Here is a 251516-nt window from a genome sequence, read left to right as displayed (position 1 = left end):
TGCGGCTACAGAGAACGTTCAACCTCGCACATCAGGTATATCACCGCCGTGGAGTTTTGTTGTGAGCAATGGACATAAAAAGCCGGACATTAATGTCACACCTAAGAGGCGACCCATATCCACTCAGGGGAAACGTGAGCGAAGGAATAGGCCTCCCGGAATTATTGGCACTGGCACAGAGAGCCACATTCCTGTGATTACAACTAAGAGAGTGAGTATATTTGCCACCAAATTTTCTCCAGATGTGGATGCTGAGACTTTGCGCAGCTATCTATCTGAGAAACTGGTCAATAAGTCTGTGACATGTAGGAAGATAGAATCGCATGGGAGCAGATTCGGCTTCTTTCATGTCACTACAGATTGTAAGGAGGTGGCTGACATGTACAGTTCCCATATCTGGCCAGCTGGGGTGTATGTGAGGAGGTATTTTGAACCCCGTGGGCACAGAGGCTCTGCTGGCAATATTCCTGTGTGGAGAAATGAACAGAGAATAATGAAACTGTGGCTACTTCCTCCTAAACTGTGATGCGGGTTGTCTCTTATGACTGTCGTGGGCTGCGTGTAGGTAACAGCGCTGGGGACAGAGCCCGACGTGTTGTGGTGGATAAAATACTTCAAAGTTGTGACATTCTGTGTTTACAGGAGACTTTCCTTTCCAAACAGGATTTGGGAGGGTTGAATTATGTTCATGATGACTTTCACGGTGCTGGGGAGTCAACTACAGATCTCTCTCAGTGCATTATTAGGGGGAGAATCCCTGAGGGTGTGGCCATCCTGTGGCATAAAAGGTTTGATTCTGTGATTAATGTTGTTTGACTGGAAACTGACTGGTGTATTGGGGTTCATGTCAGGATGAGTAACACAGAATTTATGATTCTGAATGTCTACACACCATATGAGTCGAGACATAATGATGATGAATATGTGAATAGGTTGGCATTTATTAATTAATTTCTGTACAACCGTTTATGTTGTTGGAGACATGAATGCAGATATCTCTGATAATGCTTCTTCTTTTGCTAAGCATATGATCAGGATGTGTGAAGACAATAATTTGGTTCTATCTAGTCAGGTGCTTCTACCTGCAGACAGTTTTACCTACTATAGTGAAGCCCATAGAACTACTAGCTGGCTTGATCATCTGATATGTACTGCAGATGCTCATGCAACGCTTGGGTCTATGAAAGTACTATATGAGGTGACCACAGCTGATCATTTTCCTCTTGAGTTCATACTTAACACTGTGTGTCTCCCTGAGATAATGAGGGAGGATAACATCATAAGTGAGGCTAAGATAGACTGGACTAAACTGTCCTCAGAGGATGTATTGTTTTATTGTGGGAGATCAGATGCACTTTTGAGAAAAATACATTTACCTATGCATGCCATTCAATGTTTGAATGTTAACTGTAGTGACACTTCTCACTGTGATGACCTCTGTGAAATGTATAATTGTATTGTGTTTGCCTTATCAGAAGCCAGCAGACCTCTACTCACTCTCCCTAATAAAGCTGTAAATGCTCAGCCTGGGTGGAATAGGTATGTCGCTGGCCCCCATGCAGAAGCTAAGGCAGCCCATAAAGCCTGGGTAATTGCTGGTAGACCTAGGCAGGGGCCGGTTCATGAGTATAAAAAGGTAACCAATACTAGATACAAATATGCAGTACGCTTTGTTCGCAAGCATGAGCAAGCCTTGAGAGCTGACTCTATTGCCGGAAAACTGCTTGACAGCAATGTCACTGGCTTCTGGAAAGAAGTGAAGAATATAAACAGGGTTAAAACAGCACTGCCATGTAACATTGAGGGTGTATTTGGTGGAGAAAATATAACTGAACTATGGAGGCAGCATTATGCTGCTCTGTTCAACTGTGTCAGAAGTGAGCCCTACTGTACAGGTAATATAGAGGAGGAAGTGGTACACATCAGCCCCTATGAAATTTCCCAAGCCATAAGGCAACTGGCTGATAACAAGGCATGTGGCATGGATAATATCACTGCAGAGCACCTGAAGCTTGCCAGCTCTAGGGTTGCTGTGTTGCTGGCTATTTGTTTTACAGGGTTGGTAATGCATGGTATTCTGCCAGATGCTATGTTGACAGTTATTTTAGTACCTGTTATCAAAGACAAAGCTGGGAAGGTAGGGAGTATGGATAACTATCGGCCTATTGCCCTAGCCAGCGTACTGTCAAAGGTGCTAGAAAGTGTCATATTTGACAGAATTGGGGATTTTATTTGTACCACGGATAATCAGTTTGGTTTTAAGAGTAAGCATATTACTGATTTGTGTATTTATGCATTAAAAGAAGTAGTAGAAAAGTAGAGGGCATGGCTCAACAGTGTTGGTGGGCTTTATTGATGCCTCTAAGGCATTTGACAGAGTTAACCATCACAAGCTCTTCGCCAAGTTGAAGTATAGGGGTGTTCCGGGTAGCATCATACGTATCCTGGCATATTGGTACGACCGACAGACTATGCAGGTGAAATGGGGGAGTTTTTTTATCTTCTCCCTTCAGAGTTGGCAATGGGGTACGGCAGGGTGGGCTTTTATCCCCAAGCCTATTCAGCCTGTACATGGATGAACTGTCAAGGCAGTTGGGAGATTGTAGAACAGGGTGTATTGTGGGCAACACCTTAATCAATCACTTGATGTACGCTGATGATTTGGCCATTATATCTCCCAGCAGTACAGGGTTCCAACAGCTTCTTAATATTTGTTCTGACTACGGGGTCAGGTTTGACATCAAGTATAATGCCAAAAAGAGCATGATAATGATATGTAGGACCAAGGAGGATCAACATCTTAACCTCCCAGGTTTCTATTTGTCTGGTCAAACACTGTCTGTGTGCACCAATGTAAAATATCTAGGACACATTGTTTGTTGGGAAGGTGTCGTAACACGGACCCACAACAGGGGGCGCAAATGAACGGACAATGGATAAGAGAAGGAGTAACAATTTAATGTTGCACAAGAACACAACGTAATATAAACAAGAGTGCTGCCAATCATACACAAGAGGACTGCGGGCAGGCTTGAAGATAGGAGACCTCGGATGAACGAAGAGCCGGGGCCCACACCGCTTCTACCACCAACGGCCTGAAGAACACCGAAGCCGCCAAGCCCTGAGTCCCCAGGTGGTCTCTGTCCTCCGTTGTCGGCCCTGGTACTGCTGGCAGACAGAAACAGAAGGTGGTGAGTGTGAATCCTCACACCCAGCAACCTTGATTAATGATTCCTCTTGGAGGGAGAACCTCCACCTCCAATCATACACACGTGCAGCTCCTGTTTACCACTTATCGGTTTTGGGGTGTGAGGCGAAGTCGTCGCAGTCACACCAAACGCCAAAAATCCCAGATAAGGAATACCAACAGGAAAAACAGCTGCAAAACAGATCAGATTATTATTCGCAATAATCACAGCAGAGGAGTTTACCTCGAATCGTAGGAGATTTCTTGGCGAGGAGGTGGAGTCGCCGTCCGGCCTTTATGGTGATGATGATGATGAGATGAATGAGTGACAGCTGGTGTTGAGGATGATTGACGGCTGTCACTCCCAGTGGTTCTGGCGCCCTCTTGTGCTTGAAGCCCGCACTCCAAGCAGGGCGCCATCTGGTGGTGGTGAGCCAGCAGTACCTCCTCTTCAGCGGCCCACACAACAGGACCCCCCCCTCAACGGGCGCCTCCTGGCGCCCGACCAGGCTTGTCCGGGTGTCGGTGGTGGAAATCGACCAGAAGGGCCAGGTCCAGGATGAAGCTCCTCTTCACCCAGGAGCGTTCTTCGGGTCCGTAACCCTCCCAGTCCACCAAGTACTGAAAACCCCGACCCTTCCGACGGACGTCCAGGAGCCGACGAACAGTCCATGCCGGCTCCCCGTCGATGATCCGGGCAGGAGGTGGGTCGGGTCCGGGGGTGCCGAGCGGTGAGGTGTGGTATGGCTTGAGTTTAGAAACATGAAAAACCGGATGGATCCGCAGTGAAGCCGGGAGTGTTAGCTTCACTGCGGCCGGACTGAGGATCTTGGCGATGGGGAACGGCCCGATGAAGCGGTCCTTGAGTTTGTGGGATGTCACCTGGAGCGGGATATCCTTGGTGGATAGCCACACCTCCTGCCCTGGTTGGTATGTAGGGGCCGGGGAACGCCGGCGATCTGCATGGGCCTTGGCCCTCGTCCGGGCCTGCAACAGGGCAGAACGGGCGGTCCGCCACACCCGGCGGCACCTCCGCAGGTGGGCCTGGACCGAGGGTACCCCGACCTCTCCCTCCACAAGTGGGAATAACGGGGGCTGGTAGCCCAGACACGCTTCAAAGGGGGAGAGGCCGGTGGCAGAGGATACTTGGCTGTTGTGAGCGTACTCGATCCAGGCCAGATGGTTACTCCAGGCCGCCGGGTGAGTGGAGGTGACACAACGAAGAGCCTGTTCAAGGTCCTGGTTCGCCCGCTCTGCCTGGCCGTTCGTCTGTGGGTGATACCCGGACGAGAGACGCACGGTGGCCCCCAGCTCCTTACAAAAACTCCTCCAGACTTGCGAGGAAAACTGGGGACCACGATCCGAGACGATGTCCGACGGTATCCCATGCAGACGCACGACGTGGTGGACCAGGAGGTCTGCCGTCTCCTGGGCCGTCGGGAGCTTCGGGAGGGCCACGAAGTGGGCCGCCTTGGAGAACCGGTCCACTATCATCAGTATGGCGGTGTTGCCCTGGGACGGCGGGAGGCCCGTGACGAAGTCCAGGCCGATGTGGGACCAGGGGCGATGAGGCACAGGCAGGGGTTGGAGTAGGCCCCTGGTCTTGCGATGGTCCGCCTTGCCCCTGGCACAGGTGGTGCAGGCCTGGACGTAGTCCCGGACGTCGGCTTCCAGTGACGCCCACCAGAAGCGCTGCTGGACTACTGCCACGGTCCTACGCACTCCAGGATGACAGGAGAGCTTGGATCCGTGGCAGAAGTCCAAGACGGCAGCCCTAGCCTCTGGTGGGACGTAGAGTCTGTTCTTCGGACCGTCTCCCGGGTCCGGGTTCTTTGCCTGGGCCTCCCGGACGATCTCCTCCACGTCCCAGGTGAGGGTGGCCACGACAGTGGACTCGGGAAGGATGGTGTCGATGGGGTCCGACAACTCGGCCTTGGCCTCCTCTTCGTGCACCCGGGACAATGCATCAGATCGTTGATTCTTGGTCCCGGGGCGGTAGGTGATCCGGAAGTCAAAGCGCGCGAAGAACAGGGACCAGCGGGCTTGCCTGGGGTTCAGCCGCTTGGCGGTCCGGATGTACTCCAGGTTCCGGTGGTCCGTAAAAACCGTGAAAGGCCCCGTAGCTCCCTCCAACAGGTGTCTCCACTCTTCTAGAGCCTCCTTCACCGCGAGGAGTTCTCGATTGCCCACGTCATAATTCCGTTCAGCGGGGGTCAACCTGCGGGAATAGTAGGCACAAGGATGGAGAACCTTATCGGACTCCCCGCTCTGGGACAGCACGGCTCCTATTCCTGAGTCTGAGGCGTCCACCTCCACTACAAACTGGCGAGTAGGATCAGGCTGCACCAGAACTGGAGCAGATGAAAATCGGCGTTTTAACTCCCTAAACGCGGCTTCGCACCGGTCCGACCAGGTGAATGGGACTTTAGTGGAGGTCAGGGCGGTCAGGGGGCTAGCAACCTGACTGTAACCCTTAATGAACCTCCTGTAGAAGTTTGCGAAGCCGAGGAACTGTTGCAGCTTCCTACGGCTCTTTGGTTGGGGCCAATCCCTCACCGCCGCAACCTTGGCCGGATCAGGGGCGACGGAGTTGGAGGAGATGATAAACCCCAAGAAGGACAGAGAAGTGCGGTGAAACTCACACTTCTCGCCCTTCACAAACAGCCGGTTTTCTAACAACCGCTGTAGGACCTGACGTACATGTCGGACATGGGTCTCAGGATCCGGGGAAAAGATGAGTATATCATCCAGATATACGAAGACAAACCGGTGCAGGAAGTCCCGCAAGACGTCATTAACCAAGGCTTGGAACGTCGCGGGGGCATTAGTGAGGCCGAACGGCATGACCAGGTACTCAAAATGACCTAACGGGGTGTTAAATGCCGTCTTCCATTCGTCTCCCTTCCGGATCCGAACTAGGTGGTACGCATTCCTAAGATCGAGTTTGGTGAATATTTTGGCTCCATGCAGGGGTGTGAACACCGAATCCAAGAGGGGCAATGGGTATCGATTGCGAACCGTGATCTCGTTCAATCCCCTGTAATCGATGCATGGACGAAGTCCGCCGTCTTTCTTGCCCACAAAAAAGAAACCAGCACCCATCGGGGAGGTGGAGTTCCGGATCAACCCGGCGGCCAAGGAGTCCCGGATGTAGGTCTCCATTGCTTCGCGTTCCGGACGTGAGAGGTTGTACAGTCTACTGGACGGGTACTCAACGTCCGGAATCAAATCAATGGAGCAATCGTACGGTCGGTGCGGTGGAAGGGTGAGCGCCAGATCTTTGCTGAAGACGTCAGCCAGATCATGGTACTCCCCTGGCACCGCCGTCAGATTGGGAGGGGTTTTAACCTCCTCCTTAGCCGTGATTCCGGGGGGAACCGAGGATCCTAAACACTCCCGGTGGCAGGTTTCGCTCCACTGCACCACGACCCCAGACGGCCAATCGATCCGGGGATTGTGCTTCACCATCCAAGGAAAACCCAAAATCACTCGGGAGGTAGAAGGTGTCACGTAAAACACTATCTCCTCCCGGTGATTCCCAGACACAACCAGGGTCACAGGCTGGGTCCGGTGTGTGATTAGCGGGAGTAGAGTGCCATCTAGTGCCCGTACCTTCAAGGGCGAAGGCAGAGCCACTAGAGGGAGCCCCACTTCCTTTGCCCATCTGCTATCCAACAGAGTCCCTTCGGACCCCGTGTCCACCAGTGCTGGGGCGTGAAGGGTTAAATCCCCACTCAGGATTAACACTGGGATTCGTGCTGATTTGCGGGGTCTTCCCGTGCACATGTTATGGCCCACCCTTAGCCCAGTTTCTAAGGACGGGCGTTGGTGTTTGACCGTTTGGGGCAGTCCTTTAACATGTGTTCACATGAGCCACAGTAAAAACATTCCCCGCGGGCCAGTCTCCTTTGTCTGATATCTGATCTCACTTTAGCCCTGCTCGTGTCCATAGCTTCGTCAGCAGGGGGAGCTGTTGCCACACGGAGCCCACTGGCAATGGAGCGTGGGGACGACGTCACCCTTTCAGACCCGGAAGAGAGAGGGACGGCTTGTGCCCGGCCACGCCCCCTGGCCTGCTCCTGACGGTGTTCATTCAAGCGGTTGTCTAAGCGTATAACCAGAGTGACAAGCCCGTCGAAAGTCTGCGGTTCGTCCTTAGCCAGTAAATGCTCCTTCAGTACTGGAGACAGTCCGCTTATGAAGGCAGCGCGGAGCGCAACGTCATTCCAACCCGACCTCGCAGCCGTGATGCGGAAGTCGACAGCGTAATCAGCTGCGCTCCGACGCCCCTGTCTCAGTGACAGCAGCACGGTCGAGGCGGTCTCGCCTCTGTTGGGATGATCAAACACCTGTTTGAATTCCCGTATAAACCCAGCGTATGACGTCAGAAGCCATGACTGCTGTTCCCAGAGCGCTGTAGCCCAAGCGCGTGCCTCACCTCGAAGCAGATTAATTACATAAGCCACCCGGGTGGCGTCTGCTGCGTACATGACTGGACGCTGTGCAAAAACGAGCGAACACTGCATCAAGAAGTCTGCGCATGTTTCCACACAGCCTCCGTACGGTTCAGGAGGACTTATGTAAGCTTCAGGGAACGGTGGGGGGGGTAGTTGAACGGCCAGTGGAACATCTACATTAGGCCCCGGGCCAGCAGGAGGAGACACTGCAGCGACGCTCGACTCGCGTGCTTCCACTCTGGCGGTGAGAGCCTCCATCCTCTGATTGAGGATTGCATTTTGCTCGGTTACCAGCTGTAACTGATCAGTGAAAGCGGTAAGGATTTGCTGCAGATCACTTACCATGCCTCCTGCTGACGCCTGCGCTCCTTGTTCTCCCATTGGCTGTTCAAGCTGTGGTTGACGCCCCTCGGGATCCATGACGAATGGCCGAGAAATCCTGTTGGGAAGGTGTCGTAACACGGACCCACAACAGGGGGCGCAAATGAACGGACAATGGATAAGAGAAGGAGTAACAATTTAATGTTGCACAAGAACACAACGTAATATAAACAAGAGTGCTGCCAATCATACACAAGAGGACTGCGGGCAGGCTTGAAGATAGGAGACCTCGGATGAACGAAGAGCCGGGGCCCACACCGCTTCTACCACCAACGGCCTGAAGAACACCGAAGCCGCCAAGCCCTGAGTCCCCAGGTGGTCTCTGTCCTCCGTTGTCGGCCCTGGTACTGCTGGCAGACAGAAACAGAAGGTGGTGAGTGTGAATCCTCACACCCAGCAACCTTGATTAATGATTCCTCTTGGAGGGAGAACCTCCACCTCCAATCATACACACGTGCAGCTCCTGTTTACCACTTATCGGTTTTGGGGTGTGAGGCGAAGTCGTCGCAGTCACACCAAACGCCAAAAATCCCAGATAAGGAATACCAACAGGAAAAACAGCTGCAAAACAGATCAGATTATTATTCGCAATAATCACAGCAGAGGAGTTTACCTCGAATCGTAGGAGATTTCTCGGCGAGGAGGTGGAGTCGCCGTCCGGCCTTTATGGTGATGATGATGATGAGATGAATAAGTGACAGCTGGTGTTGAGGATGATTGACGGCTGTCACTCCCAGTGGTTCTGGCGCCCTCTTGTGCTTGAAGCCCGCACTCCAAGCAGGGCGCCATCTGGTGGTGGTGAGCCAGCAGTACCTCCTCTTCAGCGGCCCACACAACATTGTTAACGATAAGATGGAGGATGATGCTGACATGCTCAGACAGAGAAGAATGCTGTATGTCCAAGCCAATGTGTTAGTGAGAAAATTTCATTGCTGCTCTGATGAAGTGAAGGTGAACTTGTTTAGAGCTTACTGTACCCCTATGTACACGGCCCCCCTCTGGGTGAGGTATAAGAAGGAGAGTTTGCAAAAACTTCAGGTTGCGTATAATGACTGTCTCAGAATCCTGCTCAAAAAGCCCAGGGGTAGTAGTGCCAGCAAGCTCTTTTGTGATTTAGGGTTAAACACCTTCCAGGCTACCCTGAGAAGACTGATGTACAAGTTTATATGTAGACTGCAGGGGTCTGGGAATAATCTCATTATGCAGTTGACCAATCCCAGGTGCAGTTCTGTTAGATACCAATCCCATATGTGGAAACACTGGTATTTGTGCCTTTTATAGAATGTGTATGCACTTTTTTTTATGGCATTTTTTACTGCTTCTATTTATTAGATGCCTTTTTATTGAATTTGCATAAGCACTTTTTTTATGTATGTATGTATGTATGTGTATGGGTGTGTACATGTGTATGCGTGTATGTATGTATGTATATATATTGTATATGTGTGTATGTGTATATATATCTATTTATTTGTTTTCTTTTTTTAACATTATGTGATATATACACTTTTTCTTATACTACATATTTGTTTTATGTTTTGTATGTGATGGTATGTCTATTTGGACGTTGGAGTCTGCAATAAAGTTTGACTAATATGCCTTTTCCTTTGCTTTTGCCACTTCTCTTTTCACCTTACGCCGCATCTCCTTGTACTCCTGTCTACTTTCTTCATCTCTCCGACTATCGCAAAACTTTTTCGCTAACCTCTTTCTCCTTATGCTTTCCTGGACCTCTTCATTCCACCATCAAGTCTCCTTGTCTTCCTTCCACTGTCCAGATGTCATACCCAGTACTGTCCTAGCTGTCTCCCTCACCACATCTGCAGTACTTTTCCAGTTGTCCAAAATTGCTTCCCTTCCAACTAGTGCTTCTCTCACCTGCTCGCTAAATTTCACACAACAGTCTTCCTTCCTTCAGCTTCCACCATCTGATCCTTTGTTGAGCTCTCACTCTCTTCTTCTTCTTTACCTCTAAAGTCATCCTACAATCAACCATCCTATGCTGTCTAATGATACTCTCTCCTGCCACCACCTTACAGTCTCTGATTTCTTTTAGCTATCTCCTATAAAGAATGTAGTCCACCTGTGTGCACCTTCCTCCACTCTTATATGTTACCCTGTGCTCCTCCCTTTTCTTAAAGTAGGTATTCACCACAGCCATTTCCATCTTTTTTGCAAAATCAATTACCATCTGTCCTTCCTCATTCCTATCCTTGATACCATATCTACCCATTACTTCCTCATCACCTCTGTTCCCTTCACCAACATGCCCATTGAAGTCCGCTCCTATCACCACTCTTTCATGCTTGGGCACACTCTCCACCACCTCATCTAACACAGTCCAGAAATCTTCTTTCTCCTTCATCTCACAACCTACCTGTGGGGCATATGCACTGATGATATTCATTATCACCCCTTCAATTTCCAACTTCACACTCATCACCCTGTCAGACACTCTCTTAACCTCCAACACACTTTTAACATACTCTTCCTTTAAAATTACCGCAACACTATTTCTCTTCCTGTCCTTACCATGGTACAACAACTTGTACCCACCGCCAATGCTCCTGCTCTTACTTCTCTTCCACTTGGTCTCTTGCACACACAATATGTCTACCTTTCTCCTCTCCATCATATCAGCCAGCTCTCTCCCTTTACCAGTCATACTACCAACATTCAAAGTCCCCACTCTCATTTCCACCCTTCTAGTTTTCTTCTTCTCCCGCTGTTTGTGGAAACATTCTCCTCCTCCTCTTTGTCGTCTTCACCCAGCAGTAGCCCCATTTCCATGGGCACCCTGTTGGGCAACAGCACCGGTGGCGGACGTTGTTAACCCGGGCCACGAACGATCCGGTATGGAAATTTGATTCTTAGTCTGCATAGGTGGGTTGGCTTGTTTTACACCGGATGCCCTTCCTGATGCAACCGTCCTCATTTATCCGGGCTTGGGACCAGCACTCAGAATGTACTGGCTGCACACCCCATGTGGCTGTGTTAAAAAAAATAAATTTAAAAATAAATCGAATATAATGAACAAAATAAAACATACCTCAGAACTTCATCAAGTATATCGAAAATCGCCTCACCAGTGCCGATGTTGCAGACGGGCATGTCGATGATCTTCGACTTCGCTCCGTGTGTTTAATAAACACACGGGGCAATACCATATATTGCAGCCTTTTGTACTGCAGTATATCAATACCATTATCGATTCCGCTTATTGATCCGATTCCTTATCGATACCTCTTGTGATTTTTTTTTGTGTACTAAAAGTAGGCTTGTCAGGTTTTCTATGTCAGGTTTTTATGTTGAACTGTTCTATGTGAGGTGCCTTGAGATGGCTTTTGTTGTAATTTGGCACTGCAGCCCATTGCAACAGCGTCATGTTTTATATATGTCCACGTGAGGACAGGAAGCAGACACACGCGCATCACAGTGGGTAGTTCATGTCCGTCCAAACACGGTACGTGTTCTCCAGCTGGGACGTCCAGAACCACACATCTCAACACCTGCAGCTGTGGGCGGACACACCCTACGTCAGTCCAGTGCACACACCAACACACCATTTGTACATCTATATCAGCAGCCCATGCAAGTGCTCTCTCCCCTGGCATGCCACATATTTATGGATGGGGGGAGTGCAACACACGTGCGATTCACACGCACAGCACATGTGAGTTGTGGGGGGAGCCGACACTCTGGCACCTTACATGTGTGTTGCTGTTTTGCAAAGCCACACTCGTGGGGCACTTAGACAGATTTCACCGCCAGCTCTAAAATGATTGTCTGCTGACTGTTTTCACGCTAATAGTGTGAATGGCCACATATTTTCTAAGTGCCAAACGAGCGGTATTAGATGTTCATGTGTGTCAGCTTGAATTTGGCCGACACCTGCCACGAGAGGGTTTGATGGGCTCTGACAGTACAAATCACAGATGCTGTCACAGAATGAAATATTGATGCACTGCGCGAATACATAAAAAACACAGAATAAAACCCCAGAATAAAAGTCCAAGGTGTGTGATAGTAATAAATAGGGTTTGAACAAACTATCGATAAGTGTCTCTGTATCTGTATATACACAACATAGAATAAATAAATAAAGGACATGGGATATTGCACATATGAAGATGCGACAAGGATAAAGTTGCTACCAGATGCTGCAGTGTGTTCTATATCCTACATTCTATGTTGTACAGTTCTTTCTGTTGATTTGTATTTAACTGTCTTGTGACGGTTGAGTAAAAGCTGTCCCTGAATATGCATGTTTTGCACCTCAGGCTACGCTACCATCTACCTGGGGGCAAGAGGAAAATCAGTTTGTTAAAGGGATGTGAAGTGTCCCTGATTGACCTTCTTACCCTGGACAAGCAGACAGTTCTGACAGTTCACCAATGGTTGGCAGCCTGGCCCTAATAATCTTGTCTGCTGCCTATCTGTCTGCAAGGCTGCTACTTTCATTCCACAGAGAGATACTACTGGTTAGTACACTCTCTATTGTTCCTCTATAGAAGGAGGTGAGGACAGCCGGCTCAGATGGGCATGCTTTAACCTGTGGAGAAAGTGCAGACGCTGGTCGGCCTTTTTAACCTGAGATGATATGTGTATAGACCAGGTCAGGTTGTCAGTGGCATGAACCCCCAGCAATTTTTGATTACTGCACAATCTCCTGAAGGTGATCACCAGCTCCTTGGTTTTCTCCAGATTCAGGATCAGATTGTTGTTCTTGCACCAATCAGGTAAGAGTCTCACCTCCTCCCTATAGTGTGTGTCATCATCGTTCTGGATGAGCCCAGAGCCTAGTACCAAAGAAAGCCAATTGTGCTATAGAATACTGCTCACATTCAGAGGCCATAAGCCATTAGACACAAATTAGTTATCTTAAAACAAATCATCACCTTAACAGCCAATTTTGTGCAGAAAAGTTACGGGATGGATACATGCACATTTTCAAGATACTGAATATGTCTTTTATTTTATTTACATAAATCATTAACAAATACAAACAGTATGGTCAAATCATGTCTGGTGTAAAGTGAGAGTACCAACTCCTGCACCCACCTAAATATAACTATAACTTTGTTGTGAAAAGTGTAGGAACACGGACCCACAACAGGGGGCGCAAATGAACGGACAATGGAATAAGCCGAAAATATAACAATTTAATGTTGTGAATGTGCACAACAGAGCAACAGACAACACAATTAAGATCAACAGTCAAATTAGTCACAGTGATGTGTGAGCAGGCTAGAGGATAGAAGACGCCCGTCCAGAAAAGAGCCGGATCCCACACGCCTTCCACTCCACCGGATCTGAAGCAACCCTGGAGCCACCAAGCGTTGGGTCCCCAGGTGGCCACTGCCTCCGGCTGTCAGATCGGGTACTGCTGGCAGGAAGAACAGACAGGTGATGGTGGGTGCGTGAACACCCAGCAAACAGGTCAGTATAAAGGTGGGAAGCACCTCCACCTCTCAATCACAATGTTTACGTGCAGATCCTGTTGGCAAAGTACGTAGCCTCTAACCGAGGAGCGGAGTACGCCAACTCCCCAAACACGACTACTCCGCACAAAGAGGAACGTCTGCAAAAATACTAGTACACACAGAAGCAAGGACGTCACTAATGTGATACTTCAGGCTGAGCGGTTTACCTGTTCGGTAGATGATTTCTCTGCAGTGAGGTGAAGATGCTGCCCGGCTCTTATGGAGATGTGGATGATGATGATGAGTGACAGCTGGTGTTGTTGATGAGTGATAGCTGCCACTCCCGGTTGCTCCGGCGCCCTCTCGTGCCTGGAGCCCGCACTTCAGGCAGGGCGCCCTTTGGTGGTGGGCCAGCAGTACTTCCTCTTCAGCGGCCCACACAACAGGACCCCCCCCTCAACGGGCGCCTCCTGGCGCCCGTCAAGGCTTGTCCGGGTGACGGGTGTAGAAGTCGGCCAGGAGGGCCGGGTCCAGGATGAAGCTCCTCTTCACCCAGGAGCGCCCTTTGGGTCCATAACCCTCCCAGTCCACCAGATACTGGAACCCCCGGCCCTTACGACGGACATCCAGGAGCCGGCAAACTGTCCACGCGGGCTCCCCGTCAATGATCCGGGCAGGAGGCGGCGCCGGTCCGGGGGTACAGAAGGAAGAGGTGTGGTGAGGCTTGATCTGGGAGACATGAAAGACAGGATGTATCCGCAGTGAAGCTGGCAGCCTCAGCTTCACCGCAGCAGGGCTGAGGACCTTGATGATGGAGAAGGGGCCGATGTACCGATCCTTCAGTTTCTGTGAGTCTACCTGTAACGGAATGTCCTTCTTCGATAGCCAAACCTCCTGCCCGGGCTGGTATGCAGGGGCCGGGGATCGCCGGCGGTCTGCATGGGCCTTGGCCCTCGTCTGGGCTTTGAGCAGGGCAGAGCGGGCAGAGCGCCACACCCGACGGCACCTCCTCAGATGGGCCTGGACCGAGGGCACCCCGACCTCTCCCTCCACAAGTGGACACAATGGGGGCTGGTACCCCAAACACACCTCCAGGCCGCTGGGTGCGCCGAGGTCACACAGCGAAGGGCCTGTTCCAATTCCTGGTTGGCCCGCTCTACCTGTCCGTTGGTCTGGGGATGGTACCCGGACGAGAGGCTCATGGTGGCCCCCAGTTCCCTACAGAAACTCCTCCAGACTTGCGAGGAGAACTGGGGACCACGGTCAGAGACGACATCGGATGGAATCCCATGCAGACGTACGACGTGGTGGACCAGGAGGTCTGCAGTCTCCTGGGCCGTCGGTAGCTTCGGGAGGGCCACAAAGTGGGCCACCTTGGAGAAACGGTCCACTATCGTGAGGATGGTGGTCATGCCCTGGGATGGTGGGAGGCCCCGTGACGAAGTCCAGGCCGATGTGGGACCAGGGGCGGTGGGGCACAGGTAACGGCTGGAGGAGACCGTGTGCCCGTTGGTGGTCTGCTTTTCCCCTGGCGCAGGTGATGCAGGCCTGGACATACTCCCGGACGTCGGCTTCCATTGACTCCCACCAGAAGCGCTGCCTGACCACTGCCACAGTTCTTCGCACCCCTGGGTGACAGGAGAGCTTGGACCCATGACAGAAGTCCAGGACAGCAGCTCTGGCTTCTGGTGGGACGTAGAGTCTGTTCCTTGGGCCGGACCCCGGGTCCGGGTTCCGTGCCAGGGCCTCCCGGACGGTCTTCTCCACGTCCCGGGTGAGGGCTGCCACGATAGTGGACTCGGGGATGATAGGTTCGGCTGGATCTGACAGCTCGACCTTGACCTCCTCTTCATGGACCCGGGACAGGGCGTCAGATCGCTGGTTCTTGGTCCTGGGGCAATAGGTAATCCGGAAGTCAAAACGCCCAAAGAACAGTGACCAACGGGCTTGCCTGGGGTTCAGACGCTTCGCCGTCCAGATGTACTCCAGGTTCCGATGGTCTGTGAAAGCCGTAAATGGTACCGCAGCTCCCTCCAACAGGTGTCTCCACTCCTCAAGAGCCTCTTTCACCGCAAGGAGTTCCCGATTGCCGACGTCATAGTTCCGCTCTGCCGGGGTCAACCTACGGGAAAAATAGGCACAAGGATGGAGAACCTTATCGGACTCCCCGCTCTGGGACAGCACGGCTCCTATCCCTGAGTCAGAGGCATCCACTTCAACAACAAACTGGCGATTGGGATCGGGCTGCACCAGAACGGGTGCAGACGAGAACCGACGTTTCAACTCCCTAAACGCGGCTTCGCACCGATCCGACCAGGTGAAGGGGACTTTAGTGGAGGTCAGGGCCATCAGGGGGCTAACTACCTGGCTATAGCCCTTAATAAACCTCCTGTAGAAATTTGCGAAGCCGAGGAACTGTTGCAGCTTCCTACGGCTTGTCGGTTGGGGCCAATCCCTCACCGCCGCAACCTTGGTCGGATCGGGTGCGACGGAGTTGGAGGAGATGATGAACCCCAGGAAGGACAAAGAAGTGCGGTTGAACTCGCTCTTCTCGCCCTTCACAAACAGCCGGTTCTCCAGCAACCGCTGCAGGACCTGACGTACATGCTGGACATGGGTCTCAGGATCCAGGGAGAAGATGAGGATGTCGTCTAGGTATACGAAGACGAACTGGTGCAGGAAGTCCCGCAAGACGTCATTAACCAATGCCTGGAATGTCATGGGCGCATTGGTGAGGCCGAACGGCATGACCAGGTACTCAAAGTGACCTAACGGGGTGTTAAATGCCGTCTTCCACTCGTCTGCCTTCCAGATCCGAACCAGGTGGTACGCATTTCTAAGATCTAATTTGGTGAAAATTTGGGCTCCATGCAGGGGTGTGAACACAGAATCTAACAGAGGCAGCGGGTATCGATTACAAACCGTGACTTCGTTGAGCCCTCTGTAGTCTATGCATGGACGGAGTCCGCCGTCCTTTTTGCCCACAAAAAAGAAACCTGCACCCATCGGGGAGGTGGAGTTCCGGATCAACCCGGCAGATAAGGAGTCCCGGATGTAGGTCTCCATTGATTCGTGCTCAGGACGAGAGAGGTTGTACAGCCTGCTGGACGGGTACTCAGCGCCTGGGATCAAATCAATGGCACACTCATACGGACGGTGCGGGGGAAGAGCGAGTGCCAGATCTTTGCTGAAGATGTCAGCAAGATCATGGTACTCCTCAGGCACCGCTGACAGATTGGGGGGTACTTTAACCTCCTCATTAGCTGTCACACCGAGTGGAACCGAGGATCCTAAACATTCCCGGTGGCAGGTGTCACTCCACTGCATCACTACCCCAGACGGCCAATCAATCCGGGGATTGTGCTTTAATATCCATGGAAACTCCAAAATCACTCGGGAGGTAGAAGGTTTTATATAAAACACAATCTCCTCCCTGTGATTTCCAGACACCACCAATGTCACTGGTTGTGTCTGGTGTGTGATTAATGGGAGAAGGGTGCCATCTAGTGCCCGTACCTTCAATTGGGAAGGTAGAGCCACTAGAGGGAGCCCTACCTCCCTGGCCCATCTGCTGTCCAGCAGATTCCCTTCAGACCACGTGTCCACCAGTGCTGGAGCGTGAAGGGTAAGATCCCCACAAAGGATCATCACTGGGATGCGTGCTGATCTACGGGCTTTCCCCGCATGGATGTTATGGCCCACCCTTAACCCAGTCTCTAAGGGCGGGCGTTGAAGTTTAACCGTTTGGGGCAGTTTCTTTGTATGTGCTCATTAGAGCCACAGAAAAAACACTCCCCGCGAGCCAGCCTCCGTTGTCTGTCATGTGATTTTACTTTGGCCCTGCTCGTGTCCATAGCTTCGTCAGCAGGGGGAGCTGTGGCTCCACGGAGCTCTCTGACTGTGGAGCGTGGGGACGGCGGCACCCTTTCGGACCCGGAAGGAAGAGGGAAGGCTCGTGCCCGGCCACGCCCTTCGCCCCGCTCCCGACGGTGTTCTTCTAACCGGTTGTCCAACCGTATAACCAGGTCAACAAGCCCGTCAAAATCCCGCGGCTCATCCTTAGCCAGCAGATGCTCCTTCAGGACCGGAGACAGTCCATTTACTAAGGCGGCGCGGAGCGCAACGTTATTCCAGCCGGACCTCACAGCCGCAATGCGGAAGTCGGCTGCACTCCGATGTCCCTGTCTCATAGACAGCAGCACGGTCGAAGCGGTCACGCCTCTATTGGGATGATCAAACACTTGTTTAAACTCCCTCACAAACCCAGTATATGTCGTTAGGAGCCGTGAATTTTGCTCCCAGAGCGCCGTAGCCCAGGCGCGTGCCTCTCCTCGAAGCAAATTAATGACATAAGCCACCCGGCTAGCATCTCACGCGTACATGACGGGACGTTGTGCAAAGACGAGCGAACACTGCATTAAGAAGTCCGCGCACGTCTCGACACAACCTCTGTATGGTTCTGGTGGGCTTATGTATGCTTCAGGGGATGGGGGGGGGGTTTCGTTGAATCACCACTGGAATGTCTGTATTTTGTGCTCGGTCGGCTGGAGGAGGTGCTGCAGCAGCGCCCTGAGTGCGTGCTTCCACCTGGGCGGTGAGAACCTCCATCGTCCGATTGAGTATGACGTTCTGCTCGGTTATTAAATCCAACCGAGCAGTGAAGGCGGTTAAGATGTGCTGCAGCTCTCCTAACACGCCTCCTGCTGACGCCTGTGCACCCTGTGTTTCCATTGGCGGTTCAAGCGATGGTTGACGCCCCTCGGGATCCATGACGCTGGCCGAGAAATCCTGTTGTGAAAAGTGTAGGAACACGGACCCACAACAGGGGGCGCAAATGAACGGACAATGGAATAAGCTGAAAATATAACAATTTAATGTTGTGAATGTGCACAACAGAGCAACAGACAACACAATTGAGATCAACAGTCAAATTAGTCACAGTGATGTGTGAGCAGGCTCGAGGATAGAAGACGCCCGTCCAGAAAAGAGCCGGATCCCACACGCCTTCCACTCCACCGGATCTGAAGCAACCCTGGAGCCACCAAGCGCTGGGTCCCCAGGTGGCCACTGCCTCCGGCTGTCAGATTGGGTACTGCTGGCAGGAAGAACAGACAGGTGATGGTGGGTGCGTGAACACCCAGCAAACAGGTCAGTATAAAGGTGGAAAGCACCTCCACCTCTCAGTCACAATGTTTACGTGCAGATCCTGTTGGCAAAGTATGTAGCCTCCAACCGAGGAGCGGAGTATGCCAACTCCCCAAACACGACTACTCCGCACAAAGAGGAACGTCTGCAAAAATACTAGTACACACAGAAGCAAGGACGTCACTAATGTGATACTTCAGGCTGAGCAGTTTACCTGTTCGGTAGACGATTTCTCGGCAGTGAGTTGAAGATGCTGCCCGGCTCTTATGGAGATGTGGATGATGATGATGAGTGACAGCTGGTGTTGTTGATGAGTGACAGCTGCCACTCCCGGTTGCTCCGGCGCCCTCTCGTGGCTGAAGCCCGCACTTCAGGCAGGGCGCCCTCTGGTGGTGGGCCAGCAGTACCTCCTCTTCAGCGGCCCACACAACAAACTTAAACAAATTTAGTTAAATAAAAACCTCAATCTACTGAATATAAAGCTAATAACATATAAAGCTAACATAAAAGTTAAAAATCAAAAATGAACTACAACCCCTGGCAAAAATTATGGAATCACCGGCCTCGGAGGATGTTCATTCAGTTGTTTAATTTTGTAGAAAAAAAGCAGATCACAGACATGACACAAAACTAAAGTCATTTCAAATGGCAACTTTCTGGCTTTAAGAAACACTATAAGAAATCAAGTAAAAAGATTGTGGCAGTCAGTAACGGTTACTTTTTTAGACCAAGCAGAGGAAAAAAATATGGAATCACTCAATTCTGAGGAAAAAATTATGGAATCACCCTGTAAATTTTCATCCCCAAAACTAACACCTGCATCATATCAGATCTGCTCGTTAGTCTGCATCTAAAAAGGAGTCAACACACCTTGGTGAGCTGTTGCACCAAGTGGACTGACATGAATCATGGCTCCAACACGAGATATGTCAATTGAAACAAAGGAGAGATTATCAAACTCTTAAAAGAGAGTAAATCATCATGCAATGCTGCAAAAGATGTTGGTTGTTCACAGTCAGCTGTGTCTAAACTCTGGACCAAATACAAACAACATGAGAAGGTTGTTAAAGGCAAACATACTGGTAGACCAAGGAAGACATCAAAGCGTCAAGACAGAAAACTTAAAGCAATATGTCTCAAAAATCGAAAAATGCACAACAAAACAAATGAGGAACGAATGGGAGGAAACTGGAGTCAACATCTGTGACCGAACTATAAGAAACCGCCTAATGGAAATGGGATTTACATACAGAAAAGCTAAACGAAAGCCATCATTAACACCTAAACAGAAAAAAACAAGGTTACAATGGGCTAAGGAAAAGCAATTGTGGACTGTGGATGACTGGATGAAAGTCATATTCAGTGATGAATCTCGAATCTGCATTGGGCAAGGTGATGATGCTGGAACTTTTGTTTGGTGCCGTTCCAATGAGATTTATAAAGATGACTGCCTGAAGAGAACATGTAAATTTCCACAGTCATTGATGATATGGGGCTGCATGTCAGGTAAAGGCACTGGGGAGATGGCTGTCATTACATCATCAATAAATGCACAAGTTTACGTTGATATTTTGGACAATTGAAAGGATGTTTGGGGATGATGAAATCATTTTTCAAGATGATAATGCATCTTGCCATAGAGCAAAAACTGCGAAAACATTCCTTGCAAGAAGACACGTAGGGTCAATGTCATAGCACAGGGTCAATGTCAACGAGCAGATCTGATTTGATGCAGGTGTTAGTTTTGAGGATGAAAATTTACAGGGTGATTCCATAATTTTTTCCTCAGAACTGAGTGATTCCATATTTTTTTCCTCTGCTTGGTCTAAAAAAGTAACCGTTACTGACTGCCATAATATTTTTTTCTTGATTTCTTATAGTGTTTCTTAAAGCCAGAAAGTTGCCATTTGAAATGACTTTAGTTTTGTGTCATGTCTGTGATCTGTTTTTTTTTCTACAAAATTAAACAACTGAATGACCATCCTCCGAGGCCGGTGATTCCATAATTTTTGCCAGGGGTTGTATATAAGAGTAACTTTACATAAAACAAAGCTAAGAGAATGTAAAGCTCACAGAAAAGCTAACTGAATCCAAATTAACTAGATATTAAATTAACTGAAAATAAGCCCAAAGCTAGCAGAGCATAATACTAAACTACCAGAATGTCCATTTATTCATTTTCTGCCACTTATCCGGCAGCAGCAGATGAAACAGCTCAAACCACACTTCTTTATCATCATCCAGGTCCTCTAGCTGCTCATTAAGGATCCTTTGGCATTCCCAAGCCAGCTGGGAGATATATTCCATCCGGTGTGTCCTGGGTCTTCCCCAGGGCCTCCTCTCAGTTGGACGTGTTTGTAAGACCTCCCTAGGGAGATGACCAGATGGGATCCTCATCAGATTCAGATGACAAGGCGCAATGGGCCTACTTTGATATTTAATGTTCTCACCCTGCCCCTGAGTGTAAGCCCAAATACCCATGGAAAAATCTTATTTCTGCTGCTTTTGTCCATGATCTTGTCCTTTCAGTCACTACCCAATGCTCATGACCGTAGATGAGAATAGGAGTCTAAACTGGCAAATCGAGAGCCTTAAAGTCCTTCACTTGGGGCAATAACTCCCCCCTGACCCAGACGGGACAAATCACCAAATTGTAACAGAGGACCACAGCCTCAATTTTGGATGTACTGCTCATCATCCAGCTTGTTTCACATTTGGCCTCACACATGCTCAGTGTGCATTGGAGGTCACTGTATGAGGAGGCCAAACAGGACCACATCATCTGCACAAAGCAGAGATGCAATTCTGAGGTCATCAATCTGGACGTTCTCCAATGCCCGACTGTGCCTTGAAAGCACAGTGTCCTCTTTTACACCGTTATGTGCTGGGGGCAGCACATCCAAGAAGGACACTCCTCTCCAGCACCCTGGCACAGGCTTTCCCTAGGAAGGCCAAGAATTATGATTTCTCATGAATATTTTCTGTATGGCAAATGCCACCCTAGTTTGCCAATCCAGAGGTGCTGTCAGCCATGACAGTTCCATATCATGCAAGCTACATGTTCTCACTCGCAAACTCTCACATATTGATGATTGGACAGTACCCTTTGTCATCAACATGCAATGCGTTGGGTACCATCTTTGAGTCATTTAGTGATGCACAGCATAGTAGGTTAACATGCAGCATCATAATTTCTCTCTGATAACATAAAAAAAAAAATCTATCTGCTTGACTCTTGCATCAACCCTCAATGCAGCAGCCAACGTTGATCTACGAGGGCTGTCAATAAAGTATAGGTCCTTTTTATTTTTTTCAAAAACTATATGGATTTCATTCATATGTTTTTACGTCAGACATGCTTGAACCCTCGTGTGCATGCCTGAGTTTTTCCATGCCTGTCGGTGACGTCATTCGCCTGTGAGCACTCCTTGTGGGAGGAGTCGTCCAGCCCCTCGTCGGAATTCCTTTGTCTGAGAAGTTGCTGAGAGACTGGCGCTTTGTTTGATCAAAATTTTTTCTAAACCTGTGAGGCACATCGAAGTGGACACGGTTCGAAAAATTAAGCTGGTTTTCTGTGAAAATTTTAACGGCTGATGAGAGATTTTGAGGTGATACTGTCGCTTTAAGGACTTCCCACGGTGCGAGACGTCGCGCAGCACTCTCAGGCGCCATCGTCGGCCTGTTTCAAGCTGAAAACCTCCACATTTCAGGCTCTATTGATCCAGGACGTTGTGAGAGAACAGAGAAGTTTCAGAAGAAGTCGGTTTCAGCATTTTATCCGGATATTCCACTGTTAAAGGAGATTTTTTTAATGAAAGACGTGTGGACAGGTCCGCGCGTCGGGACGCAGCCGGCGCGGTGCGGCGGCACAGGAAAAACACCTCTGTGTTGATAACCATTTGTAAAATCCAGGCGGATTTTGATGGCTTTCACCCCGTCAGTGCTCCATGCAAAGCCACGCCCCCACAAACATGAACGCGCCTCTGACTGTGGGACTCAGTGGGGCAGAGGAGAGCCAACTAAAGGCCCCCTGACACGCAGTACCACGCACGCTGTCGTGATGATCCCACCCGCTGTGATCCCAGCTGGACGCCATTCTTTGTTCTACCAGCTGCCACGTGCTCTGTGCTGCATGCTGTGTACATAAAATAATTATTTAGTGTCAGATTAATCATTTTCTTTGCAAATTGGCTGTTGAAAATGGCTGTAATCACTTCCTGAATCACACAGGACCGCTCCAACTTCAGCCGTTCACGCGTGCCTATCAAGCTGCAGAAAGCATTTTGAGCCGTCTAAAAAGGTAATTATTTGTCATGCTTACATTGTCATGGCTTGGTAAAACAGTTGTGTGCTCTTTCCTTCTTGTGTGTAACTGTTAAATATGTTTATAACAGATTTAACTTGTTATAATGTTCAGATGAGCTGCGCTCTGATGCGATCTGCTGACGTCATCACTCGCTCTGTTCACTTCTTTACTCCACTTGACAAGCTGCACATTGTGTTAGTGATTAGATTGTGCCACGTAGCACGACATCTATGCATGAAACATTTTTTGAACATTTCAGTGGACAATTTGCAGAGAAAATGATTATTTCGACATGGCACAATCCGGTGGAAGTGGGAGTTTTGGCTGTATTCCCTCTGCCATTGTACCGAAGTGAACTTCTTCAGTAAAACGAGATGATTGTGCACGCGCGGAGGAAGGAGGGACAGAGGGGGGGTGTTGAGCCTGGTGACGCGAGCAGAAAGAACTAGACATGAGGCATCTGATTGTTTTTTTGAGATTGGACCGCGGGGCTTATATTGGTCAGAGTTTTATCGATCCTACAGCTGCTCCAGACATCTGATTTTTTTCGTTCCTTTTTCTGAATACATAATGTATTGACTACTGCTAGGATAGACGGACCATTTCACCCAATATAACAAAAAGTGTTTCTGAATAGAGTTACATTCCCTAGCTTTAAAACTAGACGGAATTCTTATTTTAAGATTAGCCTCTGTCTTAAAATAAAGAAAACAACCTTGTTCCTTTGCTTGGATGATTTGAAATCCATTGTCTTTCCTTCTTACTGGTTAAATACACCTTGATATTAGCTGGAAAAACTTAAAGTAGACTTGCATTGAAATAAATGTGGTCAGATTTCAGAAAGAAATAGCTGATATGTATTTATAAGACCCTTGTGAATGCAGTAAAGTAAATCTGTAAGCCCAAATTTGTAATTCAGCGGAGAAATCTTCATTTAAAAATGACAAATTTGCAGCTAAAATTTAGCCCTCCGTGAAAACAGTTTGTACAGCCGTATCATTTCCATGACGTCAGGGACAAGACAACGCGCTCCCGCCTTCAGTCCGATCCCGCATTGAAATTGATTTTATCTGTTAGTAATGTTACTTATACACGTCCTGCTTTCAACATCCAAAAGTAAGCTGCAATGAATGTGAGATACAGATCTGTGTGCTCAGATCAGCAACGACATCGACAGCGGGTGCCGTTCTTCCTCTCCCACTCTCTGCCTCCGCTGCGCTTATTAAGTCTGCGGGCTCCTTAACGAGCCCGTTAACCGTCGACGTGGGCCACTCACACCGCCCGTGTCTGCTTTGCAGCCGGTGTTGTGCCAGATTCAGCGCACAACACCGGCATCACCTCTCTGTCTACTGAATGGAGCTGCAGCACACTTGGCACAAGTCCTGAGATTACGCTCGCTGTTTTAATGTGAAGCGGCCGGTACACCTGTTGCTGCAAGGACAGACTTCTTGCGGCAAAATCCACAGCACTGCACATCTCGGCAATCGGAGCGCCAGAGCTCCATGGACGCTGAGAGAGGTTTATATATTTTTAATGACTGGGATTCTTTGCGGGTCTCGCCTCCATATCCCGCGATGGTACCAGAGGCGAAAGACAGTAGATTTTCATTGCGACACCACTCAATCAAACGGGCGTATGAAAAAGTCCCCCAAAATAATTTTCAAGCACAAATAAAAGAAATGTGTACTCACCAAACGTGCCGCAAGACAATATGAAGTTTTAAAAAAAGTAGATCCTTCCGTATAAGACAAGAAAAAGGTGCAGATGCAAACTGACGTAAATCCACAAAATACAGTTGGCGCGCAATGCATGCTGGGAGAGAGGGTCTTCTCCATGACGTCTCGGCAGAGTCCATGATGAGAGGGACAGTTTTGCGGAGGGCTAAATGTTAGCTGTAAATTTGTCATTTTCAAATGAAGATTTCTCCATTGAATGACAGATCTGGGCTTCCAGATTTACTTTACTACATTCAGAAGGATCTTATGTGTAAATGTAAGTCATTTTTTGGTCCAAAGATCTGACTGCATTTATTTCAATGCAGGTCTACTTTAAGAAAAAGTGAGATACACTTTCTCAAAATCAAACATTTTTTCTTATGGAAAAATGCTTGACAAGATTACTTTTCTATTCAGACAAAAGTCAAATTATGTCAAATTTTCTTTAAATAAGTGTTTTTTTTTTACTTTCTTAGATATCACTTTTTGCAGTGTAGGTTCTGCTATTAGCCTATAAAATTGTTCACAGACTGGCACCTCCCTAGTTAGCTGACCTAATTAAACCCTACTTACTGGCTTGGGCTCTGCGTTCTCAGGGTGCAGGACTACTTTGTGTCCCTCGGGTGAATAAAAAGTCTGAGAGTCACAGAGCTTTCTCTTATCATGCACCTGCTTTGTGGAATGATCTCCCTGCGTCAATAAAACAGATTTTGTAGAGACTTTCAAGTCTAGGCTTAAGATGCACTTATTTTCCCTTTTGTATGGCTAGCATACTGGTATAGTATGGTACTATGCTTTCTACCCTTTTAAACTCATTTTATTAGGAAACGGAGCGGGCCGGGGCCTCAACTTTATCTAAAGTCTGGATGTTTTAATGAAGCTTTGGGCTACTGGCCGGCGATCACCTTAGTGCTTCTTCTGTTTTTCTTGTTGCTTAATTCTGACCATTACACCATATTTGTTGTCTATCTGCCGCCTAATTCTGTTTTTCTTTCTCTATTTGAGGTGCGGATCCATCCAGAGGTGGGAGTGGGTGTCTTCTTCTGCAAGCCTCTCGTCCTGTACACCAGCATGGACTCTCAAAATTTCCTGTATATCTGTGTTGTAAATTGTGTCAGTAGCATGGCCCAAGCAGAGGGTCACCTCTCTGCGTCTGGCCTGCTTGAGGTTTCTTCCTCAAATCATCAGAGTTTTTCCTTACCACTGTCACCTGTTTGCTTGCTCTAGGGGTTGGTAAGGTTAGACCTTACTTGTGTGAAGCACCTTGAGGCTGCTTTGTTGTGATTTGGGGCTATATAAATGGAAATAAATTGAATTGAATCGAATTGGAGTCCATTTAACTTAACAGAAAAATAGTTGAATATAAAGCAAACAATATTAAGTGAAAGGAATCTGAAGTGGAAACTTTCTTTAGTTGATCACTTTGATAAATTAGGAAAGAAGATTATCAGATCATAATGGCAAAATGTGGAATAACTTATTCTCCATCTCAGACCTCACACTGAGCCAACCAGACATGGAATCAAAACTGGCTCAACACTCATCGACATGAATTTGACGTGCACAGACATACACTCATCCACAAAGTTAGGAGACAGTGAGATGATAGGGATATGGTAAGCAAGTTTCTCATTCACAGGTGTCCCGTAAAGTAACCATAAATTCCCTTCTTCATCTTGCACCTGTTATCTCTGGCACTGTCCCAGATTGAGCTGTGTTTGGGTTAATTGGCCACTTAAGATATGACCTCATGGTATTGTAGGGAAAACAATCAATTGATGACCAGGGTAGTATGCTGATGATCGCTGAGTTGATGCAGATGCAGTTGCTTGGCTGTAGATGCTGTCAACACATACTTACTGTCGGCCTGCAACCAAGTGATACTGGAATGGATGAATCCTCTGTTCTCATACTTATTCATTCCTTCCCTCTGATCTGTTTCCCAGCAATTTATGAGCATGTGGACAACAATTTTTTATGTGAGCAAAACCATAAGTATGAAAATTAACTTTTTCTACTTGCATCAACATATTTCAAGATCACCAGTTAAAGCAAAAACTGATCTGAGTTCCAGCATATCAAGGCTTAGGGGCTCTTTTTTCTTATACTCCCACTGTTACTTTCTGACATATCATGTTCTTTGAACACCATATAGAATACTTTAACACTTTGAATTAAAAGTGTAAATATTTAGACTGTTTTATCGCAATAACATAGCCAAGTGCCACGGGTTGAATAAGAACCCACAACCTTGTGGTTATGAGGTGATCAAGTTGCTGTAGACCCAAAATTACACCTTCACAGAGTTGAGTTTCAGTTGTAGAGAGCTGAGCACACTGTGCAACAAAGAGTGTTAAAATAACACTTCGAGTTAAAATTCCTCAAATGTTAGAGATTTTAACACGCCAGTTTTTGTGTGTGTGTGTGTGTGTGTGTGTGTGTTTGTGTGCTGTATTGCAACTTTCTCCAAGTGAAATATGCTGCTTTATTGAGTCTTTGAAGTGTGAGACTTTGAAGATAAGGCTTTTATTTTTATGACTTTTCGTTATTGTACTATCAGTCAGTCTGACACATTGTTTCGATCAATAAAATGTCAGAAAATAGTTAATATGCCCAATATGTTTTCCAGAGTCCAAGGAGTCATCTTCAAAAAATAAAAATAAAAATATTTAAATAAAATAAAATGAAAATAAATAACAAAGTGTGTCTAAAACATAAAAAAAATCAGATTACAAGAATATAAAACAGAAAATTATAAAATGTTTTATTTATGAAACCTTGTGTTTTTTTGGACTTTGTCGTCTTATTTGATAAATTACAATTATAAAAAAAATATTTAGTAAACTTTATGATGAAAATTACTTTAAGGATATAATTAAGTATTCCCCCACCCACTTAACAATAATGACATTTCAGAAGACTTTACCATTTACCATTACAGGCAAATATTTGGTTTATCATTCAGTGATTTACTACACCATGTGGTTCTTCTGGTTTTTTGGGTGTCCCAAAAAAAGTGACACAAAAATAAAACCATAGAAAATCTATACAATTTTGGATACTGATATCTGTCCTATGCCCTCTTGAAGCATATCTCAGGGAATTTTATCTCTGGTGTTCATTTCTAATTTCACTTCAGTTTGTGCTCAGTATGTGCACCGCGGCGGTTGAGACATTCATTCAACCTGACTGTAGTTTCCAGTATCAGTTTGAAACTTCTTTAAAATCCACCACATTCTCTTTCTGTCTGGAGCTTTTCTAACTGCAAAATGACACTGATATTGTTGTTGGGTTTGCATGATCGATTTGGTGTCAAAGTACAGCAGAATTCCACCAGTTTCCCTTTTTGATTGATTGTAAATGCCATCCTCATTGGATCAGTCTTAAACTACATCAGAAGAAATTCCTCACATATATCTTGATGTCTAAATCCCCCCCCACACACACACACAATTCGGATAAGTTGCATCAGAATAGAGTCAAATTGGGACACCATGTTTTATGGGGAAAAGCCAACAACAACCTTGTGTCCATTTTATGGCACAAACACACTATGGAGCGTGGTATTATCTAGGCAAAATGTCAAGTACGGTAGGTGCTGTAATTTTATTTATTATTTGTATTTGGAGAAAAGGACTCAATTCTTGGCTCTCATCGGCAGTCAACAAATGACAGTGGTGGACAGCCAGGAGGCTGAAAACATGAATTAATGACAATGCTGCCTGTTTATTAGCTCAGGGAGGTGACAGTTCCTACTGTTGTTACGGCTCACTGTCGGTGGTCTTGTTAACAAAACAGAGATCTGGATCGTGTATGAGGCTCGGTTTAATAGTAAGTTTGCAAACCTTATACCAACATGCTCTTGTGCAGTCCCAAATGCTGCAGATGTCAACATTCATGGCGTGTGTTTATTTGTGTGTGTGTGTGTGTGTGTGTGTGTGTGTGTGTGTGCGTGCATGCATGTGTGCAAGAGTTAGTTGTATTTACAAAAATTCTATAATTCACTTCTGGCAGAATTTAAAAAACAAATTTGCTGCAAAGCCAGCCCCATCTGTTGGACTGCTCTCTTTGCCTGTTTCATTTTTTGTCACTTTCTTTCTTTCCCGGGCTCTCGGTGGAGCCACAGCATTCACATTGTATTATAATGCTTATTTGTTGAGGCCATGTTTATACATTCAGAGCAGCACACGTTTCCTGTTAACATTGGAGACTGAACTCGCTTCCAAAAATGACTGTTTCTCAGGCTGGATCTGCAGAACAGACCGCTGCCTTGTCTAAATATCAGCCAGCTCCAACATTGTCTAACCCAGATCTCAAGGTGAACACCAGGTTGCTACGCTGTGTCCAATGAGTCTACAAGGACTTAAAAGTGTTTCAGCGGTCTCCTATCAAACTCACTATTCCTTCAAAGTGTCGCATTTGCAGTTTCACACTTCACCTTTAAATAAGCCACGTTAAATGAAGTGCTTCTTCTCGATGGTGCGTTTACCTATTGTGATTAAGCCAGTCAAACATTTCACATCACATCGTGATGCTTTTGGGCCTCGTCTCCATCTTTGTGCAGGATGGAGGTTGGCAGATTTGCCTTCTTGGATTCCCCCGAGCTGCACTGATTGTGTATGTGAAGCCAGTCGGGAATTGGTTGAGGTAAACAGAGGCCAAGCAGTGCTGCAAGCTGTCAAACAGCTCTATGTATGATTGAAGACAACCTTGAGCTGGAAAATAAACATCCCTGCAGGCTTTCATTGTGTAGTCAGCTTCTGCTGCTTCACGTGCAGCCATTGTAATCTAGTGGAGCAATGGTGGTGATCCGGCTGCTGCGAGGAGCCGGGGATGGGTTTTAGAGTGTGGTAAAAATGACTGGAATTGGCATCTGTAAGAGGATTTAATTTTCACAGGTTGACGTACACTGAAGAAGGTTAAGAAACACCCATAACTATGCACTAATGTTTTGTTTTTTTTACAACCTTAATTATATTCGCCCTATTGATGTTTCAAATCCCGCAAGACATCGGAGAGGTCGCCACACTGCGGGATCTCAGTAACATTGAGAACTGCATTGAGATGCTTTGATCGGGCTCCAGTTTAACCACTGCACACACACAACTGCATAAACATCGCAACATAAAACTATTTTTATATTGTGCCTAAAACTCTCATGAATATATTCTCTGGGTTTATAGACATTGTTATTGTGTTTATTTTATGTAAACATGCGAGAATCACAGGCTGTCTCTCTGTTATTTTCAATGGGAGCTGCTGTGAGCTACGCTCGCTTCCTGATCAAGTGAAGTTTGCTCTTTAATGTCTTGATTATTGTTCTTTACAACACTGTTTGTCCTCTTTGTTCCAGACTAATATATATAATATGTCTGAAATTCGGTTTGCGTTTATTAAATTCCACGCAGATTAAACATAGCAGACACGGATTATTTGTTATAATTGTTTTAGCAAGTTTTCAGGGTATCGTGCAGCAGTCTCTTATTAACGTGATGAAAAGCTTAAAAAAATTACATTTTTGTAGTATAATATTCATTTACAATTGTCATCATGTGGATTCTCTGTTGTTTGACTGCAGCGACTCTCTGGCACGCAAGGGATTATGGGATACATCAATAGGGCGAATAGAGCCGGTAGCTGAGTGGGTAAGCAGCTGACCTTGCTAGGGTTCCACTCCCACTCATGCCACCTGTCTGTGACCTTGGGCACTTAATCTGTCCACCCAGCTGTAATTGGGTACTAGCCTTGGCTGGGGAAGTAACCTGCGTCGGACTGGTGTCCCACCAGGGTGAGTCGTTGGCTCTCCTCCCCTCGGTTCTACGAAATCCAGACATAAGCACCAACAGGCCTCAGAGCCTATATAGGACTTACTTAATCATATAAAAATAATATTAGAAATGCACCATCGACTGTACTTACTGTAGCTTGGACTGAGTGACTGATTCCCTTGCAAGATTTTTTTTTAATTGGTTTATGAAAAAATGAATGAGAGCAAATGGAATGACCACCAACCTTACGTACCGGCCCTTGCTTTGCGTTCTCAGGACTACTTTGTATCCCTAGGGTGAATAAGAAGTCTGCAGGTCATAGAGCTTTCTCTTATCGCACCCCTGTTCTGTGGAATGATCTCCCTGCATCAATAAAACAGTCAGATTCTGTACAGACTTTCAAGTCCAGACTTGAGACGCACTTATTTTCCCTTTTGTATGGCTAGCATACTGGCATAATATATTACTATGCTTTCTACCTTTTTAAATTCATTTTATTAGGAAACGGAGTGGGCTGAGGCCTCAACTTTATCTAAATTCTGGGGCGATCACCTCAGTATTTCTCCTGTTTTTCTTGTTGCTTAATGCTGTCAAATGATACTGCATTTGTTGTCTTTCCGATGCCTGATTCTGTTTTTTTCTCTCTGTCTGAGGTGCGGCTCCATCCAGAGATGGGTGTGGTGTCTGTTTCTGAAACCCTCCTATCCTGTGCACCGTCAAAATTTCCTACATATTCGTTTTGTAAATTGTTTTGTCAATTGTGTTGCAAGCATTGCCCAAGCAGAAGGTCGCCCCTTTGAGTCTGGTCTGCTTGAGGTTTCTTCCTCACATCATCAGAGGGAGTTTTTCAGGCCACCAGTCTATCTGTATTTGCGGTTGTGTTCATTTTTAGTTTGAAGTACATCATTTTTCAGTAATTGGTTTTGAAGTAATTGGAAAAATACTCAGATTACAAGTAATCCAAAGTATCCCAAATGTATTTTGTATTCAGCAACTGAATACATTCAAAGTAATCCTACCCAACTCTGTCTATTGCAGAGTCAACACATATAGACAAATACAGTCACACCTACAGTCAATCTAGAATCACCAATTTACCAAACCTGTATGTCTTTGAAGGAGGGTGGAAGCAGGAACCCCCACCAACATGGGGAGAACATGCAAACTCCAACCATAAATGGCCAGTTTGGAAGTGAACTTGCTGTGAAATAGAGTAACAGTGCTAAATCACTAAACCCAATGTTGCCCAATATAAAAAATGCCATAGTCTGAAAATAAGAGAGAAGAATGTTGTCAATCTTCCGGCTGTGCCCATTTGTTCAGGGTCAGCATAGGACATCCAGTACAGATCCACAATGGGATTTGGCACAAATTTTACACCAGATGACCTTCCTAACACAACTCCAGTTTTACCTAGAGAAGCACACACAACCACTGGTCTTCCTAAGAGGCCACCCAAGTGCTAATCATCTGATGGGATCAGTATACAAAACAGCGTGGCTGCAAATAAAAAATAAGAATGATCACTAAGAAATAGCACATAAATATATCACATGAAAACATGCATTACAAGTCACATTAAACATTCCTACAAGCTAAAACAAAGCTACCATCTCAGCAGTTTAGGGTATAGACAAACAAATGCATGGTACCTTTAGACATTCTAACCAAAAAAAAAACAGGTGAAATTAGGCTTGAACTGTAAATGCCATCGTAGAGGCATGCCCTCTATCAATCATGGCTCATGATAACCCTAGCTTTTACTTGAAAAAAACAAAACAAAACAAAAAACATTCATATCTCTTAATTCTAGGGGAGGTGATGGTCTCGTGGTTAAAGCGTTGGGCTTGGCCTGACCGGAAAATCACTAATGGCCCTTGGGCAAGGTCCTTAATCCCCTAGTTGCTCCCAGTGTGTAGTGAGTACCTTGTATGGCAGCAGCATCACATCAGGGTGAATGTGAGGCATTATTGTAAAGTACTTTGAGCATCTGATGCAGTTGGAAATGTTGGGAAAGTGTAGTGACACGGACCCACAACAGGGGGCGTAAATGAATGGACAATGAATGAGCCAAAAATAGAACATTTTACTGCTGTGAATGTGCACAACGAAATACAGATGATTACATTTGTATTTAGTATGAATATGTATTTAGTTGAATTTGTATGTAGTCAATCTACAAAGGTGACGTGTGGGCAGGCTCGAGAATAGAAGACGTCCGTCCAGAGAGGAGCCGGAACCCACACGATTTCCACCGCCACCGAACCCGGAGAATACTGGAGCCGCCAAGTCCCGAGTCCCCAGGTGGTCACCGTCTCCGGCTGTCGGATCTGGTACTGCTGGCAGGAAGCAGAAACAATCAAGGGTGGGTGTGTGCACATCCAGTAACACAGAACAGTTAGACTTCTCCTTTTAAAGTGGGAAAGAACAGCTCCACCTTTTATTGACAGTTAAACTCCGGTTGTCTCTGTAGTTCGGTGTGACAAGTGAGCGCACTTCACTTCGTCACCACTCCGTACTCCGGCAGAACAACAACAGCGAGTAGACTCCTGAAACAATATCAAAGACTGGAGAAAATAATGTGCGCACGGCACAATCACGGCTGAGGTATTACCTTCTGGGCTTGAGGATATCTTGGCAGCGAGGTGGAGATGTCATCTGGCTTTATGGAGTGGTTGATGAATGACAGCTGTTGGAGATGATGATTGACAGCTGCCACGTCTGACTGTCCTGAAGAGGCGGCAGCACCCTCTCGTGCCTGAAGCCCGCACTTCAGGCAGGGCGCCCTCTGGTGGAGGCCAGCAGGACCTCCTCTTCAGCGGCCCACACAACAGGACCCCCCCCCTCAACGGGCGCCTCCTGGCGCCCGACCAGGCTTGTCGGGGTGTCGAGTGTAGAAGTCGGCCAGGAGGGCCGGGTCCAGGATGAAGCTCCTTTTCACCCAGGAGCGTTCCTCAGGTCCATACGCCTCCCAGTCCACCAAGTACTGGAACCCCCGGCCCTTCCGACGGACGTCCAGGAGCCGGCGGACCGTCCAAGCCAGCTCCCCGTCGATGATCCGAGCAGGAGGTGGCGCCGGTCCGGGAGCACAGAGGGGTGAGGTGTGGTGTGGCTTGATCCTGGAAACATGAAAAACCGGGTGGACCCGCAGTGAAGCTGGGAGCTGGAGCTTGAACGGACCAATGTACCTGTCCCTTAGTTTGGGTGAGTCCACTTGGAGGGGGATGTCCTTCGTAGAAAGCCACCCCTCCTGCCCGGGCTGGTATGCACGGGCCGGGGAGCGCCGGCGGTCTGCATGGGCCTTAGCCCTCGCCCGGGCTTTCAGTAAGGCAGAACGGGCGGCCTGCCACACCCGACGGCATCTGCGCAGATGGGCCTGGACCGAGGGCACACCGACCTCTCCCTCCACCACGGCAAACAATGGGGGCTGGTACCCCAGACACACCTCAAACGGGGAGAGGCCGGTGGCAGAGGACACCTGGCTGTTATGCGCGTACTCGATCCAGGCCAGATGGGTAACCCAGGCCGTCGGGTGCGCGGATGTTACACAACGAAGGGCTTGTTCCAGTTCCTGGTTAGCCCGTTCTGCCTGTCCATTCGTCTGTGGGTGATACCTGGACGAGAGGCTCACGGTGGCTCCCAGTTCTCTGCAGAAACTCCTCCAGACTTGAGAGGAGAACTGGGGACCACGATCCAAGACAATGTCTGTTGGTATCCCATGCAGACGGACGATGTGGTGGACCAGGAGGTCTGTGGTCTCCTGGGCCGTTGGGAGCTTCAGGAGGGCCACAAAGTGAGCCGCCTTGGAGAATCGGTCCACTACCGTGAGGATGGTAGTTATGCCCTGGGACGGCGGGAGGCCCGTGACAAAATCCAGGCCTATGTGGGACCAGGGGCGACGAGGCACCGGGAGCGGTTGAAGAAGTCCTTGACTCTTGGTATGGTCCGCCTTGCCCCTGGTACAGGTGGTACAGGCCTGGATATATTCCCGGACGTCAGCTTCCATAGACGCCCACCAGAAGCGCTGCCGGACCACCGCCACGGTCCTTCGCACCCCTGGATGACAGGAGAGCTTGGAACTGTGACAGAAGTCCAGGACAGCAGCCCTGGCCTCTGGTGGGACGTACAAACGGTTCTATGGACCGGTTCCTGGGTCCGGCCTCCGTGCCAGGGCCTCCCAGACGGTCTTCTCCACGTCCCAGGTGAGGGTGGCCACGATAGTGGACTCAGGTAAAATGGGCTCCGGTGGATCCGACAGCCCTGTTTTGACTTCGTCTTTGTGTACCCGGGACAAGGCATCCGATCTCTGGTTCTTGGTCCCGGGGCGATAGGTGATCCTGAAGTCAAAATGCCCGAAGATCAGTGACCAGCGGGCTTGCCTGGGGTTCAGCCGCTTGGCAGTCCTGATATACTCCAAGTTCCGATGGTCTGTGAAAACTGTGAACGGCTCCGAAGCCCCCTCCAACAGGTGTCTCCACTCCTCAAGAGCCTCTTTCACCGCAAGGAGTTCCCGATTGCCCACGTCATAGTTCCGTTCAGCTGGGGTCAACCTGTGAGAAAAGTAGGCACATGGGTGAAGAACCTTGTCGGACTCCCCGCTCTGGGATAGCACGGGTCCTATCCCTGAGTCAGAGGCGTCCACTTCAACCACAAACTGGCGGCAAGGATCGGGCTGCACCAGAACTGGTGCAGTCGAAAACCGACGTTTCAACTCCTAAACGCGGCTTCGCACTGATCCGACCAGGTGAAGGGGACTTTTGGGGAGGTCAGGGCTGTCAGGGGACTACTAACCTGACTGTAGCCCTTAATGAACCTCGTGTAGAAATTTGCAAAGCCGAGGAACTGTTGCAGAACCCCAGGAAGGACAAAGAAGTGCAGTGGAACTCGCACTTCTCGCCCTTCATGAACAGCCGGTTCTCCAACAACCGCTGTAGGACCTGACGTACATGCTTGACATGGGTTTCAGGATCTGGGGAAAAGATGAGTATATCGTCCAGATATATGAAGATGAATCGGTGCAGGAAGTCCCGCAAGACGTCATTAACCAAAGCTTGGAACGTCGCGGGAGCATTCATGAGGCCGAACGGCATGACCAGGTACTCAAAGTGACCTAACGGGGTGTTAAATGCCGTCTTCCACTTGTCTCCTTTCCGGATCTGAACCAGGTGATACGCATTCCTAAGATCTAGTTTGGTGAAAATTTGGGCTCCATGCAGGGGCGTGAACACTGAATCCAACAGGGGCAAAGGGTATCGATTGCGAACCGTGATATTGTTCAGCCCTCTGTAGTCAATGCATGGACGGAGTCCGCCGTCTTTCTTGCCCACAAAAAAGAAACCTGCACCCATCGGGGAGGTGGAGTTCTGGATCAGCCCGGCAGCTAACGAGTCCCGGATGTAGGTCTCCATTGATTCGCGCTCAGGACGTGAGAGGTTGTACACTCGGCTGGACGGCTACTCAAAGCCTGGGATCAAATCAATGGCGCAATCATACGGACGGTGCGGGGGAAGAGTGAGTGCCAGATCTTTGCTGAAGACGTCAGCAAGATCGTGGTACTCTTCAGGCACCGCCGTCAGATTGGGGGGGACTTTAACCTCCTCATTAGCAATTAAACCGGGGGGAACCGAGGATCCTTAACACTCCCGGTTTCGCTCCACTGAGCCACAACCCCAGACGGCCAATCAATCCAGGGATTGTGTTTTACCATCCACGGGAAGCTCAGAATCACGCGGGAGGTAGAAGGAGTAACAAAAAACTCAATCTCCTCCCGATGATTCCCAGACACCACCAGAATTACTGGTTGTGTCTTGTGTGTGATTAAAAACAAGGAGGAAGATGGCGCCTGTGTGTTTGGCATGCCGTCAGCCCTGTCGCTCGTCGAGTTTTTTGCTATTTGTTGCTGTGTTTTTGCTCTGTGTGTTCTGCCGGGACACTTCAGCCTTGCTTGTGTATGGTCGCCAGTCTCTCTTGGACATTAATGCTCTTTATGAGCCACTGCTGTCGTCTGGGTCTGGGCTTGGAGGGCCCTGCCCTGCTCTGCCACCAGTGCTCGCGGACATCCCGCTCCACCTCCTCCGTTTTCCTTGCGTTCCTCTCCGGAGGAGGTGCTTTAGAAGGTGCGGAAAGCGGAGCGGTCTGTTGGTGAAACTTAAGTTTTACCTGGCAGCCTTCACTAGAGGGTCTGATCCTCGCCGCCTCTGTAATGGCCGATATTTTTGGGCGTGGGAGCGCGCGCTGCGCACAAGAGGCTGCTGGATTCGTCCTGTTCCTGAACTGATGACCGGACCAGCTCCGCTAAAGCTGTGCCCGTTTGTGCCGCAGCTTCCCGCTGCTGCCTCTCGCCGGGCTGCGGAGTTTTTACGCCAGTGCTGTCGTCTGCGGGCTCGCAGACGCGGCGTTTCACCTGAGCTCCTCCGGCCGTTGAAACACGCTGCGTCACTGGCTGCTGAGGAGCAGAACTTCCGCATGACCTCATTAAAACCTGCTGATCCCACCGAGATCCTTAGTTTGGGTCTCATTAACATCAGATCATTGTCTCTGAAGTCATTGCTGGTGAATGACTTAATTGTGGATCATCGTCTGGATATGCTTGGATTATGTGAAAGCTGTCCTTCCTCTGAATGAGGCCTGCCCACCGGAGTACACTTTTAGTAATGTTTCACGTGATGTGAAGAAAGGCGGGGGTGTTGCTTTTATTTATAAATCCAGGTTTACTTTAGTAACTGTTGGGGGTCAGAAATGTAATTCATTTGAGCATCTGATTCTCCGTTATGCCCATGATGCTAAGTACTGTCAGGGTCATAAAACTGGAAATCAGCTATGTTATATTGTCACTGTCTACAGGCCTCCTGGCCCATATTCTGATTTTTTTTAGATGAATTTGGCACGTTCATCTCTAGTCTTTCAACTAGTGTTGACAACATTTTGATTATTGGTGACTTTAACATTCATATAAATAAGCTCTCTGATCCCCTCGGTAAATCATTTATGGAAATCATGGATTTCAGCAGTTCGTTCATGGTTCAACGCATATCAGTGGTAATACTCTGGATTTGGTTCTTGCACGTGGCCTTGCTGTCACAAATATCGACATCGTGCCTCTTGCATCAGCGGTCTCTGACCACTCGCTTATTAGGTTTACAATTACGCTGCCGCGTTTAGTGGAGCAACAACCTTGCCTATCATTGCGGCGACAAATTAAACCTTCAACTTTGACTGAACTCGAAGCAAGACTACCTGAAATCCTAACTTCAAGCTTGATGAAATTTCAGTCAGTAGACAGTCTTGCAGATAGCCTGAATTTAGTGCTAAAAACCACACTTGATAAGATTGCGCCTCCTCTATTAAAGCCACGCCTTCCCAAAGCACAGAAACCCTGGTTCAATAGTTATTTGCGTGACCTTAGGAAGAAGGCTAGAGGGTTGGAACGGAAATGGCGTAGTTCCAAACTAGAGGTGTTTCACCTTGCGTGGCGTGAAGCTATTTTAGATTATAAGCATGCTTTATTGGCTACGAAGCAGGCGTATTATTCTGAATTGATCAACAAAAACAAGCATAACTCAAAGTTCTTGTTTGATACGGTGGCATTTCTTATTCATGGACAGCCACCTGTTGGTCGTTCTCCTTTTTCAGCACAGGACTTTCTGGACTATTTCGAAAAGAAAACAGAAGATATTAGGTTGAGCACATCTCAGCATACTTTGGTTGAATCATTGTATCCAGCTACTGAGCTGGGGACTACTACTGAGGTGCTACCTAGATTCACGGAATTTAACAGTATCTCACAAGGTGTGCTGACGAAACGCGTGATGTCTACTAGAAGCACAACTTGTTTATTTGATCCTATACCAACAAAATTGTTTAAGGATCTTTGGCCCATTCTTGGGCCGACTGTGCTGGAAATTGTTAACCTTTCTTTAAACTCTGGATCTGTTCCAAATTGTTTTAAATCTGCAGTGGTTAAACCACTACTCAAGAAATCTAATCTTGATCCTGGTGAATTGAAAAATTATAGGCCGATATCAAATCTATCATTCTGCTCTAAAATTATGGAAAAGGTGGTTTCACGGCAGCTTGTGGACTATCTTACTGAGAATGACCTTTTTGAGCCACTGCAGTCTGCTTTTAGAAGACATCACTCCACAGAAACAGCACTTATTAAAGTAGTTAATGATCTTCTGCGAGCAATGGACTCGGATACTACTACAGCATTGGTGTTGTTGGATCTCAGTGCTGCGTTTGACACAGTTGATCATCATATTCTACTTGATAGGCTAGAAAACTGTTTCAGGATTACTGGAACTGCTCTTGTGTGGCTAACGTCTTATCTGTCTGGTCGTTCCCATTGTGTTTTGTGCAATGACACTACCTCTGACTTTAAGGGCATGAAATTCGGGGTTCCGCAGGGATCCGTTCTGGGTCCCTTGCTTTTTTCCCTGTATATGGCACCCCTTGGGAACATTTTGCGGCGTTTCGGGGTTGCTTTTCATTGTTATGCTGATGATGCTCAGTTGTATATGCCGATAGCTGCTGGAAATCCTGTCCACATAAAATCTTTACAGGACTGTCTTGCAGCAGTGAGAAGTTGGATGTCTAGCAACTTTCTACTTTTGAACTCTGATAAGACTGAAATGATGGTTCTTGGCCCAGCAAGACATCGGCACCAATTTGATCAGCTGGCGCTTAGCCTAGGTTCATGTGTTATACATCATACTGACAAAGTGAGGAACCTTGGGGTACTTTGATCCTACGTTGTCCTTTGACCTCCACATTAGGGACATTACGAGGACTGCTTTCTTTCATCTGAGAAATATAGCAAAGATTCGCCCCATCCTGTCTATGGCTGATGCTGAGACTGATTCACGCATTTGTCTCTTCTAGATTGGATTATTGTAATGCTTTATTTTCTGGTCTGCCGCAGTCTAGCATTCGAGGACTTCAGTTGGTGCAGAATGCTGCTGCCAGAATTTTGACACAAAGTAGAAGGTTTGACCACATTACTCCCAGTCTGGCATCCCTTCATTGGCTACCAGTTTCTGCCAGATTGGATTTTAAAGTTTTATTGTTGGTTTATAAAATTGTTCATGGACTGGCGCCTTCCTACTTGGGGGACTTGGTTAAGCCCTACGTACCTGCGAGGCCTTTGCGTTCGCAGGGCGCAGGGCTTCTGTGTGTTCCGAGGATGAACAAAAAGTCTGTGGGGTATAGAGCCTTCTCCTACCGTGGTCCGGCTCTTTGGAATGATCTACCTGCTGTTATTTGGCAGTCTGACACGGTGGAGATTTTTAAATCAAGACTGAAGACCCACTTTTTTAGACTGTCTTATCATTAATTTTTTAATCTGTTTGTGTTTGCTTTGTAATTTCTTTTTATTCTACTGTGTTTTATCTTTTAACTGTGCTTTTCTTGCTTTTAATTTTGAATTTAGATTAATTTGTGTTGTTGTGAATTATGTGAAGCACCTTGGTGTGACTTTGTCATGATTTGGCGCTATATAAATTAATAAATTAAATTAAATTAAAGGGAGAAGGGTGCCATCTAGTGCCCGCACCTTCAATGGCGAAGGAAGCGCCACCAGAGGGAGCCCTACCTCCCTTGCCTATCTGCTGTCCAGCAGATTCCCTTCTGACCCCGTGTCCACCAGTGCTGGGGCTTGAAGGGTTAGATCCCCGCTCAGGATTGTAACTGGGATAAAGCACTCCCCGCGGGCCAGTCTCCTCTGTCTGTTAGAAGCTCTTAATTTAGCCCTGCTCGTGTCCATAGCATCGTCAGCAGGGGGAGCTGTTACCACACGGAGCGCCGAGGCTGTGGAGCGTGGGGAGGGCGGAACCTTTTCGGACCCGGAAGGGAGAGGGACGGCGCGTGCCCGGCCACGTCCTTCGTCTCACTCCCGACGGCGTTCTTCTAATCGATTGTCTAATCGTATGACTAGATTGATAAGTCCATCCAAATCCCGCGGTTCATCCTTGGCCACCAGGTGCTCCTTCAGGACCGACGACAGTCCGTTTATGAAGGCGACGCGGAGCGCAGTCGTATTCCAGCCGGACCTCGCAGCCGCGATGCGGAAGTCGACTGCATATTCAGCTGCGCTCCAACGCCCCTGTCTCATAGACAGCAGCATGGTTGAAGCGGTCCCGCCTCTGTTAGGGTGATCAAAAACCGTTCTGAACTCCCTCACAAACCCAGTATAAGTGGTTAGGAGCTGTGAATTCTGCTCCCAAAGCACCATAGCCCAAGCGCGTGCCTCACCTCGAAGCAAATTAATCACATAAGCCACCCTACTGGAGTCTGACGCGTACATCACGGGACGCTGTGCAAAGACGAGCGAACACTGCATTAAAAAGTCAGCGCACGTCTCCACACAACCTCCGTATGGCTCTGGGGGACTTATGTATGCTTCAGGGGATGGTGGGGGGGGTCACTGCACGACCATTGGAACGTCTATATTCGGCACCAGGTCAGCAGGAGGAGGAGCTGCAGCAGCGCCCTGAGCGTGCGCTTCCACCTGCGCGGTGAGAGCCTCCATCCTGCGGTTGAGGATGACATTCTGCTCGGTCATCAGATCCAACCGAGCAGTAAAGGCGGTGAGGATTTGCTACAACTCACCAAGCACGCCTCCTGCAGGCGCCTGTGCACCCTGCTCTTCCATTGGTTGTCCAACAGATGGTTGACGCCCCTCGGGATCCATGACGATGACCGAGATATCCTGTTGGGAAAGTGTAGTGACACGGACCCACAACAGGGGGCGTAAATGAATGGACAATGAATGAGCCGAAAATAGAACACTTTACTGTTGTGAATGTGCACAACGAAATACAGAATTTGTATGTAGTCAATCTACAAAGGTGACGTGTGGGCAGGCTCGAGGATAGAAGACGTCCATCCAGAGAGGAGCCGGAACCCACACGATTTCCACCGCCACCAAACCCGGAGAATACTGGAGCCACCAAGTCCCGAGTCCCCAGGTGGTCACCGTCTCCGGCTGTCGGATCTGGTACTGCTGGCAGGAATCAGAAACAATCAAGGGTGGGTGTGTGCACACCCAGTAACACAGTCAGAACAGTTAGACTTCTCCTTTTAAAGTGGGAAAGAACACCTCCACCTTTTATTGACAGTTAAACTCTGGTTGTCTCTGTAGTTCGGTGTGACAAGTGAACGCCCTTCACTTCGTCACCACTCCGTACTCCGACAGAACAACAACAGCGAGTAGACTCCTGAAACAATATCAAAGACTGGAGAAAATAATGTGCACACAGCACAGTCACGGCTGAGGTATTACCTTCTTGGCTTGAAGATATCTCGGCAGCGAGGTGGAGATGTCATCCGGCTTTATGGAGTGGTTGATGAATGACAGCTGTTGGAGATGATGATTGACAGCTGCCATGTCTGACTGTCCTGAAGAGGCGACAGCACCCTCTCGTGCCTGAAGCCCGCACTTCAGGCAGGGCGCCCTCTGGTGGAGGCCAGCAGTACCTCCTCTTCAGTGGCCCACACAACAGGAAAAGTGCAATATAAATGCAGCTCATTTAATTCTTCTCATCTGGAGCTCTCAAATGAGTCATAATCATTATTTTTTTTTTCTTCAGAAGCCTATTTCTCATAAACACAGATGGAGTGTTCTAGAATTAAAGTGGCATTCAGGTGAGTGCAAGAAAACAAGAACACGTCTGCATAAATTGTATTATGTGAAAAACAATAGTGCAAGTCCAGCTTCCTCCCACATCCAAAAACATGCAGGTTTGGTGAATTGGAAACTTTGAAATTGACTGTAGGTGCATAAGCTCCATAGTTTTAATGTTGACAATGTTTTTTCTGAAGATGTTTTATTTGTGTTTTATAGAGTCACTCCTGACCTTCTCCTTGGCGTTGTGGCTCGGTCTGCTGACCCTGAAGAACAGAAACAAGCTTCAGAGTATGATTAATGTCTCCAGCAAACTTGTGGGCAGACCCCTAAGTGACCTGACAAGGTTATCTGATGTCAGGTCTTTGAAGATGATGAGCAAAATTCAAGCCATCAACTGTTTAGACAATTTCAGGTGCTTTCTTCAGGCAGGAGATACAGAATACCAAGATGAAGAACAAAAAGACTTAGGAACTCTTTTATCCCAGTTGTAGTAGACCTTTTAAACAAGATGAATTAATTTATTACTTATGCTGTGCTTTTAATTTCAATTTAATTAGCATATAATGCACCAAATCACAGCAAAGCCACCTCAAGGCGCCTTACATGAAACAATTCAACATAAAATTTAAATAAATAATAAAAAATGAATAAAAAATCAAATACATGATAAAAAAACATAAGTAAAAGAATAAAACAGATACAAAAAAAAAACTATTCATAAGAAAGAGAATAAAAATAAGTTTTCAGTCTTGACTTAAAAATGTCCACGGACTCCGACTGCCTCACTGTCGCAGTCTAACTGTATTCCTAACAGAAATACATAACTGTATTTCTTAACTGTATGTTTTCTTAACAGACTCGCATCCTATTCCGGGTGAACTATGCCTGTCGCCCTATGATTTCTGGGATAGGCTCCAGTTCTCCCAGTTCCCCCAGGTTTAGAAAATGAATGAATAGTACAAGTGGTTTGTCTTTTATTTCTTTAGAGAAGAGACAGAACTTTACTACAAGTTTAAAATTAATGTATTTGTTCACTGAAAATATTTCTTTGTGCAATAAGAGCAAAGACACAAATGGGCTATCTCAGCTCTTTTTATTTACAGCTATAGAGGTACTATTAGTTATAATTTGTTCGAGAATATAATTATTGTTGAGGGACGTTTAGTGCAATGCAAGCATATACTAATTTCTTGACAAATTCCCATTTGGATTTTTGATAATGTGACTAGGTCAACATGAAATACATAAAATAAAAATATGAAAATATTTAAAAAGCCATGCAAAATTCAATATGTACACATTAAAAGGCTATAAACGGTTGCCTTAACTCATAAAAGAAATTATTGCAAATACTCTAAACACCATGGAATGATAGCAGTTAGTACGAGCACTAACGAGCGGCAACTCATTAGCGACCGCAAGTCGTATGAAATGTCTGTGGAATCATGTAGCAGATGTGCAGCTTGTGGGAGTCATAGGATATATTCATTTCAGTGCACGTTTCTGCATATCAATGTCATCAGACAATTACTTGGGAAGACATGTTGACCAGGCCAGACAAGCATACTTTAGCACTGGTAGAATGATGTCTTGATATGACAGTTCCAGATCAGATCAGATGATATTGTTATATCAAGCACGATGACATACTGAGCCATTTAATCTGTGTTCCATCGCCATTGGGGTAGGCGCTCTTCTCTGTCAGCTGCTTGTTACGGCTAAGATCAATGATAAATTTATGGGTTTTGGAAATGTTGACTTGTATGTCTTTATCCTCAGTCCACTGTACTGCAATATCCCAAGAATTTTAGCGGCATTAGGACAAAGTTTGAAGATCGTACTGTTATCAACACATATATACATGATATGGTGTTCGTGTTATTGATTTGCACAAGGAAATCCTTGGGTCCAGAGAGTGCACCTTATGGAACACCACTGCTAGAATATCTTGAGAATGACACAGAATTTCCAATGCCCACACATTGACTCCTGTTGAGTAGAAAGGCACCTGTCCATCGTAATATATGTGGCAGTATTCCGATGTTCATGAGGTTGAACACTTTGCTGTAGTCCAGTAGCAGAACTCTGAAGAAGGATCCGTGCTGATGAGTTGCCTCAAACGTAGCATCTCTATTAAGGTGTCTGTTGTATGTATCAATTAATGTGGGATTCAATATTTGTGTCGTCTATATGTGTAGTACAAATGTTCATTCATGTGAAAATTTTTACTCGAAGGTATGTACATGTGTTTCTTTTGTTTCACTCATACATGACTAATTCTTTAGTAAATTCTGTCATCTTCTCCCCCTTTTCCCTGAGGTCACCACAGTGGATCTAATATGGATCTGCATGTTGATTTGGCACATTTTAATCCAGATGTAACTCCGTGTTACACAGGGAATCCGTTATCTGTTACCAAAATATGAGTCCAAGATTCGACCCCTGCAATGTGTATATTGTGTTAGTAATTTAATCAAGAAAGCCACATCAGTCACAGACATAATATAAATTTAATCTTAACATTGTCATAACTACTCAAATGTGCAACTTTTGAATAGTACATCTTGAAAATTTGAACTTAAACAGAGATCCTGAATCATCAGATTAGTCATCTACATCAAGATGATAAACTTGACTGAAAGGAAACCTGGGTTGTTTTTTACTTAGGGATATGAATGTACTGGCACTCTGCTGCTTTGAACTGTAATCCACCTGTAAATCATAAACAAGTACATGCACTAAACAAGGTTTTTCCACATTTTCCCATGGCCTCTAGCCAGGCACGTGCCTTAGGGGGTGTGAGGGTCCCCACCAGGGGTCAAATAAGGTGATTCACTGATGAAGTCATTGTGGGATTGAAGCCCAATTCCCTGTTTATAAATAAACACTTCACATCTTTCCCTATTAACAAATCCATGTGGATCTTGAAGGGAATAGATAAATGTGACTGACTAATGTTAATGACAATGATGCCTAAAAATAAGATTCCGGTTTATAGTTTAAAAAATGTGAAGACTGACATTTGAGGTGTTAGTATTTAGTGCTATGGGATAGCATAGGACAAATGTACTTTTGAATGTTACCATTCTTTAAACATATATAAAAGATAGATAAATATACCGCCCTTCCAGTAAATGGCTGAGCTCCTCACAAATGCATTTATTGTATCCACCAAGATTCATGAAAACCTTCCCACTGCAGGACAGTTTGTGCAAAAGGTTGTAACGTTGGCCTGGTGGTGGCAGTAGAGGAGAAGTCTCAAGGTGGTCAAAAGCATTCATTAAGTCCCAGTCATCCATACAGTTTCATAGTACTCAGTCAAGGTACGCTGCATCCAGAAGGTATTTACAGCGCTGCACTTTTGCCACATTTTGTTATGTTACAGTCTTATTCAAACATGGAGTAAATTCATTTTTCCCCCTCAAAATTCCACTCACAACACCCCATAATGAAGAAATGTAAAAAGGTTTTTTTTATTTTAACAAATTTATTAAAAATTTAAAAAAAACTAAGCCCCTTTGCCCTTTGTCATTGTCCTACTTAAAGATGAACCGTCTCTCCAGTCTGAGATCAAGAGCGCTCTGGAGCAGGTTTTCATCCAGGATGTCTCTGTACATCGCTGCATTCATCAATTCTGACTAGTCTCCCAGTACCTGCCACTGAAAAACATCCCCACAGCATGATGCTGCCACCAACATGCTTCAATGTAGGGATGGTGTCTGGTTTTCTCCCAAACATGATGCCTGGCATTCACGCCAGAGTTCAATGTTTCTCTCATCAGAACAGAGAACTTTGTTTCTCATAGTCTGTGAGTCTTTCAGGTGCCTTGAGGCAAACTCTAACAGAGTGACCATTGGGTTCTTGGTCACCTCCCTGACTAAGGCCCTTCTCCCCAGATGGCTCAGTTTAGACAGGTAGCCAGCTCTAGGAAGAGTACTGGTGGATCTGAACATCTTCCACTTACGGATGATGGAGGTCACTGTGCTCATTGGGACCTTGAAAACAGCAGAAATATTTCTCTACCCTTCCCCAGATTTGTGCCTTGAGACAATCCTGTCTCAGAGGTCTACAGACAATTCCTTTGACTTCATGCTTGGTTTGTGCACTGACATGCACTGTCAACTGTGGGACCTTATATGTAGACAGGTGAGTGTCTTTCCAAATCATGTCCAATCAACTAAGTTTGCCCCAGGTGGACTCAATTAAGTTGTAGAAACATCTCAAGGATGATCAGTGGAAACAGGATGCACCTGGGTGCAATTCTGAGCTTCATGGCAAAGACTATGAATACTTACATACATGTGAAATCTTAATAAATATGCAAAAATCTAAAAACAAACAAACAAACAAACTTTTTTCACAATGTCATTACAGAGTATTGTGTGTAGAATTCTGTGGAAAAAATAAGGCTGTAACATAACAAAATGTGGGCAGCACGGTGGCTTAGTGGTTAGCACTGTTGCCTCACAGCGAGAAGGTTGTGGGTTCAATTCCCGTGGCCTTTCTGTGTGGAGTTTGCATGTTCTCCCCGTGTTTGCGTGGGTTTCCTCCGGGTGCTCCGGTTTCCTCCCACATCCAAAGACATGCGGGTTAGGTGGATTGGCATCTTTAAAATTGTCCGTAGGTGTGTGTGTGGGTGTGTCTGTGTTTGTTTGTCTATTTGTGGCCCTGCGACAGACTGGCGTCCTGTCCTGGGTGTACCCCGCCTCGCGCCCTATGACTGCTGGGATAGGCTCCAGCCCCCCGTGACCCTTAATTGGACTAAGCGGTAGAAGATGAATGAATGAATAACAAAATGTGTAAAAAGTGAAGCGCTGTGAATACTTTGTGGATAGACCGTATATTGCTAAGCTTATCATCATTCATTGTTGTTTCCAAATGATTTTTTATTAGTTTAAGCGCTGAGAAGTTGCTTTGTAGAGAACGGATCAGGTTTTAAAATGCTACTCTGATCAAACAAACTGACTGACAGCTCTGGTGAAGCCAGACAAGGTGGCCAATCAGATTCCAGCGGTAGCCCGTGCCACCCCAAGTCACCCTGGTGGCCACCCCTCCTGGCGAGAGGTACCCTTGGCATACACCCTGGACAGGCTGCCAGTCCATTGCGGAGTGTATAATTAATCAGAAATACTCAACAGATCCTAATTTTGAACAAATTATTTTCTTAATTCTTAATTAATTTGAAATGTGAACAATTCATCATTTTTAATTGGGATGAAAGGAAAACACATGTTCTTGTTTTGTCAGAGGGGTGTCAACATCTTATATGCATATGTATTTAATTAGTTTACACAGATGCTTGCAGTATAATCTCCCAAAGCACTTTACTGGCATATCTTTACAGCCTCTACAGTATTTGAAGAGGGGGACTGTTTTCCACCATTGCCTGTGGCATTTTGTTGGAGTCCTACAGTGTTCCTGTTATGACAACTTGAGCCAATCTAAAACAGATATGGTGTAGTTGGAATACCTCCTTGTTTATTTGGGGGCATTATCCAAGCCTGATTTATGTCTTTACCCCACTTCAGATTTGTTTCCTTTTTATGATAATGATTTGACCATGAAATAGGTTCTGTGTTGTCAGTCAGTCAGTCACAAGGTAATGCTGAATTTTTGTATGTAGCATTCTTGAGCATGCATGTGAGTGTGCCTTGATGTGAGGGTAATATAATTAGAACTATCGCTGTATCTGCTCGAAAAACTGAGAATATGTTCATCAAATTGGATATTAAAACTTCACCAGGTTAGGTTAGGGACACTGATGGAACAAAACTGTCATAACAATGGAATGCAGTGTCAAAATTCCTAAACAATATACATAGGCTAAGCATGTTTTTACAAAGAAATGTCTGGCATTCCTATATATATATATATATATATATATATATATATATATATATATATATATATATATATATATTTTTTTTTTTTTTTTTTTTTTTTTTGAGTTACAAAAGTCCAATCTAAGAAAGAATGAATCCAGTAACAATACTGCAGCACTGCGCCCTGATATTATTATTCCGAGAACACAATACATTTTATAAGGGGCTAACTTTCACCTGTGGAGCAACTATGATCAAACCTGTATGGACATGTTCAGTCTTGCATTCCCTGGACAAGTACTGTCATTTTCCTGTCCCTTTTTCTTGTCTTATTATAGGTTTTACCTCACCAGTTCTGGTTTCTATCTCTTATTGTAACGGTATCCACATTCTTACGAGAGAAAGCATCCAAATAATCATCATTTTCCTTTACTTCAGCCTTATAGGCAATTGACAACCAAGGTGCACTATCTGTGGACTGTGTAATACCTTGGAATCAGCCAACGTACTGAAAACTTGAGTTGCTACTGCTCACCACATTTACTACAATGAACTCAGCATCAGAAAGATGCAAATTGCTTAATGTAATTAATGGAAGAAAATTATGTAATGATTAATTCACGAATAAGCAACAGTGCGCATAAAGGCAAATTCTGGATTGCAATACTGATAAAGTAGTGCAGTGCCTATACAAGGGTACTGTGAGTGCTTTGCAGAATGGACCCAGACTCTCTGACTTCTTCTCAGGAAATTCTGGCACCCATCAGCAGTGGTGGGCAGATCGATCCAAATATCAATAGTATCGATGCCAACATTGTTATTGACATTGATTGATACCCGTGTCATGAGATGGATACTTTAGTTTCAGTTTTTCTCTTGTATGCACTGTTGCATTCAGAAAAGAAGTCTGCAGAATGGGGAGAAATGCTCTTTTATTTTTGTACTGTATTTCATGACCACATCTTCTACTTGAAATTCTACTTGTTTTATGCCTCATGCAGTGCAACACATCTCCTTCGCATCATCCGTGAAGAGAACACCTCTCCAACGTGCCAAACACCAGCGAATGTGATCATTTGCCCACTCAAGTCGGTTACGACGACGAACTGGAGTCAGGTCGAGACCCCGATGAGGACGACGAGCATGCAGATGAGCTTCCCTGAGACGGTTTCTGACAGTTTGTGCAGAAATTTTTGGTTATGCAAACCGATTGTTTCAGCAGCTGTCCGAGTGGCTGGTCTCCGACGATCTTGGAAGTGAACATGCTGGATGTGGAGGTCCTGGGCTGGTGTGGTTACACGTGGTCTGCGGTTGTGAGGCTGGTTGGATGTACTGCCAAATTCTCTGAAACGCCTTTGGAGACGGCTTATGGTAGAGAAATGAACATTCAATACGCGAGCAACAGCTCTGGTTGACATTCCCGCTGTCAGCATGCCAATTGCACGCTCCCTCAAATATTGCAACATCTGTGGCATTGTGCTGTGTGATAAAACTGCACTTTTCAGAGTGGCCTTTTATTGTGGGCAGTCTAAGGCACACCTGTGCACTAATCATGGTGTCTAATCAGCATCTTGATATGGCACACCTGTGAGGTGGGATGGATTATCTCAGCAAAGGAGACGTGCTCACTATCACAGATTTAGACTGGTTTGTGAACAATATTTGAGAGAAATGGTGATATTGTGTATGTGGAAAAAGTTTTAGATCTTTGAGTTCATCTCATACAAAATGGGAGCAAAACCAAAAGTGTTGCGTTTATATTTTTGTTGAGTATATTTGTATTGTAGGTTCTGAAGTCTTTTGGAAAAAAAAAAAAGAATGTGTTTTAATTTGTTCTTGAGTGACAACTTTGTGCACTTTGTTTATTTAAGAAAAGAATCCAGGCATGATAATGTGTGGGAATTTTTTTTTTTTTTTTTTTTTACAGTTCTGTTGTTTCTGAACAAAAACATTTATTGTGATAATAAAATATTTTCTGTTTCCCTATAAACTTTGCCCAAATTTGGTCCTGGGTTTTAATTAATTAATAATCCGTAGGAAAAAATTACAAAAACATTTAAAGATCATGAAAATTCATTCAGATTTAGCAATTTGATGATGCATCCACCTCACAAGTATCAGTATTGGTATTGGACTGACAGTGACTACAAACTGACAAGCTCACAATGTTATCCAAGGCAACAAACTAGTTACTAAGCATGCTAAAGCCACATGTAGTAGTAGATCCTGTGGCTCCTCTGACTTGAATACAGCTAACCACAACAATGGGCGTGGTACTGTGCATCTCAGTCTCATTCATCTATTCATAGTATATTTGGGTACCTGGGTACTGTCTCCGATGTTGCATAACTATTATGTGTCAGACATAATATTAATGTATAAATGAAGGTAACTCGACACTTGAACGCACTTAACCCCCTGCACTGCCACACAATTCGCCGTGCCAGTGCGACCCACTGTGTTCCGCTGGATGCTGTGCTTTGTTGCTGGATGCTGCGTTATATAAAATAATTATTTCGTAGCGGATTAATCATTTGCTGTCAGAATTTGGCTGATGAAACCACCTCTAATCGCTCTGGAATCACAGAGGAATTTTCTACAGCTGCAGCTTTTCTCGTACGCTTCATGAGGTGAACGCATTTGGAATCATCTCAAAGGTAATTTATATTGTAATGGCTTGGTAAAACAGTTCCATTCCTTCTTATGAGTATCTGTAAAATTATGTAGATTTAACATCTCGTCATAATTGTTCAGATGAGTTGTGCTGTGATACGCTGCGCTGACGCACTGACTCGCCGTGACACACAATGTTTTTGAATCGCTTGTGCAATGTTAACCTGTAGTTCACAAAATTAATGCATGCCAGAGATTTTGAACATTTCAAAATGTTCTTTGCGTACTTGCACGAAGCTGCGCACAGTTTACAAATGGTTTACAATGGTTTACAACGAGTTTACTCTTACGGCAGATTGTGTGCCAGCGCGGGGATCAAATTTGTGCAAGTGTCAAGGTACCTTAACTCAGGAGTGTTCATCTCGACAGAGAATTTAAGTTGAGTCTAGGCTAGGTTAATGTGTCCCCTGTGAGTCAGTAAACTTTTACTGACTAAAAGACTTGAGTCTTTACTAATATTGTATTTGTAATGTGTCAGAATTTTTCAATGACACAAAAATTTTAATGTACTCATGACCCCATTCAGCATTACCATCATCATTGTCGCATCAGTGTTTTAGTCACAAGATGGTACTTCAATATAGGTACTTCTCTCTCTCTCTCTATATATATTCGGGTACTTTATGTTATTTTTAAAGTTATTTTTCAAAGCCCATTCACTCATTACATTTTACAGGGAAAATTATGCCCCTGCCAAACCCTACCAAGACAAAACCTCTGGAGCCGCCACTGTTTGACATAAATTTGTCTACAGTAAAACATATTCATCACTAAAACTACATATAAATCCACCTCTTGATTTGTAATTTGGTGGTAGGGAGGGGAAACAAGTAAAAAAAAAAAAAAAAAAAAAAACCTTCGTTCTTGACATTCCTCCACAGACTGTATGCATGCTGCATGTATCCTCCCTTCCAGTCTACAGACTCAACACCTTGTCCCACGGACTTCTGTGGAAATCCCAAAAATACCTAAAGCTCCTCGTGGGTCTGGCAGTCAGGAAGCCTCCCCTGAAGTGGAAGATGCACTCATGAAGTCTGCCTGCCTGGGTGGTCTCTCTACTTTAGTGAGCCGTTGCTAAGCAGCTAATAATAGTCGTGTTTGCTGAGTAATTTTTTGCCCTTCTGTAACCAATCAGATGCAAGAAAGTCCTGCAAACTGACAGCCCCAGAGGCGGGATCTCGAGTCTCCCTCTCTCTCTCTCTCTCTCTCTCACACACACACACTCTCTCTCTCTGTCCCCTCCTCCTTCTCTGCCTCCAAATGGAGAGAGGTCTTTTTCTCCTCTTCTACTGAGTCTCGGAGTTGGCCGTGACGCGCGGCCCTGGATCAGACCACATCGATCTGAGCAGAATGCTGCCACCATCCAGCTCTCCGACGCCACCACTCGTGTATGGGAATCACTTGGCGCGACTGGCTTTTTGAGAGAAACGTCCTATTCTTCTCACTTTTTTGCCTTTTTTAATTCTTCTTCTTCTTCTAAAGAGACACGGTGAGCGCGGTGGAAGCGGTAGAGACCTCCGGATCACGAAATGTTGGGATGGAAGGCGCAGACTGTGACTCGCCGTCTCCAACCGGAGTATGAAGCCCTACTTCGCGGGTGTGAGATCTCCGAGAGTGAAACTTTGTTGCCTTGGGACATCGGGAATACTATAAAGTGGGAAACGGTAACCACCTCGCAGTCCCCGCATCATGGCCTCGGCTGCTAATGCGCCCTCCGAGCAGGAAAACAGAGACCCCGACCGGCCGAGGGTAACGCGGAGGACCAGGGGGGACTGTACCCGCAGCACGCCGCTGGATTTGGAGTATTTGCAGCGGCCGAGCTACTGCGATGCGGGCTTCGCGTTGGAGCAAATATCTGAGGTACGTTATCAGTAAAAAGACCTCCCCTGAATATAAACTGTACGTCCAGAACGGTCCAGAAGGGTGAGATGAGGCAAAGTTGTTTAATTCTCGGCAAAGTGTGCGCATCAGGGCTCTGTTTTAAGACGTCGTCGCGTTTTCCCGGCGCAACATCCTCGACTGATAACGGTCGGACCGTTGGCGAAACACGCAGCCTTCACACACACGCGCAAGAGTGGTTTCTCAATCTGGCGTTCGGCGATTTTGGAGGTTTTGCTGGAAAAGTTACAAAAAGTGTTATTTCAAACTCACTATACCCGCTCGCATCGTTTAAAACAACAACAACAACATGCGGCTGCCCTCTTCCGTTCATAAATATTGTGAGTGTCCAATGGCTCCAACAACAGAGGTGTGAGGGTTTCCCCATAGTATTTTTGGGAAATTTCACATCACTGGTTCATGTGACTACCTATGGTTAAATCCACCAACAACTGCACTGCATTTCTAGAACACTTTTGTTGTTGTTGGGTTTGTGTGTATTTTACAGTCAGCTGAGTAGAACACAGTGGGAAGGATGGTGATACCCAGTGCACACACATAATACTACACTTTACAGTATTGTGTGGCATGTTATAACCTCACTCATTCCATTTGATTACAATAGATTTACTGATTGCTGTCAGCTTTATTCTCTGTAGCCCTACTGGTTGCAGATCTGTTCTGGAAAATGTGTTTTTTCTGACTGTATTCTGACTGATCTGTTTCAAAAGTTAATCATGTACACACAGTCCCCAAAATATTCCAACCAGGTTCACTGCTTGAGTTATTTTCTACAGGCACACAACATGAACCATTGCAATAGCCTACTCTACCACCAGTGCACAAGTTAGTAAATACATTTAGCCCGTATACAAAACTACATTTTTGCATAGGTTCGGGTTTTCTGTCCTGTCTGAACATATTAGAAAAGCAAAGCCAATTCCTTTGTTTGTGCTGTGTGTTGAAGATGTCTGGGTTTGAGATCTAAAGATGAATACTACATCAAATAGGGTAGTGAGTGAAGTCACCCCACTGCAAACTCACCCCAGGTGAAGTCACCCCACTTTTTTCAGTGACGTTACCCCACTCCAGCTATCTGTTTTTTAAAACAATTAAGAATGACTAGTTTACAGTTAATGATGTGTAGAACTGGGTAGTGCTCCCTGCTTCTCCCATCAATGGGATTCTTACCTGATAATTACATTCCCCTACCTTAAAACATCATCTCACCAACAAAACTTGAGTAAGAACAGTATATTATGCAGCTGGTGTGTATAAATAATTTATTACATGACCATATCAGAATTGAAATATTGTGTTACTAGAGTGGAGTGACTTCACCTGGGGTGAGTTTGCAGTGGAGTGACTTCACGAACCCATCAAAAGTAGTCAGCGGGGAGCACAGAAACGCAACACCCACATATCAAAGTATTGGGCATGGGGAGAAAATATTATATGAGATTTAAACAGCCAAGTTTTATATATATATATATATATATATATATATATATATATATATATATATATATATATATATATATATATATATATATATATATATATATATATATATATATATATATATATATATGGTTAAGATCAACCATTGCTGGTTGGCAGTATACCTGCCAAGGTAAAACAAAATCAGATTAAATGCTGTTAAGATACTTTGCGAACATACAAAAAGAGACCAAGGTGGCATTCATAATGAGAAGATAGTTTAGAATGTCAGCTTTTATTTTCTGGTATTTACATCTAGGTGTGTTAACACGATAATAGTGTAACACCTTTTGTGTCACACAACCCCATTTTTGAGTGAGTAAAAAATATTGGAACCCTGAATAGCTGGTTCCATAACTTACGTGCAACAACTGCATCAAACCCCTGACTCATTGACATCACCACATTTTGTGTTTCTTCTTTGGTTATGCATTTTCAAAAGCCTTATTTGAAAATTCTTACAGTTTATTGCTCCTTTCTTGACCTCCCTCCAAAGTGGTATTTTGGGGCAAAGTGCACTCTTTTGTGGGACATTATCTTCATAAATCATAACTGTCCCACAGATTGACACAAATTGATGAGGCAGTGTGTATGTGTGTGTGTGTCTGAGCTGCGGGGTGGGGGTGGGGTGGGGGGGTGCAGAGTGCTGCAGGATGATAGGGTTCTTTTGCGTGTATCCGTATAAGGTTACAGTTTATAGGTGATAATGATATGAAGGAGCCTGTGGCGTTCACTCTGGGGAGTCTTGAGCGGTTTCCAGGCTGTCCCCTCTGTCGACGTCCGTCACCAGATTAGCAAGTGAATCCAGTTTTATGATTTCAAAACATTTGCCATTTTACAAAACATTAAACCAGCTAATCTTCTCAGTTGGGGCTCTTTGGGTGTCCGTTGGATCCAGTTGGATCCCTGTAGTTTGATGCCTTTATAATGCACACGTTTGGTACTTTTTTTGCTTTATGATGATGAAAGGTGCAGGCTCACCTGTGCAGGTGAGCGTTTGTGTGTTTTTAAATTTAACACTAATTCTGAGACTTATGTCGTTGTAGGGGAAGGCGACCGGGAGGAAAGCACCTCTGTGGCTGAGAGCAAAGTTCCAGAGACTTTTGTTTAGGTTGGGCTGTTACATACAAAAGAACTGTGGAAAGTTTTTGGTCGTGGGCCTCATGATATTTGGAGCTTTCGCTGTGGGCTTACGGGCAGCTAATTTGGAGACAGATGTGGAGAAACTCTGGGTGGAAGGTAAGACTGAATTTATTCCTGAATTTTCTGAACAGATTGTACTGTTTCTCTGTGACTCTCGCGATTGAAGCAGATGTGTTTGGATGTCAGATGATAAAACTTATGCATTTAAAATTGGGGTGTGGATGGATTTTTGTTTGTTTGTTTTTGTGGAAAAAAATTACGTGGCTACTACTAAACAAGCAAGGCTGACTGGTTACTGTCAGGTAACCTATCAAGATCAAAAATAAACTTATGTCTCCTACACTCATCATGGCATTAGTTCTCAAACTGTGCACACACAAGATGTGTAAGAGGTGACTCCTACTGCTCTGAAACAAAGCTGTAATTAAGTTTACGAGCAGCTTTTGGGGTAGAGGAAATTTTTTGTCAAAGCCGCCATTTTGTGAAAGTGTGTGTGCGTGCGCGCCCGTGTGTTTGTGTGTGCCTGCCCCCAGTTGAATGCTCAGAGACTGTGTGTGGTCCCATTTTGGACAGCTCTCAACTTTCCAAAAAGATTTGTCTCCGGCTGACGAGAAAAAGCGGAGCGCGGACAGGAACTCGTGTTCGCGGAGTGGATGGGCCGGTCACTTGTTCTTTTTTCAGCAACAGATTATGAAGACTGAATAATTTTTAAGGGGTTAAAAAAAAGGATCTGTGTGTGTGTGTGTATGGGTGGTGCTTGTGGGGGATAAGGGAAAGGGGCTGTGCTTTTTTCCTCTCTTTTCCTTTGATCCACATTCCACCACTTACGCCTGGAGTCGGCTGTTGGAGCTGTGAATGGAGTGGCACTTTTTGTTGCACAGAAATCAAATTAATATTATTTGGCAAAAACAAGAAAAGAAAAGTGAAAGTTGATAGTTTTAAGGTAATTTTATAAAGTTTGTGTGGGAACTTTCTGGCTACATACCTACCAGTGCATCTGCATCTTTCCAACTGGAGTTACCTTTATTGCCCAAAGCCATCAGTCAGCAGATCAATCAAGAGAGGGCGCATGATCTGAAATGTGATTATTTTCAGTTTTTACTTTATCGCATTGTAAACATAGGGGTGTGACATAACACACAACTTATCGCCATGGAGATCCGTCATATTGGATACAAACAAAACCGGGTTGATGTTCAACACTGGAACACAACACTGATATTCTCTGATTACACCTAAATGCCATGAATGTGTGCTTTAACATTATGACGAGTGCACCACAGAAGAAAAACAGAAGATTCTGTGGTGCTTATTGGAACCAAACGATAAACATTAGATGATATCAATCAAAGCATTCCCGCCATGTTGAAGAATAAACTCATCGTAATACCAAACTTGCTTCAAACTGGCTTCAACTTGTATTTCTTTTTTTGGGTAGAAATTTCCCAGTGGTTCATATCTCCATTTAAGTGAATTCTTCCCACACTGGAAAGCAGCTATCTGAGTGGATAAGGAGCTAGCATACCAATATGTAGATCTGGCTTTGAATCCCGCTCACAGTACCAGTTTCTGTTCTTGGACATGACACTTAATCTATCTCATTTCAGTCCACCCAGCTGCAGTTTGGTATTTGCATCGGTTGGAGAAACCTATGTCGGACTGGCGTCCCGTCCAGGCTAAGCCATAGACTCTCATCCACTTGACGCTATGAAATCCGGAGATAAGCACTGGCACCAAGTATATTCGCCCTATTGAGATATCCCATAATCCCTTGCACGCCAGAGAGTTGCTGTGGTCTAAACAACACAGAGAATCTACATGACAACAATTGCAAAAACAATTGCAAATGAAATCCCTAGGACAAGTTCATTCAAATGTAAGTACTGGAAATGGCCAAAAATGGCAAAAATTACCTCAAAATCGAAACAAAATCAAAATGGCAGACTTCCTGTCAACATTTCACCATGACGTTAAGAGACTTTCTGTGCATCCTAGCATGGGAAATATGTCTCCCGAATTTTGTGAGGCTACGACAAAAAAACCCCTATGCGGGGTTTTTTTTGAAAATTTGTAGGGGGCGCTATTTTGCAATTTCGCTGCGACCATGGGCGTGACCCCCAAAATATCGAATTTCAAATCCGGCTGGATGACTATGCAATGTTTGTTGAGTTTTTGAGCATGGGAAAGGACCGAAATTTGGATTTTAAAAGTAATAATAATAATAATAATAAAAAATAATAATAATAAACAGCGCAATTACAATAGGGTCCTCTTGGACTTTTTCCTACTCGGGCCCTAATGAACATTATATGACCAATATGTACATTTTTGTGCTTTTCATCACGTTAACAAGAGGCTGCATGAATGAGACCCTGAAAACTTGCTAAAACAAATATTCCAAATGATCCGTGTCTGCCACATTTAACTTGCGTTGAATTTAATAAATGCAAACCAAATTTTAGACATTTTATATATATTACTCTGGAACAAAGAGGAGAAACAGTGCTGTAAAGGACAATAAGCAGGACGTTAAAGAGCAAACTTCACTTTCCCCCAGAACGACATGAACAGGAAGCGATAGGAGCTTACAGCGAATCCCATTGAAAATAACAAAGAAACAACCTGAGCTTCTGGCATGTTTCCATAAAACAAACACAATAACAGCATCTGTAAACCCAGAGAATATATTCACGAGAGCTTTAGGCACAATATAAAAGAGTTTTATGTTGCAATGTTAATGCTGCTGTCTGTGTGCAGCAGTTAAAGTGCAACCTGATCAGAGTGTCTCAATGCAGTTCTTAATGTTGCTGACATCTCACAGCGTGGCAACCTCTCTGAAATTTTGTGAGATTTTGCGGGATTTGAAACCTCAATAGGGTGAATAGTACTTACTTCTTCCTAAGGATGGGTATTGATAAGATTTTATCAATATCAATGCCATTATCGATTCTGCTTATCGATCCGATTCCTTATCGATTCCCTCTTGTGAATTTTCTGTGTACTAAAAGTAGGCATTACAGGTTTGCTATGTCAACACCATTTTTAAATTGGTCACTGGATCCTTGATCTCTGAAGTAAGTCCCTTCGGCTGCTCCCTTGTTTGCACTCGGGGTCGCCACAGCAAATCCAAGGTGGATCTGCATGTTGAATTGGCACAGGTTTTACGCCGGATGCCCTTCCTGATGCAATTCCACATTACATGGAGAAATGTGGCAGGGGTGGGATTTGAACCTGGAACCTTCTGAACTGAAACCAAGCGCATTAACCACTTGGCCACCACTCCTGCGATCCTTGATCTCTGTACATAAATAAAAATAAATAAAGTCTGTAGTTTTTGTCAAAAGCATTTCCTTTCAGACATTTTGGCATGACTGTCTCTCCATACCTCTGAGCTGAGCTCAGCCGGCTGCTGCAAGTCAGCGCAGGACGTGTCATTTTGGGAGGAAACACCATAGACATGCTAACGCGTTAGCATCGGCCCCGTTTTTAAGTTAGAAAATACATCTATCAACTGTTTCACCAGACCATAACAGGTCGGTTTAACATAAAAAGGTAAAGACATATGCTCTTTAGGGTTTTAGCGGGGAAAAATTAAGATCAAGCGAAATAAAACAATGAACCAACAAAGCAGCAGATCACTGCACCATGCCCTGGGTTTTTGATACAGTATGTGGATGTTCACTGTCTTGTCTTGTTCCAAAAAAATGAACATTGTAACTACAACCCCAGTTCCACTGAAGTTGGGATTTTGTGTAAAATGTAAATAAAAACAGAATGCAATGATTTGCAAATCCCCTTCAACCTATATTCAATTGAGTACACCACAAAGACAAGATATTTAATGTTCAAACAGATAAACTTTATTGTTTTTGTGAAAATATTTGCTCATTTTGAAATGGATGCCTGCAACACATTTCAAAAAAGCTGGGACAGTGGTATGTTTCCCACTGTGTTATATCACCTTTCCTTCTAACAACAGTCAATAAGCATTTGGGAACTGAGGACATGAATTGTTGAAGCTTTGTAGGTGGAATTCTTTCCCATTCTTGCTTGATGTACGACTTCAGTTGTTCAATATTCCGGGGTCTCCATTGTCGTATTTTGCGCTTCATAATGTGCCATACATTTTCATTGGGCGACAGGTCTGGACTGCAGGCAGGCCAGTCTAGTACCCGCATTCTTTTACTATGAAGCCACGCTGTTGTAACACGTGCAGAATGTGGCTTGGTATTGTCTTGCTGAAATAAGCAGGGACGTCCCTGAAAAAGACGTTGCTTGGGTGGCAGCATGTGTTGCTCCAAAACCTGGATGTACCTTTCAGCATTGATGGTGCCATCACAGATGTGTAACTTGCCCATGCCATGGGCACTAACACAACCCCATACCATCACAGATGCTGGCTTTTGAACTTTGCGCTTGTAATGGTCTGGATGGTTGCTTCCCTCTTTTGTCCGGAGGACACGATGCCCATGATTTCCAAAAACAATTTGAAATGTCGATTCATCAGACCACAGCACACTTTTCCACTTTGCGTCTGTCCATTTCAAATGAGCTCGGGCCCAGAGAAGGCGGTAGCGTTTCTGGATGTTGTTGATGTATGGCTTTCGCTTTGCATGGTAGAGTTTTAACTTGCACTTGTAGATGTAGCGATGAACTGTGTAAAATGACAGTGGTTTTCTGAAGTGTTCCTGAGCCCACGTGGTAAGATCCTTTACACAATGATGTCAGTTTTTAATGCAGTGCCGCCAGAGGGATCAAAGGTCACGGGCATTCAGTGTTGGTTTTCAGCTTTGCCGCTTACATGTAGAAAGTTCTCCAGATTCTCTGAATCTTCTGATTATATTATGGACTGTAGATGATGGAATCCCCAAATTCTGAAAGTTGAAAGTTGAAATTGAAAGTTGAGAAACATTGTTCTTAAACTGTTGGACTATTTTTTCATGCAGTTGTTCACAAAGTGGTGATCCTTGCCCCATCTTTGCTTGTGAACAGCTGAGCCTTTTGGGGATGCTCCGTTTATACCCAATCATGACACTCACAATTAGTGGCCTCAGTTCCCAAATGCTTATTGAGTGTTGTTAGAAGGAAAGGTGATGCAACACAGTGTATTCTGTTTTTATTTACATTTCACACAATGTCCCAACTTCATTGGAATTGGGGTTGTATGAAGAGTAGTCCAGAACTTTGAGTCCTGCTAGAACCAACATCATCAGAGGGGTAAATGTTTTGTTGAGAACATACAAAAGCTTGTTTAACACTTGTTCTTTTTGAGAGGGCATGAGATGCGCTCACCACAAATGATGCCATTCTTGCTGGCCTGTCACGGCTCTTTGGACCTCGGCAATGACGTGTCATGAGTGAGCACACATTCTAGGTATTGGGATTGATTGTGATGGGCATAAGGGGCTCTGCAATAGGGTAGTTAAGATTAAAAATTTGTGGTTGTTACTCATTCATTCATTCATATTCTATACCCGCTTACTCCAATCAAGGGTCACAGGGGGCTGGAGCGTATCCCAGCAGTCATAGGGTGAGAGGAGGGATACACCTGGTCAGGACATCAGTCTACCACAGGGTTGTTATTCATGTTGATTAAAAAGAACACAGTATTTGAAACTAATTAAATACAAACTCATCACTGTTTGAGGGGTTGGCTAATGTAATATAAACTGTGCTGATTAAATGTTTATATGAACATATTTTTCAGAGAATACATGCAATCACTCAGAGTTGGTGATTTTATTGTTTAGTAACATAGTTTCTGGAAAACCTATTGCAGAGTTACAAATATATGGTGCATCCGGAAAGCATTCACATCGCTTCACTTTTTCCACATTTTGTCATGTTACAACATTATACCAAAATGGATGAAATTCATTTTTTCCCTCAAAATTCTACTTATAACACTCCATAACTAGAGCACTGCTCTCGTTGAACACCAACCTATGCCAACAGTAGTTTTGAATTCCATAAAATTTTACCTTAGAAAACTTCTTGGTCAAAGTCCTGTTAGAAGTGGCTTTTCATAAGATAAATTAGATGTTATCAAATGTCAGGAGTATGTATTTTGTCCATGCACTTGAATCAAAGTTTTTTTTGTGGTGTTGACCCATATTGGCCTCTCTTCATTGGCTTCCTGTTAATTCTAGAATAGAATTTAAAATTCTTCTTCTTACTTATAAGGTTTTGAATAATCAGGTCCCATCTTATCTTAGGGACCTCGTAGTACCATATCACCCCAATAGAGCGCTTCGCTCTCAGACTGCAGGCTTACTTGTAGTTCCTAGGGTTTGTAAGAGTAGAATGGGAGGCAGAGCCTTCAGCTTTCAGGCTCCTCTCCTGTGGAACCAGCTCCCAATTCAGATCACGGAGACAGACACCCTCTCTACTTTTAAGATTAGGCTTAAAACTTTCCTTTTTGCTAAAGCTTATAGTTAGGGCTGGATCAGGTGACCCTGAACCATCCCTTAGTTATGCTGCTATAGACGTAGACTGCTGGGGGGTTCCCATGATGCACTGTTTCTTTCTCTTTTTGCTCTGTATGCACCACTCTGCATTTAATCATTAGTGATCGATCTCTGCTCCTCTCCACAGCATGTCTTTTTCCTGGTTCTCTCCCTCAGCCCCAACCAGTCCCAGCAGAGGACTGCCCCTCCCTGAGCCTGGTTCTGCTGGAGGTTTCTTCCTGTTAAAGGGGAGTTTTTCCTTCCCACTGTGGCCAAGTGCTTGCTCACAGGGGGTCGTTTTGACCGTTGGGGTTTTACATAATTATTGTATGGCCTTGCCTTACAATATAAAGCGCCTTGGGGCAACTGTTTGTTGTGATTTGGCGCTATATAAAAAAATTGATTGATTGATTGATTGACAGGTTTTTTTTTTTTCTTCAACTTTTTCTGTTTCTGAATTCTTTGCTATCCACAGTTTGTCATTGCTTTTTGGCACTTGGTTTCCTACTGATAACTGGAAAAACAGGCATAAAATTGGAACCTCCATGCAATTTTGGTGGTGTAGGTAAAACCATAACAGAAAAATGAGAGTGATCAAGGCACTTTTGATTGAGATATAATGCAAAATGTACACCAAACAGGCTTTTCAATATTCAATTTAAATGGCCACAGAAGCGACAATCCGGATCAGATCCAGATCAAATTTTATCAGGCGAAGGTGAGTGCCAGTCTGCATCCCACTTTCAAATATGAGAGTGATTGCAGCATGTTTGATTAAGATATAATGTAAAAGATACATTAAATGGAGTTTTCAGTGTTAAATTTAAATGGCCACAAAAGCTGTAATCTGGATCAGATCCGGATCATACTTTCAGTCGATAAAGGATACCATCCTACACAAGGCTCTCAAATATGAAAGAAGTTTGATCTTTTTTGACAGGTGTAAATTTAAAAAAAATGTTCAGTGTTAAAGACAGGGATTTTCACACTTTCCAAGATTTTTCCTGACTTTGACCTTTAACCAATGACCCTGAAAATTGAATCACTTCTTGCCTATCAGGATATGAATATTCAGTAAAAATCTCATAATGATGTATGAAAAATTGTGAGCTCCAGGCTGTTCACAAACAAACAGACAAACAAACAAACAGAGGCGAAAACACAACCTCCTCCAACTTCGCTGGTAGAGGTAATGACAACATGAAAAAGGAAGGGCATCCGGCGTAAAACCAGTGCCAATTCAACATGCAGATCCACCTTGGATTTGCTGTGGCGACCCCGAGTGCAAACAAGGGAGCAGCCGAAGGGACTTAGTTTTACAAATTTATTAAAATAAAAAAAAAAAAATCAACGGAATCACAAGTACATAAGTATTCACACTCTTTGCTTAATACTTTGTTGATGCATCTTTGGCAGCAATTACAGCCTCAAATCTTCTCGAATGTGATGCCACAAGCTTGGTGCACCTACAACCACTGGCAATAATTATGGAATCACCGGCCTCGGAGGATGTTCATTCAGTTGTTTAATTTTGTAGAAAAAAGCAGATCACAGACATGACTTGCTGTTCTGGAGCACAGCGGTATTCTGCTGTATCTGTTAGCTGTTTGAACTGAGCTGTTTGAGTTCTTTGAATTAACAGTCTTTTTCAAGACTTTTTTACTTTTTTTACTTTTTTTTTTTTACTTTTTCACCGTGCTCCAACGCCTAAAGAAGACCTCTAACGGTCGAAACATCGCGACGGAGCACTTTTATCAGCTAACTTTCATCAGCGTTGGCAAGCTAACTAGCTTGCTAACGCTTTCGTTTTTATTTTTATTTTATTTTTTAGCACTGTTGTCGTGCTGCTCCACAGCCTGTCTAGTGGATTTTTATTTTATTTTAGCGCTGTTGTCGTGCGTTACCTGTGCTGCTCCACAGCCTGTCCAGTGGATTTTTATTTTATTTTAGCACCGTTGTCGTGTGTTACCTGTGCTGCTCCACAGCCTGCCTAGTGGATTTTTATTTTATTTTAGCACCGTTGTCGTGTGTTACCTGTGCTGCTCCACAGCCTGCCTAGTGGATTTTTATTTTATTTTAGCACCGTTGTCGTGTGTTACCTGTGCTGCTCCACAGCCTGCCTAGTGGATTTTTATTTTATTTTAGCACCGTTGTCGTGTGTTACCTGTGCTGCTCCACAGCCTGCCTAGTGGATTTTTATTTTATTTTAGCACCGTTGTCGTGCGTTACCTGTGCTGCTCCACAGCCTGTCCAGTGGATTTTTATTTTATTTTAGCGCTGTTGTCGTGCGTTACCTGTGCTGCTCCACAGCCTGTCCAGTGGATTTTTATTTTATTTTAGCACCGTTGTCGTGTGTTACCTGTGCTGCTCCACAGCCTGCCTAGTGGATTTTTATTTTATTTTAGCACCGTTGTCGTGTGTTACCTGTGCTGCTCCACAGCCTGCCTAGTGGATTTTTATTTTATTTTAGCACCGTTGTCGTGTGTTACCTGTGCTGCTCCACAGCCTGCCTAGTGGATTTTTATTTTATTTTAGCACCGTTGTCGTGTGTTACCTGTGCTGCTCCACAGCCTGCCTAGTGGATTTTTATTTTATTTTAGCACCGTTGTCGTGCGTTACCTGTGCTGCTCCACAGCCTGTCCAGTGGATTTTTATTTTATTTTTTAGCACTGTTGTCGTGCGTTACCTGTGCTGCTCCACAGCCTGTCCAGTGGATTTTTATTTTATTTTTTACCACTGTTGTCGTGCGTTACCTGTGCTGCTCCACAGCCTGTCCAGTGGATTTTTATTTTATTTTTACCACTGTTGTCGTGCGTTACCTGTGCTGCTCCACAGCCTGTCCAGTGGATTTTTTTTTTATTTTTTACCACTGTTGTCGTGCGTTACCTGTGCTGCTCCACAGTCTGTCTAGTGGATTTTTATTTTATTTTTTACCACCGTTGTCGTGCGTTACCTGTGCTGCTCCACAGCCTGTCTAGTGGATTTTTATTTTATTTTTGCACCGTTGTCGTGCGTTCGCTGTTGCCGTGCGTTACTTGTGCTGCTTCATGGCCTGTCTGGTGCCTTAACTAAAGCACTCCTTCTGCTGAATCACCTCTAAATTATTTACACATTATTCACTTTGCGTGTTTTTAGGAATCCACTAGGTTGCGTAGCTACTAGCTTTTAGCTGATTTAGCATGGCGGCTTCTCCTGTCTCTCCCGCACTTTTCTGCTCTGGTTGTGAAATGTTTAGTTGTTCCTCGGCCTCCTTTAGCAGTAACGGTACTTGTAATAAGTGCAGCTTATTCGTAGCTTTGGAGGCCAGGCTGGGCGAATTGGAGACTCGGCTCCGCACCGTGGAAAATTCTACAGCTAACCAGGCCCCTGTAGTCGGTGCGGACCAAGGTGGCTTAGCCACCGTTAGTTCCCCCCTGGCGGATCCCGGGCAGTCGGGAAAGCAGGCTGACTGGGTGACTGTGAGGAGGAAGCGTAGCCCTAAACAGAAGCCCCGTGTACACCGTCAACCCGTGCACATCTCTAACCGTTTTTCCCCACTCGACGATACACTCGCCGAGGATCAAACTCTGGTTATTGGCGACTCTGTTTTGAGAAATGTGAAGTTAGCGACACCAGCAACCATTGTCAATTGTCTTCCGGGGGCCAGAGCAGGCGACATTGAAGGAAATTTGAAATTGCTGGCTAAGGCTAAGCGTAAATTTGGTAAGATTGTAATTCACGTCGGCAGTAATGACACTCGGTTACGCCAATCGGAGGTCACTAAAATTAACATTAAATCGGTGTGTAACTTTGCAAAAACAATGTCGGACTCTGTTGTTTTCTCTGGGCCCGTCCCCAATCAGACCGGGAGTGACATGTTTAGCCGCATGTTCTCCTTGAATTGCTGGCTGTCTGAGTGGTGTCCAAAAAATGAGGTGGGCTTCATTGATAATTGGCAAAGCTTCTGGGGAAAACCTGGTCTTGTTAGGAGAGACGGCATCCATCCCACTTTAGATGGAGCAGCTCTCATTTCTAGAAATCTGGCCAATTTTCTTGGATCCTCCAAACTGTGACTGTCTAGCGTTGGGACCAGGAGGCAGAGCTGTGGTCTTATACACCTCTCTGCAGCTTCTCTCCCCCTGCCATCCCCTCATTACCCCATCCCCGTAGAGACGGTGCCTGCTTCCAGACCACCAATAACCAGCAAAAATCTATTTAAGCAAAAAAATTCAAAAAGAAAAAATAATATAGCACCTTCAACTGCACCACAGACTAAAACAGTTAAATGTGGTCTATTAAACATTAGGTCTCTCTCTTCTAAGTCCCTGTTGGTAAATGATATAATAATTGATCAACGTATTGATTTATTCTGCCTAACAGAAACCTGGTTACAGCAGGATGAATATGTTAGTTTAAATGAGTCAACACCCCCGAGTCACACTAACTGTCAGAATGCTCGTAGTACGGGCCGGGGCGGAGGATTAGCAGCAATCTTCCATTCCAGCTTATTAATTAATCAAAAACCTAGACAGAGCTTTAATTCATTTGAAAGCTTGTCTCTTAGTCTTTTCCATCCAAATTGGAAGTCCCAAAAACCAGTTTTATTTGTTATTATCTATCGTCCACCTGGTCGTTACTGTGAGTTTCTCTGTGAATTTTCAGACCTTCTGTCTGACTTAGTGCTTAGCTCAGATAAGATACTTATAGTGGGCGATTTTAACGTCCACACAGATGCTGAGAATGACAGCCTCAACACTGCATTTAATCTATTATTAGACTCTATTGGCTTTGCTCAAAAAGTAAATGAGTCCACCCACCACTTTAATCATATCTTAGATCTTGTTTTGACTTATGGTATGGAAATAGAAGACTTAACAGTATTCCCTGAAAACTCCCTTCTGTCTGATCATTTTTTAATAACATTTACATTTACCCTGATGGACTACCCTGCAGTGGGGAATAAGTTTCATTACACTAGAAGTCTTTCAGAAAGCGCTGTAACTAGGTTTAAGGATATGATTCCTTCTTTATGTTCTCTATTGTCATATACCAACACAGAGCAGAGTAGCTACCTAAACTCTGTAAGGGAGTTAGAGTATCTCGTCAGTAGTTTTACATCCTCATTGAAGACAACTTTGGATGCTGTAGCTCCTCTGAAAAAGAGAGCTTTAAATCAGAAGTGTCTGACTCCGTGGTATAACTCACAAACTCGTAGCTTAAAGCAGATAACCCGTAAGTTGGAGAGGAAATGGCGTCTCACTAATTTAGAAGATCTTCACTTAGCCTGGAAAAAGAGTTTGTTGCTCTATAAAAAAGCCCTCCGTAAAGCTAGGACATCTTTCTACTCATCACTAATTGAAGAAAATAAGAACAACCCCAGGTTTCTTTTCAGCACTGTAGCCAGGCTGACAAAGAGTCAGAGCTCTATTGAGCTGAGTATTCCATTAACTTTAACTAGTAATGACTTCATGACTTTCTTTGCTAACAAAATTTTGACTATTAGAGAAAAAATTACTCATAACCATCCCAAAGATGTATCGTTATCTTTGGCTGCTTTCTATTTGGTTAGACTCTTTCTCTCCGATTGTTCTGTCTGAGTTATTTTCATTAGTTACTTCATCCAAACCATCAACATGTTTATTAGACCCCATTCCTGCCAGGCTGCTCAAGGAAGTCCTACCATTATTTAATGCTTCAATCTTAAATATGATCAACTTATCTTTGTTAGTTGGCTATGTACCACAGGCTTTTAAGGTGGCAGTAATTAAACCATTACTTAAAAAGCCATCACTTGACCCAGCTATTTTAGCTAATTATAGGCCAATCTCCAACCTTCCTTTTCTCTCAAAGATTCTTGAGAGGGTAGTTGTAAAACAGCTAACTGATCACCTGCAGAGGAATGGTCTATTTGAAGAGGTTCAGTCAGGTTTTAGAATTCATCATAGTACGGAAACAGCATTAGTGAAGGTAACAAATGATCTTCTTATGGCTTCGGACAGTGGACTTATCTCTGTGCTTGTTCTGTTGGACCTCAGTGCTGCTTTTGATACTGTTGACCATAAAATTTTATTACAGAGATTAGAGCATGTCATAGGTATTAAAGGCACTGCGCTGCAGTTTGTTCATGTAAATGGGGAATCTTCTTCACAGACTAAAGTTAATTATGGAGTTCCACAAGGTTCTGTGCTAGGACCAATTTTATTCACTTTATACATGCTTCCCTTAGGCAGTATTATTAGACGGTATTGCTTAAATTTTCATTGTTACGCAGATGATACCCAGCTTTATCTATCCATGAAGCCAGAGGACACACACCAATTAGCTAAACTGCAGGATTGTCTTACAGACATAAAGACATGGATGACCTCTAATTTCCTGCTTTTAAACTCAGATAAAACTGAAGTTATTGTACTTGGCCCCGCAAATCTTAGAAGCATGGTGTCTAACCAGATCTTTACTCTGGATGGCATTTCCCTGACCTCTAGTAATACTGTGAGAAATCTTGGAGTCATTTTTGATCAGGATATGTCATTCAAAGCGCATATTAAACAAATATGTAGGACTGCCTTTTTGCATTTACGCAATATCTCTAAAATCAGAAAGGTCTTGTCTCAGAGTGATGCTGAAAAACTAATTCATGCATTTATTTCCTCTAGGCTGGACTATTGTAATTCTTTATTATCAGGTTGTCCTAAAAGTTCCCTAAAAAGCCTTCAGTTAATTCAAAATGCTGCAGCTAGAGTACTGACGGGGACTAGCAGGAGAGAGCATATCTCACCCGTGTTGGCCTCTCTTCATTGGCTTCCTGTTAATTCTAGAATAGAATTTAAAATTCTTCTTCTTACTTATAAGGTTTTGAATAATCAGGTCCCATCTTATCTTAGGGACCTCGTAGTACCATATCACCCTAATAGAGCGCTTCGCTCTCAGACTGCAGGCTTACTTGTAGTTCCTAGGGTTTGTAAGAGTAGAATGGGAGGCAGAGCCTTCAGCTTTCAGGCTCCTCTCCTGTGGAACCAGCTCCCAATTCAGATCAGGGAGACAGATACCCTCTCTACTTTTAAGATTAGGCTTAAAACTTTCCTTTTCGCTAAGGCTTATAGTTAGGGCTGGATCGGGTGACCCTGGACTATCCCTTGGTTATGCTGCTTTAGACGTAGACTGTGGGGGGGTTCCCATGATGCACTGTTTCTTTCTCTTTTTGCTCTGTATGCATCACTCCGCATTTAATCATTGGTGATCGATCTCTGCCCCCCTCCACAGCATGTCTTTTTCCTGGTTCTTTCCCTCGGCCCCAACCAGTCTCAGCAGAAGACTGCCCCTCCCTGAGCCTGGTTCTGCTGGAGGTTTCTTCCTGTTAAGAGGGAGTTTTTCCTTCCCACTGTTGCCAAGTGCTTGCTCACAGGGGGTCGTTTTGACCGTTGGGGTTTTTCATAATTATTGTATGGCCTTGCCTTACAATATAAAGCGCCTTGGGGCAACTGTTTGTTGTGATTTGGCGCTATATAAAAAAAAAGTTGATTGATTGATTGATGACACAAAACTAAAGTCATTTCAAATGGCAACTTTCTGGCTTTAAGAAACACTATACGAAATCAGGAAAAATAATTGTGGCAGTCAGTAACGGTTACTTTTTTAGACCAAGCAGAGGGAAAAAAATATGGACTCGCTCAATTCTGAGGAATAAATTATGGAATCACCCTGTAAATTTTCATCCCCAAAACTAACACCTGCATCAAATCAGATCTGCTCGTTAGTCTGCATCTAAAAAGGAGTGATCACACCTTGGAGAGCTGTTGCACCAAGTGGACTGACATGAATCATGGCTCCAACACGAGAGATGTCAGTTGAAACAAAGGAGAGGATTATCAAACTCTTAAAAGAGGGTAAATCATCACGCAATGTTGCAAAAGATGTTGGTTGTTCACAGTCAGCTGTGTCTAAACTCTGGACCAAATACAAACATGGGAAGGTTGTTAAAGGCAAACATACTGTTGGGAAAGTGTCAGTACACGGACCCACAACAGGGGGCGCAAATGAACGGACAATGGAGAAAGTCAAATAACAAGGCTTTACTGTTGTGAACGTGCACAACAAATACAACCAATCACGAAATGGACAACAGTCAATTCACAAAAGTGTCGTGTGGGCAGGCTCGAAGATAGGAGACGCCTCTCCAAGGTAAGACCCGAACCACATGGCTTCCTCCGCCACAGGACCCCGGAAATACTGGAGCCGCCAAGTCCCGAACTCCCAGGTGGCCACTGCCTCCGCGTGTCGGACCTGGTACTGCTGGCGAGGAACAAAGAACAGTTAGATGGGGGCGCGTTTGCACCCAAGACTCCGAACAGCAGGGAAGTTACCTCCACCTCTCGTTGGAACAGTAATCCACAAGCTATACACTAATCCAAAAGGATACACTCCGTCAGCTTTGATACGTTACCTCGTAGGTAGAAACGATATCTCGGCAATGAGGTGGAGGTGCCGTCCTGCTGATATACCCCACAGATGATTGCCGTCAGCTGTCTCAGGTGATGGGTGACAGCTGTCACCGTAGCTGCTCACGTGAGGCGGCGGCGCCCTCTGGTGCCTGGAGCCCGCACTCCAGGCAGGGCGCCCTCTGGTGGTGGTGGGCCAGCAGTACCTCCTCTTCAGCGGCCCACACAACACATACTGGTAGACCAAGGAAGACATCAAAGCGTCAAGACAGAAAACTTAAAGCAATATGTCTCAAAAATCAAAATGCACAACAAAACAAATGAGGAACGAATGGGAGGAAACTGGAGTCAACGTCTGTGACCGAACTGTAAGAAACCGCCTAAAGGAAATGGGATTTACATACAGAAAAGCTAAACGAAAGCCATCATTAACACCTAAACAGAAAAACACAAGGTTACAATGGGCTAAGGAAAAGCAATCGTGGACTGTGGATGACTGGATGAAAGTCATATTCAGTGATGAATCTCGAATCTGCATTGGGCAAGGTGATGATGCTGGAACTTTTGTTTGGTGCCGTTCCAATGAGATTTATAAAGATGACTGCCTGAAGAGAACATGTAAATTTCCACAGTCATTGATGATATGGGGCTGCATGTCAGGTAAAGGCACTGGGGAGATGGCTGTCATTACATCATCAATAAATGCACAAGTTTACGTTGATATTTTGGACACTTTTCTTATCCCATCAATTGAAAGGATGTTTGGGGATGATGAAATAATTTTTCAAGATGATAATGCATCTTGCCATAGAGCAAAAACTGTGAAAACATTCCTTGCAAAAAGACACATAGGGTCAATGTCATGCAAGTAGTCCAGATCTTAATCCAATTGAAAATCTTTGGTGGAAGTTGAAGAAAATGGTCCATGACAAGGCTCCAACCTGCAAAGCTGATCTGGCAACAGCAATCAGAGAAAGTTGGAGCCAGATTTAGTTTTGTGTCATGTCTGTGATCTGCTTTTTTTCTACAAAATTAAACAACTGAATGAACATCCTCCGAGGCCGGTGATTCCATATTTTTTGCCAGGGGTTGTATCTTTGGGCAGTTTTAGTCATTCCTCTGTGCAGCACCTTTCAAGCTCCATCAGGTTGGATGGACTTTGCACATCCATTTTCAGATCTCTCCAGAGATGTTCAATCGGATTCAGGTCTGGGTTCTGGCTGGGCCACTCAAGGACATTCACAGAGTTGCCCTGAGCCACTCCTTTGATATCTTGGCTGTGTGCTGAGGGTCACTGGCCTGCTAAAAGATGTCCTTCACCCAACTCTGTGGTCAAGAGCTCTCTGGAGCAGGTTTTCATCTAGGATGTCTCTATACATTGCTTCATCTTTTCCTCAATCCTGACTCGTCTCCCAGTTCCTGCCGCTGAAAAACATCCCCACAGAATGATGCTGCCACCACCATGCTTCACTGTAGGGATAGTGCCTGGTTTCTTCCTAACATGACGCCTGGCATTCATGCCAAAGAGTTCAGTCTTTGTCTCATATGACCAGAGAATTTTGTTTTTCGTGGTCAGAGTCCTTCAGGTGCTACATCTCTCGGCTGGCTTGGGAACGCCTTGGGGTTCCCCCAGAGGAGCTGGGGGAGGTGTGTGTGGACCGGGAGGTCTGGGCGGCTTTGCTTGAGCTGCTGCCCCCGCGACCCGACTCCGGATAAAGCGGAAGAAAATGGATGGATGGATGGATGGCTTCCGTCTGACCACTCTACCATACGAGCCTGATTGGTGGATTGCTGCACAGATGGTTGTGTTTCTGGAACATTCTCCTCTCTCCACAGAGGAATGCTGGAGCTCTGACAGAGTGTCCATCAGGTTCTCGGTCAGAACCCTGACTAAGGCTCTTCTACCCTGATCGCTCAATTTAGACGGGTGGCCAGCTCTAGGAAGAGTCCTAGTGGATCTGAACTTCTTCCATTTATGGATGATGGAGGCCACTGTGCTCATTGAGACCTTCAAAGGAGCAGAAACCCTTCCCCTTCCCTACAATTGTGCTCTGAGTCAGTCCTGGGTGTTCTACAGACAGTTCCTTTGACTTCATGCTTGTTTTGTGCTCTGATATGCACTGTCAGCTGTGGGACCTTGACAGATGTATGTGCCTTTCCAAATCATGTCCAATCAGTTGAATTTACCCCAGGTGGGCTCCAATTAAGCTGTAGAAACATCTCAAGGATGATCAGTGGAAACAGGATGTACCTGAGCTCAATTTTGAGTTTCATAGCAAAGGCTGTGAATACTTATGTACATGTGATTTCTTATTTTTTTTTTATTTTAAATAAATTAGCAAAAATGTCAAAAAATGTTTTTCACATTGTCATTATGGGGTATTGTGTGTAGAATTATGAAGAAAAAAAAAGAATTTATTCCATTTTGGAATAAGGCTGTAACATCACAAAATGTGGAAAAAAGTGAAGTGCTGTGAATACTTTCCAGATGCACTGTAGTGTAAGTTTTACTGGCATTTACATGTATTTTATTTTCAGTAGTTGATTGAATTTCATATAGCATCACCTCCTTGTTAATGTAATTAATACGTAAAATCCTCATTTACATACTTCTGTCTATGTCACGATGCCTCACATTCACCATTCACACAGATGTCAAGGTGCTGCTATGCTACTACTACTACTACTCACTGGGAGCGACTTGGAGATTAAGGACCTTGCCTAAGGTCCCTGATTTTCCAGTCAGATATATATTTGAACCAACCATTAATATTTTGAACTCACTTAGTCTTAAGAGGGCATTGCCTAACCCAGTGGCTCTCTCGAGAAAGATGGGGTACACACATATACACACAGACAAATTCATTCACTCAATTCAGTCAATTTCAGAGGTGGGTTGAACCCAGACCATCCGGGGGAACCCACAAAACGCAGAGAAAATATGCAAACTCTACACAGGCTGGATTTGAACCCGGAACCATCTCACACTTGTGACTAATTTGTTACAGTTTTTTGTATGACTGCTAAAATTATGCTTTCACCCACATTGTTTTATTGGATTTTTAGTTTGAGTACTGAAAAAAGTAAAAGTTATTTGCAGTTTGGAATAGAAAAAAAAATTGGAATTCTGATAAAATTAGTAGAACATTAAAAACAAACAAACAAACAAAAAAAAACATTGCAAAATTTCTTAATGGATCAGATGCTCATGAAGTTTGCAGAAAATGTTAGGTCATCCCATCCATATAATAAAAGGCAAGTGGCCTCTGTGTGTTTGGGTATCCGGAGCATCAATTGAAATCCAGAGAGAGCTGACTTTCATCCTTTGGCATACTGATGTATTTTGTCATAAGGAATCAAGTGGTGAAAACAGTCGGACCAATATTTTTTGAGAAATCTGACATTTTTGCTTTGAATTCAAGCCTGTTTATGTTGCACTTACACAATAAGAGCCTGTATTTCAAAATAAAAGCCTGCGAGGTTGCTGCAGACCTGACAGAATTCATCAGTCTTCAAATCTGGACATTTTCTGACAACATGTGACCCCAAACCCAGAATTAACATGTTCGCAATCCGGACAATTCAATTCAATTCAATTCAATTTTTTTTTTTATATAGCGCCAAATCACAACAAACAGTTGCCCCAAGGCGCTTTATATTGTAAGGCAAGGCCATACATTAATTATGTAAAACCCCAACGGTCAAAACGACCCCCTGTGAGCAAGCACTTGGCTACAGTGGGAAGGAAAAACTCCCTTTTAACAGGAAGAAACCTCCAGCAGAACCAGGCTCAGGGAGGGGCAGTCTTCTGCTGGGACTGGTTGGGGCTGAGGAAGAGAACCAGGAAAAAGACATGCTGTGGAGGGGAGCAGAGATCGATCACTAATGATTAAATGCAGAGTGGTGCATACAGAGCAAAAAGAGAAAGAAACAGTGCATCATGGGAACCCCCCAGCAGTCTACGTCTATAGCAGAACTGTGTCTCAACAGTGTCTTAGACAGGCCAAAAAAAAAAACCTGGATAAGAAAACAAAAAGAAATCTGATCTAATGTGAACACTGTCACAGTGCAGTTATTATTATTATTATTATTACTGTTATAATATTATTCAGTTATTTGTAATTTCTTAACGTGGAATATTGTGCTGGTTAAGCAGCTTCTGAAAAGCATATTGATGATAAAAATTCATTTTAGAAAATTGGACACAGCTAAAAACAAATTGAATCTTTAATAGACTTTTCATAAAAGTCAAGAAATTTTTCTCTGTCAATACTTAAAATATGTAGCATAACTGTAAACAGTTTTTCCCAAAAACTCAGCTGTCCTTGGTAGAGAGTACAAATGACCACATCTGGAACTCATGGCTCCCCACGGGTCCTCGTGCCATTATAATATTTAAATATATTGTAAGAAAGGGTGTTCTGGCATTGGTGCTCCAATAAGTGTCCACCTTGGTCTTGATTGGGCCTACACAGGGCGACTGACATCATTTGACAGAATAAAGTTCCGGCATTGTAAAACAGGTTTCAGTTTATGCTTCAAAGCCAATGGAATTATGTCTTGAAAGTTAATAAACCAGCTCTCATGTCCTGTGGTCATTGTTGTCTTCACGCTGGCTCATAGGACACACAGATGCCTGCGCAGACACTGAGAAAGAGAGACTAGGCTGCCGTGGTTTTCTAGTTCCCCTTTCGAGAGGGGATCCAGATGCTGTTCGGGAGAGATGTGTTTGTTTAGATTAGACTGCACAGCTGAGGGATAGATTAGTTCTGCCTGGACTGCGGAGCGCTGCACTGGGCCTTGTCGGGGGAAAAAGAGGAGAGGACGGAGCGGCTGTTTATGTTTCATTTGGAACTGCCCTCCGCAGGTGACCTGCAGACGACCCCGCCTGGAAGCTGTGTGGCCGGCGGGTGTGCGCACACGTAACGTGGCCACCCTCACATATCTCAATTCCACTATAATTGTGCGGCGTTCCATTTTGACGTTGGTGATCTCATCTCGTGTCTGTCATCGCCTGCTCTCTGGTAGTGCGGAGGGGCCCGAGGTTGACAGCAGACCACCATTAACCGAGTGCTGGAGCTGGACGCTGTGTTTATTCTACGGGTTGTCACGTGCAGCAGCTTTCACAGGATTGTCTCTTCTCACACAGCGCTCACTCAGCACTGTTTATAAGCGCTCAGACGTAGGAAGTTCTGTTTATAAGACAAAGTGACAGAGACCAATTGGGAGCAAGATGCAGCTTTCAGAAAAGGAAAAAAAAAAAAAAGTGAGGCTTTGAGGTGTACAGAACATCTGAGGAAGGATCCACAGCTTTGGAGGTTCATGTTTACTTATCAGGACCACTTGGAATTGACAGCGGTGTGAAGAAGTGTGATCATGCAGTCAGCTTGTCATTTGGTTTGACGCGCCTCATAGATAGTAATTCCGTCTGGCTTTGGTCATTTTCAACATTTGGCAGGTTTCTCAACGTATGGTCCAGAAGTGTTCTGTCCAAGTGATTGTCATGGCGATTCCTGTCATATATGTTCACAAGCCGTTCACCGATTTTCTGCTTCCTGCAGACTTTGCAACTTTGATGTTAATTCTGTTGCTCCAGTTAAAAGCTCCAGAAAAATATAAATGCAACATTTTGCTTCCATTTTTCATGAGATGAAGTAAAAGATCTAAAACTTCTATTCGTACAAAAACATTTATCATAAATTTGTTAAATCAGTGTTACTGAGCAATATAATCCTTACTCAACTGGTGTGACATATAGATGTTGATGAAGCAGCAGGATTATTGCACAGATGTGCATTGGACTGGTTACAATAAAAGGCCACTGTAAAATGTGCAACTGATCTTGAGAGAGAGAGAGAGAGAGAGAGAAAAAAGCTCTTTATTAGGTGAAGAAGCCAGATGTGGGGGTCATGGTGACACGTGGTCTGCAGTTGTGAGACTTTTTGGAAACGGCAGTGGAGGCGTCTTATGGAAGGGAAATGAGCTTTCAGTTCACAGGCAACAGCTCTGGTGGACATTCCTGTAGGCGCCACGCCGATTGTCGCAATCTGTCAAAACATGTGACATATGTGGCATTTTGCTGTGTGATAAAACTGCACATTTTAGAGTGGTCTTTTACTGTGATCAGTCCAAGGCACACGTGCGGTAATCATGCTGTTTAATCAACATGTCGATATGCCACACCTGCCAGAAAATATGTCACTGGAAGAAATTAGAGCCTGATGATATATTTTACTTCAGTTCATGAAAAATGGGATTGAAATGAAAGTGTTGCACTGATATTTTTGTTGAGTATAAAAGAACAACCCAGGAATTTCTCTTTGGACATTTTAGCTTCTTGATTGGGACAAAGTTGACCTTCGATTGTTAACTGTTGTTGCTGTCACTGTTAGAGCACTTGGGCCTTGTTTTTACTCCATGTGCATGTGAGCATTAGATCATTGTGGCCAACACGGACAGGCAAGACCGCTGCATTTGTGGACTATTTGCTTGGGTGTTTGACACGTGTTTTGACATGCGGCCCCAGAGCGCGCTGCCTTCAGTAGACACCATGATCCAGTTGTGAAACGGTTGCCTCTCCCTCAATAACTGCAGGCATTCTGTTTTTCTTGGTTTTAAATTACATGGTAATTGATGATGAATTATTGCTTTTTCTGTGGCCAAAATAATCTTCCTCTCCAAGCCTGCTATGCTTGTGTAAAAAGCAGTTTGCATCAATGACCTACCAGCCAATCAGTCAGTGCTTGATGTTCGGTCACCGCCTCTTCACAGTTGAAAATGTGTGTGGCTCCAGACCCTCTTGTTTGATGATGTGATTAGAAAGACGAGCTGGAAGATGGAAGAAGTTTCTCTTGAACATGCCCAGGTTGATGATTGGTCCAGTGAAGAAGAAGAAGCAGGTGTGAATCCTGTCTCGGGAACACACACAAAGTGTAATCTTTGAGGGTGTGAGATTGCCATGAGAGAGATGGGCAGAAGAACAAATAAATGAGCTACTTTGACAAGTCAGTTAGGAACAACAGCTGAGGAAGTGCCTTCTTCTTCTTCTTCTTCTACTCCTCCTCCCATTTCTGGCTGAGTTTCAGAACAACTCTGGATGATGGTACCGTCAAAAGTTTGGAGCTGTGCAGGGCAGTCTTTATGTATGGTTTCATGAAAAAGATAACTGTTTCTGAGGGTGACTGGTGTCTTCCTTGGAGATAAGGTGAGAAGCTTGGTGATACAGTCAGCTGGCTCCTTGGTGTTGAGAGGAGCCAGATGAGGTGGTTCGGGCATCGGGGATAGGGTAAGGATGCCCCCTGGGCGCCTCCCTAGGGAGGTGTTCCAGGCACATGCAGCTGGGAGGAGACCCCGGGGAAGACCAAGGACTAGGTGGAGAGATCTTATCTCCACACTGACCTGGGAATGCCTCGGGATCCCCCAGTCAGAGGTGGTTAATGTGGCCCAGGAAAGGTAAGTTTGGGGTCCCCTGCTTGAGCTGTTGCTCCTGCGACCTGGTTCCGGATAAGCGGTTGAAGTTGAGTGAGTGAGCGAGTGTTTCCCGTGCGAACTACCAGTGTGCAGGCCAGGTCTGTGATCTATGAAGCAAAACTAAGCTTTCTTTTCTACAATGTTACCAACCTACAATGTTACCTGCAGAGCAGGTAGCTCCTTTGGATCAGAGCTACCAATGTATGGACTGGGATTCTATTCTAGGTGTGCCCACTTCAGGCAACTCAACAGTGTTGTTGGATAAGATACTTCATCTACATTGCCCTGGTTCACCCAGCTGTAAATGGGTACCCACCTTGGCTGGGGAAGTAACCTGCAATGGACTTTTTTCACATCCGGGGGAGTTATAGACTCTATTTGCTTCATGTCATGGTATCTAGGGATAAGCAATGACCAGATGAGCCTCAGGACCTGTGTAGGACTTACTTCTTCTTAAGTTGTAACCTTGTTGGCATCAACCTGCTCCACTCTCAGCCACACGTCCTTCTTTGTCCCAGAGCTGTCTATTACATGCACAGTGCAAACCATTGTAACAATCTACATCATCTTTCGGAACTTTTACATGATGTCGACATCCACTATTTTCCCTTACTATACGCATCATCACATTTTCGAATCTTCAACTTTTGTTCCATCGTTATGCCACTAACATTGAGCTTGCAGACTGAGCCCTCACACCAGATAAATGCTGTGTTTGTGTCAGCTGTGGGACTCACAGGAAATTATTAACTGAAACAGGAAGTTGTAGTATTGTGGTCTCCTATCTTGCTCTCCCCACACACGCGCAGCTGCCTGTTGTCGGATCACTATCATGACAGACGGTGTCACGCCTGTTTGGGAGTGTCTGACTCCGTCGGCAATTTCACTTTCAAACTGCATTCTGGATGATCTTGCAGTGATTGAGTACAAGCCGTGTTCAGCAAGCACAGATGGAAAAGAGAGGAACAAGACTCCTTTGGAGTTCCTTCTACCCACAAGTAGAAAATGGAGCCATCCCTTGGCATTCTGGATTAAGGCAAACACAGGCCAAATTGTAAAGAAAATAGCAGCGTCGACTGCCTCTGATTAAAACAGTATCACATAAACATTGGTCTTCCTGTAGGACAGCCCCTTATGCTTTCCCTCTCTTTCTGTGCTGAGACAGAGCTCGTGTTGATCAGGGTGAGAGGGGATGAAGGCAGGAGGAGAATTTGAAATGGGCGAAGGTTGATGTTGAAACTGTGGATTAAGTTGATAAGCTGGAGGTGTACTGTACACTGGCTGTGCTGTGGAAAACCTCTGTTTGGCATTAGCCCATTTCACAGCATAGGGTCACCACAAAAATAGAAATTTCTTTGCTTGAAACTAGTGTTAATTTTGTCGCCCATTTTTCAATTTAGTCTTAGTATTAGTCTTGTGTCAAAGTTCATTCTTAGTCTTAGTCACATTTAGTCATTCACATATCATTTTCGGTTCCTTTCGGTATCATTAAGAAATGATTTGATCCACCAACATCAATAACCTTTTTGCTTAACGATTCCCTTATAGGTCCTTCAGAGTGGCCATTTTTGTGGGTGTTTGTCAGGAAAATGATCATTTCTCTACATTGATTACAGACCCTGCAGTGGGTCTGTAATAAATTTTTCTGCAGTGCGGCTTTGCTTTGAACCTTGAACCAATCGAAGCAGTGCTTCGATCTATTGCTTTGTTGATTCATTGTTTTATTTTGCTTTATCTTAATTTTCCCTTGCTAAAACCCTAAGGAGCACATGTCTGTGAGTAATATTTACCTTTTTTATGTTAAACCGACCGGTTATGTCTTCTGAAACAGTTGACTAAAAACTGGGACAGATACTAGAGCGTTAGCATGTCTATGGCATTTTCAATGTTAAAGTTAGCATTAAGCTGTTGCAGCTGTCAGCACGTTTGTGTGCATTTGTTTTCTGTATAATAATTAATGGCTCAGGGTTTGTTGTCATAAAAGAGTCAAATGTATTACAAATTGTAATATTTTTTACATTTATTTTTGTTTATATATTAATAATAATAGCAACAACAACAATGCTACAATACAATTTTAGAGAAAGAGACAAAAAGAACCTGATTAAAAACACAACAGAAAATATAAAACCAACTAATAATGAACATAAATAAATATCGAAATAAATAAGTGTTTCCTGTGAACAACTAGTGACTCTTACACCTCCACTTCATCCCTGTCTTATTTAAGTTTAATGACAATTTGTTTCGGTCAAACCATATTTTTGATTTGTTAATTTCTTCAGTGATTTCCTCCAGAACTCTCTGCCAAGATAGAAAACTGCTGCATCCTAGTAAGAGCAGAATACTACTGAAATGAATTTGAATAAGGAAAGTTGTTTTTTTCTCACCAAAATGGATGCTGCACTCACTGCAGTTTATTGTCTGGAATAGCCCCAGATTACATTTCAGAGCTTCTAGAATTCAAACATTTTCATGCAGGTGGTGTTGGGGGGTAATTTTTGGTTTCAGCTTTTTTTGTTTTTCACCACTTTCATCCATGAATATGTCAATCGTGAGTCACTTTTGTGCAGATTAAACTCACTAACTGGGACTCCTGTCTTGTTGGGAGAAAGAAACGAGAATCATCCTCCGTTGTGTTCACACAGCTTCAAACGCTGCGCGGCTCTCTGCTTTTTGAACGATAGAGTCCAGCCGGAATTAATAACTTCAAAGCGAAACACCGTTTAAATCAACTGACACCTCTTTCCGAATGTTGTAATACAAACAAACTGCAATCAATCAAAACATTTTTTCCACCCAAAATGAGAGCAGCAGCCGGCTGAGCTCAGCTCAGTTGTACGGAGGGACATTCATACCAAAATGTCTAAAAGGAAATGCTTTTGACAAAAACTACAGATTTTGTTATTTATGTCGAGAGATCAAGGATACAGTGACCAATTTCATATTTATTTACTTTAAGACTCAATAAAATACATAGAAAAACAAGAGGTATTGATAAGGGAATGGATAAGGAATCGGATCGATAAGCAGAATCGATAATGGCATCGATATCGATAAAATCTTATCAATACCCATCCCTATTCATTAGTCATATTTTAGTAGACTAAAAGTCTCAACATTTTAGTCTAGTTTTAGTCAAACCATTTGAATCTTTTTCTGTTTATTTCAGAGATCATTTTTGTTTATTCATTCCAGTTGACTTGTGTTCCACAGCTGAAATATTGATTAAATGTCTGGCAAAACAAACATCTTGAATGAATTGGATTGAATTGAATGAATGAATCTTCAATGCAACTTTGATAAAAGTGTCTTATTTGTTGATTCAATACACATTTACAAATGATGCACTTGTTCTGATGTTTTATATTTATTAGAAACACCAGAAAAATAAAGTAAAATAAAAACTGGTGTTAAATAATATGACTCTTCCAGCTGAGCAGATTCAGAGGGACATAAATGTAAAATGTTACTTTGGCCCCGATCTCCCCTACAATACTCGCGCCTGGAGCACTGAGATTTTGACACCAGGATAAGTTCTCCACGATGGAACAGAGGACGTCTCATTTTGGGAAAAAATAGCTTTGGTCGGTTGTAGTATGCTCGGTGAAAATTTTACGGGCTTCACAGAGAATAAGGTCTGTTACTACAGCTTTAAGGACCCCTTTCAGAACACTCGGCGCGCCGCGCTCCGAGCACAAGCCACCGGACCATTTCTAAATGGATGGCTCTGTGGATACGAGACCGTCATGTGCTGATGTCCAGCTCTTGTGATAACCAGAGAAAGAGCACACGACGGTAGTAACAGTCCTTATTCTCTGTGAAGCCCGTAAAATTTTCACCCAAAGCCAGATAAATTTTTCGAATGGTTTCCAGGTGCCAGTCTCTAACAGTTTCTGAAAAAATTCTGATGGAAAGAAAGTCCTTTTCATTCCCCCATTTCCAGACAATGAAAATCCGACGAGGGGGCGGGACCACTCCTTCCCAAGGTGTGCTCACAGGCGAATGACGTAACCGACAGGCGTGGAAAAACTCACGCATGCGCACGAGGGTTCAAGCATGTCTGACGTAAAAACATATGAATGAAATCCATATAGTTTTTGAAAAAAATAAAAAGGACCGTTACTTTATTGACAGACCTCGTAGGTATTCACCACAGCCATTTCCGTCCTTTTTGCAAAATAAACAACCATCTGCTCTTCCACATTCCTGTCCTTGATACCACATCTACCCATTACTTCCTCATCACCACTGCTCCCTTTGCCAACATTGAAGTCTGCTCCTATCACCACACTTTCTTGCTTGGACACACTCTCCACTACCTTATCTAACTCACTCCAGAAATCTTCTTTCTCCTTTGTCCCACAATCTACCAGTGGGGCATATGTACTTATGATATTCATCATCACACCTTCAATTTCCAACTTCACACTTATCACCCTGTCGAACACTCGCTTAACCTCTAGCACACTCTTAACATAGCCTCCCCTTAAAATGAACCCAACACCATTTTTCTTCCTATCCTCACCATGATATAACAACTTGAAACCACTACCGATGCTCCTGCACTTACTTCCCTTCCATTTGGTCTCTTGCACACAATGTCTTTCTCCTCTCCATCATGTCAGCCAGCTCTCTCCCTTTACCAGTCATACTGCCAACATTCAAAGTCCAGACTCTCACATCCACCCTTCTAATTTTCCTACTTTCCCACTTTATGTAGACATGTCATCCTCCTCTTCTTCTGCTTCACCCAGCACTAGCCCAATTTCTGCCAGCACCCTGTTGGGCAATGGCACCGGTGGCGGCCGTTGTTAACCCGGGCCTCCACTGATTTGGTATGGAAATTCGATTTGTGCTCTGCATCTTTATTTTGGCTTGTTTTGTGTTGGATGCCCTTCCTGATCCAACCCTACTCATTTGTTGTGGACTTGCGACAGGCAGTCAGAGTGTACTGGCTGAACACCTGAGATTTGACAGACTTTAAGGTCAATGCCCTGCCTCCTTCTACCCTCCTCATTTATCTGGGTTTGGGACTGGCACTCAGAATATACTGGCTGCACACCCCATGCATCTGAGTTATGATCAAGATTGTTGTCTGTCCATAAATATGAACATCTTGTTTCTTTTTTTATTTTCCTTGGCTTTGGAAAAGTTCAGGCATGTATTCTTTAAAATGCATTGTTTGAACAGATAGAAAAATGAGTTATCCCTTCCAGTTGGTTAAATCAAACCATAGTTACTACAATCTTGTAACTTCTCAACTTAAATGGCCAAGTAATGAACCAGATCAATCAAAAAAGCAGGTTTGTTTTACCAATGTAAAATCCCATATCATGCCTGCCACCTGCTGGATGGCTCGTGGATGGATGATGGATTAGGAGCAGGTGTGTTATGAGGTAGACAAACTGTGTCAGGACAGAAATGTACGCAGTGATAGAAGCAAACAGAGGTGTCAAATCCAGCTTCAGAAAGTAAAAACCCTCCCATGAATTGCTTCTACCTGTGCACCTAAAACAGGTGATCTCAATAATTAGCTCATCCACCTGCCTGAAGAGCTGAATCACCTGGTTTATTGGGAACAAATATGTGGCTGGACTTTTACTTTCTGAAGCTGGATTTGACACCTTTGGCAGCAAACCATTACTGTCTGTTTGATTCACAGTGTTTATGTTCTAAAACTCAAATAACACATTCATAGCTTTACACAACACAGCAGAAAAGCGCCAAACTCTGTGCAGCTTTCTGCCAAGTAAACTTGGAAAGATACATTTTGGTCGGAATTAATAACTTCAAAGCAAATCGCCCTTTTAAATCAAATGACACCTCTTTCCAAATGTTCTAATACAGATGCGGGAGGGGCTGGAGTCGATTCCAGCAGTCATAGAGGGTGTGAGGTGGGGTACATCCTGGACAGGACACCAGGCTATCTCAGAGCTTATATGTGTATTGAATAACATACTAAATGACATTTTAATTGTTAAAATATGTTAATATTCGTATTGTTATTATCGTGTGCCAACTATGTCTTTAATGGCCCAGTCACACGGCACACGACGATTCATGAACAAAGGGAAAAAAGTAAAAAAGTCACAGTTCGTTGATTACAGATGGACGAACGAGCTTTATCACCAAATAACCTGCAAACCAAGAGCGCAACAGGGATGAAAGAGGAACAAAATGAAACCAAAGCTAACGTTGATCTCGACACTTCAAACAAAATGCACCTGGAGCCACAGCTGGAGCAGTGTGTGTCTGCATCTCTGCATTCCAGGACTCGGCGCTGGGGCGGAGCTCATAACACCTGAGTCCTGGAGAAACTGCAAACAAAAGCTGTGGAGATCTGTGTGCATGTCCGTGGACCACCTGCTCTGGTTCCTCATCCAGAACAAAAGAGGGATCATCTCCTCATCATCAGAATCCACACTGTCTGTCGACACACTGGGTGTTCCATCTTGCTCCAGTTAAAAACAAAAAATGCTGGTGTGCTGTGGTGACTGCTGTATCACTGTATTACATTACTAAGCCAAATACATTGATTTATAACAAAATTAGAGGTGCACCGATCAGGATTTTTTAGGCCGATCACAGATCACCGATCACTGAAATTTTGATCTGCCGATACAGATCAAGTACATATTTGGATCATGCCCAAAATAAGAATATAGGTCTAATGTATAGGACTATTTTTGCATTAAAACTTAATGTTGAAAACAAAAAACATGCATTCAAATAAAGACACTAGAATAAACTGCCAACTTTTGTTTTATTACACTGACTTTGTTCTACCAGCAAGCTTTTTTTTTCCATGTTTCATGTTGCTCAGGTTACAGCCTACAGAGAATACATTGAGAATGTAAAATACAGCCCTCATTCTGTGGGGTTAAAATTGTCTCATTAATATTTGTAAATGCACACAGGGTGATCTACAAATAATCATTGATTTGCAAATGTGTTCAGATATCCACAAATGCAAATTTCATATTTGTAACTTGTAAATTGGTCTTTGCAAATATTGTTGTATTTGCAAATATAAAACTTAATTTGTAAAAAAAAAAAAAATTACATTTGTAAAACTGGAAATTGTATTTGTGAATTGAGTTTCAGCATTTGTGGATCACCAATTACATGCATTCATTGCTTTCCTCTGTGACGTAATTTTGAGACATTCTTTTCGCAAAATCCACAGATCCACAAACAAATGCCTACTGATTCACAAATACACACTCACGCACACTGGATATCCACTAGATGGCAGTGTGGTTCCATTCATTACACAGCAGTCTATTTAGATCTCTCAGAGCCATTTGAGTCATTTTGACTTCTGATATGAGCTGGACAGACATGGACTACATTAGATGATGGCGACTGCTCTACTTGTCCGTCCAGCTCATATCAGAAGTCAAAATGAGTTTACGTCACAGAGGAAAGCGTGTCATGACAGGACCAAGCGCTCCCTGCGCTACTGCCTGCACTGTTGTGATCGGTCCTTTTGATCGGTGCATTTTGCCGATCACCGATCAAACCGATCAAGGCGAGATTGGCCGCTAATGATCAGTGCCCGATCGATCGGTGCACCTCTAAACAAAACTGTCAAAAGGGGGAATAAATATAAATGTGAAGTTGATTGAATATATCAGAGCAGTAAATTGATCAATCCATGTGAACGTCGCGCATTGACTCCCCATGTGCGTTTATTTACACCCGCTGATCACTGAGCATTTGATCCACAATGTGAATTCTGCCTTCCAGAACAGCTCTTTATATAATCATCTGAATTATCTACCTGTTGCCACATGTACATAAGAGCTGGATTGTCTTTCCTACACTCATATTGTTATATGTTATAAAAAATAATAAGCGCACACAGGAGCTGCTGCTGCTGCTGCCGCTGCGTTCAAGTACCGTTGAAAATAACAGAACTTTTTTGTTGTTGTTGTTTGTTGTATATTACATGCACCAAAAACCCGCTTGTTGTGTATTTGAAGTGAAGGAGAGTAGAATATGTTTTTAAAAGGCACACTGCTGCAAGACTGACAGACCACATTGTATTTTTATTCTGTCTGTGCTACGGTTCTTAAATAGATCGATACTGATGCACACTGTTGATGATCTGTGTGAATAAAATCGATTTGTGCAATTAAAGTGAAGCAGAGCGTGAGTGTGCTTTTAAAATGTGCACCACTGCTCTCTGGTGTACCCGTGTGCTCCACTGACACAGCACATTTGAAACAAAGTAAGACAGAACGCACACTTATTTGGTGACTTGTGTTTAACTTTTCAGATGCCGATTGCTGTTTGATCATTTACTATCTGCTGTGGAACTGGGATACAAAGTGCTTCAGGAACTGTATCCTAGTACATTAAGGTTTCTGGTCGACTAGTTCAACACCATAGAAAAGTTAATGGAAAGGTTCCTGGCTTCTAAAATAATTCACGTTGTCTGAAAAAACCTGAGTACAACAGAGAAACTGTATCCTAGTGTCATTCAGATATTGGTGAACAGCTGAAGTCCAAATGAGTTGATGGTTTGTGTATTTATGGTCTGGACTGAGACGTAAGGATTAAGATTGAGTGGAGGCCCTAGTCCCTGAGCGCTTTCTTTTGGGGGGGGGGGCGGGCAGTGTAGAAGGCAGCGGGCATGGAGGTATACCTCTGGGACCCTGAGGTCATCTCGTAGGGGCCCCACCATTTAAAACCTCACCTGATACTCACCCTGTGGCCTGGGTGCAGAGTGAGGACTCGCAGGAGAGGGGAGGAGGCGGCTGGTGATAGCAGAAGGGAGGAAGCGTCAAAAATCACAGCTGTCACCACAAGTTGTTTGTGTCGTATAATGTCAGTGTGTGCATATATACATATATGTGTGTGCACGTGTGTATTATGTGTTCTCCAGCAGAGGGCAGTGAATATGATGTTGCTGCTTTTCACTCTCTGATTGCTAAATGTCAATGTGAGTATGGTGATAAAAAGAAATGATGTTTATATGCTTGTATAGAGTCAATCTTTTTGCTGCTGCAGCTTCTTCCTTCCACGAAAAGCCTGTTTTGCATCTGGTGGGATGAGGGGCCCAGTTGACAGACTCTGTGGTTGTTTTGTTGTGTTGCTGGTTGCGTCAGTGAAGAAGGGAACGGCCTGATGTTAAGTGCATGTGGAAGAACCCCTGATGTCCTTTCTTGTGGAGGAAGATGAGGTAGAAGATGTGGAGGAGGAGGAGGAGTGCCCTCAGTGTGGCGTCTCCGCTGAGAGGATTGTGGTTTGCATGATTGAATTATCCGTCTTTTGATGTATTTGGGAGTGCTGATACATGCACTGCTGCACGCACGCTTGCATATGCACAGAGCGAACGAAGCCGACTCCCTTCTGGGTTGAGGTTCTGGTCGTATGAGTGAGGAGGTGGTTGACATGACAGGCTTTTTCTGAGGGCCTCCCCTTTACTTTGCTCTGTTCTGTATCCCTCCATTTTCCTCTCTTTTACTTTTCTTCCAACCGCTTTGGTTGAACATCCACAAACGCACCCACACCCACTGCTTTTTTTTATATCATTCTGTCTTTCATGTTTGTCAGTTTGCTAAAAACAGGATTAAGCCTCTGCGGCAGGAATAACATTCCACGGTGTTGTGTTAAACTGTACGAATTGATGAAATGTGCAGGCTAACCGGTGAGGGATTTAGTGTGTGTGTGTGTGTGTGTGTTGGGGGGGTTGGATTTTGCGCCTCTGGTACTGTACGGGTGCGCGGCGCTGTTTTCTCAGGCTGCCTTGTTTACATTAGTCCTACCTGGCTGCAAGGAAATTCCAAACAACTCTTAAAAAAAGATCTGCTCATTGAGCATTCACATGTCTCCGTGCACGTCCGAGGCCAACGTGCTCCCATTCACAAACGACATCTTGAGATGCCTCCAAGCTCTCTGTTTACATTTTGCATTCTTTCGGGCGCTCTTATTCAAAAACCAGAGCCCCGTGATTGACCGACCACAGGAGACTGAGGAGAGAATAACCCCCCCATGCCTCCTTCACTTTCTCTCTCTCTCTCTTTCATTCTCTCTTCTATCCCTCTCTTTTTTCTCTTTGCCAGAAAGGTCTCTCTCTCCTTTTACTCCAGCCTCCCCCCATCTTACCACCACTCCCCCGTCGCTGGCTGGAGAGAGCGAGCGAGGCCTCAGAATGCCAGATGTATTACAGAGTGAGCCACGACAATGTAAACACTCAGCCCTGCCATGAGAGCAGGGTGGTCTGGCCTCTCTCCTTCCCCTCCTGTTCCATCCCTCCCTCCTACCCCCTTCCTCCCCTTTCCTCTCTTCCCTCCCTCACTGCGCTGACTGCCAGAGGGGTGGAGACAGAACAGAACAGCAGAGAGCGGGTGTGTGTGAGTGAGTGTGTGTGTTGAGGGGGAAGAGCAGCAGCATAGTAGCGGTAGTGTGTTTGTGTTTTGGCTGCTGCGCCCAAAACCTACTCTAGGAAAGAGTTTGGGGTGCAGAGTGATGCATTTCAGACTGCAGCGTGTTTCATTTTTCATGTAGACGTCTCCAAATTAGGTGGTTAATTGGAATTTGTTTTGCCCCATGCATGTGTGTTGGCCCCTCTGGCACTTGTAGCTTACATAGCGGCATAATTCATCAAAATTCCTGCAGGACGGCGTCACCCATTTGGCAACAGCATCAGTTCCGCCAGCACCACACATGTACATGCAAGGCATAAATTTGCAGAGGTGCAAAACGTTTCCCATCTCAGGTGACTGAGAGTTTCGCAGTGACGGACTAAGGCAGCGCTCGTGGAAGAAGCCCAGCAAGGCATTATGGGGAATGGAGTTAGAGGGACACGTGAGCTGATAGTGCAGAATGATTGATTAAGCTTGTTGATTTTTTTCTCCCTATAAACTGCTTTGCACACAAAATGTCTAAGAATGGGAAGGTGATGATGTGATGGTAACTGTAAATTTCTTGGAGTGTTTTTATCTGATGACTTGAGCTGGAATTATAACACCAGTGAAATTGTTCAAAAGTCTCGACAGCGGCTTTTTTTTCTGCGTAAGATGAAAGAATTCACGCTTAATAAGAATATTCTCTTAAATTTCTATCATAGTTGCATTGAAAGTCTTCTTACAAACGTTATAACTGCATGGTTTGGAAATGCCACTGCTAAATAAAGAAAGGCTTTGAATAGAGTGGTTCATTCAGCCAGTAGGACTATTGGTGTGGAACTGTGTTCTGGAGGACATTTACAAAAACAGACTTCAGTCCCGGTCTTTGGCCATTACTAAAGACCTCCTGCATCTTGCCATGGACCTCTTTGAGCTTCTTTCCTCAGGTAGGCGCTATCGGTCTATTAAATGTGGGACATCACATTACAGTAAAAGCTTCTTCCCACAAGCTGTAGCAGTGATCAGCACTCTGTGACTAGTTCTAAATGTATCTTAAATTTATTTTGTGGCTTTGTCATTTTTATGGCATTTTTATGGCTTTTATGTCTTTTTTACTGTTTTGTGTATGTCTTGCTAGTGCACTTTGAGCTCCTTGCACCTTTTTTCCAATGTGGTTTTAATACTGCAAATGGCAATGAACTTGAACTTGAACTTGAAGTGGTGGACTTGAGATCAGGGGATCATTGGTTCAAACCCCTGCCAGACCAGAAGATCACTATAGGTCTGTGGGCAAAGTTCTTAATCCCCAAGTTTCTCCTTGTGTGCAGTTGAGCGCCTTGCATCAGTGTGTGAGTGAATGTGAGGCATCACTGTAAAGACCTTTGAGCTTCTGATTCAGATGGATAAGAGCTACATAAATGCAGTTCATTTAAAAATGAAGTCTCCTCACAGTTTCTCAGGCTACATATTGACATTAATTATGTTGCACAAACAAGTGCAAAACTCGATTTCAGGATACATTTTGTTAGGGCCACTGCATATTTGATGAGTCCCAGACATTCAGAAACCTGCCGTGCACCTGACAGTACTTGGAACATTCTGACACCAACGCTTTGACCCCTCAGCCGTGCCACGGTGTCAGTCAGTTGCTCCCATTTTCCCCCTTCCAGGTGGGTGTTGAACTTTATTCACATTACTTATTTTGTGGATGGACATGCACCACAAATGCGGGAAATGTGCTGAACTTGACCAGTGCCCTCATATAATATGGTGCTTTTTTGCCCCATCTGACTGTGGGCGTTTGAAAAGAGTATCCAATAAAAAGGGGCCCTCAGAGAGTGCAACATGCAGGCCTCACATGTGTGACACAGAATTATGCAAATTAATTATTTATGATTCAGTGATACCATAATATACGTATGGTCCTCAGGGTTCGATTTAGGGTTTGGAAATTTGGAGTCCCGAGGACCCTATAGGGTAAAAACGTTGGAAATCCCTTGTCATTTGATGGAGTCCAAGTTCAATTTTGATCTTCAAATGTAATGTACAGCTGAATACAATCTATGTAGCTTCCTGCATGGAATGCACAACTTATTAAACGTCATAAAAAAATCATCAATGTTTATTTCTTTGTCTGACTGTTAGCAGTGTTACATCAGAACTACTGCATGGATTTTGACAAAATTTCCACTGCAGATAGATATTAGGCCATGGAAGACTCCATTAACTTGTGGAGGTGATCAAATCCGGATTCCACTTTATGCAGGCTTTGAAAGATTACGTGAAACTATTTCACGGATTCTCACCAGATTTGCACCACAGATACATATTAGGGCTTGGAAGACTACACTGAACTTTGGAGGTGATCCAGATCCAGATTGGCAGACGTCAGAAATCTCTGATTGCTTTTGTTTGTTTGCTGTTGTTTGTCTCTTCTAGTTTTTAGAATATGCTGCTGCATTGTATTGGTATTTCATGATGTGGCAGGTTTTCTAAAAGTTGCGGTGCATGTTGTGATAATAACTATATAGACTTCTCGATCGATATATGCAGATGAACACGATCATTTTTCTAGTCTCAATATATCGGCCTTTGCACGTGTGTTTGTTTCCATAAATCACAAACATTTCATTGATTTGCACAGTTTGTGTCCCTCTGCCTCTGCTCTCTGCAGGAGGCTGGGTCAACCCTCCTCTCTGTGTGGGAGGCGCTCATGTAGCAGCGAGCCAGCATTGGTATTATTCCACCCAGAATCTTTGCAAGATAAATGGAATTTGTTAACTTATATGAATTGGTGTAAGATTTCATGGATGGGATGGTTGCCAAATAGCGATGCTACCTACAATGATTTTAAATTTGTACAGAGTGAGGCTTTATGAGATGCCCTCATTTGTGCAAAAATCAAACACAAGAAAATATTGAAGGCTGTCTGGTGCAGCATGTTGGGTGGTGGGTCAAAAAAAAAAAAAAAAACAGTTAAAGCAAAACAAAAAAAAAAACACTTAAAGCACTGCACAGTAAATTCATCCCATGCAAATGACAAGAGATGCAGTCAGATTGAAAAATGTTTTATGAAAAAAAGGTTAACATTTCCACTTTGTCTCGTGATGCTCCAGTGCCTGATGCAGTTCTTTTCCTCACTAGATTAAATCTTAGGTATGCAAGTTTTGAACATGACAACAAATTCTATGTCCATCCAATATGAATGTGTTTTTGACCTTTTAAACATTATTTATGACCTATGTGTGACATCGGATATCATGAAATAATATATAACACAAATAATGAAATATGAAGTTTGCATCATGTTTAACATTAAAATAAATTGGCTCAAGTTGTGGTTCTTACAACAGATAAAAAAAGACAAATGAATGTATGTGAATAGTTTCTTTTACGTTATTCCACTTTGCATAGGGCCATTAATGCCCATCATATGGAGAAAATGACCCATTAGTTCAGGCGCTGAGGGATCATTAGCCCATATCACCCTTTTCAAACATGAATCCCTGATACAGGCTTTCTTTTTTCACATTTTAATTGTAATGTTGAATATTCTTGAGAATTAAAAGTTCACTCCTCTTTGAAAGGATGTTCTTGCATTTCATGTTGTGAAAGTGTAGTGACACGGACCCACAACAGGGGGCGCAAATGAACGGGCAATAGGAGATGTTAAATTTGAACACTTTACTGTTGTGAATGCCACAACTACACACAGCAGATTATAGAATGAATACAAAGTCAATTAATAAAGGTGTCGTGTGGGCAGGCTCGACGATAGGAGACGTCCGTCTGGAGAAGAACCGGAACCACACGATTTCCTCCGCCACCGAACCAGGAGGATACTGGAGCCGCCAGGTCCCGAGTCCCCCAGGTGGCCACCGTCTCCGCGTGTCGGATCTGGTACTGCTGGCGAAGAGCAAAAACAGTCAGGTGTGGGTGTGTGTACACCCCGTAACAAGGATGGTGGTTATTCCACCTCCACCTCTAATCACACGCTCGTGCAGCTCCTGTCTAATTACTTATCTGGCGGAATGCAGAGCGAAGCAGTCGCAGCATACGCCGGTCCTTCTGGAAGACAGCTGCAACAATGTATCTACTGAAAACAACGTTAGGAATTCTCAGGCTGAGAGAGTTACCTCCTTGGAAGAACGATATCTCGGCGACGTGGTGGAGGTGTCGTCCTGCTTTTATTTGGGGTGAGGCGCAGATGATTGGTGACAGCTGTCATAGCCGATGAGTGACAGCTGTCAACCCGGCCGCTCTTGGGAGGTGGCAGCGCCCTCTCGTGCCTGAAGCCCGCACTTCAGGCAGGGCGCCCTCTGGTGGGCCAGCAGTACCTCCTCTTCTGGCGGCCCACACAACATTTCATGGTATATTATCATTGTATCAGTGGCATACAATGGTCTTAATACAACACTGATAATTTCATGATATTATCATTTATTGTGATCTTTCCTGAGGCAATATATCATCCAGCAAAATTTCTTACTGTGACAGGCTTCTGTGTTTTTTTTTTTTTTTAATCATGAAAATAGCAAGATTAGCTGTGATAAGTAGTTTCATTATTGTACAATGCATTAAAAATTAACGGGAAGTTGTTCCAGTGAGACATTTTATCAAAAAACATTTTTTAAATCTGTATATTGGTATCATAGATTTTTTTACTCCCTAATATCAGTGTTAGAACAACCCCCCCCCCCCCCAAAAAAAAAAATCCATATTGGTCAAGCTCTACTGCACACACTGGACTCACACAGCCACCCTTGATTTATCACCCATTTTTCTCAAACTCAAGTAACATTTTTCTTAGCTGACCCTCATTCATTCCACCACGATTGGTCCAAATTAGATCAAAATTCGGTTATTTTGCCTGTTATCTTGGATGGATGGAAACATACCAAAAAGAATATATATATATATATATATATATATATATATATATATATAAAATACAAATAATGGATGTAAGGAGTCCAACATAGAGAAATATTGGATGAAGAAAAGTTATATTGTTGATTGTTAATATTGTTAATTGTTAATATGTGTAATATTGTTATTGTTAATATTGTTAATATTATATATTATATCGTCCAATATAACTTTTCTTCATCCAATATTTCTCTATGTTGGACAACTTGCCATCCATCAATTGTTATGTTCTCCACCCCCCTCCCAAATTAAGCAAACAACAAAGAGTCAGATAAATTAGATCAATTTATTTTGTTGTGAATAGGGCTGTCACGATTAGGAATTTCTGGAGACGATTAATTGTCAGGCAAATACTTGCGATTGACGATTATATTGTCTATTTTTTTTTCTTTTTCCCCTTCTTTATATTCTGCTATCGCAGTATGATTACACAACTCTGGAAGAATGTTTGGCTTTTGTGAGTGGAGAAACCGGGAATAGTGCAACATTTTTATTTTTATTTTCATTTTACATATAGTCCCAGCTTTTTCTGATTTGTGGTTGTTTCTGTTGCATTTCTGAAATTACAGAACTGCTATAAAGAAGTGTGAACATTTTATTGTGTTTTAAAACTCTGTGGAGCAAACACCAAACTCTTATAAAGAAGGAAAAAATACCTGGACATGTTCAGGAAAATTGATATGCAGGCTGATTTGACTTTTTTTTTCTATAAATAAATCAGAATACAGTAAGAGGCAACTCACTTTGAAATACTTAAAACATATAGTTGCAGCTTAATACCTTTGAAAAATAACAGAAATCAGCAGCTTGTATTTTATTCTGACTCCAGTTAATTTTAGTGTGATAAATTCATCCTTTTTTTCTCATCAGTCACGTTTTGTGCTAGAACACTACATTAAGCTCAAGACTGAACAAATACATACCTTTGGAAAATAACAGCTGTTAAAGTTCAGCTTTTTGTGATCTGTGCCTCTGAACATCACTGCACAGCTTTTCTGTAATTTTTGCTCAGTTCATTTATATATTCTATTGTTTTAAGGATGTATTTAAGGATATTTGACCGTTTATTTCATCTCATGATCTCATAAATTCAGTATACGACGCGCACATGGTGTGAACAGGACGGTGCCGTCAGAACCGCACCGGTAGAGAAAGTACAGAGAGTAAAGGCAGCTCCACGGTTTTGTTTTGTTTTTTATATATATATGTTCACTTGGGTTAAAATCTTCTCTCTCTGCTCCGCGCTCGCTGTCTCACGTGATGCTTCACAGCAGAACGTAACGTCTCGTGCCTCCGTTCAGGAATCTCACTCCCGCAGACTGCAGCGAGTTGACTCCGTGCACGCGCACGCACACACACACACACACACACACACAGCTCCTTCGGTAAACTGCGCATTTTAAAAGGCTTTGAACAAGACAGCTGCTGTTTTAATCGGACGTCTTATTAAAAATGTGAATGTCCAAATGACAGCAGGACAGCTCGCTGCCTAAAACTATGAATTGAGAGAAAAATCAAAGACTTAAATAAAATTAACGACTTGTCGACTACTAAATTAGTTGTTAACGATTTCAATTGTCGACTAGTTGAGCCAGCCCTACAAAACCGAAATGCACCCACAGTGGTGCGTGGCTTTGGAACCAGAACTTCCTCACACTCCATGTTATTGTCCGAACCTCGCTAACCATCCGACCAAGACGAGAGGGAACAGAGTGAGTGAGGCAGCGTGCGGCTGCTGCTGCATGATGACGTCAGATTCCGAGTCGTTTTATGCGAGTTTGTTGATAAAATAAATAATTCACGGTAATCGCGATTATGAAAAATATTCACAAATATGAAAAATAATCGCGATTGGCGAATATTGAAATAATTGTGACTGCCCTAGTTGTGAACAGCATATGAATGCGTGCTTGTCTACCTTCTTAGTGTTTTTGGCATCCTTGGAGTTCAGTATTTCACCAGTTCAGCCCAGGTTACACATAGACGGTTTTGTCCACGGGTAGTGCGTAGACCGAAGTTCGCGGTAGTTCCGGCTGTTTTCGCGGTGGAAAGGGGCGGAGCATTTCGCCGGCATTTTGAGCGCCGTACTACCTGCAAACACGCGGATAAAACGCTGCTAAATCCGCCGAATGAAGTGGAGTTTTGACGCCGTAGCATCCGGCACACGTCAGGCAATGGGGGTTAATACTCAGTTCTATCCTTTACAATCGCAGGTTAAGACACACGTGAGAACGGCGGTGTTCTGCTGCCGCCGATAATGCCCTGTGTACCACTGGATTTATCCAGGCAAATCCTGCGTTACTCCAGGAACGTTTGCTTATAGGCACTGCCCCCAGAGTATAATAGGCTGAAGCAGCTGTCAGTGCAGGGGGAGGGAGTGACAGGGAGCTCATCTCTCAGCCTTTTCTTTTCTCTCTTTTACCCTCCTCAACGTGTTGCTCGTCTCCACCACAGGGCTACCCTCTGCTTCTGAACCAAACCTCTTGGTAAGTCCTTGCCGCTGCCAATTTTATTTTAGGAGGTATACTGGAGCTTCTCTGCAAAAATATCTGGAGCTGGCCACGAGTGAGAGACCTGCATGCAGTGCGCTAGCGTTTTTATACTGACCACTGCCTATCGCCATTTGGAACGCCGTTAACCGGGAGGTGGCGTTTAGAAGAGCGTACTGTCCGCTAGCGCCGCGGTTTTGTCTGCCTCTGTCCCCGGTTAAAACACCTTTGAGGACGCCGATGTGGGCTCTATCGCCGTTTTACACGCCGTTGGTTAGGGATACAATGCCGGCCGCCAATTACGGCGGTGTAAACTGCGGCACTACAGGAAGGGGCGGGATGACACGGCGATTAAAAAGTATCAAACGCCGTTGTTCACGTTGTCTCCGTCGTCAGGCCACTTCTCCGGGAGCGCTCCCGGAATTATTCAACATATTGAATCATTTTTTTGATGATTCCCGGTGGAGCCGGAACCAAACCACGCCCCCGTGCGCCGGCGTTAACTACGGTGTTTGATCCCTAAAACGGCCCGGAGGGGGCAAAATCTCTGCCGGGACGCTTCCGGGAGAGTTTAGCGTCTATGTGTAAATGGGGCTTTCCTCCTCTGTGCACTCAGCAAACCTCGCTGGCAGACGATTTTCTGCTGTTGTTGACATGTTTGTTGCCATTATTTCAACCAGCGTCTGTCAGCTAGTTCCTGACCTCCGTTACGTCATTAGTGATGTCATCTCATGAATAATTGTATGCTGCGCTCTGATTGGCTAGCTGTTGGCAGTAAGCTGTAACGCTGTTGGTCAGTGGCAAACGATCCAATATAACTTTTGATCCTAGCCTTTTTGGATCCCTTTGGATCCAACATGACTTTCTGGTGCCAAGCATGCCAAAATACAGGTAAATGATGGACAGAAAGGCTAATCTGTGATTGGCTATTGCAATCTGAGTGGAGAACACACACACACAATATATATACGAGGTCTCTTAGATAATAAACCGACCCTTTTATTATTTTTTTTTAACTATATGGATTTGAATGACATGCGATTACACCAATCATGCTTGAATCCTCGTGCGCATGCGTGAGTTTTTTCACGCGTGTCGGTGACGTCATTTCCCTGTGGGCAGGCCTTGAGTGAGATGTGGTCCCGCCCTCTCGGCTGAATTCCTTTGTTTCACACGCTGCTCGAGACGCCGCGCGTTGCTTTATCAAAATTTTTTCTGGACCTGTGAGGAATATCTAAGTGGACACTATTCGAGAAATTAAAATGGTTTTCTGTGAAAAGTTTAACGGCTGATGAGAGATTATGGGGTGTTTCTGTCGGTGTAAGGACTTCCCACGGAGCGGGACGACCTGCAGCGCTTCCAGGCGATGTCGTCGGCCTGTTTCGAGCTTAAAACATCCTAATTTAAGGCTTAATTCACCCAGGACATCGTGAGAGAACAGAGAAGATTCAGAAGAGGCCGGCATGAGGAATTTATGCGGACATTCCACTGTTTAAGGACATTTTTTTAATGAAAGACGTACGCGCAAATTCGCCGAGTCGTTTCCGTGACGACTCGGCAAATCTGTGTGCGCCGCAACAGGAAAAACACCTCCGTGTTGAAAACCATTTGTAGAATTCAGGCGGCTTTTAATGGCTTTCAACAAGTGAGTAACTGAGAAATTGTTTAACAGCTTGGGCATGTTCCAACTTGCCCGTTAAGATTTCCAACGGAGGTGTTTTTCCTGCCGCGACCCCCCGCGGTCGGGTCCAGCCCGACATGCGACTCTGCCCGCACGTTCTTTCATTACAAAATGACCGTTAACAATGGAATGTCCGAATAAACTCCTCATGCCGACTTCTTCTGAAAGTTCTCTGTTCTCTGACGACTTACTGCGTCAACAGAGCCTGAAATGTGGAAGTTTTCAACTTGAAACGGAGAGACGCTGCCGCCTCGAAGCGCAGATCGCCGTCAGGCGCCGTGGACCGTCCTTAAAGCGACACTACCAGACCAAAATCTCTCATCAGCCGTTAAAATTTTTACCGAAAACCAGCTGAATTTATTGAATGGTGTCCACTCAGTTGTGCCTTACAGTTTTGAAAAAATTTTTATCAAACAAAGCAACAGTCTCTGAGCCATTCCTAAACAATGAAAAAAATCGACGAGCGGGTGGACGACTCCTCACTCAAAGACTGCCCACAGGCGAATGACGTAACCGACAGGCGTGAAAAAACTCTCGCATGCCCACGAGGGTTCAAACATGTCTGATGTAATCACACGTGATTCAAATCCATATGGTTTTTGAAAAAATAATAAGGTCGGATACTTTTCTAATAGACCTCGTATATATATATATATATATATATATATATGGTGGCATACGCTACTGCTGTGCTCACATGCAGTACTGGGCACTTCTGTCTAAACAAGTGTTGTGCGAACACTGTTTGAAAATGTAATGTCATAGACTTTATTATTATCATTTATAGACTTTATGAGTATTGGGTTGCGTGTTGTCTTTCTGTGGTGTCTCAGCGTTTTGTTAGCTGTACTTTTCCTGATATTTTTCTAAATTTCTCCCTTTGGAAACACTTTTGCTTTCTGCCCGGCTGCCTTCGATTCCATACTTAGGCATGTGTGATTTTGGGATACCTGGAATCGTGGGACATGTTTCCAGAAAATGACAGTGAGATGGCTGGATGAGATTGGCTTTTCAGGCTCATGTCACGGTGTGTTACGGCTGGGCCGTGGGCCAGTCACAGAGCTGTAGCTGCAGTGTGGGTCAGACTAGCTCACCTGGGTTCCATTCAGCAGCCACTCATTAGATTTTAAAACATTTTTGTAAATATATATTAAAGCTTGAAAGATTTTATCTGGCTCGAGGTCATGTCGTGGTGATTTGTGATTAACATCACTTTACATGACAGTTTGGGTGTTTTTAGGTGAGCTATATTTGCACTCTCTCAGACATTCTGTCTTCTACTCTGCTACTTTTTTCAGTGCTCTATGAACCAACTGACGTTGAAAAGCGTTTTTCTTTTTTTTTGTCAGGGTGGACATGGGGGGTGTTGGAAGAGAGAGTGAGACCTGAATGAAGGCAGCAACTCGGAAGAATCTGCCCATTGAGGAGTGTGTGAATGTACACCTCGGACTCAGGGAAAGCTGCATTGGAAGCCAGCCGACTGCTAAATACACCCATTTTAGGGCCTACAGGGGCTGGACAGGTGATTAGCATAATCAGGGGCAAGGGGAGCCATACATATGGTAATTCTGGAGCTGGGTGGGGTGACGTTTGGTGTTACGGGTAGGAGTTTGTTGGGGGGGAGTGGCAGCTGGGGTGTCACGTTGGTGTCAGGGGTCGGGGTGCTCTGGGGTGTGTTAGCTGCTCACAGAAACCGCGGGCTACAGCTGCACGTCAGACCGCCTCCCCTCGCTCATTCCTGCTGTCTTCCATCTCATTCACGTTGATTTTACTTTTTTTTTTTTTTTTTTGCTTTTGTGTTCTTAATCACCTGCTCTCTACTTGTTTTTACTCAGTGTGGCTGCCGCCTGCTTTTGTAAAGTAAAGGTGAGAGGAGAAGTGAGAGCACACGGGGGGAGATGCTGGGGGGCGGGGTGAGGGGGCCTGGCCATGGGTCAGATAGGGTCTCCGCTCTCAGTAAGGCCTTTCATCACATATTTGTGGCTGTGTGCACACCTGCATTGCACAGCTCACACACCACCAGTGTTTCTGTGTGTGCACCAAACGTGATCTCTGCGCCAAATGTGATTTCTGCAACTCATACTGACTGCTGCTTTTTCTGCTATAGGTAGAGAAAATACAATGCCCTCAAATACCAATTCCAAAACAACAACTAATAAAAACAGCAGCTTATTATTATTATTATTATTATTACAAGAGAGCATGCATGAAGCAGTGAAGCAGCTTGAATACTGATTGACAGGACGTGTTAAATTTAAACTAGGTGAAAACAAAGTAGATATACAAAGCATGTATTGTGATAGATGGCTGCAGTAGAGTAATTAATTGGTTAAAAAACTGGATGATCCCTTTATTTTAGAGTAGTTGCAATTGGGGCTGCAGTTTGAAATGATTATTTTCATTATTGGAAACCAGTAAATTTTCTTTGCTGTGCTCACAGTGTAAATGTAGTGTATGTGTGGTTGGGTGGGTTAGTCCATTCTTGCCAGATTTTGTAGGCAATAACTCATAAATGATAAATGCTATCATCTTGTAACTCACCACATTAAAGGAGCACATAATGAGGATGAAATGACTAGATGATGGATAACCTTGGTGCAACACACCAATCAAAAAAGCAGCTTTGTTTTGCCTGTGTAATATCCCATAAATGTGTCTGTTGCCATGGGGAGAAGCATGATGTCCCCTAACAGAATGGGAATGCAAAACTGGAATTACTGAATGGGTAGAATGTGTGGTTTGGGATTATGCCAAAACCTTTCATCTGTATTGCAGATTCATGATGGCAAAGCAGAAGCACTATTTCACAAGGTTTAAAATCCATTGCGACACCTGGTGTCAAAACGTTGTGTTGTGCTCCGTGTTCAAAGGAAAACTGGCACCTGTTGGACAGTCACAAATGCACATCCATATCAAATTATGAATTTGATATTTAAAGGCTGAAGTCTGCATAAGAATTGTATGTGGACTAGCACATATGTTGCTTGAAGACCCAAAGGGGGATTATGTCGTGGCGATTCCCGTCCATCTGTCTGTCTGAAATGTTTCTCTTGATTTATGAAAGAAATTCCTCATTAAAATTAGCTCATTTTACAGTTTTTGCTAGAATTGCAAATAGCTGATGTGAGTTAACAAAAGATTTGTTATCAGATACCTTGAAATGTTATAAGAATGTAGCAAGCACTTGTATGAAAGCAGCATTTTCCAGAGGGGGGAATTGTGCTCTTGTTTGTATTAGTTATTTTATTTAAGTCTATTCAGTTACTGGTAAACTATGTACATCAAGATTTTTATAATTGTTTGTAAGTCTGTTATAGTCGTTTGTTCAGTAAAGTTGTTGACTGCAAAACTGTTTTTGCAGTATTGTGGCAGAATACAGCTGCTGTTTTATAACATAGGAAATGTTTGCTAATTATGCTAGTTCTTAATGCTTTGATTTTTACAGTATAAAGCAACAAAACAAAAAAGGTGGAGCAATACATAATTTGGCATATTATGTATGTTGAAGCAGTTTTGAAGTAGGGGCTGTTTTGGCTACCACTGTTAGCCTCCCGCTAGATGCTAACTTAGCGTCTCTCTGTTAAGTTGTTTGACCTACACCCACAACTATGGAAAAACAGGCCAAGACTCATTTTAAGCCAATGAAAACACATCACTTCACTGTTGCAGGTGATTATGAATAAGTAAGTAAGTAAGTAATGTTTATTATATAGCACCTTTCACAGACAAGGAAAGTCACAAGGTGCTTCACAAAAGACACACATAAATAAAAATTCTGAGAATAAAAGACAATGTACATCACAATAAAATAACTCTAAGACACACACAATGGTCATAAAACAGCCCTTTCGCTACTAAGGATTGAATGCCTGGAGAAACAGAAGGGTTTTAAGCTTGCTCTTAAAAACATCGACTGAATCCAGTGAACGAAGAGACAAAGGGAGATCATTCCAGAGCCTTGGTGCAACGGCCTGGAAAGAGCGATCTCCTCGGGTCTTAAAGTGGGTAAGAGGGACCCTCAGACCCTCAATATTGTATTCCATTTCTGCGATTAAGCCCAGTTGTTTGTGTGTAAATGTACAGGTTAAAATTACGTAGCCTACATTGTAAATTATAAACATATGTAGTTGTAAAATTGTGACCGAAATAGGGAGAAAAATGAAACTGTTTTAACAAATAAATTTTGTAAATATGAAGAAACATTAGAAATAGTATTCACGCTTCTGAGGGCTCAGGACCAAGCATCAGCCCAACCCATTTTTTGATGACAGTTAAACACCCACCTGAATTTTGTTTTTTTTTTAAATTAAAGTTTATTAAACACCCAACCTAAAATCAATTAATTCAGTGACACTCAGCATATTTTAAAAAGCAATAAACAGTACGTTTTCACAATGTTTTTCTCCTCTTCCTTGTCTGACTTGTAATGATGTCGTCTGTTTGCCTGTGCTGTTACTGTGAAAGACTCTTGTGCAAGAAACAGGAAATGTTCTGTGACAATGTGGCTAGCTTTTTACAAGGCCCAGTCACACATGCAAGGAGCTACTATCAGTTTGTGTTTGTTTTTGTCCAACAGCAAAATAAGTTCCTGGACAGATGATGTCTGCAAAGTTTGTCCTACAGTTTTGTGTGTGCTCAGAACTTTGAGGGGAGTTAATATGGAGATCTTTCCTGCTGCTGTTTTGAGTGTGAGAGAGTGGGACACAGTAGGCAACACACAGCACTTCTGGACATGAACAGAGAGAAAACTGATACCCCCATCACATTGCGTCAGAATGACACATCCGGCCACAATCGTGAAATATTGCGTTGCGGTCTGAAGACTCTTAGCGCCATCAATATGCAATGCGCATCTGACGGCGGTCTATATGCAGTTTTTGCGTCATCTGATCGCAGTCTGATGGCATCAAAACAGCATCTGAAATGATCCGATCGCGGTTGATTGAGCTCTGAGATCAATGGAACTGTATCCCAGGCCGTGACAAGATTATTAAACATGAAACTCACCTTCAGCACGGAACCAGGACAGCGCAGAGCGCAGAGGATCCAAACCACAGCCTGTAGTGAAAAGCCTCTCACCAGGCGGCTGTGTGCTGCAAATAACCACGCAAAAATTAAATCCCATGTGATAATCCAACCAACATCACGATGTACGGATCACGTACTCTTGAAGTGAGCAAAAAAGAAAAAAAAATTAAAGTTAACTGGAAAGGCTGCGTCTGATGCATAGTGTGACTGCTGCAAACTTTCAGCAAAGGTGTCCAGTGGCATGCACATATGTGCGCCTCGCACTCGCGTGCACGTGCGCCCCGTGCACACGTGCGGGGCTGGAATGATCACTCAGCTGTGTGCGTGTTCGTAACAGCTGCATGAGCCACTAAGCGTGCATGCGGGGTGCACGTGCGCACGTGCCACTGGACACCTTTGCTGAAAGTTTGCTGGCAGTGGTCCAAGCAGTCACACCGTGTGTCAAACGCAGCTTTGACACATATGTCGTGAGTCCGGTTCATATGTTGGTGGTACTCTGATGTCCAGTACCAGCAGGCACTGTGCAAAGGGAGGAACACAGCACTCCCTCCCACTCTGGTCCCGTGTTTGCCATCCAGACATTTGGACACGGCAGTCTGTGTCATCTACCTGTTGTCTACATGCGCTTTGGATGCCATCGTGCAGGTGTGGATGAAGTAATCTGGATGGGTTCCGACACGGCTGACCACGCCTCTTTTCCTCCCGACTGCGTCCTATTATGGCAATATATGCCGTGTCGGCCTGGTTATGTGTGATGGGGCCTTGACGTCACCTGATGACAGTCAGCGACAGGCTGTATATTCTACTGCTTTCAATGAGAGGCTGGCGGGAATTTATGGCTTTTTTGTCTTAAGGTGAAGGAATCACAGACAGCAACAAACTGATTATTTAACTGCAGTTAGCTGGATTTAACAAGTTGGTACTGTTTTGAAGCTTGCATGAGAACCAGAGTTTTCTGCTTTAATCTGCTTTTTTTTTTTTGCTGCACCAGATATCAGCTGAGAAGGAACACATTTAATAAATGACAAAAGGATAGGGGAAAAAACCCATACACAGACAGGACAGGTGATTTATTCTTTATTTGTGAAGAAATCAGACATTTTTATTGAAATGGGCGGGCCAGCAATCACAATATTTGGCTGAGTTTGTGCAAACGCCAAGTTGAATTTCGTGCAGAACACCCAGGGTGCTCAGACGTGCGAGTACTGTAGTAGAATATGTAAATAGAAGAAATAGTATACTATCAAATGAGCAACAGTTCAGTGGTTTCTTCCTCTTGAGGAGTTTTTAATTTATTCACAATGTAACCTATTTAACACATCAACAAATAACAGCAATAACAAATTATATTTTAAATCACAAAGTAAATGTCTATGTTTTGGAAACAATTTCTACAAAGTTTTAGCATTGATGTTCTTCAAAGTAAAAGTAAAAGCCCTTATTAACCTAGAAACATTGATATGGAGTTTTTTTTTTACAGCATCAGCTTTTGATTTAGGATTAGGATTTCATTTTGTATTATTAATTATTATTCCAAAAAATATCTATTTTCCTTTACTAGCTCCATGATATGATACGTATCACGATACATCCAGTTTTTACAAAAGGTTCAAATGTAACTCCCCGCGACCCGATCCAGAATAAGCAGTTAAAGATGAGTACGTTATAATGTAACTTTCTAGAGTTGTTTGCCGTTGTTATTTTGCTCGTACACAGTTATGCCGCGTTCACACTGGGCGTGACGTTTTGCGCGTTTGTGGTGCGATATTGTGTCACGTCGCGTTGCCCTCCTCAAGAAGTTGAAAAATCTGAACTTTTTCGTCTCGTCGCACTGCGATGACCAATCAGGGACTGAATATGTAGTGACGTGGAGATGTCTGGAGTTTGACTGAAGATGTGAACATGTCCTGTCTCTGGTAGCAGCCTGTGAGCAGGACTTATGTCTCTTTTGTCCTTTATTTCACAATTATGAGAGAGTTTTTGGAGCGAACAGCAGCACCACAGCAACGGCAGCGGAGTTTCTTTTTTTTTTTACATGCGCTCACGAGGGAATCATCCATGGAGATTATTTTACTTATTAACTACACAGATGTATAATAAAGCAAATGGTGACTGGTTTCTAAAGACAATTATGACAGAGTTTTTTTTGGGAAAGAGCGAGGAGCAGCCTCACAGCAAGCTGTGGCGTTTCTTTCTTTCTTTCTTTTTTTTATTTTACGTGCGCGTGCAAGCGAATCGTCTGTGTGGAGATTATTTTACTTATTAACTACACAGATGTATAATAAAGCAAATGGTGACTGGTTTCTAAACACAATTATGACAGAGTTTTTTGGGGGAAGAGCGAGCTGCAGCAAGCAGCGGAGTTTTTTTTTTTTTTTAATTGTTTACATGTGCACGCGTGAACGGGACAGTTGGTCCTCAAACTGGGTCCTGCAGAGGCAGAAGGACCGCTGAAAGCGGCCGTCATCCAGACGCAGCTCCTGCAGCAAATAATGATACTCTCTGTATTGGGAGCTTTTCACAACAACTCGCTCCGTGTGATCAAGGTCCATCATGATGACTTGACGCCGAGCGGAATAGAAGCTCCTCCTATTTGATGACGCACTGGGGTGAATTTTCGCAGCGAAAGTCCGACCAAGCAGAGCAACACACCAGGCGAAGGAGGCGCGTCCATCGCCACGCGACCCCCCTGAATTTGTAGCATCTGTTCGTGCCCAGTGTGAATGCGGCATTAAACTGTAGAAGAGCAGCACCTTACTGCGCATAAAGCATGTGCCATCTGGTGGTTGTAAGTGGTACTCCACACACATTTACTGAGACAAATGGCACACATTCAATCATTGTTTTTTTTTTGTTGTTGTTGCTATTTTGAAGTATCAGTTTTTTTTTTTATTTAGGATTGCAGTTTCATTAGTATTACTTATTAGTACTTAATCCAAAAATGATCTCTTATTCCTGTATTTAGGGGTGTAACAATACATCTGCTCCATGATACGAAACACCTATCAGAATTCGATACATATCACAATGCATAATTACATCACTGTTCACACTAATTATCTAGGAAATTATCTGTGGTGAATATTTTAACTTTAAAGAACTGAATTATTCAGAAGTATAAATTGTAATCCTTGATGTTATCTGTTTCCTATTAGTATATTTTATAGATCATTTCTGATTATTCTGCAAGAGTTTGCTATTTCTTCCCTGCAGTAGTTGAATTTTCAAGGTGTCACAATACTCATAAAAATCGTTGCAACTCTGTAATATATCATAATTTGTTGATTGTCTGCAACACAATGATTCCTTTTATTCTGTAAACTACATTGACAATTGTATTCCAGTAATTAATTATTTACAGGGGAGAGAATCCTAGAATTTGACAATGCACACATTTTAAAAAATTGGGGGGAGATAACGGTTTCCAATTTTCAATCGTAAATGACAGCCAATGAAACAAGTGTGACTCCTTATAAATATTTTGTAATTACCTGTTCTTTAATGGTTTAAAATTGATGTGCAAACTGTACATGCGTATGTAAATCCAAAATTGTCTTTCACACATTTCTTGAAGTAGTTTTAGAAAAATGTGCCTTTATGTTCCTGTGAGGAGGGTGTCTGGATTATATCCTCATGTTCTGTGGCAGCATAGGGAACTCAGGGTATGGGGGGTCGAGTGTACGCATGGTGGCATAGAGATGACCTGGTTTTACAGGGCTTCCTCCTCACCACAGGGGGTCCCAGTTGAGAGGGGCCTAATCCAGCTAATCCTCTCTATGCACACACACACACACACACACACACACACACACACACACACACACACACACACACACACACACACACACACACACACACACACTGTGCTGTCCACATGTCCATACAGTATATTGCACACAGTCTCATACACACACATGCACACATGCCAGCTTGCGTTACCACCTTTAACTACTTTCAGACTCAATGTTTGTAACTAAACAGCAACTTTACTGATTTGTTAAGTTAAATTAAAATATCACAGCAGATAGGCTGCCAAAGGAGGACCTGCTTCTCACTGTCTCAGGAAATTATAAATTTGGTTTGTGTGTCTTTTTATCTTCATGACATTTGTTGGGAGAGGTTCACTGAATTGATAAAATTTTGAGTTGTATCCAGATCTGGATGTGGATTCAGCATCATTGCCCTGTGTGCTGATGATAGCATGAGGTGTTGTAATCATTCATGTGTGCCTGTCTTCGTCCAAAATCCTTTGGAAACAGGTGAGCAGATTTTCATCAACCTTTATTGAGTATTCCTTGTGTGAGGGTCAAAAGTCATAGTCAAAGGTTAGAAAGATGTAAAACTTATATAAGGGTGATTCTTTAACTATGGGCACTATTGGCCTTGTAAATGTAATTTCCACCACACCATTGCCTTACAATATAAAGTGCCTTGGGGCAACTGTTTGTTGTGATTTGGCGCTATATACATGTGCTCTGATGTCACTGTTTAGCTCCATAGAAACTACCCAAACAATCTTTCATACAAACTGTTTAAAGGGACATTACAGTGTTGTGGTGGAAATTACGGCAATAGTGTGGGACAACTACATTTTGTTTAAAAAAATCACAACAGTTGTATGACATTGAATACCCCAATTATGTTTTGATTATTTTACTGATATTTTATTCAGAGATATTTTAAAACATTAGAAAAAACGTTTTTTTACCATTCATTTTTATCATTGAAGATCAAAAATCTGGGTGTGGGACAAGCACAAAATGGCAATATTTGCATATAATGATGCTGAAAAAAGGTGAAAAATCATCATAGACTACTAGAACACATTTCTTAACACACTTTCATTGTAAAGATAACTATAAAAGTGTGAAATTTCCCCTTTTTTTCTGTTTTTCATACAATATGATCAAAGGACATAATAAGTGCCCGTAGTCTAAGAATCACCCATAAACCACTAAATTATTTGCCATCAGTTGGATATGAATGACATTATGGTAGTATGTCCATAAATATTACGCAGCACATTATTATGCATGCGCACAGCCAGTCTGATCTCAGAAGCTAAGCAGAGCAGGATCTGGTTAATACTTGGATGGGAGACCTCTTTGGAACACCAGCGTCTGTGTGGGTTTCTCCAGGTAAAAGTGAAGTTGCGCCAGGAAGGGCATCCGGCGTAAAACTTGTGCCAATTACCAATGCAGATCTGGCTGTATCCGCTGTGGCGACCCCAAACGAAACCGGGAACAGCCGAATGAACAACATTATTATGCATGCAGGGTACTATATTTTCCATGCTATGTGTTGCAGCAGAGTATTATTCGCATGTGTCCAAAAATGCATCACGAAGAGGGGAAAAAACGTTTGTAAGTTGCATGTGACTATTTGTTTCTGACACTCAGTGTTAGTGCTTCATGCAAAAAGAAGCCACATGAATTTAACTGGTGCATTATTATTCAAACACCATGTCAGCAAGCAGAAGCCAACAAGCTAATCATTGTTATTGTTTGAGGCACAAAGAACTCAAAAGTAGACTGCTTCTTGTCACCATGGAACAAATGAAAACATTGTTTCAGAGCTAAATGTGCACATGTTTATCTCACTTAATGTGATTGAATGTTTTAAGAATCCTATACATTTTAAAAACATTATAGTTTGCCGTACCTTAGCCTAGGTGTCCTCCTTGTTGCTGTTCTGACTGTGCCACAAAGTCCAAACAAGTTTTGTTCTTCTGTTGCTGCTGCTGCTGCTGCTGCTGTTGCTTTTTCTTGTTTTGTGGTGGTGGGTATCCATCTTAATGGTACATTACCACCACCTTCTGCTCTGAACTGTGAATCACAGTATCTCTTTAAGATCAGTACACAGGAGCGGCTTGTCACACATGTAGACGGTACCATCTTCTTGCCATAGATGATAAAGCAGTATAGTTTCATATATGTCATTTCAAAATATGCCACAAGACCAGTGAAGAAGTAAAAAGAAAAGAAAGAGAGAAAGAAAAAATGCGGCTTATAATCCAAAAAATACAGTATGTATTGCCCTGTCTGATGCCTTTAATTTTCTAATTATCAAATAATGTTTCCTATTAGTTTTCATATTATTTATATTAGTGAATCCCCCACCCCCTTGATACATAAAAACAGGGCTGCTGGGCAGAGGCTGTGTGATCACAGTGTCTGGTTATCTGTCTGCCTGTCTGGTTGCGAATGTTAAACCATATTTTTTAGATCTGTTTTTGATTTTGAGTTGATGAGTCCCAGTCTGTCTGGATCTCTTCATCCACATAAATAGAAAGTAGGGCTTATACTCCATCATTCTGCAGTTTTGTGATGGTTTTCATTGTGAAGCAAAATGCGTTCCACTACACACATCAGCTTGTTTTGACACTGTAGAAATGTTGCGGTATCGGCAGTGTGTAATGTTACATTCTCTACTCGGTAGTTCATCTATATTACAATAGCCAAGTGGCCTCTGTGTGCGTGCGTATGTGTCTGTGTGTATGGCTTTGATCATGCAGAAACTGGAGAGAACTGACATTCGGCATTTGGTATGCTTATGTTTTTTTGGGTTAATGATGAAGGCTGCAAAAACAGAAAGTTTATAGGACAAATATTTTTGGAGAAATTTGCAATTTTAGTTAACCAGTATACAATGGATGTTGTGCTGCAATGCACCATGGGAGTTCATGGTTTTGGGGTTTTAAATGTTGTTATTGTGGTTCGTGTTAGTTTAGTTAAGTGAATCATGTTGCTGAGTAGAGTATTACATTTGATGTCTTCTCTGTTTGTGTCTAAAATTAGATGGTCTTTTTGGGTCAACCATAAACAGCGCCAAAACGGAACATTGATAGGACTAATATTTTTGGAGAAGCTACGGACATTAGCTAACATTGCTAACTACATTTTGGGCTCACGCCATTCCAGCAGGGGGCGGTAAGGTAGTCAGGAGGATATACCTGGTAGTCAGGAGGTTATTAACAGCGTGAGTGTTGGCGTGCATGATTTTATTTAATAAGTACAATGTAAGTACATAATATAATTTTAAGTACGTTAAAAATACGTGAATGACACAAGAAAGTGAAAAATCAAATGACAAAATAGAATAATAAAATAATAATAATGATATTGCTAATAATAGTGTGTGTATGATAACAAGAACCTAAACAATTTAAAAATACATTAAGACAGTAAATTAACATTAAAAAAAATTACATCATTAACAGGAAATAAAAGGGTTGAGTTCCTCTTGTAAGTCTAAGGTTCTAAAAACATTCTGGACTCACATGCCATTCCAGATCATTCATTATATAAGCTTTGCTTAACTTATTACTACCCCTGAAAAATGTCAGCTACCTATTTTATAAACACTACCCAATCTAGAGCCCGTGGATCCCTATAAGCAACAAACTAGTAAACTATAAACCAACATAAACCCTTGAGGTTGTGCTAAAAGTAATTCGGATGGAGAAAACCACATCTGAAAATGGTTTCTTGTTCCTTTGCTACAGAACAGATTTGTATGGGACTTAAAAATGATTGCCGGCTACTGCCGCAACAGAAACACTTGATGTGTGAGCATGAATATATATTCATGTAGTGCATGTAAGTGGCACTTTAAAAAAGCTACACATTGTCTTTGCTTTGAAGAAGAAATCATAAATTAATCTGGATGGAGGGCCTCAGGCCAAAAACAAATGTTGGTGTTTTGTGAATTACTCCCTTACAGCTACAGTACAATTAAATGTATTATATTTTATTGAAAATGAACCTTCTGTGTCTAAAATAAAATTTGAAAATTATTAAAATGCTAGTCTTTAATCTGCTTGACAGTGATTTATTAATTTTTAGAGAGCTTGTTATTTGCCATGACAGGAGAAAACCAAAGGAAAGTGGGCCACGTGTGGCTGTTATGCCCAAATGGGGAAACCCTGCTTTAAAAGTTGTCTTATCACAATCAGGAGGAGTTGTGTCAGAGTGGTTTGCATGTTACCCTTGAAAATGTGGTATGCGTCTGTAGCCAGGCTTGCGAGATGTGCAGGGGGGTGTGCCTCAGCTCTTGTGTGTTGTACAGACAAAGAGAGAAATTTGGACAGACCTGGGAGGGGGCTGATTCTTCCTGAGGGGCTGGGCTGATTGCCATCATGATCTGGCCAATCACAGACTCCTTCTGAATAGAGCAAAGGGAGAGAAAATGAGAGTGTAAGGGCGAGGATGTGGGGTGGTCTGAGTTCAAAAGGAGGTAGGGGGGTGATGTCAGTTCCTTAGAAACCCACTTTCTCTCCCTCTGTCCTGGCTGCCCCCTCTTTCCCTCACATTGAGAATAGCAGAGAGCAGGGGTTAATGTTATGCAACACACTGAATACCTTCACCCAGCACGCCAATACCGTGACACACATGGACCTGCTCCTCCTCTCCTCTCCTCTCCTCTCCTCTCCTCTCCTCTCCTCTTCTCTTTCCTCTCCTCTCCTCTTCTCTTCTCTTTCCTCTCCTCTCCTCTCCTCATGAAATCTTGGCTTCTGAGCCTCTTTTTTTTTTTTGCTTTTTATTATTCACCATTAATAATTCATAAATAACACACATTACATGTCAGCAACACACACACACACACACACACACACACACACACACACACACACACACACACACACACACACACACACACACACACACACACACACACACACACACACACCTGTTTGGCAGAACTTGTGTACTCTGAGTGAGTGAAAGCAAAGACTGTTTTTACAGTTTTTCTCAATTGCTAAGACATATTTCTCTGAAGCTGCTGTTCTTTTCTCTAATCTGTGAACAAAAAACCCAGTTTTCAAGCTACATTCACAAAACCCCAGACTCTTTTTGCAAAACCAAACTTTCACCCCAAAACAGTTCAGTCTGTGCTCAAAACTGAACTATGTTGTCAGATTGTGCCCAAAGTCAATCGAAATTAAAAATACAACTGAGCAGTCTCTAAACACTCCGTACAAAAATAGAAAATACAATGTTGACGACATGAAGCTGAAGAAATAAATGTTTATTGTTCACTGTTGGCTAAATACATGTTGCAAAACAAAAAACCCTGTGCATTTAGCACTTGTACATAGTAAAAAAGGTACAAATAACAGAAATCCTGTGCATTTACATGTAGTACTTGTACAGTCCAAAAACAAAGAGAAATCATGTGCATTTAGCACTTGTATCCTGTAAGCCTACGTAAAAATAAAGTACAAAAATATACAAGTAGTTCTAGGCCTACAAACAGTTGCACTAACCCTCCATTACAATACTACAGTGCATTGGCACAGTGATGTACTGAAACATATATTTACTTACAGTAAATATACTGGGGTACAGTATGTAGTATATGTCAACGTTTACATACTATAATGTCAGAAAAGGTTAATGACCTGTTCTCTTCTCTAAATCTTGGGATTGTGGTGGACACAGTGAATCTACTGATGTTTGGTTGGACCATTTGTCCGGCCACCCTCATGCTCATACCGTGGACAAGAACATGGTCAATCACAGTACCTCTGATTTCATCAGATATTACTGACTATGTTTACATGCAGCCAATAACCCTTTCATAACCCTTTCATAACCGGAATATTAGCAATAACCCGGTTGCGCACAGCCATGTAAATACCCGCAAAAACCCGAATATGCTCATATTCCGGTTTTTAAAAACCCGAATAAGACCCCTGGGTTACTCCTTTTCTAACCCGAATATCAGGTCATATAAACACACATTGGGATATCCCCATAGAAAGGAACATTATTTTGTGTTCTGCGCATGTCCTATCCGCAAGGAATCTTGGTCTTTGAGTACGGCAACTACTTGTATGTGGCACGCGCAATCCAGCAGACACCACAGAAGCAGAGATAAACAGCGCATTGTGTTCTGCGTCCTTATCAGGCGGCACTGGTCGGCATCACTGCGATTGCTCTGCCTCCAATGCGCTTACTGAGTCTGCGGGCTCGGTAAACGCCACAGTGGGCCACTCACACCACCCCTCTCTCTGCTGTGCGGAGCTGCACCAACTCTGGCAACAGGTCCAGAGACTACGCTCGCTGTTTTGATGCGGAGGCAGCCCGCAAGGATAGATTTCTTGCGGAAAAAATCCACAGCGCCGCAGGGTCTCGGTATACCGCAGCCACAGAGCTCCGTGGCCATGACTTGGATTCTTTGCGGGTCCCGCATCCGTACCCCAGGAGGCAGTGAGCGAAGGGACAGCACGCGCATTGTGTTCTGCGTGTGTCTATTTATAATCTTCTCGCCCAGAAGAAAAAAGAGTGTGTTTACACAGGAGAGAAAAGTGAGAACATGTTAATGCCTGTTTGAGAAAAGTGTATAAAGTGTGTAGTGAGGGGTTTTACACGAAGCAGGATTTGCACGAACGCCAGACTAAATCAAGCACCAGTGGAAGACATGCGTCGCTGTTTAGATGGGGATATTTCAAATGAGACCAGTGACCATGTATACAGGAGTAACTCTGTCTGCTTAAGCATGTAAACGGGTTATTCCTAATGATTCAGAAACCGGAATATTGACCTTAACCCGAATATTAACGGCATGTAAACGTAGTCACTGTAGTTTGTCTTCGCTGGTCACTTCGACCACCTCTCACATGAACTCCTCTCAGATTTCTGTTCATTGTGGTGCCTCATAAACCAGCCCTCTGATCTGGCTTATATATGTTTCCTCACATCATTGGCCACAAGTGTGATCAATTTTGAGTTGTTGTGTTCAACCGGTGACACCTGTGCTTTAACTGTGTTTGACTTTTGCCACCTGTGCTCACCATTATGCAACACAGCTGCATCACAATGAAAATGTGTTGGCAAGTTGTGTTTAAACAGGTCACTCCTTTTGCCAAAAGACTAACTGATTCAGTCAGTGGGTTCAGGCAACTGAGCATTTGTTTAGGCAGGGTTTAGGGTGGAGTTTAGTGTTTTAGCAATTGAGAAAAACTGTTTCTGCTTTATTGTAACCTGCCTTCAGAGCATTGACATTTGTGTGACTGTTCAACTTTTCTGTTCCACTTCAACACTGAGGGCAGTGCACACATGCTGGTAGAAAAAGTCCAGAATGGAAATAGTTTTCTCTCACAGATGGACCATATGTGGTGATAGAAAATGACTATTTGGCCTGACTGTACGCTGAAGTTGTCTTCATTTCTCAAAGTTTTATAAAAAGCACGAACTGCTAACCATTGACCTAAGATGACAACCAAGTGTCTTTGGTATCAGGTCACTTTGGTACTGCTGGAACAGTTTGTGTCATATGGAACATTTACATAAGGAAACATGCATTGTGAGGGAATGCCATTTTGACCATGTACGACATTTGTCTGTGCATGATCGAATGTGCCAGTGCATCAGTGTTGAGGATGGCAGCAATGGGAAAAGTCCAAAAGCACAATCATCTATCACCTTGCTACAGCAGATTTTTGAGAAGTGGTGATCAAATCAAATATACTTTATTGTCCCTGCAGGGAAATTTGTCTTGGGCATACGTTTTGGAAGACTGTTTCATGGTACAGTGCATGTGGTGACACAACACCAACACATGCTCACAGATGTGACATGAACACAGAAATTTGAGCTCCTCCACCTGCTGTTATGTATTTATTATGGTTCAGTGCCTGTCTTTGACCGAATTAAAAAAATTCAACCATTCAACTTCATTCAACACCCAACAGATGACTCACTCTTGTAATTGATGTTGGTACCTTTATTGATTCTGCTTATCAGTCCAATTCTGTATTGATGTGCTTATCAATTCCTGATTATTTTTCTGTTTGGAAAAATGGAGGCATACATAGTTGGTTCATGGAAATGCATCTGCTTTCCTTCTTGCAAGATGCATAGTTTGATGTCGTGATGCCAGATTTGACATCACGGCACGTACGCTTTTGTACCGCAGAAGTGTCAGAATAATGGCCCAGTCACACGGCACTTAACGAAGGGCAATGAAGCCCAAACAAAACAAGAAATCTGGGCTTTCGTTGACTTTCATTGGCATCATTTAACCTTCGTGCAGCTTTGTTCCTGGAGCTGGCACTTCGTCAGGATTTTTAAACTGTGGGAAATGAAGGACAACAAAAACCTCAATTCGTTTGTATTTCCTTTTGCTGTCGTTCTTGATGTTTTTTAATTGTTTGATTAGTTTTTGTAATGTTAGCGTTTAGTTTGACTTCTTTCGACCAGATGAATGTTTTCACACAGTACAGAAGCCATTTTCTGAGCTCTGCTGCTGACGCTGTGTTCATGTACCGTAGGAAATTACAAGGCAAAGTCAGCCTGTTTGCTTGGATGTTTTTTTAATCTGGGTCGGGGGTCAGCTTGAATGGGCTCAGGCACCTTGTATAGGCCAGAATTAATCTTTTGTGTGAATATAATTAATTATTTTACCACAAGTGACTGCTGAATTTTAAACAACAAAAACGTTGTGTAATTTCTGACGGTACTTGAACGCAGTAGCAGCTCCTGTGTGCGCTTATTATTTTTTATTAAATATAACAATATGAGTGTAGGAATGACAATCCAGCCCTTATGTACATGTGGCAACAGGTAGATAATTCAAATGATTATATAAAGAGCTGTTCTGGAAGGCAGAATACATGTTGTTGATCAGTGGCAGCTGGTGGAAATAACCACACATGGGGAGTCAATGCGCGTTCCACAGATATGACAGAAGATGCAACATGAAGAAATATATTTTTGGGAATCATTAAAGGAAGCTGTGATGCATGCTGTATTTTCTTAAGACATTGCTATTCAGGTGTCAAGCACATTTCAGATAGATTTTAATTGATGTTTAATTCAGGACTGCGTGACATAGCTTTGGCACAAGAAGGACTCAGAAACAAGAAGCATATGAATTGAATATGCTTCCGATAAGAATAATTTGTTATACATGTGACCAGTTAGGGAAGTTACAGTTTTTCTCAGTTGCTAAGTATCTCTAAACTGTTTCTCAGTGTCTCTAAACTGCATCGTAGCACAGGTCCCTGACCTGGATTTGGTGCCTAAAATACAGATATATCATATCATGTCATATTATATCAAAGACTAAAAAAGACAAAGGATGCAGTTGACAGAACTGGAATGTGATTTAAAAGTCAGCGACACTTGGCGTCAAGTCACAGCAGATGAACAAGACACCTTCAGCCTATCAGCACATATCGGGGGTTCAACCAGTTTTCATAGGAGTAGGAGTACAAGAATATGTGTCGCTGAAGAAACACAGCTGTGTGTACACACAGCTACACTCACTGACACACACACAAACACGCACACACACATTTTCTTAGTCCAGCTGGGGTGTTAATTTCACCCTAAGGCTGTGTGAGCGTTGACCCCAAAACGCTGTAACCTCATGAAGTGGAATTCTCTGGGCCTGAGGCTGTAATGTGCTGTTTCCTGTAGAGGGAGAGTGCATTCCTTTGACTTGTCCCATTCCTCACTGCGTGCTGTAAAGTCAAGGTCTTTGGGTGGCAGTGCAAAACTTGGAATGTGTTCAGAAGAGGCTGTGAGTTGTTTTTTTCCCCCCTTTCTTTTCTAAGTACGTCCCTCCCTTCTTTTCTCAGTCGTACTTTTCCTCATCCCCTGGCACCAGTAGAATCAGACTGAAAACGGATGCGCCACTCTCCCTCCATACCATTTTTCATGTCGGTGCACCTCAAGCGAGGCTCAAGTGAGCGGTGAGTGCAGCAGACAAGTCAACTTGTTAGTGCACTGTCAGCGTGCGTCGAGTCTAAATCAATTCCATGCCTGCTCTTTTGAAGGAGGGTTGGTGTAGTGTAGCTGTGTAACTGGCCTTGCAGTGGAAAACATGTCGCTCCAGTTAACCTAGGCCTGCTATTAATGATGAGTATTATAAACATGCTTTCAGACAGGATCAGATGGGAATGCTGTTTGAGTCCAGAAAAAAAGAAATCATGTGTGTGTTTTCCTAATGCACCGAGACATCCCGTCCCGCCCCCACCTTGTTCCATTGGTCTGACTGGGTGGTCCGGCCTAACACAACAGGCATCAGGCATGCTTATGTTCAACTTTAATGCCATTACAGCAAGCTGAAAATATCCCATCTGTTCCTGCTGTTGCAAGAATTGTGTGGAACTGTTCAATTGGTTTAAGCCATAATAAAATGTAACATACTTTTACATCACCCAGCATCAGACTGGGCATTTTTTTGTATGCTGGCGTGTGTGAACAAGTGCCCAATTACCGATCAGTACCAGCATTAAGAACATGCATTTTACAATTGTTCTATAGGCTATGCATCTAGATGTAGTTTTGGTTCCAGTTTCATTTTCTCATCTCTCAGGTGTAACTTTTGGCCCTTATTTCAGTAATCTCAGTCATTATTTATATTTCTGCAACACTTTTTTTGCACTATTTGTTCAGAGTGAACACACAGAGCAGCTGACTGGTACACACACTATAGACATAGATCCTATGTATTTTTCTTGTACATACATTGATTAACCACAAACAAGCCTGACCCGTCGAGGAACCGTGTGTTCTGTATACATACAATATATAAGACCTGGCCAGGATGACTGCAGCTTGAACACACCCCCATTTCGAGATACCGAATAAGCTAAAGTCAACATGCTAACAGGCTAATCTTGGTCTGGGTGCTTTATTAAATCATATTTTTGGGGTAGTGGGCAGTGGTATTCATGACTGGCGGCTTGGGTGCATGTATTAAGATGACTGACAGCCTTATTTCATCAGTAGCCATGGAATAATTTGGGCTAATGTCATCAAGCTACCAATAGGTGCCAACAGTGCTACTGGTGCTAACATAACAAATTAAATAATGAAAATTTTACTTGATGGACTGTACAAAAAGTCATATTATTTCAGATATTTGTAATAAATTGCTTAGATTAGACAGGTATGTCCACCCTCAACAGCTGGCAGCCACAGCTAGTGGTTTCTGGTGGAGGAGTTCTGACTTGGGGCAGCGGCAAACACGACCTGTTACTCAAAGCAACCACAACCCTAATCATTCCAAACATTATGGGTTCAAATATATTAAAGTGATGAGTTGTTAAAAAAAAAAAATCACCTCCGTATAATTGTCATGGAGGTGGAAACTAACTCTAGAGATCAAAACCACGCTGTAAACATGTTTTTTCTCCTGTAAAGTTGGACATTTGAGTCCATCAGCTTCAGTGGCACCACATCACACCTCTTGTTCCCGAAAATTGATTAAAATTCTAAACTATGATTGGATCTGTCTCCAGGTGAACATACAGTCTCATGTGTGTTTCTAGTTTCCAGTAATGCAACACAAAATGACCAAATATTCGGAATATCATCAATTTGTTTGAAGTACAAAAAAAAAAAAACTCTGAAATGCATGTGCACTGCCCTGTTTGTGAGTGTCTTTGTGATGGGGCTTGGCTGTGCTGGGGTGGTGCACAGCAGCTTCATGGCCTGAATGGTTGCTTTTGTATCTTGGGCTAGCTGAAAGTTGGGAGCGCACGCACAGGGCTTATTTCCACCACAATACTGGGAGCAAGGTCTGGAAGACAGACTCTCTCTCACTGTGTCACAAACCAGTACGCACACTGTCACATCGTCTCACATATGCATTTACCATGGCTTGGCACAAGGAAATTAAAAATATTTGGATGTTGTTTTTGCAAGGCACTGACAGGCCCGAAGGGCGGCAGCCTCTTCTGTGAGGAGGCAAAGCAGAGGGTGTGGGAGGAGTTCAGAGTAACCATGGAGAAGGACTTTCGGTTAGCACCAAAGTACTTCTGGTGGACCGTGTGGCATCTTAGGAGAGGAAAACGGGGAACCATCCAAAGCTGTCTACAGTAAGGATGGGACTCTTTTGACCTCAACTGAGGAAGTAATCGTGCACGGGAAGGAACACTTTGAGGAACTCCTGCATCAGACTGCAGTGCCCGCTGAAGTAGGGGAAGAGCTAGAAACTGATGGGGGATCATCAGCAATTTCTCTGGTGGAAGTCACTGAGGTAGTCAAACAACTCTACAGTGGCAAGGCCCCGGGGGTTGATGAGATCCATCCAGAAATGCTGAAGGCTCTAGATGTAGAGAGACTGCCTTGAATGTGTTGCGTGGAGGTCTGGGACAGTGCCTAAGGTGTGGAAAACTGGGGTGGTAGTCAATATATTCAAAAAAAGGAGACCAGAGAGTGTGTGCCAATTACAGGGGCATCACACTACTCAGCCTCCCTGGTAAAGTCTACTCCAGGGTGCTGGAAAGGAGGGTTCAAGCAATAGTTGAACCTCTGATTGAAGTGAAACAATGCAGGTTCCGTCCTGGCTGCGGAACAACCGACCAGCTCTTCATGCTCACAAGGATCCTGGAGGGTTCCTGGGAGTATGCCCATCCAGTCTACATGGGTTTTATGGACTTGGAGAAGGCGTATGATCGGGTACCCCTGGAGATAGTGTGGGAGGTGCTGTGGGAGTATAGAGTGAGGTGGTCGCTTCTCAGGGGTCTTCAGTTTGATCTGCCAGCCCAGTCTCACATTTTTTTGCTCCCGTGACGAAATGAGTCAAATTTTTGTGTCTGGGTTATTTAACTCACTATTACTAACCCTACTCCTACCCCCAACCCTAACCTTAACCATAACCTAATCCTGCTCCTTCCCCCCACCCTAACCATAACCACCCCAGACACCCCCCCCCCCCCGCTTCACTTTTAATTTTGTGCAGGCACCATGGAATTAATTAGAATGAATTTGTGCAACCGTGACGAAAATGAGGCGCTTTCGTCACAATATCAACAACCAGTAGATTAATGTGTATTTCGTGCTGCTGAATCACAACTTGCTGTGAGACCGGGTTGGATGGGCTCAGGGTCTCATCACTGCTTTTTGCAGATGATGTGGTTGTCTTGGCTTCATCGGCCTGTGATCTCCATCACTCACTGGGTTGGTTCACAACTTAGTGTGAAGGGGCTGGGATGATGATCAGCACCTCTAAATCTGAGGCCATGGTTCTCAGCAGGAAACAGATGGATTGCCTACTCCGGGTAGGGAATGAAGCCTTGTCCCAAGTGAAAGAGTTCAAGTATGTCGGGGTCTTGTTCACGAGTGAGGGGCACAATGGAGCGTGAGATTTGCCGGAGAATTAATACAGCAGGGGCGGTGTTGCATTCACTCTGCCGTACTGTTGTGACGAAAAGGGAGCTGAGCCAAAAGGCAAAGCTCTCTATCGACTGGTCAATCTTTGTTCCTACTCTCACCTATGGTCATGACGATTGGGTCATGACCGAAAGAACTACATTGCGGGTACAAGTGGCCAAAATGGGTTTCCTCAGGAGGGTGGCTGGTGTCTCCCTTAGAGATAAGGTGAGAAGCTTGGTCATCCGTGGGGAGCTTAGAGTTGAGCCGCTGCTCCTTCACATTGAAAGGAGCCAGCTGAGGTGGTTTGGGCATCTCGCTAGGGAGGTATTCCAGCCACGTCCAGCTGGGAAAAGTCCCCGGGGAAGACCCACAACTAGGTGGCAAGATTATATCTCCACACTGGCCTGGGAACACCTCTATCCGCCAGTCAGAGGTGGTTAATGTGGAAAGGGAAGATTGGGGTCCCTTGCTGGAGCTGTTGACCCCTCGTCCCGATCCTGCATAAGCAGTTGAAGATGTGTGTATGTATCTATGTATGGATGGGTGTTTTTGTGAAAGGTGGATTTGTTCTCTTGGATTCAAAGGATATTTGGCAGAGCACTGGTGTAACTTTGCTTACACTGACCTTCCAGTCAGTGTAAGCAAAGTGCTTTTCTTTAAGATGCATGATTGATAATGTTGTGGTCAAGCTAAATTGTATCTGGTTTTGCTTTGCAGGAAGAATTGGGGATTATCTTTTGAGTCACAGATGTTTTTGCATGATGCTGCATGCGAGTGGTTAGAGCTGTCAGATTAACTGGAGAGATGATCATTTCAACACAGTCTTTCTGAAAACCTCAAAATCTCAACAGGATTTCATTGAAATATCAAGCATCAGCCATCATTTTCATTGGAAAAGCTTCTGTAGGAGGTCATTTGAAGGTTCCTGCTTCAAGACCACCTCTGCTGGGTCTCCGTATAATGTGGAGTTGCGTCAGGAAAAATATCCTGCCTAAAACCTGTGGAAACTCAACATGCAGATCCATACTAACTGTCATGTGGTGACTCCAAGTGAAAAAGAGAGAAATCAAAAAACTTAATAGATTCCGTTGGAGCTTCTAATAACTTTTACACCAACTTTAAGATAGCAGGCTTTTATGTGTTCCTGTGTATATTTTTCAGTATACGCAGGACTGTCCCTAAGCAGTGGTGCAGTGGCACTGTGCCACCATGTTATATGTCAGCACCATCATGCAGATTTTCAAATGTAGGGTGTTGGGAGGGGACTACCAATACCCCCCAACCGCCCCCACTCCTCAACTCTAGCACCAGCCATCATGCCCCAAATTCCTGGGGAGAGTCCTGATATGTGTGTTTCTATGTGAATGAAAATCTGAATAATAAGTATTAATTATTTATACATAATGGACACTTAATGCATGTGGCTTTGGGGTTAGTACTATTGCTTCACATTGAGTATGTCCCAGGTTCGCTTCTAATCTGGTCCTTTCTGTGTAGAGTTCACGTGGGTTTTCTCCGGGTGCTTCCTTCAAGGACATGCAGAATTGGTGACTCTAAAATGATTGTTGGTGTTAATGAGAGTATGAATGTGTTTGTCTGTCTACATGTGGCCCTGCAATAGACTGGTGGCCTGTCCAGGGTGTACCCCACCTCACACCCAGTGACCGCTGGCATAGTTTGTAGGCCTAGTGAGCCTTAAATGGAATATGTGGATTTAGACAATGGATAGCTGGATGGCAGGGGTGGTGGCCCTGCCACCACCAGGGGTAAGCAGCTCTTACCCTGGCCAAGTTTGACACCATATAGTGCCATAGGGATTAAAGGCCTTGCCCAAGGGCCCTTAGTGATTTTCCAGTCAGGCGGGGATTTGAACCCATGATCTTCTGGAGTCAAGCCTTTGCGATCAAGCACACCATCTCAGTAAATATTGGGAAAGGACTTTTTTACCCTCCAGAGCTTCCCCACATCTACCCAACCTATGCTCTGCTAAATTCATGCACCCACTCAGTACATTCATGCACCCACAGTGTCCTCTCCACTGTGGCGGTGTTCAGTGCAGCTGCAACTGTGAGAACAGCAAGCAACATTTTTTCTCTACAGCACCATCTCACCAAGAAAATCCATCAGATGCGTTCCCTTCCTTGTGTCAATCACACCCTCACTGTCATGTCCAGATCCACACACACACGCACACACACACTCCCACACTCTCACTTTCTGACACATCTCTTTTGGCTTGAGCCTGATTGAGTTTGGACGCATGTGTGGGATGAACCAGATTTGAAAAACAGGGTGGAACACTATCCAGCTAGAAAGTAATCAGCATTGGTTCCCATCTTGAGCCATGAAAAATAGGTTTACTGAAGTCTTTGGAGCGCTAAATTACTATAATACATGAAAATATTTTAGAAGAATGTATAATAAATGTCAAAAATGAAAATACATGCTATACAGTGCAGCAGTGCTGCCAGCTGGGAACTGGTACATTGCAAAATAACATATTTGTAAAATAAAATCGCTTCCCTGTGCAGCTGGATGTCGTCTATTTTCAAATAAATCCTTATCGTATGAATAAAATACCTCAGTGATGGAAACTCTGACATCCACTTCACTAAAACATCCACAATTGCTGCGTTGATGCATTGAAAAAGCGATCCAGAAAAATAATCCCTCTATATATGTTTTTCACTGATTTTCAATGTTAGACTAAAAGTTTTTTTAGGTCGATGGGGAGGTTCTTTTTTATTTTAAGAGTGTTTACTGCTGAGAATCCAAGACTGACACGCTACAGCCACCTGTAAGCACGGAGAGCCACTGATGTTGCAAGACCATGTGATGTTCTCTCACTTCTAGGATTGGCTGTGAGTAATGGATCATCTTGAGGGAAGATGGAAACTACAGCTGTTGTATTTTCAGGAAATGGTCAAACAAAGTCTCTGTGAATAGAAGAAATACAACAAAAAGTTGATCTGTACATAGCAGCACATACGTGGACTCCAGACAGATAAAAAAAAGTGGTCTGTGTGAGTGTATGCTTGTAAAATTCTGAATTTTATACAACATACAGGGTTGGTCCTCGTGGTCCTGCGTAACACAACGTGTGTCGACAGGAATTATGTGCATTCTCTCATATGTTTAACTGTTTATTTTCCTCTTTGAAAAGCCATAAAAATAACACTAATGATCATTTTGACCCAAATGCAGCTGCATCTGCAATAATGATGTGTTGAATATGCTTGAACACATTGTCTTTTCTGTGCAGTTGGAGGGCGCGTGAACCAGGAGCTGAAATACACACGTCAAAAGATCGGCGAGGAAGCCATGTTTAACCCACAGCTGATGATCCAGACGCCACGTGAGGAGGGAGCCAACGTTCTCACAGTGGAGGCACTGCAACAGCACCTGGAATCAGCTCTCCGAGCCAGCAGAGTTCATGTTTACCTTTATAACAGGTACTGTGTCTGTACTATGTGCGTCTACCTGTATGCACAACTTATCCCTTGTCTGTCTGCGGTAGCTTCATAACATGTAGTTGTGAGAACGTATAATACAATTTATCCAACAAATGTACAGAGCTTGTCATGTTCACTTTTTGTGTCAGAGGTTCAAACTGCTGTTTTCCTCCATTGCAGACAGTGGAAATTGGAACATTTATGTTACAAATCAGGAGAATTAGTCACAGAAATGCATTTAATGGATCAGGTAAGATTCAACTGCTGTTATTTGGATTTTTATGCCCCCCCATTGCATTTGAGGTGTTAATTTGTGTCACTCCTGCTGCATGTGTGTGTCTTGGTTATTTGCCAAACTAGATTATAGAAAAGCTACATCCCTGCCTCATCATTACCCCACTGGACTGTTTCTGGGAGGGAGCCAAGCTGCAATCTGGAATGGTCTATCTCCCGTAAGTACACATAGCCTTTGTTTGCTTGTTTGTGTATGTGTTTTTTAACTTCACATGGACTCGGCACAAATGCACCTTACCAATAACTGAACAGTCACTTTCAAGCAAATGTTCAAGTTATCAATGTTTCTTTATCCTGATTGGGTGCACATAAGGTTTTCCTCACAATGCCAGAAGGCTCTCTGATGAAAACTTTTTTGAAGGAACAATTTGATTTGATGCGATTTCTTATGGTATGTTGCAATTATTACAATTCTTTGGTTAATGTAGACATTTTCTAGACCCAGGACATGCTGGAGGGATTATATCTCCCAGCTGGCTCGGGAATGCTTTAGAATCTCTTTAGAGTACTAGGCTAAGCCTTGGGAATTGTGGATTGAGCTACTTGATCTACTGCCACCAATGACCCGTACCCAGGTAAACAGAAAATAAATGAATGAATGAATAATTTTCAGTGGTAATTTAGAATAAGCCAAAAGTGCCATTACTTATCTTGTTCACCACTGGGGGCAGCGCCACATACAGTAGCAGAAAACACAGCATAGAAGAAGTCCAGAGAGAAGCCAACCATTGTTACCATCCTATGAATAGTATAGCACAACTTTCCTGTTCTGAACAGGTATGACAGGATTACAAAACTGTGATATGAGCGTAAAGAGCAAATGGGTATGTGTTTATCGTTATATCGCCTACCACTATTGGATATTTTCATTTAGTTTTTTTCATCACAAAGTTAATACTCCTGGGACCAGTCTCACAAGAGTCTCACACCGACCTTTGAACATTTACAAGAGTTTGACGACTCGAACGTAGCAGTGAAACAAACAAGCCTAACTCTGATTCATTATGTTAAATTTGAGCCATCAGCCAGTTAATAATACATTTTGCTTAATTCAGGGGTTTATGTACGTATCAGTGTAGTCTTATTTATTACTTTAAAATTGATTTTTGATTCGTACTGGTGAAATGTTACCACCTTAGTGATGGTATGTCCAGATCTGGAAGTGTTGATCTTGTTTTTCCCACCTTGGCCAGTCATCTCTAAGCATGCTCGACTTATCCAAACAGACACCAGAGAGGAACAAATGTGTGCATGTGTGTCCTGAATCCGTCCCCTCTGAAGGGGCTATTGTCGTGGTTGCTGGCATACGTATCGTTGGTGATAGTTTCTCTCGAGCCCTGGGCCTCACACCATTGTCTGTCTCTTCCGTTGCTAATGGCCTGCTGCTACAGTAATACTTAAGAGACCCTCACCGCTGCATGTGTTTGTGAATGCGCATAGGTGCACGCACGTGTGTGTGAGATTTCTAAAAGTGCATAGGTGTATTTTGTTGGCCTATTAATAATGTGTATCAGGTTAATTTGCTGTCATCAGTGTGTGAGTGTGCCCTTGGTCTTGCATGGTAAAAGAGGTTTTTACTATGTTCTGGTTGGGAGGCTAGGAATAATAACCCAAGCCTGGTTAAGCACATACAATGTACTCTGAATGAGGAAAAAGAGCGATTCAGAGAAAGAGAGGTGGGAATGTCTGAGGCATAGAGAGTAGAGAGGACTGATTTGATGCAGGAATTCAGAGCTGTGCCACTGCATGATGGGAATAAGTGTCCATTTATCATTTTTATCTCCTCTTCTAATCCTTTTCATGTCAAAATCCACTTACATATCTTGAAACTGAGCTGTCAAACTAATGAAACAGCAGCCACAGCTCGAAATTATTAAGATAGAATGAAATAGCCAGCGAGGGAACTCAGAGCACATCACTTTGTCAAGACTGAAGCATGTAAGTTTTAATCCCATCCTGTACTCCAACCCCTCACAAACAAATGACTCACTGGATGAACTCAGTTCAATTATGGGCAGGATTTCCATATAATAAATATATATTGTCCCAACTAAATTAAATTAAATTATCTTGCATGGATGTGCTTATTTGATTTGGGGCTAATTTATTAGATGGAAATCCTGTATATAGCTGAATTGAGTTCATCCAATGCATCAGTTTTTAGTGTGTGATTTAAGAGGTTTTACCTTGTCATCTGATGGTTAATAATCCCATGAATCCATTTGATCACTTTGGGTGAAGACAGGCCATCCACAGAGCGTCTGAGCTCCGAAATGATGCATGTGCAGAGGAGGCAGGGTGGGGGGTGGGGTGGGGGGGTGTTTGGTCAGCAGCAACGGTAAAGCTGATTTCACTCTACAGTCAACCTGGTCTCACGGCAAGTTGTAATTCAGGTTAATTAAGGTTAGGGTTGGAGGAAGGAGTAGGGTTATTAATAGTGAGTAAAAAAAAAAAAAAAAACCCATCACGAAAATTTGACTCATTTCATGACTGGAGGATGAAAAAAAAAGTGAGACTGGGCTGCTACAATAGAGTGTTTTTTTTACTCTATTTAGACTTGGATCAAATGTTATCCCAGCAGAGTAAATTTTACTCAGCAACATTTCCTGTGTATAAGTAGTTTGAACTATTATAAGAACTACTTAGAACTACTAAGAACTACTATAAGACGTCATTGATCCCCTCCTGGAAATTCATGTGCTGTTGTAGCAGCACAGATGCAGCAACAGTGGAAAGTACAAAGAGAGTACACATTATGCACAACAGTAATTTGAAAATATAGTACAAGAATGTAGTACAGTGTTTAGGTGCAGTAAAACCACAGCTACGCAAGTACTGAACAGTACTCACTGAAAAGTGTCTGTGCAGTCACGACTCTAACATATAATAGTTCCACGGACAAAACAATTCCCAGAGGCATAAGAAGGCTTCAGCCTTAGGGATTCCTATTATTTCTCTTCTGCTCTCTCACACTGCCACTTACTGCTCAGACATCCTGCACCACTCCAGTCTCCTTTTGTGATTGAGCTTTTGGTGTTGTCAACTTTATTAAGCTTCGTGTTCATGTATGTCATAGTTTTATTTTAGAGGGCATAGGGCATACAGTTCTCCCTGTAGCATCCTTATCACTACTTAGATTCATTGACAGTGCCCTCAAAGACTTGACACACACCACCCACTGATAAATCATAAAATGATGAGTTCAACTTAATGGAAGTGCTCCTGTCAAACTTAAAAGTGCACAGAAATTGAAGCGTGGCACAAGAAGGCATGTTATCCAATTCATAGTTCAAAAAGCACACATACAGTGCCCTCCAAAAGTATTGGGCCCCTTGGTATTTCACACATTCTAATTTGTTTATGCCACTTCAAATACAAAAAGTAAATCAGGCTTCTCAATATAAAAACTTCTGAAATGATCTTCCTTAAACTTTGGGGGAGGTGATGGTCTAGTGGTTAAGGCCTTGGGCTTATGACCAGAAGATCCTCGGTTCAAATCCCAGCCTGACTGGAAAATTACTAAGGGCCCTTGTCCAAGGTCTTGCTCCCGGTGTGTAGTGAGCGCCTTGTATGGCAGCACCCTCATATCGGGGTGAATGTGAGGCATTATTTGTAAAGTGCTTTGAGCGTCTGATGCAGATGGGGAAAAAAAAGCGCTATATACGAGGTCTGTTAGAAAAGTATCCGACCTTATTATTTTTTTCAAAAACCATATGGATTTGAATCACGTGTGATTGTGTCAGCCAAGCTTGAACCCTCGTGCGCATGCGTGAGTTTTTTCATGCCTGTCGGTTGCTTCATTCGCCTGTGAGCAGGCTTTGAGTGAGGTGTGGTCCACCCCCTGCACTTTTTCCGGCACATTCCACCGTTACAGGAGTTTTTTTTTTTCATGGAAAAAGAAGCCGAGGGACGCGCCACCGTGCCGCTCTTGACGCGGCACAAAACCACCTCGGTGTTGGTCTCTCAGGACGGCTTTCAGACGGATTCCGGTTGATTTTCTGTCGTGTGAATATCCGAGAAATTGAGCTTGAGCTGGACAAGCCCCAACATGTCCTATGAGGCTTCATCACGGCGTTTCTTTGCGCCGAGCGGCTGCACCATGACGCGCCGAACTCCTCCGCACGTCTGTCTTAATGTGCCGGAAAAAGTGATGATGTCCACGTCTTTTCACAATTCCTGTGCTAGTCAGAAGACATACCGGATCAAGACATCGTCCAGTTTAGAAATGAATGGCACATTTCACTGTTACAGGAGTTTTTGTCATGGAAAGAGGAACAAAGGTGGAGGAATTCCGCGCATCGCGACGGAGCTGCATGGCGAAAAACGCCGTGATGAAGCCTCACAGGACATGTTCTGGCATGTCCAGCTCATGCACAATCACAATCGGATATTCACACGACTGGAAAGCAACCGGAATCCGTCTGAAATCCACCGTTAAGCCGTCCTGTGAGACCAACACCGAGGTGGTTTTGTCCCGCGTAATGAACGGCTCCGTGGCGCGTCCCTCGGCTTCTTTTTCCATGAAAAAAAAAAACTCCTGTAATGGTGGAATGTGCCGGAAAAAGTGCTGATGTCTACATCTTCTGCCTTTTTGTGAAAGTCAGACAAGGTCCCGGATCAACAAAGCTTTCACGTTGGAAATGATCTGGTTGTTTGTGCGGGGTATCAGCCTGTCCATCGGCACTGGGAGCGCACTGGGCTCTCAGCAGTTGTGGGCCATCCTTAAAGGGGCAGTAACACCCCGTAATCTGTTTAATCCCCATGAAATCGTCCCTGAAAGCCATATTAATTTTTCGAACGGTGTCCACCTGGAGGTCTCTTACAATTTCTGGAAAAAAATTGATGCAGCAAAGATCCAAATCGTTCAGACATTTATTCGCAATAAAAAATAGACGAGAGGGGTAGACCACACCTCACTCAAAGCCTGCTCACAGGCGAATGAAGCAACCGACAGGCATGAAAAAACTCACGCATGCACACGAGGGTTCAAGCTTGTCTGATGTAATCACACGTGATTCAAATCCATATGGTTTTTGAAAAAAATAATAAGGTCGGATACTTTTCTAACAGACCTCGTAAATGCAGTCCATTTACCATTTATTTAAACTCAAAGAAAATCTCTACATCTTAATACAAATTTATTAAAAATATTAAAGTCAAGATGCTGGGTTGCATAAGTAATCAGCCCCTTTGGTATAATACCTGTAAATAATCAGTTTTATTGCCAGTTATGATGCTGCGAGCTGTTCATTTGCTGTTTTTGTAGCAGCTCTGAGTTGAAAAAAACAGTTTTTACCAAGTTTTTTACCAACTGTTTGGTACCAGTTTTTTACCAAACAGTTTATATCAAATTGTAGAGATTTACTTTGAGGTTGAGTTTAAGGAAGATAATTTTAGAATTTTTTATATTGAGAAGCCTGCTTTGCTTTTTGTATTTGAAATGGCATAAACAAATTCAAATGTATGAAATACTAAGCAGCCCAATACTTTTGAAGGGCACTGTAGATATGAGCTAATCTTATCTTTTGCAGAGGTAAACCGCCCCTGCAGTGGACCAATTTTGATCCAAAGGAGTTTCTGGAAGAACTGCGAGATGCAAATTTCCCACTGGAAAGCTTTGAAGAAATGTTGGAGAAGGCAGACGTTGGACATGGCTATATGGATAGACCCTGTCTAAACCCTGCTGACCCTGACTGTCCCCTAACTGCGCCCAATAAGAACACCACTAAGGTACAAACACCCATTCTGCATGGAACATCTTTGATGGTCAAACATATAATGTTTGATGTTTTCATCTGTTTCATTTATTGTTTTCTGCACCAGCCTTTTGACGTGGCGCGGGCCCTGAGTGGCGGCTGCCATGGTCTGTCCAGGAAATACATGCACTGGCAAGAAGAGCTCATCATAGGAGGGACCATCAAGAATGGCAGCGGTCCCCTGCTCAGGTAGCATACCCATGCCTCCACACCTTCATAAACATTGCCTGTGCTCTTATTCTGGAAAGTGTGTGTGTGTGTGTATTTTTCTTCTATGCGCTTTGAAATGGCACATGCATGCACACATGCGCACTCTGTGCTGTAAATCTTGCAGTCATTAGCAGATTCCACTGAAATCTTAGAGCCCCAGCTGCTACTGCTCAATTTTGGCTGTTCTGATCGGACAGTGTCCACACACAGACACACATAACATGCTCACTACGTTTTGACATACAAGTACATGGACTTCATTCCAGCACACACCAGGACAAAACTGATAAATGATGTTTGTATAAATGGTATGTACCGAAAACGAAAAAAGTCTGTTGGATTTACATGATTTAAATATGTTCATCGGTTGCACGTGATCAAAATGTGTCCAAGTAACACAATTTTCTTACATTTCTAATTAATAAACATAAGAAAATTATATTAGTTGGACACATTCTGAATATGTGCAACCGATGCACATATTTAAGTTGTTTCTTTTTCCTTTTTTTCCTTGTGTACTGTAAGCGTGCAACATTACCAACCCACTGCATTTTTATAGCTCAAATAACTTGTTTGAAATAAATAACAATACCTGTCCAAAATCCAAAGGCAGCTCAGATTTTGCCACTTTAAATTCAGTTTACCTTCAGTTTAAAACTGATTGAAGCCAGTTCAGCATCATTAGTAATGTCTCCAGTCTGAGTGTAACACTCATGCACTGTAAAAACAATGAACATGGTTCTACTTCAAACTAAAGTTCGATTGCTGCCTTAAAAGTGAAGTCATCCGCCCTGATGAAAGTCTTCAGACTGAAAGCTTGCTTATAAAAAGACAGATTAAAGATTTGCTTGGAGTTACAACCTGGTCTCACAGCAAGTCGTGATTCAACAGCACGAAATATACATTAATCTATTGGTTCGTGATATTGTGACAAAAAGTGCCTCATTTTTGTCACGGCAGCACAAATTAATTCTAATTCATTCCGTGATGGCTGCACGAAATTAAAAGTGAAGCGGGAGGTGTCAGGGTGGTTATGGCTAGGGTGGGGGGAAAGAGTAAGATTAGGTTATGGTTAAGGTTAGGGTTGGTGGTAGGAGTAGGAGTAGGGTTAGTAATAGTGAGTTAAAAAAAAACCCGTCACAAAAATTGAACTCATTCGTCACGGGGGCACGAAAAAAAATGTGAGACTGGGCTGGGAGTTAAGTGTGCAGAAAATTATTATTATTATATAAGTAAAGTCATCTTCAAAATAAGGAAGTCATGACTCATGACATTTTGTGTAAATTTCATAATTCTTTATGTTAAGTGGAAGGAAATTAAAGAAACAAGTCAACTTGTTTATCATATCCTTTTTACATGTGGACAGTTTAAAGACAAAATTATAGCTGATTTAATCAAACTGAATGAATACATTCTATTGTCTGAGAGCTGTTTAAAGTCAGTATCAAATCAGATGATTAGTTTAAAACATGACTGAAGTTGCTTAAAAGCAATTTATTCCATTCTGTTGCCCCATAGGGTCTGACAGTTTTTGCAGATGTTGTGTAAAACTAGCCTAAATTATGTAATGCCTGAATAGATCCTTGTCATTTTATTGATGGCTTGTGTGTCATGTGATATTAATCATTCATCCTATTTGCAATTTTGCACCATTTAGCATGAAAATTTGCTTCCATATGATTTGTACCATTGCAGGCTGCAACCACCGCATGCGCACACCACATGTGTACACAAGCAACGATGGCATGTTAGCACATTATTGACGGTCGCTGCTCATTCTTCTAACACAAAAGAAAAAAACAAATCCAGTACACCGTAAGCTGTCTGGAGGCATTTACAATATTTGCTGGGATGTATCATGCTAAAGTAGAACCGCTGTCAGATGAATAGCTCAACAAATTTCTGTCACAAATTTTCCCTGGACTGAGAGAAGCAGAAGTACATGAAGAAGTCATTGCACGTCATCGGCTATGGACTACATCGTCAAGATTGTTTTTGTTTTTTCTGACTGATTTTGCAAGTTGATTGTGAACAATGTGGACTAGATTGGACTCCTATTTAAAATTCATGTTTGGAACCTCTTTGCTTCAAAGGACCATTGATGCACACCAAAATATGTCCCCTTTCTCTTGTTTTTAAATTAATAAAATATCACATTTTTAGCCATTATATAAAACAAATAATTAATATTTTTCATTCGTTCAATGGTACAAATATTTCATGTAGTGAAAGATGGAATGTTCCATTCAATGAGGTGAAGCCAAAGGAAGATGGAACAAATATTAGTACCATTGCACTTATAAACATTCATTATTTGTATACCAGTTTACCTCAGATAAAACAGATAAGGAGTAAGGTCTTGCAGGTGAACTGCGCTCTGTGTTCACTATGCAAGAGGAACTAATTCTTAAACATAGTGGCACAAGTTGATCGAAAAGGAAAATGCATAAAAGGAACTGAAACAGATGAGAATAAAACTCCAAGATTAGATTCCTTCTCTTTATGTGTGCAAGTGTGACCCACTGACTTGATACCAATTTATTTTTCTGTGAGTTTGTGCCTTTTTTCTTAAAATTATTAAATTCAGTTAAAGTACACAAATAAAAGGAGTAAAAGGTTCTGTGTGTGTGTGTGTGTGTGTGTGTGTGTGTGTGTGTGTGTGTGTGTGTGTGTGTGTGTGTGTGTGTGTGTGTGTGTGTGTATTTGGCTCACCTCGGTTGCCACTGTGGATTCTTTAGAGAGCTGCATGAGGATTTGGCACAAATTTTATAGCTGATGCCCTTCCTGACACAACTCTAGAGAAACAGAGAAACATGTGTGCAGCTCCTGGTGTTCCTCAGTGACTTCCTGGCCAAGTACTAAGCAGGACCTGCTCTGCCTAACTTCTGAGATCCAACAGGATCAGGTGTGCACAGAATGGAATGACTACACTAAAAAAAATTGATTGATTGATTGACACTACTGGTACATGTAGTTAGAGTCCCATAATTCTTTAACTGTGCATGAACTCCTTGGTATAAACAGAATTCAGTCCTCTAAAATGACTTGTTTTACTGTAGACGTCTGTGACATGTCAGATATATATATATATATATATATATATATATATATATATATATATATATATATATATATATATACACAGTGAGGAAAATAAATATTTGATCAAATGTCAGTTTTGCAAGTTTTCCCACCTACAAAGAATGGAGATGTCTCTAATTTAAAAAGAAGGTACACTTCAACTGTGAGAGACAGAATCAAAGGAAAAAAATTAGAAAATCACATTGATGATTTTCACATGTATGATTTTTAAATAATTAATTAGCATTTTATTGCATGAAATAAGTATTTTATACAATAGAAAAACAGACCTTAATATTTGGTACAGAAACCTTTGTTTGCGGTGACAGAAGTCAGAAGTTTCCTTGTAGTTCTTGACCAAGTTTGCACACTGCAGCAGGTATTTTGCTAAACTCCTCCGTACAGATGTTCTCCAGATCTTTCAGGTTTCAAGTTTCAGCTCCCTCCAAAGATTTTCTACTGAGTTCAGGTCTGGAGACTGGCCAGGCCACTCCAGGACCTTGAAATGCTTCTTACGGAGCCCCTCCTTAGTTGCCCTGGCTGTGTGTTTGGGGTCATTGTCATGTTGGAAGACCCACCTACGACCCATCTTCAATGCTCTTACTGAGTGAAGGAGGTTGTTTGCCATAATATCACGATACATGACCTCATCCATCCTCCCTTCAATACGGTGCAGTTGTCCTGTCCCCTTTGCAGAAAAGCACCCCCAAAAATGTTTCCACCCCCATGCTTTACGGGTGGGACGGTTTTCTTGGGGTTGTTCGAATCCTTCAAACACGGCGAGTGGAATTGATACCAAAAAGCTCTATTTTGGTCTCATCTGACCACATGACCTTCTCCCATGCCTCCTTTTGATCATCCAGATGGTCACTGGTGAACTTTGAACGTGCCTGGACATGTGCTGGCTTGAGCAGGGGGACCTTGCTGCCCTGCAGGATTTTAAACCATGACAGCATAGTGTGTCACTAATGTAATCTTTGCAACTGTGGTCACAGCTTTCTTCAGGTCATTGACCACGTCCTCTTGTGCAGTTCTGGGTTGATTCCTGACCTTTCTCAGAATCATCCTTACCCCATGAGGCGAGATCTTGTATGGACCCCCAGACCGAAGAAGATTGACAGTCATCTTATATTTCTTCCATTTTCTGATAACCAACAGTTGTTGTTTTCTACCAAGCTGCTTGCCTGTTGTCCTGTAGCCCATCCCAGCCTTGTGCAGGTCTACAATTTTGTCCCTTAGACAGTTCTTTGGTCTTTGCCATGGTGAATAAGTTGGAGTGTGATTGATTGAGTGCATGCACAGGTGTCTTGTATACAGGTAACAAGTTCAAACATGTGCAGTTAATACGGGTAAAGAGTGCAGAATAAGAGGGCTTCTTAAAGAAAAACTAACAGGTCTGTGAGAGCCAGAATTCTTGCTGATTGGTAGGTGACATTTTTCAAGCAATAAAATGCAAATTAGTTATTTAAAAATCATGCAATGTGATTTTCTGCATCTTTTTTTAGCTTCTATTTCTCACAGTTGAAGTACCTACGATAAACATTACAGACCTCTCCATTTTTTTGTATGTGGGAAAACATGCAAAATCTATAGTGGATCAAATAATTATTTGCCTCTCTCTCTGTGTGTGTGTGTGTGTGTGTGTGTGTGTGTGTGTGTGTGTGTGTGTGTGTGTGTGTGTGTGTGTGTGTGTGTGTGTGTGTGTGTGTGTGTGTGTGTGTGTGTGTGTGTGTGTGTGTGTGTGTGTGTGTGTGTGGAGTCCTGCTTGCTGTGTTTAAACACACCCACTGACCTGGTCTGACCTCACTAATCCTGCTCCTTAGGATTACCTGTCCTGCATATTCTGCAAGCGATACAAAACACCAAACTTGACTAATCAGCTGTGGTTGCAGAAAGTACATGTGGAAAACATGTAGGATAGGCAGTCTCTGAGGGTAAGGTTGGTGACCCATGCCATACAACATGCAAATGCAGTCTGTTGAAAGAGAAGACAGGCAGGCACTTTGTGAATGGAGGCAACGGAGCGGTTTCTTTCCATTTAAAATGGAAAACAGAGAAACAAGCTGACTCTTAAGAAACCTGAAATTGTAACATTTTTATGATTTACGTCTGTTTTTAAGACACATGGTGATGACCTCTGTTTGTTTGCAAAAATGGTATGATGCCTTTAAATGATGACTGTATTTTCTGGACTGTATGTTGCACCAGCATATTAGTCACTGTCTAAAATGCATAATTGAGAGAGGAAAAAACATATAATTTGCATCTGTTTGTAAGTCACATTTATTTTTTTTGACACATAATGCTACCGCTTCATGCAACAAGAAACAAAATTTATTTAATCAACACATGGTTTATTTAAAAAGCAAATGCCATGTTAGTGAGCAGAGGCTAATGGGCTAATTAATGTTATTGAACGAGGCACAAAGAACTCAAGAGTTGCTTCTTGTCACCACATGCCATGAAGGAGTTAAATGCTTGCACGCTTACCTCACTAAGTGCCTTTTTAATAGAATATACATTTTTAAGACTGGGGGAAGGAGTAGGGTTGTCAGGATTCACGGTCGCGTGGCACAGAAGGTGGGTTGACACAAATGCAAACTCAGACAATGCGTAAGATGTAATAATAATCTTTATCTCACAGACAGTCCAGGGTCCGGTACACAGAAAGTCAGGCCACGTAGCAAAGGTACAGATGAGGGCAAGGCAAAATACGTGGTCAGGAACAGGCTGAGGTCGAAGGCACAGTGAGACACAATATCAGAGTCAGAGGCAGAAGGCAAAATCCGGAAAAAAAACAGAACGAGGTCAAAAAACACTGAGGAATACGAGACAAGATCAGGGCTGGAACAAAGATACAAAGATCAACGAGCTGGCACTGCTGTGAGGGAAGTGAGCGCTAAATAACAGGTGATGTAACAAGGTGCACGTGTGATTGAGGGTTCTGGAAGGAGGTGTGGTCTGGTGAACCAAAGAAACGGGATGAGAAGCAAGAGAGAGAAAGGGAGTGCATGTGAGTGAAAATGAAGCAGATCAAAAGCAAAAGGAGTCAGTGAATGAAAACCAATGGTGAAAGTATAACGTGGCCACAGACCAACAAAAGGAAACATGACTCAAATAAAGGGAAAACTAGGAAACAGAGTGACAGACCCAAAAATAGCAAGAATAATAAGACTAAAAACACCACTTGAACCAAATCTAAATCTGACATCACATCAAATAAAGAACAGAAACAAAACCAGAACCTACAGTAAAACAATGGAATGACTAGAACAAATGATCACAGAAAACAATACCAAAACCAAAAATAATACAAGATAATAAAACACCAAAGATACATAATAAATGCAACCAGAGAAAACATAATACAAAATGATCAAAAAGGCAACCAAAACAATCAAATCCGGGCAGGCAGATAACAATAGGGTACAAACCCATAATCTCCTGGCCCCGAGCCCGAACCCACCCTGACAGCACCCTCCCCCCTACAGCCCACACCGACGGCCAAGAGACCGGAACCCCCACATACCCCAAAGTGGAAAACAGAAACACAGAAAAACCCCGGCGGATGAAGAGGACCGGAGACCGGTAAACGAGACAAACACAGAACACTCCCCACCCGCACCGCAAGGAGCAACCAGAGCCCACCAAACAAGGGAGGGCGGCAGGGGACCGGCAGGGGGGTACAAACGGAGGCCGGAGGGCGACCATGCATGTGGCCACGGGCAGAAAAACCATCAGACGTGCAATTGAAAACGGAGACCCCGGGTAAGTCAGGAGGTCGGCCGTGGGGCCCATAGCGAACTGATGAGGAAACAGCGGGCACCTGGTGAAAAACGGGTGAGGACACAGTGACCAAAACATCGGCAACACAGCGCCCCAGATCAGGAATCAACTGCCGGTGATCAGTGCAGCAGAAGGGACACATCAAAGTAAACAAAGAACAAGTAATCATGCGGGTGTGTGCAAGAAAGAACCACAAAAATCTGAGGACCCAACAAAAGTAAATTCCAACTAATAAGAACCGGACAAATCAAGAAAGCAACCACGCAAACGACGAATTGACGAGGGGAACAAAAACTCCAAACCACAATTACCAGAACCTAACAAATGAAAAAAACAACATAAGGACTTATCCCGGAGGTAAATAGTCATAAACAAACCACAAAATGAACAGGGGGGAAAGAAAACAGAGAAAAGGCATGAGGAACAAACTGACTTAATAAGGGGGCAAAGAAAGTGAAGAAACCAACCAAAAAAAATGCTGTCAGTGCAAAAGAACCTAACCAGACTAGTAAAATAATAGGGGGAACCAAACCCTGAAAAAATCAACTGTAGAAGGAGAACCATTCAATCACACCATACTTGGGGCCAAACAAAAATGGAAAAATCGCAAAAATAAATGGGGAGAAGACCAAAAGGGAAACTTAGCCTGAAATAGGAGTATAACCAATGAAAAAGATAAAATGAAACCCTAACAACACCCTGAAAACCAGACAAACAAACAGTAGAACTAACCAGGGCCCAAACCAGAAAAGCAAATGAATGTAAAAGACAAATAAACCAAGAGAAAGTGCTCTAGAGGTTGCAAAAAATTGGTAACTTATACAAAGACCTTAGGGAGACTTTAACAAAACCATAAAGTGGGGGAAAAACCTTTATCATTCTTAAACTAAGTGTTATGTGTCGGACGTGGTCGGAGCACCGACCCAGCGTTTGACAGGACCCAGCATAAAATAAGCAGAGCACGGTTCAAAAGGTAAGAGAATTTAATAAACATAATAGTGAGTGGAGTGATAAACAACCCAAAAGGTCCGCGGTCTGGTGAGGTGGAAACACGGCGCGCTCTCAGCAGCGCAAACGGTCCGGAGCCACAGCAGTTCGGACCCAGGGACCCCGCCGACACCCCCCAGGCAGCCGCGACAAACCGAGTCTGCGAAGGAAGAAATCATGAGGTGAGTCCAACACTCTCCACACAGAGAGACACAGCTCAAAGGTGCACACAATCAGCAAACACTTCCTGGCTTTAATATAACTCAGCTTCTCACCCTGCAGGCACGGAACAACTCAGTTCAAATCTCCACTGCAGCAGAAGCTGATTAGGCGATTAGCATAGCGTAACAGCTCAATATAACAAGGTGTGAGGGACACCAAATCCACTGTCATTACTTCATGAAAGTCACCAAAATCAAATTACCTCTGGAAGTGTGCTGAAGAGCGTGAGACCTCACCCAATCCTCCTTCACAGACTGTGGCGTCAAACCTGGAGCGGTCTCTGCGTCCGTAATGGTGAGATTGTTCTCCTGACGTCGATCTCACACGTCTGCTCACAAGGTCGAGTCTCTGGCAATCACACACTGTGCATTCAAGGTTTAAGTGCAGCAAGCTCTGATCAAGACAGATACACCACAGCTGTGAATCCTGATGACCTGCACGTGATAACAAGCCTCAGGTGTTATGTGTCGGACGCAGCCCGGAGAACCGACCAGCGTTTGAAGGACCCAGTATAAAATAAGCAGAGCACGGTACAAAGGATAACAGAATTTAATGAACATAACAGTGCTGTGATAAATATAAAAGTGCGCGGTCTGGCGTGGTGGTTTTGCGGTGCGCTCCCAGCAGCGCTAACGGTCCGGAGCCAGAACCAATTCGGACCCAAGGACCCCGCCGACACCCCCCAGGTGGCCGCGACAAACCGAGTCTGTGAAAGAAGGAATCATTATGTGAGTCCACACTCAACACACAGAGAGAACGCTCAAAGGTGCACAAACAGCAAACACTTCCTGGCTTGGTTACTAATCAGCTTCCCACCCTGCAGGCATGGAACATCCAGTTCACAAAACTCCACTGCAGTGGAAGCTGATTTAAACGACCAACATACAGCTCAATATAATAAAGGTGTGAGGGACACCACATTTACTGACTGTGTAAATGTTAGTCACAAAATCTAACGTACCTCAGGAAGTGTGCTGACGAGTGTGAGACCTCACCCCCTCCTCTTTCACAGACCATGCATCAAACCTGGACGTTCTCTGCATCCACTGATGATGAGATGGCTCTTGAGACGACGATCTCACCCGTCTGGTCACAAGGTCGAGTCTCTGGCAAATACACACTGTGTACTCCAGTCTTAAATGCCACCATGTTCCAATCCATGTAGATGCACCACAGCTGTGAGTCCTGACGTGCCGCAGGTGATCAGCCTCAGGTGATCAGGGTGAGGTCCTGATAAACTCAGCTACACAGCCACTCAGTCCCAAATGCAAGCCACCTGGAAGGAAAAACAAAAGACAGAAACAAAAAGGCAGCCAGGCCCCCCCAGCCATACAACACTCAGGTGTTCAGGGTGAGGTCCTAATACTCAGCCACACATCAGCCACTCAGTCCTGAACGCATACCACCTGGTGGGAGAAACAGAAAACAAAAACAAAGCCAGCCAAACACCCCAGCCCACAACACTAAGCCAGACGAATATGGGAATCCTAATACATAAAAACAAGGAAGTGTTGATTACTGAAGTAACGAAATTATTCAGTGAAAACAAAACTGGACATTGATCATAGAGAGTGAATGGTCTACTTTTCAGGGACAAAGGAAAATAACACAACCACAATAATAGTCCAAAAATAAGAAAGGAAAAACTCACAGTCCAGATGGAGTCAGAGGTCTGTTCTGATGCAGACTCTCATGAGCAAGAGGGCAGAGGAGAGTCAGCAGGCGTGTCCTCGGTCGAAGACCCCTGTGCAGAGCACACTGGAGAGGTGTCCTGGGGCGTGCATGGAGCTGATCCCACCGATGATGATGACGAAGCGGTCCGCGTAATTACTGCTCTGATTGGTGACGTTGCTAACTGTGGAGCAGAGCGCGCCATGACTGCGTTGTCCGGTGCCGTTATCAGGTGTGGAGCAGCGCGCGCTGTGACTGCGTCGTCCTGTGCCGTGATCATGTGTGGAGCAGCACGTGCTGTGACTGTGTCCTCCTGTGCCGTTATCAGATGTGGAGCAGCACGCACCGTGACTGCGTCCTCCTGTGCTGTGATCAGGTGTGGAGCAGGGCACGCTGTGACCGTGTCCTCCTGTGCTGTTATTGGGTGTGGAGCAGCGCGCGCTGTGATTGCGTCCTCCTGCGCCGCGATCAGGTGTGGAGCAGCGATGCATGCTGAAGCCAGGTCTGCCATCCTCACCAATGCATTTGCAGGTGGGTGTGTCACCGGAGTTTCCTGTGTCGTGCGCCCCAGAACGGAATCAGCTGGCACATCCGAAGAGCGCGTGAGCATGACTTCCCCTGATGGCTCCTCCAGTGACCCAGGACACGAGAATGCTGGAGGGCAGTCAGACAACATGAAGGCTTTGGACACCATGAGCGCACGTGAACTGCGTGGTGCAGGGACCGGAGGCAAACGGGGCATGGAGTCCGAACATGGCTGTACCGCTGCTCCAGTTATCAGACTTGGTACCATCGACTCCCGTACCAAGATGTGCCGCAGAGCTGGTTTAGGTGGCACGTCAGGGTACTCAGCACGGATGAAGGAAGCTGCGTGGCCTGTAATGTCGGCGGGCGTGATGTCACTGATAAAGGAGCAAAAAAACTGAGGTGGCAAGACTGCTGCAGGGGATAATATGATGGTCTTCGGCGTTTTTGACAAGGAATCATGGATTTCAGATTCATACAAAAAGTCCATTGGGTCTTCCGCACATGCAGGAATTTGACCACGCTCAAACTGGGCTTTGATATCTGCCAGTTCCAGGAAGGCTGAGATGATATTTGGCTCCGCTTGTAGTAACTGACCGAGAGCAGAAAAAATATGCTGCTTGTGTCGCCGTCCTGATTTGCCCAGAAATTCAAAAAATAAGTCCTGTATTTTAAACAGTGTCTCTGCTGTGGCCTGAAGCGCAAATCCCGCCGACTCAAAAGAGGACCCGTCGGCATCACAATCTTCATCCTCCTCATCCTCGATGTCCTCCCATTCCGACTCGCTGTCAGGAGGTGGCGGTGTGGCTAGCAGATATGCCTCAGGGTGCTTCACCCAGTCAGGAAGTGTTTCTTCGGCAAATAAATCATCCAGCCCATGAAGGTCAGGGAAAACCTGAAATAGCCATGAGTGAGCCTCCAGTAACTTCCAAGCTTGATCCAAATAATCAAACTTTTCTCTCGGGGAGAGGACACCATGGAAGCACACACAAAAAAAAATTCAGATTGGCAAAAACCTCTTTGATAGTGGCAATGTCAGAATCCGTCAAGGCTAAGTTCATTACCGGGTGAGAGCCTGCTGCGTCCATGTTCTGGCCAGCTCGTTCCATCAGGAGTCACAGTCGTGTGGCACAGAAGGTGGGTTGACACAAATGCAAACTCTCAGACAATGCGTAAGATGTAATAATAATCTTTATCTCACAGACAGTCCAGGGTCCGGTACACAGAAAGGCAGGCCGCGTAGCAAAGGTACAGATGAGGGCAAGGCAAAATACGTGGTCAGGAACAGGCTGAGGTTGAAGGCACAGCGAGACACAATATCAGAGTCAGAGGCAGAAGGCAAAATCCGGAAAAAAAACAGAACGAGGTCAAAAAACACTGAGGAATACGAGACGAGATCAGGGCTAGAACGAAGATACAAAGATCAACGAGCTGGCACCGCTGTGCGAAGATACAAAGATCAACGAGCTGGCACCGCTGTGAGGGAAGTGAGCGCTAAATAACAGGTGATGTAACAAGGTGCACGTGTGATCGAGGGTTCTGGAAGGAGGTGTGGTCTGGTGAACCAAAGAGACGGGATGAGAAGCAAGAGAGAGAAAGGGAGTGCATGTGAGTGAAAACGAAGCAGATCAAAAGCAAAAGGAGTCAGTAAATGAAAACCAATGGTGAAAGTATAACGTGGCCACAGACCAACAAAAGGAAACGTGAATCAAATAAAGGGCAAACTAGGAAACAGAGTGACAGACCTAAAAATAGCACAAGAATAATAAGACTAAAAACACCACTTGAACCAAATCTAAATCTGACATCACAGAAAATAAAGAAAGAACAGAAACAAAACCAGAACCTACAGTAAAACAATGGAATGACTAGAACAAATGATCACAGAAAACAGTGCCAAAACCAAAAAAGTATACAACAAGATAATAAAACACCAAAGATACATAATAAACGCAACCAGAGAAAACATAATACAAAATGATCAAAAAGGCAACCAAAACGATCAAATCCGGGGAGGCAGATAACAATAGGGTACAAACCCATAACCTCGCCCCGAGCCCGGAACCACCCTGACAAGGGTTAGGTTGTGGTTAAGGTTAGGGTTGGGGGTAGGAGTAGGGTTAGTAATAGTGAGTAAAAAAAAAAAAACCCTGTCACGAAAATTTGACTCATTTCGTGACAGGAGCATGGAAAAAAAAACATGACACTGGACTTGGTTTTTCAGTTTGAGAAGAGGATTTATTAATATCTTTCATTCTGTAAGACTCAGCATGTCTGCATTCAAATCTTTCTCATTGTTTGGCTATAGATGATGCAGAATTTTTTAACACATAAGACACTTTGAAATATAAGTTGCAGGACCAGCTAAACAAGTAAAAAAAAAAGTACAATATAGTCTGGCAAATAAGTTATATATCAGAACAGTTTTAATATTTAATATTCTTCTCTTGATTGATCAAACATAATTGAAAAGTTGATAATGGATCTCTTATTTTCATGCTGGATTGCATGTTTGATGTATGCTGTGGCATCTGCAAAGAACCTCACACACACACCCAGACTCACATTCTGCTCACAGAGTACAGTGGAGTGCGTTGTTTGTTTTGTGGTTCAGTTTTTTTTTTTTTTCCTGGCATGGTTAGGTCATTAGGGTGGCTGTGTATGTTTGCCTTCCTCTCTCTCTCTCTCTCGCTCTGTGTGTGTATGTGTGTGAATTAGCCACTCTGTGCTGGCGTCCTCGCACTCAATTTCTACATTGTGTTTACTAACTGCTACCATTATCATGATTATCACCATACTACAGTGGTGGCATTCATAAAAAGAATGCAAAGCTTATGACCGGTCCTTTGGCTTGTAAAAAATTGCTGATTTGTAATTACCTAGGTTAACTGTTTAAGTTATGTTCTATTTCTGAGTGACAAGTTAGATGTTTTGCTGTTTGAGTTTTGCATTGCATACTGTTAACATTTTTGTGCTTGATGGTAGTTGTAAAGTATAGATTTTTGGGGTGTACTATGTAACATGGTGCAGTGGTTACCTCTGTTGTTTCACAGCAAATATGTCCTGGACATTCAAGGCAATCCATTTTCATAGTCCCAAGATATGCAGTTCAAGTTAATTGGGGGACTCTGAATGCTTATTTTCTATACATTTTATTTTGTTTTAATCATTGCTTTATCATTACTAAGAAGATAGTATTATCACTGGTTTTTGTATATTTGCTTGTCTTTGTTGTCAGGATCAGTTTAATGGTCAGCGATGCAAAACGCCTCATCAGTGATACAAGTTATTGAGGGATATGCTGAGATGAAGTCACGCCATCTTTCTCAAACCTTGTTAATCTAAAACTTCCAACCTTACGTTCAGTGCCGTGGCAATGCCATATATGAATGAATGAATGAATGAATGAATATCTTTTGGCATATTACTATTTGATGTATGAATGTGTCTTTATCTATCCATGAAGCCAGAGGACACACACCAATTAGCTAAACTGCAGGATTGTCTTACAGACATAAGGACATGGATGACCTCTAATTTCCTGCTTTTAAACTCAGATAAAACTGAAGTTATTGTACTTGGCCCCACAAATCTTAGAAACATGGTGTCTAACCAGATCCTTACTCTGGATGGCATTACCCTGACCTCTAGTAATACTGTGAGAAATCTTGGAGTCATTTTTGATCAGGATATGTCATTCAAAGCGCATATTAAACAAATATGTAAGACTGCTTTTTTGCATTTACGCAATATCTTTAAAATTAGAAAGGTCTTGTCTCAGAGTGATGCTGAAAAACTAATTCATGCATTTATTTCCTCTAGGCTGGATTATTGTAATTCATTATTATCAGGTTGTCCTAAAAGTTCCCTGAAAAGCCTTCAGTTAATTCAAAATGCTGCAGCTAGAGTACTGACGGGGACTAGAAAGAGAGAGCATATCTCACCCATATTGGCCTCTCTTCATTGGCTTCCTGTTAATTCTAGAATAGAATTTAAAATTCTTCTTCTTACTTATAAGGTTTTGAATAGTCAGGTCCCTTCTTATCTTAGGGACCTCATAGTACCATATCACCCCAATAGAGCGCTTCGCTCTCAGACTGCAGGCTTACTTGTAGTTCCTAGGGTTTGTAAGAGTAGAATGGGAGGCAGAGCCTTCAGCTTTCAGGCTCCTCTCCTGTGGAACCAGCTCCCAATTCGGATCAGGGAGACAGACACCCTCTCTACTTTTAAGATTAGGCTTAAAACTTTCCTTTTTGCTAAAGCTTATAGTTAGGGCTGGATCGGGTGACCCTGAACCATCCCTTAGTTATGCTGCTATAGACTTAGACTGCTGGGGGATTCCCATAATGCATTGAGTGTTTCTTTCTCTTTTTGCTCTGTATGCACCACTCTGCATTTAATCATTAGTGATTGATCTCTGCTCCCCTCCACAGCATGTCTTTTTCCCGGTTCTCTCCCTCAGCCCCAACCAGTCCCAGCAGAAGACTGCCCCTCCCTGAGCCTGGTTCTGCTGGAGGTTTCTTCCTGTTAAAAGGGAATTTTTCCTTCCCACTGTTGCCAAGTGCTTGCTCACAGGGGGTCGTTTTGACCATTGGGGTTTTTCCGTAATTATTGTATGGCTTTGCCTTACAATATAAAGCGCCTTGGGGCAACTGTTTGTTGTGATTTGGCGCTATATAAATAAAATTGATTTGATTTGATTTGTCTGCTTGAACCTGATTTTCACTTTTTTAGTTACAGCAAGGAGTGATTTCGAAAAATTCCAAATAATGAGTTGTCTGATTTTGTATTGGTGCTTGGTGTCAGCCAGTGGTGATGTCAGAATTGGTATAGGGAGAAAACAGCATGAATTTCTAAGGTAGTGTGTTTAACATACAGAGTGTTGTCTTTTTTTAGCTGTACCTTGGTATTATTGAACGTGGACCACAGACTATAGCATTTCAAGACTTTATCCCTGCTCATCTTTTGGCAGCCATGGTACCCTCTCTATGTTCTAGTACCTCTTCTGTACAAGCTGAGCATTGTATGAATTCACAGCCCTGCTGGAGGTACTGTATTTTCATTTCTTGTCTTTGGACTCAGTATTGTCAGACAGGCTGTCAGGCTGACCTTGTACCAAAATACATCATAATAATTTACCATATTTTGATATTCTGTGGCACATAGTCTAAAGTGCATTAGTGAAAGTACATTTGAGGAGTGTCCACATCTGCTTTGCTATTTACAGCGTGCATAATCTTAGAGTAAAAGGAAGGCACAGGCAAGGCATAACATCAAATAGACCAGTCCGATTGTCATCTGTCATTCCCTTTAAGAGACAAGTGTACCAGAATCTGGCACATTGCTGTTGAAATAGTAAGATCAAAAGGGAGAGGTTTTCTGGCTAGGACATGATTCTGCACAGGGAATCAGGGTGTACACAAGGGGATCATTTATGAGAACAGCAGTCATCCACCACAGCTTCGTGAGCCGAAGCATTTGGACACCTTGTTCTGCAACACCTCCTCCTTCTTGTTCAGCAATGCAAATGCCTCCATATTCCGCCAGGTGCAGATAACCCCACCCCTATCTCCACTTTGATGGTGTTGTCTGCCAGCCAAACCAGGAAGTTAGAAAACCAGTGTAAAAATATATGATAGAAACCACATTTGTTGGATTAGCTGTGCCTAAGTGAACCCAAATATGCAGGCAGCAACCATACAAGTTGTAATGTGAAATACAGTTGATTTATTTACCCAAAAAACACAGGAGTTCAGCCCAATCAACAGAAAGAGTTCAAAGGGTTCCTTGAGAGTTAAAGCAAAACACAAACAACAAACAATCATGTTAAACAAAGGGCAAAGAATACAGGGATGTAATACAATGGCAAAACTCTTGGAGGTGTCAGGGAATAAGCAGTACTCATGAACGTACACACAGCTACACACAGGAAGTGACAAAGAACAATCCGGCAAAGGAACAGCGGAACGGTGCAGTATTTAACAAAATGCATAGGAGCAGACGAGCTGCAGGTGTGGCATGCACAGGTGAAGGGGAGACTAGGACACAAGACACACCTACAAACACACAGAAACTAACACACACAAAGTAACACAAACCTCAAAATATCCCCAGGGTGAAGGGAAACTAAAACATATCATAATAATAATCAAATTAAAAGGAAAACAAAATATAACCAAGTAAGAAAACTAACATGGAACTCAAAGATGTAACTGAGTGCAAACAGGGAAACCACATAATTGATAGACATGGACACCGGACTGAAACACAATGACAATTAACACAGGGACACAGGCAAGGGACAGATCACAAAGATAACTAATAGAAAGACACAGACAGGCGCCAAACCACAACAAAATTACTCCATTTTTGTGTTGTGTTTTTGCATGCATTTTCACTGTCACTTCACTGCTAATTTTCATGTTCAATTCACTTGGCTGTGGCTTACTGTGGCACTAAGTAATGCACATCCTTGTGTGTACAAATAGAGGATACACACATTGTGACCCCTATATGTGAACATTGTGTCATGTAAATAACACCATCTCTGGGTTATGGTACAATCACGTCTGCTGCCACATAATAGCAGTAAACGGACACTGCGTCCAACCACATATTATTGTCTGATTTACTCACTGGTGGCCACACATATTGTTAAAAAAACAGTGTGAAGTATTTATATGCTGGTAGGTACTGGTAGAAACACAGCACATAGTTGTTGATGCTTCTTTTACATTGTTATTTACCTATTTCAGTCCTGTTTGTTGCACAATCAAAAAGGCCACCTTTGGATTATGCAGTACTAATTTGATTTGCCTTCTTTTTGTTGTTGTTGCTGTTGTTGTTGATTGGCTTCATTTGCTGTTTTTACTGAATCTGCCAATATTTTCTTTCATTCCTTCTGTTAGTGCCCAAGCCTTACAGACCATGTTCCAGCTAATGACCCCGAAGCAGATGTTTGAGCACTTGCGAGGCTACGAGGAGGTGTCCCACATCAACTGGAATGAAGAGAAGGCTGCAGCTATACTGGAAGCCTGGCAGAGAAGATATTCTGAAGTAAGACCAAAGCACTCAGAAATGAGAGAGAGAGAGAGAGAGAGAGAGAGAGAGAGAGAACTGTTCCTTAAAGCCTCAACAACCACACTGTCAATCATAGGCCGGATACAGGTGAACATGGAAAGGCTATATCCAAATCCTAGGTCCTGATAGATACGAGAACCTCTGCCGGTGTGTGGTAAAGGGCTAAAGTTCTCCCTCACTGCTCAGTAGAGAAAAGCAATACAGCAACGGGTTGAGCATGTCTGGAATACATTAAGGGAGTACTGGTGCAATCTCCCCCCCACCTCTCTCTCTCTCTCATGCATCGCACACTCACAAGTTCACGCACAATCGCTTTCCCAGCTGTGGCTCCATTGGTGGCTTATGTGTGACATCATCTGGTCTTTGTTTTGGAGGCCCCAACCTCTGTTCGACTTGGTGTGACCTTGTGTGTGTGTGTGTGTGTATATACACAGGAATGCATTTAAGTATATGTGCACCATTCAGATCTCAGTGGAAGCGATGCGCCAGTGTTTCATCAACAGCCATCACAGTAAATCTATATTGCAGAGTGTCGCTACATGAGCGTTTGCAAACGTGCATGTCGGTATGTAACTAACACGTGCAAGTTTACACGTGTATGTGAGTCTGTGTGTGATCTAGTGTGCCTTTCCTAATGTGTGTCAGCCAGCTCAGCTCCCCACTGGAGAGTAACTGCAGTTGTCTGCAGTTTCTCCCAAAAATCTCCTACAGCAAAGTGGAGTTCATTCACCCGGGCTGGACAACATTTATTTATTTTACAACACAAGTATGTTATTTGTCAGACAGGCTGGACGGCAAACTGGAAGCACATTTTTCTTGTCACTTCAGATGTATCTCTTATTTATAGGATATGTTGATAACATTTAAGGAAACATTACACACAAAAAGAAGCCTGGTTGGTTGAATTTATGAACTAGCTCCCTTTTGCACGTAGAATAAAGTTAGGTCAGACAGTTGGACAGTGACACAGTTTTGACTCTGTAAAATGCCAGAATGGAGTTCAAATGAAACAATCAAGAGCTGTGCTTGTAGTGTAAACTTTCAGGTTTACTTTGAATGTTTTTTTTTAAATAAAAATAACAACTTAACCATTTAGAGATTACTGTCATTTGTATGCATAATCCCATCATTTTCGGGGCCCATAAGTAATTGGACACATGTAATGACTTTTACTGCGGATCATCATATTTGTATGGGGATGTATACATGAACATTTTCAAGTAACAGAATATTATTTGGCTTCATTTACTTTGTGCATTGTGCAACCTTTGTCTGTTGCATCATCATTTATACAGCTTCAAAGTGATATGTTACATAGAAGTCACAAGCACCCACAAACAGAGAGATGACACCATGTCCAATGTTTTTTGTTGGTACGCGAGTCTTACAATTTGTGGTGATATTATATATTAATGCAGTTACATTTATTAATCTATTTTGTAGTAGCTAAGTGGCCTCTGTGTGTGTGTGCATGTGTGTGTGGAGAAATTGTGGAAAGCTGACATTTGCCGTGTTGTATGCTTATGTACGAGGTCTGTGAGAAAAGTATCCGACCTTTTTATTATATGCCAAAAATATATGGATTTGATTCATATGTTTTTACGTCAGCCAAGCTTGAACCTTCGTGCGCATGCGTGAGTTTTTTCACGCCTGGCGGTTGCGTCATTCACCTGTGGGCAGGCTTTGATTGAGCACTGGTCCACCCCTCTCGTCGTTTTTTCATTGCAAGGAAATGGCGGAATGATTTGGGCTTTGTTCCATCAGAATTTTTTCAGAAGAGACAGGCAGCTGGAAACCATTCGGAAAATTCACATGGCTTTCGGTGAAAATTTTAATGGGCTTCACAGAGATTACGGAGTGTTACTACCGCTTTAAGGACGGCCCACAATGACGCACGGCGCGCCGCGCTCCGAGCCGCGATCGACAGGCAGAAACCACCATTTCATTTCTAAACGGATGGCTGTGTCAATCCGGGACCGTCGTGTGCAATTTCTCTGGTTATCACAAGAGCTGGACATCAGCCATTTTCCGGCAGATTTCACTTTTAACAAGAGATTTTGTCATGGAAAGCCGTGCGGAGGCTTCGCGCGTCACAACGGATTCGCTGATGGAGCGAGACAAAGAACACCTCCGTTTTGGAGTGTTAGAGGACAAGTTGGGATATGCCTATCTCAGCTTTCCGTGGCTTACCAGTCATGTGAGTATAAGAGAAATTGTGGAGAGCTGGGCACTCAAAAATGGAGGTGTTCTTTGTCTCGTTCCATCAGTGAATCCATCGTGACGCGCGAAGCCTCCGCGCGGCTTTCCATGACAAAATCTCTTGTTAAAAGTGAAATCTGCTGGAAAATGGCTGATGTCCAGCTCTTGTGATAACCAGAGAAATTGCACACGATGGTGCCGGAGCCATACAGCGATCCGTTTAGAAATGAAATGGTCGTTTCTGCCTGTCGATCGCGGCTCGGAGCACGGCGCGCCATTGTGGGCCGTGCTTAAAGCGGTAGTAGCACTCCGTAATCTCTGTGAAGCCCATTAAAATTTTCACCGAAAGCCATGTGAATTTTCCGAATGGTTTCCAGCTGCCTGTCTCTAACAGTTTCTGAAAAAATTCTGATGGAACAAAGCCCAAATCATTCTGCCATTTCCTCGCAATGAAAAAACGACAAGAGGGGTGGATCAGTGCTCACTCAAAGCCTGCCCACAGGCGAATGACGCAACCGACAGGCGTGAAAAAACTCATGCATGCGCACGAAGGTTCAAGCTTGGCTGACGTAAAAACATATGAATCAAATCCATATATTTTTTGCATATAATAAAAAGGTCGGATACTTTTCTCACAGACCTCGTATTTTGGCTCAAGAATGAAAGACAGAAAACAGAAAGTTGATAGGACTAATATTTTTGGAGAAATTAGCAATATTAGCTGACAATAGTGAACAATGGACATTGTGCTGCAATGCACCATGGGAGTTTGGGTTTGGGGGTTTTACATGTTATTGTAGTTCATGTTAGTTTAACAGTGTTGTTAGTGTTATTAGTTTATTGTGTTTTTGTAGTTCAGTTGGTTTGCTCAGTTTAGTTAAGTGTCATGTGTCATGTAGTGCGTTTGATGTATTTCACCACCATCTTTGTTTGTGGATGTGTAAAAGTAAAAGCACCTGCTTGGGGCAGAATGCAGAAAAGACAAAAAGCTCTGGCTCAGTTTTCATTTTTCCACGCACCTTGCCACAGTGTGTGCATGCGTGCATGTGTATAACTTCAATCACAGATAAACTGGGGAGAGCTGACATTTGTCGTTTGATATGCTTATGTATTGTGGGTCAAGGAGGAATGCCACCAAAGCTGAACCTAATTTATTTATAGAAACTACAGATATTAGCTAACAACACTGAACAATGGACTTTGAGAATTACATTCTGGAATCACACGCCATTCCAATAGGGGGCGGTAAATCATTTATATTTTAAAAGCATGCATGCATGCTTGAGTGATTTTATTTAGTCATTTCAGTGTAAGTACATAATATAATTGTAAATACGTTAAAAGTATATCGATGACACAAAGTGAAAACACTTATTTCCATTGTGGTCCATTTAAAAATCAAATGACAAAATAGAAGTAATAATAAAATAATAATAACAATACTGATAATAATAATAACAAAGATAATGATGATAATAATAATAGTGTGTGTATATGATAACAAGAACCTAAACAATTTATAAATACATTAAGACAGTAAATTAACATTACAGAAATTACGTAATTAACAGGAAATAAAAGGGTTGAGTTCTTCTTCTAGAAACTGTTTAGGTCTAAGATCTAAGGTTCTATAAACCTTCTGGACTCACACACCATTCCAACTCATTATAGAAACTTTGCACAATTTATTACCACTCTCCAGTGGGGAGAATGCACCACCTGAAGAACAACAATCATTGGAACAGCAAGTTACAAACTTTTTATATCAAAATGGTGACATCCATCAAGACACAATATCAGACTGCTATACTGTTCCAACTAAAGATAGAAAAAATAAACTGTCTAACATTGTTATACGATTTACAAGCAGAAAATATAAAAATGAAGTATTAAGACAGGCAAAGAATTTGAAAGGAACAAGTGTCTATATAAATGAGCATTTAACAAAAAAAAATGCAGATATTGCTAGGGAAGCAAGACTATTAAAAAAACAGAAGCACATTGTTGCTACATGGGTCTGGAATTGTAGGGTGTGGATTAGAGTAAAAGAAGGAACAAACGGTATACAAATCAAAAACATGGAGGACCTTACAAAATACAGACCTGAATAGACAATCAAATATGACGTCTGTTGGTAATTGGACCAACAAAAAAAAAATCTGATCAAACATGGAAACAGATGATAAAATATATGACATAGACACTAATATTGTTGAAAGTATATTTGACTTAAAAATGATTGGTTGCGAGTATTATACGGTAAAACAGCTAAATAGTAAAAAAATTGCAGAAGATACCCTGTCACTCTTACATATAAACAGTCGAAGCTTGTATTGTAAAATGTTGCAAATAAAAGATTATTTAAATCAGTTTAAATATAAATTTAATATTGTTGCAATCACTGAATCTTGGCTTAATGATGATCTCATGACTGATGTTCAAATAGAGGGATATGAGCTGTATTTTGTGAACAGAAGAGATAAAAGGGGTGGTGGTGTTGCTCTGTACATAAAGGCAGATCTGATATGTACAATTGTAGAAGAAATGACAACTGTGGATGACATCATAGAAATTGTAACAGTGGAACTTGTACATGAAACATCTAAAAATATTTTAATCAGTTGTGTATACAGAGCACCAGACACTTGTGTTGTGAAATTTACAGATAGAATAATAGAGCTACTCCATCAAATTAAAAACAAAACGCTTTTTATATGTGGAGACTTTAACATTAACATAGAGAGCTCCAGTTGCCAAAGAATAAGTGATTTTGTGAATTCAATGTATAGTTTGGGGTTATTCCACTTGATAACAAAACCAACCAGAATCACATCGCAAAGTGCAACGGTAATCGACAATATATTTACAAATAGAATAGATGAAATTATCAGGAATGGGATCTTGATGACAGATGATAGTGATCATTTACCAGTCTTTTCAATATTTAAATATAAAAATAGGTACAAGAAAAAAACTGTTATAAACTTTAAAAGAGACAAGTCAGTAAAAGCCTTAGAGGCATTAAAATATGATCTTAAAAATCAAAATTGGGAAGAAGTTTATGTCAGTGATGTTAATGTAGCATATAACTCATTTATGAAAATATTGATGAAATCATATAATAAAAACTGTAAATTAATAGAAATTAGTAAGAAAAGAGTAAATAAACCATGGCTGACAAAGGGAATAAAAAATGCTTGTGCAAAGAAAAACTATTTATACAGGTGCTTTTTAAAAATGCAAACAAATGAAACAGAACACAGATACAAAAAATATAAAAATAAACTATTGACAATAATTAGGAAACAAAAAAAAGATTATTATAGTGAACAATTAAATAAGAATAAAGATAATATGAGGGCAACATGGGGAATTATAAAAATTGTGATTGAAAGTGATGGAGCGAAAGCAAGTTTTCCAAATTACTTTGTCAAAGAAAATAAAGAGATATATGACATAAAAGAAGTGGCAAATGGGTTTAATGATTATTTTTCAAATGTAGGATCAAGTCTGGTGGGAAATAAACCAATAGTAGAAGATACATTACATACACTTGTAAATACGGTCAATAGTATTTTCCTGGACAATGTGGATAAAGATGAAATAAGAAATATTGTAAAAAACTGTGTAAGCAAAAGATCAACTGACCATGAAGATTTAGACATGATGACTGTAAAAAGTATAATAGAAACTGTTATTGAACCATTTACTTATATTTGCAATCTGTCTCTGTCAACAGGGATTTTTCCAGATGAAATGAAAATTGCCAAGGTAGTCCCATTATATAAAAATGGAGACAAACATAAATTCTCTAATTACAGGCCAGTATCATTGCTTCCACAGTTTTCTAAAATTATGGAAAAAGTTTTTGTGACAAGGTTGGATAAATTCACTGAGAAACATCATATTTTAAATAATGCTCAGTATGGATTCAGAACAAAACATTCGACAGCTATGGCAATTATGGAATTAATAGAGAAAATATCAACAACAATAGAAAATAAGGATTATTTTGTAAGTATTTTTATTGACTTGAAAAAAGCTTTTGATGTTATTGACCACTCAAGATTGCTTCACAAGTTACAACAATATGGAATAAGAGGTATTGCACATCAGTGGGTAAAAAGCTACTTAGAAAACACAAAACAGTTTGTTCAGATAAATAATATCAAATCAGAATTGTGTAATATTGCTTATGGAGTACCACAAGGATCAGTACTTGGACCCAAACTGTTTATTTTGTATATCAATGATTTTGTGAATGTATCTAATGTGCTTGGTAGCATTTTATTTGCTGATGATACAACGCTGTTTTACTCTGGATCAGATATACAGGAAGTAGCACAAGTGATAAAAACAGAATTGGAAAAGGTTAAGCATTGGTTTGATATAAACAGACTGTCACTAAATATTAATAAGACAAATTTCATATTGTTTAATGACAGAGCAAAAAAAAAAATAACGTGTCATTACAAATAGATGGAATGGATATACAAAGGGTAAAAGAAATGAAATTTTTAGGAGTCATAATTGATGAAGATCTTACATGGAAGTCACACATAAATTACATAAAAGGAAAAATAGCGAAAGCCATTGCTGTTTTGCATAAAGTAAAATATTCATTAAATAGTTATGGTTTATTAACATTGTACAATTCATTGATTTTCCCATATTTAACTTATTGTGTAGAAATCTGGGGATCAACATATACAACTTATATACAACCTTTGTTTATTCTGCAGAAAAGGGCTTTAAGGGTGATTAGCAACAGTGGTTTTAGAGATCCATCTAATCCATTGTTCATTAAGTACAGGGTACTTAAATTTCGTGATTTGGTCGATTTGAAAATATTACAAACAATGTACCAAGCAAATAAAAATACTTTACCAACAAACATTTAAAATATGTTTGAGAAAAGAGTAAGTAGTTATAAACTGAAAGGAATAGAAGTCTTTAGAAAACCAAGATACAGAACCAGAGTAAAAGAACGGAGTATTGCAGTAAATGGTGTAAAATTATGGAACAATCTCAACAAAGAAATTAAAGAATTAAGGTTGCTTAAATTATTTAAAAAACGTATTAAACTAGATGTATTAAGTAAGTATGAAACTATAAAATAAGTTAGTGGGCTGTAAGGAAGTTAAAAAAAAAATGTAATTTGTTAATAATGTATAAAATGTTTTAAGTTTAAAAATGTAACCTGTCAGAGATGTAATCTATTTAATAATGGTCATAATTATGAAATAAGTCTGTTGTGAAGGTGTCGTAGCACGGACCCACAACAGGGGGCGCAAATGAACGGACAATGACTAAACCAAAAGGTAACAATTTAATGTTGTGACGCTACACAACGAAAAGACACAGAAAATATGCACAGTCAATTAGCACCAGGTGACGTGTGGCAGGCTCGAAGATAGGAGACCCCCCCGACGAGAGAGAAGCCGTACTCCACACGGCTTCCACCACCAACGGTCTGAAGAACACCGGAGCCGCCAAGTCCCGAGTCCCTAGGTGGCCTCTGTTCCCGGCTGTCGACCCTGGCACTGCTGGCAGAAAGCAAAAACAGGATGTGTGAGTGTGAGTCCGCACACTCAGTAATACACAGTCCAACACTGATGGGAGGGAGCACCTCCACCTCCAATCATACACTCAAGCAGCTCCTGTCAGTCACTTATCTGGAGGGAGTGGGAGGCGAAGACGTCGCGGTTCCCACAACACGCCACTCCGACAAAACTGTCCCACAGGAATAAACGGCTGCAAACAGAGATCAAAACGTGGATTAATCCAAATACTGCAGAGAAGGATTACCTCAGGAATGGTAGTCGATTTCTCGGCGAGGAGGTGGAGTTGCAGTCCGGCTTTTATGGTGGTGATGATGATGAACGAGTGACAGCTGGGGCAGGGGATGAATGACAGCTGTCACTTCTTCTAGGTCTGGCGCCCTCTCGTGCTTGGAGCCCGCACTCCAAGCAGGGCGCCCTCTGGTGGTGGTGGGCCAGCAGTACCTCCTCTTCAGCGGCCCACACAACAAAGTCAGTGGTATGTGACAAGTTAAAGAAATACAATCTGTTAAATAATGTTGAAAAATGACGCTGGATATTGAAAGATTGTATTGTAAAAAGGAGCAGAAAATATAAGACTTGTTCTTCTCTCTGCTCCTTTTCATTCTGGTAATGGAGATGCTTTATTTCTGCTTTTCTGTTTTTTTTTTTTGTGTTTTTTTAAATGAATAAATAAATAAATAAATAATAAAAAAAAAATGTCAGCTACCTATTTTATAAACACTACCCAACCTAGAGCCCGTGGATTCCCTCAGGCAACACGCTAATTTCCTTTTATGTTTGTTCAGTGATTCTGATATTAGCTCACTAAACTCTACAGCCCACTGGAAAGTTTGAAAAGGATGTTTTATTCATTAAAAAGTATGGGTGTATTGGTACATAAAAATCATGGTTCGGTACCCACTGTGCGTTTTTGAGTTCATAGTTTGGAACTTTTTTGGTACTGTGGAAATGAGAAAAACAACATTGGGGTCCAGGGTATAATTGGCTGTTTTAACTACTTTTGGTTTTACTGTCCTAATTTACCTTAAAAAACTGTTTACTTTGTCTTGTTTGGTGTTTTTTCAGCGCAACCTTACCTGTGTGACTTTACAGTTTTGCTTTCGTTCTGACATACTAGATTAATACAATGAACCTAAATTCACACAAAAACACAAAATCCGAATAGAAGAGTTTTTTTTTTTACTGTGAAACCACAAGCATGTTTAATGAACCATTTTTAAACTTAGATTGTAAATATAAATTGTAAATTTCAAAAACATATGTACAAATGTAGCAAACAACAAAGTTATATACAACTATTTACATTAAAATGCAGAAAATGCTTCACACATTTTTTTGTACAACTATTTAAAAAAATAAGATGCCACACAATTTATTTGTGCCACTCAAAAAACAATTCCTGTCAAAAACAAGACATAGTGGACAAAGGCCTCACCCACAGCAGTGTCATTCCTCCTGTTGTCCACCTGGATGCAGTGTTGGTACTTTAGTCTGCCTTTGGTGGCATTTTGACTAGTATATCCTCAGCAACCAATCAGTTGGTGATTTTGATTGGACCCACGTGAGTTGGTGATTTTGATTGGTTTAGGTCATGCATTTTTTTCACCAGTAATAAAGGGGAAGTCGTGTTTTTTTGTTTTTTTTCCTCCTCTGCCTCTCCTGCAGCCAGACTGAGCTGGCTCATCAAGGATGTGAGAGTCCCATTTGGTGTGCATTTCTGCAAATACGCACACCAAAAATGACCATAATATTCAGGAAAAAGCACTGCATAAAGTATTATTCATGATTCAACTTATGCTAGGCCTATCAACAGAATTTAAAAACTGGTATATAATTTGAAGTCCGCACTTTTGGCACAGATTCAAATGGAGACTCAGACTGCTGTAGATTGGATGTTACATCTGCTTAATTCGGTCATGTGACTTTGACGCGTCAGACAACTCCAGAGGGTTCACCATAGCTCTTAATGTCTCACGATCAGTGTGGTTGTATCTAAAATAAGGAAGGAGCCATAGTCATTTATTTTGTAAATTCCTCCTGTACTTGTAAATGAAGAACTTAGTACATAGATTCAGTTGACTAAAAGGCATAGTTCAGATTTGCTACCTAACTTGGAGTTTTATAGAAATTCTGAATTGAGCTGTTGGCTAACTCCTTATTGCCCAATGCGCCCCCCCTCCTGTCAAGTTTGTCCCTGGCCTTCTTTTTTCTTATATGTCCTTTTTTGTGTCTGCAGGCAGTGCTGCAGAGCATGGCAGCAAATTCGTCTCAGAAGGTCTTGTCGTTCACCACCACCACTCTGGAAGATATACTCAAATCTTTCTCTGACATCAGCGTCATCCGTGTGGCCAGCGGCTACCTGCTGATGGTGAGACCAGGGGAAAAAAAAAACAGAAGAAAGATATTTGGATATTCGGGGTTTAACATATTTTGTCTCCCTCATTGCTGTGAAATATAAAATGCAGAAGCAGGGGTTTGTCAGGTAAACGAAAAGTACATTGGAGGTATTACTGTACGCATATAAGACGTTTTTTTGTCACTTGTTTTCTAGCTGGCCTACGCGTGTCTGACTATGCTGCGCTGGGACTGTGCCAAATCGCAGGGGGCTGTAGGACTGGCGGGTGTCCTGCTGGTGACACTGTCTGTGGCAGCTGGCCTGGGTCTCTGCTCCCTGCTGGGCATCTCCTTCAATGCTGCCACCACACAGGTAACTGCAGCAGCTGGTCAGTTACTACAGCTCAACAACTATTATATACTATCAAGGATAATCTGTACCATTACTCAGGGTCTATTCACACATGCTATTAACCATGCATACATGTAGACACAAACACCATTCCTGTCCCGCAGCCTTTCTAAGTATTCTTGTTGCACTAGCTTCCAACAGTTCAAGAAGCATGTGTGTGTGTGTGTGTTTGTGTGTGCTTGCATGCTGCAGGTGCTGCCCTTCTTGGCTCTGGGTGTTGGAGTGGATGATATCTTCCTTCTCGCGCACGCTTTCAGTGAAACCGGACAGAACAAGAGGATCCCTTTTGAGGTGAGACAAACCTCCACAGTGTTTGCTCTGTTCCTCATCCTGTTCCTCTGATGTCTTATCTTCTCTGCAGAGGAATGTGTGAAAGCCTGTCTGTGCCTGCGGTGTGGCATCAAACAGCCGCTGTGCCACACACACAAACTGCTCATCTGAGCAACACTTTATTTTTTTAAGATATTTTGTTGTTGGTGCAGTTGATTTTTTTTTTTAAGTATTATGAAATTAGAATGCAGTATTTAACTCTCTGAGATCTATCTTGACATTAAAGCATGTGTAACATTTGTCAGAGTAATTCATATATTGACAGTTTTGTGTCAAGATGATATCTGAACTGCAGCCCAAGACCACCACACTTCTTTGCCTAAAGAAGATCAATTTCAAGATCAGTTGGACATTTTTCAGTGGCCTTTTATTATTTTGAGCTGTCCAAGGCAAATCAGTGCAATAACCATGTTGTTTAGTTAGCATCTTGATATGTTATACCTGCCAGCTTGCTCACGAACACAGAGAAACTACACCTTTTGCATGCATAGAAAAATCTTAGATGTTTTACTTACTCTCATTGAAAGTAGTGGAAAAAAGCACTGCATTTCTATTTTGAGTAGTCTTCTTTCTTCTTCTTCTTCTTCTTTCGGCTGTTCCTGTTAGGGGTCACTACAGCAGATCAGTGTTTCCATCTCAGCCTGTCCTCTGTATCTTTCTCTGTCACACCAACCACCTGCATGTCCTCCCTCAGCACATCCATAAACCTCCTCCTGCCTGGTAGCTCCATCCTCAGCATCCTTCTCCCTATACGAGGTCTGTTAGAAAACTATCCGACCTTTTTATTTTTTTAAAAAACTATATGGATTTGAATCATGTGCGCTTGCATCAGCCAAGCTTGAACCTTCGTGTGCATGCGTGAGTTTTTTCACGCCTGTCAGTTGCATCATTCGCCTGTGGGCAGGCTTTGAGTGAGCACTGATCCACCCCCCTCGTCGGATTTTCATTGTCAGGAAAATGGCTGAGCGATTGGAGCAGCGCTGAATCAAATTTTTCCAGAAACTGTGAGAGACAGCCAGGTGGAAACCATTCAGAAGATTCAGACGGCTTTCGGTGAAGATACTCTGGGCGTCATACAGATTAAGGATCATTACAACCGGATTAAAGACGGCCCACAGCGTCGCACGGCGCGCCGCTCTCTGAGCGGCCATCGACAGGCTGAAACAACCAGATCATTTCCAAAGTGAAGGCTGTGTTGATCCGGGACGTCGTCTGACTACCAGAAAAATTGTGGAAGAGGTGTACATCAGCACTTTTTTGGCACATTCCACTGTTACAGGAGATTTTGTAATGAACGACGTGCGGAGGAATTTGCGCGTCGGGACGGAGCCGCTCATGGAGCACAACAAAAAGCACATCTGTGTTGGAAGTCTCACAGGACAAGTTGTGACATGCCCAGCTGTTACACAATTTCTCGGATACTCACTCGACTGAAAAGCCACCGAAAACCGTCTGAATCTTCCGAATGGTTTCCAACACAAACGTGCTTTTAGTTGTGCGCCATTAGCGGCTCCGTCCCGACGCGCAAATTCCTCTGCACGTCTTTCATTACAAAATCTCCTGTAACAGTGTAATGTGCCGCAAAAGTGCTGATATACACCTCTTCCACAATTTCTCTGGTAGTCAGACGACGTCCCGGATCAACACAGCCTTCACTTTGGAAATGATCTGGTTGTTTCAGCCTGTCGATGGCCGCTCGGAGAGCGGCGCGCCGTGCAACGCTGTGGGCCGTCTTGAGTTAATTAATTTTCCCTCAAAATTCTACTCAGAACACCCAATAAAGACAACATGAAAAAAGTTTTTTTTGAAATTTTTGCAAATTTATTAAAAATACAATACTAAGAAAATACATATACATACGATTCACACCCTTTGCTCAATACTTTGTTGATGCACCTTTGGCAGCAATTACAGCCTCAAGTCTTCTTGACTATGATGCCACAAGTTTTGTGCACCTATCTTTGGGCGTCTTGCCTATTTCTGTTTGCAGCAGCTCAAGCTCCATCAGGTTGGATGGGGAGTGTCACAGCCATTTTCAGGTCTCTCCAGAGATTCAGATTCAGGTCTGGGCTCTGGCTGGACCACTCAAGGACATTCACAGAGTTGTCCTGAAGCCACTCCTTTGATATCGTGGCTGTGTGCTTAGGGTCATTGTACTGCTGAAAGATAGACTGTCGCCCCAGTCTGATATCAAGAGCTCTCTGGAGCAGGTTTTCATCCAGGATGTCTCTGTACATTGCTGCATTCATCTTTCCCTCAATCCTGACTAGTCTCCCAGTTTGTCTGCCACTGAAAAACATCCCCACAGCATGATGCTGCCACCACCATGCTCCACTATAGGGATGGTGCCTGGTTTCTTCCAAAAATGACACCTGGCAATTCACACCAAAGAGTTCAGTCTTTGTCTCATCAGACCAGAGAATTTTGTTTGTCATAGTTTGAGAGTCCTTAAGGTGCCTTCCGTCTGGCCACTCTATCATACAGGCCTAATTGGTGGATTGCTGCAGAGATGGTTGTCCTTCTGGAAGGTTCTCCTCTCTCCACAGAGGAATGTTGGAGCTCTGACAGAGTAACCATTTGGTTCTTGATCTCCTCCCTGACTAAGGTTCTTGTCCCCTGATCACTCAGTTTAGATAGGCAGCCAACTCTAACAAGGTGGCTCCTAGAGCTCCTAAATCCTGGTAGATCTGAATTTCTTCCATTGATGGAATATGGAGGCCACTGTGCTCTTTGGGACCTTCAAAGCAGTAGAAAGGTTTCTGTACCCTTCCCCAGATTTGTGTCTCGGAGATCTACAGACATTTCATTTGACTTCATGTTTGGTTTGTACTGTGACATGCACTGTCAGCTGTGCGACCTTATATGTAGACAGGTGTGTGCCTTTTCAAATCATGTCCACTCAACTGAATTTACCCCAGGTGGACTTCGATTAAGCTGTAGACACATCTCAAGGATGATGAGTGGAAACAGGAAGCACCTGAGCTCAATTTTGAGCTTCATGGCAAAGGCTGTGAATACGTATGGACACGTGATTCCCTAGTTTTTTTATTTTTAATCAATTTGTCTGTAAAAGCCTGTAAAATATTTTCTGGATGCATTGTATCTTCATGTACAGCTCACGATGTGCCTTTTCCATCACTATATCTTCTTGTCTTCCTTCCACTGTCCAGATGTGACACCCAGCTGTCAAAGATTTAAGTATAGTATGTTTAAATGAAATGGTGTTTTGGGTACAGTTAGTGAATGATGGTACAGATTCTGATTTGTTTGCTCATCAGGTTTTAGGTTTGAATCCCCTCTATCGTATATGAGTAAAGTGGTCTTATTGTGCAAAATCAGTTTATTTACCTTTAGAGGTTAAATATAGTTAAGGTTTCATGTTAAATATCTTTCAACTCCCCAGTTGCATTCTTCTTCATGTACAACTCCTCTGATTTAACAAAATTTAGCCTGGAAACTGCATATTTTAGACTTAGTGATATACATCAGTGCTGTGATCAGTTGACTGAGCTTTAATTATGTGCATTTACATCAAATGATTAAGTGCTATTTTGTATTACAACACACCGTTTTTTCTGTACAGTAGGATAACCAAGTCTTTACCAAATTGCAGCACTAGAGCTTAATTTAATACACTATCGTATCAATTAATTTTATTAATTCTAAGGTGCCTTACTAGATATTGGCTGACAAAATCCAAAAAATTAGAAACTTGTCTTTGCTGCAACTATTATGCAAATGTGCATTTAACTGTAAGCTGAGCCATACATTTTTTTCTGAGGCCATGTAAATGCACTGTAATACCACCGCCCTCAACACTAAATTGCAGTGCTTTTGATGAATGGATTCTAATTAATGAATTTAGATAGGCCCTCCTTGTGGGGTGCGGAGCCATTGTAAAGTGTGAGCGTACTACTGGGATCAAATTTGTGTTTCAGCACAAGTATGATTTACGTGAAAACATTAAACACCATTCCTCTGATAATGTGAAGCTTTTACAGCTCAGAAAAGCAAGATTTATTCAGACAAAACAACAAAAAAAGCACCATATAAATTACAGGATGGAGAGATTACTGATAAGCCTGGGAGACAAAGATTTTTGGAACCACTTCTTTAGGAGGAGAGCACCCAGTGCCACATCCACTGGTTACACATCTGAACAAAGCAAAATAATACGGCACCAACAAAAAGCAGGAAACAAAAAGGGTCAAAATGAAGCGTATATTATTTCCTGTGTGTATCTCTGCACATCTGCTCCTGTGTGTGTGTGTGTGTGTGTGTGTGTGTGTGTGTGTGTGTGTGTGTGTGTGTGTGTGTTATGCTTCGCAGGATATTATTTCATCTCCTGAAGGGGAAAACACAGACATGTATTTGCTTGTTTTTGTTTTCCTCATTTTCTTGCCCCGTCTCTACGCCTCCCTCATCCACCGGCTTCCTTTGTGTAGCTGAGATGAAAACTAAACTGAGCCGAACCTGATATCTCCTGTCTGACACAGACAGATGTACGCGCACATGTGCACACGCTCCCTGTGTGGTCTTGCACGTCTTTGGATCTTCACACAGTTGCCGCCAGACGTTCCAGGGGCGTTTGAAGGAGCGATCGGCATAACTGAGTTTAGTCAAAGTCATAAAAAAAGAGGTTTGGCTGCCACGATTTGACTAAAAATGAGTTTGTTTTGAAGGCTGTCAAAGAGTTTGCATTGAGCTCCTTCCTTCAAAAGGTTGCAGACAGACCAGGTGGATTATCTAAGAGCACTTCAGGGCTCCAACAGTCGGTGCGATTACTGTCATATCAGTGTTATGGTAATTGTACATAATCTTGTGTATTATGCAAACGGTGCCCTTGGCGAAAACTTGATGAGTTGTGTTGATTCTCTCGCTCTCTCTATCTTTCTCTCTCTCTCAATATTAGGACCGTACTGGGGAGTGTTTGAAGAGAACAGGGGCCAGTGTGGCGCTCACCTCCATCAGTAACGTGACAGCATTCTTCATGGCGGCGCTCATCCCCATCCCTGCCCTCAGAGCGTTTTCACTACAGGTGTGACTCACAGTCAGCGGCCTTCCTTTACTAATGGTCTTATTCCAGTTTTCATTGGCTCTGGATTTCTGTTGTTTTATTGATTTCATTCATCAAACTGAAAGTACTTGTAAGAGGGAGAGTGTGTGTCCATCCAGGCCTCTTTAGTGGTGGGCCCAGTGTCCGTCCAGATTGTGGCTGAGCCCCATGTAACCCAGTCCCCCTTACAGTGTGTGTGTGTGTGTGTGTGTGTGTGTGTGTGTGTGTGTGTGTGTGTGTGTGTGTGTGTGTGTGTGTGTGTGTGTGTGTGTGTGTGTGTGTGTGTGTGTGTGTGTGTGTGTATGAGATGGGGGATGCAGTACGTCTTTGGCTCCTCAACATCTGTCAGTAATTATAGACGTCAGTGGAGTAGTGAAAACCGCAACAGAGATGTTTGTCAGTCCGTCACTGTAGCAAATGTCTTCTAATAGTCCCTCCAAAGCTAAACCATACAAACACTTATAGATGACATAGGAAGGTTTAGATTGAAAGTCAGTTCACTGCAGCAGTCAGTCTGTATAACAGGATATAGCTTTCTTCTTCTGCATTCAGTTTGTTTTGGTTGCCACAGCGGATCTGTTAGAGATCCACATCAGCATTTGGCACAAATTTTACACCAAGTATCCTTCCTGATGCAATTCAACCACTACATAGAGCAGGGGTGCCCAAGCTTTTTTGAACCAAGATCTACTTTTAACCCCTTAAGCCCTAGAGCCTATTTCACCAAAATCACATACCCATGCATTATGATTTATTTCTCAGCTTGTACAAGGTCTAAAATGCAAAAGTTTGGATCAGCTAAAAGACAGGATTTAGGGGATGTTGTGGATGCAAAAAAAATTGAAAGTAAATAATACTTGGTAGGAGTAAATGAGGTTTTTTCCTCAAAAAAATTAATTCTGATTTATGTCTTTATTTGCTTGGCGTTTCAGCTGTGGTTAGTTGATATGTGATTGAAGTGGATACTTTTGTAGAGGAGACTTCGCTTGACATTTTGATGTATAATAAGTGTATGTTGGTGTCAGCATTGGTTAGTTATGAGTGTTCAAATGTTCTAAAACAGGGCAAGTCCCCAAATTTGGGGACTCTAGGGTTTAAGAGGTTGAAAGTGTATCGAGATCTACCAAGCTATATCGAAAGCCATAGCGTAGCTGCAATTTATTGTGCACCAATATAAGAACAATTTTCTGGCCCTAAGATAAGGTTTTAACAGTAATAATACATTATTAAAGTAAATGTGCATGGTGCAATGAATAAGCACAAGTAGTCCTAGGACTGGCCCGTAACAACACAACAACAAACAACCCAAATAATACAATGCCTAATTCAAGTTGGAAAAGTTGTTCTCTAACTTAGTGGGACTTCTGGTACTGAGAGGAGGCAGCTAGTCTCTCATAGCCTGGACAGTAGGAGTTGAGTGGCAGCTGTAAGCAGACCGCAAGGTGGTCATCAGTCATGGTGGATCTGTAGGTTGACTTGATGATTTATATGTGAAAAGGCAAACTCACATAAATATGTTGATCCAAAAAGTGCAGTCAAATTCTGTGCAGTTTGTCTGAGGTTGGGGTACTTCTCTTCCTGCATTAAATTCCACAATTGGGCATTCATGTCAGGTGTTGCTCTGGGTTTGAGCTCAGTGTCATTTTTCAGCGTGAGGATCTCATTCTCAATAGCGCAACTATCCAGGTTGAAGAGTGATGCCACTTTGGACGTTATACAATCCACAGCTATATTTTCCCCAAAAGGAAAACAGAGAAAACTGACAACAGGCTCAATGGATGCAAAGTCAGTAAAGTGCTTATCAAATTCTGACAAGATGCTCTGCACTTGATCATCATAACATACATTCTCAAGCTCTGCCCAGTCTTTGCCCCGACGCTTACGTTTTGCGGGTATGAATGTGTTTGTTTCTCTATATGTGGCCCTGTCACAGATTCACGTCCTGTCCAGGGTGTCCCCCGCCTCACACCCTGTGGCTGCTGGGATAGGCTCCAGCCCCCTGTGTGCATAAATTGGAGTAAGCGGTTGAAGATGAGTGAGTGAGTGAAACATGGTTATTATAGAGTACCATTTTTTTCTATGGTACACCACTGTGCAAAGGTTTTAGGCACTCCAGAGTTATAATAAAAGTAACATTTGATGCCCCCAACCGCCTTTTTTATTGGTGTGTCAACACAAAATCACTTACAGCTAAAGTGAATATGTGAATGATATGTTTTTCAAGGATCTCCTCAATCCCATCGTCACGTCTTCAAAGAGGAAGCAGAGACTGGGGACTCAGAGGCGGACTCGTCCATCACCCAGGCCGAAGTCACCGAGGTGGTCAGAAAGCTCCTTGGTGGCAAGGCTCCTGGGGTGGACAAAATCCATCCTGAGTACCTTAAGTCTCTGGATGTTGTGGGACTGTCCTGGTTGACACGTCTCTGCAACATCGCGTGGCAGTCGGGGACAGTAACCCTGGATTGGCAGACTGGGGTGGTGGTCCCTCTGTTTAAGAAGGGGGACCGGAGGGTGTGTTCCAACTATAGGGGGATCACACTCCTCAGCCTCCCCGGTAAGGTCTATTCCAGGGTGTTGGAGAGGAGAACCACAGAAAATCTCATCTCTGCTGTTTGCAGATGATGTGGTCCTGTTGGCTTCATCAAACCAGGACCTTCAGCATGCACTGGGGCGTTTTGCAGCCGAGTGTGAAGCGTCTGGGATGAGGATCAGCACCTCCAAATCCGAGGCCATGGTTCTCGACCGGAAAAAGGTGCCTTGCCCTCTTCAGGTCGGTGGGGTGTGCTTGCCTCAGGTGGAGGAGACCGCATCACTGCAGCGTCTGCAGTGATGCGGTCGCTGTATCGGACCATTGTGGTGAAGAGAGAGCTGAGCAGGGGGGCAAAGCTCTCGATTTACCGATCAATCTACGTTTTGACCCTCACCTATGGTCATGAGATTTGGCTCATGACTGAAAGAACGAGATTGCGAGTACAAGCGGCCGAGATGAGTTTCCTCCGCAGGGTGGCTGGGCGCTCCCTTAGAGATAGGGTGAGGAGCTCTGTCACTCGGGAGGAGCTCAGAGTCGAGCCGCTGCTCCTCCACATCGAAAGGAGCCAGCTGAGATGGCTCGGGCATCTTTTCCGGATGCCCCCGGGACGCCTCGCTGGAGAGGTGTTCTGGGCACGTCCCATCGGGAGGAGGCCCCGTGGAAGACCCAGATCATGCTGGAGGGACTACGTCTCTCAGCTGGCTTGGGAATGCCTTGGGGTTCCCCCGGAGGAGCTGGGGGAGGTGTGTGTCGATCGGGAGGTCTGGGCGGCTTTGCTTGAGCTGCTGCCCCCGTGACCCGACCTAGAATAAGTGGAAGAAAATGGATGGATGGATGGATGTTTTTCCCATAATAATAATAATAAGAAGAATTTCTTTGTTTCTTTACTGGCCTGTAGAATAACACACAAACACAATCAATCATCATGTAATATAAAAATGATTGTAAAACACAATTACTCATACTTTAAGTCACATTTTCTTCGAATAGCTTTTGAGGTCCTGCAAATTTGTACTCTGGTGCAACTTACATACTGAAAAATTACATGTAAATACAGCCCAATTTTCATATTGATTATCATTAAAGTTGAAATTCATCACAAATTTAATTTATTTATGGATATTTATCGGGTTTTCATAATTTGTAATGCTTTAATGATGAAATAAATGTGCCTAAAACATTTGCACATCTAAATTATAATAGCCAAGTGGCCCCTTGCGTGCATGTATGCATACGTGCATGAGTACAGAAAGTTGATATGACTAATATTTTTTGAGAAAATAGCGATATTAGCTAACAAGAGTGACCAAAGGACTTTGTGCTGCTATGCAACATGTGAGTTTGGGGTTTGGGGGTTTTAAATGTTACTGTGGTTCAGTTAGTTTAACAGTGTTGTTCGTGTTATTGATTTATTGTGTTTTTGTAATTCATTTGGTTTAGTCAGTTTAATTAAGTGCCATGTTGCCGTCACCATGAGTGAAACGGGTACTGCGTTTGATGTTTTCCGCCACCGTCTGTTTGTGGGTGTGTGAAAATAAAGGCAAGCAGGGGGGTGGTAAATCATCTATATATTAAAAGTGTGCGTGATTTTATTTGGTAAGCTCAGTGTCAGTACATAATATAATTGTAAATACATTTAAAAAACATGGATGACACAAGAAAGTGAAACACTTATTTCCATTGTGGTCCATTTAAAAATCAAATGTCAAAATAGAAGTAAAAATAAAATAATAACATTAATCCTGATGATGCTACTACTACTACTAATAATAATAATAATAATAGCAATAATAATAATGGTAAGTATAATAGTGTGTATATGATAACAAGAACCTAAACCATTTATAAATACATTAAGACAGTAACGTAACATTAAAAAATTATGTAATTAACAGGAAATGAAAGGGTTGAGTTCTTCTAAAAACTGTTGAGGTCTAAGGTTATAAAACTAGCTGAGTTACCCGTTTTACACATGGGTAATAAAGAAGAATTTTATCCATATCGCTGTATATTTCATGTCACTTAAAGTGTAGTAAGTTGTATTGCATTGTGTGTATGTTGTCATCATTAATTTTCATAGAGTGATTAGTGACATACATGAGACTCAAGTGAATGATGATGAAAAGGTGACAGCATGTCATGTCACGGCAATGCTCTGGGATGCCGTACACAGCATGTACATTTTGATTGAAAAAATGCGCACTTTAACTCACACGTGGTATGCGCTGACCCATTCAGATTGTAATTAAAGTGCACCCTAGCCAGCCACTGCTATGTCGTAAGTAAAGTGTGATACCTGAGCACCACGTGAACTGTGAAAATAAGGGCTCCAGTGAGCGGATCCTCAACTAATATATAAGGCTGTGTGGGTGTGTATGTTCGGGCACATACACTTTCAAACTAAGTGCCGCAGTGATCTCCCCCCTTGGTGCCCCCAGTCAACATACCAAGTTTGGTGTCCATGGCTTAATTATTGTGGCTGTGCAAAGCAAACACATACATGCACGCACACATGGTCAGCTTTATATATTACATTCTGGACTCATATGCCATTCTAACTCATTATAGAAACTTTATTAAACTTTATTACCATCCTTGAAAAATGTCATATACCTATTTTATAAACACTACCCAATCCAGAGCCTGTGGATCCCCATGGGCAACACACTAGGTACTGTGTATCACAAAGTTACATCTCATTTTATTGCTGGTAAAATATTTTGAGGACATTCAAACACAGTAAGTTTGCTCTATGAGATGTTGCAGATGATATGAAGGAGGAAGCGCATATCTCTGGCATTGTCCAAAAACAAATGAATCAGTCTCATCATTTATGGATGTGGCAAAAAGGCTTGATTGCACATGACCAGAATGTGTTCAAACAACATACACGTATATAATGAAATATAATGAAATGATGCCATTTGGATGCATCCTTTTTTGTAACATTCATTTAACCATTTTCCAACATTTCATTGGCTAATTTGGAACATTTACCAGATTAATGGCAGCAGTGTGTTTTTCAGGGTTTCTTTGCACCTCGATCTGTGTTTGTCTTTTATTATTGTTGTCTGAGTGACGGAGCAGTGAGGAATGAGGGGCGGTGAGTGTCTGGTTGGTGTTAAGGTGTGGTTGACACAGACGCGGCACTGTGTTTTTTTTAAGCGGTGGTAAATATACGTGTGTGTGTGTGTGCGCGCGTGTGTGTGCTTTTTTTTTGGGGGGGGGGGGGGGGTGTGCATGTGTTGCCTGTACAGTCCCATCGTCTGCTCATCACCTCAGGCCCTGTGGGCCTCTGGCTCCTTGGGTGGTCTGGCACACACACGGAATTGTGTGCGCGTCAGTTTGTGTGCATGTGTGTGTTGCGGTCTGGCAACTACGCAAGATCCAGATTGTACTCTGGGCAGGGCCCCAAGCTAACCTCAACCCCCACCCTCTGTTCCAGTGCACCACCTTCAAATACTTAACCACAACACTGCACTGGCTTCAATTACACAGACATACACAACTTACTTTTTCTCTGCACACTGAGGGGTTTTTGTCTTGAGATGTGCTGAAAGGCAATTCTTCTCTGATAGCTGTTTACTCGGGCTGTGTTATTTTAATATATATTTAAGAGATGTACATTCTTGGAAGTCCCATGAAAATATTTTGGAAAGTGAAACTTGTGCACGCACAGCGATGCAACACTTTTAATTGAGGAATATTTTGCATTTCACATTTTTACCCCAGGGGTTTCAGGTTTGATCAGGCAAAAAATCTGTTTATATTTTATCATCCTCAAGTTTACATTTCGGTGTGTTTGATTTCATTTTATTGACCCCACCTTTGACACCGCTCGTGCTAAACTTGCAACAGCGTTAATCCCACCAGAACTTTCTGTACTGTTCACCCGCTCTGTTTCTTGCAACTATTGTCAGTTGTCCAATAATCACTAAGTGAGAGTCAACATTCTTCTAATTCTTTTTGTTTTTTTGTTTTTATAAAAGAAGTGCTTTCCAGAACAAATATATAAAGGCTTTGAACCAGTTCAAGGAACAAAAATGAATACCAGGAACAATTGCTTTGTTGCTCACAATAAAAACAAAGCCAAAAACATCATGTTTTTTTTAATGCACTGGGACAGAATACCTGAATTGAAAAATGGTAACCTGTTAATATTTTTTTCATTCTTTATGATAAATTTAAATATTTTCTGATTGCAATAACTTGGTGCTGAGTTCACTTCCCATCTTCCTTTTATTTCTGTGTACATCTTTGAATGGCTGAGAGAAATTTACCATCGGCAGGTGATTAAAGTAAAGTAGTGTTGTGTTCTCCCTGTTTCCAACCAGAAGATGAATCAAATGGTGGTCTTACACACCAGTTTCATCAGTGTTTGATGGGCAGAAGAACATGTAAAGAGAAGTAATGTTAGAAATAGTTAACTAGCATACACGCACACACACACACACACACACACACACCTTCTGTACCTTCTGTTTTGGAGACAAGCGCGCTAACCAAACTTCTTGGCGCAACTCGCCTCGCTAAAACAAGATTATATTTTGTTTCTGACAGGCTGCCGTAGTGGTGGTGTTTAATTTTGCCATGGTGCTTCTCATCTTCCCCGCTATCCTCAGCATGGACCTCTATCGGCGAGAGGATAGACGGTTTGATATTTTCTGCTGCTTCTACAGGTGAGCACAACCACCAACAATTCATTCGTTCATTTCCAACAAGGTGTCCGGGTTTTGTTTTGTCTGCTCTTATGTTGCTTTCATTCCAGTATGACACTGAATATGACAACTTTAACACGCACACTTAGTTAGATTCACCTTAATCCCTTTAAGTCAAATCCTAATTACTCTGTCATTGTGTGTTTGGGCATCTGGTTGTTGAATTTATGTGTCACGGCGTGTATTAAACCTGCCAGTCTGGGCTTGCTTATTGGCTCAGCAATTGTATAGATGTACTCCCATAAATTCCAAGAAGCATGTCAAAGCTGTAAACTATATATATATATATATATATATATATATATATATATATATATATATATATATATATATAGTTTATGAATGTATTTATTTATTTTTGTCTTTACATTGAAGAGATTTCCAATAAAATGTGACAGATGAAAAGGGTCATGCTAGTTTTAAAGCAGTTAATCAAAGGGTTAAATACTAGTACTGACGCATCCTGATTTTTTTTTTCCCTTCAAATTTCTCTTCTTTTTTCCAACAGTTTGTCATAAAGACACACATACCACCCTCATTGTGTGGACATAAGTCTGAAACCCATTTTCACTTACTTATAGTTCAGTTCAGCCACAAAAGGATGGCATTATACCCTTGAGAAAGGATGGATGGGACCACAAGAAACTTGGCCTACACATACTACATTATGTCAGCAACAGGAAACTGGAGGGCAATTAAGAGTGTGCACGTCTCTGCCACGGCATGATAGTCCTCTCTTTATCTTTCTCCAGTTGATTTCCATGTTCGTTGTCATCATTCGTCTTCCATTAGCACGTAACCCCAACTGGGGTTGTTGGAGTACAACCCATTCCTGACTGATGCACTAACTTTCCCTGTCTTGAGCAGTACCACTTAGGAAAGGCCTGATCACTGTCATGTGTTATCTTTACACCTGGCTTTCTGTCTATTCTGCCTCGTGTTATTTTGTCTTACATAATGATGTTGGTAAGGCCTGAGTATCATGAAACATGTCCATACCACTACTGCAGTTGCCTTGTTTTACAAGAGTGAGCAGATCATCATGATCATCATGCGGTTCTGTGGCTTGCTGTAGTAAGCTTTGAAAAATCTCTTTTTTGGACATCAACCATCAAAGGATGCTTAGTGGTGTTCTACAGCATCTCATTTCCAATGCCATTCTGGAAACTAGCTGTGAGTGTCACAGCAAGTTTCACACAACAAAGTCAGGTTGGTATTTGTACTTTGGAGAAATCATGCCCCCACTGAAGCGTCAGCACAGTTAATAACATGGAAACCAATGAGAGACAGACATAGAAATATTCATTAAAAATGATCCTGAATCGACTTCTGCCTCAAAGTCTAATCAACTCTTCCTTGGTCTAAGGCCTATATCTCCCGCAAATTTAACTGAAATCTGTTCATGGTTTTTGAGATGGGCTGTGAACAGACAGACAGATTTTTTTTTTTTTTTAAATCTGCTTTCTGAATGAGGTGCGGAGATTCAGACCTTTCCAAACCCATTCTGTTTGTCTTGATAGACTGAATATAAATACTACATTGTTTTTGTGAGCTCTACTGTTAGCATGACTCCCAAACAGCTGCTGCCCACTCATACTGGATATAGTCTGGGTGCTGCATTTGTCTGTTGGCATGGACTGGTCAACCTGGTGTACCTAAAGCCATCTGTTTGACCAGCAACTTTTCCAGGCTTTTTGACAATGATGGTGGGATCTCATAGAAAATCGCTTATTAGTTGGCTATCTTTTAAAGGATATAGAAAGCACAGAGCTTGCCCATCCTTGAAGCATTGCTTTTTTATTTTATGACAGTTACACTAAAATCTTAAATTTTGTTTTAATGTGGGAAACTGTTGATAAGCAGTTTCATTAAACCTGGGAAAAATATGCATGCGCTCTCTCTCTCTCTCTCTCTCTCTCTTTTTTCTCAGCAGTCCAACCATTTTTTCCAACTCTCCCCTCAGCCCATGTGCCAATCGTGTGATCCAGATTGAGCCTCAAGCATACCTGGATGGTGCAGATGGAAGTTGCTACAGCTCTCCACCATCCTACCGCACTCCTCCTCCTTCATATCACACCCCTCCGCCAAGCTACAGCAGCCCCCCTCCCTCATACAGTAGCCACAGCTTTGCCCAGCAAACGCAGATCACCATGCAGTCCACTGTGCAACTGAGGACAGAGTACGACCCACGGACACAAGCCTTCTACACCACAGCTGAGCCAAGATCCCAGATCTCTGTGCAACCCATCAACCCTGCCCCAACGAGAAACAACGCTAGTGACTATTACAACAACAATGGCAGCAGGAGCAATAATACTAACCATAGTAATCTCAACCACAACAACAATGGCAGCCGTGGAAATCCGGGATCTCGACATACTGCAAACTTCTCCCATCATCATCATCCTGCACCTCCTCCTGCTGGTCCAAATTCAACTTCTGCCTCAGTTCTGCAGTGTGATCCAGCTCCACCAACCTGTCAGAGTGCAGAAAGCAGTAGCTCCACACGGGACTTATTGTCCCAGTTTGGAGAAGCCTCAGTCGGTCTGCGCTGCCTGGAGCCTCCCTGCTCCCGTTGGACTTTGGCTTCTTTTGCAGAGAAACATTATGCCCCTCTCCTTCTGCAGCCCACCACCAAGGTGAGTTTAATTTGTTTTTATGGATGTTTGATGTTCACTTCAGAATGTGTGTGTGCATTGGGTTTCAGAGAATAGAATGACGACAGCGGCTGTTTCTGTCTCCAGATGGTCATGATTGTACTGTTCCTTTGCCTGCTGGGCGTGACTTTATATGGGACCACTCAGGTGAAGGATGGCCTAGAATTGACGGATATCGTTCCCAGAGAGACCAACGAGTATGACTTCATCGGCGCCCAGTTCAAGTACTTCTCCTTCTACAACATGTATGTGGTCACGCAGAGAGCTGATTATTCCCAGAACCAGCCCCTGCTGCACCAGCTCCATCAGAGGTTCCACACTGTTCGCTACGTGCTGAAGGAAGAAAATGGTCAGCTGCCTCGCATGTGGCTTCACTACTTCAGGGAATGGCTGGAAGGTAAACAGAAACTTAAATTGTTTTTGCCACCACGATCACACCTGATTTCTTATCATGGTTAAATTTAAAATGTGATTTTATCCAAGTTAATTTTTAGATGCCTTATTGTAGCTTTGTAAAGGTCATGGGTCAGAGAGAGCACTATGATCCTGAGTCCAATGTGCAAATCATATCATATTTATTTATATTGCTATTTAAAGACAGACCCAATGTGCTTTACAATTTAAACAGAAATAACATATACTATCCGGAAGAAGCAGGGAATGCTGAAGGTATCATACTTCCTAGCTGGCTTGGAAATGCCTCGGAATCCCCTAGAAATAGAGTACTCCGGCGAACATATAGAAGTTTGGGATGAGCTGCTTGGTCTACTGCCACCACGACCCAGATCCGAATAAGAATGAACAAAAAATACAAGTAATCAGTCAACAAACAAACAACAAAACATCACAGGAATCCCCTACAGCTCACTATAAATTACATGTTAAATCAAATAAAATTATATCAGAACCAGTTCATCAATCATGAGCACTTGAAAAAAAAAGGCACATTTTAACCTGTGACTTAAAAACTTCCACAGAATCTGTTCCATAAAGTTGGTGCCTGATGAGCACAGGCAGTATAATCTGCTGACCTCTTCTTTACCCTTAGAGCACTTAACAAGCCAGCATCTGGAGACTGATGGGCGCAGGTCCACACATAAGGCTCAGTAAGTTTAGTAAGACAATGAGGGGCAAAACAATTCAATATGTTCTACTTTAACAGTAGAATCTTAAAATCTGCCCTCGCATGGACAGGCAGCCAGGGCAGAGAAGCCAACACAAGGGTTATATGATCAAATCTCCTTGTCCCAGTCAAAACTCCAGCAGCTAGAATTCTACAGTGTTGGTTTATTGTTGCTAATAATCAAATATCTGAGTGTTGTTGCTCCCAGTGACCCCATTTTGGATCTGGAGTTTACACATTTTGATGGAATTTGTTGAATTGGTCCAATGCATGATTTAATTCTCTCTCTCTCTGAAAAAAATTGGGTAATTTAGTCATAAAAAGACATAACATACAGCACTGTGCAGAATTGCTTGGCACCATAATTTTTTCTTCATCAGTGTCATCAGAAATTCTCATTTGAAATGACAAACTGATCCTATTTCAATGGAGCTCATCTGTGATCAACTCCCAGCCCCCCACTCATTAAAAAAACCTCATCAATTATCAAGTTAAAATCCTAGTCAAAAGAAAAAAACTTGACTTCTTTGAAGGTGTCTGCTGGTACATAAGTCAAAAAAAAAAAATAATAATAATAATTTAATGATTGTACAAATCTGACCAAATACAATTTTATTACAAATTCAGGAGATCACAAAAATAATGTCAGCTAGAAAGCTTGGTTTCCTTTGAATACACTTTGATGAATACAACCCACTTTGAAACAACGTAGGCAGAGAAAGAGCGAGAGGGTGTGTGTGTGTGTGAGCGACTGGGAACCACACAGAGACTATGCGGGTAAGAGAGAGAGAACTGTGTCTGATATTACTCTTTGCATTGGTGGGACAAATTGGAGCCAGACAGGCCAAGAAACGAGACCCAAAACAACATCTCCCACAGACGGACCACAGCACGGGCCTTGGGGGAGAGCCGAGGGGGAGGGAGGGGAGTGGGGTGATACACATAGAGTCGTATGGAAAAGGAGACACGTGTTACTGATCTATTCCTAATGATGCCGTTGCATCAAACGCGCCCGATTTTAGGCTTTTGAAGTCTAATTTGGTGGTTGATTATAGAGTTATCAAATTAAACGAATCAGCATTATTATAGTGGTCTAAGGCTGTTTTCATGTACTTTATTGTACTTTGCTGAGTTGTCATAATATGTCTTGGATTTTAAAGTTTGTAAAAAAAAAGAGGGGGGGGGTAACCCGTACGTTAGGTGACCTTTCCCATCTGGTGTAGTGTACACCACTAACTGAGCTTTCTTGTTGTGTTTTCCTGCAGGTCTCCAGCAGGCATTTGACAAGGACTGGGAAGCGGGACGCATCACCCGCAACAGCTACATGAATGGCTCCGATGATGGTGTCCTGGCATACAAGCTGCTGGTGCAGACGGGGCGACGGAACAATCCCATCAACTTAAACCAGGTAAGATCACGACTCAAGACTGCGAGTGTTGTTCCTTTGACTAAAAGATGAATTAAGCACAAGATATGATGTGTGATATGATCTGTGGCGCATATCAGCAGTGCTTGAAGCTGAAAGGATTTAACGCACAGACTACAGTGTGAGAGCAGATTTCAGAGGGACAATGATGCAGCCATCACAGCTATTTTGTCTTTTGCTGGTGGATTTTTATGTGGGTGTGGTGACTGGTGGTAGAAGAGCCACACCACAGCCTCTCTTTCTTTCACTCTATCCCTGTCTCTCTCTTCATCTTCACTCGCTCTCTCTTCCTCTCTCTCTCTGATGACTTTACCGGGCCCAGGAATTTGAATCTCTCACTGGGACTTCAGCCTTCTTCTGAAAAACCTATTAGGTCTTCATTCAAGCCATTTGTGAGATGTGTGCGTGTCTGCTGTGATACACACAGGATCTCTTCTTGCAGATATAAGGCTCCCACGTCTCCACCTAGAATCACCTGCTGAGGTGATCAGTTGCAACAAAGACCCTCTTGGCTTTTCAACAAAGACCCTCTTGGCTTTTCATGTCACATAGATGGCCATTAGTGATACAAATAGAAAATGTAATAATTCATTCAAATAATTAATAATGACAGTGTTTGCACCTGGTTGGCCATAGTTAACCCTGAGCACATCGGGGTATTGTTGTGCATGCAGGGTATTGTTTTCTATTGTACATGTATGTGTGCCAACAAAATAACTCAGAGTTTTAATACAATCTAGATGAGACTTGGTGGAATCATTAACAGTCAGTGATTAGAAATGAGGAAAAATCAAGTCAAGGTTACAGGCGAAGGTCCAAATGTTGGCCCAATTCTTATATGTGGGGGGATATTTAGATTGGCAAGTGCAAGAAATCAGCTAAAGATGCACATATGGTTACTATTAAACACTAATGTGAAGTCATATATCACCTTTCTATTGGTTACATGACTTTTGACAGTAGGTGATTGTGAAATATCTATCAAAATCAAGGTAACAGCTGCTAAACTCAAATTGTTTGGAGCCAATGTGGGTAAAACATGGTGGAAGGACTGTCAGTTATCAGGGACAAACCATCCCTATAGTAAAGCATTGTGGTGGCAGCATCATGCTGTGGGGATGTTTTTCAGCGGCAGGAACTGGGAGACTAGTCAGGGTTGAGGGAAAGATGAATGTGACAATGTACAGAGACATCCTGGATGAAAACCTGCTCCAGAGCGCTCTTGACCTTAGACTGGGGTGACGGTTCATCATTTAGCGGGACGATGACCCTAAGCACACAGCCAAGATATCAAAGGAGGCTTGAGTGGCCCAGCCAGAGCCCAGACATGAATCCGATTGAACATCTCTGGAGAGATCTGAAAATGGCTGTGCACCAATGCTCCTCATCCAGCCTGATGGAGCTTGAGAGGTGCTGCAAAGAGAAATGGGCAAAAATGCCCAAAGATAGGTGCACCAAGGTTGTGACATCATATTCAAGATGACTTGAGGCTGTAATTACTTTGTTGATGCCAAAGGTGTATCAACAAAGTTTTGAGTATAGGGTGTGAATACTTGTGTACCTGTGATTGCTTAGTTTTTTATTTTTAATAAATTTGCAAAAATTTATCAAAAAACTTTTTTCATGTCATTATGTGGTGTTGGGCATAGAATTTTGAGGGGGCAAAATTAATTTACTCATTGTTGGAATAAGGTTGTAACATAAAATGTGGATAAAGTGAAGTACTGTGAATACTTTCCAGATATCAGGCTTGTTCGTCAAAGCAGGCTGTACACAATTGTGGGACACAAACATACAGCTCTGTAGGATTAAATCGTTTACTGAGGACGTTTGCTGGAGTTAGGCAGTAATGAGCAACAGTACAAAAAACATCAGGCTGGAGGCGTAGGCGAGAAAAACAAGCAGGTCGTCGAAAAAAATAATGAGGCAAACAAGGCACATTAAAAATACAGAACAGAGCTGGAAGGAAGGCACAAGGCACATCGATCTGGAAAGGGACTAGAGCAAACTGTGAACCTTAAATACACCCAGGTGATGATCTGCAAATTAGGAACAGGTGTGCGTAGAAACCTCCAGAACCGGAGTGTGGCTAGACAAAAGGAAACGCCCACCACCAAGCCCCAAGAGAAAGACAAGAGAGATATAGACAGAGAAAACCCAAGCAGAAAAAGACTAGCAAGAGAACAAACAAATGACAAAAGCAAACAATAAAAATACAACAGAACAAATACAAATACAATCCCAAATCCTGACACTGGATGCACTGTATCCACTGCTTTCACAAACTGAAAGGCTACTCTTTAGTGTACAGTTTACAGTTTTTAATATTATGTCATGCAAATCAGTAAACTAACATTTAAAGTACGTTTCTTACAGGTCCTGACTCTGCATTTATCCACATCCAAACCAAATGTACTAAGCAATGTTACCAACAGTAAAAAGATGTCAGTCTGTTGGGTAGGGCACGCTGTTAATATGTATATTATTGAGAATGCCTTATTTTTGTGTCAAGCACAACAAATGAATCAGTCTGCAGGAAGTTGCTTTGCAAAACTGACTTGAGTTTATTGATCCAGAAGGACGCTGAGAATTTACAGTGGAATTTACCAGATTGGATTAAATATGCAAGAACAACATGTCCATAAGTACTGTGAAAATTGCATTTACGAGGTCTGTCCATAATGTATCGTACCTTTTTATTTTTTTCAAAAACTATATGGATTTCATTCATATGTTTTTACATCAGACATGCTTGAACCCTCGTGCGCATGCGTGAGTTTTTCCACGCCTGTCGGTGACGTCATTCGCCTGTGAGCACGCCTTGTGGAAGGAGTGGTCCCGCCACCTCGTCGGATTTTCATTGTCTGGAAATGGCGGAATGAAAAGGACTTTTTTCCATCAGAATTTTTTCAGAAGCTGTTAGAGACAGGCACCTAGAAACCATTCGAAAAATGTATCTGGCTTTCAGTGAAAATTTTACGGGCTTCACAGAGAATAAGGACTTTAACTACAGCTTTAAGGACCCCTTTAAGCACGGTCGGTGCGCCGCGCTGCGAGCTGCGACGATGCGGCACAAACCACTGGATCATTTCTAAGCTGATGGCTCTGTGGATACGAGACCATCGTGTGCGCTTTCTCTGGTTATCACAAGACCTGGACATCAGCCATTTTCCAGCAGATTTCACTTTTAACAAAAGATTTTGTCATGGAAAGCCGCGCGGAGGCTTCGCGCGTCACGACCGATTTGCTGATGAAGTGAGACAAAGGAACACCTCCGTTTCGGAGTGTTAGAGGACAAGTTGGGACATGTCCAGCTCTCCACAAGTTCTTTTATACTCACTCGACTGGTAAGCACTGAAAGCCGAGATAGACATGTCCCAACTTGTCCTCTAACACTCCGAAACGGAGGTGTTCCTTTGTCTCGCTTCATCAGCGAATCGGTCGTGACGCACGAAGCCTCCGCGCAGCTTTCCATGACAAAATCTCTTGTTAAAAGTGAAATCTGCCGGAAAACCAGAGAAAGAGCACACGACGGTCTCGTATCCACAGAGCCATCAGCTTAGAAATGATCCAGTGGTTTGTGCTGCATCGTCGCAGCTCGCAGCGCGGCGCACCGACCGTGCTTGAAGGGGTCCTTAAAGCTGTAGTTAAAGTCCTTATTCTCTGTGAAGCCTGTAAAATTTTCACAGAAAGCCAGATAAATTTTTCGAATAGTTTCCAGGTGCCAGTCTCTAACAGCTTCTGAAAAAATTCTGATGGAAAAAAAGTCCTTTTCATTCCGCCATTTCCAGACAATGAAAATCCGACGAGGGGGCGGGACCACTCCTTCCACAAGGCGTGCTCACAGGCGAATGACGTCACCGACAGGCGTGGAAAAACTCACCCATGCACACGAGGGTTCAAGCATGTCTGACGTAAAAACATATGAATGAAATCCATATAGTTTTAAAAAAAAAATAAAAAGGGACCGTTAATTTATGGACAGACCAGTAGTCATAAAATCTCACAATTACAGGAATAAATCTTTATGCAGTTGTTGTTTTTAATTGGTTCATAAATTTGTGGCTAATCTTGCCAACCAAGTTATGGGTGAAAATCCCGGTGTCTGTTGCAGACATAAAAAAGACGTGGAAAAGGAAAAATTTGATTTAAAAAAGATAACTTAAAAAATGAGAGGAACCAGTAATAAACAGATAAGGAGATGCAGAATTACATGTGTCTATGTGTGTGTGTATGTGTGTGTGTGTGTGTGTGTGTGTGTGTGTGCGCGCGCGCATCTGTGCAAGTGTGTGTATTTAGTTGTGTCATTTCTTCCAGTCTGTGGTCTGTGATTGCTTTCTGGGGGTTTTGTTTTGTTTTTTACATATCACAGCTGTTTCTCTGACCCGTGGAGCTCCATTCCAGTGGCGGCAGTCCGCTTTTCCACTAGCAGACAGGAAGCAAGAGCTTTCCTGGTGTGCGGCCCTGTGACATCACTTCCTGTGCCTGTGAGGGAAGTGTATTTGCCGTGTGGCATGGGGGCTGCCAGCAGTGCTGCCTGGGCTTCCCGTGACAGCTTGAAGACATACAGTTGTTGCGTATCCCACTGTTAAATTCAATCCAGATCCTCTGGAATCCGGCTTGCTCCCTTACCCTCTCTTTCCTTCACTCCCTCCCTCTCTCCCTTTCTCTCTCTCTGTCTCCCTCCCTGCTCACTCTACTCCTGTGTCCTCTTTCAATGAAACACGTGGTTTACTGTAAGCAGAGCTGTGAGTGAATTTGTATGCTCCATGTGTGTGTGTGTGTGTGTGTGTGTGTGCCCTGTGTATGCATTCACAGCAGTAGCTGGGTTTGTTTGTGCTTCAAAATGAAGTCCAGATCTTTCCCAACTCTGGCAAATTGCAAAACTAGCTCATTTATTTTTCATCTGCAACATCATGAATGTGTTCAGAGGTGTTTTGCCTGTGAGATGTCACTGCAAACATTCCTCTCTCTGCCTGTAACCGTTCCTCCCTCACGGCCTACCACTGAGGGGGGACTCGTGGACGAACATACAGTAAGACAAAAGACTGTAGAAAGCAAAGGATCAGAAACAAGAAAAGCTCAAAAGTACTGAGGATCTGTGTTCATGCTATCAGCAGCTTTTTTTTTCCTTTACAGGATCTGTTGGTCTGTGGCGTCGGGCATTATGGGTACCCATAGGGGTCAGGAGAAGCAAGTATGAGCAACATTTGTTCAGATGTTGTGTTATTTTTATAGCTCTACTCCATTTGCTGGGTGGCATTTCCTTCAGTGTTAACAACCAGGTTAACTGCACACAGACGTGCTCAGGGACTCCAGCCAATTTTTTTTATTGTTACGCTAAGTCAAGCAATTCTTTTTCCCCACCCCTTTGCAAAAAAAAGAAGTTCACAATCCTTTCTCCATCTACCTAAACCCCATGAGTCCAGCTTTACCCCCCTGAACCTTCTCGTTCCTCTGTTAAGGGGGGATTTATGGTCCTGAGAAGACAGAGTGGCAAGGAGCTGTGTGCAGTAATGGTTTTACCTCTCAGGAGGTAGCCATGGTAGGCTACACTCTCTGGCTTCCACATGGGAGGGCAAAGCGCCGAGACAGCCTCGCTTTGGTCCACTTATGAGTATCTATTGACCACGGTGCTTACCACTAATGGAGCTGACTGCAGTGGAGCCTGAGAACAGCCTGCAGATGCATAAATACAGCCCGCTCACGCCAGAGATTGCCAAGACCTGACATCTCAGCTACAGGCTACACACAGACTGTTTACATATGCTGAATGCAGTTAATGATAAAGTCTATAAACCAAACCACATTGTCACAGAGAAACAAACAGTGGGTGATTCTGCAAGCCACATTTCACTCTCACTTGTTTCTCACATACATACAGTATATTCACCCAAACACAATGGGCCTCATGTATCAATGTTGCGCACTTGTGGCGTAAATTTACGGCGTAAACTTGAAATACACCAAAGTCACCGTGACATGTATCAAGCAGTGCGCACCTGCCCATTTCTGGCGTATGCATGACGTGATCTTGATAAATGCGGCGGGTGGAAATTATCGTAATTATAATAAACACGCTCATAAATATTCAGACTCCGCTTCAGACACACCCTCATTTTATGACATGGAAGTCGGGAAGACGGCAATGAAAAAGAACTCCACCAATCACGACGCGTGCCAATAGAGCGTCAAAAGCGGCCGTCGTATCAATTGTTTTGTAGTATATAATCAATAAAGTGTTACAGTGGTCCCTCATTAATCGCTGGAGTTACGTTCTAAAAAATAGCCCATAATACGCGAAACCGTGACGTAGTCAGCGTTATTTTTTACAATTATTATAGACGTTTCAAAGCTGTAAAACCCCTCACTACACAGTTTATACACTTTCTCAATCAGGCATGAACATTTTCTCACTTTTCTCTCGTGTGTAAACACTCTCAAAGTTCAAACCTTAGTAGGAAAATAATACCAAACTGTTTTCAGGCCCAAACATTTGTTTGAGAAATAAAAATAGAACGTTTTCCTATAAATAATTATGATGGCATTTAGAACTAACGAATTAATTTTAACGATCAACGAACGAGGACGGACACATAAGAAATTATTAATAGTGACTGACCAGTATTTCACAGATCGGGCCTCTGCATCCTGGCGCTGTGCCTTTTTCCACTCACACCTGGCTGCAGCAGGTGTTTGTTTCCGTGTGACAAACACAGTTATGGGTAGTTGTTGGCGCTCTTTTCTCTTCTGGGCAACAAGATTCTTATAAACAGATACGCAGAAGACAGAACACTGTAAAAAAAAAAAAAAAAAGGCATGCAAAATTGGACTAAATACTCTGCGAGACTCCGAGGCCACAACAGGTGAACGGCATTATAGCGAGGGACCACTGTATTTTCTTTTCACATGTCAATAATTCTTGACATGTGGATATTTGCTCGCTCAATTAATAAGACACGCCTAATCTGTCAGATTTCTTTATTTTTTAAATGTATTTCTGTATTTATTTTATTGTGACAACCGAATGGAGACGACAAAACCTGGTTGCAGCACGGGCGAATTAAGGGAATGACAGAACTACAGTTGTTATTATCAATTTCATTGTCTAAAACGATCACACCACATGAAGTTCAGCTCAGCGCTGCTCTGGCTCCAGGCTCGAAGTCTGGAGAAAAAGGCGAGCAGCGCTTTCTTTGCAGTCAGCGCTGTGGCCACCGATCGTGCTCCATAACAATCCCGCAAAGGCGTGATTTGGATTGATTATTATGTAGTATAATCAAGAAAGTGTTATTTATGTAACATATGCATTGATTTGTATAATGGCACTGTTTATCATGTTGATCATTTTCATTTTTATGTGGATTCCAGTGCTGGTTCATTTTGGTGTATAATTTACGCCACCTCTCGACCTGGTGTATATTTTCAGCGCAGCGTACGCCAACGACCACATTGATAAATTCCAAGTAGCGCAGCCGTTTTGGCGTACACCCCATATATGCTCAAATATCGCTGTACGCAACGTACGGTATGAGGCCCATTCTGTTCAGCGCAGTTTGTTTATATGGTGACAAATCATAGCATAGGCTACCTCAAAGTTGACCTTCTCCGTGTGCAAACACAGTAACAATTTTAATAGAAAAACTCCATTAGAATTTGAAAACAGTGAGGCGTAGAGCAGACTCCCAGAAAAAGACTTCAAGATATTTTTTGATATTTTACTCTTCGAACGGACTGAAGGGCCCCTTCACATATAGTGCGAATTTGGTTGAATTACAGCGAAACAGCGCAAAACACTTCGAATTAGCGCACCACGAAACATCGCGCATTGAGCAGGCGTGCACAATTCCAGTGCAAGGGTTCGTTTTGCATACGATTCCTGCTTCATGCGCACTTCGACCAAGTTTGCACTTGTGTGAAGGGACTCTAAGCAACAACAACAACAAAAATGTCTATATTATATGCATATAGTGTTGCAAGATCTCAGTTATTCAGATAAGGGATATCTAGAGGATCAGTCCACATCAACTGGATCGCTCATTCCTCATTGAGACATCTCACCATCTATTCAGTCAACTTCCTCAGTTTTAAGAATTTCTAGATAGTGTCTGTGTAAGTGTGGTGTGGGTATTTGGAGATAATATTGGGCAGAAAGCCACTGTCTTGAAGTAGATCAGCATCGGCGGAAGAGGCAGTGTACACTCGGGACAGGTCATCAGCCCACTGCAGGGCCAATGCATATGCACAAACAAACACATTCACACTGTGATTCACATCTGTGGTCACCTAACCTGCATGTCTTTGGTGGTAGGAGGAAACCAGAATTGATTTTTTTTCTACAGCACAATGATGATTCATCAATAATAAAAACAAAACAAAAATTTATTAATGATGAGACTACTATTCAAAATAACATACAGGGACAAAACTACACATACACTCACTTTGATGATGAATTCACTATTGGTGAAAGTTGCAAAATGTATTTTAACTTTTTCTTTATGCATGCATATATTGTTCTGTCACCCGCATCAGCAGCCCAAAATCCATAAAATACACCAATAACACTATGTAACAAATTTTTATTTTTGTTTTGTTCCTGGGTACACAGTGTGTTTTCCTAACCTGTTATGCCTTAAATAAATAGAAAATAGCTGTTATTCCACAGAAACCTTGCTTCTGTGATCAGGACAATGATATTTTGAAATTTGTCTGTTTTCAAGAATATTCTCGATTCGCCTTCACTACTACTGAGTTAACTGCTAGAACTGTCCAGAATTTTCTAGAAGTTTCCAGAATTATCTAGAAATTTCAAGAAACATTTAGAACTTTCTAGAATGTTAAAAAAAAATAAAATAAAATCAAAGTTTGTGCTGAATGTAGTCATTTTTCCATAGACTTTATACATAAGCAGTTGAAATCCTAAAGAAGGATTTACAGGAGCAAAACTGGGAAAAGGTATACAGTGAAAGTGATGTTGATAGTGCATATGAAACTTTTTTTTACAAATATTTACATCATTATATGATAAAAACTGTCCAATTAAACAAGACTACAGAAAACAAAAAATCCAAGCTCGACCATGGATGACGAAAGGGTTACGAAATGCATGTAATAAGAAAAATACACTGTATAGAGAATTCATAAAACTAAAGACTAAAGAGGCAGAAAATAGATATAAGAAATACAAAAATAGATTAACTAATATTATACGGGTATGTAGGAAGGAATATTATAGTAACATATTATATAATAACAAAAACAATATTAAAGGAATATGGGATATATTAAATAGCATTATCAAAAATGGTAATAAAAAACAGAGTTACCCTCAGTATTTCATTGATAATAATGTCAAGAAGGAAAATAAGGATGAGGTAGTCAACGGTTTTAATAATTTTTTTGTAAATATTGGACCAAGCTTGGCAGAAAAAATTCCCGATTCCCAACCTGAGGATTGGGATAATAATCTCATAGAAAGAAATCCCTGTTCAATGTTCCTCACAGCAGTGGATGGAAATGAAATTATAGACATTGTGAATAATTGTAAATATAAAACATCTACCGATTTAAATGAAATTGATATGGTGGTGGTAAAACAGGTCATTGAATGGATTGTAGAACCATTAACATACATCTGTAACTTATCATTTCAAACCGGTAAATTTCCCAATCAAATGAAAATAGCTAAGGTTGTGCCGCTGTATAAGACTGGGGATAGACACCACTTCACAAATTATAGACCTGTTTCTTTGCTTCCACAATTTTCCAAATTATTAGAAAAGTTATTCAATAATAGATTAGACAAATTCATAAATAAACATAAATTACTTACTGATAGTCAATATGGATTCAGAGCACATAGTTCAACATCACTTGCATTAATAGAATCAGTTGAGGAGATTACAAACGCCATAGACCACAAATTACATTCAGTTGGAATATTTATAGACCTTAAAAAGGCTTTTGATACAATTAATCATGACATATTAATCAATAAACTTGAACAGTATGGGATTAGGGGGTTGGTGTTGCACTGGGTGAGAAGCTACTTAAGTAACAGAAAACAGTTTGTGAAGTTGGGGGAATATACATCATCATGCTTGGACAATGCTTGTGGCGTCCCACAGGGGTCAGTATTGGGTCCAAAACTGTTTCTAATTTATATAAATGATATTGTCAATGTTTCCAAAATATTAAAATTAGTATTATTTGCAGATGACACAAGCATTTTTTGTTCAGGGGGGGATTTGCAGGAGTTACTGAGGAGGATCAGTATAGAAATGGGAAAATTGAAAATATGGTTTGACAGAAATAAATTATCATTAAACTTAAGTAAAACAAAATACATGTTATTTGGCTATTGTAATACAGACATACAGGTTCAGTTACAAGTCGAGGGGGTCGATATTGAAAGGGTACATGAAAATAAGTTTCTGGGGGTGATAATAGATGATAAGATAAACTGGAAGACTCATATAAAACATATACAAAGTAAACTGTCAAGAAGCATTTCAGTTCTAAACAAAGCGAAACATATTCTGGACCACAACTCACTCCGCATTCTTTACTGCTCACTGGTTTTACCATATTTACAGTACTGTGCAGAGGTATGGGGTAATACTTATAAAGGTACAACACAATCACTATCAGTAATGCAGAAAAGAGCTATAAGAATTATTCATAATACTGGCTATAGAGATCATACAAATCCACTATTTTTACAATCCAAATTCTTAAAATTCACAGACTTGGTTCATTTTCAAACAGTACAAATTGTGTATAAAGCAATAAACAATTTACTTCCAGCAAATATTAAAAATATGTTTTTTAACAGATCAGGGGATTACAGTCTGAGGGGGAAATTTAATTTAAAGCATCAGTGGGCACGAACAACATTAAAAGGTTTCTGTATTTCTGTCTGTGGGGTGAGGATGTGGAACAGATTGGGAGTGGGGCTCAAGCAATGTCCAAGCATGAACCAGTTCAAACAGCGGTACAAAAATATGGTTTTTTCTGGGTATAGGGAGGAGGAAGGGTAATGAGGGTTAGGGTGTTTTTGTTTTTTGCTTCGGCTTGTAAATATATAGTATTTTGTATGTAAGTAGGTATGTGTAGGTGTATATTTATGTTTGTGTATATATATGTGTATATATGTATATGTGTATGTATGTTGATGTGTATATGTATGTGTATGTGTATATATATGTATATATATATATATATTGATATCGGTTTAGGTGTGTAGGAATTTATGTGTATATGTGGCAAAGGGTATTACTGGTTGTGGGGAAGAAGGGGTAGGGATAAATAAGCTGATGCTTCACCCTACCCCTTTTCGGACATGTTGGGTACACAGTAGGAACTTTTTTGTTGTTGTCTTTACTGATCTATCTTGTAATTGTTGTTGTATCAAATGTTCGAAATAAACAGTTTTCATTCATTCATTCAGAAATATAACACTTAGAAGCCAGGAACAAAAATTGTGTTACATAGTGTAATTGTTCAGAAAACAATCTTGTCCTGTGAAACTGTATATGTAAATCAATAATAAGTGAATGATGAACAAGTGAGTACGGTTCATCCAGAAAATAATCAGAGTGATTCACTTTTTCCACATTTTGTTATGTTACAGCCTTAATCCAAAATGGAGTAAATACATTTTTTCCCTTTTCCCTTTTTTTCCTCAAAGTTCTAGTCACAGCACCCCATAATGACAACATGAAATGTTTTTTGTTAAATTTTTGCATATGTTTTAAAAATAAAAACTAAGAAATCACGCGTACATAAGTATTCACACCCTTTGCACAAACCGTTGTTGATGCGCCTTTGGCAGCAATTACAGCCTCAAGTCTTCTTCAATGTGATGCCACAAGCTTGGTGATCCTATCTTTGGACAGTTTTGCCTATTCTTCTTTGCAGCACCTCTCAAGCTCCATCAGATTGGAAGGGGAAGGTGGCTCTACGAAGGTGGTTCCTACAGCTCCTAAGTCCTGGTAGATCTGCATTTCATCCATTAACAGAGGATGGAGGCCACTGTGCTCTTTGGGACCTTCACAGCATCAGAAATGTTTCTGTGCCCTTCCCCAGATTTGTGCTTCGAGGCAATCCTGTCTTGGAGGTCTACAGACAATTCTTTTGACTTCATGCTTGGTTTGTGCTCTGACATGCACTGTCAACTGTGGGACCTTATATGTAAACAGATGTGTGTCTTTCCAAATTATATCCAAACAACTGAATTTACCCCAGGTTCAGTTAAGCTGTAGAAACATCTCAAGGATGATCAGTGGAAACAGGATGCACCTGAGATCAATTTTGGCTTCATGGCAAAGGCTGTGAATACTTATGTACATGCAATTTCTTAGTTTTTGTAGTTTTAATAAGTTTGTGTGTAGATGTTGCCATCTTGAGGCCATAGATGATAATGTATTATTTTTTTCATATGTAAGTCGCAGGACCTCCCAGACTGCTTAAAGGACCACCACCCCTTTTCCATGACTTACTGTCCAGAAAACACGGTATATGTATTTACATATCTATTACTACGTTCACACTGCAGGCATTCTGATCTACTGCCCAGAACCAATTTTTTTGTTGTCTTGATCACATTATTCTTTTTAATGTGGCCAGTATGAGTATCCAGTGTGAACTGTTCATAGTCCTGAACTAACACGCATGCGCAAAACCGAGGACATCAAATGAGGCTGTGTACACACACAAAGTGGAGCCTGATCTTACCTGTTGCTCTGTGTCACTTGTATGTGTTGGGGCCGGCCAGGCTATAGGCAGTATTGGCAATTGCTAAAGGTGGTGTCCATCCAGGGGGAGAGCCAGAAATGAGAGAGAAAAAAAATCAAGTCAATATTTAAAACAAGTTAAAACTATTTATCTTTAAATATAAAATAAATATAAGCCCATATTGATTTAACTGCATAGAAAAGCCTATTAAATAATAATGATGATAATTGTGCAGCGAGCTGTGTGGAAGAACAAAGACCGAGCCAGAGCTTTTGTCTTTGTTGCACTCTGCCACAAGAAAGTGCTTTTATTTTTACACACAACAACACATACAATGATGGAAGTCATCAAACGCACTACACTTTACACTTTTGGTAACAACATGACACTCAACCAAACTGACTAAACCAAATGAACTACAAAACACAACAAATCAACAACACTAACAACACTGCTAAACCCACATGAACCACAATAACAACATTTAAAACCCCAAACTCCCATAATGCATTGCAGCACAGCAATTTACAGTCGTAGTGACCAGCCTATAGTTTTCCCCCAAAGTGTCTGATGAGCCGTTCCAGGCCATTATGTCATTGCGACATAACAACAGTCTCAAACGGCCTAAACTGTCTGGTGTCAGGTCACGATTTTTCGTGATTTAACAACAGTGTCAAAACAGCCCAAACTGACTGGTGCCCACAGGAGGAAAAAAAAGTAAAGAAAAGGAGGAAAGACGGGACCAAGGCAGAGGTACAGTAAAAATAATGAAGCAGTCGCCGCGCGCACGTGTGTGTGTGTGAGAGTGCGTGCATGCACCATTAAAAATTGTGCCTAGGGCCCCAAATTAGTTAGGGCCGGCATTGGTGTGTGTGGTGCTGCCTATCAGCTGTTCCGCTCTTTCCACATCATTTGCCTTTGATACTGACTTATTGTTGCACACTCGTGTATTTATTTATTTAGATATTTACAGTGCACATTCAATTTGAGGTTTTGTGTGTGTGCCTGTATATTTCTTTCTTTCTTTTTGGCCTTACATACTCACGTTGTCATTATTATTATTATCCTGTGAGTTACAGATCTCAGTGAGTTTAGTAAAAGTGTTGAGCAGAAAAATTAATTCTTCTTGAAGACAGCACTTGTGACTTTTTTCAATTGCTGAAATGGATTTTAATGAATTATATTTATATTTCCATATGTGTGACTTCTTTCCTAGTCATAGACTGTCCAGTAAAATGTGTTACTTATTTCATGATGATGTATGATGATTTTTCTGTCTGTTGCAGCTGCGTGCTGATTGCAGCACTTATCAATGATCCACAGCTGCACATATCTTTTGGCTGATCATATGGTTTAATGCCGGGCTACACTTCAAGCTAAAATTAAAGTATAATGCAGGTCATTGTATTTTTTTTTTTGTGGGGGGGGCAGTGAGTAGGTTGAAACTTGACTGCAGTGTCTGTGACTGGTGGAGTGCAGGTTCAAACACCTCCATGACTGATGAGTAGAAATTCTCATCACATGCTCTTATTGGAGCCAGGAGTGATGGTATCATGAACTGAACTTTATTTCATCCATAATGTCAAGGGCATGGACAGACAATCATGCAGAGATATTTACACAGTGACCACCACCTGTGCAGATTTGTGACAAACATGAAAAGCCGCATGATTTCCAGAATGACCATTGAGACTGAGGTCTCTTTGCATGTATCTGATTCAGAACCACATGTGCAAGTGGCCGAAATTGGAATTCTAAAACAGTCGGATTGCATGCAGGTGTCCTGTTCACACTCTAATGAAAAAATTAGATCTGAGTCACGTGTGAGCAAAAAAATCAGATGTAGGCCACATTTGACCTGCAGTCTGAATGTATCTTAGGAGACAGTTTGAATCAATGGTTTTAATAGTTTTAATATCAGTAGAGTAAAAATGTAAAAAAAAAAAAGGTAATCATTGGTACTTTCATATACTTTTGAACGAGCATCAAGTTGTATAGTTGTCAGCTAGCAATCAAACACTAATAAAGTGGATTTGACAGCCAAACAGATTGAGGCACTCATCCTTGGGCAAAAAAATATAATTAAAAAATCCTATACTTTTGGTAAGAGGAATGTACACACTAGATTCATACCCGAGTTTTACTGTATTACTACTTTTTGTTTCTATTGGATATACATTGTGTAAGAGGACTGGTTAACACAGTCTTTACTTTGCAGCAGCTTCTAAAAAACATAACACTTTCTGCAAACTTAACTGCCTTGTAGAAATGTATTCAGCATGGTCAGGACCTTGGACCTGAGGTTGGGCAGCCAGTATCTACTGCATGTAAATAGAGAAGCTGATTCAACATTTTCCATGTTTTAATGTGGCACAAGAATTCTGGGAAACTGTGAAGAGAAGTACGGGAATTTTCAGAAAGGCGACCAGTGTTGTACTTGTTGATTTTTCTTTGGTTGGAAAGAGTGAGGGACGAATATTTGACTCTTATTTTGAAAGCTGCTCGGTTCTCTTGCACTAATGCATGTGTATAAATAAGCATTTCTGTGGTTAGTTCACCTGTTGAATATTTTGGTTCAGCATGTCTTATTTCCACAATACCTCTTGATGTCCAACATATACTGAACAACCGCAATGTGATTTCCGATTTCAGTTCCGCACTTTTTTCTTTACTTTCCCAGTTGCTAATTGTTAGATCTTCAAAAACATGGCTTGAGTACAGTATAAATGCAGAAGAACTAATGCTCATCTCTGATGAACTGTGTCACGAGAACCCAGTGCTTGCATCAGCATGAGCAATCTAAGAATGTTGTCTACTCACATTATGATTAAATACACAATACCAGTATTAAAATACAATACACTCAAAGGATTTTTTATGAAGTTGGTTTTAAAACACCCGAGTCCTTCTTCTGCATAATTAAAATCTATAATAACTGCTTTCCAGTTCTGTTGTCCTGATTCTACAGTGTGCAGGATCTAGTGTCATCTGTTGCTGAGGTTGCAGATTGTATTGTATTATGCCTTTGCCAGTCACAATATTGTTTCCTTTCACATTTTTAATCTGTTCTTGTGATAAGCAATATGTATGATCTTCCATTTTACAAAAATGAGTGCTCTCAAACTTGTTAGCCTGCACTAGCAACATGTTGACAGTGAAGTATGAAAGACACCATAAACACATCCCTTTTGGGCTACTCCATCAACATATTACTGCAACATGGCTATCATGTAGATATGAAGAGCTCATTTCAAAGCTTATGAAAACACATCAATTTGTTGAAGCAGGTAATGGTATTCTAATCCAATTACATTTTTTTCCACAAATCTGATTGGTTAATCGCGTGAGATTTCAGACCATATAATATTGGTGGCAAAATATTCGACCGCTTCACATTTGGATGTATTACTCCGCACCCTGACCGGTGTTCTGACAAGATGTTATTCCTGTCAAATATTATTCCTGTCCTCCGCACAACTGCGCATGTGCGGAGGACGCAACTGCGCACGCATGCGCAGTATTGTCGGGACGCGGAACTGATGATTTATGCGACAAGATGCACAATTCGACAGAGCACCAGCCGCGCACGCTGCTATCTGTTAGTGCTGTTAGCTGAGAGCGAGAGAAAGTCGCATACAGACGCTGCCGAAATGGGTGAATTTGAGCTACCATACGAAAGTATCGATGTAGATTCTGATACAGAATTACTGTTTCGCATTTGAAGGATTACGGCCTCACGGTAAGCCTCGCGACCGAAAATAAACCGTGCAAATGATTGGATTGGATTAGAATAAGAGTAACCCCCTTGTGTCTGATGATTTGCGGACGTTCATGCTGTTATACGGCCGCAAATATCTGTTTAAAACTGCTTTTTACCAGCTCTGCTGATGTGTCACTGGTAAAGCTCAATTTGCAACCATGTAACCAGCATGAACGCCCACAAATCATCAGACACAAGGGGGTTATTCCCGAAATGAACAGATTGATATTCATTCATTTTTTTCACCCTAACTATTCCAGTTAAGGAACCTATCCCACTTGTCACTGAGCAAAACTTCAGAGTTCCCAGTTCACTTAACCTGCCTGTCTTTGGAGGTGGGAGGAAGCCAGAGGCCCCAGAGGGAACCCACACAAACTCAGGGAGAACATGCAAACTCCACACAGAAAGGACCACGTTGGATTTGAACCCTGAACCTTCTTGTTTTGTGGCGAGATAGTGCTAACAGTGTGAACCACTAATCCACCTTGCTGCCCGACAGATGTCATGTCTTTCATTTTTGTTAATAAACATCTCAAAATCCTACACATTGTAGCTTTAATAGTTTTGAATACATTTTTCTTACAGGCTCTAGCACTGAGTTCAGTTGTTGTAAGGTGTTTGTCACTGTCCAGGTGAGGACAAAATGCAAAAGGCAATTCATATATTTCATGAGTCCTTATTTTTGAGATGCATTGCAGTTCACAATGCATATTGACATTGTTTGTTTTTTTATATATATATATATATATATATATATATATATATATATATATATATATATATATATATATATATATATATATATATATATATATATATATATATATATTGATACTCTATCAATAATGGAAAAATTATGAATTCATCTTATGTTTGGCTTTTGTAGTTGACTCGTCAGAGACTGGTGGATGCTGATGGGATCATTAACCCCGGGGCTTTCTACATCTACCTGACTGCCTGGGTCAGCAATGATCCTGTGGCGTACGCTGCATCACAGGCGAACATTCGCCCACACCCCCCTGAGTGGCTTCATGACCGTACCGACCCCATGCCCGAGAAACGCCTCAGCAGTAAGCCACACGCTGCAGTACAATGACGCAAAATATGTGATGGAATGACAGTGTATTTCTGCATTACTTGTGATTGTGGTTCCTTTTAGTTTTGGACAAACTGTGTTTATGAAGGCATTATTGCAGTCTGAGCTTTGACTTGTTTTAAGTTCCATAAGGTGGTGGCTACATATGAGCAGTGTTTACTTCTTGTGGTTTTAGTTACAGCTCCTTGTCTGGCTCTTATGAGATGAAGTACTACACTTTATTGTACCATTTTGTGTGTGTGTGTGTGTGTGTGTGTGTGTGTGTGTGTGTGTGTGTGTGTGTGTGTGTGTGTGAGGGAGGGAGGGCTCAGGTTCCAGGGCTGACGACCAAGACGTGACTGGCTCACTGTGGTTCTCCCAACTGTGCCTGTGGTGAATGCTGTAGTCGTTGCCACGATGGGCCCTGATCATTACACACACACAATATTATTAAAACTCAGTGACCCCAAACACTCTACAACCCTGTTCTCTTGTTGCTGCCACACAGACTGTACATAAAAAGTCCACCCATGTTCTCATTTGATTGTAGCTTTATGCATGTCAGGAAGTGCTCCATGGGGGAGGATAATGATTGGATAACAAGGAAAGATTGGGCTGAGGTGGGAGGCACAATTGGATAACAAGGAGGAAGTCCTTTCCAGTGGGGAATGTGATTGGATAAGCAGCGTGAAGTGCTTGGCTGTGCGGGAGCCCCCCCCCCCCCCCAGAGCAGCTCTGCGCTGGCCCAAAGCCAGCAAGTGTCCATGTGGAAATTTATATTAGAGGTTAAAATGGATCATTTTAGGGAGTGCTCCTGCCTCAGACTTTGTGCAAAACCTAAACACTTACACTGACACACCCAAAAAAACAACAAAAAAGATATAGCAGAGCAGCTTCATGTAAGCCTGATCAAGTCAGATCTCAGGAGCTAAGCAGTGCAGGATGGGGGGCCTCTTTGGAACACCAGCAGCTGTGTGTGTGTGTTTCTCCAGGTAAAAATTGGAGTTGCATCAGGAAGGGCATCCAGCGTAAAATTTGTGCCAAATACCAATGCGGATCTGGCTGTATCCACTGTGGTGACCCCGGACAAAAACAGGAGTAGCTGAAAGGACAACAACATATATACATGTATCAAATTGAGTTTTTTTTTTTCGCAGGGTAAAAAGAGATTTTTGAACAAGCTGAAACTGTCTGTGTTGCATTAATTTAGTCACACTTGGCATTGGAAACGAAGGCTTTTTTATGCCTCACTTTTGTGCATTAAACTATCTGTGCATTTCAAATGGTGTCTACATGTCCTGATCTCGATCAAGACCACCTCTTGTACAACCCCTGGCAAACATTATGGACTCACCGGCCTCGGAGGATGTTCATTCAGTTGTTTAATTTTGTAGAAAAAAAGCAGATCACAGACATGACACAAAACTAAAGTCATTTCAAATGGCAACTTTCTGGCTTTAAGAAACACTATAAGAAATCAGGAAAAAAAAATTGTGGCAGTCAGTAACGGTTACTTTTTTAGACCAAGCAGAGGGAAAAAAATATGGACTCACTCAATTCTGAGGAAAAAATTATGGAATCATGAAAAAGAAAAGAATGCTCCAACACATCGCTAGTATTTTGTTGCACCACCTCTGGCTTTATAACAGCTGGCAGTCTCTGAGGCATGGACTTAATGAGTGACAAACAGTACTCTTCAATCTGGCTCCAACTTTCTCTGATTGCTGTTGCTAGATCAGCTTTGCAGGTTGGAGCCTTGTCATGGACCATTTTCTTCAACTTCCACCAAAGATTTTCAATTGGATTAAGAGCCGGACTATTTGCAGGCCATGACATTGACCCTATGTGTCTTTTTGCAAGGAATGTTTTCACAGTTTTTGCTCTATGGCAAGATGCATTATCATCTTGAAAAATGATTTCATCATCCCCAAACTGTTGGGAAAGTGTAGTGACACGGACCCACAACAGGGGGCGTAAATGAACGGACAATGAAAGAGTTGAATAGGAACACTTTACTGTTGTGAATGAGCACAACCACAATACAGAGGACTACAGAATTTTGCAAACAGTCAATCCACAAAGATGACGTGTGGGCAGGCTCGAGGATAGAAGACGTCTGTCCTGAGAAGAACCGGAACCACACGATTTCCTCCGCGCCACCGAACCTGGAGAATACTGGAGCCGCCAAGTCCCGAGTCCCCAGGTGGCCACCGTCTCCGAGTGTCGGATCTGGTACTGCTGGCGAGGAGCAGAAACAATAAGATGTGGGTGTGTGTACACCCAGTAACAACAATGGTGGAGATTCCACCTCCACCTCAAACACAGTAACACAGTAACGTGCAGCGCCTGAATGACTACTTATCGAGTTTCATGTGAGGAGTGAAGAGCGTCAACTCCTCCACAATCCGCAAACCCCAGCTCCAGCTGCGAGTAATCACCAGGTAAGTCTGCAAAAGTCTCAAGAACAGATTACGTGCGTTCGGCACAATAACGGCTAAGAGTTATACCTTAACAGGTCGAAGATATCTCGGCAACGAGGTGGAGATGATGTCCGGGTTTTATGGAGTAGTATAATGAAGTGAAGATGGGTGACAGCTGTCATGAGATAATGAGTGACAGCTGTCACCCCCGGCTGTGTCCGTGGCTGCCTGAAGCCCGCACTTCAGGCAGGGCGCCCTCTGGTGGTGGGCCAGCAGTACCTCCTCTTCTGGCGGCCCACACAACACAAACATCCTTTCAATTGATGGGATAAGAAAAGTGTCCAAAATATCAACGTAAACTTGTGCATTTATTGATGATGTAATGACAGCCATCTCCCCAGTGCCTTTACCTGACAAGCAGCCCCATATCATCAATGACTGTGGAAATTTACATGTTCTCTTCAGGCAGTCATCTTTATAAATCTCATTGGAACGGCACCAAACAAAAGTTCCAGCATCATCACCTTGCCCAATGCAGATTCGAGATTCATCACTGAATATGACTTTCATCCAGTCATCCACAGTCCACGATTGCTTTTCCTTAGCCCATTGTAACCTTGTTTTTTTCTTTTTAGGTGTTAATGATGGCTTCTGTTTAGTTTTTCTGTATGTAAATCCCATTTCCTTTAGGTGGTTTCTTACAGTTCGGTCACAGACGTTGACTCCAGTTTCCTCTCATTCATTCCTCATTTGTTTTGTTGTGCATTTTCGATTTTTGAGACATATTGCTTTAAGTTTTCTGTCTTGACGCTTTGATGTCTTCCTTGGTCTACCAGTATGTTTGCCTTTAACAACCTTCCCATGTTGTTTGTATTCGGTCCAGAGTTTAGACACAGCTGACTGTGAACAACCAACATCTTTTGCAACATTGCGTGATGATTTACCCTCTTTTAAGAGTTTGATAATCCTCTCCTTTGTTTCAATTGACATCTCTCGTGTTGGAGCCATGATTCATGTCAGTCCACTTGGTGCAACAGCTCTCCAAGGTGTGAACACTCCTTTTTAGATGAAGACTAACGAGCAGATCTGATTTGATGCAGGTGTTAGTTTTGGGGATGAAAATTTACAGGGTGATTCCATAATTTATTCCTCAGAATTGAGTGAGTCCATATTTTTTTCCCTCTGCTTGGTCTAAAAAAGTAACCGTTGCTCACTGCCACAATTTTTTTTCTTGATTTCTAATAGTGTTTCTTAAAGCCAGAAAGTTGCCATTTGAAATGACTTTAGTTTTGTGTCATGTCTGTGATCTGCTTTTTTTCTACAAAATTAAACAACTGAATGAACATCCTCCGAGGCCGGTGATTCCATAATTTTTGCCAGGGGTTGTAGACTGATCAGAAATTGTGTTTGTTAAGCTTGAAAGTCATAGTTGCGACAGCAGCATCTTAAATTAATCATGTGCAACAATGTGCTTGTGGCATTAATGAAATTGCAAGCACCTATCTGAAGGAAAACTTTGTTCTGTATGCAACAAATATGACTTCATGGCAGTTTGAGAGGCAAGTATGCATGTTTATGCATCTATGCTATGCTTTATGTGGCCGCACAAAGTGTAGTGTGCGGTAATGTTGGGCATTCTGACATTGTAATTACCGTGAATCACAGTTAGCTTTGACACTCTGCTGTGTCTGGAACTGATAGGCACTCATTAGCCAGACTGGACCACGGAGCGGCTGGGTTGGTGTCAATGGAGCTCTGTTTCACTCTGCTCCGCCCACCACCGCACACACACACACACACACACACGTAATCTTGGAAAAAGCTTGGATTAGGGAGGGATAGCCTTGATATTAGCGGTTTGGATGAATAGTGGAAAATTATTTCTACAGATGGGTGAAACTATCAGAGTCAGCTAGAATAATATCATCTGCAGAGTCACAAAATATAATCTTTCTCATAGTTAATTTATCTAATTGCCAGTTGAACGTTCCTTGGTGATCTGTTTCTGTGATTGCACATTTTCCATTTTTGCTAGCATGTGGCCAAAAGACTGCTTCAGTCGCATCACTTGCTAACAAGGTTGATGTGGCAGTTACTGATTAATGTCGTAGGAAGAATCATGCTTTGCTTCAAACAGTTTGATGTTGTGACCTCTGTCTTTCCATGCAGTTCCGGCAGCTGAGCCCATTGAATATGCACAGTTTCCATTCTACCTCAACGGGCTCAGGGAGACACCCCAGTTTGTGGAGGCCATCGAGAGCGTGCGGGCCATCTGCGGCAATTACAGCCGTCAAGGGCTGCCTTCTTACCCCAATGGCTACCCTTTTCTTTTCTGGGAACAGTACGTTAGTCTACGCCACTGGCTCCTGCTGTCCATCAGTGTGGTACTGGCCTGCACCTTTCTCGTCTGTGCCCTCTTCCTGCTCAACCCATGGACTGCTGGAATCATAGTGAGTTTTGGAGAGGTTATGCTCAGAGTTGAAGATGGCTAGAGATATTTACATTTATCAAAAAAATGCCATATTGACCCAAATATAAGATAATATCCCTTTTTCAAGAAATAGTTTTAGAAACTAGTTTTAGAAACTACTTTTATATGGTTTTATATGGAAAGTAATACTAATAAAAGCACATTGAAAGTGAACAGTGTTACAATCACTAATGCAAACTAACCTACCTGCCTCCTCAGATCATCATGTCAGCCACAAGCAAAAGATTCTATGCATGTTTACCACTTGCATAATCACATAAAATCGACTACATATACAGACGACATTTTGAAAGGCTAAATGACCAAAAGGACCTCAGAAATTTATCCATGAAGGAATGAGCAGAGTAACTATGGAGATTTTGAAAAAGTTTTAAAAATCTTTTAACTGTTTTGATGTCTACAAACAAACAGAATGAGGAGTTGTTTTGTAATGTGCGTGAACCACCAGTCTCTGTTATGGAGAATGGTCCAAGCGGTAGAAAGAAGTGGAAGTAAAAAGCACAAAACGTGGTGTGATTCTGCTGTTCTCTTTATTAAGCTAAAAGCTTTACCAATGCAGTTTGTGCAGTGAAAATATAATTACAGTAATTATAACAATGGCTTAGTTTTATAACATTTTTAGGGTAATATATTTCAAAGAGACTTACAATGAATTACATAATTCGGGTCGTTTGGTGAAATAAATTTGCAGTGGGCTAACAGGAGCAGATTTGTGCACGTCAGTTTTGCCATATAGTAGTCTAATGCAGTGATTTTCAACCTTTTTTGAGCCGCGGCACCGTTTTTATATTTACAAAATCCTGCGGCACACCACTGTCATGTGTCACGTGTCACGCACCACTAACTCGACTGTCTCTACACGGTGCGTTAGCACGTTAGCAACACGTGTGGTACAGATATGACGTAACATAGTATACTATAGTCATGGAGCTGTATATGAGAACTAGAGAGCGCACTCCCAATGCTGCACACTAAACGAAAACGTCCCTTCATGGACAGCGACATGACGCCTCCTAACCGGGCAAAATATTGACGAAGTACCCGGATGTTAATGCATTTTCAATGGAGATTCGCGACTGAATACACTCAGAAAAATGCTCGCAAAATACGTGTTAAAATGCCATTTTGTCCTGGATATCGAGCCAGTAAAATTAAATTACATTAAATTATTTCAGGAAAGTATTAAACTTACTCTGACACCCACACATTCGCAAATATTATATGAAATATGAATAATATTATATGAAAGTTACACGGATCTGCGCCGTTAAGCTACGCTGCTCGGCTGAGCTGCTGCTGTGTTCAACGCAGCACGGCTCCTAAAACCATTACAATACATTTATATATATTATATTTTTACACAATTATCCTTTATTGACCGAGTTTCATTCATGAAGTCAGCGGTGTGTGTGTGCACATCTCTGTGTGTGTGGCAGCACAGCGCGGGTCATTAATCTCATTATTTTAAGGTGCAAAAAAAAAAAACTCCCCAGTCTTGTCGAACAATTTTTAGTCACTAACGATAAGAATTTTAACTAGACATTGGTCTAGCAGTGGAAAATATCAACTAGACATAAGTGAAATTAATGATCCGTGTCATCGGGCGACACAGGTACAGCAGGATACATACAGCCGTTTATCATCCAAATATCACGGACAAAGTGACAAGAAGAACCAAAACCACTTACTTATGGAAGGAAATATTGTCTCCGTTGTTCCTCCGTTTGTGACTTTGCCAACATGCGCAGCTTTACGGCATATTCCACCTGTTTCTTGACGAGACTAAGTGAACTTCTATGCACACAAATCACTAACTTGCCCGGAATTAAAATGGCGATCACGCCTCCTTGTCGGCACACGGCTCAGCGCTACTGCACGCTTTGCTGCCATCTACTGGAATAAAAGAGCATTACACCATCTGTCACACTATTACAGCACATACAGCCGATAATGGTGATATTTGATAATTGCCCACGGCACCCCTGACGATCGATCACGGCACCCCAGTTGAGAATCACTGGTCTAATGCACAATCATTTTATGGGTATTTGGCACCACCTACTGTTGCGGATGTATGTAAATGGACTGCATTTATATCCAACCTGGTCACGGCATGTCATGATTCAGCAGCACGAAATATACATTAGTCTGATGGTTTGTGATATTGTCATGAAAACCGTCTCATTTTCATCACGGCAGCACAAATTCATTCTAATTCATTCCGTGATGGCTGGATGAAAGTAAAAGTGGAGTGGGGGGGGGGGGGTCGGGGTGCTTATGGTTAGGTTGGGGGGAAGGAGTAGGGTTAGGTTATGATTAAGGTTAAGGTTGGGGGGTAGGAGTAGGGTTAGTAATAGTGAGTTAAAAAAAACCCTGTCATGAAATGATTCAAATTTTCGTGACGGGAAAAAAAAAACAATGTGAGACTGGGCTGTTATATCTCTCTTTCATGGTCAGAGCACTTTACATTAGTGTCTCACATTCACCCACTCACACACCGATGTCAGGGTGCCGCAATGCAAGGCACAGTGGGCGCAAGTTGTGGATTAACAAATTTGCTCACGAAAATGCCCACGAACATTTCTTGATGGTATCACAAACTAATGAATCATGTTTTGTGACGCCATCACAAACTTGCCGTGAGATCAGATTGTATTTTGTGGTGTAACAGGGATATGAACCATTGATTCTCTGGTCAGGCCCACCTGATCACTTGACCATCACCTCCCTAATAATGTAAAAGTGTAGTCTTGAATATAAAACACCCCCATTTTTTCAGGTGTATCTTCAAGGAAAAAAAATGTCATCTTATGGTGGTCCTGTATGGCACACATTTTGTCATATTTAAGTGCATTTTATCATGCTTCATCAAGAGGAGTATTATGCTGTTTTGAGATGCTGTTTGATGCTCATGTCATCATATAATTTTTTCCTGTATGTGTGATCCAGAAGGAACCTTGGGGAGGAGTAGAACAGAACAGAGTCGGAGCTGCTGTATGTTATTGTAGCTCCAGTCACTCGTGTTTATCTTTTGCTGTTTTGTTAGGGTCAGTCTGTTTAGTCTGGTCCGACACTGCTGAAATAAATGTGGAGAGGACATAAAATTGCTCCTTACTCCCACTCTTATCACAAAAAAAAAAAATCATTTTTATCCAACCTTCAAGGATACATGCAAGCACACATGCGTAGAGATGCATATACGAGGTCTATTAGAAAAGTATCCGACCTTTGGCCGGGAAAAAAAAAACTGGCTTACCTGGAGGGTTGGAAACCTAATCACCCTCGAAGTACACTCCTTGGGACTCCACACACTTCTCCCAGCGGTGTCGCCACTGTTGGAAGCATTCCAAAAACGCCTCTTTCGGGATGGCGCGCAGCTCCGCCATCGTTGCAGCCATGATGTCCTCCCTCGTCTCAAAACGTGTTCCTTTTAATGGTCTTTTAATTTTTGGGAACAGCCAGAAGTCACAAGGGGCCATGTCAGGAGAGTATGGAGCCTGTGGAACCACAGGAGTTTGGTTTTTAGACAAATAAGTCCGAATCAAGTTGGAGGAATGAGCTGGCGCGTTGTCGTGGTGGAGGCGCCAATTTCCTGTGGCCCACAACTCCGGTCTCTTGCGCCGTACAGCTTCACGGAGGCGACGGAGGACATCCCTGTAATACTCCTTCGTTACTGTTTGACCCTGTGGTGCGTACTCGTGGTGTACCACACCGCAGGAGTAAAAAAAAAAACAGTCAGCATTACCTTCACGTTGCTGCGCACTTGGCGCGCCTTCTTCGGTCGTGGCGACGTGGAATGCTTCCACTGTGACGACTGGAATTTTGTTTCCGGGTCGTACCCGTACACCCTGGACTCATCGCCGGTGATAATACTGTCCATAAAGCTGGGATCAGTGTGATTGGAGTCCAGCATGTCCTGTGAGACTTCCACACGGAGGTGCTTTTGCTCCGCCGTCAGCAACCTCGGCACGAACTTCGCAGCCACTCTCTTCATGCCCAAATCTTCTGTAAGAATTGAATGTGCCGAAAAAGTACTGATGTCCACTTCGTCCGCAATTTCTTGGATGGTCACTCGACGGTCCCGCATCACCACAGCGTTCACTTTGGAAATTATCTCGTCATTTCGGCACGTCGATGGTCGGCCGGAGCGCGGCGCGCTCTCCACCGTTACGCGTCCGTCTTTAAACCGGTTGTACCACTCCTTAATCTGTGTGGTGCCCATAGCGTCATCCCCGAAAGCCGTCTTTATTTTTCTGATGGTTTCCACTTGGCTGTCGCCACGTTTCTGGCAAAATTTGATGCAGTAGCGCTGCGCCAATCGTTCCACCATTTTCCTTCCAAGAAAAATCCGCCGAGCGCACAGGACCACTCCCCACACAAAGGCTGCTCACAGGCGAATGACGCAGCCGACAGGCGGGAAAAAACTCACGCATGCGCACTAAGGATCAAGGTTGGCTGATGCAATCTCAAGTGACTCAGATCAATAAAGTTTAAAAAAAAAATAAAAGGGTCGGTTTATTATCTAATAGACCTCGTATTGTAGCTGCAAAGGTTTAAATGCGTAAACATGGAGGTACATTATTCACACAGAAACGTACGACTACACACGCAATGCTCTGGTTTTTCTCACTGATGGGTTGTATTTTATGATAGGCAGTAGCCAGACCACCCATGCCCTTAAAAGGTGGGAGAAGGAGAACATCCTTCAGGCTTTACTACAGAGATCAAAAGACAAGTTATGGACAGGAATCGTATTTAACCTTTCGCCCAATACAGACCAGGCCACCCCAGACACACATTGTTGGTGTTAATTTTGGTTTCCTTTTCCAAAGATGTAAAGTCCATATGGTCCCAAACTTTTTATATATTTATGTAATAGATTGTACAGTTTCTCATGATACCATGAATCTTTTTGAGAAAGTTCCTCAGAAGGAACCTGACTAGTGGCAATCCAGTGTGATCCACCCATCAACTAAAGAAGGCGCAGGTTCTTTAGGTAGGATCTTAAGCCCCAGTCCCACCGAATAATAAGCCATGAATAATGAGCCACGCATGGGTGTGTCAGCGATTATTTGAAGAATGATCCATATTTTCATCTATTACATATTCGTTATGAAGAAGCCTCTGTGTGCCTCTAAGTACCTCACATGTGCCAGGTATCAGCCTCTAGTGAGACACGACTGACCTGTCATTTGAGCCAGCCGTCCAGTCTCAAATGGCTCGTGCTGCCACATATGATCTATGTCAAGGCGCATATGATCCATGTAGCGCCATGTTAGCGCGACATTGGTACATGTTTGGCATGGGTTTGGTCCAAACCTCCAGCCCTCCCACACTTGGTCCCTTTAAAGTGTGGGTTTTCAATTCACAACATCCATTCAAGATGTCACATTTTTTAAAAGCAGTTCAAAAATAGACGCTCCAGTACAGTCCAGCGGGTGTGCGCTCAGAGCCAGGCTGCTGTTCACCTGTGTTCCAGAGTCATTAAATGCACCAGACCAGCTAGAGCCAAACCACGGGTTCCTGGACAGTCACCTCAGTGCTTCCTGTCACTGGCTTTATTAACAGGCATTTTGACACCGTGATCCAACTTTTAACTTTGTGTTTGTCCATTAATGTCTGTTAAAATCACTCTTTTGCACGCGTACGTTCTGCGTTCTTGGACAGTCACCTCTGCTCTCCTCGCTGGCTTCATTTCTTTCACGGCTTTAAACACACATTTGACACCATGATCCAACTTTTAACTTTGTGTTCATCCGTTATTGTCTGCAAAATCACTCTTTTGCGTGCGCTGCCGTTCTACGTAAATGCTCTTCTTGAGCATGAGTCATTGCGTCAGTGCGCACAGAGTTTGCCTCATCTGAGACATTAACAAGATTTTAAATCTATCATAAACATACTTTTACAGCAGCTCATAAAGAAGAAATGAACATGCAACTGTTTTACCAAACTATTACAATAAAAAATAGTTACCTTTTAAGCTGTTCCCAAATACGTTCTCCGCTTCATGGAGCAGGAGAGAGGGGACAAAAAGGGTCCAGATGAAATGGTTCTCTGTGATTCCAGAAGTGATTAGAGGTGTTTTCAACATCCAAACTGACAGAAAATGATTAATTCAATACAAAATAATTATTTTATATACAGCGTCCGGTGCACAAAGCAGGTGGGATTGTGCGCAAGAGGGCTGAGCCTGTCCAAAACAATACTTGTAGCTGCCAGGTGCTCGGATAATGGGCTTTTAGCAGCCTCATCCTCACCACAAACATGCCTCTATAATCCTTGTTAGTCCTTGTAGCAACTCGCACACAAACTGCCCCACGCTGTTGTTGCTAAATTTTCATCATCTTGAAATAATCGCCACACTCAGAGATGAGCCTTGTTAACCGAATATACTGCCTCTAAGAGCCTCTCAGAGCCACCATTCTCCCACGATAGTTGAAGAACTCCTCTTGTAGCAAAAAAAAAACAAAAAAAACCATGCTGCAAGGCTCATTATTCATCCTTCAATATTTGGTGGTACCAGGGCTTTAAATACAGCTGATTATTCCCAGTGAATGCTGAATTATGCCAGTTTGTCATTCAGAAGCTTCCATCAGTTTCTGGAATCTTCTGTACTGTTTAAAGAGGTGACCCACTATACATATAGCATAGTGGGAAAACAAACATGGTAAATCTATACTGTAACCAAAAGTTTCATATTGAAATAAAATAGACATTTTAATTGATTAAACCGATTCACACTTAGAACTTCCTTATGTATCATGTACAGAAGTTGTCTGTTATTAATCAGTTAGAATATCTATTTTATTTCTGTGTACCATAGGAGGCTCTCAGTAGAAATAGGGTTAAACATATAATGTTTGACAAAACAGAGTCAGTAGGGGAAGATTTGGGTTTGAATGTTTTTAGAACAAGGTGTATATAAACTTATTTCCTGACAATATGTGCAATATTATACTGAGGTCATTTGTATGTGTGCCTAAACCATTGAATAGAGCTATCACTTGCACTCTTGGTTTTTGTTGTTGTTTTTTTCCATCCCCATGTTTGATTAAATACATGTGCTATACCAGAATGTTCATTACATGCTAAGAACAAAGCTGCTCTTCTTGTCTCAGGTGCTGGTGCTGTCTCTGATGACCGTGGAGCTGTTTGGCTTTATGGGACTGATGGGAATCAAACTGAGCGCCGTCCCTGTGGTCATTCTCATCGCCTCTGTTGGTATTGGAGTGGAGTTTACAGTCCACGTGGCTCTGGTAGGAATGCATACACTGAAAAAAGAATGATGGATAACACAGTTGTCTCCTGCATAAGTTCTGATCTTAAGAATTTTTGTTATTGAGGCAACATCTTTGCCAGTGTAATTACAGATATAGAGTGAAGGCTGTCTTGGGCTGGAATGAGCACATCTTAAAAAAAAAATAACCAGGATTCAGACTGTGTCTTTGGGTGTGTGTCGCAGGCATTCCTGACAGCCATAGGGGATCGTCACAAGCGGGCGGCACTGGCACTGGAGCACATGTTTGCACCAGTGCTCGATGGGGCCTTCTCCACCCTACTAGGAGTCCTGATGCTCGCAGGCTCTGAGTTTGACTTTATCGTTAGGTGAGTACAAGGTCAAAACTTACAAGGCTTCAAAATATTACGTTGACTTAGCAGGAAGCACATGGTGAGACCATGCACAACTGCACATACAGAGGTAATTTTGTGGCGCCTGAGCGGCTTCAGCAGGTCATTGAGACCGTGTCTCAACCTGCATGTCACATAGGACTCTACCAGCAACCAAGCATGCATGAAGACTGCTCCATTCTCTCCTTCAACCTCTTTCTTCTTATCGGCCTGCATCTCCCTTACAAGCTGCCTCTCCATAAACCCCTTTTTTTGGTGGGGGGCTCTTTTGGTCAATAACCTTCTTTCTATCAACACTTTTTTGGGAAACTAGGGTAAGAATGGACATTTGAAGGTCAAGAGGAGGTTGCATAAGAGGATATGGAAAGAAACAGAGAGCGTTAGAGTCCTCTGGCTTCTGTGATCTCTAGCAGCTACTTTAACTGTTCTAACTCGACATTTATAAGAATGTGAGGAGTAACAAGGTGGGGGGCAAACGGGCAGTTGTAGAAAAGACAGGCGAAGTGGAAATTAAAGTCAACACACTGTGGAGGTGGTGCCTGTGTGTCTCCTTTTGTGCGTGGATCCTTCAGAATAGTACCAGATAACCTAAACATACAGGAGAGAAATCTATGATTCTGTAGAGTCCGAGTCCCACAGAACGACGGGACATAAGTAATATATAATGTCTTCTGTTTGCCAGTGTATTCGCAATTGATGGTTGTCTTAAGAAATGGAAGCACTGCTTCACATGCAGGTTTTCTTGTGTACACAAACATTAACCTGTTCTGTGACCTTATAATCATGGGGGTCATTCATGGTGTGCGTTACCGGCCAGATCTCTCTCTCACACACACACACACACACACACACACACACACACACACACACACACACAAAGAGCAGCACATGCAAACAGGGAGGCCAGTTGCCCGTCCCTCCTCACCTCCAGTGATGTGCTCTGGTTTCTGGCTTGGTCCCGGACCTCCATTTAAAGGTTTTGCTGTTGTCTGACTAAACAAAGCAGCGCCCCAACATGGTGTAAAAACAACAGGCCCAGCTCGTATTTTCTGCTTGTGCTGAAATAAATGTTTCCCTGACTTTTCCTGTCAGCCTTGTGAATGTTTTCACTCTAAACAGCCCGGCAGGGCGCCTAGCCCGGTATGTGGACTGCACACATGCACGGGTGCATGTGTGCGAGTGTGTGTCCGAGGCTACGTGGCATTCACCGTGTCACCATTAGGATACAGAAACCAAGGAGATCTGACCTCTACTTGTGGTAGTAATTGTGATTCTTTGATGGGCACTGAACTTATGTTTGTGTTAAATTTAAAAACAGACACTGAGGGCTTAGCGACAGTGTCTTGGAACCATTCTGAAAGCAGTGTGTGCTGTAGATGGTGGCCTCCATGCAAAAGGAAACATTCACTCCTCAATCGGATCCATAAAGGACCCGGTAGGATGGGGGAATGAATGTTTCCTTTTGCATGTTGCCGCATCCTTAAGGAAATGAAAAATTTAGCCCAACACCAGTATCCACCCTTGTGTGGTTTTCATCTGATAGTGACAAGAGTACTAATCCTGTCACCAACCCCACTGGGAAATTGCTGCAGGACCACCCACAAGTGCAGGTGCAGATTAGTGTTATACCCAGAGTGCATTGATTTATATTACAATGTCTTGCTCAAGGATGCTTTAACACAGATACTGGTGACCATGAGGATGATCCAGGAATAATTGGTGGAGTATAACCCTCTACTCACTGACAGCAGTGGAAATAGTTGTTCTTGCCTGGATCATTCTAGAAAAAATGATCAGGTGTGCATCTACATGGGTCACCCACCTCAAGTGTGGACCTCTGTACTGCTCTGCAGTGGATAACCCCTCAGAGTTGTACCAGTTGCCAAATTCAGCCCTAGGACCCATGGTTTCTTCTGTTCCTAGGATGAAGATCTAAATGATTTCTCCTGTCCCCTTCATAATGTGAGCCCTCCTCCAGTGGCAGAGAGCAGAAGAGTTACTCCTGTGGACTGCAGAAACAAGAAATCCTGTTTTCCAGTGTTGACATTAGTGAGGCATTTTACAGTGCCTTTAGTACCAAACCTGCCACCAACCCCCTTAAAAAGAGAGTTAGATAGTGAAATGGAGGCCTAGTATTCAACACTTAGTCCATTTCCACACTGTATCACAGTCGGACAACAGAAGTCACACTCAGAAGACGCATATGTCCAGATGATGAATAAACCAACATAATTATAGCTCAAGCTGCACAGTGTGCCAGGTAGCATCAGAATTAAACATCTTAAGTGCTGCACAAAGAACACAAAACATGCATTACCATGAGTTTTTCTTGTGGCCGTTATTATCAATAATGACAGGGTAACCACTTGAGCCCACACAAGATCTCACACACACACACACACACACACACACACACACACACACACACACAGAGCGTACGTAGTCTGGTGCCATTCATCAGTCTGTCCCTGATAACCTGAGTGCTTCTACTGAAGAACCAACGGACCTGAAGTCTTTCCTAATGAAGGAAGGTGGTGTTTGTAAGAAAGCATAGACCATATGGGTTAGAGTGGGGGGTGTCTTACCTGATACGAACGTTGGGGGTTTAATTAGACTGAGGGGGTTCTAGAGTTGCCGGGAATTTCACAGCAGCTTAGCTGTAAAGACGGGAGAGAAAAGAGTCAGAAGAGAGTGAAAGAAATAAAGAGAGGTAGGGGCCAGTGGCACTCTGAGGGTCCCCTTCTTCTGAGACTAAATTGTTTAAATTCTATACCTCTCACTTCATTTGTTTGTCATTCCCGCTCTCTTTTTTTATAGAACCTCCTGTCTTCTTCTGCCCCCGCCTCATGCACTCTTCTCATCACTTTTTTAAACCCTCCTTCACCCTGTCCCTCTCCCTTCACATTCCTCACCGCTTTGTTTTCTCCATGTTTGCTTATACACCGCACCCCACCCCACCCCCCATGACCCTCCACCCTGCCCTTTTCTTTCATTTCTTTCCTCCCGTGCCTTTGAATTAACCAGCTCAGGCTAATTATGCTTCTCCTTTCTTTTCTCTCTGCGGCTTCTTTAAGACTAACCCTCTTTGGCAGGACTTAGAACCACACAAGGTACGTTTCTGTTTTGCTGCTGAAAGCCACACGGCATGCCTGCCTGTCTGTGGGGGGGTTGTATGTGTGTCTTCATGCGGGGAGCGGCCGGGTGTCTTTGTGAAAGTATTATTTTGGGCATGTGTAATGGCTGATCTTGCACATGTCTCCCCATGTCTCAGCCTCAGTGGTTTGCACAGGTATTCTCTTTGTTTTCATGTGCTCTGTTTATCTTCTTGTCTGTGTTGGTCTGGCTGGTGAAAGGCATTTTTAGGTCTGGTTGCCATCTCTGATATTTTCCCTACGCGTTTTGATGTACGTATTAGTACTGAAGAAGCACAAGGGGAAAAATCATTTGCACATAATGTGTTTCTTACAGGGTGATTATTTATAAAACTACAGTTTGTTCCTCATTAATACGTTTTGTATATGTTTCTATTTTAGGTATTTCTTTGCCGTGCTAGCAATCCTAACCGTTCTTGGAGTTCTGAATGGTTTAGTCCTTCTTCCGGTACTGCTGTCATACTTTGGACCATATCCAGAGGTAACATACGCAAATAAGTGCTGGTACTTTCCTCTGCCACCTTATCCCAGTTGTTTTTCATGTGGCCATAACATTATCTCACACATCTAGACATCTCGAGTTCCCAAAAGCATCTCAAGCCTAAGAGATGATTGAAGAATTTCATTAGACTAAAGTGTTTGTTAATGCTACTCCAATGTTTTAGGAACAGCCGAAAGGTACATGATTTATCATTTGTTTAGTTTCATGATCACAATGAAAACAACATAAATCATTGAGGTTACAGAGTTATTATTGTTTAAAACCTCATGTACGGGTTGTCCTTTTTCAGAGCAGGTAGCTCAGTGCAATAAGGAGTTGTGCTGCTATTACCTGAGTTTCATTCCCAGTCACACTACCTGCATGTGGCCTTGCATGAAACATCTGCATTGTTTCAGTCCACCCCAGTGTAAATGGGTACCAGTCTTGGATGGGAATTGATGGACTGATGTCTTGTCCAGGGAGAATCGTGAACTTTCATGTACTTCATAGTATATAATCCAGGTTTAACCCCTGGCAACAAAGCCCCCGGGGCCTATATAGGCCAATAAGAATTGCAGCAATACAATAGTATATTAGTCTAATCCAACTCTGATGCTGCTTTATGTGTTTCTTTTATGTGTTAAATCTCAATGTCCATATCATTTGCTGCTTATGCATTGTTTTCTTTTATTAAGCAGGCAATAAGTGTATGTTGATTTAATGATGAATGCATGAGGGAGAAACCATAAATTCATTAATCCTATATCCCTTGATTTGTCCTAAAGGCGATGTGCCTTGCACAGCAGGAAACAACCAAAAATAAATAAACATCATGAAATGTGTGACTCTAGACAGACATAAAGCTCCATTTTCAATATGAATTATGTAATGAAGTGTACCACTCTTATGATTACAACATTTTTTGCACAGCTGTATTTGTTTTTTCATATATGGTGCAACGAATAATAATTTAAATGCTCCACATGACATTAATGTGTTCCACATCTGATTAGCACCATGGACAGCTCACATTATGAATCACTGGACAACAAAATTGATACTTATGCAGAAATGATTGCAGCAACTGCTCTTAAGTCATAAGATTTATTGTTATTGGGCAAACTGTCCCTGAATACACATTTGGATGAATGAATGAATGAATGAATGGTTTATTCAGCATGCACGAACAAAATCTCTCATTTACAAAACAAGTCAAGAGAAAACAAAAATTAAAACATATAGAACAAAACTCAAACAATTTACCAATTTAGTGCTGCTGAAAGGGTGTGGGCAGAAGCAAAAGCTTATAGACGCCCACCCCGTACATCAGTTTCTGTGTACAAACAAAAAATAAACACGAAAAACAATTACCAGTCAGCAATGTAACGCAGTGAAATAAACAAATACAACAGACAAACAAACAAAAAATAGCCACACAGGCAATTTACTTAATTACGCAAACTATAACAAGTTAATATATTATTTTTATACAGTCTTTTAAAACAAGCCAATGTACGTCATACTTTAATACAATCTAAACAATCATTCCACACTCTAACACCCTTTACGGAAATGCAATGACCTTTAGCAGTAGTTCGAATCTTTCTTCTATCAAATCTCCAAAGAATTTCACCAATGACTGACAGGTTTCATCAAGATGAATGTATGTTTTGGAGAAATATCACAATCAGAATAGCCTTTATTCGCCAAGTATCTACAGGAATACAAGAAATTTGACTCCCATTTGAACTGTGCTCTCTCTGTACAAACATGTATAAATATATACTAAACACTAAATAAATGACAATAAGTAAATTGTGCAATAAAAATGTTTGGAAAGAAGAAACAGACAGACTGAGTTGTACATGAGATACACAAATTAGCGAGTTTTTGGCGGGTTTAATTGTTCATCAGTGTGATGGCCTGTGGAAAGAAACTTCCTGTGTCTGGTTGTTTTGACGTACAGAGCTCTGTAACGTCAACCAATGGGGAGGAGTTTAAACAGTGTGTGTCCACAGTGTGAGGGGTCTGCAGAGATGTTACCAACTCGCTTCCTGGTCCTGGACTGGCCCTGGATGGAGGGCAGACTGACTCCAATGATTTTTTTTCTGCCAACCTGACAGTTTGTTGAACTCTGTGCCTGTCATGTTTGGAGGCAGAGAGAAACCAAACAGAGATGGCGATGTACAGGACAGACTGGATGACGGATGTGTAAAAGATGATGAGCAGTTCCTGGGGCAGGTTGAACTTCCTGAGCTGTATGTGTGCCTTTTTCCTGATGTCCACTCCAGAACTTGGGAGGTGATGGATCCCAGGAACTGGAAAGTGTCCACAGTAGATACTGTGTTGTTGAGGATGGGGAGTCATGGGGGGTTTCTCCCGAAATCCACTATCATTGCCATAGTCTTGATTGGGTTCAGCTCCAGGTTGTTCTGACCACACCAGAGGACCAACTGTTCTACCTCCTGTCTGCATGCAGCCTCATCACCATCCTGGATGAGTCCAATGACGGTGGTGTCATCCGCAAACTTCAGGAGTTTAACAAAGGGGTTCCCTGAGGTCAAGCTGTTGGTATAGAGGGAGAAGAGCAGTGGGGAGAGCACACAACCCTGATGAGTGGGGAAAGCACACACCCCTGAGGAGTGGAGTGAGCACACACCTCTGAGGGGTGCCAGTGCTGATTGTCTGTGTGCTCAATGCTCCCCAGCACAGCCTCACCTGCTGTGTCCAGGTAGTTGGAGGTCCACTGACGGGTGGGAACTGACATTGAGGTTGGAGAGTTTTTGGTGGAGAATGTCAGGGATGATGGTGTTGAACTCCAAGCTGAAGTCCGCACATCCTTGCAGAGTCCAGGTGCTGCAGGATGTAATGCAGTCCCATGTTGACTGCATCCTCAACTGACATGTTTGCCCTGTAGGCAAACTGCAGGGGGTCCAGGAGGGGTCCTGTGATGTCCTTCAGGTGGCTCAACACCAGTGGTTCAAAAGGCTTCATGAACTACAGATGTCAGAATGACAGGCTTGTAGTCATTTAGTCCTGTTATGGAGGGTTTCTTTTGGACAGGGATAATTGTGAAGCATTTGAAGCAGGAAGGGACCACGCACAGCTCCAGAGAACTGTTGAAAATGCAGGTGAACATAGGAGCTCAGCTGATCAGCACAAGACACCATCAGGTCCTGGAGCCTTCCTGATCTTTTGTCTGTGAAACTGCATACTTCCTCTTTGGAGATCGTTAGTGCGGGTGGGGCTGAAGAGGGAAGGGGGAAAGAGGTGTCCAGGGGGGCAGGTAGTCCATTGTTGTTGGGGTGGGTGAGGGGTATGTAAGGGTCTCTTTCAAATCTGGCATAAAATATGTTCAGCTCTGCAGCCAGTCAGAGGTTCTCCATAGGGTGGGGGATAGTCTCCTGTAGTAAGCGAAGTGCGCATCTCAGGCCGCGCGGTGCATTATGGGTAGGCTAAATTTTTCGGCTACCAACCAACAAGCTATAGCGGCGGAAAGCAGCGAGGAGTGCTGTGATTTGGATCATTTCAACCGCTGGAAAGTTGACGATTTAAACCGTGTTTGTAAGTGCCGCGGATTGCCTGTTACAACCAGGACTACGTACGGCAGTGGACAGAAATGGAAAGAAGAGCTGGCTGTGCTTGCGTGTACTGCATCTGTACAGAAACTACTGTTAGTGCTGACAAAGGAGGAATAGCGCACTGCTGTCGAAAATGACTTGATAGTTGGAGACAAACAAATTTCTGACCCTTGAAGGCAACTGACGATGGTTAGACAAAGTCCAGAGACTGAAACTGTGGATATTGCAGAATATTTGCTCAGCAGGGATGAGAATTCGCTACTCCGCCGGCTCCGTAATGACGACAATGACAGTGAGTCTCACATATAACCTCTTTGGTGTCACGTTTGTTTTGATAAGTTGACAGACATACAATGATGTGTGCATGCATGCAGTTTGTTTACAGAACATGTTAGTTTTACAATATTATGCCCCACATCATTCATGACGCGACATTACAGTCATAAGCCGATGCACGAAAACGGCGGCACGGTTTCAGGATAATGACAAGATAAATGTGTGCAAGAAACTTACAATTTTAGTCCATCTTTTACGTCCGCCTGGATCTTTCTTTTCTGTGGCAAAATTGTGTAGAATGAACGGAGGTTTACAACCACATTTCTTCTTTCCGTCTTTGTGTGGACTCGGCGGAGCTTTGCAATCGTGTGTTTTCAGCCAACTTTCAAACCTATAAATTCCGTTTGAGCATTTGAAAACAGCACAATGCGCCCCTGTCATTATTGTATGTGTCACTTAAGGCTTAAAGCCTTTGAAACAATCCCTGTAATGCCGCGTTCACACCGGGCGCGATCAGATGCTACAAATTTGCGGGGGTCACGTGGCGACGGACGCGCCTCCTTCGCCCGGTGTGTCGCTCTGCTTGGGTGGACTTTCGCTGCGCTCCAGCACTCCAGCAATCGCTCCAGTGCATCATCAAATAGGAGGAGCGTCCATTCCGCTCGGCGTCAAGTCATCATGGCGGACCTTGATCACACGGAGGGAGTTGTTGTGGAAAGCTCCCAATACAGGGAGTATCATTATTTGCTGCAGGAGCTTCATCTGGATGACGGCTGCTTTCGGTGGTCAATCCGCCTCTGCGGGACCCAGTTTGAGGACCAACTGTCCCGTTCACGTGCGCACATGTAAACAGTTTAAAAAAAAAAAGAAACTCCACTGCTTGCTGCAGCTCGCTCTTCCCTGCAAAAAACTCTGTCATAATTGTGTTTAGAAACCAGTCACCACTTGTTTTATTATACATCTGTGTAGTTAATTAATAAAATATTCTCCACAGACGATTCACTCGCGCGCGCACGTAAAGGAAAGAGAAGGAAAAAACTCCGCTCCCCGCTGCTGCAGGGCTGCTGCTCGCTCTTTCCCAAAAAACCTCTGTCATAATTGTGTTTAGAAACCAGTCACCATTTGTTTTATTATACATCTGTGTAGTTAATAAGTAAAATAATCTCCACGGACGATTTGCTCGCGCGCACACGTAAAATAAAAATAAAAAGAAACTCCGCTCCCGCTGCTGTGGTGCTGCTGCTCGCTCCAAAAACTCTGTCATAATTGTGAAATAAAGGACAAAAGAGACATAAGTCATGCTCACAGGTTGCTACCAGATACAGGACATGTTCACATCTTCAGTCAAACTCCAGACATCTCCACGTCACTACATATTCAGTCCCTGATTGGTCATCGCGGCGCGAAGAGACGAAAAAGTTCTGATTTTTCAACTTGGGGAGGAGGGCAACAGGACGTGATGCGACACAATATCACGCCACAAACGCGCCAATCACTCAAAATCGCTTCACTCGCATCGCTTCACTCGTGCCCATCGTGTCGCGCTGAGTGACTTGGCGCCAAAACTCGTCGTTCCATAGGGATTACATGGCAACCTGTCGCTGCTGTCGCTCACGTCGTGCCCGGTGTGAACGCAGCATAAGCCTTAACTTTTACAGTCCGCTAATGCTACTGTATATGAAATTCAATGGGAGCAGTGTGAGTGTGGTAGCTGGGATTTTTGCCCCCGTTTGACCCATGCATGCGCAGATGCGATGCGCACTTCACTTGTTGATGGCATGGTCTCCTGTAGTTAGTGGCATGGTCTCCTGTAGTTAGTGACATGCTGAAGACATTCTCCACGCAGGATCGTTGGCTGAGAATTGTTTTTTCAGCCCATCAGAATACCCAGTCTTTGCTACTCTGATCTCCTTTGTCAGCATGTTTCTGGCTTTCTTGTACAGGAGACTGTTTCCACTTCTGTAGGTCTCCTCCTTGGCCTGGCGGAGCTGCCTCAGTTTTCATCAAAATGCCCCACTTTGCTATATTAAAGGTCGAGTCAAGTCTTGGAGCATATACTACGGCTGCATATTGCTGCATTGATGACAGCGAGGTCTTTGGTAGCAACCACCCAGGCAGGCAACCTGTCCATCAATAGCCATTTCTCGGTCACAGCTGGGTGAAACATGAACCTTCCCTTTTCCTTCTCCTGCTGCCAGAGTCAAGCTCAGAGAAACACCACATGGCCAAAATGTTGTAGCTGACACTCCTTCACTGTGCAAGTAATACTCCTTATCTGATATCTCCCTCATTTATATATGATATAACCACTTATTTGACACAAAGTCAATCCAACGGTATCCAAGGATCCTCTGAACACATATAGTACTTAAGTCATCCATTGTCACTGGTTTGCATCCAACTCTCACAACAAAACAGCGAGACAGGAAGCACCAGGGCTCAAAAATCTTGGACCTTCATTCTCCTTCAGAGGTATCAGCCTCACCAAATACATCTGTCCAGCAACCTCATGATGCCATGAGCTCTTCTCAGAAGATAATGAATAAATTTGGGTTGGTGGTGGTGGGGGGCTTCAAAATCAAGAACGTTTCTTGGGCACATTCTCTTGGCAACTGTATTCATTCCACCAGGGATTTTTTTTTCTTTTTCTTTTGCAGATTGACAAAAACATCTGGTAATCTTGCATATGCCAATAAACTTAATGTCGTTGGTAACTTGTTTCCAACGGATTGTTTGTTGTTGTGACGCTATTCTGAACTTCACATGGTTGTAAACGTTTCAGTCAGAGCTGCGTGTCGTCAGTCAGAGCTGCGTGTTGTCAGAGCGAGCTGCAAAAAGTTTGTACCTGAGTTTTCTGAGGTGGTGTTTGTGGTTGCCATCTGCCACGCCGGTGTTTGCCAACCCGGACAGTGGGAATACCACCTCAACCGGCAACTTAGCCCCGCGACTGGACAGCAACAACGTCCGAGGCCCGCTCAACGTGGTGAATTCACTGAGGCCGCGCGCTGCATCATTAAAGCCGCGCGTCACGAGTGCCACTTCCCCGAGGCCCCGTGCAGCCACCGCGGATCCATCAGCGCGGAAACACCGAGGCCGCGCGGCACCAGCGCAGTGCAGATCCATCCCGGTGACAAACAACGCAGGCTGTTAACATCGGCGATCGACAAGCTGCTCATAAGCCGACCATGGGGCCTAAGAAGGTTCTGACAGCGGAGGAAGGTGACGATATTAAAAAATCTCTGGACTTTCTATCAGAGGAGATTTCTGTTGTGAAGCAGCAACAGAAATCAATCATGGATCTGGTGGAGGAGGTGAAGGCATTACGGCTCCAGAACGCCGAGAAAGACCGGCATCTGGTGCAGCTGGAAAATAGAGTGGCTGAATTGGAGCAGTACACCAGAATTAACGACGTCATCATCACAGGTCTTCACATCAAACCACGGTCCTACGCACGGGCGGTAACAGATGAGAGCGGAGGGGAGCCCAGTGAACAGGAGGTCAGCTCTGTGGAAAAACAGGTTGCTGATTTCCTCCTATCTAAAGGTATAGAAATGGATTTAAATAACATTGAAGCGTGCCACCCTCTGCCCCGGAGAAATGACGGTGATAAACGAACCGTGATCATGAGATTCATCAACAGAAAACACAAAACAGCACTGTTAAAACAAGGAAGAAAACTGAAAGGGACAAACGTATTCATCAATGAACATCTCACCAAACGGAATGCCGACATCGCCAGGAAAGCATGCTTCTTAAAGAAACAGGGAAAAATCCAGCACACATGGACTTCAAACTGTAAAATATTCATCAAACTGAACGGATCACCAGAACAAGCAAAGGTCATGGCAATAAGGAACATCGAGGAGCTGGACAAATATGAACAATAGGTATGAGGACTCAAACACATCACAGCACCATGATGCAGACTGGAGCAACCCACTCATCCACATCATCTACACCCGGAGACAAGAGAGACATAATGACTAAGGATAATGATCCGTTTATTTCTGCCCAGGAGCTCTGTCTAGATACATTTAATTAGAATATCTCTGCTAACCACCTCTTCGAATCTGAAAATGATCCTGATACCTTTTTCAGTGAGAATATTGTGAGACAGTGCAAATATTTTACAGAAGAACAATTCAAAAATTATAAAATCAATGACGAAAATTTTTTAATTATACATTTCAACAGCAGAAGTCTCTCGTAATCTGTCCACTATTAATGATTGTTTGAAAACATCCAAAAAACGTTTTTCAGTTATTGTAATTTCAGAAACATGGTTAAATGAGGATAATAAAGATCTGGTATATCTTGATGGTTATGAATTGTTCCTGGTTAATAGGCAGACGAGAAGGGGCGGAGGCGTTGCATTGTTTGTAAGGTCAGATTATAACTGTAAACTCATTAACAACATGCCATTTACAGTGGACAACATCATGGAATGTGTTACCATAGAAATGACATCTATAAACTCCAAAAACATAGTTGTTAGTTGCATTTACAGAGCTCCTGGGACAAACATTGACACCTTTGAAGACATTATCTTAGGAATGTACAACAAAATCAACAGAAATAAGCATTTATTTGTCTGTGGAGATTTCAATATAGATTTTTTAAACCCTCACAATCATCCACAAATTACCTCATTCATAAACACCTTGTACTGTTTAGGACTGTTTCCAACCATCATTCATCCTAGCAGAATAACTATGGACTCAACAACTCTCATTGACAATATTTTAACTAACGTTATATCCGGTAATCTTAGTGGGGGACTACTGGTCAGTGATATCAGTGATCACTTGCCAGTTTTCTCAGTCTTTGCATTGGAGGGTTGTTGTAAGTATCGAAGCAATATCAAATTCATGAGTAGAAAAGTAACACCTGAAACAATTGATAATTTAAGGGAGGATTTATCAAGTCAGAATTGGTCAGATGTTTTTGTTGATGATGTTGACAGGTCATATGATGCTTTCATTTCCATTTTTTCCAGTTTGTATAATAAACACTGTCCATTTGTTGACAAAATATATAGAAATCAATATAGCAACAAACCATGGATAACTAAGGGACTTCAGAGGGCATGTAAAAAGAAAAACGTACTATATAAACAATTCATAAAACTACGAACTAAGGAAGCTGAAAGTAAGTATAAAACATATAAGAATAAGTTAATCAATATCATGAGACTCAGTAAAAAAACATATTATAATGAGTTACTTGTCAAAAATAGAAATAACATCAAAAACACATGGAACATATTAAATGAAATAGTAAAAAAGAATAGAGTAACTAGAGATTATCCTTCATTTTTTCAGAGTAACAACTACATCACGATTGATAACGACGAGTCTATTGCTGAACACTTTAATGAATACTTCGTTAATGTGGGTAAAAATCTTGCCAGTAAGATTGACTCATCAACTAATAACTTCTGGGTAAATAATTCAACGTTTAACAAATCTGTTTCAATGTTCATTGGTGGTACTCATGAAAGGGAAATACTTGATCTGGTTCATGGTTCAAAAAGTAAGAAATCGACTGATTTTAATAATTTGGATATGGCTTTATTAAAAAAAGTTATTGATTGTATAGTAAAACCGTTCAATTCTATTTGCAATATGCCACTAAGTACTGGTAAATTTCCTTCTCAAATGAAAATAGCCAAAGTAATTCCTCTGTTTAAAACTGGTGACAAACACACATTTTCTAATTACAGACCTATATCACTCCTGCCACAATTTTCCAAAATTTTGGAAAAAATATTTGCTAAAAGATTAAATGATTATTTACTGAAGCATAACATCATTTGTGAAGAACAATATGGATTCAGAAGGTCTCGAACTACATCACATGCTTTGATGGACTTTGTGGAAAGTATAGCAACTGCAATTGATAATAAACAATACACAATAGGTGTTTTTTTTTTATTTACAGAAAGCGTTTGACACAATTAACCATGGAATACTATTAAGTAAACTGCAGAAATATGGAATCAGAGGTCTGGCATATGAATGGATAGCTAGTTATTTACAAGGCAGATTTCAGTATGTTCAATTCAATAATACAAATTCTGAACTCAGGGATGTCACATGTGGGGTGCCGCAGGGCTCAGTGATGGGTCCTTTGTTGTTTATAATCTATATAAATGATATAAGTTGGGTGTCGAGTTCACTGAGATGTGTCCTTTTTGCGGATGATACAACTGTGTTCTGTAGCGGTGAAAATCTTGAACAGCTTCTGGACATAATGGAGAAAGAACTGGAAAAATTTAAGGTTTGGTTTGACGCTAATAAGTTGTCACTCAACCTTGGGAAAACTAAATGTATTATATTTGGAAATAAACAGGCACCCAAATGTAAAAATTTAACTATAAACAATAAGGAAATTGAGTTAGTAACAGAATAAATTTTTAGGTGTTATAATTGATAATAAACTTAGCTGGAAACCACATATAAATTATGTGAAATCAAAATTGTCAAAAACTATAGCCATTTTGTATAAAGCCAAAGACCTACTGCCACAAGAAGGGTTACTTACTTTATATCATTCTCTGATGGTACCATATATGACATATTGTGTTGAGTCATGGGGAAACACTTACAAATCAAATACAAATCCAATATTCCTTTTGCAAAAACGAGCCATACGAATCATCTGCAATAAACAATATCGTGAACCAACTCATTCTCTATTTGTGTCTTTAAATTTATTAAAATTCATTGATTTGGTCGATTACATTACAATTCAAACTTTATTTCGAGCGAAAAACCAAGCCTTACCGAGACATGTCCAGAGTCTGTTCCGATTGAGGGAATCCAGATATAGTTTAAGAGGTTGTGCAATTTTTATGAAACCACCAGTAAGAACAAATGTAAAGGGTTTTTGTGTGTCTGTGGTTGGGGTGAGGAAATGGAACAAATGTTCAACAGAGGTTACAATGAGTAGTACCTTAGTGAGATTTAAGAAACTACTCAAAAAGAACATTATGTCTAAGTATCATAAAGAAGCAAATATAATTTGATTTATATGGAATGTTCAATTTATAAGTGGGACTTATTGTATATTTGAATGTGTGGGTATGTATATGCGTATGTAGATATATAGATATGGGTAGGTGTATATGTATATAAGTGACTGTGTATATGTATGTATATATTTATGTTTGTAAAGTATATACGTATGTATATAGGTATATGTGGCACAGCCCAAGCAGAGGGTCACCCCCAAGAGCCTGGTCTGCTTTAGGTTTCTTCCTTATAGGGAGTTTTTCCTCTCCACAGTTGCCTAGTGCTTGCTCTGGGGGTTGGTACGGTTAGTCCTTACTGGCGTAAAGTGCCTTGATTCGACTTTCTTATGATCTGGTACTATATAAATATAAGTGAATAGTATATTGATGTGTATGTCTGTGTGTCGACATGTAGTAGTGAATTTATATTTATGTAAATATGACTGATTAGAATTGTTGGACTTGTACTAGCAGGGGTGGGCGCTAATAAGCTTTGCTTCAGCCCACACCCTTTCGGACTCACTAGTTTTGTCTGTGTTTGTTTGTGGAATTGTTCATTTTTTTGTATTTGAATATTTTGTGTGCCGAATTAAAAAAACTGTCACTTTTACTTCTGTTTAGCACTCTTCTGGTTATTAATTGTATCTTCTCTGAACATTATTTAACTATAGTCCTGTTGTAATTCGCTAGCAGTTAGCATTCACTAGCGTTTAGCTTTCGCTAGCTAGGTCGACTCCTCCCTTCCCCCCCCTTGTTATTTTTATAGCTGGTTCTTTTTACCTGGTTAATACTTCTGTTAGTTTTTCAGTCGAACGGCTGTGAATTTTAAGTAATTATTTTACTCCTGTGTAAATCTTAGGAGCGGCTAGCATTTTCGCTAGCGGTTAGCTTGCGTTAGCGACTTCAGACCCTCGTTTTCATTTTTTCATTTCATTTTTTTATATACTTCTGTTAGTTAACTGTTAGTGTAACTCTTGTGAACTTTAGCTTAGTACTTTACTCTTGTGTTAATCTTAGGAGTGGTATATATATATATATATCTACTGTTCCTACATTTCTAATACTTGTGCTACTCTTTTAGTCGAACTGCTGTGAACTTTAATTCAATTATTTGCGTCTGTGTGAGCTTTAGGAGTGGTTTGCTTATCCATTATTGGTTAGCTTGTGCTTGCTTGGCTATACTCTTGAATTTCCTAGTGCACAAAGTACACTACTTTACCAACTTTACACCCTCCATAAATCCTACGTAAATCCTAGGGTGGCTCTCTTAGAGAGCCGTGTCCGTAAGTTAGAGCAGCTTCTTAGCGCAGTGGAGTTAGATGTTATGGGCACTCCAGATGAGGTTAGTGCTGGGCCGGCTAGCGAGCCCATTAGCATCAGCCGAGAAACGCCGGCTGTGGAGGACGGTTTTCGGACTGTGGCGAGGCGGAGGAAGCCCCGTAGGGCTTGGTGCCCGGTTGTGGCACCCCGATCACACTCGCCACTGCGAACTGTGAATCGGTTCTCCCCCTTGGATTTACCTGATGTGAATTCTCTGAGCCCACAATTGACTTCCAGTCCTATCTCCAGGCCGAAACACCGGACTTTAGTGATAGGAGATTCTATCACCCGCAAAGTCAGGTTACAGACGCCGGCTGATGTTAAATGTATTCCTGGGGCCAGAGTTCCTGACATTGCATCCCATCTTAGGGTGCTGACACTGCACAAGGGAAGACAGATGAAGGGACATGAGATATAGTCACATAGTTATTCACGTCGGCACCAATGATATCAGGATGAAGCACTCAGAGGTCACAAAAATGAACATAGAGAGGACTTGTGACCTTGCCAGAAAGATGTGTCGGCATCGATTAATAGTCTCTGGTCCCCTCCCCTCCCGGGGTACTGATGAGGTGTTTAGCAGGCTGACATCATTAAATAGGTGGCTGGCGCAGTTTTGTCAACAGCAAGGCTTTAGCTTTATTGATAACTGGCCTTCGTTCTGGGGCCGCCGTGACCTGCTGATGCCAGACGGCCTCCACCCTACTGGGGAAGGCGCCGCCATCTTGTCTGCGAACATAGATAGAGCTCTACAGGGAGGGTAACATTAGGAATCTACAGCAGGCCACGGAGCAGGTGATTAGAGACCCTGCAAGGCTTATGACAAATGTGGGTGTGGAATCCATTAGCTTAGCGGGGAAATTAGTGCAGAAAATCCACTATGGTGATAGTACACTTTACCTGCCAGGGAGGGAAATTCAAGTTGAGACTGTGGCCTGCTCCCGTAGACGTGTCCATAAAAATCATAGAGGGATATGCTTTGCAAACTTAATATCCATTACTATATTGGATCATGTTGAAATTGAGGATGGCCCAATGGTTGTTCCAGTAATAGCAAAGATTTCGTGTCTGCTACCTACAACACACGTGGAATGTCTCAAACCTAAACCTACTTCTAGGCATCTTATATATGCTACTCTGGAACCACCCCTAAACCCAAACAGTTCAACTGTCAACCCCACTGAGGTCCTTAGACTGGGTCTCATTAACATAAGATCACTGTCCTCAAAATCATTGTTGATTAATGATTTAATTATTGATCATCACTTAGATATGATTGGGTTATGTGAAACCTGGGTTAAACCTACAGCTGTCCTCCCCTTAAATGAAGCCTGCCCACCAGCATATACATTTAGTCACGTCCCTCGTGATGCGAAGCAAGGCAGGGGTGTTGCTCTTATTTATAAATCTAGGTTTAGCTTATTAGCTGTTGGGGGTCACAAATATAACTCGTTTGAGCATCTGATTCTCTGCTCCGCTCAGGATATTACGCATTGCCAAGGTCAGAAGAATAAAAATCAGCCGTATTACTTTGTCACTGTATATAGGCCTCCTGGCCCATATTCTTAATTCCTAGATGAATTTGGTGCGTTCATCTCTAACTTGCCAACTAGTGCAGATAACATTCTGATCATTGGTGACTTTAACGTTCATATAAATAAGCCTTCTGATCCCCTCTGCAAATTATTTATGGAAATTTTGGATGCATTAGGATTTCGGCAACACATTCGGGATTCAACGCACATTAGTGGAAATACCCTGGATCTGGTTCTCGCACGTGGTATTGTTGTCACAAATATTGATATCATGCCTCTTACATCAGTGTTCTCTGATCACTCACTTAAGTTTACAGTTTCGCTGCCGTGTTTAGTGGAACAACCTTATTTATCACTGCAGCGATGTATCAACTCCTCAACTAAGACTGAACTAGAAGCTAGACTGCCTGATGTCTTAGCCTCACTTTTGACAAATACCCAGTCAGTAGACAGACTTGTGGATAGTTTAAACTCAGTGCTCAAAACGACACTCGACATGATTGCACCACCTGTGTTGAAACCGCGCTCCCCCAAATCGCAGTCACCTTGGTTCAATGATTACCTGCGTGACCTCAAGCATAAAGCAAGAGGTCTAGAACGGAAATGGCGTCGTTCAAAATTAGAAGTATTCCACCTTGCGTGGCTTGATGCTATCTTAGACTATAAGCATGCATTATTGGCTACAAAGCGGACCTATTGCTCTGATTTGATCAACAAAAACAAGCATAACTCAAAGTTCTTGTTCGACACGGTGGCAACGCTTATTCATGGACAACCACCTATAGCTCGCTGTCCTTTTACAGCACAAGATTTCCTAGATTACTTTGAGAAGAAAATAGATGACATTAGGTTCAACATATCCCAGCATGCCTTAACCAGCCACTACACCCTGCTATTGAGGTGGGCGCCACTACTGAGGTATTACCTAGATTTACAGAATTTGATAGTGTCTCTCTAGACATGCTGATGAAACTCATAACGTCAACAAAAAGCACAACCTGTTTATCTGATCCTATAGCAACAAAACTGTTTAAGGACCTGTGGCCCACTCTTGGGCCGATTGTGCTGGAAATTATTAATCTCTCTTTAACTTCTGGATCTGTTCCTAAATGTTTCAAATCTGCAGTGGTTAAACCATTACTTAAGAAACCTAATCTTGACCCTAGTGTATTGAAAAACTATCGGCCGATATCAGATCTATCATTTTGCTCTAAAATTCTGGAAAAAGTGGTGTCACGACAGCTCGTAGACTATCTTACTGAGAATAATCTCTTTGAGCCACTGCAGTCTGCTTTTAGAAAATATCATTCCACAGAGACGGCTCTCACTAAAGTGGTGAATGATCTTCTGCTTACAATGGACTCGGACACCACTATGGTTCTGCTGCTGTTAGATTTCAGTGCTGCATTTGATACAGTGCATCATCATATTCTACTTGATAGGCTGGAAAATCATTTTGGGATTACTGGGAGTGCCATTGCATGGCTGACGTCATACTTGACCAGTCGGTCTCACTGTGTTTTGTACAGTAACACTACCTCTAACCTTAGTGACATGAAATTTGGGGTTCCTCAGGGGTCTGTCTTAGACCCCCTGCTTTTCTCCCTTTATATAACACCCCTTGGGCACATATTGCGGCATTTTGGGATTACCTTTCACTGCTGTGCAGATGATACTCAGTTATATATGCCGATAACTGCTGGTAATCTCATTAACATAAAATCCTTACAAGATTGCCTTGCAGCAGTGAGAAGTTGGATGTCTAGAAACTTCCTACTTTTAAACTCTGAAAAGACAGAAATGATGGTTCTTGGTACAGAGAGACATCGGCATCAATTTGACCAGTTAACACTCAGCCTAGGCTCCTGTGTCATACATCACACTGACAAAGTGAGGAACCTTGGGATAATTTTTGATCCTTCGTTGTCCTTTGGCCTCCATATTAGAAATATTACTAGGACTGCTTTCTTCCACCTGCGAAATATAGCAAAGATTCGTCCTATCCTGTCTGTAGCTGATGCTGAGACCCTGATCCATGTGTTCATCTCTTCTATATTGGACTACTGCAATGTTCTATTTTCTGGTTTACCGCAGTCTAGCATTAGGGCTCTCCAATTGGTTCAAAATACTGCAGCCAGACTTTTGACACGAAGCAGAAAGTTCGACCACATTACACCCATTTTGGCGTTTCTTCACTGGCTTCCTGTCCCAGTGAGATCAGATTTTAAGGTTCTGCTACTAACCTATAAAGTTATTCATGGACTGGCACCTCCCTACCTAGCTGACCTAATTAAACCTTACGTACCGGCCCGGGCTTTACGTTCTCAGGGTGCAGGACTACTTTGTGTCCCTAGGGTGAATAAGAAGTCTGTGGGTCACAGAGCTTTCTCTTATCGTGCCCCTGTTCTGTGGAATGGTCTCCCTGCGTCAATAAAACAATCAGATTCTGTGGAGACTTTCAAGTCCAGACTTAAGACGCACTTATTTTCCCTTTCATATGGCTAGCATACTGGTACAGTTTTGTTTTATGCTTTTTACTCTTTTAATTCATGTTATTAGTAATTGGAGCGGGCCACGGCCTCAACTTCACCTAAATTCTGGGTCTTTTAGTGAAGCTTAGGGCTAGTGGCCGGCGATCACCTTAGTGTTTCTTCTGTTTTTCTTGTTGATTAATGCTGGCAAATTATACAGTATTTTTTGTCTTTCTGATGCCTGATTCTGTTTTTTCTCTCTGTTTAAGGTGCAGCTCCATCCAGAGATGGGAGTTGTATTCATGTTGGCGATCCTTCTGTCCTGTCCACCAACAGCAATTCTTGTATATTCGTCCGTGAATTGTTCTGTGAATTATTTCTGTAATTTATGTTTGTAGCATGGCTCAAGCAGAGGGTCACCCCTTTGAGTCTGGTCTGCTTGAGGTTTCTTCCTCAGAGGGAGTTTTTCCTTACCACTGTTGCTCTGGGGGTTGGTAGGGTTAGACCTTACCTGTGTGAAGCGCCTTGAGGCAACTCTGTTGTGATTTGGCACTACATAAAGGAAAAAAAAAATTGAAAAAAAAAATTGATGGAAGCATAAATACTTGTACAGGAATCAAACGGTGTTGAAAAAGGTTTTTTTGTTTGTTTGTTTGTTTTACAAGCTATGTGGCAGTCTCAGTCTTCTCTCTCCTCTTATTTCCTTTCAGGTATCACCAGTTGATGGCCGTAGTCGCTTACCAACCCCAGAGTCCCCTCCACACGTCATCCGCTTCTCAGTCCGTCCTCCTCACCTCACCCCTGCCACCACCACTTCCGGTGCAGCTTCGGATTCATCAGACTCAGAGTACAGCTCTAACACCACCGTCTCTGGTATCAGTCAGGAGCTTCAAAACTACAACCTGCCCTCACACAGGGGTCAAGCTAGAGCTGAAGAGCAGCAGTACCACACCCAGACCAACAGAGGCAGAGCAGCTAGGCCAGAGGAAGGAAGGACAGCTGCAGCAGGACATAGACGCTCAGCCACACAGCAGGACCCCCCTGCGTACAGTGTGTCCTCAGTAAGAACCTATCCATGTTACTTCTCTTTTTTTTCTTTCACTTTTTGAATATAAGTTTGATTTTCTTGCTTTACAGTCTGTCTCCTCTCAGGGTTGTGATTCTGGGCCACAGCCTGGGACTACTCAGCGCTACAGCAGGGAGCCCAAGAGCCAACTACATCGGCAGGCCCCGCCCCCAGTATGCCCGCGCATGGACGCTTTTGAAACCTCTACTGAGACCAGGGGGCCGAATGGCACACACGGCTCTGGCCATAGGGAACACTCAGCAGGCCGCAGAGCCCGCTCGTCCCACAACCCACAGTCTAATCACCACCTTCCGCACCATCCGAACCCTGCTCCTTATTGCCAACCCATCACCACGGTAACAGCATCAGCGTCCGTTACTGTGGCCGTCCACCCGGCCCCCTTGTCCAACCCAAACCCTACCGCTTCCTCTTATCCAGAATACACTCCAATGTACAATTGTTGCCCAACGCGGCCGGAGGAGCCAAACCCTGACTTCCAGGACCCTCATGTGCCACTGGACACCCACACAGGACTCAGAGGAGCTGAGATGGAGGCCATGGAGCTCCAAGACTTAGAGTTTGAACCAGCTGAGAGCAGCTGTGTCAGGCATGCTAGCTGAGGTGAGCTTTCAAGTCCTGCATCGCATTTAAAAGTGAGGTTTTGTCCCTAAAATTCAGTGTACCTCAGAAGGCAAAGTTATTGAGATTCTTTACTGCAGCACTGGCAATTCAGTCTTTCTGTTTTATTTCCAGTTGTGAAGAACGCAAGTGCAGTGGCCAAAGATGGACTCCTCTGTGTTACAGAACCGCTGACCTGGCCTCCCTACGACCAGCCCAGCCGGGCTCGACCCCCAGCCTCAAGCAGCAGGACCCTCACCAGTCCGGACATGGTGCTTATTCTTACTGTACCCCAGTGGACTTATGTCTTAGATATTTCTATCGATATTTAAAAGATGTACACGTGTAAATATGAACAAAACATAGCTATAATTTGAGGAGTTGTACAACTCCTGGTGTTAATAGACTGGGGCTGCCATTTTATATGGTGTGTACATGTGTCTGTATAAATCTGTGTGCGTGAGAGCAAGATAGATCTCTGATTTACTGTTCACTCATCTGTGGATCTGTGCCAATAGGAAGCTTCATCCAGACAAGAATACCTGACAGCATTCAGTGTTGCTGCTTAAAATATTTGTAATAATTTACATGTATTAATTCTATGCAAACAAAAGAAGTGATCTGTGTGTGTGTGTGTGTGTGTGTGTAACGTCAATGTGCCCCAACATATCTAGCTTATACATCAGAAACATCCTTAGAACAAACTAACATTGATGCTCATTTACCACATGAGGGAGAATGTTAGCCTCATCAAACAGGGCTCTTTATGTTTGTGAGTGTTTGTGTGTTTGCGTTTCTTATTGTATAAAGGTACACGTGTTAAACTATTAATTTCTTATCACAAACCTGTGGTAGTTATGAAACAATTACTGTTTAAGTTGACACGCTATGCGTGCTATTTAATACAAGCAGATATGAAGAAATTCTAAAAGCTGTTTTTTTATTATTTTGTTTTTACATTTTTTTTAGTTATTGCCTCTGCATTGGAACCTGTTTCTGTTCTCAGCTTTGTATTGTCTGTTACACTGCTCTCTGGTTGTATTTTACTGTAAAAGGTTATATATTGTTTAACCCTAGCAGGTTCAAATCCATTCAGTCCATCTCAGAAGTGAATGTCCTGTTCTCACCTTTGTGGACATGCATCCCTGAAGGACATGGACTGTTAAGGCTGATCTGTGCTCTGTTTACAGTCTACTTTTGTCCAAAAGTTCTAACCATGCCTTTCAAACAGTGTAAGGTCACTGCCCACATACTTCCATATGTTCTTTACATTGGCACTGATGCTAAACAAAACATCCACTAGAGGGCATTGCAGAGCCTCTTGAAAGTTTCTGACAACATCAAACATGGTGACATTTGAAGAAACAAAACCATAGACAACAGTTATGACATAACCAACTGGACGGGACCATGTGATGTTTGCAGAAACAACAGTAATACACCTGTAGTATACCCTTAGCAGAACCTCTGCACTTCTGGAAAACCTCTCTGGTGATATCACAGCATATCCAAAAAAGGCTCCATACAAATGCAAGGGATTACCAAAGTGTGTCAAAGTTTGTGACTGAATAAATACATTTTTGAACATCTTGAAAAGTCCACTATGGTTGAAACAAAACTGCAGCACAAAGACAGGATATCTCAGTTCTCCAAGATATAGACAAGGTTTCAAACCGTGAACCTTCTGGGATGCATGTCTTCTAAAAGTTAAAGCAGGGCTTAGCTCAACCATTAGTGGGGATGTTCACATATGATTCTGGAACAGGGTCCGCATGTGGCACATGCTCTGTATGTTCTAAAGAGGCTGTGTCTATAAGCTAAAAGTCAGACTGTGTACTGTACAACCCCGTTCACCTGGCACTTGACAGCATTTAAACTTCATTTTCTATGTCGTCTTTGCTCTTTCTTTCTGTTCAACCAATAAGCTAGTCCACAGAGCCTGCTGAGGGCTAAGCCCTATATGGCCTGACGATGTCACAGTGTATATACATGTATGTATAAACATGTGTGTGTGTGTGTGTGTGTGTATTTCCTTCACTGTCTCCGCTAAGTTTTAGTCACGGTAAAGAAAACTGGCCCTTATTTGGCCCCAACCATCCCCGCTCCCCCAGCCCGTAAAAACATACATGATGCCGCAATACTAATTAGACTGTGCCCCCTCTAACACTAAATGGTGCAGTGTGGAGCCTCAGGGTTCAGAGTGTGCACACGTGGCTCCTTTTCTCCACCAGCAATTGCGCTCCAGAGTCTCACCGTTTATACTCCCACTTCCTGTTGAAATCTTTGCAGTTTTCTCCTCTACATCATGTCAGCTGCTTGCATGAATTTTGGAAATTTTGTTTTGTTTGTGTTTTGTTAAACGTTATCTCCCAATGTCACATTGGCAGTAATGGAGAGAATAATAGCTGGCAACTATTTTATTCATTTTTAATGATCTTTGTTTTTGTTTTCAGCGTTGAATTGCGATATTTATATTTTTTTTTAATATAAAATGTTTTTCATTATTGTTGTGATGCCAGTGGGTAACAAATGCAGGGATTTTTATGTCTATTGAAAAAAAAAACACTATTACAATTCAATGTCTTTACATTAATGGAGTTTGATCTGTATAAAGTGCATACTAATGTTAAATAGGAAAAAAGAATATATAACATTTTACACTACAGGTCTCATCGTAGCTCTTAGAGGATTTTTAAAAGAAAAAAAAAAAAAAAAAATCAGTGGTTCTTCCAGATTGCCATTTTGCTCTCAGTTGGCGTGGATGTTTGCTGTTGTCAGTTACAAAGATAAATGTATGCCATATAATTTATTTATATGAAAATTTATTTTTGTAGTGTACATAGTAGTTGTCAAGGTATTTCACAGAAGTATATTTTTAAAGAGTTTATATGTAATGATATACCATACCAGGAAAAAAGAAAAGGTGCACACTTTCATTGCTAACTGTCTCGTATGACAACATGAACACCTCCCCGTTCAGTATTATGTTTCCATCTTTGGAGAGAGAAGTCAGGCACCTGTTGCTATGGTTTTCTCTAACGCTAACCATCAAGGTAGACAATTGTACTAGCTCTCTAAATATTAATGTTCAAACACTGATAGAATTCTAACTAATAAAAAAATATATAACTTATTTGTCTCTTTGTTCATAACTTTAATAAATGAAATCTTTAAAGGATTGCTTGGGTCTAAGTCTTTGAGTTGATGCAAGTCAAAATGTCTACGTGTAAACAGGAGCTACCCCCACGCCCCTGCATCCTGTCCTACAGCACAACTCTGACATCTGGTCTGAAGCGGTGCCGCCCTCCCCGCCAGCCCACCCAGCTCCGCTCCTGCACCCCACCAGCACTTCCACACCCTGTTCTGCATGATTTTGATTGACAGCTTTATAGACTGCAAGGAAATTGCTTGTAGTTACAATACAGCTGGCCTGTTTGGAGTAATGAAAAAGGGCATGTGGTCTTGAGTTTGCAGCGTGGCCGGCGAGAGAGGGCGAGAGCCTCGTCAGCTGCATGGGTGGCACATATGTCTTCTCACGCTAACACAGGGAACTAAAGGATTTTCAACACAAAAAATGCATTTAAGGTTTATACGGCAAGTGCTATGTTTTTCAAAACCGCACTTGTTTGTTGCACTTTTTGACCTAAGTGCCAAAAAAGGGAAGCCACAAGTTCAACCTGAACCTCAGGCAGGCTGAGGAACTCGCTGACCCTGGATCAGTGGTTAGAGTCAGGCAGCAGGCTTGTCATTATCTTTTAAAGCCAATAAAGGCATGGTTCACTGCTGTGTGCTTCCAACTATAGAGGTGAGCTGTCTTACAAATGTCAGGGTGTGTTTGGAAAGCTGGGTACCACAAGCTGAATTGTTCCAATCCACATCAAGATTTTCAGTCTGCTCTTCATTGAGATTGCAGTGCAAAATATGAATTCAGGTCAATTTTAATGCGACCGATAATTTGAGTTTGAGATTGCAGTTTAGTATTGTGAGGATGTAGCCACAAAATCCTCAAATTTTGACTGTGCATCCAGAAAATGTCCTGCTAAAAGCAAAATTTAGGTCTGAAATAGCTCACAGAAATCCAAATCTAGACTCCAGCTTTCACTGAGGCCAGTTTGTATCTACATAACATCCCACACAGTTTGTCAGAGCGAGCGATGCACCTCTGAGAAGAGAGGAGATGTGGGGAGCAGCCTCTCCGAAAGTGATACTCCCAGGACATTTAAGGTGTCATAAGTTCAGTGGATAGAGGTGTTTGGCAATGCTGGTACCTTTGAGAAAAAAATTCCTTAAAGTCTTGGTGCTTGGTTGTGAGATCTGGATTCCAGCCAGTGACCTAAAATGACTTAATGACTTTTGTCCCACGTCTCTACTGAATTTTGACAAATATCAAAATATCTGTCATCCAGTGAGTTTGTGGATAACAGTGTGTGAAGCTTTGCTGACATGAAATGTCTGCAGGTGACACGGTTCACTGAGCTCCAATATTGTTAAAATCTCTCTCACCAGCACTCCCCTCATCTGCTCAGAGACCCCAGGTCACTATACCAACAAACTCTCCTACCCTGGCCCTGCACTACCCTTTAGCCCCCTTCACCTCACCAGCGTGCACACATCCCTGTGCATATAGATGCCCTTAGGAGAGGAACTGTGCACATTCTGAAGAGTGCTTCATTCAAACTAACAAGCTCCATGTTGTTAGTGGGTTTCCTGTACCTGTCCTTTATGCCAAGAAGGGGTTAAGAGGAGGAATGGCATGCAGGAAGGATAAACAAATCCAAAGAGGACCAGAAAGGAAGAGGGACAGCAATTAAAGACTGATTTCACTGCTGGGTTAACAAACTGTCCAGACATGGCTTTCTGCCCAGACAATGCAGCGTATCCGCTGGTCACAACTTTTTCTGTCTTCCTTTCTCCATTAATTTCTTTCTCTTGCTTTTCCTTCTTTTTTCCATGATTTATTAAACTAAACATACATGTGTGAGGGGAATTGTTGAATTCTGTGCTCCAATCCTCCTTTTCTACGCAATCTATCTTACTCCCTTGCCTTGTTTCCATCGCTCACTCGCTCCCTGAAAGGCTTGTCCATCACCACCTGCTTGGAGAGCTAAACCCTCTAAGTGTATACGCTCCTCCACATGAATAATTGCTTTGTTGACATGACTACGTAGGACACACACAGTCTCACACACACAGTCCCACACACACACACACACCCTTCAGATCAAGTCCAAATTTACACATTATTTAAAAAAGTAGTATAAGAATAAATCTGCAGGAAGCATCAGACATGAATGGTGAGGCCTTGCAGACATCTTGAAAACATCTTGTCTTTAGAATTTGTGTTTGGGTGCACTTATACATTTGTCTTTGTAACAACCACTTTGAGTTTTACATTACTATTGTATCACAAGACAACTAACCAATATGTATGTCACAGACATGAACCAATGTGGTTCTTCAGCATCTCACCGTGTCATTTAAGTTCTTCAGACTTTTTTTGAGCAAATGGTTCAGGGAAGCATTAGCATGGCTAAAACCTTTTCAGCTACCCTGACCCCCACCTTTTTAAGCATTTTCTTTTTTACCTTTCAGCTAGTTGACAGAAGGACTGTACAGTATGGCCAAATTATTGTATCTCAATATTGTCATATCAGTATGTAATACGATATGACTATGATTTCACACAAAGTGCAGCAACAGTGAAAAATAAACATTCTTAAAACAGTAATAATACCACACTCATTTTGCACTCAACACAAGGTTAGGATACTGTGTGTTGTGTGGGCCGCTGAAGAGGAGGTACTGCTGGCCCACCACCACCAGATGGCGCCCTGCTTGGAGTGCGGGCTTCAAGCACAAGAGGGCGCCGGAGCCACTGGGAGTGACAGCTGTCACTCTTCATCAGCACCAGCTGTCACTCAGTCAACTCATCACCATCTCCATAAAGGCCGGACTGCAACTCCACCTCCTCGCCGAGAAATCAGTTACCATTCAGGTAATTTTCTCTGCTGACTTAAAACATTGAGTAATAATCTGAACTTCTTTGCAGCCGTTTTCCTGTGGTGTTTTCCTTATCTGTGGGATTGGCATTTGGTGTGATCAGCGACGGCTTCGCTTCACACCCCAACCAGATAAGTGATTAGACAGGAGCTGCACGAGTGTGTGATTGGAGGTGGAGGTGCTCCCACCTTAAAGAACACAGACTGTGGGATTACTGAGTGTGCGAACTCGCACTCATCAATACTGTTTCTGTTCTCTGCCAGCAGTACCGGGTCTGACTGCTGAAGACAGCGGCCACCTGGGGCGCAGGGCTTGGCGGCTCCGGTGTTCTTCAGATCCGTTGGTGGTGGAAGCTGTGTGGGATCCGGCTCTTCTCTCGCCAGACGTCTTCTATCTTCGAGCCTGCCCACACGTCACCTTGTGTATAATTGACATTCCACCATATTGTTATTGTCTGTACTTCGTTGTGCGATTCACAACATTAAATTGTTACTTTTTGGCTTATCCATTATCCGTTCATTAACGCCCCCTGTTGTGGGTCCGTGTCACGACACTTTCCCAACAGGAATTCTCGGCCAATCGTCATGGATCCCGAGGGGCGTCAACCATCGCTTGAACAGCCAATGGAAGAGCGAGGTGCACAGGCGCCAGCAGGAGGCGTGTTAGGAGAGCTGCAGCACATCTTAACCGCTTTTACTGCTCGGTTGGACTTAGTCACCGAGCAGAGCATTGTTCTCAATCGAAGGATGGAGGCTCTCACCGCCCAGGTGGAAGCGCATGCTCAGGGCGCTGCTGCAGCACCTCCTCCTGCGGACCGAATGCCAGAGACAGACATTCCACTGGTCATTCAACGAACCCCCCCACCTTCCCCTGAAGCATACATAAGCCCTCCAGAGCCGTACGGAGGCTGTGTGGAGACGTGCGCGGACTTCTTGATGCAGTGCTCGCTCGTCTTTTCACAGCGTCCCGTCATGTACGCTGTTCCGGAGCACAGCGGTGTTTTGCTGTATCTGTTAGCTGTTTAATCTGCGCAGTTAGATTGATCTAGTTACCTAGATAACGATTTGTTTCACAGTGTAATCTTCACGTGCCTTAACTAAAGCACTCCCTCTGCTGAATCACCTCTAAATTATTTACACATTATTCACTTTGTGTGTTTGTAGGAACACTTTTCTGTTCTGGGTGTGAAATGTTTAGTTATTCCTCGGCCTCCTTTAGCAGTAATGGTACTTGTAATAAGTGTAGCTTATTCGTAGCTTTGGAGGCCAGGCTGGGCGAATTGGAGACTCGGCTCCGCACCGTGGAAAATTCTACAGCTAGCCAGGTCCCTGTAGTCGGTGCAGACCAAGGTAGCTTAGCCGCCGTTAGTTTCCCTCTGGCAGAACCCAAGCAGCCGGGAAAGCAGGCCGACTGGGTGACTGTGAGGAGGAAGCGTAGCCCTAAACAGAAGCCCCGTGTACACCGCCAACCCGTTCACATTTCTAACCGTTTTTCCCCACTCGACGACACACCCGCCGAGGATCAAACTCTGGTTATTGGCGACTCTGTTTTGAGAAATGTGAAGTTAGCGACACCAGCAACCATAGTCAATTGTCTTCCGGGGGCCAGAGCAGGCGACATTGAAGGAAATTTGAAACTGCTGGCTAAGGCTAAGCGTAAATTTGGTAAGATTGTAATTCACGTCGGCAGTAATGACACCCGGTTACGCCAATCGGAGGTCACTAAAATTAACATTGAATCGGTGTGTAACTTTGCAAAAACAATGTCAGACTCTGTAGTTTTCTCTGGGCCCCTCCCCAATCGGACCGGGAGTGACATGTTTAGCCGCATGTTCTCCTTGAATTGCTGGCTGTCTGAGTGGTGTCCAAAAAATGAGGTGGGCTTCATAGATAATTGGCAAAGCTTCTGGGGAAAATCTGGTCTTGTTAGGAGAGACGGCATCCATCCCACTTTGGATGGAGCAGCTCTCATTTCTAGAAATCTGGCCAATTTTCTTAAATCCTCCAAACCGTGACTATCCAGGGTTGGGACCAGGAAGCAGAGTTGTAGTCTTACACACCTCTCTGCAGCTTCTCTCCCCCTGCCATCCCCTCATTACCCCATCCCCATAAAGACGGTGTCTGCTCCCAGACTACCAATAACCAGCAAAAATCTATTTAAGCATAAAAATTCAAAAAGAAAAAATAATATAGCACCTTCAACTGCACCACAGACTAAAACAGTTAAATGTGGTCTATTAAACATTAGGTTAGTAAATGATATAATAATTGATCAACATATTGATTTATTCTGCCTTACAGAAACCTGGTTATGTTGTACCCAGGATATGGGGTAATATGCTGCAGTACCTCTGAAAATATGAGGGAAATAATCATGAGAGTTATTCCGGGTTGTTTCTCCCACGCAGAGGTTTATTGCAATGCAACATGACCAATCATCATTTCCTTGTCCTTTCCCCAACACAAAATGGCAGACTCACGATAAGTTCGCGTGCAGAAAAACGTATTTTAAACCCTTAAAATATACATGAAAACATTTCTTTAACTTCACTCCAGCATGCAATACAAACAGAAAAATACCCTAACTATGCACACATGTTCAGAACACTGGGAGACGTTTACCTGAAAATATGAGGGAAATAATCACGAGAGTTATTTCGGGTTGTTTCTCCCACGCAGAGGTTTATTGCAATGAGGAGAAACCCTGCGAAATCACTCCAGTGGTGTGGGAAGACATTACAAGTTGTAAAAATAAAGGATCCCCCAGGATTACTAGACGATTTCCGAAAATGCGGTCACAATTCCTTTGAATAGAATTACAAAACATTTAGAAAAAATAAAGAATAACATACTTTACATACTTTTAACCAACTCTTAACTGTATTTATATTGTCCTGAAGGCTTTTATGTAAATGTATATTTATTACAAACCCTTTTAACATTTTAAGAACTTTCCTATTTTTAACTATTTCTATTCCCTACTATTTTTAATATGACATCACCTTATGAGTTATTATTTATTGGCAGAGAGCTAACCACTATTTATTGGTGCTGTCCTGAACATAGTGTTTAAAGGCGTGCTACCCTTCTAACCTATCACACTCTCCTCCACTTGAAAAAATGTTGTCCCGACATTATAATCAAAAACATTTACTTCTACATGTCAAAACTATCAACATTCTATATTTACCCGTTAGTCCATTAACTTGAAAGCAAACCATATCTGTGAGCTCTAACCATCACTTCACCACAGATCAGATCTGAAGACTAAGGAGTCAATAAGCAGTCTATTGTCTGTGTTTATAACCATAGAAGGAAAAGTCTCGATGGCAGTCTGTAGATGCGTCACTGGAGAGTGTCGTACCCCTGAATATGGGGTAGTGTGCTGTAGTACCTGTTTACTGTAGTCCATGCATACCCAAGGGCTGAGTGTAGTATGGCTGCAGCGTAGGGAACCATGGGGCCAGACCTGGGTACACAGGCAGCAGAGGCGGTGCAGGCTGGACACTGTAGCAGGATGGGGTCCCTAGGTAGTCGTAGGTCATCCGTTTCGGCGGGTGTCTCTCTCGTTGAGGGCGCTGGGACGTGGTCTCCTCTGCTCCCTCAGATGCAGCAGGCAACGAAGGGGCTGGAGGATCGCCAGCAACTGAATCCATCTCCTCATGAGTTGCCTCCTCAGCCGCAGGGTGACGTGCTTCCAGATGGTCTCCACCGGTTGGCCCTGCTGGAACAGCAGCTAGGGCTGGTGCTGGAGGCTGATGTCTCACTGCAGCAGGTTCTTGTTTCGTTTCAGGAAGGTCTGATGGCTGGGGACCAGGCGGCTGAGGTGGTGCATGGTAAAAGCTGAACTCATCACCACTCTCATCATCAGACACATGAGTATCTGGGGCAGTTTTGTCTCTCCTCTTCTGTTTTACAGGGTTGTCTTTTTCTGGGGCTGGTTCAAAAGGTAAGTGGTCACATGACATGAGTAGGTTTCTGTGTAGCACCCTAGAGCGTCCTTTGCCTCTCTCTGGTCTCACTTCATAGATTGGGAGGTCAGGCCCCATTTGTCTGTCTACCGTATAAATAGTGTCCTCCCAATAGTCTCTGAGTTTCCCTGGGCCTCCCCTAGGAGTCAGGTTTTTGACCAAGACTCTCTCTCCAGGCTGTAACACAAAACTCCTTACTTTCGTGTCATAATGTCTTTTGCTCTTGTCAGCTGTTTTCTTGGCATTCTCATTTGCAATGGTATATGCTTCATCCATGCCCTTTCTCCATTTTTCAACATAGTCTTTGTGGTTACTAAAACCAGGGTCTGAATATAGTCCAAAGAGCATATCTACTGGCAATCTGGGTGAGCGCCCGAACAGTAGATAAAATGGAGAGTAAGCAGTCACATCACAACGAGTACAGTTGTAGGAGTACACCAGCTTGTTGATAGAGTCCTTCCAGTTTGACTTTTCTGTTTCAGTGAGTGTCTTAAGCATTTGTAACAACGTCCTGTTCATGCGTTCGACTTGACCATTCCCCATTGGGTGATAGGGTGTTGTTCTTGAGCCGGCCATGCCACTGAGTTTCTTAAGTTGAGTGAATAACTGATTTTCAAATTCACCACCTTGGTCATGGTGAATGCGACAAGGAAAACCAAACCTCAGGGCGTAGTCATTGAAGATGAGGTTTGCAGCAGTTTTCCCTGACTTTGAAGTAGTGGCATAGGCTTGTGCAAAGCGTGTGAAGTGATCAACAATCACTAAAATATATTCAAAACCACCTTTGCATTTGTCAAGATGAAGAAAGTCTATACACACAAGTTCAAAAGGCTGTGTTGTTACAATGTTGGTCAAAGGGGCTCTTGAATCGCGACTGTGTTTTTTCTGTTTGACACAGCAACACACACGGGTCACATAATGTTCGATGTCTGTCTGCATGTAAGGCCAAAAGAAGCGGTCACGTACTAAAGACACGGTGCGGTCGAAACCTTGATGGCCCATTTTATTGTGCAGTTCGTCAAGCACTGTTTTCTTAAAGTGTTCTGGCAGTACCAGCTGTTTGCGGACAGAAGTGGTTCTGTACAAAATGCCATCACTATCTAGCACTAGCTTGTCCCATTCTCTGAATAAGCATTTTGTTTTTGGACTGCAAGTTCTTAGCTCTCTGGTCAGTGGCTTTGAGTCTGACATTTTGCTCTGTAATACAGGGCCAATAACAGGATCAGTCTTTTGTGCTTGGCTTAGCTGTTCTTTTGGGATGGGTGTGAGTGATGCTTTGGCTGACACACCTTGTGCTGTGACTGACAAAGCTGTGGCCAACATTGAACATGTGGCAGGGGTCTCCTTTTGTGCCTCTATGGCCTGGATAGCAGCTGCAATAGAGTCAGGAGGGAGTTCCTCAGAACAGTCTTTCATTAGAGTCTCTACATCAAGGGGCATTCTCGACAAAGCATCAGCATCACCATTTTCTTTTCCTGGTTTGTACTTAATAGTGAAATGAAAGTCAGCGAGCTCTGCGACCCATCTTGATGTTGTTGCATTCAGTTTGGCAGTGGACAAAATATAAGTTAATGGGTTGTTATCACTAAACACAGTGAATGACGGGGCATAATATAAGTAGTCTCGAAATTTGTCTGTGATCGCCCACTTTAAAGCTAAAAACTCGAGCTTGCCTGCATGAAAGTGGTAGTTTTTCTCAGCTGCTGTTAATGTGCGCGAGCCATAAGCAATAACTCGCAGCTTATCATTTTGTCTTTGGTACAGCACTGCACCGAGTCCCTCGTGTGTGGCGTCAGTGTGTACAATAAATGGCTGGGTGAAATCTGGAAAGCCGAGCACTGGTGGGTTCATCAGGCAGTCAATTAGTTCCTCGAGTGCACTTTGGTGTTTGTCAGTCCACATTATTTGTGTGGATGAGGTCACAACGGGACTCGTCTTCTTTTGCTTTGTGACTCTCGTGGTCAAATTTTCGTTGTCCTTGTCTGCTTTTAACAGTTCATATAGACAGTTTGCTTTTCTGGAAAAGTCCTTTATGTATTGCGTGTAGTATGATAGAAGGCCTAACATCTTTCTGAGCTGACCAACAGTTTGCGGTTTAATGTCCTTGAGTGCTCTTACAGCTTCAAAATCAGCAGGATCAACTTTGCTGCCCTCTGCTGACACTATCCTACCCAAGTAGCGCACTTCAGGTTTAAAAATGTCACACTTAAGTTTAATACCAAAGTCTCTTAGCCGCTGGAGCACTTTTCTCACATCCTCCACATGACTTTTGAAAGTTTTGCTGTAGACCAGTGTGTCGTCCAGGTAGGGGATGCATATGTTGTCGCGAAGTCCCTCCAAGCACTCCTCCATACAGCGTTGAAATGCTGCAGGGGCATTCATGAGTCCAAAGGGGATGTGTACCCACTCATACAATCCCCAGGGGGTCACAAAAGCAGTGAGTGGGCGGCTTTCCTCTGACATGAACCCCTGGTGGTATGCTTTTCCCTGACCTAATAGTGAGAACCAGGAGTTACCACCTAAACTGTCCATAATGTCCTGGACACGTGGGATGGGCTGGCGATCTGGATGGGTTTTTCTATTCAAGTCTCTATAATCTATACACAGTCTCAAAGTGCCATCCTTCTTTCTAACGCATACGACTGGTGAGGAGTATGAGGAGTTTGACTTCCTGACCCAGCCTTGTGCGATTAGGTCATGCAGGTAACTTTTCATCTCCTGATAGAGGGGGCGTGGTACTGACAGATATGTGCGTTTGACAGGCTCATTGTCCTTGAGTGAAATAGTCATTTGCAAGTTTTCAATGCAGCCTATGTCATTGTCTGTTATAGAAAAAGAGTCACATTCTTCTCTGAGCATCTGCTTAACTATGACCCTCTGTTCTTCACTGAGGTGGCCAAGATCTACAGGAGGATCCCACTTCTCATTAGAGCGAGATGAGGGCTGTTGTTAAGGATTTTATATATATATATATATATATATATATATATGTTATCACTGTTAAACATTTGTACCTTCGTCTTCTTTCTTATGAAAACGGTGTTGTGCTGTTTGCACCTAACCCCGAGAATGTGTTATTCAACCTTGTTTTAGCATGCTGGGGTCAATCTGAACTGGGAATGAAGAGCTGAATGTACTTATTATTATTATTATACAACTTGTTTTTGTAGCCGCTAACGACTGGGAGTGAAGCATGACGGGGTCAGTCATGAACTGGGAGTAATAGACCTGAAGGTTGTTTTTGACTGTTGTGACGTGATGCTTAGTGTGAAGACCAGGACACTCCAGGCAGATGCACAACAGCTGATAACTGCAACAGACGAACGAGATGTGCTGACCTCCGATGATAAGAGTAAAAGAAAGAAACTGTTTGTCCTTACAGCTGCGCTTATTGACGTATGTGTTTATGTTACGGGAAGAAACTTGTCTCGCGTTGTCCCCCCCCCCCCCTTAGGACAAGTTTTATGATGTAATGAGGGCATCTCTAATAAAAAGAGCGGGAGCACAGGCCAGACTTTAGTGTAGCCTTGGTGTACAGCCTGGCCGCACTCCGCGCGTGATTAATTTGACTTTCTGTCTCACTGGTGTTTCTTGACTCTGTTTGTCTTATCAAAGGTTTTAAGAATGTTTGGAGGAGAAAATACCCAACATTGACTGGGGGCTACGTCCGGGATCTCAACAATACCGGAGGTGTCCAGCGGAGGTCGTCAAGTCCAGACGTAAATCCTTGGCCAAGGTCCGATCGATTGATCGTGTCTGCAATTGTCGACCACCGTTGGCATCGTCTGGTTGACGAGATTTTCCCGAAGAAGACAGACAGGAAGTCGAGTCAGTGAGTAAAATTTCTTTGTAAACAGTACTGAGTGAGTGGTGATCAGATCACATAAACAGTTAAATTCCGCAAGCGATGATACAGAATCGTCTGTTAATGCAAAGCAGTTAAACTCTGTAAGGAGGGTGCGGACTCCTCTGTTTATATACGCGTACCGGTAGGGGATAAAAGTGATCACATAAAACAGTTAAACTCCGTAAGCGATGATACAGAATCGTCTGTTAATGAAACACAGTTAAACTCTGTAAGGAGGGCGGACTCCTCTACGGTTGCGAGGGACGCACGTAGTTAAATTCCGGAAGGAGGATACGGACTCCTCTGTTTTAATACGTAAAGGAAATCCCGGGTAGAAATACGTGCACTGTAAAAAGCAGTTAAATCTGGCAGGGACGGCGGAGTCCCCTAATGCAGGACATTAGTTAAATTTCACGGGAGGGCGAGCTCCCCTGGGCTAAGAATACGCGTACGATTATTAAAAGTGTTTCTATGTGTAAATAGTGTTTTGTGTAAGTGTAAATAACTGTGTGAAAGTGTAATACTTTGGACAACGTTAGTGACAACCGTGCGTGTGGAAGCAGAGGCAAGTGATTCCGCTTCCTACGGGGAGGTGAAAGGAATCAACCACACGACGGCAAATTAATTGTCACGTCCAAAGAAAGTGTGAAAACTTCAGATTTAGAACACCCTAGGTGTGCCCCCGTCTGAAGTCCAAATTATAACAAGGGATAATAAAAATGGGGGGTAAGACGTCTAAAAATAAGGAAAATTTATCAACTGACGACTGGAAATTTCTGGAAGCAAAAAATCCCAAAAGCAACAAAGAAATTGGAGACCTGGATAAATAAACATGACTTTGACGGACGACTGAACCTGATCAGTATACAGAAGCTAAAGAAGGAGTTAGAACAGGAACATAAAGGTGATGAGAAAAACATGCAGAAAGTAGGGGCAGATTTAGTGGCATTTTGGGAGGAGGAAGCAGAGAACAGACAGAAGGGAGCAGAGAAGCGACGATTAGAGAAAGCAAGGAAAAAGAAAGCTGTAGGTAAGGCAGAAGAAGATGTGATAATTCAGCACAGAGAACCAGAACAGCCTCAGCAACCACCGCCGGCTGGATCGTCGGTGACAACAACACCCTTATCTCCTCTACCAGAGGATGACGATGTACCGCCACCACAGTATGATTTGGCAGTAAAACCTAAGGTAAAAAGTGAAAAACCAGAAAAACCACAAACACGCAGTCAAGCGAAAGTGCCTACAGCCCCTCCCATGGTGGAACACAGTGACCAGGGAGGTGCCTATCCTATGATAGAAGTACCAAATCCTCGTGCAGGAACAGCAGGACAGCGATCAACCATGCTCGTATATCGAACATGGAATGCTGATGATATCAAAGCAGCAGTCGACATGATACCATCGCCACATGTCGACATTGAGGGATTTATGCAGGATATAGAAAACATTAGAAGTTCTTACCACCTTAGTGGACCTGAAGTCCAACAGGTGTGGATGAAAGCATGTGGCCCTAAAATGGAGTCAGATACGCGGAGACTGGAATCCTGCAGACCAGGATGGCATACCATTGCCACATGATGATCCAGTCTTGAAAACAAGAGTGGAAGCTATGATTACACGTGCAAAAGGTGTGTTAGGACCAAAGATAAATTATACTGAAATTACCAGGACAACTCAGAAAGAAGGAGAACCATGGACAGAGTTTAGATGCAGATTTGAGAGTGTATTTAGAGTCCATAGTGGCATATTGCCAGGAACACCAGTGTATGAAAACAAATTGAAAAATATTTCACCTGTGAAGCTGACAATGACCGATTTGATTCATGATGGCAACTCAACAGCCGTCATAACAGTAACAGGTGCCACTGAAGATGTTTTAAAATTGAGATTCACAGGTATGCCATTACATGTGTCACTTTGTAAACCATATTTGACAGAATGGCAAGAATTGGGACTGACAGTCATAACAGCTTTGTCAGCCACTGATTGGAGCAGAGTTGGACCACGAACGGAGTTCAGTCCATCAACTAAATTGTATAAAGTGCCAGTTAATGTCTCATTGGTGCTGACAGCTGGAACACACATTGATGTGTCCACTTCACAATCCTGAGTGTTTCAGTTGAGTCTTCTTCTTTGAGTTCATCTCATACAAAATGGGAGCAAAACCAAAAGTGTGCGTTTATATTTTTGTTGAGTGTATATATATACACTAGGTCTGTGAGAAAAGTAACGGACCTTATTAATTTTTTTTCAAAAACTATATGGATTTGAATCACGTGTGATTACATCAGACATGCTTGAACCCTCGTGGGCATGCGAGAGTTTTTTCACGCCTATCGGTTACGTCATTCGCCTGTGGGCAGTCTTTGAGTGAAGAGTGGCCCACCCTCTCGTCGATTTTTTTATTGTTTAGGAATGGCTCAGAGACTGCTGTTTTGTTTGATAAAAAATTTTTCAAAACCTGTAAGGCACAACTGAGAGGACACCATTCGAAAAATTCAACTGGTTTTCGGTCAAAATTTTAACGGCTGATGAGAGATTTTGGAGTTTTACTGTCGCCGTAAGGACGGCCCACGGCGCCTGACGGCGATCTGCACTCCGAGGCGGCATCGTCTCGCTGTTTCAAGCTGAAAACTTCCTAATTTCAGGGTTCAAGCTTGTCTGACGTAAAAACATATGAATCAAATCCATTTATTTTTTGAAAAAAATAAAAAGGACCGTTTTTTATATCACAGACCTCGTATATATCATCCGAATGGTTTCCACCTGGGTGTCGCCCAGTTTCTGGCAAAATTTGATGCGGCGCTGCTCCAGTCATTCCGTCTTTTTTCTTGAAATGAAAATCCGCCGAGTGCGCTGCACACGTCCACACAAAGGCTGCTTAACAGCAAATGACGCAATCGACAGGTGTGAAAAAGTTCACGCATATGCACGAAGGTTCAAGGTTTGAAATGTCTGAACGATTTGGAGCTTTGCTGCATCAATTTTTTCCAGAAACTGTGAGAGACATCCAGGTGGACACCATTCAGAAAATTATGTTGGCTTTCAGCAACGATTTTATGGGGATTACACAGATTAAGGAGTGCTCCAGCCGGTTTAAAGACTGCCCACAGCGTCTGAGAGCGCGACGCACTCCAAGCACCGATCGACAGGCTGAAACCCCGCTGAAACATTCATTCATTCATTCATCTACCGCTTAGTCCAATTAAGGGTCGCGGGGGGCTGGAGCCTATCCCAGCAGTCATAGAGCGCGAGGCGGGGTACACCCAGGACAGGATGCCAGTCTGTCGCAGGGCCACAAACAAACACAGACACACACACACACCTACAGACAATTTAAAGATTCCAATCCAGCTAACCCGCATGTCTTTGGATGTGGGAGGAAACCGGAGCACCCGGAGGAAACCCACGCAAACACGGGGAGAACATGCAAACTCCACACAGAAAGGCCACGGGAATTGAACCCATGACCTTCTCGCCGTGAGGCAACAGTGCTAACCACTAAGCCACCGTGCTGCCCCGCTGAAACAACCAGATCATTTCCAACGTGAAGGCTTTGTTGATCCGGGACGTCGTCTGACTTCCACAAAAAAGGCAGAAGGCGTGGACATCAGCGCTTTTTTGGCACATTCCACTGTTACAGGAGTTTTTTTTTCATGGAAATAGAAGCGGAGGGATGTGCCACCGTCCCGCTTATGGCGCGGACAAAACCACCTCCGTGTTGGTCTCACAGGACGGCTTTCAGATGGATTTCAGACGGCTGTCGGTGGCTTTTCAGTCGTGTGACTATCCAAGAAATTGTGTATTACTGGACATGCCGAAACATGTCCTGTGAGGCTTCATCACGGCGTTGCTTTGCGCCATGCGGCTCCGCCGTGACGCGCGGAATTCCTCCGCTCCTCTTTCCATGACAAAAACTCCTGTAACAGTGTAATGTGCCGTTCATTTCTAAACTGGACGCTGTGTTGATCTGGGACGCGTCTGACTACCACAGAAATTGCGGAAGACGTGGACATCAGCACTTTTTCGGCACATTGAGACAGACGTGCGGAGGAATTCCGTGCGGAGGAATTCCGTGCGGAGGAATTCCGTGCGGAGGAATTCCGCGCGTCGGGACGCTTCCGCATGGCGCAAAGCAACGCCATGATGAAGCCTCACAGGACATGTTGGGGCATGTCCAGCTCATGCACAATTTCTCGGATAGTCACACGACTGAAAAGCCACCGAGAGCCATCTGAAATCCATCTGAAAGCCGTCCTGTGAGACCAACACGGAGGTGGTTTTGTCCGCGCCATGAGCGGCACGGTGGCGCATCCCTCCGCTTCTCTTTCCATGAAAAAATCTCCTGTAACAGTTAGGGTTGGGTATCGAAACGCGGTGCCAATAGAGCACCGGTTCCGACGTAAATGGTAGTAACAAGACCGAATAAGAATGAAAATTTCGGTGCCTCATTTCGGTGCCTGACATTTTTTTTTTCATGAGCCGAAAGGGGGCGACCGACCACGGTGTTCCGGCGTCAACCTGCGTGACGTCAGCGCCGCATTAGCTGATGAGAACTGATAGCGAGAGGATCAATAAAAATGCCGAAGGCGAAATGCTCCAAAGTTTGGCTTCATTTCACACCCAAGGGCAACGACTCTGCGACGGGCCACAGATGTCATAAAACAATTGCATGTAAGGGAGGTAACACATCAAATTTGATGAAGCATCTGGCCAGTCACGGAGTTTATTTGAAAGCTGAACAATGCACGGTGTTTGATAAACTGCGTGACGTTTCACGGCCCAGCACTTCGGCAGCAGGAGCTGCAGGGCAAATTGAAGAAAGTCCCACTCCCAGCCCTACTGGTGTGGCGTTGCACATCACCGATGATGACGATGACAGCAGCCGTTCCTCTTCAGGTAAGTTTAGTTTAATGCCAACCACAAATCTTGATTATTAAGTGTCTTAGGTTAGCATTAGCAAGTACTGTTGCATTTTAACAGCATGTGTCTAACGCCTGGCTATGTATTTTTTAAAAGTACCGGTTCGAGAACCGTTTAAGCACCAGTATCGTTTAAAAAATACCGAGTAGGCACCGGTATCAGATAAAACCAAACCGATACCCAACCCTAGTAACAGTGGAATGTGCCAAAAAATTGCTAATGTCCATGCCTTCTGCTTTTTTGTGGAAGTCAGACGACATCCCGGATCAACAAAGCCTTCACGTTGGAAATGATCTGGTTGATTCAGCCTGTCGATCGGCGCTTGGAGCACGGCGCACTCTCAGCAGCTGTGGGCGGTCTTTAAACTGGCTGGAGCACTCCTTAATCTGTGTAATCCCCATAAAATTGTCACTGAAAGCCAACAGAATTTTCCGAATGGTGTCCACCTGGAGGTCTCTCACAGTTTCTGGAAAAATTTGATGCAGCAAAGCTCCAAATCGTTCAGACATTTATTCGCAATAAAAATCAGATGAGAGGGGTGGACCACTGCTCACACAAAGCCTGCTCACAGGCGAATGACGCAACCGACAGGTTTGAAAAAACGAAGGTTCAAGCTTGGCTGATGCAATCACACGTGATTCAAATCCATATGGTTTTTGCAAAAAATTAAAAGGTCCGATACTTTTCTAACAGACCTCGTATATATATATTCTATTTCTACCTAATTTTCTTATTTTATTGTACTGTTACAAGTATTATTATTATTGCTTATCCTTGCACACACCGTGTGTGTTTTTTAAGAGCTGACGTAACGTGAATTTCTCCTCTGTGAGATCAATAAAGTTTATCTTATCTTATCTTATAAGATGTGTGGAATTTAATTAAACGCAAACTGAATTTCAGACATCTTATATATATATATATATATATATATATATATATATATATATATATATTACTCTGGAACAAAGATGACAGACAGTGTGTGACATAAGCAGGACTCTAAAGAGCAAACAGGAAGCGACTGCAATGAATCCAATTGAAAATAATGGAGAAGCAACCTGGGCTTCTTCTGGCATTTTTATATAAAACAAACACAATAACAATGTCTATAAACCCAGAGAATATATTCACAAGAGTTTTAGGCACAATATACAAAGGGCTTAATGCTGTTGTCTGTGTGGAGCCTGATCAGAGCATCTCAAATGTATTTCTTCTGTCGTGAATGTACTGAGATTACTCATAATGGACCTGGACACAGCATGACCACACTAAAACCTTCAAAATTAGTGCATTACTTTAAAACTAAAACATATATCTGATATTTTCACTTTATAAAACTTCAGATGTGACGTTAATTTAAATGACTTGTCTGAAATTAGTTTGGTTAAAATTTTAACCATAAGTTAAAACTGTATGCCTTTGGATGACTTGGGTGATATTGCCAGCGCATCAGTATGGGGTCAAAAGAAGTGATCTTTTTCCCCTCTTCTTTTCGGGGTTTTTCTCCCCCTTTCTGTGACCAGTTCTCCTTTGCCTGCAGAGGATAGAGCGGGTCCTCCTGGAACCAGCTCTTCTCTGTTTGCAAAGGATACAACTGTACGTCTACTACAAAACATTTAACAGGTTGGTACTCAAATTTTTGATTTCAGACTTCATAAATGTTTGTAACTGTTAAGCTTTGTTCACCACACTTGCAAAAATATGTTAGCGGTCTAAAAGTTATCGGAAGATAATTTGTCCGCTGATGGTTTTCAAAGTTATCTGAAAAGCTAAGCTGATAATGGAAACATTAGCTTCGATAATTAGCAGTTAGGGGAACTGTGCCCACCACTGCCACAAGCTTGGGACACCTATCTTTGGGCAGTTATATCCTTTGCAGCACCTCTCAAGATCCATCAGGTTGGATGTGGAGCGTCACTGCACAGCCATTTCACATCTGTCTAGAGATGTTCAGTCAGATTCAGGTTTGGGCTCTGGCTGGCAAGGACATTCACAGAAGCCACTCCTTTGAGATCTTGGCTGTGTGCTTAGGGTCATCATCCCGCTGAATGAAGAACCATCACCCCAGTCTGAGGTCAAGAGCACTCTGGAGCACGTTTTCATTCAGGATGTCCCTGTGTATTGCTGCATTCATCGTTCCTTCACTCCGGACTAGTCTCATAGTTTCTGCTGAGAAATATCCCCATAGCATGATGCTGCCACCACCATGCTTCACTGTAGGGATGGTGCGTGGTTTCCTCCAAACATGATGCCTGGCATTCATGCCAAAGAGTTCAATCTTTGTCTCATCAGACCAGAGAATTTTGTTTCTCATAGTCTGAGAGTCCTTCAGGTGAGTTTTGGGAAACTCCAGGCAGGCTGCCATGTGCCTTTTACTAAGGAGTGGCTTCCATCTGGCCACTCTGCCATAAAGGCCTGATTGGTGGATTGCCTCAGAGATGGTTGCCCTTCTGGAATTTTCTCTTCTCTCCACAGAGGAATGCTGTGGCTTTAACAGAGTGACCATCAGGTTCTTGGTCACCTCCCTAACTAAGGTCCTTCTCCCCCCATCACTCAGTTTAGACAGGTGGAGAGCTCCAGAAAGAGTCCTGGTGGATTATATGTAGACAGGTGTGTGTCTTTCCAAATCTGTTCAGGTTTGGCAGGATTGAACCCAAAATGAAGACACTGACTAGACAGGTGTAAGGAAAAAAGTCAATGATTTGTTTACCATATGCTGATGAGTCCAAAGGTAATGAGCAGTCCAAACAGACAGGACCAGGATGACAGTCAGCAGCCACACCAGGTCAAGCAGACATAACTGAACTTACAGGAAAGCGAAGAACCAGAAAACCCAGCAACTGAAGACCACACTGTGACAAACTTAAGTAGTGACACAAAGAGGAATCGACGAGTGACAGGTGGTGTGATTAGGAATGTGAAATAGCTGTAAGGGAGAAGTGGTGACTTAGACAAGTCTACAAGCACACACACAGGCCTGAGAGAGACAGAGTGACACAAACCACAAAGAGCACAGGGGGTGAATTGAAACTAAAACACACCATAAGAAATAATCAAACTATAGGCAAACCACAAAGTAACTAAGTACAAAAACAAGGAAGAAAGGCAGAAAACTAAAGTGGAACTCAAGAATGGTTAAAGTGTGTAAAACAGGAAAACATGACTAATAGATAAGACATAGACAGGGGACAGGCCACAATGACAACTAACATAAGAACATAAGTCACTGACAAACCACAACAAAATCATGTCCAATAAACTGAATTTACCCCAGGTGGACTCAATTAAGCTGTAGAAACATCTCAATGATGATCAGTGGAAACAGGATGCACCTGAACTCAATTTTGGGCTTCATGGCAATGGCTGTGAATACAATACAAAAGAGCCTTTATTGTCATTGTACATGTATACATACAACAAGATTTGTCTTCTGCATTTAACCCATCCTAATTGCAGTTAGACACAATCCAACCACTAGGAGCAGTGGGCAGCCACAGTCCGGCATCCGGGGACCAATTCCAAATGTAGAAACGTTGCCTTGGTCAGGGGCAAAGAGAGGAACAGACCGTAAATAAACATGTTTTTTATTGTGGAGGAAATTGGAGTGCCGAGAGGAAGCCCACACAGACATGGGGAACCAGAAAGGGCGGGAGGGGATCCCACAACCTTCTTGCTGTGAGGCACCAGTGCTAACCACTAAACCATCGTGCCGCCACATATACTTATGTATATGTGATTTCTTGGTATTTTTATTTTTCATAAATTTGCAAAAATTAAAAAAAAAAACTTTTTCCACATTATCAATATGGAGTATTGTTTTTGAGAAAAAAATGAATTCTGTCCATTTTGGAATAAGCCTGTAACATAACAAAATGTGGAAAAAGTGAAGAGTTATGAATACTTTCCAGATGCACTGTATGCAGCCGCCTTTAGGGTCAGGATGAAACCAAACTATCCAAATGGTTTAAGAAATAACATCATACTTGAATATTTAGAGCTTATTTCATTCTCTTTCAATGTAGGTGGCTTTTTTGTGGGTTTTGGTGTTGATTTTCAGTCTCACCCTGAGACACATATGACTTGGCTGACTATTGTATCTCTCACAGAGGGAGTGCAGCCTTCTGACAAGAATGAAACAAGGGAATGTGAGGTCCAAGTCCCCAGTGGCCAGACTCCAGCTCAGCACATCAGGCTAGAGTGGATAAGAAGAAAACAATCATTATGTGAATGACATGAGAAATATGTTTGGCATTTCAAGCTAAACTGTGTACATAGGAGAGTGATGATGCAGAGTAACACATTCTGAACCTTCTTGAAGTTGTAAATTTTTAACATCATGCCATGTGGGTTTTCCTCTGACAGCATATATCAGAGTCAATAAAGGGCCTACCATCAGGTGTCAGAAACATGATTTGTATACAAAAAAAATACTTGAGTGATGCAGAGGTGATGCATCCTCTTAAAAAAGCATTTTCAGGTCTCAAAAACCATTTTTCTATTCAGATGAAGTGTCTTCTCCAGAGACAAAGACAGGTACTGTGGCAGGGAATCAGAGTTCCTTTGCTCAATATAACTTTTAATTTTTGCTGTCTGACATCAGCCACAGTGGGCAGAAGACATCAAAATGAGTGGTGAGTAATTGTGTTTGTGTATATATATATATATATATATATATGTAATAACCAAGTGGGCTCTGTGTGCGTGTATGTGTGTGTGCGTGCATCTGTGCATGTGTGCGTATGGCTTCAATCATGCAGAAACTGGGGAAAGCTGACATTTGCATGCTTACGTATTTTAGGTCATGGATAAATGTATGAAAACAGAAAGCTGATAGGACTAATATTAGAAATTAGGAATTTTAGCTAACCAATAAACAATGGACATTATGCTGCAATGCACCATGGGCGTTCAGGGTTTTAAATGTTATTGTGATTCATGTTAGTTTAACAGTGTTGTTAGTGTTATTAATGTATTATGTTTTGTAGGTCAGCTGGTTTAGTCAGTTTAGTTAAGTGTCATGTTGTCATTACCATGAGTGAAAAGATTATTGAATTTAATTGAATTTATTAGACACCCATGCAACAAAATTTCACTCATGTACAACAACAAAACTCATAAACAAAGTAGTCAAAGAAAAAAAGACAGTAAGAAAAAAATAAACAATGCACATGGTGCCTAAAGACGTAGGCAGAAGCAAAGCTTATCAACACCTGTACCCCTTCATGAAGTCAAATCAAACCAGGCATATGTGCCTGTTCATAAATGTTCATTTCTAAACAAAATCTGAACAACTGTAGCTCATAATTACAATTAAAGAAAACAAATATTTCCCAAACAGCTCCCAATACAAACTAGTTACCACCTACATATTTCAGTACAAAAGGTTCAAGTAAAACTACTGTTGTGAAAGTGTCGTGACACGGACCCACAACAGGGGGCGTTAATGAATGGACAATGGATAAGCCAAGTAACAATTTAATGTTGTGAATTGCACAACAACGTACAGACAATAACAATATGGTGGACTGTCAATCATACACCAGGTTGACGTGTGGGCAGGCTCGACGATAGAAGACGCCTGGAGAGAGAAGAGCTGGATCCCCACACAGCTTCCAACACCAACGGAGCTGAAGAACACCGGAGCCGCCAAGCCCTGCGCCCCAGGTGGCCACTGTCTTCAGCAGTCAGACCCGGTACTGCTGGCAGAGAACAGAGACAGTCCAGATGAGTGTGAGTTCGCACACTCAGTAATCCCACAGTCTGTATTAAGTAAAGGAGGGAAAACCTCCACCTCCAATCACACACACTCGTGCAGCTCCTGGTCAACCACTTATCTGTGTTGGGGTGTGAGGCGAAGCCGTCGCTGTCACACCAAACACCAATCCCTCAGATAAGGACACACTCCAGGAAAACGGCTGCAACAGAAGTTCAGGTTATTACACACAAAGTGTCAGTCAGCAGAGAAATTACCTGAATGGTAGTTGATTTCTCGGCGAGGAGGTGGAGTTGCAGTCCGGTCTTTGTAGTGGTGGTGATGGGTGACAGCTTGTGTTGATTGATGACAGCTGTCACCTCCAGCAAAGCCGACGCCCTCTCGTGCTTGAAGCCCGCACTTCAAGCAGGGTGCCATCTTGTGGTGGTGGGCCAGCAGTACCTCCTCTTCAGTGGCCCACACAACAGGACCCCCCCCTCAATGGGCGCCTCCTGGCGCCAGACCAGGCTTGTCCGGTTGCCGCCGGTAGAAGTCGGCCAGGAGGGCCGGGTCCAGGATGAAGCTCCTCTTCACCCAGGAGCGTTCTTCGGGTCCATACTCCTCCCAGTCCACCAAATACTGGAACCCCCGGCCCTTCCGACGGACGTCCAGGAGCCGGCGCACGGTCCAAGCTGGCTCCCCGTCGATGATCCGGGCAGGAGGCGGCACTGGTCCGGGGGCACAGAGGGGTGACACATGGTGAGGTTTGATGTGGGACACATGGAAAACCGGGTGGATCCGCAGTGAAGCTGGCAGCTTCAGCTTCACTGCGGCTGGACTGAAGACCTTGAGGATAGGGAAAGGTCTGATGTATCTGTCCTTCAACTTTTGGGATTCCACTTGCAGGGGAATGTCCTTTGTAGAAAGCCAAACCTCCTGCCCAGGCTGGTACGCAGGGGCCGGGGCACGCCGGCGGTCTGCATGGTTCTTGGCCCTCGTCCGGGCTTTGAGCAGGGCAGAGCGGGCGGTACGCCACACCCGACGGCACCTTCTCAGATGGGCCTGGACCGAGGGCACCCCGACCTCTCCCTCC

The 251516-nt window shown here is 43.0% G+C and overlaps 1 protein-coding gene and 1 long non-coding RNA gene across 4 annotated transcripts; both read left to right on the top strand.

The window, feature by feature from the left end:
* Positions 1–51785: 51785 nt before the first annotated feature.
* On the top strand, positions 51786–229166 carry ptch1 (patched 1). 3 transcript variants are annotated; one of them, XM_034170531.1, is made up of 24 exons: positions 51786–52360; positions 54925–55117; positions 122213–122402; positions 122583–122652; positions 122763–122854; positions 128228–128426; positions 128520–128641; positions 145843–145990; positions 156014–156145; positions 156329–156484; positions 156716–156814; positions 161766–161891; positions 169000–169118; positions 171121–171796; positions 171902–172211; positions 174203–174345; positions 191748–191931; positions 196526–196806; positions 203966–204103; positions 204310–204452; positions 208010–208109; positions 225015–225365; positions 225442–225991; positions 226132–229166. In XM_034170531.1, the coding sequence occupies exons 1-23, from the start codon at positions 52190–52192 to the stop codon at positions 225988–225990; spliced, it is 4692 nt and encodes a 1563-aa protein (XP_034026422.1). In that variant the 5' UTR covers positions 51786–52189; the 3' UTR covers position 225991; positions 226132–229166. The 3 variants fall into 3 exon arrangements, 2 of the variants coding, with proteins under 2 accessions (XP_034026422.1, XP_034026423.1); XM_034170532.1 differs by having other exon boundaries at positions 226124–229166; XR_004560799.1 differs by lacking the exons at positions 225442–225991; positions 226132–229166 and adding an exon at positions 207551–207586 and having other exon boundaries at positions 225015–225052.
* LOC117510708 lies at positions 75951–93419 on the top strand. The gene is made up of 3 exons (XR_004560800.1): positions 75951–76028; positions 80487–80491; positions 93408–93419. It is a non-coding gene; the product is annotated as an uncharacterized LOC117510708 (long non-coding RNA).
* Positions 229167–251516: the final 22350 nt, after the last annotated feature.

This window comes from Thalassophryne amazonica, chromosome 5 (genome assembly GCF_902500255.1).
Source record: "Thalassophryne amazonica chromosome 5, fThaAma1.1, whole genome shotgun sequence".
In the NCBI taxonomy this organism is placed as follows: domain Eukaryota; kingdom Metazoa; phylum Chordata; class Actinopteri; order Batrachoidiformes; family Batrachoididae; genus Thalassophryne; species Thalassophryne amazonica.
The sequence above is the reverse complement of the archived record's forward strand: the minus strand, read 5'-3'. Positions and strand labels throughout refer to the sequence as shown.

What these genes read in the sequence shown, in the direction of transcription:
- ptch1 (XM_034170531.1), top strand. Translation starts at nt 52,190, where the DNA reads ATGGCCTCGGCTGCTAATGCGCCCTCCGAGCAGGAAAACAGAGACCCC. An exon ending in ATTTTCTGCTGCTTCTACAG is followed by an intron (nt 169,119 to 171,120) that starts GTGAGCACAACC and finishes CTCTCCCCTCAG; the next exon opens with CCCATGTGCCAATCGTGTGA. An exon ending in GCCCGAGAAACGCCTCAGCA is followed by an intron (nt 191,932 to 196,525) that starts GTAAGCCACACG and finishes CTTTCCATGCAG; the next exon opens with TTCCGGCAGCTGAGCCCATT.